This window comes from Monodelphis domestica, chromosome 2 (genome assembly GCF_027887165.1).
Source record: "Monodelphis domestica isolate mMonDom1 chromosome 2, mMonDom1.pri, whole genome shotgun sequence".
NCBI classification, from domain to species: Eukaryota; Metazoa; Chordata; class Mammalia; order Didelphimorphia; family Didelphidae; genus Monodelphis; species Monodelphis domestica.
In genome coordinates this window covers 300,107,398-300,395,755 of record NC_077228.1, presented here as the reverse complement: position 1 = coordinate 300,395,755, position 288,358 = coordinate 300,107,398, and the positions used below count along the sequence as shown (strand labels likewise).

The window sequence follows — 288,358 nt, the reverse complement described above, 5'->3', positions numbered from 1 at the left end:
TTTTAAATGTTATATTGTCTGTGTCTTGGCTCAAAATTTGCTCAAATAAGCTCGGACTTTCGACATAACCCTGTGGCAGCCGACACCAGGTATATTGTGAGCCCTTCCAGGTGAAAGCAAAAATATGCCTGGAGTTTTCATGTATTGGTATGGAAAAGAAAGCTGAACACAAGTCTACTACTGTAAAGTATGTAGCTGTGCTAGGAATAGATGAAATAATAGTATGTATGTTAGAAACTACGGAGTGTCTCTTTATAACGTGATTATTCACTGCCCTTAGATCCTGTACGAATCTATAGATGTGTTTGCCATCGGGTCCTTTTTTTGGTTTTTTAATTGGCAGGATGGGCATGTTGTATTCAGATTTGCAAGGAATTATTATTCCCTGTTCTATTAATGAGTTAATAACTGGTGTAATACCCTCAATTGCCTCCTTTGAGAGGGGATACTGAGGGATAGAAGGAGGTGGGCTAGATTTAGTTTTTATCTGCACAGGAACAGCAGATTTAAGTAAGCCTACATCAGAAGAAGATGTGGCCCAAAGAGACTCCGGTATATCTTTAGGTATTTCAAAAATGGAAGGTTCTTTTGCCTCCTGGTTTTCAGAGAGAAGTACAGGGAGTAAATTTAAAGATTCCTCTGGTACTTCTAATGATAATGAGCCATCTGGGGAGCAGGTTATTGTGGCTCTGAGTTTGCATAGAAGGTCCCTCCCCAGCAAATTTAAAGGGGAGTCAGGCATCAAAAGGAAGGAGTGTTGTACCTCTAGGGGTCCTACAGACACCATTCTAGGAGGAAGTCTTTTAACTCTTTGGGTTATTCCTGATACTCCCATTACATTCTCTGAGCCAATAGAATAACATTGTAAATCAGGTGTTCTCTTTAATACAGACCAGGAAGCTCCGGTGTCTAATAGACAATCATAATAGGTGTTACCCACTTTTAAGGTAACATGGGGTTCATTAGTATGGGGAGGGCAGTGGATAGGGACAACGGGTAGTAGGACATCAGGGTCTGGGAAATCAAAGGTTGTATCCTTTGATTCCTGTGCCCCAGCCCCCCCCCCCGGGCACCATCATTGTGTTTGGGATATTCCTTGGGCACCCCCCTGAAGGGCACCTCTCTGAGGGTCATTAGTACCTCGAGTAATTTTTGGACGAGCGCCATTTCTCATATATTGTTGAGTATTATCATTAAAATTTTCTTCAATTTGAGCATTGTCATTAAATTCCCAATTCCTATTTCTATAATTCTGGTTTCTAAAGTTCTTATTTCTATATTCATTATAGTTATTTCCATAGTCATTATTATAATTTCTAGAATTCTGGTTTCTATAACCATTATCATAATTTCTATAGTTATTATTTCTAAAACCATTATTAAACTGTGTATTCCTTCCAAACATCTTAAGAAAGGTTCTACATTCCATCATTTTGTGGCCCTTCTTCTCACAGAAGTGGCAAGTAATGGATTGATAATTGGATTTCTGGAGAGGGGCAATTGTCGTTGGTTCATTATCATGCCCACTTTCTAATTTAGTTATCCTATCTATTACACATCTCATTTTTTTCTTCATTTCCTCCATGTCATCATTATTCTCTTTCTCCTTTTCTTCGTTTCCCTTAAAAACATATATAGCTGTTTTTCGCAATTCTTCAAGGTCCATATCTGACCATCTTGGGCATTGTGTTTTAAAATAATTTTTAATTACTTTGCAAGAATTGTTTACAAAGATTCTTCTAACTTGTCTTAAACTATTCTCTTTATTTAAGTCCCAATCTAAGTATCTGTCCCCAAACTCGATAATTCTGTCCATAAATCTGGAGGGTGTTTCGTTTTCCTTTTGCTTAATTTTTTCCAGTTCCATCCACTTATCTGTACTGTCCGCACATTCCTTCATGGCCGTGAGGATGGCCTCTCTACAACGGTATAGTTGTAGATAGTCCTCAGGATTATTATAGTCCCATTCGGGATCCTGAGATGGCCAATGTGCTGCATTATGCCCCCGGGTTTTGTTGACATGAGCAATTATTTTATTTTTTTCACGTTCACTTAAAAAAGCCTGTAGTAAGCTCTCAATGTCCTTGTAAGACGGATTATACTGAAAAAATATGTCTCCCATCTTTTTTGTTACTAGAAAAGGATCTTGTTCATATGTGGGGATATTTCATGTAAATTCATTTATTTCTTGGGGAGTAAACGGTATCCTATGTCTTAAAGTCACCACATCCCCATTTCGTCCTATTTCAGGTACTTCTCTTAGAGGAAACAGGCCTCTAGTTGAATTTTGCACCTGTGGGTCAGTTTGACAAGGACAGGTTTCTCTAGGAGGACAAGATCTCCCTTGCATTGGAATTTGGTTTTCTGTAGGAGAAGGAACATGAGAAGCTGGGATTGCAGGGGAAGGGTTTTGGGGATTAAATTCAGACAAGATTTGCACTGCACGAGAGAAGCAGTCTGTTAACTGGGCTATAGGGAAGGTGTTTTCCATCTCTATTTCAGGGAAGGAAATTTCCTCATTCAAAGGTTCAGAAACAGGTCTGTTTCTGGTAGAGTGGGTGTTTGCCCATTGATCCTGTAAGAAACATTTTAGATCTTCTAATTGGGCTTGCATTTTTTCCTCAATTTTTCCTATTTTATCTTCCATATCTCCCATTTTATCCTCAATATTTCCTATTTTATTCTCAATATTTCCTATTTTATCCTCAAGTTTTTCTATTTTATTCTCAATATTTCCTATTTTATCCTCAATTTTTTCTATTGTATCCTCAATTTTTTCTATTGTATCCTCAATTTTTTCTATTTTATCCTCAATATTTTCTATTTTATCCTCATTTTTTTCTATTTTATCCTCAACATTTTCTATTTTATCCTCAATATTTTCTATTTTATCCTCATTTTGTTTTATTTTATCCTCATTTTGTTTTATTTTATCCTCATTTTGTTTTATTTTATCCTCATTTTGTTTTATTTTATCCTCAATATTTTTTATTTTTTCATCTCTAAATATAGTATTGAGGAGTACAAAAATGACAGTACCTATTAATATAAAAATTTGGAGGTATCCTTCATTCCTCAATGCCCCTACTTCTTCAGCTGCCATATAATTGTCAAAGAATGTAGTACTCATTTTTATATGTATATTTTGTAATTTCACAAAACACGTGGGGAGCAGGGCAAAGCAACAAACTTTCCACAGGGTTTTTTTTTTTTTTAATCCAGGAAGTTGTTCCTTAAGGGAAAGGATATTTAGAAACAGTTCTTCCAGCCAGGACTTTAGAGTCCTGTTGCTGAGATTTAAAAACAGCTGTTTTCTGTCTATCTGAGTCACACAGCTGGGAAGTATCTGAGGTCCGATTTGAACCCAGGACCTTCTGCCTCTAGGGCTGGCTCTCAATCCGCTGAGCTACCCAGCTGTCCCTTAAGATTAAAGGGAAGAAAAAGAAAAAACTGCTGATTCCAATTTAACTTAAGGAGAAAAGAGAAAAAGTTTTTTATACTCACGTGTTCTAGCAGCTGTGTCTTTAAGCCAAGTTTTTTTTTTTTTAAAAAAAAGGACTAAGTGGTGAAACAGTATAGTAAAAAGGCAAGGAAAAAGTTTTATTGAGAGGATTCTTTAGACTCCCGTGTGGTCAGCCACAATGTTACAAGGGAATCACTTTAAAAGACTGATATATATTAATTTAAGGTCGCCAAGGAATCAGCTATGTAATTCCTAAATGAAAAACTCAAGTCAGCCGTCAGCCTTTTTTGGAGTTTAATTACAATAGGAGTAAGAAAGGAATTAGAGATATATATAGAGAGAGAAAGGGGAGAGAAGGGAATAGGGCTTAAATACCCCTTCTGTTTAGGCTGGGCCAAAAGGCCCAAGCCCTTAGATAGCTGGGGCAAAGAAAAGAGATCAGTCCCTTTCACTCACGTGTCCAAAATGGAGAAACAGTCTCAGAGGCCCCCACCTTCAGCTTCCTTCAGAGCAAGCTTCCTCAGAGACCAGGAACCACCCCGACCAAAAAACTCAATCCTCTCCTCGAGTCTCCAGACCCTCCTATCTTTAAGGAAACCATCCAAGTTGCCTCCCCTCAGTCCTCACATCTACCAATCACTCTTCATCAATTTCCCTGTCAATGGAGGCTCTCGCTTAACCCAGGACCACCCAGAGGTTTCTGGCTTTTGCACATGTCTGTTGAAGGTCATATTTTCAAATGATTAAATCTTTACTCCTTTGTTCCAGCCCTTTCTAAATCCTGTTAACTTGAGTATGGTAGAGATTGGAATAATTAAATTTTGATCTAGGCTGCAGCCCTTACTCAATCTTATTAGGACTGAATAGGGTGGAGTATCTCCATTGTATCAATTCTAAAATCAATCAAGACTCAAAGAAATTCCTGTTCTATGCTCAAGCATAGGTCAAAGTCCTTTCCATTGTTCAGCAAAGGGTTTCTGTCCTAAAGTAATCTTAAGAAGGGAAGAGAAGGAACCTCCCATGCCAATGGAGTTCCCATTCCAATAGACTATCAGTAAGAAATTTTCCAAGTATGAAATATCCCAATGGTGAAATTTCCAACATTTATAAGTCTAAGGAATTTTGAGGTTTACAGAAGGGAGGGAGAAACAAAGGAATGAAGGAACAAAGAAACAAAGGCCAGAAGGAAAAAAATAAATTTTAGGCAATTTTTCCTTAGACCCAGTGTGGGGTCATGAAGACCCAGAAGAATGAGAGATAAGGAGCCTGACTCATCTTTTAGATGATCAGACTCCCTACACCAAACCTAATCCACTGATTTATATGTAATGCAATACATGCATTACAGAATACAGAGCTAGGAGAGAAGCTTCTTATTGAACAAGAAGAAGACTCATTATCCTAACCCCTTGGGCCCAGAAGTGGTTATAATTATTAGAAAATTTATTTTGCCAAGTAGAATGTAATTTCCCTAAAGAATCTGTTTTCCTTTTGCTTCTTTATCTCATTCCCTATACAGTGCCTGGCACAGAGTCAGTTTCTGGAACTTAAGTAGTATGACCAGGACTTTACCCTGGGAGAGGGAAACTTCCTTTTTAAAAAAATTAATTATTTAAATCAATAATCAGTTCTTTTGGATGGCAGTGCTAAGGCATAACAAATTTATGAGGAACTGAGGGCGGATTCTTGGGGGGCCAGGAAAAGGTGAGATGCTGCCAATCTCCAGCAACATCTCCAGGGTCATGCATACTCTCTCTAGCAGCGTTTCCAGGCTGGGTGACTCATAGCTAGGTGGGCCAAGGCCTGCATTTGACGATGGCATGTGCTGAATCACCTCCAGGAAAGTGAAACTGATGATTGTCTAGTTTGCTTAGCTTGAGACCTTGGATTGGACCTGGGCAGTGTAAACACAGCTAAGCCTGCCGCAAAATGTCTCAGGAAGTGCGTTTTTAATCTTATCTGCCTTCTTTGTGGAGCAATTCGCTGTCCCCACAGCTGGGCTGTCACTAATCCCTATATGATCTCAACAAGCAGGGAATTAGAGAATGACTCTTCGCCCTATGTCTTCAAGCAATCTATAGTGACTCCCTTTTGCTTAAGGAGAGCCAACCCTGTCCTAGGTACTACAGTCAGGGCTTTGGGTCATGCTTCAAGAGCTAAAAGGGTCCTCAGAGCCCATCTAATAAGATCTCTCATTTTGCAGAGGGAACTTCCAGCCTTGCCCAAGTTTACAGAAGTTGTCCCCTGTGCCTGGAATTCTCTCCCTCTTCATTTCCACCTCCTGGCTTCCTTCATATTTCAACTAAAATGCCATCTGGGAGAAGCCTTTTCCAGACCACCCAATGTCATTGTTTTCCTCTTTGAGGTTATCTTCAGTTTACCTTTTCTATGTGTATATTTTTTTTTTATTTTAAAATATATCTTATTTTAAAATATTTTAAATTTTAAAAAATATTATTTAAAAATTTTTCTTAATCCTTACCTTATAACACTTCCAACTTAGAATCAATATTATGCATTCATTCTGAGGCAGAAGAGTGGTTAGGGTTAGGCAATAGGAGTTAAGTGAATATAGCTAGAAAATAGCTGAGGCCAGGTTTGAATCCAGGACCTCCTGTCTGGATGCCTGGCTCTCAATCCCCTTAGTCACCTAACTTCTATATGATGATATCATATTATGTTACATTCTGTTACATTCTATTACATTATGTTATGTTATATTATATTATGTTATTTGATTTTATATTATTATATTATATTATGTGATTCTATATGGCATTATATCATATTACATTATAATATATTATAGCATAGCATGTATATTGTATACTACATAATATATAAACATACAATTATATAATATATAATAATAAACATAAACATTTATTTTATATTATAAATAAATATATATATAATTTGTAAATAATTGTTTGCATATTGTCTTCCACATTAGACTGTGAGCTCCTTGAGAGCATGAACTGGTTTTTATTTATATTTTGGGGGCTACCCTCTGGGCAAAGGAAGTATTTATACCTGGATCCTCTAATTCCAAAGCCAGGAATCTTTCCATTTCCCCATGATGGTAAACAACAAAAAAGTAGGGCACTTCAAGGTGTCTCCAACGTCAGAGTAATTTGAGATGTTCTGAAAGAACTTCCCCCCTTCAATAACACCACTGATACAAATTCCACTCCTACATTTTCATCATTAGAGTCTATGGCATGGTGGGCATGAATAAGCTGCAAAAGATTACAAGCAAGTAATTAATTACACGGGAGGAGCCCTTTAAAGAATGTCATAAAAGAAATGAAAAATAAAAAAGAAGGCAAACTAGCCATAGCATGAAAGTAGGGAATACGCAAAGGACAAATCACATGGCACATTGGTATCCTGGTGATCACAAAAGAATTAGAGAAAAGCCACCTCAGGTCATTGGGGAGATAGATACACTGTGGTGAACTTGGGTACGGACAGTCAAATAATATAATTTGACAGGAGTAAGTCGCAATCTACCACATTGGAATCACTAAATCATTAAAATCACAAATCCATTAATGTAACAGAGATAGTGGCCTTAAGGGCCTTAGGAGACTGAACTAATGGATGGATTTGTGTATTCTGTGTTTCTTCAGTGCATAATATATATATTCAGTTCATATGTCATATCTCTATTATGGTAAAATAAAAATACCAAGTAATTATATCCAGAAAACAATTTATTAAGCAATGCATGCCAATTGCATAACAAACCAGTAATATTACATCTCTTTTGTGGTTTAATCTTGGTGTCTTGCTCCCAGTGGGAAAACTTATTCACTATGTATTTTCCAACCCATTCTCGTCTGTCTCTCTGTTGTTCTGCTTTCTGTTTATTCTAAATCTGGATAAATGGGTCTATTTGATATATTGACATGTAGTCTTTATGAAACTGGCATTTGGTGAAAAAGAGGATCAAACCTTAAATATATAACTTGGAAAATTACTATCCTGTTAAGAAATAGCAATCAAGAATACAGCTAGAACTTTCACCTCCCCTAAGTTCTTCCATCTACCAATCACTGTAGATGTTTTCCAAAAGACAGCCCATTTTGAATTCACAGCTGAGTAGATTAATCTCTTTAGTAAGTCAGAAAAAAAATGCTGCTGGTCGACTAACTTCATTAAGAGAAAACCTCTGAGTAAGTTTTCACCTTTTAGGTCTAAGTAGTTTACACGTTGCCCCACCTTTATAGGCACTTAGCATCCCATTGTATCAATTCCAAAAATAGGCATGGCTCAAAGAACTCCTTTCCTTTATAAGTATGGTTTTCAAGTACTTTCATTGTTTAGCAAGGAGTTTTCTGCCCTAAAGCATTCTTAAGTACAGGTGGAATAGAGGTCCTCTCATAGCAAGGAGTTTTCTCCCCTAAAGCAGTCCCAAGTAGGGATGGGGTAGAGATCCTCCCATAGCAAGGAGTTTTCACATTCAAGTAGAGTTCTCACTATCTGGTAGGGAATTATTTCAAGTAGGGAATTGGAGGATTCCTCAATGTGGAGTAAAATTTTTAACATTCATAAGTCTGTGAAATTTTAAGGTTTACAGAACCTAAAAATATTTTTTGACTAACAATATTTAAGGGAGCAAACAGATGTAACTCTAGTTGGATATCCCATCTCTCTGAGGAGAGAGCAGAGTGGCCACATATCAAAGACTTATCTATGAGCCACTGATCCTTTTTTTTACCCTAAGATCAGGAAAATACTGTTAGAAACCCATGGGGAACTCCAAAAAGGAGAAATACAGTAGCTTCCTCTGATCACATCCCCAACTTTTAGCTAGACCACTGGTTACTTTCCTGTTGCCCAGAAGCTTGCTTGGCCCAATAGTCCCACAGGGTCCCAAACAGTTCTAAAAGTGCAGAGGAAACTGTTACAATTAATATGCATGCAAATAATATGCATACAATTAATATGCTGGCAGCAGTGGGGTTTTGATATCCAGGAGGAGAGACCATTAGGGCTCTGGGCACCTGAAGAAGAATGGGGAGTCATGGTCCTGCAAGAGAGAAGAGGACTGAAGAAGGCAGGCTGGGAAGCACTGAGAATAATTTTTGCTTAGTTGATAATATTATTTAAAGGAGCCCCTAATGAAGGAAAAAGAAGGAAGAGGATAAAGTATTAGGAGCTGAGTGGAATCAGCAGAACAAATTGGCAGGAGGAGGCAGTATAGGTGAGCAGGGCAGCTTTCCTTCCTGAACACTGCCTGGGCAGTAGGGCAAGAGGAAACAGTAGACCATGGTCTGGGAGTGCTGGCAGTAGAATTTCATTACTAGGAACTTTATCTTTGAAAATACTGCTCTTGTTTGTTTGTTTTTTAATTTAAATTTTTTTTAATTTTAATGACATATTTCCACATAAGTTTCCCAAAGTCATTTAATCCATATCGTCTTCCTCCCTTCTTTCTTTTCCCTTCTCAGAGCTGATAAGCAATTCAATCTGGGCTAGTCATATATTATTATGAAAAACATATTATTCCATATTATTCTTTTTTGTAAGTGAATAATCTTATAAAAACCAAACCTCCCAAACATATACCCAAATAAGCAAGTGATAAATCATATACTTCCATCTGCATTCCTGCTCCCACAGTTCATTCTCTGAAGGTGGATAGCATTCTTTTTCATAAGTCCCTCAGAATTGTCCTGGATCATTGTATTGCTAAGAGTAGCTAAGTCTATCACATTTTATCCTTCACAATATTTCCATTATAGTGTATAATGTTCTCTTAGTCCTGCTTATTTCACTGCATCAGTTCTGGAATATCCTTCCAGCTTTTTCTGAAATCATTCTGTTCAACATTTCTTATAGCACACTAGTATTCTATCACCATCATGTACCACAATTTGTTCAGCCATTCTCCAAGTGGGAGACTTCCCTTTGGTTTCCAGTTCTTTGCCACCACAAAAAGAACTGCTCTCATTTTTACATTAATTTTTTTCTAAATCGTCTTTTTTTATTTTTACAGGGCTCAGATGTCTCTTTCATGACCCTCCCCCTGAAAAAACTTCCCAGCTCCCTACTCTTATTACTTTATTTTCTCTCAGCCCCTGGAGCTCAAGATTCCCACTTGTTCCCCATTGGAACCAATAACTAGAATTGATTCTAAGATAGAAGGTAAGGTTTTGTTGGTTTTTTGGGGGGGGGGAGAAGGCATTAGTATTTGAGCAACTTATTTATTGATTTACATATATCTCAATGGAAAGAATGCATCTTGGAGTGGGGAAATCTGAATTTGTGTCCTATTTCTGTCATTTTCTAGGTTATATGGAATTGGGCAAATTACCTATCTTCTCTGAGTTTGCTTCCTTTTTTTATGAAATGAGGACAAGAGGCAGCATAGAGCTATGAATGGAGTCAGGAAGACTTGGGTTCAAGTTTTGCTTCTGATCTATACTCTATTACCCTGGGCAAGTGACCCAGGCTACTCTTTATGATTATAAATTCCATATGAATAGCTGATCTGTATCAGAGGAGGGATTTTTCATTCAGAAGTTCCTTATTCTTAGTCCTTCATAAGCCTGGACTTCCCTCATCCTTCTTCATTCCAAATATTTTTACTATTTACTTAACATTTTTGGAGAAGAAAGCACTTATAAGTTGAGAAGAACATTTAGACCTGGCTGTCATGACTTATGTCATGAGAAGCCTGCTTTTATAACAAGAATAGATGACATTTATACAGAAGAAATCCATGCAGGAAGCAAAAGAATCTTAAAGGCACTCGGGTATTGTTTAAAAAAATATTTCAAAAAGGGGAAGATTCAAAATGAAATGAAAAGATAATGAATGGCATTCTGACAAAAAAGGGGGGGAAGGGGAGGACAATTTAAAAGATCTTGATATCCTGGTTCATATAACTACTTTCTTATCTTTATAAAATCTTAATGAGAATGATTGATATATACATTGAAGATATCCTTGATGAAAGCATGAGAAGAGAACACACAGTTTTTAGTGAAAGCATACTTATGTTTGACAAAGGTAACAGTGAGTTTTTTAAATAAGAATTCACTAGTTGGTTAATACTGTTGAGAAAATTGGGAAGCAGTGTGGCAAAAACTAGATGCAGACCAAGGACTTACACCAATATAGGATCAAAATGAATATATGCCCTAGGTGTAAAGTGAGATATTATAAACATATTAGAAGGCCAGGGAATATATTACCTATCAGATTTATGGATAGAAGAAGAATTTGTAAATGAACAAGAGATAGAAAGCATTATAAAATATAAAATGGATAATTTTGAATATATTAAATTGATAAAAGGTCAAGTGAAAAATGTTAGAGGGGATGTGGAAAAATAGGAACTCTAATACATTGTTGGTGGAACTTTGAACTGATCCAACAATTTTAGAGAGTAGTCTGGAATTCTACACAAAGAGTTATAAAAACTATGTATACCTTTTGACCCTACTAGGTTTATTTTCTAAGGTGATCAAGGAAAAAAGGAAAAGAAATAACTATAATATTCTAAAATGTTTATAGTAGCTCTTTTGTTGTTGTTGTTAGAAAAGAACTGGAAACTAAAGCAAATCAGTTGAGAAATATATGAAGAAGTTGAGGCATATGGTCACAATGGAATACTATTGTGCATAAGAAAGGACAAATAAAATCACACACACACACAAAAACCAAACAAATAAAAAACTGGCAAAATTTACATGAAGTGAAATGAGCAGAACCAGAACAGTATTGTATGGAGTAAAAACAAAAATGTATGATGATCAATTGTGAATTTAAGTCATAACTTAAGTCATATTTCAACAAGGCACTAAACATACCTCTCCTTATATTATATCACCTTTGAAGAACTGAAAACAGATAGATTCCCAGAGCTAGCTCTGAAAGCAGATGCACATAGAACCTGAAGCTTGGAACAGTGTTCTCTTCACCTCAGTTACAGAGCCCAACTTTAACAGTTTTTTTTTAATTAAAAGAAAAGAAAAAGACAGAAAATTAACAAAAAGCAACAACAAAAAGAAACTAAATATAAAAAAAGTTATTTTGGGGAAAGAGAAGACCAAAACACAAACTAAGAAGACAACAAAATAGAAACTGTTGCATCCAAACCCTCCAAGATAAATATTAATTTCTCTCAAGACCAAAAAGAATTAATGAAGGAACTCAAAAGGGAGGTAGAAGAAAAATTGGGGAAAGAAATGAGAGTGAGACAGGAAAATCATGAAAAAAGATTTAACAGCTTAGTAAAGGAGGCACAAAAAATACTGAGGAGATTAATAGATTAAAAATCAGAATAGGCCAATTGGTAAAAGAGCAAGAAAAACCCAATGAAGATAAGAACTCTTTTAAAAGAAGAATTGGCCAAATGGAAAAATATATACAATAATACATTGAAGAAAAGAACTTCTTAGAAGGCAGATTTGACCATATGGAAAAAAGGTACAAAGATTCACTGAGGAAAAAGATTCTTTACAAAAAAGTATAGACCAAATAGAATAGGAGTACAAAAATTTACTCTAGAAGATCCCATCTTAAAAAATTAGAATTGAACAAGAGGAAGCTAATGATTCCATGAGACATCAAGAAACAATCAAAGTCAAAGAATAAAAAATAGAAGAGAATGTGATATACTTCATTGGAAAAACAACTGACCTGGAAAATAAATCCACAAGAGCTAATCTAAGAATTCCTGGATTACCTAAAAGCCATAAGGGAAAAAAAGACATTCTCTTTCAAGAAATCACCAAAGAGAACTGCCCTCATATTCTAGAACTAGAGGGCAAAATAGAAATTGAAAGAATCTACTGGTCATCTCCTAAAAGAGATCCCAAAAGGATAATATCAGGAATATTATAGCCAAATTCCAGAACTCTCAGGTGAAGGAGAAAATAATGAAAGCAGACAAAAAGAATTCAAATGTTGTGAAACCATTGTCAGGAGAATATTGCACACAGCAACAGGAATACTGTACAATGAACAACTGTGAATAACTTAGCTATTCTCAGCAATACAATGATCCAAATCTATCCCACAGGACTCATAATAAGAAATGCCATCTGCTTCCAGAGAAAAAGAACTGATAAGAGTCTGAATCCAGACCACAGAAAGCTTTTTAACTTTTTTAAAAGGATTAATATGGAAAAATATTTTATGTGATTGTACATATAAATAGCTTTATGAGACTGATTACCATCTCATTGAGTGGGAAGGATGAAGATGGAGGGAGGAAGAGAGTTTGAGATTCAAAATCCTTTGAAAAATATTGGAAACTGTAGTTACATGTAATTGGGGGAAAATTAAATTAAATACATTTTTAATTTTAAAAAAAGACAGAGAGAAGGAAAGAAAAATAACAGAAGAAAATCCAGAAGGAACTGTAGCCAAGTAAGTCAACTTTGAAAGTTCAAGTTGGATTCATTATACACTTTAAAGGAGAAGCAAGATCTACATGAGAGATTCACAGTTTCATGTACAATCACCTACTGTTCTACAAGATATATGGAAATGCCTTCTTTATTTAGTGTTTGCCAAGTTCAGAAAAAAAATCTAAACAACCTCAGGAGAGCATCCATGCCTCACTGAAGAACTATTTAAGCTCTGGAAAAAGGACATCACTGGACTACTGTAGCAGTAGTAAGGAACTGCAATAGAAAAGCAGATGGAACTTTTCAGGGGACCTGTGTTTGACTTGGTAAGTGTCTTAAAGTCACAGGACTCTGAGGTCACTGGGTAGTGTGGGAAAGCTTGCAAAGATTTTAGTCAACTCAGAGAGTAAACAGGAAGTCTCTTTCTAGTTCTCTAATGTCTCCCTGAAAAAGGAAGGATGTAGCATTTAGCAAAGCTCCTAATGGAAGAGGACAGGCTCTGAGTACCTTGTTCAGCCTTGAGAGAATCAGAGCAAACTGGACATGACAAGTTGCTGCAGAAAATAAAAGTGTTTTTAAAGAGCCTCAGAAGATACAGAGAAAGGTAAGAGACTAAGAAAACAGGTCCCAGTTAGTTCCAACACTTCTTATTCCTGAGCTAAAGGGACAAGGTGAGTGGTCCCACCAGGGTTGCCTAGATTTGAAGATAGGAGTGCAGGCATAGTCATCTGGAAAAAAAAAAAAGGAAAAATGAGTAGACCTGTTCCTCCCAGAAAGACAAAGGTGGGACTGGAGTTGACAGAAGCCTGGTGTGAAAACACCAAAGGAGGAGCACCCTGTAGAGTCAGAGCTGCCTTTACCTACAAAGGTGTGCTAGATAGACAGGTGACCTCATGATCCTAAGTTGCATCCCATCAACAACAGGGCCCTTTTCTACTTAAAATTATAGAATATTGTATAGCAGAAACATTGAAGATGTGGACCATTTTGCTACATTGGAAAATGGTTAACAGATGACATTTATAACCCAGTCATTTTATGAAAGGAATTTGTGAAAGATATGGTTACACGTTTCCCATAATCAGTGAACCTCCAGAAAAGATACTCAAGATTCAAGATACTTTGTGGATCAGCACTGACTCAGAAACCTATCTCATGAGCCCCTGCTGATGATTTCACTTTTACCAGCCAGCCAGTAGACACAGTCATTTAAAACAAAAGACATTTAATCAAACATCATCACAAAGTGACAAGAGTCCATGGAGTGGCACTCACCCTATAATCCTCTTTACTGGGGAGGCTGAAACTGATAGATTCTTTGAGCTTAAGATTTCTGAACCGCAAGAGATAAATCTAATTAGATGTTCATACTAAATCCAGCACCAATGCGGTGAGGGAGGTGGAAGGTTGGAAGTAATTAGGCTGCCTAAGAAGGAATAAACTGGTCAAGGTGTGGGTTATAAATGGCAAGTTAAAGATCCCGTGCCTTTTAGTGGTGGAGTTGGACCCAGGAGCAGTTTATGCACTCACGTATGTGTATGAGAGATGTGGTCTCAAAAAAAAAAAAGGCCAAGCAAGCAAGATGACCCTCATTTGGGATCTACTCTTCCATCTCTAATTGGGTACTATACCAGCAGTGAAATGCACATAATTAGAGAAGATGCATAGAAGGAATACTTGTAAGGATCATGTATGGCCCTGGAATAAATATGAAGTCACATATAGGGAACCAGAGGACAAGGTTCTCTATGCATGGCCAGAACAATTCATATCTCCAAAGAGAGCTTGCTGAACAAGCATCCAGCAATCACACCCAGGTAAAACAATCTGATGGACTAAACCAAGTTGGGGGCAACTGACTAGCTTCACACCTGTCTCTGAGTTAGGGAGGCAAAGACTTCCCCTAACAGATTGGGTGGATGAGAACAATCATTCCAATGGCCATGAAGACAAACTCCTGGAAAAAGCTCCCTCCACTCACCTCCACTTCTTCTTTTATCACTCACTTCTCAACTCCTTGTGATCTGTTTTATGACCTCATTACTCAACTGAAACCTCTCTCTAAAGTTACTTAATGATCTCTTAATTGCCAAATCCAGTGAACATTTCTCTGTCTTCACCCTTCTTGACCTCTTTGCAGTATTTGGCATTGTTGACCACTCTATAACGCTCATGCTGAAATGTTAATAATTGACTCTTTCAAGTTGGTACAAGCTGGTTATGTCTATTATATATTTTGCCTTTTTCAAATACTATATGCTAGGATCTTTCACTCATTTATAATAGAAGCTATCAAGTCTTGTGACATCCTGACTGCTTGGTACTTGGATTCTTCCTGGATATTTGCTTTATTTTTTTCTTTGAGGTAGAATCTCTGAATTTTTGCCTGACATTCCTGGGACTTTTCCTTTTGGAGTTTCTTTCAGGGGATGATTAGTAGATTCTTTAAATGCTTACTTTGCCCTTTAAAAATATTTTTCTTGTCTTAGAAGAGATACTAAGTATTAATTCTAAGGCAGAAGAGCAGGTAGGGCTAGGCAATGGGGGTTAAATGGCTTACCCAGGGCCACACAGATAGGTAGTGTCTGAAGTCACATTTAAACCTAGATCCCCAACTCCAGGCCTGGTGCACTATTCACTGAACCACTTGCTACTCCTGTCCTTGTTTCTAATAGATCTGAGCAGTTTTTGGTTGTGATTTCTTGAATTATGGTGTGTACCAGCTTTTTTTCCCTCCTCATCATGGTTTCTGGGAAGTCAATGATAATTAAATTATTTCTACTTGTCTTCTTTTCCAGGTAAGTGGTTTTCAATATCAGATTATGTTTTCTTCTTTTTTCAGCCTTTTGATTTTGTTCTAACTTTTCTTGCTGAATTGCTTTCCACCATAGTAGGCACTGTGGAAAATACAAAAGTAGAAAAATTCAAAATCCCTTTTGAAGTTTATAAGCATTACCCAATTCATTCAATTCAATTCAATGATCATTTATTATTGGGCAACTAGGTGTTTTCCTTCAGGATTACTGCTTTGTTTTGTTGGAGTGACTTGTGTAGCTCAATGAAAGTATAAGTTATTTCTTATCAAATTACCCAAGATAAATAGGCCATAATGGAGAGTCATTATATAAATTATTTCCTAGCTCTATTCACTTCCTTCTACATTGATTCGTAAAAGTCTTTAAAATTGTTATTTTTTAAAAATTGCTCTTTTTCATAATATGGATATTATAGTATAATTTTTTCTTCTGGTTCTGCCAACTTCTCCCTACTTCCATTTATAGAAGTCTTTCTATGTGTTTTGGAAATCATCTATTTCTTCATTTCTTACAGCATAAGATTATCCCATCACATTTATGTACTATAATTTATTTAGGCTTTTTTCTCTTAAAAGGCATCCCTTTAGATTCTAGTTTATATAAATGGGAATTTCTCAAGGAAAGAAACCAAGACTTTCTATAGTACTCTGAAAAAAAAATACTCCAAATTATTGATAATTAGAGAAATGCAAATTAAAGCAATTCTCAGCTTCTACCATGTACCCATACAATTGGCAAATATGGGATGTCTTTCTAATGTCATTACATATGAAGTCCTATTCAATCTTAATTGATCATGCCATCTAATTAGTGATCACCACCTCACTTGCAATTAACCAATTTGTTTTTTAAAGGGATATTTACTAAGAAGAAAGAATAAAAAAACTAAGGCATAAAAACCTCCCCAAACCAGGAGCCTATTTTCCTCTAACACCTTGTTCCCTGGAGAGAGTCCACTCAAACTTAAAAAGATGACTACCAACACTGCTTCTCCCAATGCACTTTTGGATGTGATATGTCATACTCAGAAAAGAGTCATTTCTTTGCAGGTCATGGTGTCTTAACTGCTGGGTTGATTCACTGATGAGCTGAATCAAAAAAACAGATCATTCTTCTCAGAGCTGACTCTTCAAAGCTCACAGAGTCATAATCTGAACCTTTCCCTCTCTGATACTCATTCATCCAGAATTAAGAAAGAATAGGCACAACAGAGACTGGAAAAATAGCAATGCCAAGACTTCATGGCTACATGCCATCCAAATGAAACAGAAGGTGTGAAGATACCCTGCATTGGAGGCCCATCATAGCTGTTCTTTACTCAAAAACTGCTGGGGAAGAGAGATGTCTTCCACTTGCTTGAACTTTTTGAAGGAACACTTAGTTCTGTGTAGCAGTCAACACCTATCTATGGTCAAGGGAAATAGTTAAAATGTAAAGATTGTCTTAGGAGAGCGCATGCTCAGTCCTGCGCATGGCAAGTAAAGCCTTTGACCCTTGATCCCAGAGCCCCCCAGCTTTAGGTTTCTTTGTGCTCACCTGGCTGGGACAAACCACACCTATACCTTGTTGTAATTTACAATTGACCAATGGCAATCCACTATGTATTCATCAATATGTTTTGTGTACATTTGCATCTCAATAATGATAAATAGGAGCTCCACCGAGAGCCAGCTCTCTTTACATCATCACCCCTCACCTGTGTCTGTCTTTCCTGAGCTCAACTTTAACTTCCTCTCTATCTCTCTCTCTCTTCCTGAAAGACCTTTCCTCCTCAATCTCTTATCCTGAAGTGGTTCGTACTTAGAGTACCAGCTCTAAGGAACCGGTGATTTCTTTCTTGATCTCCTCTCCTCAAGCCAGACTGATCCTTACCTGCAGCCCAGGCTGTAAGGGATTGTGGCTTTTCTTTCAGCTAATCTCCATGTTCATTGCTTACTCCCTTGTGTTAGTTTATAGCTACTTAACTGGTTCAGGTCCTAGTGAAAGCTAAGTAGCTGAGCTTATTCTGTGGAGCTCGATTATTATAAATATTGCCTGTGTGCCTGCTTCCTTATCCATCTCCTTGGCTCCAATCCTTCCCTCAAGGCCAACATTCTATCTTTCCTTTTGTGGGAGGGCTGCGGGCCAGCCTCCCACTATATTCTGGCTCAATAGTCAATTTAAAAGATTTTTCATTATTTGTACATGTTCTGATTTGGAGGAAGAAAGAGTTCTAGACTTTCAATCCCTCTTTCTTTTTATTAAAAAAATTTTTCCTTTTGTCTAGAATCAATATTAAATATCTGTTCTAAGGCATAAAAGTGATAAGGGCTAGGCATTTGTGGTTAAGTGACTTGTCCAGGGTCACACTGCTGTGGTTATTCTTTCCTAATCTTAGATGAATCAGTATCAGAAAAGGAATGATTCTTTTTTTTTTCCACTTTAAACATTATTTTATTTGGTCATTTCCAAACATTATTCACTGGAAACAAAGATCATTTTCTTTTCCTCCCCCCCACCCTCCCACCACTCTTCCCTCTCCCATAGCCAACGCACGATTCCACTGGGTATCACATGTGTTCTTGATTCGAACCCATTTCCATGTTGTTGGTATTTGCATTAGAGTGTTCATTTAGAGTCTCTCCTCAGTCATATCCCCTTCCCTCCGTAGTCAAGCAGTTGCTTTTCCTCGGTGTTTTTACTCCCATAGTTTATCCTCTGCTTGTGGATAGTGTTTTTTAGATCCCTGCATATTGTTCAGGGACATTGCATTGACACTAATGGAGAAGTCCATTACCTTCGATTATACCACAGTGTATTAGTCTCTGTGTACAATGTTTTCCTGGTTCTGTTCCTCTCACTCTGCATCACTTCCTGGAGGTTGTTCCAGTTCACATGGAATTCCTCCACTTTATTATTCCTTTTAGCACAATAGTATTCCTTCACCAGCATATACCACAATTTGTTCAGCCATTCCCCAATTGAAGGGCATCCCCTCGTTTTCCAGTTTTGGGCCACCACAAAGAGCGCAGCTATGAATATTCTTGAACAAGTCTTTTTACTTATTGTCTCTTTGGGGTACAAACCCAGCAGTGCTATGGCTGGATCAAAGGGCAGACAGTCTTTTATCACCCTTTGGGCATAGTTCCAAATTGCTCTCCAGAATGGTTGGATCAATTCACAACTCCACCAGCAATGAATTAATGTCCCTACTTTGCCACATCCCCTCCAGCATTCATGACTTTCCATAGCTGTCATGTTAGCCAATCTGCTAGGTGTGAGGTGATACCTCAGGGTTGTTTTGATTTGCATCTCTCTGATTATAAGAGATGTAGAGCACTTTTTCATGTGCTTATTAATAGTTTTGATTTCTTTGGCTGAGAACTGCCTGTTCATGTCCCTTGCCCATTTATCAATTGGAGAATGGCTTGATTTTTTGTACAATTGATGTAGCTCTTTGTAAATTTTAGTAATTAAACCTTTGTCAGAAGTTTTTATAAAGATTGTTTCCCAATTTGTTGCTTCCCTTCTGATTTTAGTTACATTGGTTTTGTTTGTACAAAAACTTTTTAATTTTATGTATTCCAGATTATTTATTTTGCATTTTGTAACTCTTTCTAAGTCTTGCTTGGTTTTAAAGCCTTTCCCTTCCCAAAGGTCTGACATGTATACTATTCTGTGTTTGCCTAATTTTCAGAAGGAATGATTCTTGTTGTAGTCCCCATGGAATTTTCTTTCTCATTACTGCCTTCTGTCTAATCTGACTTCTTCAAGACTCAGTTAAAATCTTACTTTCTTTAAGAGGCCTTTTGTGCAATTCTCTACTGATAGTATTTTCCCTCTGAAATTACTTACAATTTATCCTGTATATATGTATTATATATATATACATACATTACTATAACATATATATTACACATATATATCTTGTATGTACATGACTATTTTGCATATTGTCTCTCCCACTAGAATATAAGTTCCTTGAGGTTTCTTGAAGGCAGAGAGTGAATTTTGCCTTTCTTATTATTCCAAAATGGCATTCCAAGTCAATTCAAAAGCATTGATTAAGGGGCAGTTAGTGGCTTAGCAGCTAGAGATCCAAGCCTGGAGAAAGGAGGTCCTTGGTTCAAACCTGTCCTCAGATACTTCCTAGCTATATGATCCTGGACAAGTCACTCAACCCTACCTGCCTAGTTCTTACTGTTCTTTTGCCTTGGAATTGATACTTAGAATTGATTCTAAGACAGAAGGAGGAGGAAGAAAAGCAGGAGAAGAAGGAGGAGGAGAAAAGGAAGAAGAGAAAAGGAAGAAGAAGAGGAGAAAAGGCAGAGGAGGAGAAAAGGAGAAGGAGAAGATTATTATTATTATTATTAATGGCCAGGAACTGTGCTAAGTGCTAAAGATACAAAAATAGGTCCTTGACCCACAATGAGCTCATAGCCAAATAGGGAACGAACATGCAAACAACTAGGTAAAAACAAAATATACAGGATAAATTAGAGATAATCTCAAGGGGAAGGCACCAACATTGAGGGGATCAGGAAAGATTTCATTCAGAACCCTTTACATGATGCTTAAAGGAAGACAAGAGATAGAGATGAGGAAGAGAATTCTAAGCATGAAAGACAGCCAGTGAAGATGCCCAGAATTAAAAGATGGAAAGTCTTGGTCAAGAAACATCAAGTGGACCAATGTTTCTGGATCTTATTAGTATATGAAGGATAGTTAGGTGGAAGAAGACTGGAAAGGTTTGAGTGGTAGGGGCAGTACTTTGAATGGAAATTCCATTCTAGGGACAGGACTGTTGTGTGTTTCTTGGCAGGTATGCAACCATTCGTAGTAAATCATTTACCTGATGGCAGCTAAAAGAGTTTTTTCAACCAAACAGTGCAATTATGGCTCAATAGAGGCAGTGTGGTATAGTAGGAAGAATATCGTTCTGTAGGCAGTTAGTAAATGTTTAACAATTGGCATTCAAGAAAAAGGAAAAAAACATGATATACTTTTCATTTTAATCTAAATTATTAACATTTTCTCCATTATGTTCTTTGGTTTAGACAACAAAACAATAAACCAAGTCCTGATTTGCAGCACTTGCTAATTTCTAAGGTATAAATGACTACACTGTATTAAAATTTTTTTCTAATAGAATTTTAAAGTCAATATTTTATTTTTTATTCCAAATTCTCTTCCTTCCCCCATCCTTTTCCAAGGCAAGAAAAATAAAGGCCATTACAAATATGTAAAGATATGCAAAATAAATGTCCATAGCTATGTTCACACTGAAAATTTAACAATCTGCTTTTAAGAGCCAGTTCAAGCTAGCTCCAACACACCTCTGCCTGTAGATTCCCTGCTTTTGAGGACCAGCTAGAACATAAGCACTTCAACAGCAAGGACTTTCTTTTTGCATATATTTGGAATCTCTGAGCTTAGGGCTTGATTTGACTAGCAGCTCTGTCAAGGACTAGCCATGGGCTCTTCTATGTGTCGTGGCACAATGGACAGAGTGCTAGCCCTGGAGTCCAAAAGGCTCTTCTTCCTTAGTTGAAATCCAATTTCAGATGCTTGCCAGCCACGTGATCCTGGGCAAGTCCCTTTACCCTATATGCCTCAGTCTCCTTATCTATAAAATGAGCTGAAGGAAATGGGAAATCCTTCCAATATCTTTGCCATGGAAGCCTCAAATGAGGTCATGAAGAGTTGAACACAACTGAAAAGTGATTAAATTATTTCAGCTCTATGAACCTCTGTTTCTTTACCTATAAAAGTTTAGATTAGATGACCTCTACAGCCCCTTTTAGCTCTTGGTGGTCTATAAGTAATTCTAAATTTACTGCCTCTACCTACCCTTGATTCAAACATCTGCAGTCTGTTTCTTCCACCAGGGGGAACCAAGAAACAAAGCCTTGGCAGAAGAGTTACAGAGACCCAGAAGCAAGGCAACCTTGAATTGGGAGTTGGTGATAATAGACAAGGGATAAACAACAGCTCCATCCTCTTGGCTTGCCAACATAGTGATGTGTGTATGAGCTAAGACAGCTTTGATTGTAAAATCAGCTAAATGCTCCTTTGATTAGGTGTCTGCTTTGTTTAAACCAGGGTGACTTTTCCATACCCTCTAACTGGTCATCATCTAGCTTGAACTTAAATCAATGAAAATCAACATTATCAGCCCTCTAGGACTAGCTACCCCTCTGGGAAAGGACATTTTTCTTCCCCCAACCCCCTCTTCTCTTTCTTTTTCCTTTTTAAATTTTAAATTTATGTATTTCCTTTTATTACATTAAACTATTCAATTAACTCTTTGCTACCCTTCCCCCATTAGAGAAGGCATCATTCAACTAAAAAATATATGTGTATATAAAACTATACCTTACTTATTTCTATATATTAGTTCTTTCTCTGGAGATGGATATACACAAGTCATTCTTCAAACAACATTTCTGTTGCTGTATATAATGTTCTCTATTTTTTTTAATCCTTACATTCTGTCTTAGAATAAATACTAAATATCAGTTCCAAGGCAGAAGAGTAGTGAGGGCGAGGCCATTGGCTTTTTAAGTGCGTCACCCAGCTAGGAGGTGTCTGAGGCCAGACTTGACATTTCATCTCCAGGTCTGGCTCTCTACCCACTGAGACACCTTCCTTCCCCTATAATGTTCTCTAGGTTCTGCTCATTTCACTCTTTATAATTTCATGTAGGTCTTCCATGTTTCTCCAAAATTAAGCTATTTGTCATTTCTTATGATACAGTAGTATTCCATCACCATCTTATGTCACAATTTTCCCCAACAGATGGGCATCCCTTCAATTTCCAGGTTTTTACCACCAGGAATGATCTTGATATTCATTGTGTTTTACATTTGCCTCCTTTTCGGAATATCTGACAATCCTTCTAGTCCTTTATCATTGCTCCCACTCTCTCTTTGTGCCCCAAATTTGAACCCTTCAGCCTAAGGGCAGAGGCATCCTGGCTATTCAAAAGTCTTTTCATTCTAGCTATACAACTGGGGCATACCAGTGTCCAAGGCTATGCTAGAAATTGGGGAGAGGGTAAGGGAATGGTGGGGAAAGAAAAACATAAGGCAGAGTCTCTGGGTGACCTGAAAGAACTTACAAATATCATCCCACTCATCTCTATGTCTGGCCATTTATGAAGCAGGCAACTCTGGGAATTTTTAATTCAATAAACACTTATTAAGCATCTATTATGAGCCAGGCATTGTGCTAAGTTCTGGGGATACAAAAAAAAAAGGCAAAAGATGGTCTCTGCCCTGGAGGAACATGCAGTCTAATGGGGGAGGCAACATGGAAACAAATTTATACAACACAATCTGTAAATGGGATAAATATGAAGTAATTAACAGAGGGAAAGCACTAGAATTAAGAGGTTTGGGAATGCTCCCTGTAGAAGTTAAGGATATTGAGATCAGAGAGTCTTCTCCTGAAATCTATAGACCTTCAAGGTCTCCATGGGAAGATTTCAGGGAGTCCATAAACTTAAATAAAAAAAAGAAATATATTTATAATATACATGTATATATAATCTTTATTTTCATTTATATCTAACTGAAATATAACAATTCCTTTGATTATGATTTTTAAAACATTTTCTAAGAATGGGTTCAAAGGCTTCACCAGACAACATAGGGGTTAATGACATTAAAAAAAAATGTTAAGGACCTTTGTTTTAGATGATTTTTCATAGTTCTTCCAGAATATCCAGGAAAGGACTATAAGTATCTCTCTCAAACAATGTCTGGAACCAACTTCACCCCTCACATGAATCTCCAAAATTGTATAAATATTCCCCTTTACCATTTGGAGTCCCAAAACATTTGCTGCAGCATATTTGGCTGGAAACCTGAATTATAATGAGTTACAGTTGTATAAGTATATACCAAATTATTTATATGCTGCTTTTTTCCACAACCAAATGTAAACTTCTTTAGGGTAGGAACTGTGTGTCATCTTTGTCAACATATCCCAATGCATAGCCCAGGCCCTATCACAAAATAGCTTCTTAATAAATGCATGTTAAAGGGCATCTAAGCGGCTTAGAGGGTAAAGTATCAGTTTAGAGTCAAGAAGACCTGAGTTCAAATTTAGTCTCAGAAAATTACTAGCTATTTGACCCTGGGCAAGTCATATAATCCTATGTGCTTCCATTTTCTCATCTGTAAAAGTGAGCTAGAGAAGGAAATGCCAAACCACTCCAGTATCTTTGCCAAGAAAACCTGAAATGAGATTACAAAGAGTTGGAAAGGACTGGAGATGACTAAACAACAATAACTCCACCTCTTTAACTGAAGGGAAAAGAGAAAGGGGTTGTATGAAACAGCAACAAGAGACTTGAGGATCTACCAGGGTAATCTAACAATGAATTGTTATTTTCTAATTAAAGACCCCCTGGTCCACAAAAAGGTTATAAGAAAGGCAAAATATATTTCTGTCTTTAACATATGGAATACAACTTAGATTGGATATGGGGAAAGAGTAAAAAATATATACCACTGAGAGGACATCAATTTCCTTGAATATTTTTCAAGAGAAATATGGTAGAACTATTCCCATCTCTCAAGTGGATCTATGATCTCACCATTCCACTTATGGCATTGCATTTTGTATGTGTGTGTAGAACTCAGTATTTTAGAGGGCAATCCAGTAGGTTTATCCTCAACTATCAAGGGGATCTGTGATCTTATCAATTTGGATGTTCCCTCTGATGATGAAGGTTGAAATCCATTGTTGACCATGTCCTCTCAGAAGAGGGGTTCTACCCAAAATGCTGGAGAACTTTTTCACTTTCTTCTGATATTCCCAGGAGAACAGTGGAGAGCTCTAATTCACTCTCATCGTGTGACTTGCACATCTCTTCCTAGAATGCATTTCTCTGATAACATCTTTTACTCCTGTTCTCTGAAGTTTCTCATTGGTTATATGTTGCAGCTTGCTCACATCCACCATGTTCCTTTCTGTTGGTCTCTCTGGGATATCCATTTTCAGTTCTTCAGATACTATTGTGATAATTCATTCCTTGCTGCTATATAGCAAAGCTAATAAATAGAATGCTAGTGTTAAAAAGATGGGACTTTGTTCCAGGAGTCAACCAGTCAATCAACAATGATTAAGTAACTATTATGTGCTAGCCACTGTATTAATCACTGGAGATGGTGGAACTTGTCTTTTGCCTTTATATCCCTTAGAAGATTTGTCTTAGAGGCAAAAGACAAGTCCTTGTTCTCAAGAAGATCCCAGCCTAATGGTGGAGACAACATGCAAACACAACTATTTATATACACAACATACTCAGGACAAATAGGAAATAATCAACAGAGTCAAGGACTAGAATGGGAGGGAAGTGGTAAGACCATATAGAATTAGAGTAAGGGGTAAAGCACTGGCCTTGGGGTCAGGAAGTCTTAGACTTAAGTCTTATTTCTGATTCCCTACTATTTGGGCAACCTTAGCCTGATACACTATCTAAATAATAAATAAATGTTAGGTGACTGATTCACTGGTCTTAGTAAGCTATTCAACTTCTCAGTGCCCCCAGCAACTCTCTGTTTATAAATTACAGATGATTCTCATATATGTTATTTTCTTCAGCAGAGAGTAAGCTCCTTCAGAGCAGGAATTGTTTTATCTTGTCTTTGTATCTCATCAAATAACATGATGGTTGGTACATGGTAACATTTAACGAGTACTTATTGAATTAGAAATGAATATAGATATATACATTTATATGTAATTCAATAAGCACTCATATGAGTATATGTATGCAGATATGGATACATCTATAACATACATATGTGTGTGTATATAGAGATCTATAGATATCTCTATATCTAGATGATATAAATATGAATGGCCAGCAAAGTGGTATAGTTTACAGAGTGTGGGGCTTGGAATCAAGAAGATTCTTCTTCCTCAGTTCAAATCTGGCCTCAGACACTAGCTGTGGGACCCTAGGCAAATAAATAATTTGTTTGCCTCAAGTTTCCTCAATTGTAAAATGACCTGGAGAAGAAAATGGCAAGCCTCTCTAGTATCTTTGCCAAGAAAACTTTGGATGGGGTCATGAAGAGTCAGAAATGCCTGAAAAATAAGTGAACAACATATATGAATAATTATATAAAATGATATGAAGAATTCAGGGATTAAAAAATTAATTTGTTTGTTATATTAAAATACCCTACAGTAAAATTACATTAAAATATCATTTTAACCCCCTTCCTTCTCTCCCCATTACAGAAGGCATCATTTGACAAAAAGATATATGTATGTATAAAACTGTGTTTTATTTATTTCCATTAATCAGTTCAGGGATTTAACCTGAAATCTCTAGACCCACAAAGAGTTGATGGATAAATTCCAAGGATGTGGTGAACTTGGATAGGAAAAAATCAATCACAACTTTATTTCCATTAACCTTTGGGTTTTTCCCCCATTTAAAGACACTCTTCAGAGACGGGGTCTACAAAAACAAAAACAAAAACCCACTAAGAACCCTTGGAGTAGCTTGGAGAATTACCCAGATGAAATCACAGGCCCTGATCCTCCTCCATTCTCCTCCACCCACCTCCAAATAACCACCAAATTCTTGAATCAAGATAATAGATATTAATCTTGGCACTATTTTGGAAACGATTTGCATACCATAAATAACACCTCAGTGCTCACAGAACCCCCACAATGTAAACTCTCTTTCTCTTCCCAAGCCTCCAGACATAACTGCTATTCCTTTCCCTTAGTTCCCATCATCCCAGCTGGGTCAAGTTGGGCTCAATCTGTCTGGAAAGGCAGCTGGTGGAGCTCTGCTTGGGTAAATTCAGCCCTGACTGTACTGGTTCATTCAAAGCACTGATTTGGACTCCCTTTGGACAGCGTCACTCTGTCTGAGCCTCTGCCAAGTAGGCACGTCACCAGCCTGTCTTCTCCAGCTGACATAGCTTAGTTTCTTCTCCTCCCTGACTTCTTTCTCCAGAATCCATTCTGGCTGGCCTCCGAACGGATTGTTGAAGTCTGAGAACAGGGTGAAGAGGTCCTAGATTCCAAGGGGATGAGGTGGTGGGTGTGGGGACCAATTCTCAGATGTGCTTGTGCCTGAACCAACCAGAAATGCACCACGAAAGGTGCTCCATTGGGGGGCAGAGGACCTGAGTTCAGTTCCTAGCTCTGTGGTTGGCTACTACGGGATCCTGGGTGAGTCCCTCCCATAAAGGACCTCAGTTTCCTGATCTGTAAAATGAGGAGGTTGGTTTAGAGTTGCTCTCCGAGGTCCCTTCCAGGATACTATGGAAAGTGCACTAGCTTTGTGAAGTCAGAGGGAATTAATTCAAATAGCATCTCATACATTCAGGGGAGTCAGCCCCCTCCTCTATAATAGGAGATTTGGACCAGGTAGGCTCTCACCTTTATTCTAAATGTCTTTTTTTTTTTTTTTTGGCCTGTCTTGTTCCTATCTTCCGCCCCCAAGTTATCCTTTTCTAGCCAGACCACAATTGGGTCCGATTTCTTCAGGCTGATGGACCTCTGCAAACGGCTCTGGGGCGCAGGGTGAAGGGGGTGAGAGTCTTCCCTTTTCCCGATGGCCCGATATGATCCCAACAGGACACTTTGGGGGAGTCCTGAAGAAAATCTGCTGGAATGCCTTTTCTCTGCTCCAGTCCATATATGGAACAATCCACTGAGCTTCTGCTGACTGTAACTCAACCCAGCTGATTCACCAGCTGTCTCTCCCTAAGCTGCTGCTACCCACTTCCCGCTCAACATGTGGACCCACAACAAAAGGTTAAGCCCATGAAATCCCCGTCTTTGGGGGACGTCAGTAGCCTACAGCTCTGCTCTCACCGCAGAGTGCCGGCAGTCCCGCTAGGTTTACTAGAATGGCTAAGGCTTTCTTCTCCTGGCCCTGGGGGAGGAGGGAGAAGGAGAGTAAGAGTGTCTGGGCTTCTACGAGAATTAAGTGCACATGACTCGGTGCCTCCCTCCCGCCCTCTCTCTGGTCAGAGTCCAGGGCTCATGGACCTCAGCTGGGTTCTTCTCTAACTCCCCCGCCCCACCCCCAAATCTCTCTGTGTCTGTCTCTCTCTGTCTCTGTGTCTCTGTCTCTCTCCTTCCTTTCTACCTTAGAAACAATACCGTGTATTGGTTCCAAGGCAGTCACATTTGAACCCAGGACCACCAGACAGACATTGAGCCATCTGCCTGCTCATCCCTCCCACCCTCCATGTCACTTTCGTTTTCGTATGGATCTGCCCCATCCGTAGCTTTTCCCACTTAGGAGGATACTTAGAGCAGCGCATCAATCTCAGATAGAAACCATCTAGGAGAAGCCCTTCAGACCACATGCTGAATTAGGGTTTTGTATTTTTTTTTTAATTCTTATTTTCTATCATAATGACAACTCTGAGGCAGAACTGTAAGGGCTAGGCAGGCAATGAGGGTTAAGTGACTTGCTTAGAGTCACACAGCTAGAAAGTGTCTGACATCAGATTTGAATGCAGGTCCTCCCAACTCTATCCACTGAGCCACCTAGCTTGAATTCGTTTTAAAATGCAATGTTGTTTGTGTTTTAGTGTATTTTTATTTATCTTATTCAATATTTTCCATTCACATTTTAATCTGGCTTCACTATACTCAGAGAGAATTGCAGGACACATATTTGACATCTGTTCCTTACAGATCCTCTTATCCCCTCCCCCTCATTGCATAGATAAGGTTTAAAACTGTTAGCTGGCTTGCCCATAGTCACATAGGGAGACACATAGAGAGTATCAGAAGTAGGATTTGAACCCAGGACATAAAATCAAAGGCTGAGAACCAGAAGGGATCTTAGAGGCTGACTAGATGGCACAATGTCAAGCACAGACCTGAATTAATCTAGCTTCTAACACTTAGTACCTGTGCAACTACATGCAAGACATTTAATCTCTGCTTCTCTTTTCTCAGAGGATAATTGTTGTGGGTCAGAATAAACCTAAGTTCAGATTCAGCATCAAACACCTAGTAGCTATGTGGCCCCTGGGCAAGTCACACTTAACCTCCATTGCCTCAGTTTTCCAAACAGCAAAATGAGGCTAATAATAACACTTACCTCCCAGGCTTGTTGTAAGGATCAAATGAGATAATAATTGTTAAACACTTAGCACATAGTAAGCATTATATCAATGTTAGTTATAATTATCATTAACTAGTCCAACCCTCTTATTTTACAATTGAGGAGGCTAGGCTCAGAGAGGTTAAATGATTTATCCAAGGTCAAACAATGAGTATACATCATAACTAGGCTTAATAACTGGTCTTTTTCCACTCACTGGTCAGTTCTCTTTCCATTGCATTACCCTGCCCTTTGACTTCAAAGCCAACATTTTATGCACTGAAACACAAATAGGAAAGTGTCCTGGGGAGTCATTAGGTTGGAAGTATGGCTGTTGAAGCTAGAGATTCCTAGTATTATAGGCACAAAGAGGAAGAAACCTTACATAAAGGTCTTCTGATCCAGCCTCCTCATAGTTGTTGTTCAGTCATTTTAGTCATGTACGATTCTTTGTGACTCCGTTTGAGGTTTTCTCAGCAAAGATATTAGAGTTGGCTTCCATTTTCTTCTCCAGCCCATTTTACAAATAACATAACAATTCTAGGAGGTAGTTGCCATTATTATCCCTATTTTACAGATGAGAGAACTGAGGCAAACATGGTGAAGTGACTTACCCAGAGTCACATAGCTCAATGTCTGAAGCTAGATTTTAATTCAGGGAGTCTTCCTGACTTAAGGTCTAGTATTCTAGCTATGCCACCTAGTTTCCCATGTTACAAAGGAAGAAACTAAGACCCAGAGGTCACACAGGTTTATAGGAAGCAGATATGGGAATGGAAGCCCAGTCCTCTGATGGCAAATCCAGTGTTCTTTCTACTATACTACATGATATTCAACAGTTTCAACTGAATTCAATAAGGATTTATTAGGCAAAGAATTGGACTGGGCTCTGGATAAAAAGATGCCCTTGACCCAGGAAACTTGGACTCTAACAAGGGACAAGGGCAGGGTTGGCAGTAGACATACATAAATCATTACATTACACATCATAAAGTGATAGTTGTAACTGAGATCAAATAGTGACTTAAAATATTGAAAAGGGAAAGGAAGAAAGTCCCAGAATCAAAGAAAGTATCCTAGGAAAAGTGGCTCCTGAACTGGGCAATGGAGAAGAAACCTTCTAAGAGGGAAAGATGGAAGGGAGCCTGGGGATGTTGCTACAAATGCTCAGAGGAAGGAAAAGTCAAGATCATGTCAAAATAAATTTATGAAGGAGAATACAACAAAATAAAGTTGAAAATATAACCCAAAGGTAGAAGACCCTAAATGCTAGCCTGAAGAGTTTGTGTTTTATTCTGTAGACAATGGGGAGCAACTGATGGTTTTTGAGTAGATGAGTATAACCATCAGACTGGTTCATTAGGAAGATGGATCAGTCAAAGGAAAGACCAGAAGAATGCTGTCAGTTGGTAAAGCAACCAGGAGGTCCAGTGCATAGAGTGCTGGTCCTGTGGTTAAGAAGAAGGTGTGACTTGAAAGCCTATCTCATATACTTGGTAGTTATGTGACCCTGGGCGGTCACTTAACCTCTGTTTGCCTCAGTTCTCTCATCTGTAAAAATAGGGATAATAATGGCATCTACCTCCTAGACTTGCTATGGGAATAAAATGAAATATTTATAAAGTACTTTGCCAACTTTAAAGTACTATACAAGTGCTAGCTGTTATTACTAAGGCTATTATTACAAATTATTACCATTATTACTAAATTACTCATTACTGTGGCTGTTATAATAGTGTAAGAGGCTAAACTTGAGTAGCAAGAATGGGGTAAGAAAAAAAGGAAGCAGCTTTCAGAGCTATTTTCAAGGTAGAATTTTGTAGGAACAGATAATTGATTGAATGTGAGGCAGAGAGATGAGACAAGGATGACTCCAAGGTTTTCAAGCCTGAATGATGATATTTCTAGGACAAATGGATTTATTTGTTTATTTTAATCTTGTTTTTATTGATATCCTTTGTTTTTACATTACCTTCATTTCTGAATATATCCCTAGACTCCTCTACCCATGGAGCCATTCCTTGTGACAGGGATTAAAAAAGAGAAAGAAGGGGGGAAATCAGTGCTGTAAAACCAAATAACACAGCAATCAAGTTGGACAATATAGAGACTATTCCATATCCATAGTGTCCCACCAATGCAAAGTGGGGAGGGAGATCCATTTTCTCAGTTCTTCTTTGGAACCAAGTTAGGCCATTATTATTCCCCTGTCTTCAGTTTCTTGGTTCCTTTCATTGACATTGTCATAATCGTTGTATGGGTAACTAGAGAGAGCATTGGTCCAAGAATCAGGAAGTCTCATCTTCCTGAGCTCATATCTGGTCTCAGACACTTGGCTGTGTAACCCTGGGCAAGTCTCTTAACCCTGTTTTCCTCAATTTCCTCATCTGTAAAAATATCTGGAAAAAAATATCTGGAAAAGGAAATGACAGACTGCTTCAATATCTTTGCCATGAAAACCCCAAATGGAGTCATGAGGAGTCAGACATGGCTGAGAAGCCATAATTGTGTATATGTTTTTGCTACTTCCATCTGCATCATATAAGTGAAAGGACCAGAGATTTAATGCTAGAAGGGATGATGGGGGTAACTAAGTCCATTTTATAGATTATGAAAATGAGGCCCAGAGAGGTGAAGTGACTTGTCTAGGATCACAAGGCAGTTTTTGAATTCAAGTTTTCCTGACTCCAACTCTAATGCTTTATTCACTACAATGTGGCATTGCTGTTGAATTTTCAACTTTGTTGAGTATCCCCTCATTTTGCTGGTAAGGAAACTGAGGTCCAAAATGTTCACACAAGTAGCAGGGTCACAATTCTGACAGAACCTGGGTCATCTGGCTTCAAATCTAATGCTTCCCCCACTATACCATGTTGCCCATCACTGCCAACACCACTGCCATCCTCATGATGGAGATCCATGTCCTTGTGGAGGCATCTATGACTAGATCATGTGGTAAAGCTCAGACATGTCCCAACTTCTTGCCCAGCACAATTAGAAGATACCACTGACCTACTATTGCTTTAATTCCTCCCAACAATAGAGCTGCCCTCCAATAACACCTTTTATTTTTTCAGAAGGAACTCTGAGCATCTTCCTCTTTTAGCTTGAGAATGTTTGTTCTCAGAAATCACAGAAAAGGAGAATGCCTTGCCCAGATGCCTAGATCAGTACAATTTAATGAACATTAAGATCCCACTGTGTGCAGAACATTGTTCTAGGTTGTCTTCATTCCTCTCCAGGCAACACTTCTGGACTCCTTCCTTCCTTCCTTCCTTCCTTCCTTTCTTCCTTCCTTCCTTCCTTCCTTCCTTCCTTCCTTCCTTCCTTCCTTGCTTCCTTCTTTCCTTCCTTTTCTGTCTTTATAAAAACTCTTAAGCTAGAAAGGTGGGATAGGCAAACAGGATTAAGTGATTTACAAGCTGTGTGACCCTGGACCCTGTTAGCCTCAGTTTCCTCATCTCTAAAATGAACTGGAGGAAGAAATGGTGAACTACTCCAGGACCTTTGCCAAGAAAACCCAAATGGAGGTTATGAAGAGTAAGGGTCACATAGCTAGGAAAAGACTGAGGTCACATTTGAACCCAAATCCTTCTGACTCACTTTCTACTGTGGCACCTAGCCGCCCCTCCCCTGCACTTCATGCTGGGAGCTCACTCTACCCCTAGACTTCACATATCGGAAGTACTTTCTGCCCCTCAGCCTTTTTGCTCTAATTAACTGTTTTCTCCCAGAACCTTCATTTTAATGAGGAAGCCCAAGTCAACAATGTCTTCATTCCTCTCCAAACTACTCCTAACTCTGGTGGCTTTCCCTCAAATCCAGGGTAGCTTCCTCCTCCCAAGCCCATTTTAGTTTCTTTTTTATATATTGTTGTCTACAAGTAGAAAGTAGGCTCCTTGAGGACAGACTTTTTGTTCCTCCCCCCTTCCCCTCCCCCCCATTTAGCACTGTGCCTGGTGCATAAAGTAAACTAAGTACTTGCTGAAATTCCATGTGAACTGGAACGAACTCCAGGAAGTGATGCAGAGCGAGAGGAGCAGAACCAGGAGAACATTGTACACAGAGACTGATACACTGTGGTACAATCGAAGGTAATGGACTTCTCCATTAGTGGCAATGCAGTGATCCTGAACAACCTGGAGGGATTTATGAGAAAGAACACTATCCACATTCAGAGGAAAAACTGGGAGTAGAAACACAGAAGAAAAACAACTGCTTGATTACATGGGTCGAGGGGATACGATTGCGGATATAGACCCTAAAGGAACATCCTAGTGCAAACACCAACAACATGGAAATAGGTTCTGATCAAGGACACATGTAATATCCAAGGAAATTGCCCTTCGGCTACGAGAAGGGTGGGGGGAGGGGAGGGAGGGAAAGAATATGATTCCTGAAACCAAGGAATAATGTTCTAAATAAATTTAAAAACTAATTAATTAATTAATTTTTAAAAAAGAAAAAAATAAGTACTTGCTGATTTGACTAGATTGGTCCTAGGAGAAATAAAAAATTTGAATAAGACACGGCACCTTTCTCCATGGAGTTCACAGACTATTAAAGGGATAAGATATCTATAAATAACATACAACATAATATATATATATATATATATATATATATATATATATATATATATATATATATATATATAAGATTAATAGCAAAGTGGATAAAGTGCCAGGCCTGGAGCCTGGGGGGAAGGACTTGGTTCAAATAAGGCCTCAGGCACTGTAATGTAGTAAGAAGAAGGAAGGAGATTGAATGAATTCCAAAAACCAAGAAATGACTTGTTTTAGAAATCTTAAATAGAAAAGCCTACTTTATAGAAATGATGTGTAGGCTATTCTATGGGCTCCTCAAATGATTTCCACATGTCTAATACGTTGCATTTTAATGTTTGAATCCACTTTAATTACTGTCCTACCAATGAGTAGCAAGAATGAGTTATTTTAATATCTTTTGCATTAAAAAAATATTGCTGTGTCACTAAAAAAAAAAATTGGCCTCAGACATTTCCTAGTTGTGTGACTCCAGGCAAGCCACTTAACCCCAATGGCCTAGCCTTTGCCCCTCTTCTGCCTTAGAATTGATAACAAGACAGAAGCCAGAGTTTAAAAAGATTAACATCTTGGAGATAGGGAGAACTTCCTCCTGTACAGAAGTTTTTTAAAGCAATGGAAAACTAGGATTTGAGATCCAAAGAGGAAAGCTTTTTGTCAATAGGAGGGATCAGGGAAGACTTTATGATATAAATCTCGTGTGAGTGGAGCTTTAAAGGATGAGTAAGAATACAAGAGGCAAAGAGTATGAGGAAGGAGATTTGGGGCAAAGATGAAAACTTGAGCAAAGAGCACCAGCTGGGTTTGGCATTACAAAAATAGCACCATTTGGCTCCAGTATGGAGTAAGAAGCATGAGTCATATGAAATTAGGCTGAAAAAAGGAAAGATGGTGCCAAATGTGGAGGACTATGAATCTGAGTTGGAAATTTACTCAAGAGTTAATAGGAAGGCATTGAATGTTGAATTAGAAGAATAGCAGTCATTTCTATGCATATGTAATATGAGTGTGGTGATGAATGGTTTAAAGAATGGATGGAAAGGGGGACAAGGCATGAAGAAAACTTGTTGAAAGGCTATTGAAATAGTCTGGGAATAATATGAGGCATGTTGTAGAAGTAGAATCAGTAAAACTTGGCCACTTACTGGTTAGGAGCTACGTCCAACTCCTCATGACCCCATTTGGGGTTTTCTTGGCAAAGATACTAGAGTGATTGGCCATTTCCTCTCCAGCTCATTTTACAGATGAGAAAACTGAGGTAAAACAGGTCTAGCTGACTTGGCCAGGGTCAAGTTTCTGAAGTCAGATGTGAACTCACGAAGAAATCTTCCTGACTCCAAGCCCTGTGCTCTATCCACTGCACCACCTAGCTACCTATAAGAGATGAGGGAAAGAAAAAAAGTCAAAGTTATTGCCAAGATTTTGAATGTGAGCTTTAAGATAAATAGTGCTGCCACTAACAAAAATAGTTAAGTCAAAAGGAAGAAGAGGTTTAGAGGGAAAGCAAATTAAATCTGATTTTGAACACACTGAATTTGAGGTGTTTGTAAAACAACTAAAGTGGGACATGGGTTTAGAAATCAGAAGTGAAATCAAGACTAGTTATATCCATTTAGGTATCATTTGCAGTGAGATGCTGGCTGAAGCCATAAAAGTGTGTGAAATTCCCCAGTGAGAGAATATAGAGAGAGGAAAAGAAGGCTAAACATGAGATCATGAGTAATACCCACACACCAAAGATTGGAAGAAAGTGAAAACCCATTGAATAAGTCAGAGAAATGTTTAGAGAGGACAGCCAGAAGTATTTAGTACCTCTGAGACCAAGGGAGGAAAAGGAACAGAGGACAGTAAGGCTAAACAAAAGTGCCAAAAGTTTTAGAGGGGTCACAGAGAATGAAGGCTAGAAAAGAATGCATTTGATGATTCAATGACCTCTTGGTCACTGCTGAGCTTTGTATATAGTTCTAATAGATTGTAGCAATTAAGAGTCAACTTTCAAGGGATAAAGAGGGAAGGGTGAGTGAAGAGGAAGTGTAGACTAAGATTTCTGCAGCAGGCAACCATCCATTTGAAGGAGATCACTTCCTTAAAGACACAGAGAAATAAATAAACAGAGTATTATAATATATATTATTGTGTGTATTATGTATTTTATATATTACATATTACATAGCCAGGGATTAGAGATCATTGCTTTGCCTATAGAACTATTGAGGAGAAACTATTCCTACATCTCAGTGGGCTTGGGTAAAACCACTCTATTCATGAACCATAAGGAAGAGAATTTTCTTTCTTCTTATTCATATCTTGACTTAAGAATAAGTGGAAAGAGTGTTGAACTTGGATTTAGGAGAGTCCTGGGTTCAGCTCCTTCCTTTCACATTTACTAGTGTAACAATGGAAGATTACTTAAGTTTCCTCATCTGTAAAATGAGGATGCAGCTAGATGGTGCAGTAGAAAGAATGATAGGCCTGGAGTCAGGAAGACTCACCTTACTGAGTTCAAATCAGACCTCAGACATTTACTGGACACTACTAGATCATGGACAAGTCACTTAACTTTATTTGCCTCAGTTTCCTCATCTAAAAAATGAACTGGAGGCTAACATGACAGCAACAGAAAGTAATGAATGCTGATGGGGATGTGGCAAAGTTGGGACATTAATGGATTGCTGGTGGAGTTGTGAATTGATCCAACCATTCTGGAGGGCAATTTGGAACTATTCCCAAAGGGCGCTAAAAGACTGTCTGCCCTTTGATCCAGCCAAAGCACTGCTGGGTTTGTACCCCAAAGAGATAATAAGGAAAAATACATGTACAAAAATATTCATAGCTTCATTCTTTGTGGTGGCAAAAAATTGGAAAATGAGGGGATGCCCTTCAATTGGGGAATGGCTGAACAAATTGTGGTATATGTTGGTGCTAGAATACTATTGTACTCAAAGGAATAATAAAGTGGAGGAATTCCATGTGAACTGGAACAATCTCCAGGAATTGATACAGAGTGAGAAGAGCAGAACCAGGAGAACATTGTACACAGAGACTGACACACTGTGGTACAATCAAATGTAATGGACTTCTCCATTAGTGGCAATGCAGTGATCCTGAACAACTTAGAGAAATCTATGAGAAAAACCACTATTCACATTCAGAGGAAAAACTATGGGAGTAGAAACACAGAAGAAAAACAACTGCTTGAATACATGGATTAAGGGGATATGTCTGGGGATGTAGAATTTAAATGAACATCCTAATGCAAACACCAACAACATGGAAATAGGTTCTGATCAAGGACACAAGTAATACCCAAAGAAATTGCGCATGGGCTGCAGGAAGGGTGGGTGGAGGGGAGGAAGGGAAATAATGTGATTGTTGTAACCAAGGAATAATGTTCTAAATTGACTAATTAATTAAAAAATTTTTAAAAAATTAAAAATGAGCTGGAAAAGGAAATGGCAAACCATTCCAATATCTTTGCCAAGAAAATCCTAAATGGGATCATGAAGAATCAAACATGTCTAAACACCAATAAAAATATGGGGATAATGATACTCCACACAGTATTACTATGCTAATAAAAATAATGGAGATTATGATCTTTATAAATCTTAAAACTCTATCAGATTCTTAACCTTTTTTGTATCATGGACCACTTTGGCAGTCTGGTAAAGCCTAGGGAGCCCTTCTAGAATAATGTTTTAATATTCATGAAATGGCTTTAATAAGATGATTAATGACCAATTGATACATGGTTAAAAGATAAAAATAGACAATTTTTGGATGAAAGAATCAAAGCTATATTTAGCCATGTGAAAAAAATGCTCTAAATCACTACTGATTAGAGAAATGCAAATCAAAACAACTGTGATATCATCTCACACATTTCAGATTGGCTAAAATGATAGAAGGGGAAAATGACAAATGTGGGAGGGGATGTATAAAAATGGGGACCCTAACACATTGTTGGTAGAAATGTGAACTGATCTAACCATTTTGAAGAATAATCTGTAATTATACTCAAAGAGTTATAAAACTGCATATACCCTTTGACTTAGCAATACCATTATTAGGTCTGTTTCCTAAAGTGATCAGGGAAAAAAGAGGAGCTTTATGTTTCAAAATATTTATATCAGTTCTCTTTGTGGTGGCAAAGAACTAGAAACTGAAGGGATTGCTTATCAATTGAGAAATGGCTGAACAAGTCAAAGAATAAGATTGTCATGGAATACTACTGCACCATGAGAAATGATGAGAAGGTTATTTTTAAAAGAACATGGCAAGACCTACATGAAATTATGAAGAGTTTAATGAGCAGATCCAAGAGAACATTATATGCAGCAACAAAAATATTATTTGAAGAATAACTGTGAATGTCCATCTCCAGAGAAAGATCTGATAAATAGCAATGTGCATGTATGTCATAGTTTTTATATATATGGACTTCTTTCTAGTGTGGGGAGGAAGGGAAGAAGGGAGAGAGGTTCTTGGAAACTTTAATGTAACAAATAAATGAAATAAAATATATGCCATTACAAAGGAAATTGATTATATTAAAATATAGTAATCAGGTTTTTTTTTTTAATGTTCATAGCCCTTAAGAGAAGAATTCCTGTTCCATATGAATACCAACTGAAGGCAATGTGGTAGGGTTGATGGAGGGAGATGGGGTGAGAAAGACCTGGCCTTCAATTCAACCTATGACACAGACACATGTGATGGTAGATAAAGTTACTAGGGATTATAGACTTAGAGCAAGAAGAGACCTTCGTGGTTATCTTGGCTAACCCTCTCACATCAGGATGCTGAGGCCCAGAGAGATGGAATCACTGGCCCAAAGTAATTCAGGTAATAAGTGGCAAAGCTGGGATTTGAACTCCAGGCAACTCCCAAAGACTCTATGTTTCACAGGAGTTACCACTCTGTAGAAGTAGTAGGAGTTTCCACAGCAGCAGATCCCTAACCAATGAAATCATCTTTAAGGACAAAAATAATAACAAATTCCAGTTATTTTTAAATGTTCTGAGTTGTTTCTACTAAAGACTAAAGATGATCTTCTCCTCCTTTTTCTCCCTTACCTTCCATCTAAGAATTAATACTAAGTATTGTTTCAAAACAAAAGAGTAGTAAGAGCTAGACAATGAGGATCAAGTGACTTGCTCAGGATTTTCCAGTTAGGAAGCATCTGAGGCCATGTTTGAACCAAGGAGCTCCCATCTCCATGCCTAGTTCTCTATCCACTGAGCTACCCAGCTTCCCTGCCTTCTGTCTTATTAATAACAAGACAGAAGGTGAGGGCTAGTCAAATGGGCTTGCCCACCATCACACAGCTAGGAATTATGTGAGGCCACATTATATAGGCTGTACATATAGGGTTTTAAAAGCTAATTGGATGAACCTATTTTATCCTAGAGGCAATAGGAAGCCAGTGGAGTTAGTTGAATAAGGGATCCATGGTCAGATCTGTGCTTAAATATTTGTGTTTTTCATGATAATACATGTATGGCTCAGATCAAACTGCTTACCATCTCTGAGCAGGGGAAGGGCGGAAGACAGTTTAGATCTTACAATTTTGGGAAACATATTTAAAATTATTTTTACAGGTAATGGGAAAAGAGAAATATCTTTGAATTAAAAGAAAAGAAAAGAAATTTACTTTCAGTGCAGCTAGGTGACTGAATAGAAAGGCAGTCCTGGAAATAAAAGGTCCTGGGTTCAAATTCTAGCTATGTGTCCCTGGGCAAATAACTTGACCCCAGTAGCCTAACTCTTACTGCTCTTCTGCCTTAGAACAAATACTTAGTATTGATTGTAAGACAAAAGGTAAAGGTTTAAAAAACAACAACTTGTTTTGGTTTCAATGCATAGGATAGCTTATGGTGTAAGAGCCTTGATGTGAAACAGGAAAGCAAACAAGCAAAATAGATGAAAAATCTGTCAAGTTTTTTTTAACAAATTCTCATCAACCACAATGAAACATTTGAACTCTAACATTATAGTCCCAGATGCAGAAATAGAAATGACAAAAAACAAACATTAAGATAAGAATAGCAGCTGAACTAGACTTTGTATAAATGGAGGATACCCAGGCTGAAAGTAATATATTTGTGGAGGGGGGAGGGGGGTTGGGATGGAAGATGGAGGAATCAATTTTCAAGATATTTAAGAGAAGACTAAGACAGTTAGCTGGCCCAATGGAAAAAGAGTCAGGCCTGAAGATGGGAGGTCCTAGATTCAAATATGACCTTAGATACTATGAGCTGTATGGCCCTAGGCAAGTCACTTAACCCCAATTGCCTAACCCTTACTTGCTCTTCTGTCTAAGAACTAATACTTAGTATCAATCCTAAGATGGAGGGTAAGGATTTTTTAAAAAAGATAAAGACCATGTTAAAATGGTCAGAAAAAAATTATGTATATAATTAAAACTGAAAAACGATGACCCATAAAACAACTTCCAAGCAAAATGTCTAGTTTATCATCTTTATGCTATCTTTAGGAGACTGAATACCTTTATGGAAGACATCCTTCATGAAAGTACGAGAAGGCAACAAACAGATTTTGCAAACTACAGCAAGCGTTATATTTAGTTACCCAATCAGGTTCCATTTCTGGTTTCATTTCCCATTGTTTTCCTTCGCATATTCATCTCCCATTCAGACCACACTAATTTCTATTCCTCACCTATGATAGTTCACCTCCTGTCTCCAAGCCTTTGCTAATTCCCTTCCAAACTTAACTCAGGAGCCCTTTCCTTCATTAGACTTTGTTGATCTCTCAAAAGTGTATGGAGTATTCAGAAAGGACAAGCACCTTTATATGTGGGCTTGCTGAACCCTTTTCTGGGCTGCTCATCCATCTTTGGTACCCAACTGCCACCCAACACTCACCTGTGGCTCCAAGCACCCTCCACACCCTGATAAAACCCTCTGAGCAGAGGGGCTAAAGCAAGCTGAGGGGCATGAACAGACCTCAAACCCATCAGTGACTTAGAGAGCATCTATCCCAAGAGAAAGAAGACTTCCCCCAGGGAAATGGGCAGATGAGAACCATTTCTTCCAATGACCACAAAGGTGATGGAAGCAGGCTCTGTGGAGCTCTTAGAGCTTGGTCAGACACCAAAAATGCCAAGATCATTCACTGAATCCCTGGCCATCATTAGTTGTCTCCTCTTTTATCTTGCCACTGAAAAGCCATTAAACAAATGAGTGCAGGCAAGGCACCCGGTAAAGACGGGATACCAACCGAGGTGTACAAGGCCTTAAATGGAAAGGCGCTCCAGGCATTCCACATTGTGCTGACCAGCATATGGGAAGAGGAAGACATGCCCCCAGAACTCAGAGATGCCTCCATCGTAGCCCTATACAAGAATAAAGGCTCACGAGCAGCCTGTGATAACTACAGAGGCATCTCACTACTCTCCACTGCCGGAAAGATCCTCGCTGGTGTTATACTCAACAGACTCCTGTCATCTGTTTCAGAGCAGAACCTGCCTGAATCATAATGTGGCTTCCGACCAGATCGCAGCACCATCGACATGGTCTTCACGGTGAGGCAAATGCAGGAAAAATGCCTTGAGCAGAACCTGAGTCTCTACATTGTCTTCATAGACCTGACAAAGGCCTTCTTCACAGTGAATAGGGACGCATTGTGGGTGATCCTTAGCAAGCTCGGTTGCCCAGCAAAATTCATCAAACTGATCCAGCTCTTTCATGTCGACATGACAGGGGAAGTCCTATCTGGTGGAGAGACTTCCGACCGCTTCATCTTCTCCAATGGCGTGAAACAAGGCTGTGTCCTCGCTCCGGCACTATTCAACCTATCCTTCACCCAAGTATTACGACATGCTGTGATGGATCTAGACCTGGGCGTCTACATCAAATACCGACTGAATGGCTCACTATTTGACCTTCGCCGCCTGACTACAAAAACAAAGACAACAGAGAGACTCATCCTGGAAGCTCTCTTCGCAGATGACTGTGCTCTCATGGCCCACCAAGAAAATCATCTCCAAACCATTGTGGACAGGTTCTCCACCGCAACAAAACTGTTTAGCCTGACTATCAGCCTCAGCAAAACAGAGGTGCTGTTCCAACCCGCACCAGGGAGGCCAACTAACCAGCCGTGCATTACAATCGACGGCATGCAGCTTTCTAACGGCAACACTTTCAAGTACCTGGGCAGCACCATCGCCAACGACGGGTCCCTAGACCATGAGATCAATGCCAGGATCCAAAAGGCCAGCCAGGCACTCGGGAGGCTGCGCTGCAAAGTCCTCCAACACAGCGGTGTAAGCACTGCGACGAAGCTCAAAGTGTACAACGCAGTGGTCCTCAGCTCGCTCCTGTACGGTTGTGAGACATGGACACTGTACCGGAAGCACATGAAACAGCTGGAGCAATTCCACCAACGCTCCCTCCGGTCAATCATGAGGATCCGATGGCAGGACCGAATCACCAACCAGGAAGTCCTCGACAGAGCCAACTCCACCAGCATCGAAGTCATGGTCCTCCAAACCCAGCTACGATGGTCTGGACACGTCATCCGCATGGACCCACAGCGAATACCAAGACAGGTATTCTATGGTGAACTGTCAGCTGGACTCAGGAAACAAGGTCGACCAAAGAAAAGATTCAAGGATCAGCTAAAGTCCAACTTGAAGTGGGCTGGCATGACACCAAAGCAACTAGAACTCGCTGCCTCTGACAGAAGCAGCTGGCGAACCCACATTCACCATGCCGCCACCACCTTTGAAGATGAGCGACGTCGACGTCTCGCCACTGCGTGTGAACGCCGACACCAGGCCACAACAGCACCTCCCGTAACAACTGGCGTCCCAGGCCCCATGTGCCACAAACTCTGCGCCTCAGCCTTTGGACTTCAAAGCCACATGAGGGTACATCAATAGATGATAATGCACAAAGACAATCGTCATTCTCGGTCACCGAGAGACTACCACTAGAACTAGAACTATCTTGCCACTGAATTTGGATGACTCTGGAAAACAGGGTTACACTGAGGATTTTGTGCAACTCTGCCTCACTTAAATCCAATTCTTGTGTAAATCACAACATCATCCTGTGATGACACTGGTCCTCTTCAAAAAAAGAAGGGCAAACAACAGCAACTTTGGTGGTATCATTGCTTTTCAGAATCCTGCTAGGAAAAGGACTCTGGGACGTTTGAATACAATTCATGTAAAACTCTCTATACACAAGATCCTTCCCTAGATCTCTAGGCTGGTGCCTCATTGGGGTGTAAAAGTGACCCCAGGTCTCACTGCAGCATAAGCTCCTGAACATCTGACTAAGCTATAAAAAGCTTTGAGTGTGGGCTGGCAACTGACTGTATATCTATCCTCCAAGTCCTGGCCCAGCTTAGCTCCAAGAGACTCATCACCAAACTGACCACAGAGTAATTAATTTTGGGTTCAAAAAAGCTTGCAAAAATTCAGTTCAATTAATTTCAACTTAATGGTTTGGCTGGTATTTATTAAAGGTCTACCATAGGCACAAACAGAGCACGGACCGGGTATGCTGGTGCATCTGGGTACACCTGGCCCATACCAAATGCACATTCTATGTAATACCTACTACACACCAGAGGCTCTGTTTTGCACTAAAGACCAACAGACAAAAGTGAAACATTCCTTACCTTTAAAGAGCCTACATCTTAACCGAAAATCACTGATTTGTAGAAGAGGTTGGGATTCTATATGAGCAAAAGCAGTGCCTGCAACAATAAAATTGCAATTCCTTGAGGAACAAGTATTTACAAAGAACAACAGAATTCTGACCTCCAAATCCCAAATTTCTTATCTAAAGCACCTAGCCATTTCAGGTAAACATGGGAGTTAGAACCTGAATTATTCACAGATTTAGAGAGTTGGAAGAGACCTCCACAGCCAGCTTGTCCCAACCATGCAAGAAAGGAATTCCCATTAGAACATAAATCATCTAGCCTCTACATGGAGACCTCCAAGAAGAGGGAACCCTCTTCCTCCTAAGGGGCCAGTTCCACTTAAGAATGGCACTACATGTTAAGAAGTTTTTCCTAACATTAAGCCCAAATTCTCCTCTTTGCAACTTCCACACATTCTTCCTGGATCTACCCATTTACGGCTAACTAGAACAAATCTAATCCCTCCTCTATCTGACAGTCTTCTCTCTCCCTGCACTTCTCTCCTCCAGACTGAACAACCCCAATTCCTTCAGCAATCTTCATATGACATGGTCTAGCTCATCCTAGTTGTCCTCCTTTAAGCACATTGCTATTTATCAATGTCCTTCTTAATCCATGGTGTCCAGAACTGAATACATATTCTAAATGAGCTCTGATGACAGCAGACTCATGTCCTTTAGTTGTTTCAGTCCTGATTAGCTCTTCATGATACCTGTTAGGGTTTTCTTGGCAAAGATACTGATGTGGTTTGACATTTCTACCTCCAGTTCATTTTGCAGATGAGAAAACTGAGACAAAAAAGGAAAAAAAACTTGCCCAAGGGCCAGATTTGAATTTAGGAAGATGAATCTTCTGGTCTCTAGGTGCTGAGCTGTTAGCTATTCCTCAAAGATTTTTTTTTCATCTTTAAATCTGATGAATATGCCATCTATGTGACCCCCTTTAGGATTTTCTTGGAAAAGACACTTCATTTGGAATGGTTTGCCATTCCTTTTCCAGCTCATTTTACAAATTAGGAAACTTAAGCAGAGTTAAGTGACTTGCTCAAGGTCACACAAATAGTTAGTCTGTAGTCCACTATGACCTCTAATTCTTTTGGAGAACCCAGTGTTGGGCAACCTTTTGAACTTGGTGTGTCAAAATTCACCAAAAAAAAAAACCGAGTATAACTCAGGTTGTGTGTCACTTCAAAAAAACCCCATAATTTCACAATATTTATAGTTTAAATAACAAAAATGTATAATTGTAATTATACCTGTATTTAATAAGCCAAAAACTAATTATTTAACTTACCTGTTTAGTGACTTCTTTGTTCATCTGTCAGTCTGTTTCTTTTGTTGGTCTTGATATTATTTAACTTGTGTGAGGTACCTTGAACTAAGATAAGTGAGGGGGAGGGGAATTCTTTAACTAACCTGCTTATTAGTGACTTTTTTGTTGCTGCATTTCATTGGCTAAATCTTCAATTGAAGATTAGTATTTTGTACACTTCAAGCCCAAGCAAGCCAAGCGATACTAACTTCATCTGCCAATCTGTTTCTTTTGTTGGTTTTGATATTATTTAACACAGAGAATAAGGTCTCATAAAAGTACATAGAAGGAAAAAATCTGAGTAAAGCCATTGCTATATTTTTCAGGGTGTTAAAAGTGTCTGGTAATGGGTTCCAGGCACTCCTCTGTTGCATGTGGGCCGAAGCCCCGCCCAGTCTTCCATGGGCCCCACCCATCTGGGGGGGAAGAGGGCACTGCAAGAGCAGAGGCTGCTGGCCACCAGCCTACTTGCTCACTTGTGATCCATCCATGTGAGCTCCTCCTCCCCGCCCCCTTGGGAGCCCCATGCACCCCAGCCACCTGGCACACGCTGCCTACTACTCACCCCCCTTCCCCGTGGCCAGGGAGTGGAGCAGTTCACCCTTTACCCCTCCAGTGCCTGGGCATGGACAACCTTGGGCATGCAGCAACCTGGACAGTTCCCGGCCCCGAGGTGCACTGAGCCTGCATGTGGCCACATGTCATTGAAAATGGCTATGCGTGTCATAGGTTTGCCATCATGGGTCTAACCATACTTCCCAGGTCTTACATTTGTAAAGGTGAAAATTTTTTTTTGTACTCAAATGCAAGGCTTCACATTTGTCCCTATTGTCAACTTGGAATCTAGAAACCCCAAGTTTGTTGCAACTTGAAATCTGGAGACCCCCTAGTTTGTCCTTGTCACATGAGAGTTTCTCCCAGAGGAAGGTCTCAGACTCACAGGTAAAGTACTTGGTGGTCCCAGTTAGGTGGGACTATCCTGGTAGTTTTTCCCTTTGTACCAAAGTCCTTCCTCAGGTAGCCCAGCCCTTGGCTGGATCTTTCCCTTTTGTATCCATTATAAAGCATTGCTCCCTGATAATCCTGTCAAACTTCTCATTTCCTTGTAGCCATTGTAAAGCCAATCAGTCATAATCTCCTGTCCCCAGTTCCCCAAGAGGCATATAAGTTCCCCAAGTTCTATGGCTCCTTGCAGTTATCATCTAGCACTGGGTGATTTCTACCACGGTGTAGGCCCTGTGAAGTTCTTGGTGCTGGGCTCTGTGTAGAGGCTGAATTTGGACCTTTTCCTTTCCTGATTAAAGACTTGGTTTTTCTGACTACTTAAGTGGTTCTGTATTTTTTTCCCCAAAGTTAACACTATTGAATTTCATCTTATTACATTCAGAGTGTGATAGCCCCTTAAGATCCTTTTGGATCCCGATTTAATTATCTAGTGAGTCAATAAATCTTTATTAAGTCACCATTATGTGCCAGCTAACTTTCCCAGTTTTGTCACCTGCAAATTTGATGAAAAAACATATTGCCTATGCCTTTTTCTAAGCCATGGATAAAAATGTTAACTAGAACAGGACCAAACATAGATACCTGAAAGCTCCACTGGTTGTAACCACAATGATTTTGAATCTTTAACATGTTTTCACTCATTCTAGTGTTAACTTGGAAATTACACAGAACTACTAAAAGTCAGAAAACAGAAATCTTTAATCAGGAAAGGGGTAGTTCCAATGTTTCGGCTGCATTCAGAGCCCAGCGCCAAAAACTTTTACAAGGTCTACATCCTGGGTCTCTGAGGACAGTATCCCTGGAAGAAATCACTGTGGGAGATGATAACTCTGAGGAATAAAAGAATTTGGGGAACTTATATACCTTTTAGGGGAACTGAGGATAGGAGAGTATAGTTGGTTGGCTTTACAATGGCTACAAAGAAAATGAGGAATCCTAGACAGGATTCTTAGGGAGAGGAGAATGCTTTACAATGGACACAAAAGGGAAAGATAGAGCCTAGGACTGGGCTACCTTGGTAATGGACTTTGACACAAAGGGAGAAACTACCAGGACAAAAGGAGGGTCCTTCACACTGGACTGCTAGCTCCACCTAAAATACTTTAAGGTCTATTATTAGTCTGAAACTTGTCAAGTTGGGATTTCCCTTGGGAGAAATTCTCAGGTGTCAAGGTCAAACTTGGGATCTTTAGACCTTATGCTGCTACAGACTTGGAGTTCTCTTAGATTCCATGTTGACACTAATCACTGAAGCAATTTAAAATCCATCTGATTGTATTATCATGTAATCTATGTTTCTCCATCTTCCCTACAATAATAGTAAGAGATATGGCATTATATCAAAAGATTTATTAAAACCTAGCTAAGTTGTATACATAATATTCCCCTTGTCTACTGGTTGGGTCAACTGTCAAACAAGGAATTGACATGGCTTGTTCTTGCTACTGTCAGGCTAGTTCTTTGCAGTTACTATTTTTTATCTAATTGTTTACTAATCATCTCTTTAATGACCAATTGTAGAATTTTTCCAGGAAATCAAAGTCAAATTCACTGGCCTCTAGTTTGCCAACTATTTATTTCCCTTTTTTGAAAATCAGGACATTTGAGAGCAGCTAGGTAGTACAGTGGATAAAGGATTAGGCCTGGAGTGGGGAATCCCTGGGTTCAAATCTGGCCTCAGACATATCTTAGCTGTGGTAGCCAGTAGGCAAGTCACTTAACCTTGATTAGTTAGCCCTTGCCATTCTTCTGTCTCAGAACTGATAAGACAGAAGGTCTTTAAGGGTTTTCAAGGGTTTAAAAAAAAAAGAAAGAAAGAAAATCAGGCCATTTAGGCTTCCTCAATCTCCTGGTACTTCACCCATTTGCCATAATGTTTCAAAAATCACTAACAATAGTTCAGTAATCACATTCCCAAGTTCTTTCAGATAAGGAAAGCTCAATCTTCCTTAGAGTTGGAGAGATTTGTGACACATGCTTAGCTATATGGTCACAAACAAGGCAATTAACCTTTTAGAGATCCCCAGGCAAATCTGAGACTGTAAAACAGCTGGATTGAATTTATAAACTGAAAGTTTCCCACATTGATGAAGCCACAGAGTCCAACCAAAATGGGGGAAAAAAAAAAAACAAACAAACTCGATATGGTGCTCACTAGACATTGTCTTCCTGATCAGAAGCACTAAGCAACTCACAAACTAATTGCAACCTTCCAGGGAAACAGGTGGTAGTGGATGGTTTGTTTATAAATCACTGTTCTCTTGGAGAAGTGCTACTGAAGTGATCTCCTAAATCAGCACCAGGTCCCTGCAACATCCACTGGGATATTAGACTAACTTGGACATGCAACCAGCATCTCATAAGGTCTTATTTACTAGACTTTTCAAGACATTTTATTTGGCCATCTTTGGTTTCCTGTCAGGTGGTTCAAATGACAACAAGCCAGGGCTTATGAATTTCTATGAGCAAATAATGTGAAGTGAAATTGATGGTGAATCTGGCTCCCACCTCTTTTTCCAGATGAATTTCCCATTATTTCCTCTATTCCAACAGAAATGGTCTACTGGCTGCTGTAAACACCACTCTGTTTCCAGCCACTGTGCCTTTGATGGTGCCTGAAATGCACCCTCCCCCCCCTTCCTTAGCTCTGCTTTTTGGAATTCTTGGTTTCCCTCACTGCTCAGGTCAACTACCACTCTCTTTACTGATTCTTCCAGTTATTAGTACTGCTCCACAACATTAAATTATTTTTTCTTATATGTCTTCTATTTATTCCAATCTCACTATTCTGTTCTCTGCTCCCCTTCCCCTACAGGATGTGAATTCATTGAAAATAAGGACTCTTTTTTGTCAATTGGATTAGATGAGTTTTTAAGCTATGTTTTAGCAAGTTTGGGAATATCCATCAAGACCCCTAGACCCCACAAAAAGCAACACCAAGCTCAGCCACATCTAAGAGTCCTGCTCATGGAAAGATACTGAACCCAGGATCCTTCCCTGTTTACTTTAAAGTGAGTCTCCATTATTCTGGATCTAAATAGCATCAAGAATATGATTTTTCACTTGTTTGTTTGGCTTTTTGTTTTGGAATTTTGGTCTGATATGATTATTCCCTTAAAAAATGTACAATATGGAAATATATTTTGTGTGATAATACATGTATAACCCAGATTTGCTTGCCAAGTCTGATGTGAAATTTAAATTACTCCACCCTACTTAGATCTTACTCTATGAAGAAGATGACATTGTAATTTCCTGAGTGAACAATGAAGGTACTTAGTTCTTACTTTATAGTGAAGCTAGAACCTTAAGCTAAGTCTGTTTTAAGATCTTAATACAAAAAGATGTTAAGTAACTATAAAGGGTAAATTAATCACAAAAAGTTAAGTAACTAACAAAAGGTGAACTTAACAAAGAAGTGTTAAGTAACTCAAAAGATATAATCTAATCAAAGAAAATGAGGACTAATGGGCAGTCCTGGAGAAAAGCCTCTGATATGATCAGTAGATATGATCAGTAGACATGAAAATTTAGAGGAGGGGACACAAGAGTAAAAGGTCTATATATTTTGTGTCACTTCCTCTCTCCAGTACCTTTGCTGATGGAGAGGTGGCTGGTGGCAGCGTGCTGGGCCTTTTGGCATCTTGGCGTGGCTACAGCTATTGTCTGGATTGGTGGTGAGTTTCTGGCTGAGTTTTCCCTCCTTTACTTTCCAAACTTTATCCTCTTAGAAGCCTCTAATCTCCTTCAGAGACCTACCGGCAGAGATCTTGAACTCCCCCTGGCACAGACCAGGTGGGAGAAATCCTATACACTCCTCTTCCCTCTTTCTCCTTAAAATCTTTCCCTATATATTAATTAAAATTACCATAAATTTCCAAACTGACTTGTGTATTTTATTTGGGATTTCCCCCCTGGTGACCAATTAATTTAGATTTTAAGTCATAACCCTAAAATTATCTCTACACTGGGAGGGGAGAGGGAGATAATTTGGATCACATAACTTTCAAAAACTAATGGGGAAATTTGTTATTATATGTAATTGGTAAAAAATTAAAATAAATAGCATTAAGACATCTTATTTAATGTCAAGATCTATCCATTTTTCTCCCTTCCCACTTTTGTTCGAATTGGGAGATACATAAAAGTATAAATAACTGGTAGCTAAATAGCTGGGATTGGGCATAGCATGTCCAAATGGGACAAGGCCCATTGTTGGAGCCCTGGTATGGCTATATCTCTGTTCTGGGTTCAGCTCTCTGGTTTCTGTTTATTCACAGAAAAAAAAATGCACTAAAGCACTGTAAAATTCAGCACTACTCAGAAGGACCAACCTCTAAAGCCATCTAGTCTAGTCCTCACAATTTAAAGGTAAGGAAATTGAGACCTGGGAGACAAAATGACTTAGTGACCTCTGTGGTACAGGAAACTATCATCAGAAAAATAGGAGTTCATATACAGCCTCAACCACTTACTAATTATGTGACTGTGAGCAAGACATTTGAATCCTCAACTGTAAAATGAATAATGATAATAGTAATTACACAAATGAGATAATAATGATAAAGCACTTAGGACAGTTTCTGATCAACATTAGGTAGCAGCAACAGCAAGATCCAGGATCTCACTACCGGACCGTGGCAGAGCTGGGGTGAAAACCCAATTTAATCCTACTCCCAGCATGGGGCTCGGCATGTGACATCAAGCTATCTTTGTAGAGCTCATAGATCAGTAAAATAATTAGAATAGGTGTCATGAATGATTGTGGTGGTCATGAAAACTATGGATGCCAATGTCATAAGCTCATAGGCTCAGAAATGAACTACTCTGCACCGAAGACGTGGAAAAAGTTCTGGGAAGGAAAGTCTTGGGTCAACAGGCTTGGTGGGAGGTGATGGGATGGTGGTGTCTGAACAACATGGGACCCCCACGAGTCCACTGAGCAGGGAATTGGAAGGGTTAATGCTGAAAGGTGGGACCAAGGGGCCCTGAAGTAAAACTTTGACTATTCCAGAGGGCCTGTCCAGAAATTTTTAAGCCCTTCCTTACCTGAAGAAACAGAGGCAATCACAGATTAATTGACTTGGCTGGAATCACACAGCTTGTAAACATCTGGGCTGGATTTGAAATCAGTCACAATACTTCTGCTATCAGTCTGTAAGCTTGAACTTTGAAACCTTGGGGATGGAGGCATCTGTGGAATTTACCCTTTCTGCTAATCTGATCTACATAGGGTCTATGTTCAAGCAGAGAAAAGCCTTTGGAGATATTGTGTCAAGGATGGGTTTCACACACACACAAAAAGTCCAATACTCTGTACCTAGTCCAGTTTCAGTAAATGTTATACCCTGACAGTTACAACTGTGACCTTTTTCACTTGGGGCAAAACAAATTGAGTAAGGGGGGAAAGGGGAGGCAGTGTAAGCATGGAGGAGAGTGTGACTGTGGGTGTAGATGGGAGAAGGGCACAAGAGAGACAAGGATTTGGAGGCAGCAGTGAACTATGGCTGAGGGAAATGGGCTGCTGGAGGACTGGGAGCTGAGGAGATCTGGCCCTGCTGCTTAAGGAAATGATGATTCATCAGGAGATGAATGCTTCTGGAGACCATGGGGATATGATGAAAAGAACACTGACTCTAGAAAGAGATCTGAGCTCACATTCCCACTCTGACACTTACTACCTGGGGGTCTTTGGGATTCTTCAACATTTATTTGTTGGGAAGGGGGGATTTATTGAATTAATTTAGAATATTTTCCCATGGTTACAAGATTCATGTTCTTTCCCTCCTCTCCCCTCATTCCCTCCCATAACTAACTCACAATTTTTTTTAAAGATTCTTCAACATTTATTTATTTTTTTCCCCTCTGGGGGCCTTTCGGCAGATGGAGTAGATGACTTTTTTTTTTTAACCCTTACCTTCTGTCTTGGAATCAATATTGAGTATTGGTTCCAAGGCAGAAGAGTGGTAGGGACTAAGCAATAGGGGTTGTGTCTTGCCCAGGTAAGTGTCTGAGACAAGATTTGAGTCCAAGATCTCCAGTCTGTGCCTGACTCACAATCCACTGAGCCACCAGGTTAGATAACGGTTGAGGTCTCTTCTTTTAGGCATCTTTGTGGTGCAGTGGATAGAGAACCAGGTCTGAAATACTTGAATTGAAATTCTCTCTCAGACTCACTAGTTCTGTGCCACAAATCACTTCACCTCAGTTTCCTCCTCTGTAAAATTTGGACTAATAAAAATAATAGCACCTATCTCTAGGTTGTGGTGAGGATCAAACAAGATCAAAATTGCAAAGAAAGCACTTAGCACAGTGCCTGGCACATAGTAAGTCTCTCTCTCTCTCTCTCTCTCTCTCTCTCTCTCTCTCTCTCTCTCTCTCTCTCTCTCTCTCTCTCTCTCTCTCTCTCTCTCTCTCTCTCTCTCTCTCTCTCTCTCCCACACACACACCACCTCCTCCCCACCTGCACACAATAGACATCCTTGCCTCTTACTCAACTGAAGAAAAAAGACATCAGCCACAGTGGACTCCCTTTTCTGGTCTATGAATCTGTCTCTTTCATGATAGAGAAAATTTGAAGCAAAAGAGAATAAGCATTTACATTGCAACTACTATGTGCACCGTGCATCTATTATCTCATTTGATCCAAACAACGCCCTGCAAAGTAGTTCAAATGCTGTTATGATTGGATTTTGTTGTCGTTCAGTCCTTTCAGTCCAGACCTACTCTTCATGATCCCATTTGGGGTTTTCTTGGCAGAGATCCTAGAGTGGTTTGCCATTTCCTTCTCCAGTTCATGTTACAGATGAGGAAACTGAGGCAAATTGGCTTAAGCAATTTGCCCAGGGTCACACAGCTAGTAAATGTCTGAGGCTAGATTTTAACTTTGATCTTTCTGACTCCAGGACCAGCATTCTATCCACTGTGCTACCTAGCTATCCCATCCCATTTTATATTTATGAGGAAAAACTGAGGTTGAGTGACTTGCCCAAGAACACAGCAGACTGTGTTCTGTGTTCTGAGGCTAGTTTTGAATCCAGGTTTTTCTGACTTCAGGCACAGAGTTCACTGGTTGCCTCCTGGGTCATGGAATGACTTCTACTGAGATAGATTAGCACTTCTTCGGCCATTCATTGTCTTAGAGTTCACTAGAGATAGTGAGTCATTCAGTGATTTTCCCAGAGTTATCACAGCTAGTATGTAGGAGAGGCAGGAGAACCTGTCATTCTAGCTAGAGACCAACTCACTATCATGCTGACCCTCTCTAGGTCTATGGCTCCATGAAAAGGAAGATGCCATTTCTGGGGTTAGAAGAGAGGGATGGAAATTCACAATTCAAGAGTGGAATGAAGTAGGAGAAGGCAATAGACCCAGTGACAAATAGAAGGCCTTGACAATGACTAGTCTTTGAAATGGACTAGAAGTATTCCATTACAATCATATGCCACAATTTGTTCCGCCATTCCCTGATGGATGGGCTTCTCCTCAATTTCCAGTTCTTTGCTACTGCAAAGAGAGCTGCTATAAATATTTTAGAATACATAGATTCTTGGGACTGAGATTAGAAATAGGCTTATCCTGCATTCAAATCTGATACTTCCTAGCTAGGTGCCCCTGGACAAGTCACTTAACCCCAGTTGCCCAGACCTTACCCCTTTTATATCTTGGAACCAATGCTTAGTATCAATTCTAAGACAGAAAGTAAGAGGTATGGTTGTTTTTGTTTGTTTGTTTGGTGGGGGGCAGTTCCTTTTAAAGAACATAAAGGTTCTTTTCCTTTTTCCTTGATCACCTTTGGAAATAAACCTAATATAGTGGTATTGCTGGGTCAAACAAGCAGAACTAAGAGAACATAATATATACAAAAACAGAAATATTATCTGAAGAATGATTTATATATTTCTACTGTGAATTTTAGATTTGCTCCACCCTGCTTAGTCTAACAAAAGAGGAATGTCTACACTCCTACTTAAGGATTAAGTATTGAGAAAGATGGCCTATGACAGACATGTGCTAGCAAATGACAAATCAGAAACAACTGACAGACCCCTGGGCTGTCCTAAGTCAAGCTTAAGCTACCATTGATACAAGTGAGATGCAGGACAGTGATGTAAAAATGGTCTATATATTTTGCATCACTTCCTCTCTCAGGCTCTTTTTGTGGAGAAGTGGATCTGGCGGCAGCGTGCTGAGCATCTTGGCATCTTGGAGTGGCGGCAGCTATTGTCTGGGTTTGGCAGTGAGTTACCTTGATACAATACTGGGAGAAGCTTAGTAGCCTAGTTCAGGTGAGGCATCTTCACCAATCTCTCTCGGAGTTTAGGCTGATTCTTTTCTCCTTTACCTTCCAAACACTATCCTCTTAGGAAAACCTCTAATCTTCTGAAAAACCTTGTGGAAGAGGTTTTTGAACTCCCCCTGGCACAGGTCAGGTGGGAGCAGTCCTATATACCCTTTCCCTCTCTCTTCTCCTTAATTCTTTCCCTCTATAGTAATTAAACCACCATAAAATTTCCAAACTGACTTGGGTATTTTATTTGGAATATTCCCTGGTGACCAAATTAATTTAAATTAAGTCACAACCCTAAAATTACCCTTACACTACCTTCAGAGAAAGAATTGATAAATAGAAATAAGTAAGACAGAAGTTTATATATACATTTTTTTTGTGGTCAAATGATGACTTCTCTAGTGCAGGGATGGGAAAGAGGGAGTGGGATACCTGCAAACTTTAATGTAATAAACAAACAAATAATTTTAAAAAATGAAATGGACTAGAAGCCATGAAGGAAGGAGGTGATATAGGTATTAGCTAGTGTAAAGGGAATTTTTAATCCCTTTTTTTCTAATTTAACTGAGGACCTGGAGGTCCTTTTACCATAGAGATGTGTAAAGATATATCAGCCCACAGTGAAAGGAAGTAGAAACCAGAGAGATAGGAAGTGAGGTAAGAAAGGGATATAAAAGGGCAGTATGAAGACTAGGAGGGGCTTTTGGGCTTTTTTACCTTTTTGGAGGTTGGAAAGTGGTTGGTCATTGGGGGTTGGTTGCTGATGGTGTGGGTTGGTTGTTAGTTGGTGGCTGGTATATCTATATCTGTCTATCTATATAGATAGATATGTATGATTATATATATATATATATTATTATTATTATATATATTCTGCCTGGTGAGCTGAGCTGAAGGGTGATTAGCTGGACTTTCTCTAACAGCAGTTATAAGCACTTATAGGCAATTATAGGCAGTTATAGGGTAGCTAGTTAGGTATTAGGCAATTTCTTTCTCTACCTCTTTCCTATATTTCTCTCCTTTACTATATTCATTTTAACAATTGTTAATTGTTAAAAGCTGCTCTTTAATTTTGTCAAATTCCTCATTTAGTCCTTACCTAGAAAGAGGGTTGAATTCATCTGAAAAGAAATGTTTTCTGTGGGCCTCAAGAGATCTGGAAGAACCTCTCCTAAGGGATTTCCTCTGTGGGACTCCAGGTCCTTGGCTTCCTTCCTACAGGAAGGCAGTGTTTGTTGTAGGGAACTTGTACACTGTATATCCTTAGTTTTACGAGGACCATTGCCCATCCCCAACGGGCTGGCACTGACAGTTCTGCTGAATCTTGTTCAGCTGCAGACAAAATGCTATTTACTTTAGCTCTAGGCTTCAAGTATCCTACAGGAATACAGTAAAATCCTAGTTTGGGCAGAGGTACAATGAATGGGAACAGAATTCATGAAAGAGGATAGAGTAACAGAAAAACTGAGGGAAGGTGAGAAATGGAAACAGTGACTGCTCTACTGATAGAATATTTTTATAGACTCTGGGCTTAGTATCAAGGACACCCAACTTCAAATCCTGTCCTAGATATTTATTAGCTGCATGATCTTAGGCAACTCACTTAATCTTTCTCAGCCTCAAATGTTCAAATCTATAAAATGGGAAGAACAATAGTACCTACCTCACAAAGAAATTGTTGTAAGAACAAAATGAAATAGCCTGGGTTAAAGTACAATATAAATGTTATCATCATCATCATGATAGCTGGAAGAAACCCTAAGGATCATTGAGTCCAAAACACTTTATTTAGAAATGTTAAAACTGAGGCCTAGAAAAACAAAAATGACTGCTCTTAGGGTCACTTAGGGAATAAGGAACAGACAAAAGACTCAAACTCAGGTCCTCCAATTCCAAAGGCATTGCTGTTGCTATTTATACCTCGAAGCCTTTGCAGAGAACATTCAAACCGTGTATTGTATAAGGCTTATCACAAGTGTAGAGTACCAGCTACTTGCCCCAGCCAGATGTGTGTAAAAAAAATGGAAAGATCAGTAGTTTTGAAGTAAGAAATCTGGGTTTGAGTATATTCCCTTCTCTGTCATGGACCAATTGAGTGGCCTTAGCCAAATCATTTCATTTCTCTGACCCTAAGTTTATACATTGGTAAAATGGGGACAATAATCTCTACCTCTCATAATTCAACAGGTTTATTATGAGAAACAAATGAATGAAATGCTCTCTACATGACTGCTATGATAATTTTCCCCTCCTCTAATTTGGCAGATCTTCCTGGTCAATCAGAGTAGATTCAAACTATTGTCAATTATAATTACATAAAATAAAGTAATTGATTCCAGCCCACTGGGAATATATAGTGAATATTCAGATGATGCAACCATTTCCCAGGATTCCTTATTTATTCATTATTTAATTAAGGTTCCCCAGTGAGACCTTTAGGTTGTCTTGGATAATTGTTCTCCAAGGACCAGTCACTTTGGAAGGGTTGAACAAACAACTTCAATATTGATCCTGAGGCCAGACTTTATCAATAATAAGAATCTCCAAATCAAGAAAGAATGAAACAAATCCTTATCATTTTTCTTCTTGACCCAAGCTGCCATAATGGATGGTGTTTCATGCTTGGTATCAATATCTGGATTCAAATAGTACTTTCTGACACTAGCTGTGTGACCCTGAGTAAGTCAAATAACTGCTCTATGTCTCGGGCAACTTCCCAAGATTTATTCACTAATTTATAGGCAGGACTGAAGTGTAGAGAGTCCCTCACCCTGAAAAGAATCGTGAATCCTTCTTTCATTATGTTTTTAAAGTGCAGTAGAGTGCAAGCAATGGAAATCATTCCTAAGTAGTAATGTGGCCATTCTGATAGTATCTGCTAAGGTATTTGATCAGGCCAATGAAAATCTCCCCCATTTTTGTGTTGGGTAATAAGGAGTAAGAACTTTATTGCACATCTGTTCAGATACAATAATAACTTTATTGCTATAGGCGCAGGGTTGTGAACACAAGCTACTTTCTAATCTCTCCTATATCCTCCTATCTCCAACTTCATTCCATCTTTGCTGCCTCTTCCCCTTTATTCCTCATTTCTCTCTTCCCTCTCTAATACTTTGACTAAAAAAAATCACCCTTTTCAAATTCAATTTTTTTCTCTCCCTTTCCTTGACCCACTTCCAAGGGCAGCTACGTAAACCTTAAAATTTCTTAGACTTATAAATGTTGGAAATTTCACCATTGGGAAATTTCATACTTGAAAAATTTCCTATTGATAGTGGGAACTCTATTGGAATGTGAACCCCATTGGCATGGGAGGTTCCTCCTCCTCCCTTCTTAAGATTACTTTAGGACAGAAACCTTTTGCTGAACAATGGAAAGGGCTTTGACCTATGCTTAAACATAGAACAGGAATTTCTTTGAGTCATGATTGATTTTAGAATTGATACAATAGAGATACTTGGAATGATAGAACCAGGTCTTGGAAAATACAATTTCCACCCCACTCAGTCCTAACAGGATTTAGGAAGGACTGCAGCAAAGGATCAAGATTTAATTATTTGAGAATATGACTCAACAGACATGTGCAAAGCCACAGACCTCTGGGCGGTCCTGGGTTAAGCTAGAGCCACCATTGGCACAGGGAAGACATGGACAGTGATTGGTAGATGTGAGAACTGAGGGGAGGGAACTTGGATGGTTTCCTTAAAGATAGAGGGGTCTGAGGACTGAGGTGGTGCAACTGAGGTTGGTTGGAGAGGTTTTGGCTCTGAGAGGTGGTGCTTTGAGAGTTGGCTCTGAAGGAAGCTGGAGATGGAGGCCCCTGAGACTGTTTCTCCATTTTGGTCACGTGAGTGATAGGGACTGATCTCTTTTCTTTGCCTCAGCTATCTAAGGGCTTGGGCCTTTTGGCCCAGCCTAAACAGAAGGGGTATTTAAGCCCTATTCCCTTCTCTCCCCTTTCTCTCTCCCTCTCTCTCTCTCTATCTCTAATTCCTCTCTTCCTCCTGTTTGTAATTAAACTCCATAAAAGGTTGACTGCTGACTTGAGTTTTCATTTAGGAATTACATAGCTGAATTCCTTGGCGACCTTAAATTAATATATATCAGTCTTTTAAAGTGATTTCCTTGTCACAGCTAATGTCCTAGTGGATAGAGCACCAGGCCTGAAGACAGAAAGACTCTTCTTTGTGAATTCAAATCTAGGCTCAGACACTTATTGGCTGTGTGACCTAGGCAAGTCACTTAGCCTTGTTTGCCTCAGTTTCCTCATCTGTAAAATAAACTAGAAACAGAAATGGCAAATCACTCCAAGAAAATCCCAAATGGGGTCACAGAAAGCCAGACAAGACTGAACAACAACAAAGGCTCTAGGATTCTAAGTTGTGCTGTGAAAGTAAAGGCTTTTCCACTCTACTTTCTTAGGGAGGCCATTTATGTCTTATTCAATTTCTTTTTCTAAGACAGGGTCATTTAAGTATTCCATTTCCTCTTCTGTTCATATGGGTGATTTATATTTTTGTAAATGTTCATCCATTTCATCTCAGATTGTTAGTTTTATTGGCATAAAGTTGGGGGAAATAGCTCCTAATAATTGCTTTAATGGCATCTTCATTGATTGTGCATTCACCCTTTTCATTTTGATTGGGCAACTTTTTTTTTAATCAAATAAGCCAATTGTCTTAATGCATTTTTCTTCCATAAAACCAGTTTCTAGTTTTATTAATTCAATTTCTTTTTTACTTTCAATTTTGTTAATCTCTCCTTTGATTTTCAGAATATCTATTTTGCTGTTTAATTGAGGATTTTAAATTTGTTCTTTTTTTCTAGGCTTCCCCCCCCCCCCCCCCCATTCTCATTTCACTTCTCATTTTAATGCCCAGGTTAAGCCCTAAGTAACCTAGAGTAGAGTTGGATGCCTCTTACCCCAATTCAAAGGTTAATTCTTTTTGAAGTATAAGTTATAATAAAATGTTTTTTGAAGATGGACCAGAAACCAGTCGAATTGAGACTAGGGATTAAAGTCTTACATATCCAGCAGAAGGTCAATTGGCCTGGAGATACAGAGTAAAAGACCTGAATTGAAAGGTAGTCATATGTAAGAATAAGGAGATTGAAAAACCATGAATAAAGGAATGCAAAAGCATTTATTAAGCACTTACCCATGTGAGGAGAACAATGCTAGGCTCTGGGGTCACAAATATAAACAGAAAATATTCCCTACCTTCAAGGAGTTTCATTCTAATTTGGGTAGATAGCACAGAGTGGGGAGTTCTGTTTTGGTTTGGAAAGTTATAGGAATAAGTTATAGGTATGTGGAGCCACGGAGGAGTACTAATGATTTACTGTTGGGCATAGAATTGTAAAGATGGGAAGAGAAAGGGTAGCATAGAAGGTTTGACGGAAGAGGAGATGGTGGGAAATAAAATATGACTAGCGACAGGTTGATCTGATAAAGTGCACCATAGGAGTGAGTCCACTACATCATGTGGGTGCCCTAGAGAGGTTAAATCCTTCAAGACAAGACGTCAGGTCCCAGAAAGCTGGGGAAGAGCCAAGAGAAAACTAAGGCCAAGATCCCTAAGGAAAAGTACAAATGAGTTAGGGAAAGTGAAGTAGCCTGCTGGAAACAATAAGCGTTTCAATATGACTTTGTTTTAAAAGTGAGTTTTTTGCCCAGATTGAATTGCTTGTCAACTCTAGGAGGGAAGAAGGAAGAAGGGAGGGAGACAACATGAATCATGAAACTTTGGGAAACTTATGTGGAAATTTGTTACTAAAATAAAATAAAGATAAAACAGAAAAAAAAAAGAAAACTGTTGGAGTTGGGCAGATGCTGATTAAAATATACTATCTTTCACATAGTGTATTTACAGTTTTATTTTAGAGTTTGGGTTTTGTATGAGTGTGCTTTTACAACAGTGTGTTTTGTGTGATAATAAAATAAAAGGAAAAAAATGAAAATAAAAGTGAGGTTTTTTGAGGGGGGAGAGGGAGTGGCAGCTAGGTGGCTCAGTGGATCGAGAGCCAGGTCTTATTCAAAGGGTAGTAGTGAGATTTGTCCATCAGAATTGTCAATATGACAAAAGAAAATGACAAATTTTGGCAGGACTTCAGGAAAATAGGAACACAAGTATACAGTTGGTAGAGTTGTAAATTCATCCAGCCATTCTAGAAAGAAGTCTAGAACTATGACCAAAAAGTTACCAAACTTCATAATTGACTCTGCTATATGACTTCTGGGCCTAGACCCCAAAAAGACCAAGATAAGTGTCAATGATAAGGTCAGCGAATTAAAGATAAAACACAACACTCCTCTCTAGCCAGAGATATGATGCTCTTAAAATTCAGAGGCATTTTGGGGCACGGCTAATGAAGGGATTTGTCTAGTCGGATTATGTTTATAGTGAGGGCTTAATTCATCAACAAATAAATGCATAGTTTTTTAAGTGAGTTGGTGTTTGCATTTACACTTTTTAAAAGAACATGTTTACCAGAAGGTGAGCCCAAATACAGTGCCTCAGGGAAATATTTGTGTGTACTAGAGTGACTTGTTTAAATTTTGCACCTCAGAGATCACAAACAGTTACACATAAGGGCTTGATTTATTGTTTTGTTGATTATCTAGAATTGAGAAAATATTAATAATGATGATTAAACTTTAAGGTATGTGTATTTCTGGAGGGAAAGGTGACTTAAAATTCCCCCTAGTGTAACTAGAATAATATAATATCTGTTGTTAGGGTTGGTTCTGAGGTTTTTAATGTATCAATTGATACATCCATCTATATAGTAGCAGAGAGGGGAAATAGGGAACAATTAATTAATTTTGCTCTCTCTTTTCAGAGCCAGGAAAAATTTTAAATATTTTGAATTTAACAAAGAAAAGACTATATTTACGTGTACATAGTAGACCATAAAAAGAGGAATATATGAAACCATGAGCTTCTACTATGAATAGCTTGCTTTAAAAATTTTTTATAACCAATTCAACTATTACTTTCAAAGCTATCTTTCTTGTCTGTATTTCCCTGAACATTTCCTTCTATTCTTTTCTGTGCATTTTTAAAGATACTTCAATAACCCTCTTCATTATCCTTTTTTCTTTTCTTTTTCTTCCTCTGCAGCATCCTGCATTACCTCCCCACTCCCAAAAGGAAAAAAAAAAACCCCAAACACCATAATCCTTGTCACTATAAGTATAGTCAAGCAAACTATGTCCTCACATTTGCCATGTTTAAAATATATACTTCACTCCCAAGCTACTCCTTTGCAGAGGTGGAAAGTCCATAAGTATTACACATTACACTTGTTTTCAGACTTTTTCAATATATATATATCTGTTAGGCTGGTTTGGGGGGGTTTTTTCACTCTAAAAAATACTGTTTTTCACATGAGATAGTTCTTTGAGAGGGAATGGAGAAGGGATCTTTAGGATATCATGGTGATATAAAAAGCAGAAAATATCAATAAAAATATATTTTAAAATTTGAAAACTATGTCTCATTTTGTACCCTGGATCCATTGACTTATAATGTTAGAAGTGTTCTTCTGGAGTTGTGGCTGCTCATTGCATTAATGCCTTCCAAGTTATTTTCTGTACAATGTATAAATTGTTTTCCTGATTCTGTAGAGATAGACATTTGAAGAAATATAAAGATAGCTCTTTTTGTCATTACCTTGGATTCACATGTTTTTGTTCTGAAGATGTTTGAGAGAAGCTATAAAGCTCAAGGAAAAATATGGCATCAATTCCTTGCCCTGACTCTAAATGCCATATCTTTTCTCTACAGAAGAGAGAAGAATTTGATGGAATTTCACTAAATCCCTCCTCACTGGGATCTCTCCAGTTGCTTGTGAGATATAAGCTTTGCAGTTTTTTCCCCCAAAGCCCCAATCTTTTTCCATCACAGAAACACACTCACAGGGTCAGTTGACATGCTGTTCATGTAGCCTGGAAGAAATCTAGCTCCAAAATGAATAAATAGGAAAGAAGACGTGTTAGACAGTGGGTAAAGAGTCAGGAGTCCTAGTTTCCATTTCTTGGTCTACCACTGAGTCATTTTGTGACATTTTTTATGAGAATTCACATTCCATATATATTTTTCTACCGAGTATTTTAGAATAGTCTTGGGAAAGAATGTGGTATGGTAGAAAGTACACTGGTCTGAGAGTTAGGTGGTCTGAGAATCCCACTTAAGCAAATGGTTGTGTATCTCTGGGCAAGCAAAAAAAAATCATTTTATAGATGAGTAATTTGAGATAAACAGGGTCAAGTAACTTATCCAAGATCACACAGCTAGCAAGTGTCAACCTACGTTAGAACTCAGGAAGAGGAGTCCTCCTGACTCCAGGCCTGGCTCTCTAACTACTGTGCCAGCTAGCTGCCTTATAACTTGACTCTTCTATAAAATTAAGGTTTGAATTAGACCTCAAGATTATAAATTTAGAACTTGAAGAGATCTTAGCAGTCATCTGCTCCAACCTCTTCAAGTTATAGGTTAGGAAAATGAGATTCAGAGAAACTAAATGACATGGAAATATAGTTATCAAGCAGAATTTGGACACCAATCTTCCTGACTCCAAACTAGAACATTGTCGTATTTCAATGCTACTTCTTTAAATTAGAAGGGGTTTTTGGGAGGCCCTACCACTTTCCAGAAGCTTATGGAAAAAGTATCTGTTGATAAAAATTTTCTCAAGGTTTGGCTTTCTTCATTATAATTAGGAAGTCATAGTTGGGAGGGCATGAGGAAATACGACTGAAAGTATCAGGTTGGCTCAACCTGATAGATTAAATTCTGTTAGTTGATGATTTCCAGTTCTGCTGAGTTTCTGTCAAGGACATGGGCCACACACTATCTCAGCATGGAGTGAGATCTAACCCTGAGAAGATAGTGGCACTTGTCACCTGGACATGTCAAAAGAACTCTAGAGAACTGAAGATGGGTCAGGACTTACTTAGCTATTACTGTAGATTTTTAAAGAGTGAGGATATCATTGAAAAGTATCTTAATCTCAGTTGTGGGTCTACACTTAAGAAGAGCCAACGACTGGAGACCAGAAAGTAGTGATCTGGTCTGGACCTCTTGTGATGTGATTTGGCTTTTAAAAACTTGGTTAGTTGCCTTAGTTAGCTGACTTCTGTTAGACCAAGTAAATTCTCTGTGTTATGTAGTATTGACACTAGCCTAAATGGAGTCAGGGGAAATTTTTATTAGGAGAAAAACAACCAGTCAAAAATCTACTGCTCATGCCAGCTGGGGATTCCTTGATATTAAAACTCATCATCTGGCCCATAAATTGGAACATTTGGCTTTGAAGTGGATAGTCACTAAAAAGTTAAGAGTCTAAGAATATAGAGCTCAAGTTTAGGTATAGATTGAAAGTAATCTATGGATTTATATTCTGGCAAATGTTAAGTAGGATGCCATAAATCAGCCAATAGTGGCCACTCTGAGTTTTGAGTGAACCAGAAGTTTGAACAGAGTTTTTAAGTCTTTCACAGTTTGTCTTAATAATGTTGTGGGATTTAGTGCCATACCTATTGAACTACCAAAAAACTTCTTTACTGAATTAGAAAAAAACCATAACTAAGTTCATTTGGAAGAACAAAAGATCATGGATATCCAGGGAAATCATGAAAAAAAAAATGCAAAGGAAGGAGGACTTGCAGTCCCAGATCTCAAACTATATTACAAAGCAGTGGTCATCAAAACAATTTGGTACTGGCTAAGAGACAGAAAGGGGGAATCAGTGGAATAGACTTGGGGTAAATGACCTCAGCAAGACAGTCTATGACAAACCAAAGAGAAAAATCCACTATTTGATAAAAACTGCTGGGAAAATTGGAAGACAGTGTGGGAGAGATTAGGTTTGGATCAACACTTCACACCCTACACCAAGATAAATTCAGAATGGGTGAATGACTTGAACATAAAGAAGGAAATTATTATTATTTTTATATATTTTATTTGATCATTTCCAAGCATTATTCATTAAAGACATAGATCATTTTCTTTTCCTCCCCCCACCCCCCAAAAGAAGGAAATTATAAGTAAATTAGGCAAACATAGAATAGTATACATGTCAGACCTTTGGGAAGGGAAAGATTTTAAAACCAAGCAAGACTTAGAAAGAGTCACAAAATGTAAAATAAATAATTTTGACTACATCAAATTAAAAAGGTTTTGTACAAACAAAACCAATGTAACTAAAATCAGAAGGGAAGCAACAAATTGGGAAACAATCTTCATAAAAATTTCTGACAAAGGTTCAATTACTCAAATTTACAAAGAGCTAAATTAATCATACAAAAAATCAAGCCATTCTTCAATTGATAAATAGGCAAGGGACATGAATAGGCAGTTTTCAGCCAAAGAAATCAAAACTATTAATAAGCAAATGAAAAAGTGTTCTAAATCTCTTATAATCAGAGAGATGCAAATCAAAACAACTCTAAGGTATCACCTCACACCTAGGATTGGCTAACATGACAGCAAAGGAAATGAATGCTGAAGGGGATGTGGCAAAGTCTGACATTAATTCATTGCTGGTGGAATTGTGAATTGATCCAACCATTCTGGATAGCAATTTGGAACTATGTCCAAAGGGTGATAAAAGACTGTCTGCCCTTTGATCCAGCCATAGCCCTGCTGGGTTTGTAACCCAAAGAGATAATAAGGAAAAAGACTTGTTCAAGAATATTCATAGCTACACTCTTTGTGGTGGCCAAAAATTGGAAAATGAGGGGATGCCCTTCAACTGGGGAATGGCTGAACAAATTGTGGTATATGTTGGTGATGGAATACTATTGTGCTAAAAGGAATAATAAAGTGGAGGAATTCCATGGAGACTGCAACAACCTCCAGGAACTGATGCAGAGCAAAAGGAGCAGAACCAGGAAAACATTGTACAGAGAGACTGATACGCTATGGTACAATTGAACGTAATGGACTTCTCCATTAGTATTAATGCAACGTCCCTGAACAATCTGCAGGGATCTAGGAGAAAAAACACTATTCATAAGCAGAGGATAAACTGTGGGAGTAAAAACACTGAGGAAAAGCTACTGCTTGACTACAGGAGTTGAGGGGATATGATTGAGGAAAGAATGTAAATGAACACCCTAATGCAAATACCAACAACATGGAAATGGGTTAGAATCAATGTACACATGTGATACCCAGTGGAATCGTGCATCGGCTATGTGAGAGGCGGAGGGAGGGGGGTGGGGGGGACGAAAAGAAAATGATCTTTGTTTCCAATGAATAATGTTTGAAAATGACCAAATAAAATAATGTTTAAAAGGAAAACAAAAAACAAAAAAACCAATGCTGTGGGTTTTTTTGTCTTATTGTTATTTTATAAATTCATTGGTTTTGCTCACTTCACTTGGCATCAGTTCATATAAATCTACCCAGGTTTCTCTGTAATTATCTCTTTCATAATTTCTTGCGGTACAATAGTCTTTTTTAAAAAAAAAAATCCCTTCTATCTTAGAATTGATACTATTGATTTCAAGGCAAAAGAGCAAAAAGGGCTAGGCAAGGCATTTGGGGTGACTTGCCCAGGGTCACACAGCTAGGAAGTATCTGAGACCAGATTTGAACCCAGGATACTACCTCCTCTCATCCTGGTTCTCTATCCACTAGCTGCCCTTCACAATAATATTTCATTACATTCATATAAATATATCTTCATATAAATGTAATTTGCTTAGCTATTCCTGAATTGATGAGCACATCCTTAGTTTCCAGTTCTTTGCCACCACAAAGAGTTGCTTATAAATATTTTTGTGTATATGAGATCAGATTATCTATACAGTAGTACTTTGACACACAAGTTTAATTTGTTTTGTGGCCAAGCTCATAACTCAATCTGCTCATGTGTCAAATCAAAGTTTTCCATTTAAATGAATGGAAATATAATTAATCTGTTCCGGCCCCCAAAAACCACATGGAATTTTTTGTTCAATATACTTTTAAATATGAAAATGTACTTTATAAATAACAATAAATAGATAATGAGAAAGAATGTAAATAAATAAACTTGCTTATAAAATATTATTTACCTTCAAGGTCAGACGAAGATGTTGGTGGAGGTTTTCATTTTGTATGCTGTCACTTAACATAACTTACTCTCTACACATGTAATGCTACATTTAAATCCAAAATTGACCTTATACATCACTTGTGATATGTAACTTTATTGCTAAACTTAATTGATACTTTTTTACCTTACTTAATTATCATCATTTTTGTCACTGAACTTTGGCTGTTTTGCCACACTTTCCTTGATTTCATGTAGAGGCTGTTTCAACAAAAACCTTTCCATGTATGTAAATGGAATTATCTTCCTTTGTTTATTTTAATTTAATCAAGACCTTGGAGTGCAAACACTTGAGGAACCTTTTACTAGAAAAGGAAGTTCATACCCTCAAAGACTAGAAGTGGATCCCATCAGCACTGTTCTTCCCCTCCCCCTTTTACCACCCCCCCCCCAAGTGCCAGGCAAATTAAGAAATTATGATTGGTTCCTGAGATGTGATAAACCAGCCCACAGTGAAAGGAAGTAGAAACCAGAGAGAGAGGAAGTCATGTGGGAAAAGGGTTATTAAAAAGTGAGACTAGAGAGCTGAACAGGCACTTCTGTTAGAGAGCTTCTGCTGCATTAGTATCTCTGCATTGGATTTCATTCTGCATCAGAGATTCTGCTTTGGGGTCTCAAGGAGTTTGGCTTTGGTGACTTGCTTGAGTTAAAGAGACCCTGGCTGGAGACACTGGCCTTTTGGCTCTTCTCCTATCTTTGATGGGACACTTTCTTCAGTGAGGCATTCGAATCCAGACTTAGGGTATTTAGCCTAGGAAATATTTTCTACCTCCTTCCTACAATTCCCCCTCTTTACTTCTACTTTTTCTGTAATAAAGCTACTAAAGCTACTAACAGCCTCATAACTTAAGAGTTCATTTTTATAAATGGCAACCACAACAACTTTTTATAACTCTTAATTTGACCAAAACCAATTTTAACTCTTACACATGGAACTTTGTTTCTTCCTCCATCTCAGAACATTTCTATAATGTGTGAAATAAGTGATATTACATAGCTCTAAGGCATGACCTGTTGTAACTTTTTCTGAGTGTGTCTTTTCAATAAACTGTTTAATTTTTTCCCACATCCTCAACATTTCCTTAATCTCACTTATACCGATTACCTCATCCACCTTGTGCTTCCTCCCCACTAATTTCCTACAAAACCTAAGTATGTTGCTGCTGCTGTAACTCCTTTAATTCCTCCATTGTCAAGACCCATGGTTAAAAGTTAAGAAATTGCCCAAAAAACTGATAATAAAGATAAAAATAAAGAAGAAAGCAAAAGCAATTCAATACAGATACTCACACAGCCAGATAAACACTGAACTAAAATGAGACAGCCTTGTGTAACTTGTGAAACCCAACATTCTGTACGTTATCTAGTGTAGGGTGACAGAAGCTTGTGATTTAAATATCCACTTGTGACTTAAAGCAAAAATGTCTAATCCTGACTGTGCCTATCTCAAATTGCTCATGACTTAAGGTGCTCCTGTATCAAGGTGCCACTGAAATATTTGTCAAAGAAATAAAAATATAATAGAAAATAAATGTTAAGATGTGTTTTCTAAGTCAATATGCAATTAGAAGGGATCTCTTATGATTTAGTGGCCCTCATTTCTATTTGAATTGCTCTAGGCAACTATATAAGAATATGAGTTGAAGAGAAGGTGCCAAACAGCATTGGGAAAGGGAGTTTCCTGATTCAAGTTCCTTGTACCAATAAAATCACAAATTCATTTCTTTTCCCTACCCCATCTCCCTTACAGGGTTATTATAAGGTTCAAATGGCATAATATATATAAAATATTTTGTCAGCATTAGATTATTACATAAATTTCAATTACTATTATGAGAAAGCTATTAATATTTCCTAAAATCTACTGATTCATGTTTATGAGAGTACTCTAAAAAGATTTCAGGCACCTGGGCCATTAGAAAACTCTGGATTTAATGAAGAATAAATCCTACTGCCCATGTGTACAACAGAGGTATACAAGAAGTGTTAGACCTGTGCCTAGTGTGTTCAGTGGAAAGTGTTAATGATTCAAGCTACTTCTCTGGAAGGTACAAGCATCAGCAAGTCTTTAGAGTTGTTTTGAATAGACTCCTTGTCTTTGCAAGTAGATATAAAAAAACAAATTCCCAATGGGATACTGAAGAAATACAAACTGTTCAAAATCATATGAAAGAATGTTACAAATTAATAATATAAGCAGTGCTAATTAAAACAATACTGAGCGCTTTTTGTGGTGACAAAGAATTGGAAATTGAGAGGATATCCATCAATTGGGGAATGGCTAAACAAATTGTGGTACATGTTGGTGATGATATGGTAAGCAAGATTATTTCAGAAAAAGCTGGAGAGATCTACATGGACTGATGCAGAGTGAAATAAGCAGAACTGGGAGAATGTTGCAAATAGTAACAGCAATGGTGCATGATGATCAACTGTGATAACTTGGCTACTCTCAGCACTGCTGTAAAAATAGTCTTGAATCCAGGACTTCAATCCCCAGAATTCCTTGCTCCACTTCCCAAAAATGCCTTGTAATCTCACCTGGGCCAAGATCGAGATGAAGTATTTAACCTGATTGGAAAGGCTTTTGGCCCTCTTTTTACTTCCGCTTCGGAGCACATGCGGCTCTTCACCTAGCAGGCAAGATGTGAGTGGTTGTGTCTAGGCCTCTCTCTGGCCTAGACACGTGCTTTTCTTAATTGTATATTCTTAGGTTCTCAATCTTAAATAAACCTCTAAAAAATAATACTCCTTGCAGAGAGAAACTAATTTCTACCTGCCTCAGTCTCCCCTAAATTTTAATCTTTACACTGCAATGATCTGGGACAATCTTGAAAGACATGGTGAGGAATGCACTCCAGAGAAAACTGTTGGAGTCACTTGAATGTGGATCAAAGCATATTATCTTTCATATCAGTGTATTTATGGTTTTATTTGGGGGTTTTGGTTTTATATGAGTGTGCTCTTACAACAATGACCAAATGTTTTTCATGAAAGTAAAATAAAATTTTGAAATGAATTAAAAAAAAATAAACAGGATAAGCAAAAAACAACCCAATGTTGAAGTTTTACCTCCTGCATATCATATTGTAGAAGATGATAAATGAGGGGGAAAATGGCAAATACTAGTAGGGCAATGGAAAAATCTGTCATTCTTCTGGAAAACCATTTGGAACTATATTAGAAGAGTCAGTGAATAAATTATATCTACCCTTTGATTCAGTGATCTAGGCACTAAGGTGAGGTCAAAGATAGATGAGAAGATCATATATATATATATATGTATATACATATATGCATATACCCACAAAAACAATTATACTAGCATTTTTTTTTTGTGATAGCAAAACACTGGTAACAAAGTGGGTGGCCATCAGTTGGCAGATGGCTGAATAAACTGGTACATAAATATAAGAAATATTATTGAACTATAATAGGACAGAATGAAGAATTCAGAGAAACTTGTGAAGACTTGCCAAAACTAAAAGAGAGGAAAGTAATTAGAACCAAGGAGACAAAATGACCATAGTAACATAAAGGAAAACAACACTGAAAGACATCAGTACCCTGATTAATGCAATGTTTTAAATGCTTAAATGTTTTAAAATTGATTCCAGAAGACTGACTCTGTGCCATATCCTTTCTCTTTCTCTTGAAGAGAGATATTGAGGTATTGTCAGATGTAGTCAGTGTATTGGTTTGTTGTGTTTAACTAGCTTTTTTACAGGGAGAGATCAAGGTGAAGAGGAAGGGCAATGGCACTAGAAAATGACAACTTTTTTTTTAAAAGTACTAGGTAAACTTTTTTATTTTTTATTAAGAACATAAACACTATCCTAGTGGTAATGGACCATTTCATGTGGTTTTCCCAGATCTACCCAACAAGGACTCGGAAGTCTTCCACAGTTTCGAAGGTGTTATAGAAGTATTTCTTTGTATGTGGTTTCACTGCCATGACTCATGCTGATCAGGGTTGAGATTTGGAAAGCACATTGTTCAAGGAAGTATTCAACATAATAAAGATCAAATCTAGAACTATACCATCCCATCCTTAAGGAGACCGGCAACAGGAAATATTTAAGTAGCACTCAGCTAACCCTATTGGTGATCCAAGACTACAGCAGAAGGCAAAGCAGAGCCAGCATTTGGCCTTTCTAGTGCATGCCTCTAATGTCATCAGGAATGATGCCACAGGCTTTACTCCATATGTGCCGGTGGCTGGGCTTGAGCCATGGATGCTTACTGACCTATGCTTGGAAGTCTCTGAGGAGAAGGAAGATACAGTGACTCACAACCATTATGTTACTCAGATGAAAGGGTAGTTGAGGCAGGATTATTGCCTAGATATGCCTTCAGCTCCAAAGGGCAGAGAGAAAAACTCTCAATAATATGATTTGTTATTAGAACTCTAGTCATGAAATGGGGGCAAAAAATGCCTCAAAGTCCCTGAGAGGAAACAGGTACCAGATGGGTGCAGTCACCCTCAACGGAGTAGAGGAAAAATAGCCTGGCAGTCTACAAAATAGTACCAGACACTTCAGACACTTGTTAGGTATGTAAAGATGATGCATCCTAACTGGCTATTAGTCACAGGTGAGTGGGTCAGACTCCCTAGCAAACAATAGAAATTTGGGTAAGTTGAGGAAGTAGGTCCAAAGTTGACCATGAACAGCTGGCATCGTATGATGCCCTATTTGGGGAAGGGATGGGTCAAATTCCTAAGGAAGAAGAAGCTATATGTTCTTGTGAGTGGCCAAGACTGCCTTCATCTATGGGAGAATTCTCCCTGGACAAAAGGTAGCCAAAGCCAGAGGCTGGATTTTTTTGTGGCCAGTATTGCAGTGAGAATAATGAGGGAAGAGGGGATTATCATTTGCTCAAAGCCATCAGCTAGGCAGATAGGTAATCCAGTGGGTAGAATAGCACACCTGGAGTCAGGAAGACCTGAATTCAAACCAAGTCTTGGGTATTTACTGGCTATGTGAGCCTTGGCAATTCATTTAGCTGCTTTCTATCTCAGTTTCCTCCACTGTAAAATGAGGGTAATAATAATACCCAACAGGGTTGTTGTGAGGAATCAGAGATATTTATATAGTTTACTAAATAAATGCTTGTTCCTCCTCCTCCTCCTATCCTCCTAGGCCCAGAAGTAAGACTGCAAAGTCCCAAATCTGAAGACAATTTTGAATTTCTTTTTCCCTTCCTCCTCTATTGCCCAAATTTTCAGCAGCAACCCTGGGTCACTACTGAAAGGACTATATTATTTGACCAGGGACATATGATGTCTTAGATAGGATGGCTAAGTAGGCCACTCATGAAGTCCAAAGATGTTTGCTGGAAGGACTCCAATATTGTCTTTGGGGGGCAGAGAGAATGGATATAATTAATAGACATATTAAATAATGTAATCTTTAATATTATTTGCATAATATTATGCAATAAATGTATTGTTTACATTATTTTAAAAATAATTAAAAACCTATGTTATATAACTATTCTCTATTCCTTCAAGACACGTATCCTGATTAGGAGTAGTTACAAAGACCAGTGGATGCAGGACTGGACTTGTAGTTAGGAAGACCTGAGTACAAATTCAGCCTTAGAAACCTACCAGTTGTATAACCCTGTATGCCTCAGTTTCTTATCTCTAAGATGGGGTTGGTAATGATAGCACTTATCTCTCTTGGTTTGTTTTGAGAATAAAAAGATATCTAATATTTGTATAGCACTTTGTAAGCCTTAAAATGCTATACAATTGCTAGCTATTATTGTATCCCTTCCTCCAACACTTTGTATTTATTTGTCTGTGTCTTATCTGTGATTTCCAAACCCCACCCCACCCCAGTAGAATATAGAATAGTAGAATAAGTTCTTTGAGGGTAGAGACTTTTCCACTTTTGTATTGTATCCCTGGAGCCTAGGACAGAAATTGAGGCATAGCAAGCTCTTAGCAAATGCCTTTGATTGATTGATGGGTCACTTGATTGATTAATATATACCTGTATATGATCTACTGCATTTGGTTCAATTAATAAAACCCTTTTTATTATAGGTCCTTTTGATGATATGTAGCATGTGATGGAACTAGTGTACATATGTACCTAATACAATCTGTAGGGTCTGAAAAGTCTTTAATTGGGGGTTTCATTTCTCAGATATATAGAAAACTAGGTTAAATTTAGAAGAATACAAAGCCATTCCCCAGTTGAAAAATGGTCAAAGGATATGAACAAGGGATTTCCAGATGAAGAAATCAAAGTTATCAATAATCATATAAAAAATGTTCCAAATCGCTCTTGATCAGAGAAATGCAATTAAAACAACTCTGAAATACCACTTCATACCTATCAGATTGGCCAATATTACAGTAAAGGAGAAAGATAAACGTCAGAGGGGATGCAGCAAAATTGAGACACTAATGCATTTTTGGCAGAGTTGTGATCTGATCCAACCATTGTGGAAGACAGTTTGGAGCTATGCCCAGAGGGCTATGAAACTGTGCATACCTTTTGATCCAGTAAAATATCACTATCAGGTCTGTATCTCAAAGAGATTTTTTTTAAAAAGGGGGGAGGGAAAGGACCCACTTGTACAAAAAATATTTATAGCTACTCTTTTTGTGGTGGCAAAGAATTAGAAATTGAAATGTTCATTAATTGAGGAATAGCTAAGCAAATTGTGGTATATGATGGAATACTTTTGTTCTGTAAGAAATGAAGAACGAGATGTTTTCAGAAAGAGCTTGAAAGGCCTACGTGGACTGATAGAAAGTGAAATAAGCAGAACCAGGAAAACATTGTACACAGCAACAGCAATATTGTGGAATGATCAAATGGGAAAGACTTAAATACTCTCAGCAATATAATGATTCCCTAGAGTTCTGAAGGACTTATGACAAAGGAAAAGAACTGTTGCAGTAGGAATGCAGCTCAAAGCATCCTATTTTTTGCTTTAGTTTATTTTGGTTTTTGTTTTTGTTTTATATGATTATTGTCTTACAACAATGAACAATATAGAAATAGGTTTTTCATGATAATGCATGTATAATCCAGATCAAATTGCTAACCAGCTTCAGAAAGGGGGAGGGAAGGGGAAGAAAACAATTTGGATCTTATAACTTCAGAAAATTTATGTTGAAAAAATTGTTATTACATATAATTAGTAAAATAAAATATCTTTTTTAAAAAGTCTTTAATTGGGGAGAGAATATAGTAAGCATAATTGCTAGAAGATGGTTGAAAGTATCCTCTTTTCTTCTTTCTTCACACCATTTTGTAAGGTATAGGAGAGGGAAACAGAAAGGCTCTTGCAAGTGTGATAAAATTCTTGGAAATCTGAAGACTAAATGTACATGGTAGAACCCACAAAACCATGGTTGCTTGGAGAGCACCTACATTGGAGAAACAGAAACATGAATTGCAGGTGAGAATTTCCATTTTATATCACTGGCTTGGGGGTAGAAAGGGCTTACTAAGAGCCAAGAACTGCCTAAGTTGCCAGAGATGGATGTTGGGGGATAATAGATCACAGCAATAGAGGAAGATGCAGAAGTGATGGCAGCAGTCAGAGGACAGGGAGACAGAAAACATACTTCAATAGAAATAGCAATTAAAGTGCCACTGGGGTTTCCCCAAGACCTTCACTATTGGTGTCATGAGTTTGGGGGAGGGGCAGGAATATGGAGAGGTAGAAAAGAAGAAATAGTTCTTATTTAAAGGTGAGATTTATTAGCTGTTCTCTTCAGAAGAAGCTTGGGATACTGGGGAGAGTTAATCCTATCTTCATAATACTAATCTCTGCTTTGCAGCTTTTTGTCCTGAGTATTTCAGGGTTAAACAAGACCCAGAAGTCTCTGTTTGCTTGTAGGAAATAAACTGAATTTATCCCAGAGGGTAGCAGAGAAATGAGTCCCATTTTACTTTTCCCACAGAGATTTTGACTGATGGCCCTAGACAAGGAGAATATTGTTAGATAATCCTTTGGAATTGATCTGGTTCCCTGTGAATCAATAGCTTAGATTCTGTACATGAGTTTTGGTTATACATGAGTTATTATTCTTACCTTTTCCTTATATATTTTTAGATTTGATAGATTAAAAGGCTTTATCTAATAATATTCTACTTACCTATGATTCTTCTCATCTTCCTCAACATTCCTTGTATCTTTCTTCTGTCTATTCAGAGTACATCATCACATTATCAGCTTCCACTTGGACTTCTGAAATAGCCTTCTAATTAGCTTCCTTGCAGGTAGTTTTTTTCCCTTTCTAATCCATCCTGTCAAACTGATTTTCCTAAAGTACAGGCCAAACCATGCCACTCCTGTTCAAGAAGTATCAGTGGTTGCCATTGCCTTTAGAATAAAATACCAATTCCTCTAGTATTTAATCTGACTCTAGCCTCTTTCCAAACTAATTATAGATGATTTCCTCTCTTGCACACTATGTTCTAATCCAAATTCACTTTTTTGCTATTCTCTTTACTCTGACATTCCTTCTCTGGCCTAAATATCTTTATAAAAGTTTAGAAAACTCTCTTCTGGTCTACCTCTTGGAATCATCTAGTTCCCCTCTAGGCTCAGTTCAAATACTAACTCTTAAATTTAACTGCTTTCTTTCTCTAGCCCTCATTATTTTCCTTCCCTGGCTTCCTTTAAAAACCAACTAAAATCCCATCTTTTACTGGAACCTTCACAATTCTAGTGCTTTCCCTGTTAATTATTTCTATTTATCTTGAATATAGCTTGCTTTGTCTTGATTTATTTGCATGTTCACTCCCCCCTTTAGATTGTAAGCTCCTAGAGAGCAGAGATTTTTTTTTTGCTTTTTGTATTCCTAGTGCTTGGATCATTAGGTGCTTAGCAAATGATTGATTAATTATAATAGGGCAAGAATTAAAAGTTAGGAGGACGTGGAAAGATATATATATACACCTGTGTGGAAAAAGAGTGTCTGAAAAGACTATATATAAGACTAAATTAATCCTGAGTGAACAGAACCAGAACATTATACTATTAACAGCCATATTGTAAGGATGATCAAGGAAGGGCTTGGTTACTCTGATCAATCTAAAGATTTGAGACAGTTCCAAAGGACTCATGATGAAAAATGCTATCTATTTTCAGGGAGAACTGATCAATTTTTAGTGCAGACTACAGCATACGTTTTTCAATTTCTTTATGATTCCTGCTTATACTTTTTGTGCAATACTGATATGTAAATGTTTTACATGACTTCATATGTATAATTGATATCATATTGCTTGCCTTTCCAAAGGGAGGGGGAGAGGCAGGAGGGAGAGAATTTGGAAATACAAAAATTTTCAAGACTTTAAAAAAAATTAGCGTCAGTTAATAAGTTGTGACTAGTAAAAGAAAGGAGTTGGAAATAAGCACAGTGCCTGCCACATAGTAGGCACTTAATAAATGTTTTATTGATTGACAGATTAATTCATTCTCCTGAAACCACCTTCCTGTTCCCCATTCTCTTCTTGGTTTATTGAAATCCTATCCATCACGATCCTGCTCAAATTTTTCCCTGATTCTCTTAAGTGGAAAACATCCTTTCCTCTTTTAAATATTTGGTCCCCAGTCAGTCAGTAAGTGTTGTCAGTCTTTATGATGTGCCTGACACTGTGCTAGGTCATTAGGATACAGGTTGTATCTCTTCTATGTACTGAACAAATTCCATTTTGCGTTGAATTATTTGGATAGATGCTTTATCTCTAATTTCCTCAAGGACAGGGCCAATGCCTCATTTACCTTTTAATTTTCCTCGGTGCCTTGCACAAAGTACACATTTAAAATCTACTTGCTGAACTGCTGATGTTTACTGACCTACTGTGTTCGAGACACCAGCATTCCACCCTCTTAGCAACCGGTGAGGAAGCTTTCGTTTGACTTGTCTGGCACATAGTTGGCGCTTAATAAACGCCCGGGATTGATTGTTTCCAACGTCCCTGGGCACCATCATTCAATAGTCTTTATTTGCCCTACTCCTACCCACACTGCAGCATAGAGCCCCATCCGGGGGGATTATTGTTCGAAGGAAGGTCATAAAAAGCAAGGAATAATGCCGCCGTCCCCCCTTCCCCCACGAGGAGGGGGGAGCCATAGTTTTACCATCTGATAAAGAGAAAAAAGAATAGAAGGTAGCGGAGGAAGAATCGCGAGTGACCAGGGTCAGCAGGGGAGGACAAGCAGAGGGATGGGGGTTAAAGATGAGAGATCAGAAAAAGAAGCTGCCGGCGGGGTCGGGGGTTACACACAGAGAAATCCAGAAGAGCCTAGAATGCTGGAGCGGCCGCAGGGCGGAGCTCGGAGGGAGGGGCAGGCGGCAGGGAGGAGGATAGGGTGGGGGCGCTGTGGGATGGGAAATGCAGACGTGGTGGAGGAGGTTGGCTTTCAGAAAGGTCTGGCCAGGAACTGCCTTTGGGTTGGTTTGAACTCGGAGGGGTTTTGTGTGTGTGTGTGTGTGTGTGTGTGTGTGTGTGTGTAAACCGAAAGCCTGTGTGGTTTTAAACCGCAAGCCTTTTTGGAAGAACGCACCCCAGCCTATTTTCTTCCTCTTTCTCTCCTCGATGGGCGGGAAAGAGTTAAGCCTTCCGAAGGCGTAGCCAAACATCCTCTGACGCGCGGGGGGCGGGACTAGGGCACCGGTTCAGGAAAGAGGTGGGAGAAGAAGGAGGAGGAGGAGGAGGGTTCCGGGGACAGGGTGGGGGGAGGGGAAGGGGCGGGGAGGAAGGGGGCGTGGCCCAGGCTGAGGGGGCGTGGCCGGGAGAAGTTGTTCCGCGCTGGGCGGGCCGGCCGCGGACCCAGGAGCTGGAGAAGTTTGCGCGGCTCGCTAGCGAGCGAGCGGAGGGGAGGGTGCGGGCCCCGGCAGCGGCTTCCCTGCGCCCGCTGCCATGGCTTTCCGCCGGAGAACGAAAAGTTACCCGCTCTTCAGTCAGGAGTTCGTCATTCACAACCATGCTGATATCGGCTTCTGCCTGGTGCTCTGCGTCCTCATCGGGCTTATGTTCGAGGTGAGGGGAGCGCCCGGACACGGAGGGGGGGGGCGGGAAGCGGGAAAGAGGGGGGGAGGGAAGGGAGGGAAGGGAGGGAAGGGCGGGCGGGCGCCACCGTCGCCTCCGTCACCGGCAGCCCCTGCCGGGTCCGCGCGAGTTCTGCCTCCCCCTCCCCCTCTCTACCCGCCCCCTCCCCCTGCTCCCGGCCGCCTCCAGATGTGGGCTCCTGTATCCACGTAATCCGCATCCTCCTCCTCCTGCTGCTGCTGCTGCTGCCGCCGCTGCCCGGGCCCGGCTTGCTTTTCGCTTTTGTGCACCCGCTCCCTGGGCTTCTCGATCCATCCAGATTCCAGCCACCCCACCCGCCTTCCGCCCATGCGGGGGCCCTGGGGGCGTCCTGGACCGCCCCCTCACCTGGCCCTGGCCTTGGGGCCGCCGGCCCTGTCCTAGTCTCCCGCAGATGATGCCCGAGGCTTCCCTTTTTGACTATCCGTGGTTCTGACTCCTTGTTGACCCTCCCAACTTGCGACCACAGCCTCTCGGGTACACTATTGTGACTTCATCACTCTTTCAATTTTCAGTTACTTCCTTTTACCCATCCTTGGAATGCTGACTTTCCCCTGTTTTCCTTAGCGTAAGATTGGCCCGAACTGGGCCAGTGCTTCCTTTAGAGCCCCCAAACCGTGATACCCCATTCTGTGCATCCTGCACCAATGCTCAGCACAGTGCCTGGCACATACAGCTTAATAAGAACCTCCTTCCTCTCCTTCACTTCCTTTCTCCTTTCCTTCCCACTTCCTTCCTCCTGCCTTCTCTTCCTTCTTTTCTACTTCCTCTCTCCTTTCCTTTCTTCCTTTCTACTTCTTCCCTTTCTTTCCACCTCTCCTCTTCCCTTCCTCCCTTCTTGTTTTTTTCTCCTTTTATCTATTGCCTTCCCTTCTTCCCTCTTTCCTTTTTTTCTCCCTCTCTTCACTTCTCCTTCCCTTCTCTCTCTCTCCCTCCATTCCTTCCTTCTTTACATCCTTTCTTCATTCTTCCCCTTTCTCGTTCCTTTCTCCCTCCCTTCCTTCCCCTTCTCCTTTCCCCCTTCCTCCCTTCCCCTCCCATCTTCCCATCTCGCTCCCTCCTTCCTTTCTTTCCTTTCTCCCTTCACCCCTCCTTTCCTTTTTTCTTCTTTCCCTCTCCCCTCTTCCTCCCTTCTTCCCTTTCCTTCCTTTATTCCCTTTTGCTCTTCCTTCTTCCTCTCCCCTTCTCCTTTTACCTTCCTTTCTCCCCATTTTCCCTTTTCCAGAATATCTTGTCAATTATATTCTTCCCTACTTGCATATAGGGATTGAAAGGGCCTTGACCACTGCCAGCAAGGCTATTTTCCATTATCATGTATGTTAATTCCTTTAGCACCTTGGGGAGGTGGTGGGAACTAGAGAGAGAGTACTAAGCCTTAATTCTTCCCTTTGCCCGAATGGGAGTGAACTGATTTACCTTGTTTTCTGGGAAAAGGTGGCACCTGAGCAAATAGGATAGGCTAAGAGGTCACAGGCATCTCTAGTCTAAATTAGGCTGCCCCTTCCCTATGTTCAGAAATAATGGAAAGGACAAAAATCTAAGGAATCAGAGAATGAGGACAAAGCACCTTTTGGGAAGGGGAAAAAAGAGGTATCATTGGGAAGTTGGGTGAAATGGAGAAGAGGTTGAGTAAGATCCTTGGCACTGCCTCTTGTCCTGAGAATGAAGGTAGTTTGTTCCCCTACTACTAGTATCCTAGAGGTTTTCTTTGGTAGGATTATGAGTGGGCTAGGACTCAATTGTCTCTCTTTCTGGGATGGGGTCCTGGGTGGTTACTTATCCTTTGGGTAATGGCTTTGGGAACAGGCAGCTCTCCCAGGTAAACCTATGTAAAAAGTTTTTTCTATCTCTGGAGTTGGTGGAGAGGGATCTTATTCCAACTTATCCTCCTTCCCTGTCTGTCACCCTTTTATCCTCTAGTTTCCCATTATGTCTTGGTGGGATTCTACTTCCTGGGCCCTTATTCCGATTGGCATCCTAAGAGTTTGAGGGAGTCTTCAGAGGGAGCCATTCATTTTATTAGATTGGTGTACAGTATCCTGGATCCTAGGTGTTTGTAAAACTTTTCACCAGATTTGGGATTTTAGTCCAATCATATTTTTCCCTGGATAATCATTTTTACCCTAGCACTACCCACCATATTCCTTGAGCCCTGGCTGTCCTTATGATCATAGATCAATGTTCAGTTTGGGCCCGGCAGATAAGAAAATCTGAACAGCCTTGTGGCCCTGTGTGTCCTTAGTACTGCCTTGTAGTCCAGCCTGAAGTGAGGCTCAGTACCCTTTTAACCTCTCCAAGGGTGTGGCTGAGTCCTGGCTGGTCTAGGACCTGAGTCCTTGTGCTGGTCTACCCAGGGCAAAACTTGGTGAAAACTGGTCTTTGACCTAATGGCTTTCCATGCTCTTTTTAAAACCTGAGATTTGTGGCTTTTCCTTAAACAGAGAAGCCAAAGTCTTTGTCCATTTTGAATTCCTTCTTTCTTCCTGCCTCCAGTCCTTCAGAATACTGTCAGGCTGTTAGTGGCCTTCAGGTGTTCTTTCTAAAATGTTTTGAGATCCTGTGAGAAGTAAGTGGCCAGCCAAAAAGAGGAGTGGGTAGAGGAGAGAACTGCCAGAGACAGCCAGTGTTTTCCTGTGTCCTTCTTGTTGGCCTGGAGAATGAAAAGGCCTTGGTGGAAATAACTAGAAGGACATTTGCCTCCCCCCCTTCTTTCAGGGAAGGCTCTTGGGTCCATCGTGGTCCTTTGGAAAGAAGGTGGGGCAGCTCCCGATTTGGTAAATTGGTCTGTGCTAGACAATGTATTTGTTAAAAGTGGCAAAACTAATAAATAACAAATGGTACTTGAGCATTAGTAGGGGCTCTATATGATGTATTGGAAAGGGGACTGTTGTAGAGGAAACTTTCTTTCAAGAACAATCTTTCAAGATAGGCATGGCTTGGAGTAGGTGGATCCCTGAAATCTCTTCCAACTCCAGATTATGCATTTTTGTGAATAAAAGCACTAAACTTGGTGAAGATGCACGTTCAGATCCTCCCTCTTGAAAATCATAGGTTAAGAGCTTAATTTGCTAACTTTAAAACCATAGGCCAAGAGTTTAATTTTAACTGTAAAACCATATGAGGAGCTCGTTCATGAGCCTTGGTTTCATCTTCTGTAAAATGGGAATAGTATCCATACCACTTATCTCACAAAGATATTGTGGAAGTGGTGGTCAGGGCAGGTCGTAAAGCTGTATATGAGTAAAAGCTCTTATTGTTATTATTAACTGTTGGGCACTTAGAAGCTTTCTGCCATTCCCAGTGGGAGAACAGTGCTATTCCAGTTTTCCAGGAAACTGAGTGTTTCCTACACCCAGTTAGTGAAAAGAATGACAGTGGCTAAAATCTTCACTTGTTTTAAAGACTGGCATGGCAGCTTTTCCCCCAAACCTGGCAGGGTTTTCTCAGTTTTACAGTCTGGCTGTGCTTTGTGTCTGGAAAAGAGAGTCCCATCATTGTCCTTCATGTTCTAGGGCTTTCCATGCCCCTCACATTCTCCTGGAAGTCTGGGGTGAGGGATGGGGGGGGGCAGTAAGAGTGGCATGGAAGAAAGAAAGGAATAAGATTTAGCACTTTGCATTTTTTCTTCTGGGTGTAAGACTAGGAGGAAAGAAGGGGGGAGGGGAAGAAAGGGAAAGAGGGTATCATGCTGTTGAATTTCTGACTTTATGCCAAACTGAGATTCTTTCATTTAGGAAAAGAAACGTGAAAACTCAATTATAATTCTTTCCACAAAGAACTGTTCTCCTAGACAGTCCTCCCCCCCCATCCCCCTTTCCCTTCTCCCTTGGTGTTCCTACCATCCAACCTCTTCCCCAAGAGCCTGGCCCCACTCTCTCCAGGAGGCAGCTGCAGTCTTGCATAGTAATCCCCCTCTTTATCTTATCCATCCTTGCCTTGCTTCCACCCCAGCTTTTCTCCAACTCACAGAGAGGTGCTTCACTTTCTAAACCCCTTGTGATGGGACTCTTCCCTGTAGGACTGTTATTTTGGTGGGAGCACATAAAAGGCCCTGCCTTGGCTTGGTTTTAGTTTGGGACATCCTGGAAGCAATTTACCTTTGTCATTTCTCATTGCCAAGGCTGGGGACAGGTTCCTTTCTCTAGCCTCAGGTTTTGGCCTTCTCGCAGGCCATTTGGAGAGAAGCTGCTCTGCAGCCACAGTTCTTGGCTAAAAAAATGTCAGGAATGTGGAGATTTTTTTCTTCTCCTTCCTTTCCAGCTTTTTCTTTCTTCACTCTGCTTTCTGGAGAGGTGGGGCTAGGGAGATTCCTACCAAACAACTTGGCCCTTCAGTTGGGTTTCTTACGTGGAGTCTGGCCTTACCCATCCCTTCAGGGTGTGTGTATGTGTCTGGTCAGTGTCTGTGTGTGATTTGAAAGTGTTCTTTTTTTTCTTTGCTTTTCCAGACGTTCTATTCAATGCCACGTTTTAAACTGAAGCAGACAGGGAAAAAGGGAAGAACTTTTACATCCACAAGTAGAGGATAAGAAAAAGCAGAGGAGGATCTCTTAGACCTCTCTTTTGGGGCATGGCCCCTGAGTAGAGGAGAAGTGAGCCTGGCTTCTATCTCGTAAGGCTCATCATTTCAAGAAGTAGAAATCTTTAAAATTTTTTTCTAAAACTTATTGGAAAATATTGGCAGCCATAGGCAAAAGTGATTTTGAAATGGTCTGCCTGCTGTTTGCAGGTTTGCTTACCCTTTCTCAGCTTGAGATAAGCAGAGGATTTTAAACTCTTGGGCAGTGTTTGGCTTTCTAATTAATTTTCTATTTCTGAAAATAAAACTGACTTGTTAGGGTGAAACATTTGCAGCATACACAGTAGATCATCTTCATGAGTGAGTGAATGAAGGAAAAAAAGTGTAGCCAATACACATCTGATTGTGTTTGGTTGGGATTATGCCCCTTAAAACAGAATTATAGGTAGTTTAAAACAATACCACCATCACCAATAGTCCTGTTACTGGTAGAGAGAACCAGCCTTGGTCTATCACCTTACCAAAACAACTTTTTAAAGCTATATATTGCATAACCATTGTTCACCTATGTTGATAGATGGGTTTGCTCACCTTGGAGTTCACTGCATCAGTGAAACCACAGGTCTGGACAGAAGACCCCAATAAATTGGCAATTAGCTTAAAGCACTGGCAGTTGTCTTGGTTTCTGATAGCAACCTTAAAGAGAAGTTCCTGTGTCTGCAGGCCTGCTCTAGAACCTTACTGCTATCCCCTTCAGCTTCTCTCCATGAGAAGGATTTGTGCTTCTGTGCTTTTCTTAGCACAGGGGATTTGTAGGGAACTCCAGGTGTGGGAATTCTCTTTGCCTATGCAGTGACATCTCAGTTATTTACCCATTAACACATGTTTTTTTGCTTTGAGTGATTTGTTAAAAATGCTGTTTTATTAAGAGGTGATAGGTTGATATCTCAGAGACAGAAGGTGCTCACCAGTCCCACTTTGATTCTTGTGCCCTGTCATTGGCACCTTAGTGCTTCAGAAAGATTCTGGAGAATCTGGACCCATGACAATGAGCCTTTTAGAGACCAAGTGCCCAAACTGCCCCCTCAGGCCCAAGTGAGCTGCTCCCTTACCCCAGATGGGAAGGAGGAAGCCCTCCCATTGGCTGTGGGACATAGGGAAAATGTCTGTGTGGAGAAGGGGGAGGGGAGCAGCTCCCTACGGCATGCTCTGGCATGTGTGCCATGGGTTTGCCATCATGGGGTCAGATTCTAGAGAAGTTGAGCACAGGAAAGGGGGAGAGGTGAAAGGAGACCTCTGGGCCAAACCTATGGGTGCTCTGGTGCAGCAGCTAACTTTCTTACTCCAGTGCATGTTCCACTGTGTTGCCAAATACATTTTCCTAAAGTGCAGCTCCCTCCAAGACTGAGGATCCACTACAACAGCCTCCATTTGGATGTTCCTTCCCACCTCTCTTCAGCGTGGCTTCCTCATGGCCTCCTTCACCAGAATACCTTCCATCCTTCCCAAATGGATGCCGTGCTTTCACCTGACCTTCAGGAGACTGCTAGGTCCTTGAGAGCAGGTGCTGTTCTCCTTTCCCTTTAGCTCCTCAGGGCTCTGGAGTGAGTCAGCTACCTTGTAGGCACTGAGTCACTGAACTTAGAGGCTGGTCCTGGTTTTGACTCTGGAGGGGGGGCTGTGTGTCCCGGGCTCAGCAACCAATCTCGGGTCCCTTGGGGAAAGCGGTAGCAATCCCAGTGTGGTTGGAGGATCTGAGAGTCGACATATCCCTTTTTCCACTGTCTAAAAAGGGCTCTTTTGAACCCAAAAAGCAAAAGTTAGGCAGCATGTAGCAGTGGAAAGATTGCTGGATTTGAAGTCAGAGACCCTGGGTTTGAATCACAGCTCTGTCACTCTGTGCATGATCTTGGGCAGGTCACTGCCTCTCTGGACATTAACCATTTATCTGTGCAGTGAATTGGATGGAATTTACTGACTGATCAGTCAGTAAACATTTATTAAGCACCTACTGTGGGCTAAACTTCAGGATGACAAAAGGAGGCCAGAGATATTGTCACTTTTCAATCCTGAATCTGTGGCCTGAAACTATCTGTCACCCAGAACATGTAGTCCTGGCCCTTTCTCATAAGCCCCCTGTTCCAGAGGCTGGGGCATTCCACATGCTTGGGAAGCATCTGTTCTGGAGCTGAGGCCAGCTCTTCTGGGCCTTGATCATCCCTGTGTCTCTGGGCCCTTCTTCATCGGTGAGAGGAGGGGGCTGGTCTAGATGCCCTTCTCAGGCCCCTTTCTGCGCCTAATCCATGGGTCTGGGACCCCAAGGGCTCTTCCATCTCTTGAATCTCTGATCCATGGGTGTCTGAGTCATTTCTCCAGTGTGCTGAATTCTAGGAGATTTTGGGAGGTTACTCCTCTGGGAGAACATCTGTTTTCTCTAGGCCAGTCGGCTCTTTAGGGCATGGGTGTGGGGTGGCTGCTCCGGCCACTAGTTGGGCTATCGGGCGGTGAGGGTCCCTGGTGGGGGAGAGGGGAGCTTTTCTCTCTCTCCTTGTTCTCAAGGCCCCGGCTTTGCTGTTGTTCCTTGTGCAGGGCACCATTCCGACCCATCACACCAGATGGGAGCTGCAGCCCGGCTGTTGGTGTTGCCATGGTGAGGACTCGCCTCCCACGGGCACGAGCTCCTCTTTGATCTGCTTCCTATTGGCCAGGGGCCCCCCTGACTAGCCCAAGCTGGGGGCACTGATACACGGAAGAGGTTGAGGGCCTCCCGGAGGCTGCGCTCGCCCTCCTGGCGCCAGAGGTATCTTTCCAATGGAGCGAGAACGGCAGAGGGAGACCGATGCCAACCTCGGGTCGCCCTTGGCATTGTCTGGCTGTAAGACTGCTCCTGGCAAGCAGTGCCTTTTGGAGCGACCAGCTAGAGTGAAAATGATTAAAAAGCAACAACAAAGGAGTCCCTGGGGGTCATTTTTCACTTCCCTCCCCTTATTCGAGGCACCTGGTATAGGGGGTATAGGGGAGAGGGAGAAACAGCTTGGCTTGGTCAGCTTTGCTGGTTGACTGTCTAAAAGTGTCATGTAGAGTGGGCAGCGGGCTGGTTTGGGTCCCTGAGCATCAGGCAGTGTGCCTGGGCACTACTGCTGCTTCCCTGCCTGGCCACGAGCGCAGCCTGACCTCTGGGCCCCAGCTTCCCCAGCTCTGAGAGTAGACTGGTATTGGAGATTTCAGAAGTCTCTCCTACCCCTAAATATGTGATCCTGGGAGAGGTGGCATGGCTTAGAGGCCTTGTTTTTTTAAAAACCCTTACCTTCTGTCATAGTATTAATTCTAAGAGAAGAGCGGTGAGGACTAGGCATTTGGGGTTCAGTGACTTCCCTAGCATCATACAACTAAGAGGTATCTCAGGCCACATTTAAACCTGGGTTTTTCCATTTCAAGGCCAGGTGCTCTATCTGCTATGCTACTTAGCTGCCCCTGCATAGAGTTCTTGACAAAGTTCATGCACTTTTGTTTTCTTTTAATAGTTGGACAACTATATTTTGGCATAATTGGCTTCCAAATTATGGAGAAAGGTCTTTAACTGAGTTTCATGCACCTGTTCTTTAAAAAATATTTTGATGACTTCTATTGCAATATAATTGGTTTCTTTTGTAATCCTATGTATTTTGTTTTATGTATTTAAAAACTTTATTCTGAGAAAGAGTTCTTATAGGCTTTGCAAGACTGCCAAAAAGGGGGAGAATGATACAAAAATGATAAGGTGTCTATTGCATAGTAGAGACCTACATTCAAATTCTGTCTCTGACTTATATGGGCTTTGTGATCTCAGACAGATCATTTTATCTCTTCATACTTCTGGTTAGTCCTCCTGACTATAAATTGTAGAGATGCTACTGATCTGTACTGGAAGGAGTTTCCTTATCTAGGAGTTCACAGTACTCATGAAATCACAGATCCAGTCCTTTTCCCTTAGCTTTATTCTGTGATTTTAATAGAATGGCCTTTACAGATGATTATAAGGGTACCTGGCTCCTATTTTAGTGATAGGGCTGACAAGATAACTTTTCCTTTTCTTTAAAAGGGAAAGTAAAAAAAAAAGACTCCCTTCCTGGGATACAAAGACATGTCAGAATCCCAGTACCAATTCAGATGTCTGACAGTTGCCAGAGAAACAAACTGCCACAACTTTGGCTTCATAGTCCTGGGAGTGTTATTTTCATCATTAAAAATAGTGGGAGAAAAAGGCCAAGTTTTTTCAGGTTATTGGTTCAAGGGTAGACATGAATAAAAAAAAAAGACAAGAAAATTAGAAGTTTTGTGTTTACCCTAAATCATTTTGTTATGGAAAGTATTGTATTCACTTTCTTGTCCTCTCAAAGATTCAGAGAAATCAGGTAAATATTAGTCAATTCCAGAAAGAATAAACGTTTCGTATCAAGAGTCCTGCATCTGAATATCTCCTGTTCACACTCTCAGATAGGCAGGTAAAATAACTGTTCTGCTAAAGCTTTTCTGTAGTAGTTATAAGTAGCCAAATTTTTGGTGTACTGCTCTAACCAGTGAGGAGGGAATTAAAGTAGATCAGTGGTTCTCAAAGTATGATTCAGGGATCCCTGAGATCCTTTCAAGGGGGAAGGGTCCTCAAGGTCAAGCTATTTTCATAATAATACTAAGGTGATTAAATTTCTAATATGGGAAATATCAAGAGCTGTAACACCCATATACAAAAGCTCCCCAGAATGTCTTCAGTAATTTTTAAGAGTAAAAACAAGTAAGAAGGACTTATGAGAGAATGCTATTCATCTCCAGACAAAGAGCTGGTATATGGAAATATGTATTTCATAGTTACACACACACACACACACACACACACACACACATACATACATAGCAAATGTTTGCCTTCTCTAATGCACACTTGGGAAGATGAGAGGAAGACAACCTGAAACTCAAAATGTAACAAAAAAAAATAGAGTATAAAAGGGTCCTGACACCAAAAAGGTTGAAACCACCTCACTAGAGTTTTTGTTCAGTCATTTCCAGCTCTTCTTGATCCCATTTGCCCTTTTTTGGGCAGGTACTGGAGTGGTTTGTCATTTTCTTCTCCAGCTCACTTAACATATAAGGAATGGAGGCCAGCAGGATTAAGTGACTTGCCCAGGGTCACATGGCTACTACTAAATATCTTAGGCTAGATTTAAATGCTGGCAGCTGAGCTGACTCCAAGCCCTACCCTCTGTCCACTGTTTCACCTAGCCATCCTCTGGAAGACTATATTCATACTCAAGTCTCAGAAGGTTTGGTAGAATTTTCTCTGTGTATATACTGTCTATGTGAGTACGGTCAATCTGTCTCACAGTCATCTGTGAAATGAGGATGTGATGTGATGTGATGGCCTGGAGTTCCCTTCTGGCTTTTGGTCCGGGTTTGGCCCCAGGGCCTGTGCACACCCTCATTGTGGAAGGGAAGCTTGGCCCAGGAGCCCAAGACCATGTAATTTCTCATTTGCTCGACATTTTGTGTCCCAATGGCTTTTTTCATGGAACTTCTGAGGGATCAGACTTGTCCCCCTCTCTGGGCATACTTCCCTTTCAGGCCCGATTTGGAGCAGCCATTATCCATATGTCGTCTTCTCTGTCATCTGTTACGCAGACAGAGCGTTTGTGAACAGCCCTATGGTAAAGTTTTCCCCTGCCTCAGTGCAGGTGCAGCTTTATTTTACTTTCTTTCATCAGATAAGTAATGGGACCATTGTAAAGAATCCTACTTGTGTTATTATTACTTTGGTCCTCAGTATTGTAAGAGTTAAAATTTTGGGGAAACTGAGGCAAGTAGAAATTAGTTTCTCTCTGCAAGGAGTATTATATTTTTATAGGTTTAATTAAGATAAGGAATTTAGGAAAATACAAGTAAGAAAGGCATGTGCTAGGTGGGCCAAGAGGCCCAATTCAATTTCACTCACATCATGGGAGCCGTCTGCTTGCCAGGGGAGACAGGAAGAGAAGAGATCCCGCCGTAGGCAGAGACCCTTTAAATAATAATTTGCTCTCAGCCCAGGTGAGAATTCAGTGAGATTACAAAGCATTCTGGGGAAGTGGAGCAAGGACTTCTGGGGATTGAAGTCCTGGATTCAAGTCTCCATTTTTACATTTCTCCATGTCATCATTTTTGGAAAAAAGAAATTTTTCCCCAAAAGGATCATGAAAACCTAATCAACTTAAGGATTACAATAATTCGAGGATGAGAGAAAAAGAACAAAACCAATAATTGCTGGACGCATTGACAGAAAGCCAGTTAGGGGGCAGTCCCCTTTGGCATGAAAGTATACATACAAATAAATGTTCAATCAACTACATCCAAAGTTCATTCTTGTGTAGCTTGTGGTCTGGAGGCTTCTTCATGGTATCTTCTCCAACAGCTCAGTTTCTGGATTAAGGGAAGTAGCATCTTTCTTTACCTAAAATTCTTCTTAAAAGGAATTTAAACTTTGCAATTTAAATAATAATATTCTTTACAGTATCCTCACCTGGAAAATGGGGAAAATAATAATAATAATACCTAGAGTACTCGCCTTATATGGTGGAGATGTGGAGATGAAGATCAAATCTTGTGACTGACCACTTCTCTGGGCCTCAGTATCCCCATCTGTAAAATAGGATTTGGATTTGATGCCTTCCAAGGCATCTTCTGCCTCTGTAGAGATCTGTGAGCTTAATTAAGTACCTGGCAACCTTTCTTTATTCCTATGGATCATTATTACTTAGTTGACCCTTTCATTTTCCTTTTGAGGACCCTCAGACCAGATAGGTTAAGCAAATCCTTAAAAGTCACACTGTAAGTAAATTGCAAAACCAGGACTCACCCCCACCCCACCCCCTTTCCATTGTTGTGTCTCACAGTTGATTTCAGATATCGGCAGCTAGTGGGGCCCTTTGCCAGGTCATCTGTTACTGTCTGGGAAAGGTATGTTGTGCCCTTCTTCCCTCATATACATAGCAGTGCTCAAGTGCTTGTCTCAAAAAAGATACTAGATTAAAGGTTCTGAGATTGCAGGAGGACCTTCTTGATCATAATAATTGGGCATATTATTTTTTTGTCTCCAGAGCTTTTAAATTTGAGCATCCAATCCTCAAAGGCAGCTTGTAATTTTCCCTTTGGGATTGCCCTCTGGGGTAAGATTACCAGAAGTGGTGAGGTATTGAGCTTTCCTTTTTATTTTTCTAGGCCTTAGTTTCTCTGCTTCTGAAATCTGGATGTCCCCCCTCTTTTAAAAAAAATGTCGGTTTCTGAGTTTTATACATACAAAGTATGACTTCCTAACATGATTTGCTTTGATTTGCTCCTTTTCTTTCTCCTTATTATAGTCAGTGCTCTTAATTAGGGCTTTCATTTTTTGGAAGAGGAAGTTTAAAAAAAAGGCGGGGTGGAGGGGGGGGGCTTCCTTCATTCTTTTGCCAATTGAAGGCCTTTCTTGCTGCTGCTGTTCCTCCTCATGCCTACCAACAATAGTTATTGTAAACCCTAGTTGTAATCCAGGCAGCTTTTCCTCTACAGAGAAAGGCCCCGGGAGGTGGTATGTGATCTGGACTCTCCGAAGGCATTGAGGCAGAGTGGACAATGAACAGGATTTATGCTATGAAGATGTTGGTTCCTTCCTTCCTTTATTTAACAATAAATAAGTAAGCAAAAACACTAGGGCATTTTAAAATAATCGAGATATGTTAAGTATTAGGCATGGGAGATATGAAGATGGGCCTACCCCAAAGGAGCTCCTGCCTTCAAGGAGCACACAGGTATGTGTCTTGTGTCTGGGGGGAAATAGAACATGTAGAGAAGTAGGAAACAAACTCAAAAATGGAGAAGTGCTTTGTGAAAGTTCACTTTACAGCCCCCTTTACCCTCTTAAAAATGATGGAAGAAACTTTGTTTTCATGTGGATTATGTCTTTTGATATTTATGGAGTTAGAAAATGAAAAGTAAGATGTTTTAAAAATATATTTATTAATTCCTTTAACAAAAAATAATGACATGTTAACATAAATATAATTTAAAGAAATAAAAATAACTCTCCCCCCCAAAAAAAAAATAATGAGAAGAGTGACATTGCTTTACATATTTTTTGCAAATTTCTTTGGTGTCTGGTTTAATAGAAGACATCTGGTTTCTTGCGTCTGCTTCATTAGTCCTCTGCAATATGTTGTTTTGGTTGAAGTAAAGGAAGAAAATTCAGCCTCACACAGATAAGTAGTTTAAAAAATGGAAGATTATTTTAATAGGTGAATAATGCCTTAGTATTATGATGAAAATAATTTTGACTTCTCAAACCTCCCCAAAAGGATATTGAGAATCCCCAGAGAACTCTCTGGACCTAACATTTGAGAACCTGCTTTCCACTGGCCCCTTTCCTGGACTTTGAGGACAGAGCATTAGCCAACACAGTGGGAATATCCAGCTTGGAGATCGCATTGAGGCAAGGGGCTAACACCTAATCTGTTACTGGCTGGTTAGGGTCAATGTGGACCGGCTGCTTCTGAGTCTCAGGTTCCTTCTCTATGAAATGGGGATGGTGACATTTGCATTGACTACCTCCCATTGGCTCTGTGAGGTGGCTAGGTAAGACGGGATAGAGCGCTGGGCCTGGAGGCAACAGAGAGCCAGCTTCAGAGATGTGCCAGTAGTGTGACCCTGGGCCAGTCACTTAGCCTCTGTGTCTTGTCCACCTGTGAGACCCATTTGAACTGTCCCATGTCTTTGCCAGGAAGACCCCGCAGATGCCAGGGAACAGCATAAAGGGCTTTGGTGAGGGAAGCTGCTTGTAAGGTGTCACCTCCTAAGAGTCCTGAGCTAGGTGCCATTCCTGCTGGTTTCTCAGTGACACTCCCTAGATGGACTACAGTGAAGTGCTGAAGGCGAGCTTGTTGGCAGGGCTAACCCTTTGGCAGGAATGGAGAAGGCTGTGACGAAGCGGAGAGGCTGTGCCTGTGAATGAGGCAGAGGGAGCTGCCGAAGATTCTTGAGCTTCTGAGTGACATGATCCAACCTGTGTATTAGGATGATATCAGGGGCAGCTGGCTGGCTCAGTGGATGGAGAACCAGGCCTAGAGATGGGAGATCCTGGGTACAAATCTGGCCCTAGACACGTCTAGCTGCGTGACCCTGGACGAATCACCAACCCCAGTGCCTTGCTCTGATCGCTCCTCTGCTCAGAACCAAAACTTAGTCTGGATCCTACTGAGAAGGGGACAGTTTTTTAAAAGGAAGAGGAGGATGTTTCAGCAGCTCTGTGGAGGACAGCTTCCCGCTTGTCCTGTGGGCCCTGTCGGGCCTGCCTCTTCCTCCTCCCTTTTAGACTTCTCTCTGGCAAGGACCCTCCCCTGCCACATATGGAGAAGGAACATAGATTTTTTGTTTGTTGGGGGAAAAAATGATATAAGAAATAAATGAACTGATGCTGTCCCTATCTTTTGAAAACAGACGAGAAGAGCAGGAGAACATTGGGGGTGGGGGGGGATCCATTTTCTAGTTTACTTTTTTCCAAGGCACAAAAACCTCCTTTTCTCTTCCTCCCTGCTTCCCTCCCCTTTGGGACAGGTGAGTTACACGACGTGCTTCGTACCTCAGGAGCAGGGCCTCATCCGAAGATTCATCTCATCACAACCTACTTTGTGTCAGCCCGTCTGGGACTGAGTCTGATCTCCCAACTAGAGTAAATAGAATTTGTGGTTCATTTGGGTCCCCCTTGTCTTACTCTTCCTCTAACCCAAAGACACTAGAAGGGTTCCCTTTGCCTCATTTGACAGATGAGGAAATTGAGGCACACACAGGGTGAGGTGACATAGGGTCACACAGCTAGTGTCTGGGGACAGATTGGAATTCTAGGAGTCTTTCTGACTTTAGGCCCAGCGCTCTATCCACTACACTCCCCAGCTTATTATCATATTAGCTTATTCAGATGACCAGAATCTGGCCGCCACCGAGTGTCCAAGGTAGGATTTGAATTTGGACCTTCCTGGCTCCAGAGCCAGCTCTATTCACTGTGCCACCTAACTACTCCTGTTTTCTTTTGTTTTAGCTTAGTCTATGTTCTGGTGTGTCCCTACCCCACCCCCAGATGTTTAGAACAAGGAATTGAAGGGGGGGAGTCCCACCTTTCAACAAAACTCACCAGCCTACTGAAAAAAATCTGTCATTCCTCTCTGTGTTCCATGCTGCTGATCCTCCAGCTGTGCTGAGCACAGGGAGGAAGCGCCTGCTGTGGGCTAGACCCTGGGCTGTGGACTTTTTCTGCCTGTCTCCTTTGATCCCCAGGACCCTGTGAGGAGGGTGCTGTCATTATCCCTCTTTTACAGTTAGGGAAACTGAGGCTTCCAGGGGCTAAGTGACTTACCCTGCTCCTTCAGTGCCTGAGCCTGGATCTGAACAGAGCTCCAAGTCCCACTGTGAGCACCACACTAGCCAGCAAAACTGGGAGTGACCCAGCTCTCTGTGGCCATTGCTGTTTCAGCCTTCTGGCACAGTAGACACAGTCAGACCCACTGTTCTGGTTCCCCTCCCCCTTCACCAGGCCACATGAGTGACGTTCCTCAGGGATGTCCCCACATGTGCACCCTCTCCTCCAGAAATCCCATCAGGGCCTCCTGGAGCAGACCACACGCTCTCCATCTTGGCCCCCCAAGGAGCCACTTCCTCCTGGGGATTTTTCATCTTCCCAATGGAGGGAAACAATGTGCAGAGAGGAGTGGCAAATTTTTGATCTTGAACATTTAAATCAATCCTTTTTTTGTCTTGGAATAATAATAATTATTATTATTATTTTAACCCTTTGCCTTCCTTCTTAGAATCAACACTGTTCCAAGACAGAAGAGCGGTAAGGGCTAGGCCATGGGTGTTAAGTGACTTGTCCAGAGTCACCCAGCTAGAAGTGTCTGAGGTCAGATTTGAACCCAGGACCTCCCGTCTTTGGGCCTGGCTCTCAGTCCACTGAGCGATCTAACTGCTCCCTGATAACAACTATTATTTTTATTGCTAGCATTTATACTTGCCTGCCTACTGTGTGCTAGGCACTGCTTTGAAGCGCTTTACAGAGATCCTCACAAGCACTGGGAAGTAGATGTTATTTTTGTCCCCATTTTACAGTTGAGGAAATTGAGGCAAAGGTTGAGGAACTTACAAAGTCCCACAGCTAGTCAGTGTCTGAAGCTGGATTTGAACAAGGGTCTTCCTTCCTCCAAGCCTGGCCCTCCGCCCTAGGATGCGGCATGGCAGTGCGGTGGCTCTTGCTGTATTGGGAGTGGGGCAGACACCCGTCTGTGACAGCCTCCCTCCTCAACCCTCTCACAGGCATGGGGTCACTTCATTTTCTCCTCCCTGCAGCTCTGGGCAGTTGGCCCAAGATCTTCAGGTGAGAGGATCCAGGAGGCTGCCCGCCCTGTGTCTCCTCGGCCTCACAGACCGCCGGGCCAAGGGCGCAGCCTTTTTCCTGGGTTTCTTCTGGCCGAGTTTCCAGTCACCACCACCCCCCTACCCCCTCAACACCTGCTCCTCTTTTTTTGTTTACCCCTGAGGGGGACCTGCTGTCTCCAGGCTCGGCAGAGGTCTGGGAGCACCATGCTGCCTTCTCCCCGCTTCCAGCAAGGGAGCAAGGCGCGCTTTCTGATCTGTCCCCTGGGCCATGTCTGGCTTTATTGTATGTTTAGTCATGTACAAAGTGGCGGTTTTGTGTGTCCTTTTTCCTCCCTGTGCCTACTGCACCCCAAATCATTTGTGAATGAGCGCAGGAAGGAAGGGGTTTAGTGTGTGTCTGCTCAATTGTCCTTCTCTTGCAGGCCTGTATTCTAGAGAAGAGAGAGACCCACTGGGGACGGGTGGCCTGGGGGGAAACCTAGGGAGTTACCTACTAGAGTCCCCTGCGTGATTGACCTACCCTGACCAGGACCAGTGGCTGGGGCTGCTGCACCAGGGGCAGTGAGCTCATGTGGTGCTGAGAGCCTGGGTCCCAGTGTCTGTCCTCAGACCCTTCATAGTTGTGTGTCTCTGGGCAAGTCCCCCCTTGGCCTAATCTTTACAGCTAGTATTGGTTCTAAGACAGATGTAGGAGTTTAAAGTGTGCAGGTAAAATCTTGCTTCACTCCCCTCCGATCTGCAAAGCCCTGGGGAAGTCACTTCGCTTTCCTCAGCCTTTGTTCTTCATCTATAAAATGGGCATGTACTGCCATGATGGCCCTAAGCCGGGCCTTGTCAAGAGGATCCTGTGAGGTAATGTATATCCAGTGTTAGCTATTCCTCTGATTGGTGATTGTACCTGAAAGACAGTGGTGTGGCTCCCTGCAGAGTTTGTATTTGTAAATACACAAGCGCACCCAAGTCTGTAAGTGTGTGTGGGGAGAGGGAGTCGTGCAGCTCTCCTGGGACTTTCTGGCCTTCATGTCCCTCTTTAGGAAATGCTCTCCCACCCTCTCATCCAACTGTCCTTTGGAAATTCCTACAGTAACCTGATTGGCTGGCTGCTGGAGCGCAGGCGCCTGTGGGGTGGCTCTCTCCACCCTCCCTTCTACTGGGGCCTGTTCAAGGGTAGCCCCTGTTTGAAATCAGATTCAATGAAGAGACCTGTGAAATGCTTTGAACTGGATTAGAATTTTATGCCGCAAGAAGACCGAGGGAACAGGAATCCGTAGGGGTTTTTTGTTTGTTTTTTGACAGGGGAGAAGAATCTAGTAAAATTCTATTGGAAACAGTCTTTTTTTCTAACATGGGAGTGGAGGCTCCTAGATTAAAGCTGGAAAGGAGCCTCAGAGCTCCTCTGGTCCCAACCCCCTTATTCTACAAACAAGAAAGGCAGTGTCTCCTGAGGACCCCCACGTGCCACCAGGATCCTCCATTCCCCTCTGGGTCTCCCAGAATTAGTGGTCTTGGTAGAAACAGTGTTGCCAGACTGTCCCTAGAATGGCCTCTTTTCTTTCACCCTCCTCTTTAATGCGTCCACAACCCCCTCTATGGGGGGGGGGGGCTCTTTCCTCACTTTCTTGGGGTGCTCGCTCCCAGCAATGCCTCTTGTTGTCTGTACTTCTCTGATCGCCCAGTGCTACCGCAGCAGACCAGAAGAGTCTCTAGGACGGAGGGTCACTTCTCATCTTGGCACCGATGCCTGGCGCCCTGGGCAGCCAGGAGAGCCTTGCTGTGGAGAAATGAAAGGAGAAGCGAGCAGGCTGGAGGCTGGGCAGCCTGCGCACCCCATGCACCCCACACCTTCTCTCTGACAGATGGAGCACTCTCCTCACCCCTGCCTCATGAGGGGGACCCTCTGTCAACACTGTACAGGGCAGGGCTGGGAGACAGGCAGGGGCCAATCTAGGCTGAGGGCAGAGTCAGACTGGAGTTTTCTTGGCTCCAGGCCCCTGGACAACCTCTCACTGGGTAGAAAGCGAGCCTTTTGGGCAAGAAGAGCGAGGTTGGTATTTGGGCTGTGTTGGCCATAGGACCCTAGACCAGTCACTTCTCCTGCTCTAGGTGCTGCTCTTTAGGCTTTCAGAGCACAGGTGGTGGGAGCTCTGGGGTCTCCTCCCCCATGCTCGGCTCTGGGTGTCTGGAGCACGGGGAGATGGAGGCCTGGGGTGCGGATGCTCCCCTGTGCCCATACCGGGAGGGCAGGCCCACAGCAAATGCTTACTCTAGGTTTATCGAATTGAATTTTACCTTGAGTTCCCAGGAGACCACAGGAATCCATCTAACGTGCCTCTCCCCATTTGCCCAGCTGTAAAATGGGGTAACTTGTAGCCCCTGCCTGGGAGAGTTGTAGAGGAGTCAGAAGAGGTGTTTGGAGAGTGGCTAACAGCGCCTAGCATGGAGCAGGTGCCGCCCACCTCCCCTCCCCAGCCTCCTGCAGATGTTGCCTCTGAAGAGGAGCAATGATCTAATTCTGAATCATCTCCTATTGGCCCTGGGTTATTCAAGACACCTTTGGGCATCTTCAATAATGGATTGACATCTCTTTGGTTTTGTGTGTTTGGAATTTTCAGGTAAATGGTAGAGGATTTTTTGATGGGCCCAGTGGGGGGGGGGGGATGGGAGGCTTCTCCTGATCCAATCCCAATCACTTCTCTCCTCCTCCTGGCCGGCTTCTAGGGGGAGGAGAGGGAGAGGAAAGGGAGAGAGGTCTTGGCACAGTGCCTTTCACCAGCCATTTCTTTTCCCCTCTGCCTAGCCTTTGGGTTTGATTATGTGTGAGAGGGATGGGATTCCTGCACTGACTGGAGTCAAAAGGACCTGAGTTCAAGTCCTGCCTTCATTATTTGCTATAGGTGAGATTTTGGGTAATTCATTTAGCTTTTTTTCCCCCACCAAACCCTTACCTTCTCTTTCAGAATTGATATATCGGTTCTAAGGCAGAAGAACAGCAAGGGCTAGGCAATGGGGTTTGTGTCCAGAGATACCCAGCTAGGAAGTGTCTGAGGCCAGATTTGAACCTAGAACCTGCTCTCTCTGGGCCTGGCTTTCCATCCACTGAGACACAAAATTATACCTTAAGATCCTAAATCCCTGTGTTTTGCTTTTCTGGGTTGTTGCCTATCTCTGAGCCCCATGTTGGTGAGTTGCTGTTATTCTGTTGAGCCACAGGAGGCAGAGACAGGGAAGGAGCATTCCTCATTGGGGCTTCAGGAAGACCGTGGGGGCTGGCCGAAGCCTGGGCTCATCCTGAAAGAGTGCAGCAGAGCCATTGATTATTAACAGAATTCCAGGGATGAGTTCTTTGGGGAAGAGGACAAATAGATGTTGACAACTACTGACTGCCTCCTGCCCTGTGTATTGCCTGTGTATTGCCAGGGAAGAGCAGGATGTATCTGGCCCCCTGAGCGCCATGGCGAGGCACAGGCCCTTCCATGTCTCCCTCTCTTTTCTTCTTTGGCTGGTTTTTAGTGGGGAAAACTTCTTTGTAGAATTACAAAACCCTGTACAATGGGAGGTATTGCTAATCATAACATTTTGTTAAGTTTTAGAGGAAAGGGCCTGGAGTCTGGCATCAGAGGACCCTGTTTCAAATTCTAGCTCTGCATTTGCTGCCCCTGTAACACTGGCCAGATTGTGTCATTTCTCGAAATAATAATGATGATGATAGCTAACATTTATATAGCACCTATGATGTGCTAGGCACCCTCCTTAGAGGGTGGTGCTATTATTACCCCCATTTTATTGATTCAGAAATAGAGGCAGATAGATTAAGTGACTTGCCCAAGGTCACATGGTAAGTGCCTGAGGCTGGATTTGAACTTAAGACTGGAGACGGCCCCTCACTGCCTCCAGGAGAGCCTGTCCCTAGGTTCAGTTTCTTTGTCCCTAAAATGGGATAAATAAGATCACATCTGGTGCCTAGTACTTAGGGTCTTTGAGAGTATTGTGTGAGATAATAGGAGGTGCCTGTAAGGGGTTTTCATTTCTTGTTAGTTCTCTTCAGGCATCCTCCAGGGCTGGCTTCCCATGGGGGGTGGTCTGACCTCTGCTTGGGATGGAGACCTGGAACCAGCCTGCTGCTACAGGTGCCCAGGGCCCCCAAGCATCCTGCTTTGGGCCAATCGCCCTTGCCTCTGGGCCTCCCTGGCACCACCTCCTCAGGGATACCCCCACCCAGGGTGTGTGTTAGAGAACAGAGCCCAGCCCGCCGCTCCTCCCAGGACTGTTATCACATGTGCCTCCCTGGCTGTGCTGCTCACCAAACCCCATGTCCTTGCTCTTCCCATGTAGAAGACTGTGCCTTCCACCAGGCAGCCTACAAAGACTGTCTTCCCCCAGATCATAGGCTCAGCTTCCTCCAAGAATGAATTTCATGATTTTCAAACACCCTTTTCATAACTGTTCTGCTTCTGTTAAAAATGGTTGTGGGGGCAGCTGGGTGTGGTCTGAGAGACAGGCCAGGGTATAGGAGGTCTTGTGTTCACATGTGGCCTCAGACACTTCCCAGCTGTGTGACCCTGGGCAAGTCACTTAACCCCCATTGCCTAGCCCTTACTGCTCTTCTGCCTTGGAACCAATATACAGTATGATTCTAAGATGGAAGATAAGAGTATAAAAAAATTAGGGTCAGGGACCCAACCCAAGACTTAGGTTGTGGGTAGAACTAAACAGATTAAGGAAGCCTGTCTCTAGTTGAGCCCTTAACTTATACACTTTCATAGAGACTTTTTTTTAAACTCTTACCTTATAACAACTCTTAAGACAGAAAGGCAAGGACTTGCCCAGGTTCACACAGCTAGGACATGGGTGAGGCCACATTTGAACCTAGGACTTCTTCCCTACAGTCCTGGCTCTCCATTCATAGAGCCACCTAGTTTCCCCTGAGACCTTTTTGTTCAATTTAAAAATGATGGATTTGTGAGCTATTTTTAAGATACACTGAGGTTCTTGCAGGAAACTGCTAGTGACTGTACTTATTCATTTGTAGCTAGTGTCTAGGAGGCAGCATATGGAAGAGATAGAGGCCTTGTCTCAGTGCCAGGATCAAGCAGGCATCCAGTTAAGTCTCGGACAGCTGGGGGGTGGGGCTGAGGGGGGCCACCTTGGACAGGTGAGGTCTCTCTGAAGCCCAACATGCAGAATGGTTTTCTGTCTCTTGTAAAGGGAATTCCTTACCAGAAATTTTCTATGTCAGTGCAGTCACAGGTCTAGACTTATAAAGGGGGGAAAGCCAAACACCCATTTTGAGGCCATTGTCTCTACCTTTTTTGTTTTACATATTAAAGTGAGTCTTATTGATGTTGTTTGCCTTCCTTGTTTTGTTGTTTGTCCTGCTTCCAGCTTGTCTTTCTCTTCATGACCTCTTTCTTGGGGTGTTCTTGGCAAAGATCCTGGAGGGGCTTGCCATTTCCTTCTCTGCTCTTTTTACAAAATGACTCACCCAGGTTCACCCAGCTAGTAAGTGTTTGAGGCCAGGTTTTAACTCAGGAAAGTAACTCTTGCTGACTTCCTGGCTCCATCCACTGTGCTGTCTGCCCTCTCCTCACCTGCTTTTTGCCTTTACATTATAGTTGTTGGGGCAAGGATCCTTCCCTCTATCTCTAGGTGGACCAAGGAAAAGAATTAAGCCCCAACAGTGACTTAGTGGGCAGGCCAGGGCAGTGAGTATTTAGGAACCACTCCCCATTTACCAGAGTCTCTATTTTTAAGTGTTGGAGACAAAGAGAAGCAGAAAGACAGACAGTCCCTGCTCCTAAGGTGCTTCTGCTCTAATGGGGAAAGGAACTGAGGGCTGGAAAGAGAGCTCTGGGGGACCTGGGCAGTGTCCGGGGGGGCCCCTGCTCAGGCTCCCAGCCCCACCCTGTGCCGCATGCTCCATCTGAGAGGATGGCCCATTGTCCTGTAGGTGCCCTGGCCCCCTAGCTGCTTCCCAGGCCTGCACCATGGGGGGGTCTGGCCGGCTATTCCTTCCATTCCTCCCTTTCCTCATCGTTCACTGCCAGCAATGACAGGGTCTGTTCTCTTTCCCTCCCTTGACCTGACTGCTGACCCAGCTCCCCTCCCCTCGAGGGCCAGGCCTGCCTCCTGCCTCCCAGCCTATGCCTGAGAAACCTCCATTGGAACAGACAGTGTAAGTCTAAAGAGAGAAAAACCGTCACTCCCATTTTGGAGGTGGGCTTCCCTTTTAGTCTTCTGAAGCCACCAAGGGAATGGCGCCACCCTGCATGCTCCAGGCTTTTACTGCTCTTTCCTTTTTGTTATTGTGGTCACTCGTTTTTTCTGCTTCTCCTTACAGTGGTACTCTGCATCAGTGTGCAGTGGTCTTCCTGGGCTTCTCTGAATTGTTCGTTATTTGTCATTCCAGTACATTCGTATCCCTGTTGATGGGCACCAGACTTTATTGTTTTTTTTAAAGTTTAATTTGCAGGCACTGAGGATGAGCCCGGGGATGAGAACTCCTGGGCTCAAATTTGTTCTGAAGTACTTCCTAGCTAGGTGACCCTAGGCAAGTCACCCCCCATTGCCCAGCCCTTACTATTCTGCCTTGGAACAGACACTTGGAATAGATTCCAAGACAGAAGATAAAATTAAAAAAAATAAGTTTAACCTCCAAAATAATCTGTGAATGGTCAGTCTGGACCAAATGATTGCTAAGGGCCTTCTATTATGGTAATACCTATAGCTAATATTTATATAACTTTTTATAAAACCTTTGTGCTCTGTCTTAGAATTGATAATGAATATCAATTTCAAGGAGAAGAGAAGTAAATGCTAGGCAGTGGGAGGTAAATGACTTAACTAGGGTCACACAGCCAGGAAGTATCTGAGGCCAGATTCAAACCCAGGATTCCCCATCCCCAGGCCTGGCTCTCTGTCTACTAAGCCATCTAGCTGTCTCTATGTATATAACTCTTTAAGGTTTTCAGAATGCATTCCTTACATTGTCTCACTTAGCTTATTCATGGTTTGGAACAGACCTTTGAGAACCCTTCCACTTTTGCACTTCAGTAATTACAAGAAGTTAAATGATTTGACAGAATTTTCATTGGTGAAACCACCCCTATAGCTTCGGTGTCCCAGTGCCAGGGCTGAGATAAGCCTTTTGGTCCTCAGAGATGTTTGTTGAGGGATACACATGTCTTAAAAGATAAAATGTGTGGATAAATAAGAATTAATTGCTTAATGTGGCAATGAACAAGTAGGTGAATGAATGACTAAATGGGAGGTCACAGAGGAAGAGTAGATATAATAGCTATGTGGGATGTGTGGGTCAAAGAGACTGAGGAGGTGGTCATGAATAGATACATATTATGTATAATTATGTCATAAAAATAAAGTCTCCGCCCTTAGTCTTGAGGATGCAATTTCTGTTCACTGGATAAAAGCCTGACTTTAAAGAGTGGCTCAGAGGGAAGAAGTGGCTCTGCCTAAAACATTCTGAGAAACAAACCCAAAAGCATCAAGCAAAATCGAAAGACTCCAGAATCAAAACTGACTAGAAATGGAAACAAAGATTCTCAGTTTCATTATATAAATGGAAGAGGTCAAGCAAAAGAAATAACATAGTGTACAAGTGTGGGCTTTTACAAATTGTAAAAGACATTTATGTATAGGTTGAGAAGAGGCATGTGGTATTGGTGTTGGGGAGAGCTGGAGGCAGTGAGAATATTTCACTCTCATGAGGTAGTATGGGCTTAGATTGGAGAAAGGGGAATAGAAATGAGTTGGAGAACTCTTATTGGATATGGGAAGTGAGAGGGAAGAGAGAAGAGAACTCTTCATTGACAGAAATAGGAGGTAGAGTTCAGGGGAAGTGGGATAGGGAATTAGTTTTGAAGGAAAGATTATAAATTTGATTTTAGATGCGTTTAATTTGAAGTGATGCTAAGACATCAATCAAGTGGAGGTGTTCAACATGAGACTCGAGAACTTGGAAATTCCATTTATGGAATAGAAATAGAATTGAGGCCTTGAGAGTGGATAAAATCAAGAGAGGGAAAAAGCCAAAAAGAGAATGTTTTAAAGATGAGTAGAGAAAAAAAGGAAGACTGGGGGAAGGAAAGATTAGGTTTGGTGATTGTGGATCTCATACTGTAAACCTTAAAATTTCTTAGACTTATAAATGTTGGAAATTTCACCATTGGGAAATTTCATACTTGAAAAATTTCCTATTGATAGTGGGAACTCTATTGGAATGTGAACCCCATTGGCATGGGAGGTTCCTCCTCTCCCCTTTCTTTCTCTCTCTCTCCCTCTCTCTCCCCTCTCTCTCTCTCTAATACCTTTCTTCCTCCTGTTTGTAATTAAACTCTATAAAAGGTTGATTGCTGACTTGAGTTTTCATTTAGGAATTACATAGCTGAATTCCTTGGCGACCTTAAATTAATATATATCAGTCTTTTAAAGTGATTTCCTTGTCACAATACCTTGGCAACATTAACATCTGTTCAGAAAACACTTATTTATTCAAAGGGAAGATTATACATTTTATTTTAAATATATCTCATTTGAGGTCATGCTAAGACATCAAGTGGAGTTCCACCTAGGACTCCCTACAATTGGGATGTTCCATTTGGGACATCATGCCACACCAATACCACATGCCTCTTTTCAACCTATATATAAATGTTGTTTACCATTTGTAAAAGTCCACACTTGTACACTGTGTTATGCCACTTAAGACAAGGTCTCTGTTCCCAAGAGCCTATGGAACCTACCCCTGTTCCCATTCACTGAGCTAATGAGGCAGGTGCCTACAAGTGACTTCTATTTTTTTTTACTCTAAATTCTTACTAGTGAATGTATTTGTTTTAGTTTGGAGTTTATTTGTATTCAAATGCAATAAATCCGACTATGGTACATGACAAACATCATACAGATTTCTTTCCCTGCTCCTTGCAAAAAAAAAAAAATAGTTTAGAAACTGGATAGGGCAGAGGTTCCTAACCTTTCTAGTATCATGGATCCCATTATTGGCAGTGTGGTGAAACCTCAGAATAATATTTTTAAATTTATAAAATGAAATACATAGGATTAGTAAGAAAATTAGTCATAATATTTAAAAAACAAAAACAAATTTGAGAATGATTGAAAGAGATAGGAACAGTTGGCATCTTAGGCATGAATAAATGGTTCTGCAGTCTCGTGGATATGGAGATGCCTTCTGGTGATGTGGGTTTTAGCCCTCTACTTCTCTTCATATGTACAGTTCTCCTGCATGAGTACCTGTAAGTTTTCCAGGAAGTTTACCCAGTCTGCCAGAGGCCTGCCCTAGCATCTCTTGAAATTTTCTTTTTTCAGTCATGTATGATCTTTATGATCCCATTTGGGTTTCTCTTGTCAAAGATACTGGAGTGGTTTGCCTTCTCCTTCCCTGGACCATTTTACAGATGAAGAAACTGAGGCCAGAAGTGACTTGTCCTGGTCACCCAGCTACAGCTAGTACATTTCTGAGGTCAAATTTGAACTCGGGTCTTCTTGACATTATGCCACCTGGAATGCCTGCTAATAGAGCCTAGAGATGGTCATCAGTGACCACCTGCTCTTGCAAGACCAATCTGCCTTCTTTTCTTTTTATGCATTTCTATGCTTCTTTTGCATAGCTCTTCATTAGTTATGTGTTAAAGCCTGTTCACTTCTATCATATGCCCTTCATTATCCTTTGGGTGACCCTCCACATTGTGACAAGGAAATCACTTTAAAAAACTGATATATATTAATTTAAGGTCGCCAAGGAATTCAGCTATGTAATTCCTAAATGAAAACTCAAGTCAGCAACCTTTTATGGAGTTTTTAATTACAAACAGGAGGAAGAAAGAGAGAGGGAGAGGGACAGGGACAGGGAGAGGGACAGGGACAGGGAGAGGGACAGGCTGGGCCAAAAGGCCCAAGCCCTTAGATAGCTGAGGCAAAGAAAAGAGATCAGTCCCTATCACTCACGTGACCAAAATGGAGAAACAGTCTCAGGGGCCTCCACCTCCAGCTTCCTTCAGAGCAAGCTTCTCAGAGCACAACCTCTCAGAGCAAAACCTCTCCAACCTCCTCTCAGTCCTCAGCCCCCGCTATCTTTAAGCAAACCATCCAAGTTCCCTCCCCTCAGTTCTCACATCTACCAATCACTGTCCATGTCTTCCCTGTGCCAATGGTGGCTCTAGCTTAACCCAGGACCGCCCAGAGGTCTGTGGCTTTGCACATGTCTGTTGAAGGTCATGCTCTCAAATAATTAAATCTTGATCCTTTGCTGCAGCCCTTCCTAAATCCTGTTACCCTGAACAGGGTGGAGATTGTAGTTTCAAGACCTGGTTCTGTCATTCCAAGTATCTCTATTGTATCAATTCTAAAATCAATCATGACTCAAAGAACTTCCTGGTCTATGCTTAAGCATAGGTCAAAGCCCTTTCCATTGTTCAGCAAAAGGTTTCTGTCCTAAAGTAATCTTAAGTAGGGAGGAGAAGGACCCTCCCATGCCAAGGGGGGGGGGCTCACATTCCAATAGACTATCAGTAGGAAATTTTTCAAGTATGAAATTTCCCAATGGTGAAATTTCCAACATTTATAAGTCTAAGAAATTTTAAGGTTTACAACATCAATACTTTGGATCCTGAGGTATTCCATGACTCACAGCGTCACAGAGAAGAACTACTAAACAAGATGGGCCTTTGTTTCTAAGAGACACTCAGGGCTATGAAAGCTCTGTGTCATCTGTGAGAAGTGTCTATGAAAAATAGATTTGACCTGATAAATCCTTCCTCTGGTCTTTGCACAAATAGGTGCCTAACAATTACTTGCTGAATTATTTCTTTGAAGTGTTATGGCCCTTGCCTCTTGACATTTATGTTTTCAAGTCATTTGCACATGGATAATCTCATTCCTTCCTGATAAAATAAACAAGGTAAGGAGGAATATTCCCACTTTACAGATGAGGCCACTGAGTTTCTGGGAATTCAAGCGGTTGAGCCAGTCAGTCACATAGCTGATTTGTTTCCAATACTGGGCTAGAATCAGTTCATTTTGTCCTAGACCCAACTCCCTTTCTATAAAAGTAGTTGCCTTTTATTTTGAGCTAAGCCCCATAACTGGTGCAGGGCAGAATTGAGAAGCTACTGTCTTAACTCATGTCTTCCTCTTTCTCTGTTCCTCTCTTATCTTCCCTCTACATATCTTTCCTGACTGCCTGGAGTCTAACCTTGTTTGGTGGCACCTTGTTTATTCAGATTGTATAATCATAGATTTAAAATTAGATGGGATCCAAAAGCTATCTAGTCCAACTTCCTGGTTTAAAGAAAAGGAAACTGAGGCCCATCAGGTTGACTTGCCTAAGGTTATCCAGAGTCTTGTCCTTTGGCTTCAGAGCCAATGCATTTAGTTATGCTTCCTTACTCAAGAGATTACCAGGTTATATTTCTAGATCTTGGCTGGCCATGAAATGATCAGTAGAGAATTACCATCCAATATTTCTAGTGTTTCTTTTAAAAAATGGAATGTGTTAAACCACTGGTTATTAAAGTTCGTTCTCCAGCTAATGATGTCAGGCCTCTGGCATGGACTAGATGGCATGATTGTGTTAAATGTTTGATCCTTATGAAATGGTTAGGAATGATTAATTCTTGATTTGGCATATAATAAGGTTGTTATGTCTTATGTGGCATCTTTTCAAAGTGATTTTACTTCTTAAATACCACTTGGTTCTAACTAAGAGTTCTAGGAATAGGCAGCAATCATAACAGATTGAGAACTGGTCACAGATTCTGGGAGATCTGGGTTCAAATGTTGCCTCTGGCCTATCTATATACATTAGCTATATTTTTATATGTATCAGGGTGTGTGTGTGTGTGAGAGTGAGAGACAGACAGACATACATACAGAGATAGAGACATACAGAGAGGGGGAGAGACAGAGACAGCTAGAGAAGGGGGGAGAGACAGAGAGAAAGAGAGAGGGAAGGAGAGGGAGATCTATAATAGATGTAGACATACATATATACTGGTAATGTGACCAGGTAACCTCAGGACCTCAGACAGCTGAGACAATAAGTTGTTGCTTTGGCAGAGAGACTTTCCTCACTGGGAGTTCCCTGTGCCAGTGAAATCACACATCTTTGCCTGTCCTCATAGTTCTATGAGGGAACTAGATGATCTCTGATAATTAGCCCTGTAGAAGAAACAGTGGCACAGAGAGACAGTGACATGCTCAAATTTCTAGACCTGTTTTTTTTTTTTTTTGCTCCTGTTGGTTGAGATTATTATAGCATCATCATAAGATTAGAGCTGATTATTTTAGAAATCATCTGGGGTGGGGGCAGTGAAGTGGCTCAGGAGTTAGAGCACTAGGCTTGGAGGGGGGAGGGCCTGAGTATATCTGGCCTCAGACCCTTCCTAGCTGTGTGACCTGGGCAAGTCCCTGGGTTACCCCAGTTGCCCAGACCATACTTATTTTCTGCCTTAGAACTGATACTTAGACAGAAGGTAAGGGTTTAAAAGAAATCATCTATCACATATATGAGGAAACAGAAAAGGAGTGACTCGCCCCAGGCTGCTTGATGAGGGTTTGGCAGAGTCTGGAGCACTAGAAGCCAGGTCTCCTGACCCCCAGTGCCCATTCCACTATATTGTGGTACTTTTTTTTGGTTTGTGACTTATTAAAAAAAAAATTAGATCCCTGCAGTTAAAGTGGTGTAGTAAGACTGTTCTAAGAAGCTTGACTTGGCAAATCTCCATTCTTCCTTTTTGATTGCAGCCCATTCTCTTCCCTCTAGGAAAGGACTTTAAAACAAACTTCCAATTGTTGTAGAACTGTGGATAAATCTATTATGATTTTCCTCCTTCAGAGTGACAGCAGCTTGTCTATAACCTGTTATTGCTATTGCTTTTTCTCCATATTTCTCCCATTTGGTAGATAAATGTGGGAGGTCTCTGTGCAGAAACATCTGCATAAGGCTGTTTTTTTCCTGGGAGGGAGGTCTGTGAGTAACCATGGGAGTTGATGGTTATCTAGCTCACTTTACCTTTCTTTTCCTACCTGCCCCCTACCCCATCCATTTCATTTATGGTATTCTTCCTTCTCTGTCTTGGCTCCAGCACATTCTTAGTGCCTGGCTAGATGTAGCCAACCAACTAAGGCTTGCTTATCAGCACGTGGCTTGGGTTTCTGTGTTAATGTTCCCAGTTTGGGATCGCAGGGGATCAAGTGTCCGTGTTGTCTGATCACGCTGAGCCTTCTCAGGCAGCCAGCTGTGAACCTTTCAAAGGACTGTGTGTAATTGGTTTGGGAGGTGGTGGGGGAAAGAAACTTGGACAAAGAACTCTGTTTTGGGGGGAATAAAGGGAAAGAATAAATGAACTAAACAGATTTTGGCAGTTTGGGTAAAGTCTGGCCCTCTGGGCACATTCAAGACCTGTCTTCCCCCACCTTTCCCCCTCCGCCCCCCCAACTCCCTTTTGCCAGTGCCTTACTGACCCCTGCAAACCTTCTTTGTGTAAACACTCTTTCTGTCTCCCACCCCCATGCTCATTACACATTCCTTTAATCTGACCCATCTCCAGGTCACCAGCTGGCAGAGTGCAGTACAGATTCCAAACCCCAGCTGGTGCCAGTGTGTTTACACGGGCAGGGAAGCTTGGCAAACAGCTTGCCCCCAAGCCTCAAAAAGGTAGAAAGCCATCCCAGAGATAAGTGTCCCATTTGTTTGCAGACTGGGCTTCTTGTCAGCTCCCCCCTACTCTCCCCACCTCATTTCTGCTCCATCCAAGAAAAGAAAAGGAAGGGGAGAGACAGAGAAGGAGAGAGACAGACAAACAGAGGGAGAGCAGGAGAGAGGCAGAGACACTGGGTAAGGAGGTAGGGGAAAGCCTTTTTGAAAAAGTGGAGGTTATGGATGGTGAGTCAGGCTAATTCTCTCTCCATCCAAGCTACCCATTCTTCACCTGACTCCACAAAGGCAAAAATATTCTTTTGACTTTCTATTAATTAGCAGACAAAAAAAATGAAAACAATCATTTGTCAGATCTAATGTAGGTATAGCCATTCCTTGGAAGAAAATCTCTTCCCATGAATGCTGGGTGTATTTCAGTTTTCCCTTACTGTTGACTTAATATCTCCCAGTAAAATCAGTTACAGAAATTTCAAGACCTGAGCGGACTCAAAAGAAGCTAACGCCAGACTCGTTCCATGAGGAGATGCCAGGGCCAGCAGTGACCCAGTGGCTGTCTAGGCCCTGCCTCTGGATAGGAAGAACCTTTCCCAAGTGACAATAGATTGTTGCCAATCAGGCTCGACTTGAGAGCCTGGGAGAAGGACCTCCAGGAGAAGTCTTGTTTGGAAAACTAGACAAAACCAAACCAACCCCCCTCTCCCCCACCCAAACCACACAGTTTCTGGTCATGGATTGCTAGGGAAGACTGGAAGAGGTTGACTTGAACTGGAAGAGAAGGTGGGTGGGTGGGTGGGGATGGCAGTGGTTATTAATCCATTACCAAATGTAGTTCTTCACAGCTATTTTTTCTCATTCTTCAGATGCCTGGTAAGTTCCGTGGGTATATAAATCATGAGGTAGTGGATAGAAAAGTGACCACAGAGTCAGGACAACTTTGGTTCAAGCCTTACTGCTAACACATGCTAGACTTTTGACTGAGCAAGTCGTTTACTCTCACAGTGCTCCAGCAATTGGGATTATAAATTGTAGACAATGTGTTCATCTATGTTGAAGGAGGAGTTTCTACATTTCAGAGTTCCCTATGTCCGTGCAATCCCAATTGTCCAATCTCTATCCCTATACTGTGTAGACCATACTTTGCTTGGTGCTAAGAGAGGGCAGCAATTATTCTAATTCCCCCCCCCTTTTTTGTTTTAGCAACAGCTTTATGACAGAAGTGCAAGAGCTAAGCAAATGGGATTAAGTGACTTGCCCAGGGTCACACAGCAAGGAAGTATCTGAGGCCACATTTGAACCTAGGACCTCCCAACTCCAGGCCTGCTGCTCTATCCACTGTGCAACCCAGCTTCCCCTTATTCATTAGTTATTTAGTGCCTTCCGGATGCCAGGTGCTGGGCATACATACAAATAAATGTCAATACCCTCATAGAGATAAACAAATAAAAAGGAGATGCCTCTGCTTTCTAGGCACTTAAAAACTAATAAGTTTTTATCAGGTTCTTATGACTTAGACATAGGGATAGAAATTATATAAATATAATATGTAATATAACTATAATATAAAAACATATATATATATAATATATATATATATATATATAAATTACAAGGATATGAAGGACCTGTGATTTCATTGATATAGGGACTCCCAGGGGAGGAAACCCACTCTACCCATGTGGGTCCTCAGCATCTCTACAACCTGCCAAGGGTCTACACTCATCAGACAAGAAGGACCCGAACCCAGAGTTTCCTTTGACTTCCCTGGGTGCTAAAGGAGAGTGTAGAGCAGGAGACAGAGGCCAACTCTTTTCTGATCTTTCTAGGCAATACTCAAGTGGCTGTGATTCTCTCACATCCTCCTGCTGATTTCTCCAAATATTGCTCTCGGGCACAAACAAACCCACATTGCTACAGATAGGAAAAGAGGAAAGAAAATACTTAGACCCACTCTATTTTTAACAAGAAATTAATCTAGCAGAACAAAATCACTCTTAATTTTTACCTAATTGTCATTCCCCCCCCCCCATATACCTAAATGAATTTTGTCATTATAGTCTTCATCTTATTTTGAACTCAAAACTTTTTACTAAGAAAAATATCCTGCATAATGTTAGGGGTTTGTTTTTTTTAATCTGCTATTGTTACGAGTGCCTATTAGAATACATGGGACTTTTTTTTTTAAGAGGATTGTGTTAGATGTGTTCTAGAAACTTTCCATTAGTAGCTGTATTATGATTTTTTTTTAAACTTGGACCTATGATTTCATTGGTGTAGAGATAAGGAAGCTTCCTCTACCAAAGCAGATAGGGAAGTTGCTTGGTATACCAAGAAGGCAAATTACTTGCCCAAGGTCATCCAGCCAAGATCTTCTTGACTCTGAGGCCAGAGCTCTTAACCACTCCAAATGACTGTCACTCTCTCCCCATTAACACTGGTAACAGAAATATTTTTAAGATCTCCTTTTATTTGAGGAGCTTAAATTGTATTTTGAATCTTCCTCTTTTTATGCTGTAGGCCAGATGAGGGAAGGGAGGGCTAAAATTTTTGACCCTAAAATATCACAGACTGTGGCAATGGACACCCGTGGACAGCATGGATGTTTCTGAGTTATTGTCTTGGCCAAGTAACTGCGTGATAGTTACACAGCAGCCAGCTTTCAAATTGTTTCAGAGTATATATTCATTGTTTCTTTTTTTTTTAAACCCTTACTTTCTGTTCTATTAACAACTCTAGGACAGAGTAGGCGAGGCAGTTGGAATTAGGTTATACAGCTAGGAAATATCTGAGGCTGGATTTGAACCCAGATCCTTCTTGACCATTGTTTCTTTTTTCTTTTTTTCCCTTTTTTAAACATTATTTTATTTGGTCATTTCCAAACATTATTCACTGGAAACAAATATCATTTTCTTTTCCATCCCCCCCCCCCCTTCCCTCTCCCATAGCCGACGCACAATTCCACTGGTTATCACATATGTTCCTGTTTCTAACCCATTTCCATGTTGTTGGTATTTGTGTTCATTTAGAGTCTCTCCTCAGTCCTATCACCTCAACCCCTGTAGTCCGGCAGTTGCTTTTCATCGGTGTTTTTACTCCCACAGTTTATCCTCTGCTTGTGGATAGTATTTTTTAGATCCCTGCAGATTGTTCAGGATCACTGCATTGACACCAAAGGAGAAATCCATTACATTCGATTGTACCACAGTGTATCAGTCTCTGTGTACAATGTTTTCCTGGTTCTGCTCCTTTCGCTCTGCATCACTTCCTGGAGATTTTGACCATTGTTTCTTAAAGTAATGGTGAAAGCTTGTTAAAATATCACCATTTGGTTCTTCTGGTGCAGGCACCTATGCTGGTGTGCCCTGTAAACTCATTTCTTTTCTTATTGCCCCATGTCCACATTGTCCTCTTATCAGAAAAATCTCACAAAAATGGAATCTTAATTACGATCTTAATTTTAAAGTCTTTGGATACCTACTTAAAACAGGAAATTACTTCCTTTACTGGGTCATGCAGAGGACCCCAGACCTGCAAAGACCATGATTTATCTACTGGGAAGAATATGATTGTCATTTTATGAAATATGGGACACTAAGAGATTTGTGCCTTGAAACAAAAGAAAGAGAACCTTTATATTCTTACTTGTTGTGATGAGGAAATAGGACTCTTTCTGAAAACCAAGATTTGAAATACAAACCATACCAAAGAGACACAGGCTTGATTGATGAAATAAAGATACCAAAATGTGACACCTATTTTAAAATATTTGAGACACTAAATTTCCCCATATCTTGTTTAAGTTTAAGGAAAAAAGAAATCTTACATGAAAATATGTGTTCAGGTAGTCCTTCTAGGTCAGAGACATGATAACCACATTTAGCTCAGCTGTTCTACTGTTGGTATCATAAATGTGTTGTTTTAGGTAATAAAACATAAAGTGTTAAACTTAGAGTCAGGAGACTAGGTTTTGAATTTCAGTTTCAGAATTCATTAGCTGTGAAACTAGGCAAAACACAGCTCTAGTCCTCAATAGTTCCCATCTACAAAATAGGGATATTTGTACTACCTGCTGTAATATAGGGATTAAAAGGGAATAAGGATGATGACGGGAAAGGGGGACTGGGTTGAGAGGGTGAAGAGATTGTTCTTCCCCTCTCTTCCTTTTTGGGGGGAGATAGCCAAGTCCTGTCTCCTTGAGAGAGGGAGTATGTCTCCTCAGAGAATGTTTCTGGGAGATGAAGGACAAGAGACTAGAGGGGGAAGCTTTAGTAAGTTTACACAATGCCCCCCTTGAGGTCTAATCTATTCTTGAGAGGCAAGATGAATTCTTATGCCTCTGTTTTCCTCAGGGACACCAACTGTAAGTTCCCTTCATGATCTTGGGGCTACTCCACTGCCAAGGAGGGATGTCTGTTCCTTGAGTCTGGCAGTCTTAGATCACTGGGATCCAGAGGTTAACCCCCCCCTTTTGGGGAGAGGTATGACCCTCCCCAAGTCTTCAGTCCCCTTTACTATTGTTAGAAACAGGCCGAGACCTAAATCTAGAGTAATAAATGATTTATTTGGGAAGGAGTGGTAAGGGTTTCAAGCAGGGAAAAGGGTGAACAGGAATCCCTATAACTTGTCCCCTCTGGCAAATTGGCCCTCCAAAGTCTGGGGTTTAAGGCTTCTCAGCCTTGATCCCTCTTCTTGCCAGCTGGCTGTTGGTCCCTACTCCTAAGCTAGCTAACTTGAATGTAGGAGTCCAGGGACAGGAAAGGGAGAGAGAGGTAGAGAGGGAGAGCCTTGAAAGGGATCTCCGTGGATGGCTTTCTTCTAAGGTCCCAGTCCACAAAATCCACTAAAGGCTTTGATTGCTATTAGTGAGAGTTGAGTGAGAGGTATCCAGTGGTTGAGAAAGAGACAGTTGATCTCTAGAGAGACAGGCTTCTTCCCAGACTAGGAGATCTATCTTCTTCCTCAGGCTCCCAGCTGAAAGTGAGTGGCGGGTTGGACCTCTCAGCTTCTGATTCTCTCCTGGAATTTTCAGTTTTTGCTTTTTGCTCCTCCCCCATTCTCTCTTCTACTAATCTCTGTCAGAGACTATTCTCTGCTCAAAGTGGACTCTCCTCCTATCTTACACTGCCTCACCAGGTTTTTGTCCTAGAAACATTGTATAAACCTTAAAATGCTATAGAAGTATGAATCAATGTGGTATTTATAATGTATTACCCTTTGCCCTCTGAATCCTACATGTTTTTTGAGGAATTTAGGAGAATGGGATAGTGGACATGAACAAACATTGTCCTCATTTTCCTAATGGGAAGAAGCAAACTTGATCTTGCTGAATTTTATGTTGTTCTGGTAAAGTTCTAGAATGCATTAAACAAAGGGTTTGTCAACACATAGCAAGAGAAACGATGCAAATGATGCCGTTTAAGAGCCAATATGGATTATGAATAAATATATTGTGCCATCTTAACCCCATTTACTTTTTTTTTTGACAGGGTTATTACTGGTAAATCTGGAGAAGGTTATTGATAAAGCATGTTTAAATATTAGCAGAGAATTTGGAGAAATCTTCCAATAGCCTTATGAATAAGACCCAAAGAGTGGTGATTACTGACTCTTAAGGTCTTCAGTAGAGAGCTATAGGGTGCTGTTCTGCTGATCATAGTATCAGTGATTGAATAATACACTAGTATATTCTGACTGCTTAGCATAGTACAAATGGTATTATCAGATTTTGGAAGGGATAACTAATATAGTAGATGACCATATTGAGATCTAAAATTATGTCTCCAGGCTGGAATGGTAAACGAATAATCCAGCCCAAGTTCCACAACCACTGCCTGAAGGAGGATGAATCTTTGTGGAGGTAATATCAAGCATTTTTTATGTAGAGCTTTAAGATTTGCAAAGAACTTCACAAATTTATCATTTTATCCTCATAGCAACTCTGGGAGGTAAGTGTTTTTATCCCCATTTCACAGATTGGGAAACTGAGGCAGGGACTACACAGTAAGTAAATGGCTGTGGTTAAATTTGGATTCAGGTCTTTGTGACTCCAGGGAAAGATGGCAATGTGATCTGGAAACTTCTTTTGTAACCTCCCACCTCCTTAGCAACCCTAGCTCCTGAAGACCTAGAAAAGAAAATTCTCACTACCAAAATCCTTGGCACTATCATATGGTTCAGCATCAGAAATAATAGATTTTTATCAATGGAAATGACATTAAAGAAGATGCATTACCATCTGTTTTGCTGCTGTACCCTAAGGACTACTTGGGGTGTTTTCATCTGACTTGTAGCTGAAACCTCCTGTTTATGTTGTTTCTCATTATTAGGGAGCACTTTGAGAACAGGGACTGTCTTTCTTTCTGTTTGTAAATCCCCAGCCCTTAGCACAGTTGCACATTACACATACAGTGCTTTGCTCAAAGTACATATTTAATAAATACCTTTTTTTATTCACTAAGATGAAATTTAATAGGATGTTTTTAAAATACATTTTTATTGATATTTTTTCTTTTTTCTTTTTGCATTAACTATATTTATGGATGTGTGCTTCCCCTCTCTTCCTCCTAGAGAGTCATCCTTCATAACAGAGGAAAAAAAAAAGAGAAACTATTCAGGAAAACCAGCCAACTCGACCCAAAAACCCAACATCTGTGGTGTTCTATGCCCTCTGCAAAGAAGGGAGGGAGGTGAATAGGGATAAATGTTAACATACTAAATTTGGGTTTGAAAAATCAACTGCACGTGTATAAGATGAATGAAACATGATTAAATTACAGTGCATGTGGGGGAAAACCCCACAGCACTTTTAATGGATTATAAGCACAATATGAGTTATTAGTGTGTCATAGCCACCAAAAAGCATTATTGTCATTGTCCAGGATGGGAGTGGTAATAGTGTGCTCCTTCCCCCTGCCCAAGACCACACATCTAGATTTTGTCTGGTTCTGAGTCCTGAATCTTTAGACATTGAGGGAACTGGAATATTATCAGAGGGTGGGAGTAAGGGGGACTAGAAGCCATGCTATGTGAGAATTTTTTCAATAAAATTTAATTTTTCAGGGAACAAAAGTCATTTTTCCTTTACTCTTCTGTTCCCTCACCCTTATCCATTAGAAACGAAAAAGAAAATCTTTGTAACATAGATACATAGTCAAAAAATACATTCCCACTTTGACTACATCCTCAAAATATATAACTCAGGCTGCACCTGTAAGACTGTTATGGGGGTGGGTAGTATGCTTCATTATGGATCTGCATGTAAATTGATTCAAGGAACTGGGCATTGCCTAGAGAAGACCTAGAGCATGATTTGTTATTGTTGCTCTCTCACTTTTCAGTTGTGTCTAAATTTGTGACCCCATTTGGGGTTTGGTTTTTTTTATTGGTTTGTCATTTCCTTCTTCAATTCATTTTGCAGATGAAGAAAGGGAGGCCAACAAGGTTAAGTGACTTGCTCAGGGCATGTCTAACAAGTGCCTGAGGTCAGATTTGGACTCAGGGAGAGGAGTCTTCCAGACTCCAGGGCCCACATTCTGTCCAATGAGCCACCTAGCTTCCTGAGGACAGGATAGACCTTCAGATGGTTGAGAAAGTTTTATAAATGGAAGAACAAGACTTAGGAGTCCTAGAAAGGAAAAACCAGAACTACTAGGTGAAATGTATAGGAAGGAGAGATTTTGGTTCAGGGTTAGGAAGCTTTTCCTTTTATTTAGAGTTGTCCACAAATGAAATGAGCTGTATAGGTCACTAGAACTCTTCCTGGGTGAGAAGCTATCCTGGGGATTCCTGCTTCAGGGAGAGGTGGGCCTGGCTTGGAGATCTGTTTCAACTCTAAGATTAGTAACCTTTTTTTAAGACCTGTGCCATGAAGCCCTAATATCCTAAATCAGTCCTCACTTATCTTTTCCTCTTCTGAACTCAGGGGCCCTTTGTCAATATGTTCACTTGGCTCTTACTCAGCTTGTCTTCTCTCATAGTTTAACGGAGACAGGATGGTACAGAGAAAATGCTGGATTGGAAAAGAAAATCTGGGTTCCATTTCTGATTCTCCTGCCCACTTCCTTTGGGACACTGAGCCTTTTGGAGTCTCGATTCTTCATCTGTAAAATGAACATATCAGACCAAATAGATCCCTTCCAGCTCTAAATCTGTGTTCTTATGAATGAAGTGTTTCAGAAAAACATTTAACTGCTTATTATGTACTAAGCACTGGGAATAAAAATAGCAAAATCAGCCCTTGCTCTTGGGACACATTCTTAATTAGGGAAAGACTACATAGTTTTAGCTGCAGGATTGATTTATAAAGGCCCAGCTGGAGTCCTAAGGGTTCATTATCTGCAAGTTAGTTAGGCCATAGAGTGGCTAGAGCACCAATGCTTGGAGTTGGGAGGAATTGGATTCAAATGTGGCTTCTGACACAGTAGCTGTATGCCCCTGGGCAAGTCACTTAATCCCTGCTTCCCTAGCTCTTACCCTTCAGTTTAAGAGTTGTTACTAAGACAAAAAGTAAGGGTTAAAAAAAAAAAAAAGCTTATCATCAAAATAGAGAAGACCCAGGAGGCCTGGACTGTACAAAAGCAAGGGCAAATAGAAGGCCTGGTGATCGGCCAGAAAAAAGAGAGTTGGAAACTCCTATCCCTTTCAAGCCTGGAGAGCAGTTAAGTAACTCAGATTGAATCTTGACTGCCGGCTTCCATCCACTGAGAGAGGGAGCAAAGGAGTAGTGAGGGGTGCTTGCTGTCAGTGCATCTTCCTGCCACCCAGCTGTCTCAGATGGATCCTATGAACTTGTTTTCATATTATTAACATTTCATGCATTTATCTTAACTCTCCATTTAAACTGTAGGCTACATGAGGGCAGGAAATGTGTCATTCATCATTGTATCCCTTACAGGATTTTGCACAATTTGTTTTGCAGTTGTGTCTTATTCTCATCCCATTTGGAATTTTCTTTACCAAGGATACTAGAGTGATTTGCCATTTCTTTCCCCAGCTCATTTTATAGATGAATCCAAGGCAAATAGGGTTAAGTGACTTGCCCAGGGTCACACAACTAGTGTCACTCAGGCAGGTGAGTCTTCCTTACTTGAGGACTGACATTCTATGCATTGTGCCACCTAGCTGCCCCAAACTATCTAAGTTTGCAAAATAAGCTTAATTGTTTGATTAAAGATTTTAAAACAATTTACTAGAAAATAGTAGATATTCCTGGGAAGCCAAGAAACTTATATCCATTATTTCTGTTCCTGAAAGTATTGCACATCTAAACCTCAAAAAGTTCTCAGAGACCTCATTTTATAGTTGAACAAACTGAAACCCAGGCAATTTAAATGACTTGCCTCTAAGTCAATAGTTTCTGTATAGAGAAATCCTTATTTTCATTAAAAAAAATTATTGATGTCTTGTTTTATATCATAAGCCCCTCTCAGTTGGCTCAAATGATTCCTTGCTTAGAAAAAACAATTTTGTTTGGATAAAACCAAGAGATCACATAGTGACTGAGTATGTAACACTTTGTACCCATAATCCAAGCCTCTTTGAAAGGAGGAGATGATTCTTTATCTCTGGTACCAAAATGGGTTATTCATTGTCTAGTTTCCATTCTAGTGTTCTTTCCATTTACAGTTTTGTAGTCTTATCTTTCTATAATATCTACCTATAATTCTGGTTCTGTTTATTTTGCTCAGGTTCAATTCATATAAGCATTTTCAGATTTCTCCTGATTCCTTATATTTATTGTTTCTTATAATGCAACAACATTCTGTGACATTTGTGATCATCCTTAATTGATGGGTGTCCACTTTATTTCCAAGATGGTTTTGTTTGTTTTGTTTTGTTTTGCCACAACAGAAAGTGCTAATATGAAAAATTTGGTTTTTCTTTTTGACTTATGCTTCTTTGATGTATCTGCCCTGGTGTGAGATCTTTGGGTCAAAAAGGATGAACAGCTTAGTCATTTGTCTTACATCATTCCAAATTGTTTTCCAGAAGGTTGGGAACAAGTCATAGCTCTGCCAATAATGTATTAGTGTGTGTCTCTTCTTGCAGCCCCTCTGCCATTGACTGTTCAACCTTTTGTTGTCTTTGCTCATTTGTTGGGTGTTAGTTGACTCTATCCTTTCTTAGAGGCTCCAAGGGATTGAGTTGGGACAAAGAATCAAGCCTCTCTCCTACTCCCTTCTTTTCCTCCCTTTTTTGTCTCTCTCCCTTTTTCCTCCCTCCTTGTGTCTCTCCGTGGACCCTTCCCTCTGTCCCTGGGCCCCTGTCAGTGCTGCTAGAGATGAATAAAGGACTATTTATAAATTGACATATGGCTGTGAGACACCCAAGGGGAATGCTATAACCCATCTCTTCTTACTCTGGGAACCCCTAGACACAAAGCTTAGAGCACGCTTCCTTTTGGAAAGGATTTTGGGACCATGGCAAAATTTCTGCCTGTTTCATTTTACCCTGAATGAGAATATAATCACAAATACCAAAAGTGAAATTTAATCTGTCTTTAGGGGGAGAAGGCAAGTGGTGGGTAGAAAGTGCCCTAGTTCTGGTTTCAGATTGAGCCTATGGATTTCTAGCTATTCAGCTTCCTCATTGGTAAAATGAGAGAGGCAACAAGGTTGTATCTGAGTTCCCTTTCAGATTTAAACTTAAGATTCCATGATCCTATAAGTGATGGGAAGACCCCTCATCTTATATCTTTTTCTTTCTTTCTACACTCCCCTTTTAAGAAAATTAAATAAGCATGCACTTCCCTCTTAATTTTCTTCCTCTTCCATTTAAATTCAAGTAGCTTTCATCGAGCCCCACCTAGCATTGGAGTTGAATTCAACAAATATCTTTGTGGCCAGTTCTATGCAAGGTGCTTTCTTTGTAGGGGATACAAGAATCTTAATGGCACAATCCCTGTCTTCAGGGAGGGAGAGGGAGGGAGAACGAGTGACCAAGAAGGACAAGGAGAGGTCAAGGGGTCTGGAGATGGTGAGGAAGGAAGGCTCCCTGAAGGAGTGAGGATGGCAGCTGGTTCTGGTGAGATTTGGGTACCCAAAAGAGAGGGATTGAGGGAGGACATAGAATAGAATGTGGCTTGAAAAGGAAGAAGAGTGAGGATGCAACCTTTCCAACATCCACAGAAGTTTTTAAAGAGTCAAGGGAGCTGTCTCTACTGTGTAATTAGAATTTTGCTCCCCAAAACTCTTTCCCAGTTTTCCATGTTCCTTTTCATATTACATGCTAGTGCTAATGTAGGTAGAATATAAGTCTTGTGTAGTTCCACCCTCTAGTTCTCTTTTCACCTGATCGCAGTTTGTCAAGGTGGGGTAAGTGCCAGGCAGGAGAATTTTTCTCTTGTGGCTTTACTCAGGTTTTTACTTTTGTTCTTGTATTTTTTCTACTTCAAGTGAATATTAATAAACTTAATAAAATATAATACTTGGAGTTATTGGATATTAATTGTAATCTTACATTTTAAATCCTTAGTTCATCCTCTGCATGCCTGTGCCCCCATGTTCCTTTCCCCAGGAGAGAAGGGGAAGGAGGGGCATATTCATTTTCTGCCCTCTCTCCATGAAGCAGGCATTTATTAAGCCTATACTCTGTGGCAGGCTTTGTCAGTGCACAGATAAAAACAATACAGATCCTCCCCTCAAGGAACTTCTGTTTCCCTGCCCTGTTCTTCTTTTACGTACCTATGTGCCCACAACGGACAGATATTTTCCTTTGTACTTTCAGAGTTTCAAGGCCTCTGCCCCTCTAGTGGAGCCTCAGCCTTTGAATTAGAGTTCCACTGAGTCTAGGTCTGAAGGCTTCAGTGAGAGGGGTCATCAGTGCTACTGCTGGCAGCCTTTCTTCCCAGAGACATCTTGAAGAGGTCATTTGTGGCCCAGGCAGTTCCTGTTTTTAGCTGGACACTCACCCATGAGATAAAATAACTGAATGAGTCATTGACTGTAGACATCCTGCTAGACGGTAGATTGAAGCTAAGGACTAATCACCGAAGGGTATTTTTGTTTTCTTGCACAGTTAACTGTCCTATCTAGCAAGGGGGAGAAATAAAATCCTGTGTGTAACTTACCACCTACCCCTAACCCCCCACCCCCCATGTCTTCTCATGGATTTAGACTTAGTTTCTTCCCTTCACTGTCTGTGGGACCATAGTCAGCTTGTCTCGGGATAGTCAGAGAGCGTAATGTAAATTTGGTAGCCTGTCTGGGTAGAGATAGAATGCTAGAGACCCAATCTGGGTACATCAAGTAGAAGGCAAATCAACCCTTAAATGACAACTTCTGGGGGGGGGGGGGATCTTAGCTGCCAAAGAGGATGCATTGAAGTTAGCTAATTGAACATGTATTTCATGCTTGTAGCTATTGCTATAGTTCCATATGTGTGTGATTTTCTTATCTACATCCTAATGTCTTTATTGTGCTAGGGATTAGAGATTTGTAAGAGACTGCTGTCTAGTAAAATCTGGATAGGATTTTTCCTGAGCTCAGACCCTTGTAGATTTAAGGTAGCAAGAATTATTTTAATCTGTAGCATATTTTTCCTAGAAACTCTTTATCTCTGAATGCTATGATTTTACTTTGGAGATGATTCAGTCTTCCATTTTGGTATTCCATCATCTATTTTCACTCAATATTTAATAAATGGCTGTTAAACCACCCCATGTGCCAAACTATACTAGATGCTGAGGATTCAAAGACAAAAGCAGTTGCTGACTCCAAAGACCACTGGGCAGTCTACTGGGATCCCTGCTTTGTATTAAATGAAGATTTGATCTGTCATGCCTCTTATCATCCAGATGATACATAAAAGTGTTATGTGTACCAAAAGCAGAGGATGGAACCAGTCTTATGATATTCTCTGGAGACTGTTCAATTTTCACAGAATTATAGATTTAGAGATCCAACCCCAGCTCCCTTATTTTACAGATAAGAATACTGAAGCCCAGAGAAGGTTACTGACTTGGTCAGGGTCACCCAGGTAGAAATTAGTTGAGGTGAGATTTGAACCCAGGTCCCTTGATTGTGAATTCAGTGCTCAATCCACTACAGCAGTGATGTCAGATTCAGAAAAGGCACAGATTCCCACCAGCAAGCATATTGACTACTTTGTTGTTGTTCTGTCATGTCCAGCCCCCATTTGGAGTTTCCTTGGCAGAGATCCTGGAGTGGTTTTCCATTTCCTTCTCCAGTTTGTTTTAGAGTTGAGGAAACTGAGGCAGACAGGGTTAAATGACTTGCCCAGGGTTGAACATCTAAGAAGTGTCTGAGACTGCATTCAAACTCAGATCTTTCTGACTCTAGGTGGGGTGCTCTATATATGCCCTGTATTGACTTAAAAAAAAAACACACACAAATTAGGGGGCAGCTGGGTAGCTCAGTGAATTGAGAGCCAGGCCTAGAGACTAGAGGTCCTAGGTTCAAATTTGGCCACACTTCCCAGTTGTGTGACCCTGGGCAAGTCACTTGACCCCTATTGCCTAGCCCATACAGTTCTCCTGCCTTGGAACCAGTACACAATATTGATTCCAAGACAGAAGGTAAGGGTTTAAAAAAACAACCCACAAATTAACATTATCTTATATTTCTGTTTACTTATTTTAAAGCATTGCCAGTTTCCTCATACTGCACATTTGGGAGTCTTACAGGCCACAGCTCTGATTTTAACATCTCTGTACTACACCATACTTTTTAATCTTTGGTCTTTATCTTCCATCTTAGAATCCATACCAGCTAGGAAATGTCTTTGGATACATCTGAACCCAGGACCTTTTGTCTCCAGGCTTGGCTATCTACCCACTGAGCTGCCCTTATGTTTTTGTTTTTGTTTTTAATTAAAAAAATTTTTTTTTCAATTATTAAGCATTTTTTCTTCTCACTGGGGATAGGGGCAACAGAGAAAAATACTAAATCCTTGTATAAGCCAAGTCAGGCAAAACAAATTCTCACATTGGCCATTTCCAAAAATAATATCACACCAGGAGTGGCCTTGATGATGTACATTTGCTATAGAAGAACCTCAGTTCAAATTCTGCCTCATAGACTAGCTGTGTGATACTGGGCAAGTCATTTAATCTCTTCAGCCTCTTCACCTCTGTAAAGCGAGTTGTTGGACTTGTCTGTTAGGGTCCCTTTAAGCTCTAAATCTCAGATCCTCATAGCAAAGCGTGTAGGAGGTCATTAAAAAACCCAATAATTGCCTCGTATAAGAGACATAAATATTCGTAAAAGATATCAAATGAAGACATCAGTGAAACTCAGGAGTCTTAGGGGAAGTTAATGTGTAGAACAAAGGTGTTAGTCTATTAACTGGGATTAGGAAACCACACACACACACACACACACACACACACACACAAAACCAAGAAAAGAAACTTTTACACGTTAAGGCAGTATACAAAAAGAAGCTGATTTTGTAATATTGATAGTAACAACTCACTGGTTAACATTCAAGGTGATGGGGGGGCAGCTAGGTGGCACAGTGAAAAGAGAGCCAGGCCTGGAGACAGGAAGTCCTGGGTTCAAATGTGGCCTCAGACACATCCTATCTGTGTGACCCTGGGCAAGTCAATTAACCCCAAATGCCTAAACCTGGGCTTAAATTTTTTTTTTTTTTAATTCAAGGTGAGGATCAGGGAGGATAGTGAAGAAAAGCACCAAATCTGCAGATTGGTGTTCCTAGAAGCTCTGTTCCATTCAGTCAACATTGACTGAGCCCCAGCTAATAGCAGGCATTGTCCTGTTCTGTTTCCCATGTGCCTCTGTGGGCATAGAAGATGTTTTGCTGGACCTTTGTATCACATTCATTTACAGCTCTTCTCCCTTCTTCCTCCCCAGCAAGCCACATTTTGCAACAAAAAATGTAATTAGGAAAAAGTTGTTCAGCAAAGCCCAACAGCGTGCCCATTGTGTCCAACAGTACTCTAGAACCCCAGTCAGAATCCTTTCTGTCTCCCTATGGAGAAGTGACTCTTCTGGTGCCTAGCTTAGTCATTGTCATTTTCCAACATTCATTTTCACTCTTGTTTACTGTTCTTTCCATTTATGTATCGTTTTCTTGGTTCTGCCAGTATCCCTGAGGACCAATTCCTGTCTTCCCATGCTTCTCTGAATCCTTTGTATTCTTTTGTTTCTTATTTGTGCAATAATCCATCCCATCCATAGATGACACTGTTTGGTTGGTTGGTGTTTAGTCACTGTAGTTGTGACCCACTCTGTGTGATGTCACTTGGGGTTTTCTTGGCAAAGAAGCTAGAGTGGTTTGTTACTTCCTTCCCCAGCTCATTTTACAGAAGAGGTAACTGAGGCCAACAGGCAGACATCAAAATAGTGGATAGCTACTTTGTTTATTGTCTGTGATTACTACAAGAAGTGTCGCTTTAAATACTTTGATTTATCTGGTGTTTATTCTGTCTTTGAACTCATTTTGAGAACATATGACTATTACTGGGATTAGATCAAAGGATCACTTTTTTTTAAAAAGCAAAATTTGATTATCCTTTAAAAAACAAACAATATGAAGTGTTGATTCCAAGGCAGAAGACCAGTAAGGACTAGGCTATTGAGGTTAAGTGACAACTGGCCCAGGATCACACAGCTAGAAGTGTCTAAGGCCACATTTGAACCCAGGACCTTCTGTTTCTAGGCCTGGCTCTCAATCCACTGAACCAACTAGCTGCCCCCAGTTATGATTACTGAAGTCTTATATAGAGTTAATGTGAGAGTTAAAATCTTTGCAGTGCAAGTTTTAAAGGAAAGCTGCCTAAATGATACAAAACACATAGTTACAGGGTTATAAAAATGACAAGAAAATGAGATATTTCTCAGAGTTGTATTTCCTGTGGAGACATGCCTCTGCCTTCTTTCTGCCACAGTGAATCATAGATTCATGGGACATTAGAGCAAGAAAGAATCTGAGATCAGCTTGTCTGACTCACTTTATAGATGCAGAAACTGAGGCCAAGAAAAGTAAAGCAAGTTGTCCAAGGTCCTCCAGTTCAATAGCAGAGAAACACTTAATCTGGCTTGTCTGACTTTTGATATAATAGTCTATTATATGATTCAGTGGGTGATATTGTTGTTAGTTGTTTTCTGTCACGACTCTTTGTGACCCCTTTTGGGGTTTTCTTGGCAAAGATGCCAAAATGGTTTGCCATTTCCTTCTCTGGCTTATTTTACAGATGAGGAGGCTGGGGCAAGTAGGATTAAGTGACTTGTCCAGGGTCACACATCTGGTAAGTGTCTAAGACCACATATGAACTCAGGTCTTCTGGACTCCAGGTGTGGCACTCTCTCTACTGTGCCACCCAGCTGCCTTGGATGTATAGAGGTGGCCAAGAGTCCAAAATCACACACTGAAAGGACCCAGATACTTGTAGCTTTAGAAACAGAGGAACTGGGCTTAAATCCCAGATCTAATTTGTGATTTGGGACAAATGACTTAAATTCCCTGGAATTCAATCTCCCCATTTGTAAAATGAAGGAATTGGACTTGGTGGCTTGTGAACCCCCTTTCTAGCTCTAGATCCATGCTCCTACAGGAAATATCACACTGAAGGTGCAGGAAGTCTCTTCCATAGTACTTAGTAAATGTTTGTTGATGATTAATAAGTGAAGTGGTAATGCAAAGCCTTTATAGAATAGAGTTATGAGATGATTAAGCTGCTTCCCTTGAATATTAAAATAAAAAAAAAAAAACACATCCTCTAATTCTGCCTCCCCTGAGAGTTTCTGTTTCTGGGACCATAATCCAAAAAAACTCATCATTTCCCCCAAGAACCAGATTTTAAATGTGTATCATTCCCAGCCTTCTGAACCACTTAGTAGGTACTAATCTGTATGATTGAGTCTTTGTTCAAAACACCAGGATCCTATTTTGGATGCAAACCTTTCTGGTGAAAGAGGTTAATAAGGTGATTTTAGTAGGGTGTTGTATTTGGTTTCAAAGCGTAGAGGAAGGAACCTCACAGATCACTGAATCAAGTCACCCCATTTTTACAGAGGAAATTGAAGCCCAGGGAAGGGTAGTGACTACTTCAAGGTTACACAACTAATAGGAGGAAGCAGGTAGAGCTAAGACCTCTGACCCCACAGGCCGTGAGAGCTCTTTCCTCTGTAGCACTCATCAGTCTACCTTTTCCAAAGCTCCAGCAAACTTTTATGATGGCTTACTTCCAAACCAATCACCCCTAACCCAGCAAACCTGCCAGAAGACTTAACAGATGATTCTGATTGATAATGAAGCAGTAAATAGTAAAGCTGTTTCATGTTTCTAATGACAAGACAGATGAAGGGTTTTTTTGGGAGGGGTGGGGTCCAATGTTAGACTAATCTATCTACTCTTTGGTTGTCTTTTGTTCTGGAAGAGGACCAAAATGATATTCATGGTTGATATCTCTTGACTATTATAAGGTGAGACAGAGTAGTAGTTCAGGGGCAAGATGAAAATCAAGATAAATAAGCCACGTTGACGGTAACCAACAGACCTCAAACCTGTCAGTGAGTTAAAAGGGTGTCCACTCTAGGCATGTGTATGGGTGGAATGGGTTGTTAGAACAACACATCACTGTGTCTTTAACTATGGTCTAGAATAATAAAAAGAGCACTGAGCTTAAAGCTTGAGAAAGGCCTACGTCTGAATCTAGGCTTAAAGGTGGACACAGACCTAGGTCTGAATCTGGACTTAAGAGTGGAGAGACTTGGGTCTGAATCTCATCATTGGCACTTGATAGCTGTAATTCTTATCAAGTATTTAACGTCTCTTACCTGCAGAAGGCCCTCCTCTGCTAAGGTAATGAGAATAAGATTGGCAGCATGGATTTCACAGGGTTATTTTTTTTTATTAATATGGTTTTTATTTTATTTTTTAAAAATATTTTTCCATGGTTATATGATTCCTGTTGTCTCCCCCTCTTCTTCCCTTCCCCCCTCCTAGAGTTGACAAGCAATTCCATTGGGCTATACATGTATTATCACTCAGAACCTATTTCCATATTATCCATTTTTGTAATAGAGTAATCTTTTAAAACCAAAACCTCAAATCATATACCCAAATAAATAAGTGATAAGTCATATGTTTCCTTCTGCTTTTCTTCTCCAACTGTGCTTTCTCTTGATGCGGATAGTATTCTTTTTTTTTTTTAAACCCTTACTTTCTGTCTTGGAATCAATACTGCGTATTGGTTCCAAGGCAGAAGAGTGGGAAGGGCTAGGCAATGGGGGTTAAGTGACTTGCCCAGGGTCACACAGTTGGGAAGTGTGTGAGGCCAAATTTGAACCTAGGACCTCCTGTCTCTAGGCCTGGCTCTCAATCTACTGAGCTATCCAGCTGCCCCCAATAGCATTCTTTCTTCATAAGTCCCTCAGTGTTGTTCTGGATCATTGCATTGCTGCTAGTAGCAAAGTCAGTCACATTTGATCATCCCACAATATTTGAGTTACTGTGGATAATGTTCTCCTGGTTCTGCTCATTTCACCATGTATCAGTTTATGGAGTTCTTTCCAGTTCTTACAGAAATCAAGCAGTTCATCATTCCTCATAGCACAATAGTATTCCATATATTTATATATCACAGGGTTATTTTAAGTGAAGCAATTTATAAACTGTCAAAAGCTGTATTCATTAGTGTTATGATACTATTATTCATCTGGACTCAATAATTTCATCAGTGTGGGGAACTTTTTGGATTATGCAGGCTAGAAAACCCTTATCTAATCTCTGACAGTTGCCTGGGGCAATTGATAGGTTAAATGACTTGCCCATAGCCACACTGAAGCAATGTGATGGGAGGTGGAAAGAGAGATGAAGATAATGACTGAAGAGGGATTATGAAAGCAAATTTAAAATCTTTGGCTGCTATTATACTCAGAACTTCCAACTTTTTAATCTTTGTAGTTTATTTTAAAGATTAAATGGTATCTACTTTTTTGCTTTGTAAATCTTAAGACCTGTGGCCAAAAGCAACAAAAATCTGACCTGACTAAAATATAGCTTTTAATATACCAGCAGCTAACCCAGTTATCCAAAATTTGTTATATGTACTGTGGGGAAGGTGAGGTTCTAAGAGAATGGACATACACACATGCTTGACTTCCAACCCTTCATATATATTTTTTTTTACACTGATTGCTTTTTGCTAACTTCCTAAATAGGAATGCAAAAAGCACATATTCAATAGGTAATATAAAAGGGACTGCACAATATTTTATCTTGGTAAAGGTTTTATAGATTTATTTAGATATCTTGTTCTCTCTTTCATTTAGTAAACATTTAAGGGTCACACTGAAAGTTACTTTATTTAAGATAGGTTTAACTCATCCCACTTTTCTTTACTCAAGTTGTGAATGACAAAGTCAGGGAAATATCTGAGACTGTTTTTAGGCCTTCAAAAGATGGTTAATTTCCCAACATGCAGATTGATAGGTTTCTTAAGGTTCCCATCTTTAAATCTTCATCATCCAAATATACCTTAAAGCCCAGACTTTTAAATTAATGGATATAATAAAATTGGTTATAATACTGTGTCATGTTCTTAAAGGGATGTGTATTTCTAGATCTAATTATATCTCTAGGCTCTTCTAATTAAGAGAACAGTGTGTCAGCATTTAAATGACCTAGGCTGAAAACCATAGCCATGAATTATGAGTGCATTTATATGATACCTCTTGTATTCAGGATGCTTGGCAATCTCTTTCATTGTTTAATTTGTTTGTTGTTGTTGTTTTTTTAATTTGGGTAGCTGCCAAGAAAACTGAAAGACAAAGAAGTAACTTACTAGAAACTGCACAGAAGAGGTCTTTACTTAGTTTAGAACTTTTAACCCTCAGAGTGTATTTTAGTCTGCTTTAGTTTATTTCCTGGGCAGCTAGGTAGCACAGTGCATACATAGAATGCTGGTATTGCAGTCAGAAAGATTCATCTCTTGTTGGTTCAGATTTGACCTCAGACATTTTCTAGTTGTGTAAACCTGATCATGCTTAACCCTTTTTGTCTTGGTTTCCTCATCTGTAAAACGAGCTAGTCATTCTGATACCTTTTGCCAAGAAAAGCCCAGAAGGGGATCACAAAGAGTTGAGCATGATTGGGAAACAATAAAATATATTTCTAGGAGGGTTCTCTCTCTCTCTCTCTCTCTCTCTCTCTCTCTCTCTCTCTCTCTCTCTCTCTCTCTCTCTCTCTCTCTTTCTCTCTCTCTCTCTCACTCTCTGTCTCTGTTTCTGTCTCTCTCTGTCTCTCTCTCTGTTTCTGTCTGTCTGTCTGTCTGTCTCTCTCTCTCTCTCTCTCTCCCCCTCCCTCTCTCTCTCCCTCTTCCCATACCTTCCAGATACCACCATCCTTCTTTTCTGTCTCTTCTAAGATTTGTTCATATCTAGGATCTCTCAGGCTAGAGTTTTCATTTTCCTAGCTAATTGGCTAATAGCTAAAGTCTATTGTGCTTGAGACTTTCTGGTGACATCTGGTTATATCTCTTACCCATACCTTCCCTTTTTAGGTTCAGAGGTGTTGACTACCCCACAGCTTACTGTGTGGGTTCTTCAGTACCCTTCACTTGTCCCTGTTCCCTCTTCCATACATAAGTGGATGGCTTCAATTAAATCATGTGTCCTTCCTTTATAAACATTCCAGACAGAAGGACTTATTGCTTTCAGCTTTGACAGCCTCAACTAATTCTTCTGCAAAGCCAGGTCCCTTTAAGGCCCAGTACCAGACCACATTAGCATCTTTGAGGTCTTTAAGTCCAATTCCTTTTTATGTAACAGAGGACCTAGAGTGAAGTGTCTTGTCTGAAGTAAAATAAAGGAGTGAGAATCAGGGCCAGGATCACATCTAGCCAGCTCTCTACTGTATCTTGCCAACTCTCAAACTTCTCTATCAGCAGAATCAATAGCTTGACTTCAAGAGGAGTTATGATACTAAGTAAGAAGAAAATGAGTTTCCTAATAATCAGTAGTCCTAGGGCTTATGATTTTGCTTCATTTACTACCTTTTGTTTCTGAGGTCGCTCAAAAGATGGGAGAGAGATGGTGTTTCATACTACAGAAGCAATATGAAATAAAACTTTTTATATAAAATCATGCCTGCATGCTTTTCTCCTCAGTGAAAACCATTTTCAGGGTGTAGATTTGATAATAACTGTATTTTAAAAAGATAAAAGAGGAAAGTTTGTACCCTGAGGGAAGTTTGGACTTTCAGTATGGAGAGGGGGAAAGAGAGGAGAACCCCCCTTCTCAAAGCAGGGTTCAGGGGAGACAGCAGATGTAACAATTTGGCTCAGAGAGAGGAGAGGGGATTTGAAGATTTTCTCCCCTTTTGCCTTCCCTCCTTAGCTAAAGCTGCTCTCCCAGATTCACTCTTGTCCCTCTTGTCCCCCCTCCACTATTCGAGACCAAAGGGTCTTCCCTTGATCTGTTCATTCACACTCAGCTTGGGGAATAGATAACTTTTAATGTCCACTCAATCAGGTAATATAAAAGGAAATAATGGACAGGGAAGAATGGGAAAAGGAATATGGAAAAAAGGGGGTCCCTGTCTCTATCTAAATCCTTTCCCCGCCCTCCTCGGGTTTTGGAGGGAACTCAGGCCTTGGCAGCCTGAGCCCCCTGAGAGAAAGTCAGGTTGACTCATTCTTGGGCATCAAGAGCTGAGTTAAAGTCTGTTCAGAAGTCCCTTCAATTGGGAAGTGTTGTGGGGGGAAAGATTTCCAGTCACCAGCAGGAAAAATGGGTGACCCTCAAGAGAAAGTTTTTTCCCAATTTCTCTCTTTGGCTTCTCAAGACCAGGAGATCCTCACTGCTCTCCCGGCCAGTCTCCTCCTCCTCCGGATTCCACTCCTGGGGCCCCTTCCCAGTCAAGGTGATCAATTTCACATACTCTTCAGCCTGGCACTTTTTCTCTAGTGCCAGCCTCTGTCATAAATCCTCCATTTCCTGTTGTTTGCATGGTGCACCCTGGCCCACACCAGTTACTTACCTTCTATGTCTATTCTAATCTATGTTACTTATTGTTCCCATCTAACCTCCCCCCTACCAAAATAATAAATCTTATCCAAATCTGTCTATTTGCTAATCTAAGTTCCCATATTATGCTAAGACTGAATTGTGGGAAGAGGGTTAGGATTATGTGCCAACAAAATTTTTACAATATAACAATTTCTTAATACAAAAGTAATTTCTATTGCAATCAATATAAAATTTAAGTCTTAAGTAAAATTGAACTATCCTATGCCTTATGTAATGCTAATTCCAATGTAACAATTCATAACATTTATAGACATATGTATATTAACTTGTATCTATTGAAATCTGATTTATTCTGTCCCTATGTTACCTCTCTAATTACAATATTCCCTTTTCCACCCTAAACTACTCTGTCCCTGTCTATTAATGGTTGGTATTTTAACTCTCCTTTCTATCTATATTACTGGATTAGATCATTATTATGTGCTCTGTGTGTGTGTGTGTGTATGTATATATACATGTCTGCTATTTGTACACATTTACATATGTCATATGTTATTTATATATATATATATATATACATATAAATATACACACACATATATATATCCTCTGGTAGTAGGGATTTATTTACAGATATATAATTTATGGGTTGTCTTCATTTACGGCATAGCCCCTAATGTCAGTGTAAAATTTGTTCGTGTTCTAGATATGTTGTGGTGGATGCATATTTATTCCAGTGTGCATGTGAATACACTTCCCTATATGTGACGTTAATGTGATCAGTGATTAATCTTATATGACCCATTTTCCTGAAGTTCATTCCCCATAATGCCTTTAATTCAAAGTTCTTTCTAGTTGTCCGAGTATTTTCCATCCTTTGGTATTGCTTGAAGTTTGTCACAGGTCCGGGGTGCCTTCTCCTTTACAGGATACATACTTACCTGTCGTCTCACCTTGAAAGACGATCTCAGGTATCCGGAACTACAGGATCATGCCTGTGTGTAAGATTAATGTGTGCGTTCATGTAAGAGTGAATATGTTGATTCATGTGAGTGAAACTTCATACAAGATGTTTGTGCCATCCTAATGTGTGCAAATGAGGTTCTTTTTTTTTTTTTTTTTGTAATGAATGTAGGTATCTTTGTTAATGTGTGATTGTAAGGTGATTATTCTATTCCTATGTGGTTGATGATTGTAGAGGTTATTGATATTTTAGTCTAGGCTTGAGATTGAAATTCGCATATAGGTTCAATAATTCTAAGGGATTCTAAATCCACCCAAATAAACTCCCAGGTTCCGCAAGGAACTGCTTCTCCTGTGTTTCACAGGCTACACTAATCCTCCCTGATCGAACTAACCCAAATTTATACTATCTGTCTTGGGCATTATTCTATTTCAGTTTCACTGTCTCTGTTCAGTATCTCTATTTCTTCTGATGCAATTTTGTTGGATTCATGGGCTCTATGTTTATTTATCAAGGGTTGTTTTTAGGGGCGTCTGTGTTTGAATGGATTCTTGGGCTTCCATTAAGTTGTCTGTTGGTGTGTTATCATGGGCATAGTGATGTTTAACGTGAGATGCGTGAAGCTAAGAATCTTTTCCTACTACTTTGATCGATGTAGGAGTGATAAGAGCTCCATCGTATGCACCAATCCATCTGGGCTCTGTGGGTTTTTTCCTCTAGTGCCAGCTTCTGTCACATAACTGACTGTTTTCTGAATCAGGATCTGTGATTTCTAATAAGAAAACCCTTCTATCAGTGCAGATCAGCTCCTTAGAGAGTTGCTTTGGAGCACCAAAAAGTTAACTGTCTTTCCTGTGCCATAATCAGTTTATGCCAGAGGTGGGACTGAAAACCAGATCTTCATGACTTTGAGGCTGGCTCTCTGTATATTATATACCACACTGCCTCTCATTGACTGTGATGTTCAATGTTGTTTAGTTATTTTTCAGTTGCATCTAACTTTTTGTGGCCCCATTTGGGGTTTTATTGGAAAAGATCCTGGTGTGGAGTTTGCCATTTCCCTCTCTAGTTCATTTTATACATTAGGAAACTGAGGCAAATGGGGGCTAAGTAACTTTCCCAGGATCCCAAAGCCAGTAAGTGTCTGAGACCAGATTTGAACTCAGGAAAATGAGTCTTTTTGATTCCAAGCCCAGCACTGTATCCATTGTGCCACCTAGTTGCCCCACTGATGTTTATAGTGTGATTCAAAATTTGCAAAATATTTTACATACATTGTTATTTGAGCCCCACAAATGGACTTGTGGGGTGAGTATACAGCTGTTATTATCTGTTTTATTGATTAGGAAACTGAGACTCAGGGAGGTTAGTGATTTGCCCCCATGGTCACATAGTTAGGGTTTTTCCTGATTTCCAGATTTCCCTGATTTCAGATCCAACTCTTGGGCCCTTACATCTCACTGCCTCTCAAAGTTCTACCATCTCTCTTGAGTGTCCATCAGCAGACAAGCTTGCCTATGCTGGTGACATTAGTGGAGAAAATGGTGCTTCTTATTTCACTTTAGTTTGCCTCTCCTGTCCTGATTAGGGGTGCATGATCACCTATCTCAGCCCTATAGTTAACCAGCATAATCTTGTTGTCAATTCTCACTTGGCTCCTTTGCCAAACCCCCATGCTGGTTTTCTTTCCACATCCTCCTCCTCCGCTCCCAATCACATCATGTATTGCTGTATGCTTTTTGGGGAAATGCATGCAAATGAGCTGACTGAGCACACTATGGAATTTGTGTTATCTGACTTCAGCTGGGGATCCTTTAAGCCTCCCTAATTGATTCTTTAGCTTACTTCCTCCAGAGACCATTCCAAACCTTCCCTTCACTCCTCAAGCTTCTCATGCTTCCTGCTCCTCCATCTCCTAGCTAGATGCTGTTGTTCAGGCAGTTTTCAGTTTGTCCGACTCTTCATAGCCCTGTTTGGGATTTTCATGGCAAAGATACTGGAGTAGTTTGCTATTTCCTTCTCTAGCTCACTTTACATATGAGGAACGGAGACAAAGAAAGTTAAGTGACTTGCCCAGGATCACACAGCTAATAAGAAACCCAGTAAGGTCAGTCTCCAGGCTGTGTGCTCTACCCTCTGAGTCACTTTGCAGTCCCTTTCAGCTGAATCCCTCACACTCAGACTTTACTGAGAAGATAAATGCCATTTGCCTAATTTTCCTCTCCTCTCCATTTCTTTCCAAGTCTTTGGACATCAACTTTCATTCCATCTTTACTCTAGGCTCTGATAATAAGTTGGCTGTTCTCATCAGTGCCAGTTCTTCTCTGCCCCTCCTTGATTTCATCCCTGCCATCCTCTAGGAGATTGCCTTCTCAATCTTCTTCCTTTTCTAAACTTTAAGTTTTCCCTTTATACTAGAGCTTTCCTTACTGCCTACACACATGTCCATTTCTCTTAACCTAATTAATATAAAACAAAAATGTGAATAAATGAATGAATGAGGAAATTGGAATCCTGGGAGAGACTGTAGAGATCCCCTAGTACAAACCCCTTCATTTTATAGGGGAAGGAATTGAGGCTCAGAGATGGTAGTTACTGAGTGTTAAATAATTAGTGAGTATTCAGTTTATCTAAGACTAAAACTTTGCTTTCCTGACTACCCAGCTAAGATCCTTTCTTTTCTACCACTGTGCCCTGGGGAGCTGCCAGTTTATCCATATAGACCCCTTTATCTGAGGGGAATATATTCTGAGATCTACAGATGGCAGGGATGAGAATAGGAACTGGATGAGGAATTAAACTGTATATAGACCTCTAGTACTTCTGTAGGTAACTGAAATTGAGGAAACTTACCCAAATCATGGATAATGTGGCCCTATTGGTAATTCTGAGTTTGGTGAAGCTCAGTCAGTCAAAGGAATTGCAGAAGCTAGAGACAAAAGTCACCTTAAGAGATCATCTGGCCAAACTCTTTCTTTGAAAGATGAGGAAACTGAAGTTTTGAATTGTCTGTGCTTAAATGGCCAGTAAGTAGCAGAGACTTAACTTTGGTTATTTTTGTTTGTATATATATATATATAATATATTTAATTTTTTTCCAGATTATGTTGATGCAATTTTTAAATGATCATTTTCTAACATTTTGCAATCTGTGTTCTAGCTCTCCTTCCCATTTCTCCTTAAGAAATCGGGTAAATACCACTGCTGGGTTTATACCCCAAAGAGATAATAAGGAAAAAGACTTGTACAAAAATATTTATAGCTGCACTCTTTGTGGTGGCAAGAAAATTGGAAAATGAGGGGATGCTCTTCAATTGGGAAATGGCTGAACAAATTGTGGTATATGTTGGTGATGGAATACTATTGTGCTCAAAGGAATAACGAACTGGAGGAATTCCATATGAACTGGAATGACCTCCAGGAACTGATGCAGAGTGAGAGGAGCAGAACCAGGAGAACATTATACACAGAGACTGATACATTATGGCACAATCGAATGTAATAGACTTCTTTACTAGCAGCAATGTGATGATCCAGGACAATTCTGAGGTACTTACGAGAGAATGCTATCCACATCCAGAGAAAGAATTGTGGAAACAAAAATGCATTAGAAAAGTATGTGATCAATTACGTAATTTGGTAGGGATATAGACTCTAAACAATCACCCTAGTGTAAATTTTAATATGGAAATAGGTCTTGATCAATGACATATGTAAAACCCAGTGGAATTGCTCATTGGCTATGGTAGGGGGGTGGGAGGAGGGAAAGAATACAAATCATGTAACCATGGAAAAAATTTCAAATTAATTAAATAAATAAACATAAAAAAAAAGAAATCAGGTAACATAATATAGGTTGTATCATTCAGTACATATTATCATGGTTTAGTGAAATCCAAGACATATGTCACTTACACTAGAGAAAAATTCATGGAGGAAATAAAGGGAAGAATGACATGCTTCAGACTTCATCACTTCCTTCCATAGTGGTGGACAACCTTTTTTGTCATGAGTCCCTTGGGGTTGTCCTAGATCCGTGCATTGCTGATGATGGTCAAGTCATTCACAGTTGAACATTGTACATTATTGCTGTTACTGTGGACAATGCTTTCCTGGTTCTGATTACTTCACTTTGTGGTACTTCTTATAAGTCTTTTAAGGTGTTTTTTTGTGATCATCTTGTTCATTTCTTATGGCACAATAGTGTTCTACAACTTGTTTAACAACACCCCAGTTGATGGGTATCCCTTCAGTTTCCAATTCTTTGCCACCACAGCTATAAATAACCCTTGGTTGTTTTGACTGGAGACCTAGGGCTTTCCTCTGATATACCTGTCTAGGGGTATGCTCAGTGGAAAGTGTTCACCCTCACAGCTCTATCCCTGGAAGGGACCTCAAGAGTTCAACCATGTCATTTTACAGAGATGAAACAGGCTTCCAGAGAATGATTTGCTCAGGATGACACAGGTAGATGTGTCAGAGATGACAATTTGAGCCTAAGTCCCCTGGCTTGAGACAGTATTTTCCAGTGCCCTAAAAGGCAGAACTTTAGATGCTGGCAAAGGGAAATACTTAACAGCCTATACTTTTGTGCTTCATGGAGTGTTTTCAGTTGAAAGTTTAATGAAGTGCTTAAAGAAATTGTTTCATTGCTGCTACATAATTTAGTACTCTTCTTTTGCATTAACATATTAACATATTGTCACCTTTAACCTTTCACTCACTGAGTCAGGCACTCAAAGGGCTATTAAACTCAGTAATTTTTCTTATAAATAGCCTGAGAATGATGGGGAAAGATTAGATTGACATTTTAAGTAGGCTCCTGCTTCAAAGCATTCCATGGAGCCTGAGCATCACCAGTACTTTGAGAGGGGATTTGGGTTGCTCTTTTAGGCCAGAGTGAGGTGTGGATCTGAGAGGGAAGCCGGCATTTTAAATGCTTTCTGCTTCTGCCAGAGTAAGCTTGCCAGAAGAGGGAAGACTGGATTAGGAGTCAGGGTTGCATAATACCCAATTTGTCCTCTTGGCTGCACATAAGATGATAGGGTCTCGGGTAACATACCCTTTTTTCATGCTATAGTTAATTTTACCCATTTGAAAAATGGGGAATCACAGGATCAGATGATTGGAAGCAGCCACAGTGAATGCAGGAACTCCAGCCTCTGCTTGATGATACTTTTCCCTGAAATAACCCATTGTGTTTTTTGAGAGCTCTATTTGTTTTGTGATTTTGGTTGTAAGTTTTTCTTTATTTGAGTTGAAGTATATTGTTCTATTTATGGCTCTCCAGGGTCAAGCAGAAAAGCCTCATTTCTTGGTAGCCTCTCCACCAAATCAATGAGAATATAGTAGGGCCCAGACCTTCCAGGGATACATTCCAAGACCTACCACAGATGGTTGAAATCATGGATATAAGCATATATCTGCTGACTCTCTCTATATGCTCTCTCTTTGCTCCTGCCTCTCAACTCAGATTTCAAGATCTCCCACTCCCAAACTACTTAAAAAGTGAAAGTGGCAATATCTGGGGCAGCAGATAACTGAAACAGAGTAAAGCAAAACAGTGGATAAAGATACCCTACTGTCTTTGTAAAGCACTTAGTAGTGTTATGTAAATGCTTATTAACCCTTCCCTCCCTTCCCCGCCAATACTCATAACTATTACACTAGACAGAATTACAGAGTTATAGTTGGAAGAACCTTAGAGACCATGTAGTCCAACTCCCTCTTTTCACAGATGAGGGAATTGAGGTCCAGGGAAATAAAGCAATTGTGCAACAGGTCATGAGAAATTAGCCTTGGAGAGGTAGGATTTGAGCAGTGGTCCTCTAATACTAGAGTTGGTGCTCTTGACATTATGCCACAGTGTTCTCTGAGTTCCCTCTAAGACTTTCCTTCACCTGAGCATCTTCAGTCCCTTCAGCCAAATTTATTAGCTGCTTTACCCCTAATAGAGACAATTGGTTCTATAGGGGAATGGAGTTCTGGGCCTGGAGTCAAAAGACCTGAGTTCGGATTCTTATGAAGACACTAACTAGCTGTGGGACCTTGGCAAGTCATTTTGTTTGCCACTGTTTCCTCAGTTGTACATGGGGTTTATAAAAACAGTACCTATCTTGCAGGATTTTTGTGAGGATCAAATGGGATAATAGTTGTAAAAAGTTCTTTCTTAGCATGATGCTTGGCACATAGTAGCTGCTGCATAAATACTTATTACCCTTCCCTATTGATGCAGTCTGTGATCATGTTAGCTTCTTTTGGCTGCTGTGCTATGCTTTTGACTTGTACTTAGCTCATTATCCACTAACCCTGTTCTCCTGCCCCATCTACCATTTTTTTAGCATGAAAATTTTGATCCTGTCCTTTCTTAGATGTGATACAGTGTAGGAAGTGCTTTTGACCTTCCTTCAGAAAGAGTTTTTGTAGAATTCAGGTGGCATCTTTTCCTTGCACTCCTGTTCTTTCAAAATAGTGATGGCAATAAATTCCTGAATCTGTCATTTTTTTTTTTGGTGTTTTGTTTTCAGAAACTAGGAGCAGAGTCTTAGAAAACATGACACTTGAAGCCCTTTCTTCTTACTATTTATAAGCAAAATAATCACTCTTGTCAAAATAGGACAACTTGATTTAAACATCTAGTTGTTCTGGGTGCATTGTGACTAACTGTACCATTCAGACCCTGAGTACCTGCTGTGTGCCTAGGACCCACACATAAGGACATAAAAGATAGATGATGTGATCTTGCCATCTTGTTTGGGGACATGAGGCTTACCCATAGGGAACAGCTAAAGAAAACAGTACAAGCCAATTATATTATCAGTAAATGCTCTGCTGTATTCTCTTGACTCCTAGCCTTGAAAGTAGTTAAGAGGTAGTGACAGCAGCAGAAAGTGTTTTGGCTTTGGAGTCCAAGGACTTCTCTTTGAATCCCTTCTCTGCCACTGTTTACCTTTGCATCTTGTGTCAAGTTATCTCAGTTTGCTCATCTCCAATATGAGAGAGTTGAAGTAGATAACATTTAAGGCCTCATCTAACTGATATATTCTCTCTCTCTCTCTCCCTTTCTTCCCTCACTGTTTCTCTTTTCCTCTCCTCTTTTTCTCTTTTCCTCTGTATTTCTCTTAGTTTCTCTCTCCTCCTCTTTTTCTTCCTCCTCCTCCTTCTTTTCTCTCTCTCTCTCTCTCTCTCTCTCTCTCTCTCTCTCTCTCTCTCTCTCTCTCTCTCTCTCTCTCTCTCATCTGTGTGCACACACATAATTTTGTTTAAAGGTAGGGGAAAATATTATGAGCTGGAACAGCTGGAAAAGACTCACAGAGAACACTTTGATGCCATAATCTCAGTTGGATCTAATTCAGCTATCTTGCCTGAACGATAATTTTCTACACTATATCTGACAGGTGGTCATTTAGCCTTTTTTTGAAATTAGAGGAAAGTCACTACCATCTGAGGTGGACCATTCCACTTTGGGATAGTTCTAATTGTGAGGAAGTTTTTTCTTACATTAATCTTAATGCCTTATCTCTAGTTTCCACCCACTGATCCTCATTTTGCCCATTACAGTCAAGTAAAACAGATTTAATCCTTCATCCACATGACAGCTCTCCAGATACTTGGAGATGAAGATTGTATTCTCCTTAAGGCTTCTCTCCAGGCTAAAGATTCCTAGATCCTTTTTAAGTCTCTTTGTGGTATGAGCTTGTGGCTTGTGGCCCTGCACTTTATCAAGGTCCTTCCAAAAATGTGCAGCCTGGTAGCTGCTTAACTGATGAACTAAAATGTTGATGACCCTTAAGGTCCTTTTGGAAGATTAAATTTTGTGATTCTGCAAATAGATGATGATAAGGAGAGGGGAGGGGAGGTATTCCAGGCCCAAGATAGGAAACTGGACTTGAACCTGGCTTTTTGCCTATGGACTAGTGAGGGAACTAGAACTAAGAGGAAGGAGGAGGCAGCTGTGTATTGAATTAAGCAAATTTCACAGATATGGTTCTTGCATTTTGTATCTCAAGACAATAGTGACAAGGATGAATATATTAAAGTACATAGAGTAAAGAATTCACAGCTGCAGAGTACATACAGTGTGTGTTACTCTTACAGAGAATTGCCTGTGTGGAGTGGAACTGCCAAGAAACAGCCAACCTCTTTGATGCCTGTATCTGGGGCCTCAGGCTTGCAAAGTCTATTCTAGTTTGATCTGAGCCCTTTTCAGGATGCTTTCTTATCCACCCCACTGTGCTCCCTCCTCTCATGCAACTCTGAAAATTGGGGATAGATTCAGCAAAGTGGTATGCCCTGAGGATCTGTGATAAGTATTTATTGATTGTGTGTGTGTGTGTGTGTGTGTGTGTGTGTGTGTGTGTGTGTGTGTGTGTTGTGGGTTCCAGACAGTCTTCCTGAAGAAGCCTCCCTTGAAAGGTCTGGCTTTCTTTGGCTATGCTCCATAATTTAAAGATAGCTAAAACAAGCTAATGTTTTCATGAGAGGGAATAGGGCATAGTAGATGGAGTGTTGTAACCTAGTCAGGAAGACCTGAATTTGAGTCCTTCTAGCTTGTGTGACTATGGGCAAATTGTCAAATGAGATAAATTATAAACCATTTAGCATAGTGCCTGGTACATAATAGGGGCTATCTTATTGTTGTTGTTCTCCAACCTTTCTGTCTTCAGTAGCCCTATCTGTAAAAAAGAAGTTTAATAAGGGTACCACCCCACTGGGTCATGAGATCAAATAAGATTACATGTGTACAGTATAAATCTTAAAAGTGCTATGTAAATTTGAACTATCATCATTTTGTAGGTCCTTTCTAGCTTTATGATCCAAAGGTCCCTGGAATCCTGTTAGTCCATTCCCCTCCCTCTGGCCAAGCTTGTAGCTAAACTTTCATCTTTTCTTAGAAGAATCTTAAGACTTTCCAACAAGGAAGGTCTATACTTTTCTCCCCAAAAGAACCCATTCTAGGGGTTCTTGTTGGGAGATGCCTTAAATTTTCCCTATTAGGGACTGGGAGTACACAAAAAGGGGCTTCCACTGAAGGTAAGTAGAAAGCCAAGTGAATAGAGCGCAGGGCCTGAAATCAGAAAGATCAGAGTTCAAATTCAGCTCTTCTATTAAATATTCTATATTATATTATATGTGACCACTAAGACATCACTTAATAATGCATGTTTAATTCTACTTTGCCATAGAATTCTCCCAAATAAAATATTGGGAGGCCCCCTGGGATGAGTATAGCTGGACAGGTACAGGTATGAGAGAAAAGAAATTTAGTTTTATTGGAATAGGACAGTAAATGAAGTAGAAACTTAAAAGAAAAATCCTTGTACAACAGCTTGATTCTTTCCCAAATTAAGCTATTTTTTTTAATTAAGATAGCTGGATTGAGCTTCTCCAGGTTGGGTATCAGTGACAGGCAGATGCCAGCCTTGGTTAAAAATGGTGATGAAGACCTCCTCCTCTCCCAACCACCCACATTTATAAATCTATCAGTTTTTTATCCCAGGGATTTCCTATTATAGAATATGAGAATTGGGTATAAATTGATGCTAGCTCTACCCTCATGTGCGTTGCTCAGCAGGGACTCTGAACCTAAAATGAGGCAGAGATGAATGCCTTGGGCTACTGCTTTGCATGTGTCCAAGATGAGATAAAAATCTCATCTTTTATTTTTCATTCTTTCCATAGGTCACGGCCAAGACTGCCTTCCTATTTATTTTACCTCAGTATAACATTAGCATGCCCTCATCAGGTAAGAAAAGCTCTCTTTCTTTACCTGGCTATATTCCTTTCAAATGCTTAATGTTTGTCTATTTCTTTATTTTTTTTCCCCTTTGATCTCCTTCTCAACTTATGTTCCCCATAACCCTTTCATACATTTGAATTAAATCTTAAATTCAACATTGCGTACCTTTCTACAGGTAAGTAGTAATGATAAAATTGAGACATATTCCTCATTCTCATTGTACGTTGTTGCCCAGTCGGGTGCTTTATGCCAGCTTTGGTTCCTTTCTCCAAAGCCTCTGCAGTTAATCTGTGTTATAGAGAGGATATCAAGCCATCAGTGTCATTGATCTCTTTGTCAGTGTGGCTTCTACATTTTTAATTTATAAAAAAGGTAGTGTTATTGTACCCTGATTTGTAAGCAGGTATTGTGGACTAGGGGATAGAATCCTATACTGAGAATACATTGTAAGACAAGTAAGTCTCCAGCTTTTGACATTTTATGGAACCATAGGAAGGCTGCCACAGCTTGTCTTCCTGAAACTGATTATAAAATTGAATTGCTACTTGCCTTTTTGAGCATGTCTCTAACATTGTGCTCAATGAATATAACTGACACTTCTGCCCCTAAAAAAAGGGAAGGACACAGTCGCTATTTACTGGGTGCTTACCTTGTTGATTGTAACGTAATAGAAATTTAATAATTGTTGAATAAATTATCAGTTTATTATTATTTATTATCAAATCAATTCCTGCCACTTATGACCAAGAGTGGGCCTTGCACCTTTTTTTTTTTGATTGTACAATTGCTGAATTTGGTTTTCTTATTGCAAATGAACTAATTGCTAACATTAAAGGTATATATAAATGGCAGCTCTTATCATTTTTTATGCATATTAAGCAATGGAGATTGTTTTGATTTCTGGTGAGCTACCTGCTTTTCATGGTCCTGGACCCTATTTGGGACATTGCTTTTCTATATAGGGTGCAAATGGTCCACACCTTCTTTGGTCCTGTCTCAGTGCTCTCTTGTCATCACTACCTCATAAACCAAGGGCTTTTAAATTCTTGTAGGTGATCATGCCCTTAGGGAGGTCAGGTCAGGTCAATTGGTAGAAGTGAGACAAAAGATAATTTTTCATTCTCCATTCATTGTGTATTTGTTTTATGGTAGGCAGTAGGCTTACCAGGATAAAAACAAAATAGCCCCTGCCCTCTAGCAGTTTATATTCCTTTAGGAGAATAGAACACATACATACATGAGTAGATACAAATAAAATAATTCAAATGAGAGAGAGAGAGAAAGAGAGAGGACTATAAAAAGAATGGTAAGGACTAGGTAAGGGGTTTAGTGACTTGCCCAGAGTCACACAACAAGGGAGTGTCTGAGGCCAGATCTGAAACCAGGATGTCTCAGCTCTAGGTCTGGCTCTCCATCTACTGAACCACCCAGCTACTGCTCCTGCTCCTCCTCCCTCCCCCTTTTTGGAGGGCTTTCATTGTTAGGAAATTTCTTCTCTTCCTGACATCAAACTTAAATTTGCCCCTTTTCACTCTTGGCTCAGCCCTCTGGGGCCAAATAGGACAAATCCAGACCCTCTTCCACATAACAGACCTTCTGATACTTGAAGATTGGCTTTTCTCCTTTAGGCTAATAAACAAGCCCTTGAGTTTAACTCAGACCTTTTAAAAGTTAAATTATTAAACATAAATTTTAAGAGCCACTGTGTATGATATACATAGTCTACCTTTATTGTGGAGGACACAGAGTACTTTTTTTTTAATCCTTACTTTCTTAGAATCAATACTAAGTATGGGTTCCAAGGCAGAAGAGTGGTAAAGAGCTAGGCCTTGGGTGTGGAGAACTCTGAAATGTATATTGTTTGGCATGTCTGCCTGTAATATGTATTACCTTTCAGATTTACTGACTTTCCCCTTTCTGATGCCTGCACCACCACTTGGTAGTAGATGAGAACTTTGGGACAAGACAGTCCCAAACTGTCTCTTAATTGGTCTCTACTTTTGAACTCAACAAATATGTACCCATCATAGTAGTTTTCCAGGCTACTTTTGGAACTCCTTCCTGGGGCCACCAAGTGGAGCTATGAGCATCCCTGGGCAATCCAGCAGAACTAATATGTCAGGCATTGAAATTGAATCCAATGTGCTGCTACAACATCAAACTGGTGCCATTTATATGGAAAAGATTCTCCCCTCCTATAATTACAGCTTCTGTGCTTCACTTCAGGAAAGGATGTCTCAGCATCCAAGTCAGACTCAAGTCTCATCATTTTTTTTTAGCCCAGCCTGGGATTGCTTAGTAACAGGTTTGCAACCATCTCATAAGAACTTGTTGTATTCAAGATTTTCTCAGTGCTTTTAATACTCTTGAATATTCTCCCTGAAGCAAAAGCCCATATTTTTAACCGAAGCATTCTTATGTTATAAAGAAGAGTAGTATTTCAAGAATGGAAGTTGAGGGGGAAGCTGGTAGCTCAGTGTATTGGGAGCTGTAAAGGATAATTTAGTGTTGTGACCTAAACTATATTAATTATTTGGTTGCCATGGATATCCCAAATATAAAAAAAATAAAACCAAGTCAGCTGGAAATTTATGGTGATTTAATCGATATAGTGGAAAGAAATTAAGAAGGAAAAGGGTGTAGGAGTTCTCCTGCCTGACTAGTGCCAGGAGGAATACCAGAGGCTCTAGGAAGATAAGGTTTTGAAGAGTAAGGAGGAAGCAATCAGCCTGAACTCCAAAGGGCTCAGCCAAGATACCCAAACCTGAATCAGCTCAAGGGCAAACTCATGCCCAAACCCAGACAAATACCTGCCACCATGCCAAGATGTTGGAATGCTTAGCACACTGCCAGCCAAAGACTCCTCTCCGGGGAAAGAGGGAGAAGGGAGGAAGTGACGTGCCTCATATAGACGGTTTTACGTCACTTTCCTGCATCTCATCTGTACCAATGATAGCTTAGTATGACTTAGGACAGCCCAGGGGTCTGCCAGCTGTTTCTGCACATGTCTGTTGAAGGCCATCTTCTCAGATAATTAAATCTTTGTGTATGGTGCAGATATTCTTGATCTTGTTAAACTAAGTAGGGTGGAGAAATGTAGAGTTCCCAAGACTTGATTCTGTTAAACCAAGTATCTCCATTGTTACTAATCAGGAAAGAGCTAAATCAGATCTTCTAAAGTATGGTCTGAGTAGGGTGGAGCAGTTTTAAAATTAATAGAGCTAGGCCCAGAGACCAGAGGTCCTGGGTTCAAATCTGTTCTCACACACTTCCCAGCTCTGGGAATCCCCATTGCCTAGCCCTTCCCACTCTTCTGCCTTGGAACCAATACACAGTTGTTCCAAGATGGAAGTTCCAAGTTCTAACACACAAGTTCCAAGATGGAAGATATGGGCTTAAAAAAAAAAAGTTGAAAGTCACTCTAGGGGTCAGGTTGGTGGCTCAGTGGATAGAGAGCCACATCTAGAGGCAGAAGTCCTAAGTTCAAAGCTGGCCTCAGAGGCCTCCTAACTGGGTGACCCTGGGAAAATCACTTAACTTCACTGCCCAGCACCAACCACTCTTCTGCCTTGGTACTGATATGTAGTACAAATTCTAAGACCAACAGAAAAGTTGTTTTTTGTTTGTTTGTTTGTTTGTTTTTTAAAACCCTTACCTTCTGTCTTGGAGCCAATGCTGTGTATTGGCTCCAAGGCATTAGAGTGGTAAGGGCTAGGCAATGGGGGTCAAGTGACTTGCCCAGGGTCACATAGCTGGGATGTGTCTGAGGCCAGATTTGAACCTAGGAATCCCGTCTCTAGACCTGGCTCTCAATCCACTGAGCTACCCAGCTGCCCACATAAAAGGTTTTTAAAAGAAAGTTGCTCAGAAGTCTGGAGAAAGGAGCTCATGGTAAATGTGAGTTGAGCCTGGTAAATACCAGGAAATATTAAGGAATAATTGTACAAGATAAGTGGCATACAAGGCTAACTAACCTAGGACAATCCATTGATTCTGGTTTGGAAGAGAAGTTGTGGGCCATGTAACATTTAACAAAGAGAAGTTTATACAATAATAAAAGTATTCAATAAAACATATTGACTGAAAAAAAAAAAGATAAGAGGCTTATAAAAATATTATTGTAGGGCTGGAAGACCAGAAAAGAAAGTAGGCCCATTTTTTTGGTGAGAATAAGGGACAACCAGTGGACAGTCTGCCATGCTTCATTGGTATCCAAGCATGTTAAAAGATCAAAAGGGAGGTTCCTGGTAAATTGAGAGAGGATTTATATGAGGAAACGGGCAATGAGCCCATGGGTTGAGTTGGTATGCATGGGTTACAATCTGCATTGCTAGAGAGGTCCTCATGAGATAGCAGTCATACACTAGACTCATTGAAAAATTGCAAACTTCTAGAACATAGATGCTTTTCCTAAGTTTTTTCCCCCTACTTTCTTCTTCCAGTTTAAAAAAAAATAATAATACCCACATCTTGTCCTCTCAGAGGATTATAGAGAAGACTGGGTAACTAATCTGGTCAGATCAGTTGATGTGGGTGGGGGATTTCCTTCCACTTCTTTGCCTCCCTTTGTCCAATTCTTCCCCACCTAACCATGCCCCAAGATAGAAATTTGAAGGATTCAAATCTGTTAGGTAGGAAAGCTGAACCCAGCTGAAAAAGGGGGGGGGGTACAAGGTCTTAAAATGGTAGGTTTAGGCACGTATAGCAAATCCTTACTATATATACTAAGAGGTTTCTGAGGTCATCATAGGTGTTTATGTGTCATCTGTCTCCAAATCCAATCTTGAGCAATTTCTAATTTTGGCAAGGTGTACTCTGTCTCTTAAAAAATAAAACGATTGAAAAGCTCCATTCTCTAGGATCATGGTTAAAAATATATAGAACTCTAGTTCTAGAATTAATCAAATATAGATTCTTCTGGTACCACTACATTTAGGGTACTAAGCCTTAGTGATTTTGTCTGCCTTATTTCTGGTTCAGAACATAGACTCAGAAGTAGTCCAAACTACTAGGATGTGGCACTGACTGCTCCCCTTGATTTTCTGTATAACTTTGGGCAGGTCATTCAACCTCTGGGTTCTTGCAAAATGCAGATGGTAAGAATAGTGATTGATCTGTCTTGGCCTCATTAAAAACAGCTGGTCTGTGGGACTGCAAGTTTCTTGAATGGGAGGAGTCCCATTAACCTTCCAGATAAATATTTTCCTCTAGAATAAAAAAAAAATATCTGACAACAGAACCTATCCTAAAAAATGAGAGCCAGTGTTCTCCTCATTATTTTTGTGAGAATTTTATTTGGAGGAAGGGAGGAAATACTGAATCAAATTCATAAATAAATGAATTTTCACTGGAAAGTATTTGAAAGGGATGTTTTAGCTGTGATCATAGGTGAAAATACTGTCTGAGCAGCTCTCTGCCCCCTTACTTTCTCTTTTCTTTGTCTCTCCCTCTCTTCCCTGATCCCTCCCTCTCTCTTCCCATCCCTCTCTCTGTCTTTAGGCTGTCTGTCTCTCTCCTGTCTCTCCTTGATGAAGGGACAGAGAGGGAGGGGGATCTCTAACAAATAACAATTCTTATTTTGCAGTTAATCTAGAGTAACAAAGAATGCCCATTCTAAAACAAAAAAAACCCAAAGAAACCATTGAGGCCCAGGAATTAAGCTTTCATTACCAGCTGTGCCAGATCAGGGTGGTTTTTATCATGTGCTCTTTTAGCAAGATTTTGGGTACTGATTGCACTGTAGCTTGGCCAGGTTTCCATGTGTCTGTAGCCCCTCCTAGAATAGAATATTGCCTATGAAAGGGACCTCAGACAGACAGTTCAGCTAGAAGTTTGAAAGCCCCTTTTAATGGAAACCTTTTGTCTCTTCCTTGATGGCTCTGAGTGAGCCCTCCCAGTAATTGAATGCCACTGGGAAATCTAGTGTTGCCTTAGGGAGTTTGATGCTTATGTGTCTACTTTAAAGATTAGAATATCTCTGCAAGTGGAGTGCTTTTTGTGCTTTGTAAGCCAAGTTTCAGGGGGAAGGGGGGGGTGGTGGAAAGGGACAAAAGCAGAATCAAGTGGGTAGCAGCAGCAGCTCCTAAGAAAGAAACTTTACTTAGGGAGGAAAGCTGATCAAAGTAGAAATAGACTTTGCTTTCTTATCTGCCTGATACTTCTTTCTCTGGAAGGATCCAGGTCTATGTATTTACCTTTCAGCTCAATAAGTCTATCCATAAACTGAGAGGGATTTTCATCTGTTTTTTCCTTACCGGCCTATCAGAACAAGCCATCATTGCTGATAGTAATACCTCTCTGGCCTGGCATAGTTTTAAGTAATATTGTTCATTTTTATTATTACATTTGGGTCTTGCTGGAGCCAATGAATTGCTCTCCTTCCCTGGGACTGATTGGCAAGATAGATGCTTTTATTTTTCTCTCTTTCTGTTAAAAAAGCCTGGCAAATTTTCCATATATATCCACGAAGGATTATATGTCTGATAAATGCTTTCCAGCTTTTTAATAACTACAATAGGCTCATCTTCAAAGGAAGGGTTATTTTGCTTGAATCTCTCAATATCTTGGGGGGGGGTGTGATTGAGAGAAATGGGCAAAGACAGAGGAGATGAAATGCAAAGAAGAAGAGCTCAAGAAAGCAGTTAGAATCTTTCAGACCCAGTGGGGGAAGGGAGAGGATTTATGGAAGGTTGGAAAGGAGGAGCAGTTAGCCAAAGCTGCCTTTTGGACACTGCTTGAGTGGTCTGGTCATTTCACCACTTGACTTCACTTCTCTCTAGCCAACCTCTCTGAAAGAGGTGCTTGGTTTTACCCTCCTTGACTTGGCTGAATTGAAAGAGTCTGGCCCAGTGAAGATCCCTGCTGAATATAAAACTGTTTTTCCTTAGGGGGAGTCAGCTTTATTTCTTTTAAAGAGACTTTGAATGGAAGCCTTCTATCAGAAATAGGGAATTATAGCTTAGGGAAATTCCTTTCCTTCTATCCTTTTATTTCCTTATCCCTCTTTCCCAAAAGGGAATTACACTTTCAAGTATAAGAAATTGTCTTTCAACCTTTGTAGTAGAAGGGGGAGAGAGTTTAAAATATCCAAAGAAAAAGGTTGGGGAGGGGTGTCTTGCCCTCTGTAAGCAAAGACTCCATTAGGCTGCCTAGCAGGAAGAACAAGAAAGAAGGTATGTCTTTGAATTCAGTCCCCTTACCTCAACCTGCTTCCTTGGGTAACATCTATTCAGTCCCCATCTCTCAGTATTCCCCTTCACTACAGGGATAAAAGATGTATGGTGTCTTAAGGACACCACATCTCCAGTTTTATTTAAGGTGGGTAAAATACCCTTTAAGGGGAATAAGCGTTTAGCTGAATTATTTTCTGTTTTCTGTTACTTAACTTGATATTTGGGTTGCCAGAGTTGGTATTGGGTGTAGGAGGAGAAATAGGTCCAATAGGAGGAGTGTGGGTGGATATAGAGGTAATCAAAACTCTTCTTAATCTGGGAATTTCTCAAGATCTTCTCAAGGTCTTTTACATAAGTCTTAAGACACCCCCACCCAAACTATTCTTGAGTTTCTTCTCAAGGTCACTTGAGGTATTTTCCAGTTGTCTTTTAAGGTGAACTTTTAGTTCAGCTTTGAGGTCAAGAATTGGTTGAATAGTGGCAGGGATCGGTTGGATTAGACATGAAATGTGTTGAACAGGACAGGAAGTGCATTTTATAGGACGAGGCCAAGATGAATCTCTCATCTGGATCTTGAGGTTTCTCAGGCTATTTACCTGCTTTTTCTTAAAGAGGGATAGATAAACTGCAATGTATCTTGTTATACATATACCCAGGAACAGTGCTAAATAAAGCCATAGTGAAATGTTCTCTGGGATCGTGATCCATTTTAGATAGACAAGAAAGCACATTTCCCCAATTTGGGCTATGCTATTAAAAATCATAATTAGTCACCTATTGTGAAGATCAGATTAACTCTTCCCCTGCTCATTTTTAGAATTAATAACCAGAATCTTATATACCCCACTTACACTTGAGTGGGAGAGGTCTATGACCCACATGTGTGAAAGTAGGTGACAAATCAGAAACCACTGACTGCCCTCTGGGCAGTCCTAAGAAAAAGTATAGACTATAATTTGTCCACGTAAAAAGTAGAGGAAGGCATAGGAAGTGACCACAAAGAAGCATCAGTAAAAGGAGTTACAACTTCCTGTGAGACTAGTTCTTCGAAATTCTGAGTTCAAGTTGGAGGCTGGTGAAGAATCTGCTTACTGGACCTAAGACCTTGCACTTGGTGAGACTATTCTTAAATCTCTCCCTTTGAACTACCATGTGGGTGAGTGAAAAAGGCTGACTCCTTTCCTGGATTTTTTTTTTTATATATTTAGTCAATTTAGAATATTTTCCTTGGTTACAAGAATCATATTCTATCCCTCCCTCTCCTACCCCCACACTTCCCATAGCCCAGATGAAATTCCACGGGGTATTATGTGTCATTGATCAGAACCTATTTCCATGTTGTTGATGTTTACACTAGGATATTCATTTAGAGCAGTGGTTCTCAACCTTTCTAATGCTGTGACCCCACAATGCAGTTCCTCATGTTGCAATGACCCCATTGCAACATTTTGCAACAACCCCATTTTGGTGGCTACTTCAAAACTGTAATTTTGCTACAGTTATGATTCGGAATGTAAATACCTGATATGCAGTATGTATTCTCATTGCTACAAATTAAGAGGTTGAGAACCGCTGATTTAGAGTCTATATCCCCAATCATATCCCCCTCGACCCATGTAATCAAGCAATTGTTTTTTTTCTGTGTTTCTACTCCCACATTTTTTTCATCTGAATGTGGATAGTGTTCTTTCTCAATGATCCCTCCGGGTTGTTCAGGATCACTGTGTTGCAACTAATGGAGAAGTCCATTTCATGCGATTGTACCACAGTGTGTCAGTCTCTGTGTACAATATTCTCCTAATTCTGCTCCTTCCACTCTGCATCAATTCCTGAAGGTCATTCCAGTTCCCAATAAATTCACCCCGTTTACTATTTCTTTGAGCACAATAATATTCCATCACCAACATATGCCACAATTTGTTCAGATATTCTCAGTTGAAGAGCATCCCTTCATTTTATAACATTTTGCCACCACAAAGAGCACAGCTATGAATATTCTTGAATGTACATTTCTTTTTCCTTATTATCTCTTTGGGGTACAAACCCAGCAGTGCTATGGCTGAGTCAAAGGGCAGACAGGCTTTTAGTGCCCTTTGGGCATAGTTCCAAATTGCCCTCCAGAATGGTTGGATCAATTCACTACTCCACCAGCAATGCATTAATGTTTTGACTTTGCCACATCCCCTCCAGCATTCATTACTTTCCATTGCTGTCATATTAGCCAATCTGGTAGGTGTGAGGTGGTACCTCAGAGTTGTTTTGTTTGTACAAAAACTTTTTAATTTGATGTAATCAAAATTATTTTACATTTTGTTATTTTTTTCTAACTCTTGCTTGGTTTTAAAATCTTTCCTTTCCCAAAGATCTGACATGTATACTATTCTGTGTTCACCTAATTTACTTATAGTTTCCTTCTTTATGTTCAGGTCATTCACCCATTCTGAGTTTATCTTGGTGTAGGGTGTGAGATGTTGATCCAAACCTAATCTCTCCCATACTGTCTTCCAATTTTCCCAGCAATTTTTATCAAATAGTGCATTTTGATCCCCAAAACTGGGATCTTTGGGCTTGTCATAGACTGTTTTGCTGAGGTCACTTATCTCAAGTCTGTTCCACAGATCCTCCTTTCTATCTCTTAGCCAGTAGCAAATTGTTCTAATGACCACTGCTTTATAGTTGTAAAGGATAATTTTAGTGTTGTGACCTAAACTATATTAATTATTGGTCGCCATGGATATCCCAAATAATAAAAAAAAATTACCCAAGTCAGTCTGGAAATTTATGGTGAGTTAGTTAATATAGTGGAAAGAAATTTAAGAAGAAGGGAGAAGGAAACGGTGTAGGATTTCTCATACCTGGCTTGTACCAGGAAGATTAGACGCTCTAGAAGGTAAGGTTTTGGAGAATAAAAGAGGAAGGAATTACCCTGAACTCCAAAAGGGATCAGCCAAGATGCCTGAACCTTCATGCCCAAACCCAGACAAATACCTGCCACCATGCCAAGATGTTGGAATGCTTAGCCCACTGCCAGCCAAAGACTCCTCTCCGGGAAAAGAGGCCGAAGAGAAGAAGTGAGGTGCCTTATATAGACGGTTTTACATCACTTTCCTGCATCTCATCTGTACCAATGATAGCTTAGCTTGACTTAGGACAGCCCAGGGGTCTGTCAGCTGTTTCTGCACATGTCTGTTGAAGGCCATCTTCTAAGATAATTAAATCTTTGAGTATGGTGCAGAGATTCCTGATCTTGCTAAATTAAGTAGGGTGGAGAAATGTAGAGTTCCCAAGACTTGATTCTGTTAAACCAAGTATCTCCATTGTTACTAATCAGGAAATAGCTAAATCAGATCTTCTAAAGTATGGTCTGAGTAGGGTGGAGTACTTTTAAAATTCATATAGCTTAGTTTGAGATCTGGGATTGCAAGGCCTCCTTCCTTCGCGGTTTTTTTTTCATGATTTCCCTGGACATACTTGATCTTTTGTTCTTCCAAATGAACTTTGTTGTGGTTTTTCTAATTCAGTAAAAAAGTTCGATAGCTATGGCACTGAATAAGTAAATAAGTTTGGGTGTGATGGTCATTTTTATTATGTTAGCTCATCCTACCTATGAGCAGTTAATGTTTTTCCAATTGTTAAGATCCAGTTTTAATTGTGTGGAGAGTTTTAAGTTCTTCAAGAACTCGTATCCAGTTCGTTGGGTTTTCTGTTTCTTTGCTTGGAGTTCCCTCATCCTTCTCTGTTCCATTTGCTCTTTGTTCATTGTCTATAGAAGCTGTGGATTGTAATTTCTTTTTTTATTTTCTTGTTGTTTGCTCATATTTACCCCTTCTTTACTCCCTGCAGTTGCCTGAGCTCTTGCTTCGCAGTTTTTTTGTGGTTTTGGGCTTTTCTTTCCATCTTCACTCTTGTAAATCTCTCAGTGCAGTCTGTGGCGCAAGGGTGTTGGAGCTTGAGCTTCCCTGTCCTCTGGATGATTTGATGGGATTAAGTCCAGCAGTCTGGAGGGAGGGGTGTTGGAGCTTGAGCTTTTCTGTCTTCTGAAGGATTTGATGGGATTAAGTCCAGCTGGGTTTCTGGATATGCCCTGATTCCAAAACCTCGGGAAGGAGGGGGACTATGTGGAATGTTGCCTGCTCTGTGCTCTGCATTTCTCCTCTATCTGCTTTCCCACTGACTGTGTTTGATGGTCCTCCCTCCAGACTAGCACCTTTGCCTGCCCGGAGGTTTCAGCTACTGCTCGAGGCTTAGAGTTCTAGGTTGGGGAGGGGTCCCGGGACCTTCCTTCTTCCTTCCCCTTAAACCAGCATGTTCTCAAATTCCGGCTTTTGGGGGCATACCTTTTAAATTGAGTCCAGCATGAGGGTTACTTGGCTCTGTCTTGTTGTTAAGTTTGATTTTCAGTCCCCTAGGAGTAGTTTGTAATCGGTAAGGAAGGGTTTTCAGAGATCTGAATGTTTGCTGCCTCTATGCCACCAGCTTGACTGCCTTATTGCTGATAGTTTTAGATAAATACTGTTTATTATTTTTAGGAAAGGACCTTCTATTTCTAGTGTTTTCAATAAGAATGAGTGTTGTATTTTGTCAAAGGCTTTTTCTGCATCTAATGAGATAATTATGTGATTTTTGTTTGCTTATTGTTATTGTCAATTATGTGGATGATTTTCCTAATATTGAACCATCCTTGCATTCCTGATATAACTACCAATTGATCATAATGAATAACCCTTGTGATGACTTTCTGGAGTCTTTTTGCTAGTATCCTATTTAAGATTTTTATATCTATGTTCATTAAGGAGATTGGTCTATAGTTTTCTTTTTATGTTTTTGTCCTGCCTGGCTTTGGAATCAGTATGATATTTGTGTCACAAAAGGAATTTTCGGTAGAACTCCCCCTTTGCTTATTCTGTCAAATACTTTGTATAATATTGGGATTAGTTGTTCTTTGAATGTTTGATAGAATTCACTTGTGAAACCCTCAAGCCCTGGTGATTTTTTCTTAGGGAGTTTTTTGATTGTCCAATTTCTTTTTCTGATATGGAATTATTTAAGAATTTTATTTCTTCTGTTAATCTAGGTAATTTATATTTTGTAAATATTCATCCATATCACCTAGATTGCCATATTTGTTGCCATATAATTGGGCAAAATAGTTTTTAATGATTGCCTTAATTTCCTCTTCATTGGAGATGAGCTCTTCCTTTTCATCTATGATACTGTTAATTTGGTTTTCTTCTTTACTTTTTTTATTAGATTGACCAGTACTTTGTCTATTTTGTTTGCTTTTTCAAAATACCAGCTTGTAGTCTTATTCATTAGTTCAGTAGTTCTTTCACTCTTGATTTTATTAATTTCTCCCTTGATTTTTAGGATCTCTAATTTAGTTTTCATCTCGGGATTTTTGATTTGTTCACTTCCAAGTTTCTTGATTTGCATGTCCAATTCATTGACCTCTACACTCCCTTATTTGTTAATATATATGCTCAAGGATATAAATTTCCCCCTGAGTACTGCTTTGGCTGCATCCCATAGATTTTGAAAGAATGTCTCATCATTGCCATTTTCTTCAATGAAGTTATTAATTGTTTCTATGATTTGTTCTCTAACCGATTTTGGAGAATCATATTATTTAATTTCCAATTAATTTTTGATTTGCCTCTCCATGTACCCTTACTGATTGTTATTTTTATTGCATTATGATCTGAAAATGTTGCATTTATTATTTCTTCTTTTCTTCATTTTTTGCTATGTTTTTATGCCTTAATACTTGGTCAATCTTTGTGAATGTACCCTGTGTTGCTGAAAAGAAGGTGTATTCCTTTTTTTCCCTATTTATTTTTCTCCATATATCTATTAACTCTAATTTTTCTAAGATTTAATTCACATCTCTAACCTCTTGCTTATTTATTTTTTGAATTGATGCATCTAAATTTTATAGTGGTAAGTTCAGGTCTCTCACTAGTATAGTTTTACTATCTATTTCCTCCTTCAACTCCACTATTTTCTCCTTTAAAAATTTGGATGCTCTACCATTTGGTGCATACATGTTGAATACTGATATTTCCTCCTTGTCTATACTGCCTTTTATCAGGATGTAGTTACTTTCCCTATCCCTTTTAATCAGATCTATTTTTAATTTGGCTTTGTCAGATATCATGATTGCAACTCCTGCCTTCTTTCTATCACAGTGGTTCTCAACCGTTCCTTGTGAGTGTCTGCCAGCCTCAAGAGTGTTTCTTGCAGACAACATATGGTAGGATTTTGATTTCTAATCCACTCTCCTATTTGTTTTCATTTTATGGATGAGTTCATCCCAATCACGTTCAGAGTTATGATTGCCACTTGCGTATTCCTCAGCATTTTGATATCCTCTTCTAGTTCTGTCCTTTCTTCTTTTGCTATATCCTTTGAAACCAGTGGTTTGCTTTTAATCAGTCCTCCTAAACTTGCCCTTAGTAAGCTTCTCTTTCTGGCTCCACTGATTTTGTTCCCTTCTTATTTTTTTAGGGTCTGTTAAGTTTCCTCTGCCCTTTCTTTCCCTTCATTTTTCTCCTTCCAGCCCCTTACTCCCCCTTAGTTTTCCCTTCTTACTTTCCCTGTAGGATGAGATAGAATTCAATACCCCAGTGTATCTAGATGCTCTTCCCTCTCAGAATTGATTTCACTGAGAGTAAGGTTTAAGTATTACCTATTAGCACTCTTTTCCTCTCCTTCTAATGAGTATTCTTCCCCTCCCCTTCCCATGTGTATCTTTGTGTCATAAAGATTATCCTATTTTATTTCTTCAAGTATCTCCTGGTGCCATCTTCAATACCCACCTCCCTTTTTTCCTTTTTTGCATATCATCTTATAGCACTTATTACCCCAATCTCTTCCTGTGAATGATTCTTCTAATTACTATAGTGAATATAATTTTTTAAGAGTTACAAATAACATTTCCCCCATATACTAACATAATTTGACCCTTTTGAAGCCCTTAAAGAAGAATGTTTGTATAAAAATACATTTTTTTCCCTCTCTTATTTACCATTTCATGTTTCTCTTGATCTTTGTGTTTGGATATCAAACTTTCCACTTAGTTCTGGTCTTTTCTTTACAAATACCTGGAAATCTTCTATTTTGTTGAATGCCCATTATTTTCCCTGAAAGTATATAGTCAGTTTTCATTGATAGGTTGTCCTTCATTCAAGACCCAATTCTCTTGCCTTTCTGAATATCATATTCCAAGCCTTGAGGTCCTTTAGTGCAGAAATGGCCAGATCTTGTGTAATCCTAATTGTTGCTTCTTGATATCTGAATTGTTTCTTTTTGGCTTCTTGTAAAATTTTCTTCATAGCTTGGAAGCTCTTGAATTTGGCATTCCTGGTAATTGTCTTTTGAGGCTTTAGTGTAGAGGGTGTTCTATGAACTCTTTCAATATCTATTTTCCCCCCTTGTTCAAGAACATCAGGGCAGTTTTCTTGCATAATTTCTTGTAGTATGATGTCAAGATTTTTGTTTATTTCTGGGTTTTCAGGTAGACCAATGATTCTCAAATTGTCTCTTTGTGGTGTTTTCCTGATCCATCATCCTTTCAGTGAGATAGTTTGTTTTCCTTTGTTTTGTCAGTCTTTTGACTTTGCTTTATTAATTCTTGCTGTTTTGCAAGATCATTGGCTTCCAATTGCCTAATTCTGGTCTTTAAGGACTGGTTTTCCTTTTTGGTTTGACCTATCCTGCTTTTCCTGGCTTCTAGCTGTTTTCCCAATTGGGAGTTCTTGTCCTTTAAACTTTTATTTTCTTTTTGAACTATTTCCCACTTTTCTTGCCAGAAAGCTTCTATCTTTTTGATAAGCTTCAATTTAAAAATTTATCCTGGGTCAACCCCTTCTTCTTGGTTTTTTTTTTTTTTTTGGTGTTGGGAAGTTATTTATCCTGGGCCCTTTCTGCCATTACTGTGGTGGTTTTTCCTTCCTTTTCCAGTTTGAAATCTTAGTGAGATGGGCAGACTCTCTGTTTATGGAGCTAAGGATTATGGATTTTGGCTGAGCCCAGCTTTTGATTCTCTGCAGCTTCTGCTGTTTGCTGCCCCTCTCTGTACTGTCTCACTGCTAGAGCTTTTGGTCTGAGCTCCTCAGCCTTCTGGGGCCTCAGGTCTAGCTCCTCTCAGAGGTAGATCCTCAGTGGTCTTAGTCAGCTGAAAGAGACCCAGAGATGCCTCTCACTCACTCCAGAGGTTCCCCTCACTCATTCACTGATTCTAGCGTGTGATGACTCTGACTCTGTAGGTATCAGAGGGTGGATCAGTTCCCATTTGGGTGGAAGATTTTTCACCCCCTTATGGTGTGGAAATGCCCAAATTCCACATAACTTCAATGTTACGCCCTACTGTAGAGTCCATTTGTTTACATGAATTTGGGTTTTTTTGTTTTTGTTTTTTGACTTTTTGGTGTATTGTATTGGTATGTGGTGCGGAGAGGAAGAGTCCTCTATCTAGACTGCCGTCATGTTCACCCAGAAGTCTCTTTCCTGGATTTTCTGAAGGGACTAGCCTCAGGAGAGGCCTCTTCTCTTGAGAGATGTTTTGTGACTGAAGCCCTTGCTTCATTCTTCCCTGGGCCCTCAACTCAAGGCTGAGGACTTAATTAGCCCTGCTTGGCTTGAGCCAGGGGCCAGAGCAAAGTACTTCACAGGCTTTAAAAGTCTTCTAATCCACCTCCTTTCTAGATTTATAAATTCATTTACAGGTTTATATAGATACAGATTAAAAGATTCATTAAGATGTATTACAGATAAATTATTTATGATTTATAGTGTAAATTATTAAATTAGGGGTTTGACTAAATATGTGAGAAATTCCAAAATATGGTGGTCATCAATTTAAAGTATTATCGCTTGAAGTCAAAATGACTTTTAATAGCTTTTATTTACAAAAGAGGTCGAAAGAGTGAAAGTAGAGAAATTAAAAAAAGAAAAAGATGTCGAGCTTATCACACTACATATTGCTCTGGCTCAACCTGGCAGGGCTTGTTAACCCTTAACCAGAGGACCAGATATTCTACCAATGCAGCCTCCTCCAAGAGGGGAAGGCCTCTCCAGAACAAATCTCTCTCCATGAAGCCAGGAAAGGAAATGCCAGCTATTCACTTACCTAAGAAACAATCCAAGAGCCAAGGTCCAAGTACAAAGTCACCTCCAAGAGACTGGTCACCAGCCAAAGCTCCAAGCTGAAGATTCAAGCCAAAGATGACCCTCTAGCAGAAGAAGATTAGGATTTTTATAGTCCTTTTTGTCCCTTCCCCTCTTCACAGGGGCCAATCACAGCTTCCAAATTGCCTAGCACTGCCCAGAGGGGCAGTGTCTGGGGGGTTTCACATCTCTCTCATCCTCTGAAGGTACAATTTCTTATCAAAAGGATTCACAAATTCCTGACTGATTGGGTTTCTGAGGGTGTGAACTCTTTAAGTAAGTGACTTGTGAATTCTCTTACTTGGTGGCTAATAAAGTGTTAAGAAGGGATGCTTTCAGTTTTTGGTTGATTAAATTAAAAGTTGCTGATTGATAAACAAAGAAAGTTTGATTCACACTTCACAATAGATTCATTAAGGATTTACTAAGCACTTTATATATGTCAGTCACATACTAGGTACTGAGGGGCCAAAATAGTGGTCTTTGCCCTCAAGGCTTTCTAGAGAATGAGAAACTGGATACTGATTTAAGTGACTTGGCTAAGATTACTAGTTTGCAAGTGGCAAAGCCAATATATCAAATCTCTGGATCTAATCAAATGGTTAGACTTTGAGTAGAAGCAAGATTAGAAAGGAATCTTTTAAGGGCTAAACTATAACTAGAACGTGTTACCCACTTATGGAGAACTAGGAGACTTAAAGTGGTAGGAAAAATACTGGACTGAATCAGGAAAATCAGAGGTCGAGTCCTAGTCCCACTAGTTATTAACTCTTTGACCTGAAAATTACAGAATCCTTAAGTGAGAGATAAGGTATTTCACTTACTTGAGCTCAGTTTCCTTAATCATTCATTTAAAAAGATATATTAAGGCCTCCTACATCCAACCACCAAATACAATAAAATTATAATATATCTGTTGTAGTCTGAGGATTTGTAGAGTGTTTTCATTCTCTGCCTCATTTAATTAAGGCATGTGTTGTTATTTTCATTTTATATAAGAGGAATTAAGACCTTAAGAAGAAGTTTAATGATTTATCCAAAGTCACACATCATGTAAGCATTGGTGTTAGTACTTGAACCCAGATATTTTGACTGAGGACTCATGTTCTTTTTGATAGTCTGTTCAGCAGCTTGTAAATGAAGAGACTTGACTAGGTGACTTCTCTTGAAAACATTTTTATTAACTCTTTTTTAACATTACTCAGATTTCCAGATGTATCCCTCTGCCCTTTTCCAGAGAGTCATCCATTGTAACAAAGAACAAAAAAGGAGTGAGGAATGAGTTCAACAACATGCCAGCCAAGACTATGGATACTCTTCTCTCTCTCTCCCTGTAAAGAGGTCCTATAAAGAAGGGTGGAAGGTAGGGCAGCTAGGTAGCACAGTGGACAAGGCACCAGGCCAGGGTCCTGGATTAAATTCAATCTTGGACATGACCTATCAATGTGTCCCAGGGCAAGTTACTGAATCTCAGTTGCCTAGTCCTTACCACTCATCTGCCTTAGAATTGATGCCCAATTCTAAGGTAGAAGATAAGATTGGGTTTTGTTTTTGTTTTGAATGTTTCATTTCACCTTTTTGTTTGTAATTAATAAATTGTTATAGACTAAATTATTTCATAAGATCCTTTTTCATTTCTAAGTCATTAAACATTAAGTGCCTAGTATGTGCTATGATTAGAACTCCCCTTTAAAAGGGGGGAGGGATGGGGGCAGCTGGGTAGCTCAGTGGATTGAGAGCCAGGCCTAGAGATGGGAGGTCCTAGGTTCAAATCTGGCCTCAGACACTTCCCAGCTGTGTGACCCTGGGCAAGTCACTTAATCCCCATTGCCTACCCTTACCACTCTTCTGCCTTGGAGCTAATACACAGTATTGACTCCAAGACGGAAGGTAAGGGTTTAAAAAAAGGGGGGGGGGAGGGATACCATTTATAGAGGCTGTTTTATTTCAAATGAAATAATACTTGTAAAGTGCTTAGCACAGTAACTGGTATATTGTAAGCTCTGTAGAAAAGCTCATTCATTTCCCCTCTTCAGCTAAGTTGAATGGAGGGAGGAGGAGGGAAGATGCATCAGAGTAAGAACAGGGAAGATGATGGAAGAAGAGTATTTCCAAGCTAAGTGGGTTCAAATCAGAAAAGCCAATGGACATGTCTTATAGGACCTTTGGAGACAGGATTTATAGAGTATTAGACCTGAATTGGCCCTTAGAGGTCAAATTCACATCCCACCTCCTCATTTTAGAGATGGGGGAAGGGAAAAAAACCCACAATTTGAGGATTAGGAGGTTAAATGATTCACCCATTTGAGAAGTGTGAATAAATGAGTGCTTAGCCACTTGCTGCTCTTTCTGAGAACTTGTGGAGAACAGAGGTATATAGCCTTGGAAGTTCAAGAGCTGTCACTAATGTAAGGTCCAGAATTAGTGGTAATTAGAAACCAATCAGCTTTAGAACTCCAGTGCCTAGGAATAGACAAAGCAGATGAAATGATCAGTCCATCTGAGGCCTCATTGTAAGAAGGTATAGTGCCTTTTGTAAGGAGCAGCTAGAATGGCTTATGAAAAACAAATTGTGCCAGACTAATTTAATTCCTCTCTGTGATAGAATGACAGGCCTTTGAAGATAAGGAGATGCAATAGATGTAATCTACCTGGATTTGCTGGGGAGTTTTGAGTTTTCTCCTTGGATTCTGCTCACTATTTCTGCTCGGAGAGGGAAATAGGATAAAGGGTCACTTTTTATTAATAAATGATGGGGACAGAGGTAAAGAAGAGATGGGAGAAGGGCAAGACCAGCTAATCATGTGGGCAGGGTAGAAACAAAGATTTGGGGAGAGTGGAAACTAAATATAGGGAAAGGTTGGCTCTTGATTACAGGAAGCTAGGAGGGCACTTGAGGGAGAAGAAAAAAGATCATACCTCCTTGCTTTTGTAGAATGGTCCCCAGAAAGTACTTTGTGGGGAAGGAGGGAGAAGGCAACCTTCAACCATCCTGTATATAGATATTAGATGGAATTTTAATGGATTACATACAGTACCTGTGGCTCTGAATATTGTTCAGTTTTTCTGCATTTCAGACCAAAGGTATGTTTTCAGACCCCAGGTTCCCCATCCTCAGTCTTCCTTAACCTTTTATCCCTCCCTCATTCTTCCATGTATAGTGAGGTGCCATATCTTGTTAATTGTACATTTGCTCCATATCTCACCTTGCTAGCTAGTAGATACTTCATACCATTCTCTTTATACTTTCCATTTCAGCCAAACGAGTCAATATGAATGAATGAATGAATGAATGAATGAATGAATGAATGAATGAATGGGTTTTTATTAAATGCCTACTGTCTTCCTTCCTTCGCCTTTGGATGGTCTGTTTCCCAAATGTAGAATGCTTTTCATCCTCATTTCTACCTCTTAGAATCAGTTGGAGGTTTACCATCTATGGGAAACTTTTCCTGATTCTCCCAGATCCTCAGATAATCTTGTATTTTGCTTGTTTAGCATGTTAAATCCCCCAGTAGAGTTGAGTTCCTCTGTTTCACAGTGCCTGGAACATAGTAGGTACTTAATAAATGTTTATAGAATTGACTAAGAATAAAAACACCATACATTTAGTGTTTGTAGTGCTTAGAGTATTTCTTCTGCATTTTGTCTTTTTTTAATTTTTGTCTCACTATCATTTCAAACTCTGTTCTCTCCCCTTCTTCTCTTCCCAGGCAGCCAGCTTTTTTGTGGACCTAATTATTCATATGCTATTTTCCCCAGTATAATATAAGCACCCATAGATGACTCTTCTATAAATATATTTTTCTTTTGATGTTCTTTGAGTGTGGAAATGTTCATGTTAATAATATTTATTAAGTTCATAGTAATAAAAGATAAAATAAAAAAATAATTGGAGCAGCTTGCTGGGTCAGTGGATAGAGAGCCAGGCCTGGACTTGGGAGAAACTGAGTTCAAGTCTGGGCTGACACTTCCTAACTGTGACCCTGAACAAGTCACTTAATCCCAATTGACTAACCCTTACACTTTTTTGTCTTGAAACCAATAGAGTACTGATTCTAAGACAGAAGTTAGGATTTAAAAAAAAACAACAACTTTTTCTCAACTTTGTATCTCAAGTTTTTAGTGGCATATTAAATAGGTCCTTAATGTTTACTGACTGACTGTAAACAGAATAAAAAAAGAAAGGTGAGAGCAGAAGCTGTTCAACAAAACTAATCAACTCTTCCTGTCTGACAGTATCATATGCTTTATCTTTTGAGTCCCACAACAACTCTGGGGTATAATTAGTGCAAACAGGCTAATAGTCCTATTTTACAGAGAAGAGGATCTTCTCAGATTTGAGAGATCAAATGACCTGCCCTATGTGGTGCCCAGAAAAGAACAGAACTAAGAACTAGAGCTAAGATGACCTGACTCCTAAATCCAGCCTTTCTCCCTTCCCATTCCCCCTTTTCCTTTTAAGAAGTGTTTTCAGGTTTAAAGAGAATCATATTTCTAGGAATCTGCTGGGGGGAAATGAGACATTAGAAGAAATTTAAGTATCATTAAATACTTGCAGTATGCTCATGACTGCACTAGTTTCTGAGACTATGAAGGTGTTGTCCCCTCCATGTCACTCCCTCCAATATATATACATACACAATTTCCGTCTCTGTCTGTCTGAGGCCGCAACAGTTTAAGTCCTTGTTAAGTTTTCCTCTCTCTTTCTTGGTAGTTGATGCCATCTTTACCCTATTGGTGCTTGTTATGGGTGACAGTGAAAAGAGGAAATTGTGGAATGAACTCATTACAGGTTCCTCCATCAGCCCAGGAATGGCTAAACAAATATCACAGCACAGCAGGGGCAGGCTTCCTGTACTTTCAGGACAGACTGTGTTAGCCCAAGATAAGGGAACCTGACTGTATAGGAATGAAATAGCATGCTCCTGTACTATGAGAAATGAGAAGAGGAGTGGCTTCAGAGAAACCTGAAATCGAATGAACTGATGCAGAGTGAAGTAAGCAGGTCCAGGAAAACAATTTGTAGCATTAGGATTGTAAAGACGGACACCTTCCAAAAGACTTAAGAACTCTTTATTAATGCAGTGAGCAACCATGTAGGGAGGGATGATACATGCTACCCGTACCTTTGACTCAGAGATGATAAATTTCAGGGTGTTTCATAAGATATTTTTGGTCATAGAAAATGTAGAAATTTATTTTCTTTGGATATGCATATTTCTTTCAAAGATTTATTTTTCCCAGTGAGGGAGGGAGTAGGAAGAATAAATAAAATTTGGCTCTTTAAAAAAGATTAAATTAAGAAACTCTCAGATTTGATGCTCTCTCAGTAGGTTAGCGCCATCATGTCCATTTATAGAAAGACAACAAAGAACCAGGAACCAGTCTGACCTGCAGCAGCTAGGCTAGGAAAATGAGTCATTTCCCAGCACAAGGGAGAGCAAAGGTACTAACTACAGTGGTGGGTGCTCCTGGGGCTTGAGGGGATCAAACTTGTTCTGCTTGTCCCCAGAGGACTACATGGGTAGAAATTTCACAGAGGCAAATTTAGGCATTGTGTCAGCAGCAAAAACTTACTAACAATTAGAGCTCTCCAAAAGTGAATGGATTTTCATTATGTGGTTGGGGGTGTGTGGCGGTGGGGTGAAATGAGGACAGTGGTGATGGGAGGTGGGGTGGGTAGAGGTGTGATATAACACGTTCCAGTCTTCAATCAGAAATATGTTGTAGTGGCCTCTGTTTGCTTACTGACTATAATTCTGGCCAAATCAATTAACCCCCTTTTGCCTCAGTTTCCTCAAATGTAAAATGGAGGTGATAATATCTGCCTCTCAGGGTCATTATGAAGATTAAATGAGATATTATAAAGCACTTAGCACAGTGCCTGGTATATAGTAGGTACTGTACAATTGTCAGCTATTGTTAATACCGTCATCATTATGATTTGGACTCAGCAACTTCTGAGATTCCTTTCATCCTTTTATTTTTGTTTTTAATGTATTGCATTTTTATTTATTTTGTTAAAACATTTCCCAATTACATTTTAATCTGATTCAGGCTGCACTCAAGAGGTCTGTGGGCTTGACATCTCTTTCTTATAGCACAGTGGTTCAGCTGTTCCCCAGTTGGTGGTGCTTCCACTTCAAAAATTCTGTGCTACTGGGTCCCCCTACCTTAATAGGCACATAGTTATGCCACAAGGATTACCTTGGTTGATTCTGTAGGACTGTAATGAAAGTAACTGATGACCATTGTAACTTGGAATAGCCAACAGGAATAGGCCATCCCTGCAAATCTATGGTGGCTATCTTGGAATTCACATTTAACGACTAAACTAGAATCACTACCCTTTTTCAGAATGCACATTGCTTAAAGAACAAGACTGAGGCTGAACAGGATAACAAGTTCTTCTAAGGAAACTTAAATCATGATCCTTAGGATTCCCCTGAACCTAGCAGGCTCAGCACCACATCGCTGACTTGTTTCCTCCTGTTCCTTCCACAGAAAATGAGACTGTTCAGTATCACTATGGGCTGAAGGATCTGGTCACCATCTTGTTTTACATCTTCATCACTATCATCCTGCATGCCGTGGTACAGGAGTACATCTTGGATGTAAGTGTTACCCATCCCTGGGGCTCTGATGTTTGGTGCTTGGTTTAGTTCAGACTCAGTATTTTCTACCTGGGTTGAAGCTAGACAAATTTAAATTAAGATTCCTGCCCCAGTGGCACCTCCCCCCTGCCATGTGAGTGTTGCAATCATTTAGTTCCCCAGGCCTGGGACCATGGTGGATAAGTTTATTCCATGGTCCCAGATTATTCCAAGTACAGCAAAAACAAAAGCATCTTATCCCATCATTCTCACTAAGAGATTATTCTCTTGATTGCCTTAGTATGGATGTACACAGACCTGCTACTTTCCTTCAAAAATTACCTATCTCTTTTCCATCTTACTTGGTTTTGTTTGGTCATATCAGCTGTGTCTTGACTTTTCATGACCCCATTTGGGGTTTTCTTGGCAAAGATACTGGAGTGGTTTGCCATTTCTTTCTCCAGATCATGTTACAGATGAGGAAACTGAGGCAAGCAGGGTTAAGTGACTCATCTTGGGTCACATAGCTAGTACATATCTATTTTATGACTCCTTCAAGTTAGCAGATTCATTGTAGCGCAATCAGTGCTGAATGGGTTCATGTCCTGCCTTTAAAACTTACCTAGTAGCTTTGGGATTTGGGAACATTGCTTAACTTTAGTGTCAATTTCCTCATCTGTAAAATGAAAGGTTAGTCTAAATTAGTGATTCTCAAACTTGAACACTTAAAAATTGAAGAACCCAAAGTGCTTTTGTTTATATGGTTATCATAGCCATCTTTTGTTGTTATATCACTCTCGTTTCCAAATATGTGCCTTCCCACCTTCCCTGAACTGAGAGCCATCCCATTGTAACAAAAAAGAAAGAGAATTTGTTGGGTTGAAGCATTCCAGCAAAACCAACACATACTGAACCCACAATCTCCTGCTTCAGTAAAGAAGGAAGGGGGGAGGTATATTTTCCCATCTCTTCTTCAGGGCCAAGTATGTAAATATTTTTAGTATATATTTAGTAGAAGAAAGAAGAGTATACGAAAAATACATGACATAGGTTTTATCAGTTTGAGGATGGAGAGGCATTTTCTAAACAAATTGGTCTAGATCCTACAGTCTCCCCCAAGATGCTTGGGTTTGGCCTGGCATAGCATATTCATCAAATGTACCTAGCAGGGATTTAATGAATACATCTCAAGTCAGTGCTTGGATCAAGGCTTGCTTTGGACTTCTAACTTTATTAGTATTTTGTGGGAAGGAGATGAAAGTTATATATGCATGTTTTTCTTTTTTCCTTTAGAAAATCAGCAGGAGGCTTCATCTCTCCAAGGTCAAACACAGCAAGTTCAATGAATCTGGACAGCTAGTAGCCTTTCATCTCAGCTCCTTGGTCTGGTGCTTGTATGTTGTTGTGACGGTGAGTGGCCTACTGGCAGTCTTCATTAGATGGCTCCAATTGTTAGCCTTTTATTAGGGGGTGGTCAAGACTGAGTGGAACATGCAGGCAGCATTTGAAGAGCTAATAAAAATACAATAGGGCCCTGTATCTGTAGGAGATAACATTCCAATATCTACCACCGGTAGCTGAAATCATTGATGTAAGAAAACTCTTGCTGACCCCATATGTATGTTCTTTCCCTCCCCACTTCTGCCCCTTTGCTCTGCATTCCCTGACTTCCCACCAACAAACAAACAAACACAATGATCTAAAAAAGTGGATGTGAAAGCAGAAGAGACCACCTTTGGGGCAGACCACTCCTGGTGGCAGATCTCTGGTGCTTTCCTGTTGACTGGGTAACTGAATCTTCTGAAAGTGAAACTGGGAATAAGGGGGCACTACTGTAATTAAAAAGTACTTAGCAGAATAGAAGAAACTAATCAACACTTAATAGTCCTGGGGTCCTTTCTTCCTAGTCCTTTCTTCCTAGAATTAAAAACTTTTTTTTTGCCTAGAATACAAATATGCTCTTGTGTGATTACATCTTTTTGGCATTCAAAGCCCTCTACTTACCTACATCACTCCCTCTGACCTCCCTTTCCCATTCATTCTAGACTCATATCCATCATTCCCCATTCTTGTTCTGTCCTTTGTCTCTGGGCCGTTGCTCATTCTGTCAGCATCATGCCTGCAATGGACTTTCTGCCCACTTCTGCCTGCTTAAATTCTCCAACTGAACTGGGTCTGGGTCCTGAATTCCTCATCCTGTGACTTCCTCTCCCTTCCCAGCTGTGTGATCTCTCCCACCTCAAATTCCTCACTTTGGACTTTTGCTTTTGTCACATTCTTCTTTATGTCATGGCTGCTTGTGAAGGTCTTTCCCCACCCTTTTAGAGAATAAACTTCTTAAGGGCCAGGGCTTACATCTTATTCTGCTAGGTCACCTCGCTGCTTTAGATTTTGAGTTTCTTCATCTTCATTGAGTTCTTGGCATCTAACACAGTGAATAGCACATGGTAAATAAACATTTCTGGGCTTTAGCTTTACATGCAGTAAGTGCTTAATATGTGTAATGGGTGGAATTGCCTTTTAGCCTAACAGTATTTCTGTGATAGTCATAGGAAGGGGACAAATGTGGTCCAGGGGGTCAGTATCTTACCCAAACTCATAGATGGAGTCAGTTGCTGATTTCTAGTCCATTGTAGTGATGCTAACGGATCAGATCTCTTTATGATAAGTTCAATCCCACAAACATCCTCAATGCTGAAACATTTGTATGTGATGGGCCATTTGTTTGAGAAACAGACCACATTGAAATGGCATACACTATATTAAAATCCACTGGGGTTGTTGCATTCCAGTTATATCCCCAGTGCCTGGTACGCCCTATGTACCTAATAAGCACTTTGATTGATGAGGAAAAACACAATTATCAACTGCATGAAGGCTTTCCACAAGCCAAATGATTAAGGGTCGTCAGTCAACAAGCATTATTAAAAGCATTACTGCTTGCCAGGCAATGTGCTAGAAACTGGAGTTACAAAGAATAGCAAAAACAGTCCCTCCCAGAGTCTGTGCTCCCGTGGGGAGATAATACATAAATCAGGCATATAAAAGATACACCCAGAGGAGATAGAAGGTAATGTAAGGGGGAGAACCAGGAAAGGACTCTGTTAGATGGAAGGGGGAGAACCAGGAAAGGACTCTGTTAGATGGAAGGCTTTGACCTGAGTCTGAAAGGAAGCCTGGAAGCTCAAAGGGAGACATTCTAGCTGTGGGAACATGGAGATGGGAGAGGAATAGGTGTCATCATAGAACTGCAAATAGACTGAGGTTGCTGGATCAAGCACCCAGGAAATGTGGCCTCTCTCCTAAGCAGAAGGGCTTGGGAATATGGGGGCATTTCAGTACAACAAACAAGCCCCATCAGTGGCATCCATCCTCACAAGGCCTGGCCAGTAGTAGCCCACTTTGGGGGGCTTATAAAGCCCCTCTGTGAGCCAGCTCTGAGGGATGGGCCTGTGGACCTGGGCTCCTTCAGGAAGAGCCCAAAGGAATCTTAGAGGTTATTCTACAGGTGTGGAAACAGGCCAGAGTGTTCCAGTGCTTTTTCTGGGCATGCCGGGAGTAAGAAGAGCTGGAATGCAGACCCAGGTTTTTGGCCTCCACATCTAGCACTCTTTCTACTACATTACATTATCCCCTTCTTTTCTCTGGCAATAGGAGGAAGGAAAGAAAGATTTATCTCATGTCTACTCTTGTGCTAGCTGCTGTGCTGTGTAAGCACTGTACAAGTTATCTCATTTGATCCTTTCAGCAACCCTACGAGGTAGTGGCTATCATCATCCCCATTTTACAGTTGGAGGTTAAGTGACTAACCCAGGGTCACATAGCTGGTAGTAGCTGAGGCCTGACTTGAAATTAGATCTTCCTGGCTCCAGGCCCAATGCTGTATCCACCCAGCCACCTGAGTGTTGCTTCCCTGGGTGTGTTTCAGCCATATGAGAAATCTTCTCAGCCCTGAGGGATCTCCCAGATCCACAGGGGCTGGAACCAAGATGTTCCTCTTTTTTGTTGATAGAGACAGAAGAGTCAGGGGACTAGGAAGGCCCCTCTGTTATTCAGGCCCTTGTGAATGGCAGACCCTCCATTGCCACTTACTATTCAGCTCACACTGGGGTTTAGAGGGCCCAGGACCTGGCTGTGAGCATTTCACATGCATGCGAGAATGGCCACTGGAGCTGTGCCTTGGAGGAGGGGCAGCCCCTCTGTCTTCTTACAAAGTGTTGCCTCATTGCTCTGAATCACATTTTTTTCTTCAGATACCACCCATACATTCTTCTCCTCCCTTCTTCATGCTCTCTCCCACAAAGGAACACTTTTAGACTGGGTTTAGAGGCCAAACTAGGATGATTTTTTTTTTTTAAGCCCTTGGAGTAAATGAAATGTTTAGCCATTTTCATCATTGTCTTTTCCCCATTATCCTCTTGAGGGATTCCTTCTCCCTCCCTTAAGGATTCTATTAAACAGTAGGAATAGTAATTAATTGGGGGGGGGGGGACAGAAAGCACTTTTGGGAAGCTCTGTACTGCCTTTTATCAGAGTGGAGGCCAACATTATTCTTTTCTTCTTAACACACTCTTCAGGAAGCAGGCTCAAAGAGTTACTCTTCCTCTCAGGTAGAAAATGCCAGGGGCACCAATACCTAAGGACAGCAGAAATGTGAAGTGTTTTTACCAGACGAGTACTCTGGAATTTTTTTTTTTAAGGATATTAAGAAACATCTACTAATGTGGAGAAGAAAAAAGTTCTTTGCTTTTTATTGTTCAATTAATTAGCATTTATTTTCTTTCCATACCAAACCACCTCCCCCCCAATAAGAAAATAAAACCCTTGTAACAGATATGCATAGTATATAAAGTCACAAAAAACAATTCCCACCTTGCCCTTGTTTAAAAATGAATTGTCTCATTCTAGATCTTGAAGCTATCACCCTGAGTATGTGAGTAGGTATTTGCTTCATGGTCTGTCTTCTGGAGTCTTAGTTGGTTTCTCCATTTATCAGAGTTAAAAGTTTTTAAAGTTGTTCATTTCTGTTATGTTGGATGTTATTGTTGTATAAATTATTCTCTTGGTCTGCTTACTTGACTCTGGATCAGTTCATACAGGTCTCCCAGGTTTCTCTGAAGCTTTCTCTTTCATTATTCTTGATGGCACACTACTATTATTGCATTCCTATTTGTTCAGACATTCCCCTATTTTGGGGCACTTCTTAGCTTCCAGTTCAGAAGTAAAAAGCAATTATTTTTTAAATAATGTTATTCTAACTTGGAGAAGTAATCCTTCTGGCTAACTATTCCCACCTTATTAATAACCAAGTTGAAGTTTCTGTTTGGTCTTCTTTCCAGCCTTTTTCATTGATTTTTAGGGGAAAAGATTTCAAAGGGTAGGAAAAGCCCTTCTTTTCTCTAAAGAGTTCTCTTGGGCCACGGATTCAGTATTGGAGGGATCCCAGAGATCAACCCCCTCATTTTACAGATGAGAAAACTGAAGCCTACAGATCTCATAACTTTGGAGATTTAAGTTGGAAGGGGCCTCAGGAACTCTCTGCATTGTCTTCATCATTAGGTGGTATGGTAAGTTGGATAGAGCTCTGGCCTTAGAGTCAAGAAGAACTAGCTTCACTTCCCATCCCAGACACTTCCTAGCTCTGTGATTCCAAGCAAATACCTTAACCTCTCTAGGCCTCAGTTTCCTCATCTATAAATTTAAAGGGTTGAGATTGATGGCCTCTAGGATGTCTCAGCTTTAAGTCCTTGATTCCTATAGAAGTCATCATTTTATAGATGAAGAAAATGAGATCAAGAGAATTAAAGGATCAGATCATAGATTTAGAGCTAGATGCTACTTCAGAGGACATCTAATCCAACCTCCCCGTTTTACTAATGAAGAAACTGAGGCTAGGTGTGAAATGATTTCCACAAGGATTAGGTTTTAGAGCTAGAATTCCAATCCAGGTCCTCTGTTTATTAAACAAACATTTCTTCAGGACTTGTTTGCTCACATAACTTCTAAAATAATTTCATTGTAATTGATGAATAAAAATATATCCCAAGATTTATTTAGAAAAGGAGTTAATAATGGTTGTGATAAACTTCATTATCTTAGGCTTTTAGCTTCCTGGGGCTATATTTCAGGGGCCATGATTTATATTATAGTGTATACGAGTCCAACAAACAATGGGCTGTTAGGACCAAGTTTAAGTATTTTCTTTGTTCATAAAAGGAGGTGGGGGGGGGGAAGTACTTATTGGGAGAAGGTGGGACACTTCTAAATTAGGCCCATTTAACTAAACCATTATCAAGTCAGGGAAGAACTTGAGAGGGTCAGCCAGTCTGACAGGCTATTTGCAGAGAAGATTCAGGTCTGGAGGCTGCAGCTAGCTAAGGGCATTCTATCACAGGTCCTTCTGTTGTGTCCGGCCTTTGTCGTTCCCCCCCCTCCCCCCACAGTGGCAGCCTCTGAAGTTAACCCCTTGGGCTCCTGAGGCATGTGACCACTCCTCCTCAGGCAGCTGTTTGGCCAGCCCTCTGGAAAAGCCTGCTCACTCACTAACCCATGAGTCATTTCTTCTCCAGCTCCCACTTATCCTCTTCTTCCCCCCCCCCTCCACCCCCTCTTTTTGCCTCCCCGAGTTCCAGACCTAGTGGACTGGACGGGCTCCCCCTTTGCAATTAGGCAGCATTTTTCTGTTGAGATCTCTTTGTTTGTTGGTTTCAGAGTTTCCATAGTTTAGTTTCCTGAACAAACAGGCCACTAAGCTGAAGAAAGTTTGCATTTAACATGTAAAGATGGCTGTGTGTGACTTCAGATTTCCCTCCAGGCTTTCTGTCCTCACTTGGCCTGTCTTTTGAGGGCAGGAATTCCTCCTCCACCGTGGATTTCCACAGACAGATCCACAAATAACATTTTTGTTATAGTACCACTTCCTTTAGGAAGTCTGTCTTACCTCCTTGGGGGTTTTTCCCCACCCTGAAACTGGCTAAAGGCTCCCCACCCTTCATGGAGGGAGGCTGCAGGCTGGCATTTCAGAACACAATTATCAGGAATCACACTGAGGTGATGAAGGTAGAGAATGGGGTGTGGAGGATAGATCAACTACAGAGACAAATGCCTCCCTGGCTCTCCTGTGGTGGACCTGGTGAGGAGGGGAGGCTGTAGTCAGGAAGGGTTGTATGATCTTTTAGAATGAGCTGTTCCTGAGAACTCTGTGTTTAAAAAAAGGAAAATAGTTCTGTTCCTTCCCCACCTTCAGATACTGGTTTTCTGCAGAGGGTCTCATTCCTTCCCTTCCTCTGTTAACTGTATATATCATTCTGATCTGATTTACTAAAATAGTACCAGACAATCGACCTTCTGGTCTGGTACTTTTTTGGGGGGGGGGTCACTTAGTTGTTTCCAACTCTTTATGACACAATTTGAGATGTTCCTGGCAAAGATACTGGGGTAGTTTGCCATTTATTTCTCCAGCTTATTTGACAGATGAAGAAACTGAGGCAAACAGGGTAAAGTGACTTTCTCAGGACCACACAACTAGCAAGGGTCTGAGGTCAGATTTGATCTCTGGTCTTCCCGATTCCAGGCCTAGCACTCTATCCAATGCACTGCCTAGTTGCAGAATGGCAACAGTACAAGGGAAATGTGAGATACCCAAATCTAGAGACGTTTCCATCCCAAGTACTCAAATGAGTCAGACCTAGAGATAGGAGGTGCTGTGTTCAATTCTGGTCTTAGACACTTCCTAGCTGTGTGATCCTGGGCAAGTCACTTTACCCTTATTGTCTAGCCCTTACTGCTCTTCTGCCTTGGAACCAATACTTAGAATTGAGTCTAAGACAGAAGGTAAGGGTTTTAAAAGGGGGTGGGGGGGGGGGAGAACTAACAAAGAAAAACAGTAGGTTTTTTTTAGGGAGTATCAAATTGTTGGAGGGAGACATTATATTACAATGAAAAAAACACTAAATAGGGAAGCAAGACCTGAGGTTTTTTCTGTATCTGCTTTTAACTAACTGCTAGTTGACAGTTATTTATAAAGCTCCTTTGGTGTGCTTAGCACTGTGCTAGGTGCTGAGAATACAAATACAAAGAATGTAAACAATTCCTATTCACAAGGAGCTTATGTTCTAATGGTCCAGAGAGCAAATACATATAACATTCACTTGGTTTTTGCAACCTTAGAGTCATCTTCAATTCCCAACACTCCCTATCCCACATCTCCAGCTGCCAAATACTGTTGATTCAGTCTCCAGAATCTCTCTCCCATTGAGGACCCTCTCTTCCTTCCTGCCTTCCTTCTTCCCTTCTCTCCCCTTCTGTCTTAGTATCATTTCTAAGACAGAAGAGTGATAAGGACTAAGCCATTGAAGTTGGGTGTCTTGCCCAGGGTCCTAAGGTTAGGAAGTATCCAAGGCCAAGTTTGAACTTTGACTTCCCAATTCTAGGCCTGGTGCTGTCATATTTCACCTGGCTCTTGGCAGTAGCATAACTGGTGTCTCTGCCTTGTCTCCCTCCCCTCTAATCTGTCCATGTGGCTGCCAAATGGATTTTGCCTCAGCATAAGCTTTCTCCGCTTAACAAATGTTACCTCTAGGATCAAATACAAACTTTTGTTGAGCTTTTAAAACCTTGTATAATTTCACTGTGACCTCTTTGGCCAGCTTCATTAGCTATTGTCTCCCCTTCATACAGTCTTTGAGCCAACTAAACTGATCTTTTCATTGTTCCCCACATACTCCATGCTATCTTTTGTCTCTGCACAAGTTGCCCCCAGGCCTGGAAGGCTCTTTTTTCCTTCTTCCTACCTCTCAGAATTCCTACTTTTCTTCAAAGCTGAGTTGAAGCACCATTTTACATGAAGCCTCTCCTTAGCTTTCCAGTGCTTAGTGCTTTCCCCCCCTCAAAAAAAATCACCCTGATTTGTATGCATTTAATAAATGCCTTCTTGAATAATCTGTACCTGAGTTGCCTCTTTGCAAAATTAGTAAATTGGACTAAATAATTTCTATGGTCTCTTACATTTTAAAACTTCATAACTTGATGAGAAAGTGGTCTTGTTCAGCACCTTGTAAGTGACTACTATTTTTCAAATCTTGGGGGATTTTGTCCCTGTTTTATAAGTACAGAAACTGAGGCATGAAAATTATATGTGTGATTTATATATTATTATCTCAGTTCCTGCCTTCAGAGAGCTCACTTTCTACTCTACAGTTTCTACCTCTCCATAATTTTTTATAAAGAAATTATGCTAGTGGTGGATAGAGAATCAGACTTGGAATCTAGAGGACCTGGATTCAAATCTGGCATCAGACACTTCCTAGCTGTGTGACTCTGGGCAAGCCATTTAATCCCTACTGCTTGGCCCTTACTTCTCTTCTTCCTTAGAACTAAGAGTATTGATTCTTAAGGCAGAAGGTAAAGTTTTTTATTTTTATTTATTTTTTCCTTTTATTATTTAGAAAATTTTCCATGGTTACATAATTCATGATTCTGCCCCCCACCCCACCCTCTTCCTTCCTTGTCCCAAATCCAAGCAATTCCAAGCATTTCCACTGGTTATCCATGTATCATTGTTCAAAACCTATTTCCATATTATTCAAATTTTTAGTAGAGCAATTCTTTAACACCAAAAGCCCAATCATATCCCTATCAAACTACATGATCGATCACATATTTTTCTAATGCATGTCTGTTCCCACAATTCTTTCTCTGGGTGTGGATAGCATTTTTTCTCTCATAAGTTCCTCTGGATTGTCCTGGGTCATTGCCTTGCCTAGTAGAAAAGTCTATTACATTTGATTGTGCCACAAGGTATCGGTCTCTGTGTAATGTTCTCCTGGTTCTGCTCCTTTTACTCTATATCAATTCCTGGATGTCGTTCCAGTTCACACAGAATTCCTCCAGTTCATTATTTCTTTGATCACAATACATCACCAACAGATACCACAATTTGTTCAGCTATTCCCCAATCGATAGACACCCCCTTGTCTGCTAGAATTTTTTTTGCCACCACAAAGAGCATGCCTATAAATATTTTTGTACAAGTCTTTTCCCTATTATCTCTTTGGGGTACCAACCCAGCAGTGGTATGGCTGGATCAAAGGGCAGGAAGTCTTTTAAAACCCTTTGTGCATAACAAATTGTCTCCAGAATGGTTGGACTAATTCACAACCCTACCAGCTGTGTTTTGGTATCCCAATTTTGCCCAACATTTATTAATGTCCTTTGCTGCCATATTGGCCAGTCTGCTAGATGTGAGGTGGCACCTCATAGTTGTTTTAATTTGCATTTCTCTAATCAGGAGGGATTTAGAATATTTTTTCATGTGCTTATTGTTAGTGTTGATTTCATCAAGTGAAAACTGCCTATTCATATCCTTTGACCATTTGTTGATTGGGGAATGGCTTGATTTTTTTGTAAATTTGACTTAGTTAAGTGAAGAGTTTTTGAAAAGAAAAAATAAAGAAAACAGTCAGACCCATGCACAAAGAAGACTCATATCAAGGGATAGTGATACAAAGAGCTCTGAATCAGTTTCTCTTTATCCCTATTCTGAAATATAACTGCTACTAGTCATAATCATTGTCCCTCAGCTCTTCTAAAAGGTTCTTGAACAGGTGGCTACAGCTGGTCTGAAGGTTGCTCTTTTCCCAAATGACCTTTTTATTCATATTGTGTTCACTGGTTATTATACATAAGAAAATTTACATTTTCATGGCACTTTAGAATTTTTCACATCTCTTTTTTGAGTCTCATATCAGTCCAGTGCACTAGATAAACAAGTGTTATTGGCTCTGTTTTACAAATAAAAAAACCAAGCCACAGAAATTAAGTGACTTCCTAACCCTGGACAAGTAATTTAATCCTGTTTACCTAGTCTTTGCCTTTCTATTTTAGACTTATTAAGACAGAAAAGTAAGACTTTTTTTTAAGAAAGAAAGAAATTGTGACTTGACTATGGTCACACACCTGGTAATTTGACGAAATGAGATTTAAATCCAGGTCTCCCTGATTCTGAATCTGCCACTGGCTTTTCTGTGCCATGTTGCCTTCTCATTCATTCTTTTGGTTGGAATTTTTTGCTAATGAAAGAAGGGTAATAAGTTTGTTTCCCACATGAAGACTTCAGGTTCCTGTAAAATGAGGACTCATCGAGGGCACTAGTGATATTTAGTCTGAGGAAGACAAGACTTAGGGGAGCTGTGAGTACTGACTTTGAATATCCCAAGGACTTTTATGTAGAAATAGGTTTAGACTTACGTGTTCTATTTGCCCCCAGAGGGCAGAATCAGGAACTTTAGATGGAAGTTACAAAGAGATGTTGTAGGCTTATTCTTAGTATTCCAGTAGTCTTGGTGTATAGGGCTATCCCAAAGTAAAACACAAACTACCTTGGGAAGCATTTGAATCACCTTCATTGAGGTCTTTAAACAAAGGCTAGAGGACTACCAGTTGGATAAATTGTGTGTGTGGGTGGGGTAATCCTTTTTTTCAGGAACACTTTAGGCCAGATGACTTTGGGGTTCCCTTCTAACTCCAATTCTGTAAATTTTTGGAAAGGCCAGTGAAAACTATTAAGGGCAAATATCCTATTAACCAAGATTCAGTAGCATCATCTTTGTATTCTTGAATTTGTCTTTACATATTGAGGCTAAGAATTAAAGATCACTGATATGCTCTTTTCACTAAACCCTCTTGACCTTCTATTACCTTTATTCGTAATCCAGTTTACTTGCACTGTGGTCTTCTTGGCTCCAAAGGAGATCTCTTAAATACTGTATACACATAATACTGAAGCAGCTAGGTTGTGTAGTAAAGAGGACCTTGGCTTGGGTCAGGAAGACCTAGGTTCAGATCCTCCTCAGACATGTATTAGATCTCAGGAATCCTAGGAGAGGAGTAAAATTCTCAAGTCATTTGGAAAGAAAAGAACTAAGATTTCTGTTACCACATGGGTAGTGGTATGAAAAGTGAAATGGGCTTCTTAATTTTTCCAATGGAATATGGCTATTAGAAGCAGAAATGACCCCTATAGTATTTCTCAGGTTTGTTTCTCTAATTCTTGTCTTTTATTTCCCCCTATAGGAAGGATACTTAACAAATCCAAGAAGTCTGTGGGAGAACTACCCTCATGTGTATCTCCCGTAAGTATTCCCATGGCCCATTACTCAGGGCAATATTTTGCTAGTCCACTAGTTTCTTCTATGAGGAAATTACTAGAAGAGTTCCCCAGCCAATAGGGACTTAGACTGGATCATGCATACCCCGGCTCCTTTAATATGTTGTTAGAGATAAATTGTTGGCATTGCATGTTGAAAATGAATTGTTTCTTCCAAAAATGCTTTGAGGACAAAGTTGATTCCTGGCCTTCTAAATGTGAAGGGTCTTTAAATCCATTCCCTGCTACCAGAAATGACTTCACCCAAAACATATTAGGCAAATATATACATAAAGGTCTTCAAATTTGACACTGCCCCTTGGGGGATCCCTTAGTCAGTTGATTTTTATCTCTATCCTTCCTTTTATAGCATAAGTCCATTTTTTTCCCTTATTTGGTCTTTCATGAATTTCTTTTTCTTCTCTGCATTACTGATCCTTTAGCATTCATTTCCTCTAAAACCCTGCCCCCAAAAAGCTCAAAGCTACGCCATCAGGTACAAGTCCTACCACAATAATAAAAGCTACAACCTGGCAGAGTGGTTAAAGTACTAGATCTGGAATTGGGAAGACCTAGGTTCAAATTCTACCTTTGACATTTACTAGCTGTGTGATCACAGGCAAGCTACTAAACCTCTGTATGCCTCAACTTCCTCACTGTAAAATGAGGCATTGGCCTTTTAAGATCTTTCTATCTCAAAGTTGATGATCCAATATATCTGACAATGCCCTGGAGGAAAATCAGCCAGCCAGGAACCAGACTGGCCAATATAAATTTGGAGAGATCTTGTGGTCCGAGGGTTGGCTTCCAATTGATAGTTTTCTAGCCTAAGAGACTAAGGAAGATTATTCATTAAATCTAGATTATGGGCATTGTTGCCTATGTGGTGGAAAAATACTACTGACAGTGGTACAATTGTGGTTTCTTTTTAAGTATTAAGTAAGTGAGGTTTGTTTAAGTAATTAAGATAAATAACCTATAACCTTTGCTATCAGCTCCTTTCCAACACTTTAATCATTTGTGGTATTCTTCTTAAATTCTTAAATTCCATTTAAAGGGAGTATGGTAGGTGGGGAGGTACATGGAATATAGAGGAAGCCATAAAGTAGACCACATATGAGAGTGACAGTATGTGTCGCCCCCCAAAATATAGGGTCGTACAATTGTGTTTTTGTTCTCGATTAATCTAGCAAGGCCTAAATGACCTCCTCTGGAACTAAGATACCTTGTGTTCAGATCTAATTTGTGACTCCACCTATGTGATGTTGGTTTAATCACTGAATTCCCCTGGGCCTCACAGTTTCCTCATCTCTAAAATGAAGGGGATTAGATAGGAAGACCTCTGAGCTCCTTCCCAGCTTGAGATCTATGGTCCTGTGAACCCTGTTGTGAATAGACCCAGACTTCTCCATGCCTCTTGCTCTTGTGTTCCAGCTTTCAAGTGAAGTTTTTTTACCTTTGCCAGTTGGCATACTGGCTACATGCCCTACCAGAGCTGTACTTCCAGAAGGTACGGAAGGTGAGTAGCTCTTGATTCTTATTCCTTTTCTCAGAATGGCATAGTTGGGCCATCTTCCCTTTCTCAATGTTCCAAAGGCCTCTCCCCATTTTGCTTCCCAGCAGCACTCTTGTTTTCCCCCTGGGAAGCAGAGGTCATCGAGTGGCCCTTGACCTGTTTTTCTTAGGGTTTGTTTGAAATTCTGGACATCCATCAGGATTAGTTTAATTTGCAGTTCTCATGATGATAAACCATTTACTCTGGGGATTTTCTTATTTTTCACTCTTTCCTTCTCTTCCTGCCTTCCTCTACTAAATCACGAAGCATGTCCCCTCTGGCTACCAAATTGTTTGGAAAGGTTTCGATGAACATATCCTTCCAGCAATTTCTTCATAATTTCCTTCAGCCTTGCTGCCAGGAACATCTTCATAGTCTGTTCCATCTCCACCCATTACTCACCCTTTTTCCCTCAAGTCAGAGCTACTGCTGGCCCCTCTCAATGGTCACTGCTAAGCCAGTCTTTTCCCCTTGTACTGACTGCAAACAGGGTGCTAAGCTGGATAGCTCCAGACCCATCCCATCCTCTACTTAGCTCTGCCCCCCATAGCTTCATCCTTTGGTTATTGGGAGGGAAAAATTCACAGTTTGGTTGTTTCTGTTTCCAGGAGGAGATTCCACGTCAGCTACAATACATTTGTCTGTACCTGGTCCACATAGCTGGAGCGTACCTCTTAAAGTGAGTGGAGCCGCAGAGCCCTCTGTGGCTGTGTTCCTGCCACAAGGTGACAGGAGGTTGATGTCAACAGAGCTTATTCCTTTGAGATTCTCCACTTCTGATTATCAGTGTATGAGAAGGACCTCAGTCACTTGCTAGCTGTGTCACCCTGGTCAAGTCACTTAGCCCTGCTTGCCTCAGTTTCCTCATCTGTCATATGAGGTGGAGAAGGAAATGGCAAACCATTCCAGCATGTCTGCCAAGAAAACCCAAAATGAGATCATAAAGAGTCAGATAAGATTGAAACGACTTAAACAACAACAAAGAAGATCTTAAAGCACGGCTACTCTGGACCTTGGTTTCCTCCTCTATAAATAAGATGAAGGAATTGGATTAAATGATTTTTAAGGTTTAAAGCTCTGTGACTTGATAAATCATAGTCATAAAGCTGGAGGAAACCTTAGAGGCCATCTAATCCAACCCTCTTCATTTTATAGATGAAAAATGGAGAACTTGATTGCCCAAAATTACTGAAGTATTAAACAGAAGGTTCATAATTTGAACCTAACTCTTCTAGCTCTAAATCCATCCCTTTTTCCACATTGCTGAGAGGTAGTTCTTTAATTGAATAATTAAATAAACATTTAACAAGTGAGCACTATTTGCTGGACACTGTTAAATGGTGGGAAAATAAATTGTAAAAATTAGTTGCTGTCCTCAAAATTTATATTCTATTCCCTATTTCCTGCCTCACCTTAGTTCCTTATAAAAAGAACACATGGCCACCCTGTGGTACTTCTAAGAAGAAAGGAATTTGAAGATAGTAGGTATAGTTCTAAATTTCCAATTACTTTCTAAAGGTCTTAAATATTTTTAAAGTACTTAATATGTGCCAGGTATTATGCTAAGTTCTGGTGATTTAAAGAAAGGCAAAAGATAATCCTAACTCTTTAATGTAGGGTACACAGCATGAAAACAACTATGAACAAATAAACAGTCAGATAAATTGGTGATAATCAGCAGGGGGAAGACACTAGAATTAAGGGGAATTGGAAAAGACCTCTTTTAGAAGATTGGATTTTCACTAGAACTTGAAGGAAGCCAGGAAGTGGAGATGAAGAGGGAGAGCAATCCAAGTATGAGAGGCGGTAAAGATAGCAAAATTGCTGAATTGGTACTGCCACCTTCAGAATCTAAGTGCTCCTTCTATCTGAACATCTTCTGAAATTGAAAGACCATGACCTAATCCACAGGTTCTCATTGTCCTTGTCTATAAAAGAAGGGGTTAATGACCTCTAAAACCTCTTCCATCTCCTTAAATAGATGATCAAGAATTAACCAACACTCAGGATACCAGAATACAAAGACAAGAACTGAAATGGCCCCAGCCCCAAAGGAGCTTATATTCTATTAGGAAAGACTATGTATACATAGAAGTAGACAAAATTAGAACCCAAAGTCCTTTGGGAGAGGGTAGCACTTAGAGCTGGGAGGTTGTGCAGAGACCTCCTATAAGATGATGTAAGACTGTGAGGCCTTGGACTCTACCAAGGGATAACGTCCTCAGAAAGGTACTGTTTTCTTCAGTTTGACACTTGAGGGGTAGGAATAGGTAAGGTTTTGTCATTTCAGGTGATTGTTTCCAGAGATATGCTAGAGCCCATATGGGTTCCCTCAGGAGAAAAAGCTCAGGGCGTGAGCACGTTACACTCTCCAAGGAAGCAAGACTGGCTTACCCACCTCACAGACCAGGAAGACTTGGTCAGAATGGCCCCTGGGTGCTGGCTACTTGGCATCTAATGGAGGCAGGACTGAGGGGTGCCTGGTCAGAGGGAACTTGCAGTTACTCCTCAGTTCCCAACCTCACAGACCCTGTGCCTCAGAAAAGCCCCTTGAGTAGACTGCAGTCCTCTTACACTACTCCTCTAGAGATGCCATTACTGTGGCTACTTGTCCCTTTCACTAGGAAGGTGAGGGAAGCTATTGGGCATCTCCAGGAATCTATTTATTTTTTGAACAATAAAGACCTGTCAACCCTCCCCCCCCCCCCCAAAAAAAAAAAAAAGGTTTAATGACTTGCCCAGGCTAAGTTGACAAACTATAAGGGCTTAATTTTTTTTGTTTTTGTTGCTTGTGTAGACAAAGTGATAGAGAAAAAAAATCAGTTGAATATAGATTAAGCATAAAAGTGTCATATCTGCATTTCTTCACAGCTTAACTCGACTGGGCCTGATCTTGCTGCTCCTGCAGTATGTGGCTGAGTTTCTCTTCCACATGGCTCGTCTTTTCTACTTTGCAGATGAGAACAACGAGAAGCTGTAAGTGGTAACAAGAGGCCAGATCCAGGGAATGAAGTGGGGGAGGCTGAGATCTTTTTAAAATTGTGTCATCACAGATAGCTCTCAGCTTCTGAGTAATGTCCATGTTGCTTGAATATCGAGGTGTACCCTAGGACTGATCATCTTACCCTTAAGATCCCAAGGGTTCTGACCTTAGCTACTCACTTCTTGCTCTGTTCCCCACACATGACATTCCAACTCTTCCCTTCCTTTTTCCATCCTCCCTTCTTGCCTCTGCCTCTTTTAAAATGCCAAAAGTTTCCTTCAGTGCTCAGCTCCCACTCCCTAGACCAGGTTTCTTTCCCAAACTTCTCACCTCTCTTATACCCTAGAAGAAAAAAAAAGTATCATGTATATAGAATTGACCTCAGAGTCAGGAAGATCTTGGTTCAAGTTCTGTCTTCCCACACACACATCTGTTGGTCCTAGCAGGTTACTTGCTTTCTTAAGAATTTGGAAACTGAATAAGATTGGACTCTGGAATTCTGATCCATAGCTCCAAATGAATTCCTTTTTAAAAATGTGGGAGGAATGGTCAGTCTTATTCTTCTTGAAGACCCCTAGTGAAGAAGTCTCCTCCAGAAGTAACCCCTTCCACTTGTGGATAGCTCTAATTATTTGAGAGTTTATATAAGATTTTTTTTTTTTTGGAGGGAATGTCGTTTAACCCCTCTGCCTTGGTTTCCGATATGAGAATAATACTACCTGCTCTGCCTACCTTACAAAGATCAAATGAAATTATAGCAATGATGTTAGCAACCTTTATATATTGAAATAATATTGTTGTTCTGGGTTTTTATAGCCCATGACCTTCTGTCTAAGAATCAATAAAGTATATTAGTTCCAAAGCAAAAAAATGGTACAGGCTGGGCAGTGGAGGGAGGGTACGTGGTTTGCCCAGAGTTACACAGGAAGGAGATAATATTTATATATCCCTTTGAAAAACCAAACACTAATCATATGCTAACTATCATCCTCCTCATCATCATTGTTATAACTGCTATTTGCAAAGCACTTTGTGTGCATTACTCATTTGATCCTTTCAAGAGGCAAAGGTTATGTTTAATCCAGTCCCTTAATTCGACACATGAGGAAAGTTGGGTTCCCCAAATAGGAAGGAGGTTGTTGAACACACCAAGTAGTAAGTTTTATCAGGATCTTGTGGTTCCAAATCCAGGGCTGTTTTCTGTGGAAGTGAGAGCATTTTGTAAGTATATAGTGATGTGTAGCTGGAACCTATTGTATTATTGTTGTTACACATACACTGTGACTTTTCTTCTCTGTGGGCAGGTTTAATGCTTGGGCAGTGGTGTTTGTGGTCACCCGCCTCTTCACCCTCACCCTTGCTGTGCTGGCCATTGGTTTTGGACTGGCTCGTATGGAAAATCAGACTTTTGAGCCAGAGAAAGGCAACTTCAATACTTTGCTCTTCAGGTGAGTTGACGGTACCAGAAGAGGAAAAATTGGGGTCACCTTGATCTCTTTCTCAGAAAAATGTCTGAATACCCAGATTCAACAGAACTTCTTACAGAGGAAAAGTGAGTGGTGGAGGCATGTCCTCATTTGATAGGTTGAATTATTGGGTGTCTCTGCAATGCAGTATGAAAGACAAGATCACATTGTTCTGCTCTTGCCCAGACCATGTAGGCAGGAGCCTGCCAAAAACCGATTCTTTTCCTTCTCATGCTTCCTGCTGGAGGGACAGTTTCCTTGTGGGGATTACTTTTCTCTGATGCTAAACCTCATAAGCACCTACATCAAAAATATACCTGGGAGGGCAACAGAGTGGGTGGGTCAGTGGATTGAGAGCCACACCCAGAGATGGGAGGTCCTGGGTTCAAATATGACCTCACATACTTCCCAGCTGTGTGACCCTGGGCAAGTCACTTAACTCCCCCCCCCCCCCACACACACACACACAAACACACGTCTGGTCTTCACTTTTTATAGGACTGATTCCTGGACCTGGTAGTAGTGTTGTCCTGGGCGCCCCCAATAGCTAGGGTGGGAAGGGAGGCACTTGGTCTCGCTCCTCTGTCACTTTAGTCTAGGGGCAGTGGGGCCCTCTGGACCTCCAGGCTGAATGCTGGCTCCTCTTGGTGTCTCCCAGGCTGTGCGTGCTGCTGCTGGTGTGTGCCTCCCAGGCCTGGATGATGTGGCGCTTCATCCACTCCCAGCTGCGGCGCTGGCGGGAGTACTGGAATGAGCAGAGCGCCAAGAAGAGAGTGATGGTTGCCCCCAGACCGCCAGCCAAGCTCATCAAGAGGGAATCTGGTGAGTGCCAGGATTTCCCCTGTGAAGATGAGCTGGGGTTCATCTGAGATGGGTGGGGAGGGGTGCCAAGGCCTGAGGCTCTTTGGACTGTGCTGGTAGGATGGGGCATAGCAGGCTCCTCCTCTCTGTTTCCCTGTCTCTTTGGTTCTTGCCAGGACCTGGCTGGCACGTGCCTGGGCTTGGGCCAGGGAATAGTCTGTGGGCGGTGACAGCATTGACTCAGCTGGGAGTGCTTCTTGCTGCTTGGGGCAGGCAACTCTGACGGGAAACGAGCTCTCTAGGGTGGCTTCTGGGAGCTTGTCCAGGAGCAGCTGCAGCCAGTGCCCTTCCTCTGCTCAGCAGACTGTCCTCACCTGCCCCTGGCCTGAGAAACTCCTTGCCTCCGTGGTTCCAGGGTACCAACTTTCTCTTTTAGCTGCTTGTGGGACTCTTGGGCCGAGGGGCTTAGAGAGGGCAGCTGTGCCCATGGAAGCCTCTTCCTCCTTCTGGCTTCCTTCCCCATGAGTTCAGCCAGGCCTGGAGGCTTTTCATACAGCACCAGCATCGCTAGCTTATCTCCCCTGGGGACTGGACGAGACTCAACTGTTAGAACTAGGAGGCCAACACTTGGGACCCCTTTCTTCTTCCTCCTAAACCCACTCTTCTGGATCTATTAACATCAGCTGGTGAGGAGGGACCACAGAGGCCCCTGGCAGAGTCTGGGCTGCCAGCAAGCTGTTAGTGCCCTGTACTGTTAGGAAGCCTTAGAATGCCCCTCTTGCCCCTGACGCTTTTTCCTAAAAGGAACACATCCCTATGCAGTGCTAAAGGAGGGAGCATACTAGGACGGGGGGAGACAGAACCATGGGGAATTATTCGCTGCCTTTTTTTTCTTTTTTAAAAATTCTTAGGAACTGGAAATCATTTTCCCCCTCTTGGTTGCTCTCAAATGCTATGCCTTTGTTGTTCTATGCTTCCAACCCTTCTCCTAAGGCTGACTTCCTCTCTTCATATGCTGATATCTTCCTTTTGGCAACAAAACTGTGTATATATGTCTCTGTGTATTTGTCTTTCTCCACTTCCCAGGTTACCATGAAAATGGAGTTGTGAAAGCAGAGAATGGGATGTCCCCACGAACTAAGAAGCTGAAGTCTCCTTAAAGCGAGAATGTGGAGGACAGGAAGCCTTCCTAGTGGGGTGTGCAGTATAGAGGCCACGGGCCCAGGACTAAGTTACTGCCCCTATTTTCCTGCTTGCTACACTCCCATCTCCAACATGTCTTTGGAAAGTGTCTGTCTGTCTCTCTCTCTCTCTCTCTCTTTTTCTCCCCCCCTCTCCCTCTCTCTTCTCTGTCTGTCTGTCTGTGCCCCCTTTTTTTATAAACCATTTTCAATAAAACCAAAAATCTTCCTTCTTTATGTTCTTGAGCCAACTCACTTCCTCATATTCTTTGTTTGCTAGGGAACCTAGAATCCCTACTACTTATAGCTGTCTCTGCTCTGTCTCTCTGCTCTCTGTTTTTGTTCACAAATATTTTTCTTACATTATTGTGCAATTATTCAGTGTCTGATTTTTGTGATTAGGGAGGCCCACTTTTTCACCATTGCTATTCAGTCTCAGCTTCTCATGGGCCCAATGCGTTTCCAAGAAGCCGCTTAGGGTTGTTCACTATTAACAGATATATGTATCCTTGGGCTGTTGCACCCTATGGTCAACACACAGGATGGACAATAAGAGAAACGCCTGGATCCTAAAGTTCACCCTTCTTGACTAGCCATTTTCATAGCTGTCCTCAGCTGCCCAGATGTTTTATTTCTAGTTCCCACCTAATCAGTAGAGGTACCACAATGGATTCAAATGTCACCTATAGAATTTGGCATTGGAATGTAGTCATTCAGCCATGAAAGATAGTCTTCTCCCTTGAATCTTGGGACTGAAGGGACACTTGCCTGCTGTTATTCCATTAGGGAGGTGCTGTTGGAGGTAGCTTTCCTCCTCATACCCTAAGGCAAAAGCAAAGGCAATGTAGACTGAAACAGAGGCACCTTTTAGAAGATAGGCTAGGAGACAGATGGGATGCTTATCAGCTGCTTTTTCTACATCTCAACCTTGCAGTTGCTTTATCAGTAGATTTATAAGTATCCCAAATTTAAAAAACAAAACATTGTGGAAGAGAACTGAGGACATAGTAATCTTGGGCCCAAGACAATCTTGGGCTCCTCTCTGGAACAGGCCTTGGCATCTTATCTTTAAACCCTTTTAATTTCCTCATTTCTTTAGGTGGTCTCAAACTCTCCTCCTCTTGTTCTGGTTAGCATTGAGGGGCAGGATAGGCCTCAACTCTCTGCCCTTATTACTGCTTGGCTCTTATTTTCTGCAAATTCTCATTGAAGGTGAACCATGGTTGTTGAGTATACCCCATGGTACAATAGATACAGAGTCCATCTTTCTGAAATTTTATCCAAGAGAAAGCTCACCTTGTCTGTATGGTATCTTGGGACATTCTGTGAGGAAAGGAAGGGAATGAAGTTTTAAAGAATCTCAGAATCTCTAAGAAAGTGGAAAGGAGTGACTCCGAGTGGCCAAATGAGCACCACATCAGCCTGCTTCAGGAATTTACCTTCCTTTGGTGGTAAAGACTGGATTGAGTTGTTATAAGAGTCTGAGTTAGGCCACTGTTGGGCACCTTAGGCAAGGTTGGCCATTTTGTTCTTGATCTACCCTCCCAAAAAGGGTATAGATTTTCTCTATAGAAGCTCCAAAGCAGTTGGATCATAGATTTGGATTTTCAGTCATGGGGTTAGTTGGAAAGGGTATTACTCTGACCCCTCTTCTCCTTCCAGGACAAGTTTAGGAACAGGGAAGAGAATGGAACCCTGCTCCTAGGATTTCCTTTGGAAGCTGGCAGGGTATTGTTGAGTAGGTATAAATGGCTCCTCATCTCTGTGACTCTCGCAATGTTCTTGGTGCCATAGAACTGAGAGGGTGGTTTCAGGATCAGCAAGGCAAAGTGGAGACCCTGAGGGTCAGCCCCGTCATCTTGTCACCTACCCCCAGAGGCAGCAGAGGCTTCCAGTGCTTGGACTTTTCTCCCAGACCCTCAAGCCGCTAATTATTAAGCCAGTGACTTCTTAAAGCACCACTGAACCCTTTCTTCATGTCTGTAATCATTGGTACTCACTTGGTCCTGTCACTTGCTGCCAAAGTTGTCAGACAAGGCAAATACTAGTCCTGCTGCCCACATAGCTTTGCCCACATTTTGTCCTCACATCCTCCTATTTGCACAGGGAACAAGGATACAGGTTCCTAGAAGATTCCAGGGTTTCCAGGCAGGGTAAGATGTCCCGGACAGACTTAGCAGGCTGAGATGTGGTTCTTTTCAGGACACATGCACATCAGGAAAAGCTGGGACTAAAAGCAGCATCTAATGGTGCCAACTTGGGAGTTCCACTTTAGAGGAGGGGCAGCATTTATGTAGTTGTACTTGTTCACTACCCAGCAAATTCATTTCCATGCAAGGCCTTGTTAAAAGACTAAGGGGCAGGTTTGATACCTCTACTTTATCCCTCATCTTTGAGCTTCTTGGGCAGGTCAGCCATTTGGTCCTAATCCTTGGGAGGAGAGGTGATGGATAGAAATCCATGAAACCACTCAGCTCCCTGAACCAAAGTGCCAAGACACCAGGGAAGTCCCTGCTTTCATCCTCCCCATCCAGTCTGAGGCCTGCTTCTGCCCTCACTCCCCTGTGGGAATGGGAATGAGAGTCTCATCTACCTCAACCTTTGTCTTTCTCTCACTGGAATCTCTTGGTTTTTGTAGCATCAATGTACTCGGGCATGTTAGGGAGCCCCCAAGGGACAGGACAGACATCTGTGCCTGGTGATCCTGTCTCTGTAGAAGGAGAGGTTTGGGCAGGGTAGCACTAGGAAAGTCTCTTCAGCTCCAGGGTGGTGGGAGAGGGCCAGAGAGGAAAAGAGGGCTGCTTCTCAGCTCTGGAAGTCCATTCTCATCTGTTTACAGTATTAGCTAGTTCAGCATCTGGACCAAATGGTTCCTGAATCCCCGATGTCCTTGTCACTGCATCTGCTGTCTCAGGCCTTGAAGCACTTGGGCAGAGCTCTGAGTAAGGTCTAAGTTCCCACTGTAGCTGTATCCAAAGCTTTCCTGTAACTCTCCTTGGAATTGTCTCAGGAGAAGGGCTCCAGGTGGTGGGAGCACGGCCTCTCTAGGTTTTAGAGTTTGAGTCTCCTGGCAGAACGCTGGTCTGGATTTCTTTCAGATGCTTCAGTGTCTCCCATCTGCTTTTGATAGGGTTTAGATGAGAAGAGACCATTGGGTAGGCTTAGATAGATCCAGCTGCTGTGACCACTCCTTCACTTCTAGAATCACAATGTTAAAGCCAGAATGGCACAGAATTTTTTGGACCTTCCTCTGGGGAGTAGAAGGTTCCTGAAGGGCATGAGGAAGGCAGGGAGGATGTCTCAGAATAGGCTTTCTTCCTCAGTCCTTCATGCCTGATCTATGCCCTTTACTTACCCTTTTATCTGGACTGTATCCTTCTTCCTGAGGCCATAGGACTTGGGGGTCTTGGCCTTTTGACTAACCTTGCTGTTGAGGCTAGGCAATTGATCCACAAAGGGAAAAAAATCATCCTGCCCTCCTTGGCCTTATTTGACATTCCGAGTGCCCAGTCATCCAAAGTCTCACCATTCTAAAGACTAAGAGAGACTTTTCCATGGCCCTAACCCTCTGCCAGCCAACTCTTCTTTACCGGGTGGTTCATGGGTTCAGAGAGCTGTAAAACAAATATGGCAAGACCCTCCCCATTTAGCACCTCCTTGTAGCAGTTGTGTAACCCTAGGAGTAGATGCTTATCCTGCCTGTATAACAAGTGCCTTACTTTGCCAATACATTCTTTTGGACCCTGATCTGTGTATGATAGAGAGCCCCTCTGCTAACATGACCACATGTTCTGCGTGCCTCCCCAGGACACTGCCCCCTCGCAGTGACCACGGGGAAAAGGCTCCGTGTGGGACAGCCTAGCATCCTTGGTCTCTGTGCCTTTATTTTCATTGTTGCCCTTGTAGGTTTCTGGCCTTATTTCTTGGCTTTTGCCCCAGTTGATTTTAGGATTCTTCATAGAGACTGCACAAAGTGTGGCAGCTTCTCTAGGTGTAGCCGGGGTTGGCAGGCCTGCCGCTAGCAAGCAATGGTCAGATGCTTCTCGTGGCATCATGCTTCCCATTGCACCCCTCCCTACCCACCCCCACCAGGAACCCTCCTCATCCTTCTGTGCCCACCCAGACACCTCCTCCTATCACACATAGCCTCATCTCTTCCTCATTTACTTCTTCATTCGACCCAAAGTTTAAAATCTGGAGTTTACTCTTCCCTTCCAGACACAAGTGTTAATTCGTAGAAATAGATGCCCAATCTTATAGAAAGCCAGATTGGTGTGGTCCTTTGTCATAGAAATATCCTATTTAGTTCTGAATTCAGTGTTATCCATGTGTTGCCAGCAGTTCCCCTTCCCCCACTTCTTCCGGGTTGTGCAATAACTCTCCCAGAACTTGTTAGTTTCTAGTTCCTTCTGTCCATTATGAAGCCCTGGAAGTTGGGAAGAGATGGAGCACATAGGAGGAACCATCATCCTTCAGTGGAGAAATTCCAGCCATTTCCTCTCTAGCTGTGATTCTCCTTGTCCTAGATAGGTTTCTGTGGCTCTTCAGTAGAACATGTAGCATAATGTAGAAATACATATTTTTTAAAACTTGTTGGAAAAAAAATCCTCATGATATGGGGCATTAATGTCTTCAATTTTGAACGTGGCATTTGGGAGGAAGACTTTGACCTAGTATTCCTGGATGTACTGCCATCACAGCCTCCCTCTTGACCAAAAGGCATTCCAGGGTTTTGAATGGGATGGGAGAAGAGGCTTCCTGTTCACAAGGAGAATTGGTTTTCAGTACACTCTAGGCACAGGTGGTCCTGCCCTCTCAGCTGGCTGTGGGCACTCAGCCCTTTCCTTGGGTACAGGTGTAATGGGGGCAAATTGCAAACATCACCTCCCAATCCCCATTTTTAATAAACAGCTGAAAGATGTGTAGAAGCTGCTGGTGCCCTGAGCAGCCCATAATGCAAAGATGGATACATGGCCTTTTTTAAAAAAAAAAAAACCTTATTTTAGCCTGTTTATTTTATGGACCAAATTTCAACAAGAAACTCAAGGAAAACTGTACCTGCCATATTTATGCATCTGTGTAAAAGGGTTGTTTTATCTGTTTTTACTTTTGATGCAACTTTTTCCAAATTCCTTTTCCATTGTTCCCTCACCAAGTTTAAAAAGTTACAGTTTTGTATGGATTTTTTTGTTGTTGTTGAAAATGTGCATTTTGAAACAAATGAGCAACAAAAATATTTTCTGAAATAACAATAAAAGGCATAGAATTATCGATCCTTAATGTCTGGTATTCTTTGAGTTACATTTACTTAACTTGAAAACTGGTATCTATAATAGAATGAGATTTTGTTGGCCTAAAGCACAATTTATATCCCTCTCTAGGATTTATTTCTAGTTTTTCTATTTTTTTTTTCACCATCAAGTTTCTACTAGGAATTCTTTTAAGATAACTTATCCAAGATGACTGACCATATAAATATCAGAGCTAAAGGTACATCCTATATTTTGGGGGGACTCAACTTGGAAGTTACAATAAGGATTTACTTGGCAATAGATTGTGAGAGTGAACTCCAGCTAGCAACATGCTCTGAAATTCCTACCCAGTAATGATTATTTCAAGTATCTGAATGTGAGAATGGAATAGAAGATGGGTGCTGGATACATGTAAACAATAATTCAACAAAGTGCCAGAATTGGTTGCTGAGTAGACTTCTCTAAGTGTTATTAAAAATGGTGGCCATAGGAGACCAGTGGTTCTTAGCCGTGTGCTCTTTCCATTTTGGCATGATTGAGAACGAGTACAATTAAAAAGTAATATCCCTAACAAACAAAGATGCAGAGGTTTCAATAGAAGCCTTTCATTTTATACATATATTCAATGTGGATTCAGCTAGGCTTTTCATAGGTCCAGATTCTTATTTTATTTAGATAACTTGGGGTTATTAATTCTAAATAGTCTTTTTAATCTTTTGGAATCAACCTTGTTAGAAAACAGGGTGCAGAGAGGCAGATTTGGGCCAGAACAGATGTCTTGGGTTCATCAGCTCTCAAATCCTTTCTTATCATAATAATTTCTCCATTCCAAATGGTTTCAAAACCTTGAAAGCAATGTGGGCAGGTTATCAGTTTTCAGCACTAATGTGTAGAACCCAGTGTGCCATAAAACTAATTTTTGGGCTGTACCTAATTAACGTGTAATCCTCTTTCAGAAAAGGAAATGGTATAGCTATGGATGTTTTAAAGTGATAGATTTAAAAGTAGTGTTGTCTTTTCTAGAAAGCCTTTAACCCACTGGTGGGGCGCTCACCGACTCCCTGCTCTTTCCACCATCATTGTTTGAGTGAAGTAGTACTCAACACTAAGCCTCAGTCCAAATTCCAGGCAAATGCTTCCCAGGAACGATGGTTTGTACAGGGTAATTAGTGACACTTTGTGGCTGCTTTGCTATTTAGGATTTCAGCAGGAAAAATTATTTGATCTGCCTTTTGCGGTTATTATCACTTGGCTGCATCATATAAACCAAACAGATGTGTGTGCGAGCATGGCCTCTAGAGAACTACCTTTCATGGAATGTGAAATTGCACCCCCTGTCCAGCTTTTTTTTTTTTAATTCATCTGATGGAGTGAGTCAGTCCCAACTTTTCAATTCCTGGTAAATTTCCCAGGGGGATTAGAGTATTTGAATAGTTCTCATCATATTCAAAACTGACATATTTCCCTGAGGCATTTCTAGTCATTTCAGGGGACCTGTCATCTAGTGGTTCCTATTGTACAAGGCAGAAAAATTTTAGAAAATGTGAGTGAAGGGATGGGATGAAGAAGGGCTAGGTAGAATGGTGAAATCCCAAGAGCCAGGCAGATTCCAAAAGACAAAAGGAAGTTGTTTTGGTGATGACTTCCAAGTCTTCTCACCCCTGTATATATATGTATATACATATACAATTATGTATAGATATATGTGAATGTAGAGAGAGAGAGAGACATTGGCAGAAATAGAAAGTGATGCTAAATTTGGCAAAAAATAAACTAATTGTAAGGTTACTTAAGAACTTACAAGTTCCAATAGTTAAAAATAATTGGTGCCAGATCCTTTTCTTAATTCTTGCCCAAGCTACCCTAAAATCTGTTTCCTCCAAAGAATCTAGGAGGGGAGTGGCTAGGAGCTAATGGCAAATGCAGGCCCTGTGTATTATTTCCATGCTCCCAAATCATACTTCCCTAAAGCTTTCCCTTAGACTCATGGTCACTACTCACCTCAAAAAGTGTATAGCCAAATCTAAGAACCTCTTTAAGATCCACTCCAATTTCAGCCCCATTGATAGATTAAAGACTAAAATAAATGTCACTTCAGGAGGTCAGCTTATGTTTCTAAGAAGGGCGCATGTATATTTAAAACATTCCATTTATAGGAAATCTCATTTAGTCTTCTCCTTATAGATCAGGTCACTGTGACAAAGCTCTGACGAAGTCATAGTATTTGATTCTGCTTTCTCCATGGGTACACATTCTGATTAACTGCAAAAGAACAAATGGAGCAGATGAGGGATGGGAAAGTGTATTTTGATCAATTGGGTGCATGTAGTAATGATAATCATTTCATATGTATAATAGTTTGCACTTTTCAAAGTTATCACAATGATTTAATATGAATATGAGTCTGGAAACCCTCTAGAAAGGTCAAGGCTCCTAGCTATGTGACCTTGAGCAAGTCACTTAACCCCTATTACCTAACCCTTATTGCTCTTCTGCCTTAGAACCAATACACAATATTGATCCCAAGATGGAAGTTTAAGGGCTTTAAAAAAAAAACAACACCAAAACGATTAAGACTGTTTGATTCTTACAGCAGCCCCTGTGAGGTACAGCAGTACACACTAGTAATGCCCATTGTGCAGATGTGGAAACAAGATTAGGAGAGGTTTTTGAGAATAGTTTCATGACTGCCAGGAAATTAACTCTGCTTTAATCTAAATTCTGGGCAGAAGTCCTTTTTGGTTATCATTTAATATTGGATTTGAAATAAAATTTTAATTTAAATTGGGAAAAAAATTTTCCAAAGTAAAACTAAACTGTTTCTCATAATTTTATGTGAGTCCAGTCTCAGAATTAGAAGCTGGAGACCATGGTTCCATTCTCTCTCCTTGTTTGGTGGTGGTAGCTAAATAGTAGGCTGGATGTGAGTACAACCCTTTCCCAGGTATGTATCATTTTTATGTCTTTTTACCTCTCAGTAAGTATTATTCACCGTAATTGTACCAAGTATCCTCTTTAAAAGGAGGAAAGTAGGGTTTTAAAATTGTTTTTGCTTTCTCAAAAAAAGTATCTATTAAATGATTTGTTCAACTAAATTAACCAGTAGTTTTTGACTGCCCATCAGAAGCCACACCCCAGTCCAAGATCATTATTATTAATCTTGGTAAGGTTAGGCATTTGTTGTCAATTCAGGGATGGCATAAGCAACTTCAGCTTCAAAATATACTTGGCAAAAGCTGTTAGAGAAGTCTGAAAGCTGTGTGGGAGAAAGGAGATTTCAGATTATCCTCTCACAGGTTACACCAAAATAAGTAGCAAATGGATACATGACCGAGAAATATGAACATTCCTCTCATTAATAAATTAGAGAAATGTGGGAAGAAAAATTCCTATCAGATCAGTGGTTAGGAGAAAAGTTCATGGCCAAAGGATAAAGAGGATCACAGGAGATAAAATGGATAATTCTGATACCATAAAGTGCAAGCGTTTTTGGACAATCAAATCTATTAAAGCTAAGATAGAAAGTGAAACAGCTGGGGGGGAGGGGGATCTCTGTAGCAAAGTTCTCTGATGAAAGGTCTCATTTCTAAGATATGTAAGTAACATTTCAATTTTATAAGTGGGACAGGCGGTGCTAAGATGGCCATAGAGTAGCAGGAACTTTAGGACTCTCCTCCCAACCAATCACTACAAAGCATCTCAAAAGGGCAAAAATCAAAATCAGGTGAGTAAAGGGGCTCTCCCAAGGGGTACAGACTTAAAGTTAGGTTTTGGAATTTTCACGCTATCAGGGGCCAAAACCACACTTATCAAAGTGCAAGCCAATCACTCCTCCCACACACACCTACCACGCGCCAGAGTCAAGAGTGAGGGCTGGGGCAATCTCTAAACTCTTGGGGACTGGCTGAGGGCACCACAGTCTTACCCCTGAGGGCAGTGCAAAGCCTTGGCAGTGGCTGAAGAACACAGAGCCTGGGCTGCAGAATATAGAGCTTGGACAGAAGAGGGGCTGGCCCCAGTGGAGGCAGCTGGGACTTGAAATATAGCCTCAGGGCAAATCTCTTTAAAGTAGGCTACACAAAGAACTGCCAGGACCATACTATCATTGCGAGACAGAAGCTATGAAAGCAATGTCCACCAACACACAGGATCCACAGTCCACAAGTAGCCAAAGAAACAAAGAGCAGCAGAAAAAGCTTTTGACCCTGGATAATTTCTATGGTGAAAAAGAGCAAACTATAGAAGCAACAGCAGAGTTACAAACAAGCAAACACATGCAGAAATATACATTGCCATTGTCTGATTTCAGAGGATCCATGATGTAACATATCAGTTGAGAGATTTAGGGTACAGAATGAGGTGCAGATATATAATATATGTTTGTGTACAGCCAGTGAGGAAAAGAGTTTTGCTTGATGATGCATACTTTTTTTTTAACGTATATTTTTTTGACCCTTACCTTCTGACTTAGAATCAATAGTAAGTATTGGTTCCAAGGCAGGAAAGTGGGAAGCTCTCAGTGTTTGGGGGTATTTGACTTGCCCAGGATCACACAACTAGGAAGTATCTGAGATGAAATTTGAACCCAGAACCCCACTTCCTCTAAGCCTGGTGCTCTCTCAGTGAGCCACCTACCTACCCCTTATGTATACTTAAAAGGAATTTTTCTCTCTCTTTTTAAATGAGGTTGGGGAGTGAGAGAGGGGAAGAAAAATAGATTTCTGTTAAAAAAATTTTTTAATAGGTTGTGATAATTTTACAGATGTAGAATATTGCATGCATTTTCAGGTGAGCTTACTCTATTGTTAGTTTTACTTTGTTACAAGAGGCCTCTCGCAAAATGAGGGTAATGTGTAAATGTTTATTACATAAAAATGGAACCATAATAGCATTTTTAACACATATTGAAAAGACAACTCTATTGGGGTGCTGTCAGTTTGTAAATCGAAGAGCTAGGTCTTTGGATCATATATAGAAATGGAACCTCGGCCTAACACTGGTTCTTCCCCTGACCCATGACACCCTATCTGGTATTGCCAAGTTTAGCTCAGTCCCTTTCTCAGCCCTGGCCTCTAGTACATACTGTCCCTAGTTAGGCTTCCAAGCTTATTTTGACTTTTAAAAGCTTCACATAAAATATCCTGTTTTTCTGGCTCTCAGACTTTTTGGTAGCACAATATGGAAAAATCAGTAAGAAAGAGAGTCATATCTCTGAACTTGAAAAGAACAATGAAGAAGGGTTAAAATGGAGAACATACTCCATATTCCATTGCAGACTGGCCCTAGGAGAACGAGTTTATGGTGCTGCCTCCATTCTTCCTGTTGGCCAGGTCCAACCTTCTCCAATAGAAGCATGGACCACAGGATAGTTGTCATTTGCTGCTTTGGTAAAGAAACACTCAGTACTAGTAGGGAAGTCCTAGCAATAAAGTGCCAGAGACTGCAATGCCCTATCATTCTGTTGGGCTTAACCCAGGCTGTGGGCTCTCCCATTCTTTAGGAACATTTATCCTTTGATTTGGGTCTGCCATATTGAACTTCCAGCCACTCTACCTTGTTCATTCCCACATCCAGGAGGGGGGCAGGTGCTAATGACTTCACTCCTACAAACTGACTATCAGTGAACCTTTCTGCTACCTCCATTGGACTGAATTAGAGATAACCTTTGACCCTCTTAGACATACTTGATTTCCCCAGAAAAAGTGGATATTTTGAAGTCTTAGAATTAACAAACAGTAATACAGTTCTAAAGAATATAAATGGTGATTTTTCTTAATACAGACCTGGTTAATAAGGCAATCATCAACTGGCAGGTTAAAAGTTTTGCAAATACCAAAGAATTTCTCTTTGTCCACAAATCCTGTTCTTTCTTTGTCAAGAATTTCAAATGCTTCACGGATGGGGCCTTCAATTAAGAAGTTACTGCCCTTGAGCCTTTCCTGGATCTGCTTTATTAGCATTTCCATTTCATCCTTGTTCTCCTTGTCCTTGTCCTCCTTGTCTTTGGTGTCTTCAGCCTGTCCACTGTGCAAGGAGGAAGGAAATGAGTGAATATAGGATAACTTTTAAGAATTTAGAATATTCTTCCCACTCCTCTTCCCTCCCCCCTCTTGGAGTTGACAAGCAATTCCACTGGGCTATACATATATCATTGTTCAAAACCTATTTCTGTATTCATATTTGCAGTAGGGTGATCCTTTAACATCAAAATCCCAATTACATCCCCATCAAATTACATGATCAATCATGTTTTTCTTCTGCATTTCTGTTCCCACAGTTCTTTCTCTGATGTGGACAGTATTTTTTCTCACAAGTTTCTTTGGATTGTCCTGGATCACTGCATTGTTGCTAGTAGAAAAGTCCATTACATTCGACTGTACCACAGTGTTATCAGTCTCTTTGTGTAATGTTCTCCTGGTTCTGCTCCTTTTACTCTGCATCAATTCATGGAGATCATTCCAATTCACATGGAATTCCTCCAGTTCATTATTCCTTTCAGCACAATAATATTTCATCACTATCAGATGCCACAATTTGTTCAGCCATCACCCAATCAATGGACACGCACTCATTTTCCAATATTTTTGCCATCACAAAGAGAGCAGCTACAAATATTCTTGTACATGTATTTTTCCTTATTATCTCTTGGGGGTACAAACCCAGCAGTGCTATGGCTGGATCAAAGGGCAGACAGTATTTTAGCACCCTTTGGGCATAATTCCAAATTGCCTTCCAGAATGATTAAACCAATTCACAACTCCACCAGCAGTGTGTTAGTGTCCCAATTTTGCCACATCCCCTCCAACATTTATCACTTTCTTTTGCTGCCATATTGTCCAATCTGCTGGGTGTGAGGTGGGACCTCAGAGTTTCTCTAATCAGGAGGGATTTAGAATACTTTTCATGTGCTTATTGATAGTTTTGATTTCTAAATCTAAAAATTGTCTATTCATGTTCCTTAACCATTTATCGATTGGGGAATGACTTGATTTTTTGTAAGTTTGACTTAGTTCCTTATATATTTAGAAAATTAAACCTTCGTCAGAGAGTTTTGTTATAAGAATTTTTTCCAAGTTTTATGCTTTCCTTCTAATTTTGGTTGCATTTGGTTTTGTTTGTACAAAACCTTTTTAATATAATCAAAGGCATTCATTTTACATTTTGTAATGTTCTCTATTTCTTGCTTGGTCTTAATATCTAGTGCTTCTAGGCCCCCATCCTTCACATTTTTTTCATTATTTCCCTTAATATTTTTTATCTTTTGTTCTTCCAGATGACCTTTGTTATAATTTTTTCTAATTCTATTAAAAAAGTTTCTTGGTAGCTTGATAGTTATGCCACTGAATAAGTAATTTGGGTAAGATGGTCATTTTCACTGTTAGCTCATCCTACCCATGAGCAATTAATATTTTTCCAATTACTTAAATCTAGTTTTAATTGTGTAAAATGTGTGTTGTAGTTGTGTTCATATAATTCCTATAGGATTGATTCTTGAGACCAAGCTTAATGACTTAAAACTTTTCATGTAGAACATTTGGTGGAGTTCCTAATGATCCCCATAGTTTTTAAGCTGAACTGACTAGAGACCATAGGATGTTTTAAATTTAAACACTCTGAGAAAGGAGTTAGGCTGAACACAATGCCAAAAGTTAGTAAGGTTCAAATCTCAGCTCTGCCACTTACTATGTTATCTTGATCAAGTCATTCAAGCCTTAGTTCTCCATGTATAAAATGAGGAGATTAGACTTGGATGGTCTTTAAGGTCCCTTATGGTTCTCAGAAATCTTCAGTGTTAGGGACATGCTGCTAAACAATGGAGATAAAGGAGGAAGAGAAGGGAAATAGACCTTTCTATTGCATCTACTATGTGCCATGTCCTGTGTGCAACTCTTTACAAATATCTCACTGAATCCTCATCACAATAATAACCCTGAAATGTAGGAACTGTCCCTGTCCCCATTTTATAGCTTATGAAACAGAGGCAAAAGGGTGGCTTGTCACATAGTTAGGAAATGTCTGACACTGGATTTGAACTTGGATCTTCCTGACTCCAGACCCAGGACTCTATCCATTGAGCCACCAGCTGTTTGTTTCTATAAAGACAAAAAATAAATGCAAATGCCCTTGGCTTCAAGGAGGTTTCTTTTTTCCTCAGTTCAACAAAAATGTATTCAATGCTTTCTGTATACAGAACGGTCCTGTGCTGGGGGAGGAGGGGAATAAGAAGGTGGGTTTTTAAATTGTTACAATTAATTTTAACACAACAGATGCATCCCAGCAAGCTACACAAACCAATCCTCCATAAAGTATGTACTTTAAAGAGTATACATTATCCATTTGGGAAGTTAAAGGCTTCTTTTTCACTAAATTATAAATGACTGCTATAAGCGCTGGCTTAGCTAGAGAAAACGTACCAAAGAAAACGTACCAAATTATTCACATGGGTCCCCATTAGTGCCAGGCACAGAACGTATAATGGAAATATGATTATCACATCACTTTGAACAATAAAGCTCTACCATAACACCTTCCCCCTCCCTGCAAAGGTCAGGTCTCTGTCCTCATTGCCACTACAGCAGGGATGCCTATAGGATTGGATGCTTCAGCATACATTTTCAAGTCGATTTGCCCATGAATTCCATCAGGGGCTCGGGTTGAAGCCAGAGACTCTTTACAGTAAAGTTCCTAATTGACCTGCTGCCAGGGAGACCTGGCCAGAGATCATCCTGAAAGGGAACTCCAAATCCCAGGTCAAGCTTTGGTTCCACATGAGTTAGCAAGGGAAGAAGAGAACGACCACAAGGCACTTGGGTCTCTTATTTATTAAAAATGCTGCTGAGCACTGCCAGGGAAGCCTGGTGTTCCAGGAGCCCCAGGTGAGAGAACGCCATGCCAAGCCTGCCCCTACTGCCTTTATTTTCCATAAAAGTAAATGTAACTTTTATAGGGTGACTAATTCCCCCAAAGGGAAAAGCTGGCCTTTTGTGTTCAGCCTGCTCCTAGAATGCTTTGCCAAGAACACCCTGGCAAAGACCTCATGGCCAGGGCAGCGGGGAATTTATTTATGCTGCTACAAAGCAGAGAGTCTGTCTCTTGTTTCTACTCTCCCACTCCAATCCCTTTCTGTGCCGGCTTGCTCATCGGCGCTGGTGCATCAGAACCACAGTGTTGTCATTCCAATAGCAAAGATTCATCCCTTTGCTGACTCTTCTCTGGATCAGTGATCCAAGACCTGACTTACACATGGAAAAGCCACCAAGCAAGTAGCTATCTGTTCACCGAGCCATTCAGATCTGCGAGGAAGGGAAGGAGCGCTGTACAGATTGGAACCTTCTCCACAGGAGCCTCTGCCTGTATTTCTGCTGTGACTCTTTCCCCAAGCCTGATGCACCTCACAGAGAGGTGAAGGGGATTGAGGAGTCTGGGAAGTCTCATTTTCATCTGTGCACACATGGCAGTTGCATCCTCAACTCCTGGCCGTCACCGTGAGAGGGAGCAAGAACCAAGAAGGATTTCTGGGGAAAGCTTGGGTTCAGCAAATGCCAAGATACTGAGTTCTCTAGTTAAGGAGTAAAAAGAGGCTAACCCTATCTTGGTCACTACACTCTACAGGGGGTCCACATGCTATTTAAATGAACACAAATGGCCAAATACTATATTTATCTCCCTTAGAAAGGGCACTCCAGACTTGTAGTCAGTCATCGGATAATTATAATTCCTTAGAGAGGAATTCTTCACCTGTTGGAGGGGAAGCCAAAATCAACCAAGAGGGATATTATTAACAGCTGTGACGGACACCAGCACTCATACTATTTTCAGGTGATTTCTTTCTATTGTAAACCTTAAAATTTCTTAGACTTATAAATGTTGGAAATTTCACCATTGGGAAATTTCATACTTGAAAAATTTCCTATTGAGAGTGGGAACTCTATTGGAATGTGAACCCCATTGGCATGGGAGGTTCCTCCTCCTCCCTTCTTAAGATTACTTTAGGACAGAAACCTTTTGCTGAACAATGGAAAGGGCTTTGACCTATGCTTAAGCATAGAACAGGAATTTCTTTGAGTCATGATTGATTTTAGAATTGATACAATGGAGATACTTGGAATCAATCTCCACCCTATTCAGTCCTAACAGGATTGAGTAAGGGCTGCAGCCTAGATCAAATTTAATTATTCCAATCTCTACCCTACTCAGGGTAACAGGATTTAGGAAGGGCTGTAGCAAAAGATCAAGATTTAATTATTTGAGAATATGACCTTCAACAGACATGTGCAAAGCCACAGACCTCTGGGCGGTCCTGGGTTAAGCTAGAGCCACCATTGGCACAGGGAAGACATGGACAGTGATTGGTAGATGTGAGAACTGAGGGGAGGGAACTTGGATGGTTTCCTTAAAGATAGAGGGGTCTGAGGACTGAGGGGGGTGGTTGGAGAGTTTTGGCTCTGGTTGGTTGGAGAGTTTTTTGGCTCTGAGAGGTTGTGCTGCTCTGAAGGAAGCTGGAGGTGGGGGCCTCTGAGACTGTTTCTCCATTTGGGTCACGTGAGTAATAGGGACTGATCTCTTTTCTTTGCCCCAGCTATCTAAGGGCTTGGGCCTTTTGGCCCAGCCTAAACAGAAGGGTTATTTAAGCCCTATTCCTTTCTCTCCCCTTTCTCCCTCTCTCTCTATATCTCTAATTCCTTTCTTCCTCCTGTTTGTAATTAAACTCTATAAAAGGTTGACTGCTGACTTGAGTTTTCATTTAGGAATTACATAGCTGAATTCCTTGGCGACCTTAAATTAATATATATCAGTCTTTTAAAGCGATTTCCTTGTCACACTATTCTTGGTTTTCCAGGGAGGAAGAGAAGAAAGGTAGAGGGGATCGAATCCAGGGACCCTCAGGAGGTTCTGATGACTCTCCTTAGCACCTGAATGTCTCTGCCCTCACTCTAGAGCTGCTATACAGAGCCATAACAATAGCTTATTCCAAATGGCCAAATGATTCTAGATATGACATGCCTCCCTTCTCCACCTGCTCCATAGCTCTAATGTTAAGGCAAGAATAGTTTGCTTTATCATTTAAGTTTCCAACCTGTTTTCTCAGAACAATTGTAGAAGCCAAGTTACACTAATATTCTAATATTAATAACTAATAATAATAATCTTCCCTCTTTGATGGCTGAATAAACTAAAACTGAAGAGATTCAATGACCTTCCAGTCTGTTGAATTAAACTACCTATGCATATGTGTGAAGAGACCATAGTAAAATTTTGTGCCAATGGCCTCAATGAAGTTAAAATAAGTCTTGATGTATTAGATTCTGCATGTAGGTCCGGATTTTGGAGCCTAATTGTTCTTATCTGGTAATGAGAAGAACAAAATTTAGAGACTGGATTATCAAAAACTGAAACAAACATGCAATGGGATGGCAAACATACCTGGCAGGTTCCTGTGTCATAGAAGGTCCCTGTCTTGAGAAATGTTTTTTGAGGGACAGGATTGTTTCTTGGGGATAATCATCTGCATGGCATTCCAGATATTTCAAAACATATTCATCTGCATCTTGGATGATGAACCTGTGGCCAAAAACTGGGGAAAGTACCATTCCGTTGGTTTAGTTACATATATAACTGAATTTATACAATGCTTTGGGATTAGTTCAGTTCTGGGTCTCAAAGAACAGAAAAACAGGCCCATGCTTCTTAAATCTAACCTTAGAGTTAATTGATAATATACAAACCAGCAACACACCAAAAAAAATATGGATACATATGCCAACCAGCCTGGCTGGCTACCTACTTTCTTAGCCTTCTGTTTTGGTCCCTGAGAGACAAAAGAGCACATATGGTGGTTCCAGGAAAACCAATCATAACCAGAAGTGCAGGCTGAGTCTTAGTGGCAACAGCGGTTAAAAATAGCCCTGTTTTATACTTGGAAGGGTGGAGGGAGCTGGAGCCTCTCTGAAATGCATCAGCCTGGGATAAGCAGACCCCAGGCATCTCTATATACACCAGCAGTCCATAAGTAGGGCAAATCGAGATGCACATGGGGTTTGGTAGAATTCCTCTGGTGCCAGACATGGCACTTGTAGCCTCATCAATCATTCTGGCCATTGGCATCCCATTCTGGGGAAAGAGATCCAGTTTGCCAAATGGCACCAGACTCATAGCTTACAGATTGCTTTTGCTTACAACAATGCTGTGAGGTAGACAGATATGTTTTCATGAGTGAAACAGTCTTTCACGCTTATGAAATTTAGCTCGTTCCCCTTCCGCCACTAACTAAAACTGTTACACATCAGGTTGCTCGAGGAGAGTTTGGAAAGTTTCTCATTTAGTATTCACAAGAGATAAATGCAATTTGACTTGGTGCTTGAGACTAGGTAAAAGATAACAGCCCATGGCAACATGTACAAGAAGATGGCATAGTGAGATTGCAAAAGAGGCAGATATCAGCACTGTCCCCTTCAGAATTAGCAAACTGAAATGCCAAACAACAAAACACTTCACAATTTCTAGAAACATCAACAAAGAGGGTGAAAAAGAAAAACAAAACAAACAAACAAAAAACCAACACAACTGAATAAGGCTATGATTTTTTTTTTTAATTATGGTAAAAGGAAAAAAAAACATAGGAGAAATGTATGCTGAAGCAACACCAAAAATCAAAGCAATAAATTCTAAAAATAAATGAATGAAAAAGTAAATAAATAAGCCCAAACATATATATCTATACACACATATATATATATCAAGAAAATAAGGAAAGAATTATCATATTCATGGAGAGGATAGAGAAAAGAGAGGGAAAGATAGAGGAAACCTAAGAAAGATTAAGGAAAATATATATCTAGCTAAAAAGGATACTGATGAGTTAGTGCAGACCAAGAGAAGGTCAAATAGTTCACGCTATATGAGAATTTTTTTGAAAGAGATATGTAGTCTGGAGAAGTGATGAATGGTCATGATAGCTTCCCCGAAAATATTTGGAAGTCTATCCCAGGAGAGAAGGATTTGATTTGTTCTAATTGCAAAGAGACAACTTTGTGCTTCATGATGGGAACAGACTATCTTGAGAGGCAGTGAAATTCCCCTCAGTCTAGGTCAACACCAAGCAAAGGCCAGATGACCACTGGCTATAATACGTATCTGATTTATGTAATATAGTAAAGATCCTTTTCTGGAAATGGGCCAAACTATATGACTGCTAAGGTCCCTTCCAACTCTGAGATTCTGAGCATTATAGTACCACATATTACAATAAATTCCAGTTAGACTTATGACAAACATAAAATTAAGTTAGAAAAAAAGAATAATACTTTTAACTGTGGAAGAGAGATTTCTATCTACTGATAATAAAGGAAAGAAATTATTCAGGACCAAGTAGTTAAGATTTGATTATATAAAAATAAAAAACTCCCTGAAATCATATTTCATGATCATATCAATTTGGCTATTCTCTTTCCCAATACAAATAAAACTTCTCCATGTAATACAGCTTGTCCACGTCCAATAAATTTTCTCTAGAAAATCTCTCCAAAGTGCATGATAGAGATCTGTCTGGACATTCAAACTGTCTGTCCACCTATTATCCCAACTCTTACTATATGTCTAGCCCCCCTTCCCTTTTGAATCATATACTTCCTTAATGTCTTTTAAAAAAATAATTTTTTAATGTATAAACTGCGTGTGGCTTATACCTATTTATCTATTGTGCTTTGAACTATTTGCCATCTTGATTCTTCCGACATTTTCCTGTTTTATGATTTATTGCCATAAAGCATCACTGATAGAGAAAACTAATTCCAGATGTAATTGGTATTGGGAAACAAGGGTGGCTTTGTAGCTTTCCAGATGTGATCTCATATACTTCGATTCCAGGCCTGGCTAAGAGTCCTTCCACTGTGCTTATTCAAGATACCAATGGGCTAATTTAACTAACATATCATCCACCCCCAAAGCATGTGATGATCAGGACAATATGCAAGTCTTCATCCACTTGGCTTTTCTTGTGTGAATGGTTCTTTAGGTGTTCATAAGTCTCACTGAAGATGGAAACATTTGTTGTCTCAGAGAAATCTGCACAATGTCATGGCGGATATCTAGGGAACTTCATCCTCCAGAGAGAGTCTCTCTACTTGGGGCTTTGCATAGACCATCCTTAATGATGACAGAGGTTTAATAGCAGCTAGCATTTCTCTATAATTTTTAAATTTAAAAAGTGCTTTGTAAATGTTATCCTATTTAATCCTTACAACAATCCTGTAGGGAAAGTACTATTATTATCCCATGAAGATTGAATCAAACTTTATTTGTCTGTCAATCAGCAGTTTTTTAATTAATCAACCTAAAGCTTAAACACCCCTATTAACACTAAGTAAGAGAGTTCCCAAGGAATTCACTAAAATTGGGTGACAACCCCAGAGGCCCTGTCCCTAGGTAGTACTAGGCAAATTCAAAGATTGTAATTGGTTCCCATAAAGTGGAGGAAGGGATAGGAAGTGATGTGGAAAAAAAACTATAAAAAGTCCTGAACTTCCTGTCCAAGGGGTCTTCAGCTTGAGTCTTCAACTTGAATCTTCTCCTTGTGACTTGCCTCTTGAAAGTGGCTTTGGACTTGGACCACGGCTTTGACTTGAGACCTTGGCTCTTGGACTGCTTCCTGGAGAACTGCTCCTGGATCTTTTCCTTTTTGGACTTCATCTTGGGTGAGTGAGTAACTGGTCTTCCCTTCCTGGCTTCTGGAGAGGCCTCCCTCTCCTGAAGAAGGCTGCATTGCTGGAACCTTTGTATAAGACGTCACTGGATCCTCTGGCTGAGGGTTAATGAGCCCTGCTGGGGCTGAGCCAGACACCGGAGCAACATTTACTGTGATAGGCTAGACATTTTTTTCTACTCTCTTCTTACATTTCTCTACTTTCACCCTTTCTACTTCTTTGTAAATAAAAGCTATTAAAAGTCATTTTTATGCTATGATATTTTTAATAATCAGCAACCACAATATTACTTATAGATGCCTCATATTTAGTCAAACCTCTAAATTTAAATCCTTACAATCCCATTTTACAGAGGAGGAAATTAAGGCTGAGAGGTTGATTTGCCCAGAGTCTCAGAGCTAGTAAATATCTGAGAAAGGACTCTGACTCAAGTCTTCCTGACTCTAGGTTCAAAACTTTATCTACTGAGACACCTAGCTACCACATAGCAGAGATTCTCATATAGTAAGAAGAGTCTGGACATACTTTGGGGGGTGTTTTCACTTCTCTGACTTTTCACACATATGACACCATCCTGTGGGTTGTCACTAACTCCCCATATAAGCAAGAACTTCACAAAGCTCAAAAAGTTTATATACAGGTCAGACTAAAACACGTATGATTCATGGGAAATACTGACACTGGCCAAAAACAATCCTCTTCCATAGACCCAAATAACTTCAGTTAATTTATAGTCATGAACAAGATATTCAGCAGCTCCCAGATAAGTAGTGTCCCTTAATCTCCTTGCAATTTTTTGATAACTACCAGTAAGTGATGACAAGTCCTGAAGCTCTCCAGTCTTCTCTCTCAGCAGTTCTCACAGTAGATGGTGTAATTAGAACCCTTCTTCCACCCTCAGCACCCCCTTTCGCCCAAGAAAGCTCATCTATTCCTCTGTCTCTGTAATGCAATATTTTTTCAGAATTATTTGTCATCTCAGGAATGTTACAATGGAATAAAGACAATACAATGACTTACTTATTAGCAAGACATGCAATTGCAGAAATAAATTGGATCCAAGGCTTTTAGTTAGTTAGTATGAAGAACTTTGATTTCTATTATAGGCTGACAGGAATGAAACACAAACAAGCAAAACCATCCAGAAAGTAGGAATTAAATCACCTTATTTCTTACTGGTGGAGATTAAGATTTTCCCTGAATCAGGAAACAGTGGGAGGGGACAATGGTTTTACAATTTCTATGAAGTTAAAACTTAGCTTCTCAAAGGTGGATAAAGAGAGCAAAATGGAGTTATTAATGCTTTTTAAAAAAATGTAGTTGGGAGGGCAGGTAGCAGCTAGATGGCTCAGGTGATCTAAAGCCAGGCTTAGAGAAAGATCCTGGGTTCAAATTTGACCTCAGACACTTCCTAGCTGTGTGATTCTGGGCAAGTCAATTAATCCCCATTGCCTAGCCCTTACCACTCCTTCTGCCTTTGAACTGATACACAGTATTAATTGTAAGATGGAAAATAGGGATTTTTTAAAAAAATGTAATAGGAAACAAGTTTTTTTTCTGTATTCAACTCACAATGCTAGAATAATGTGCTTCCTCCTCTCTTCTGAAACCCTTTACTTATGCTATGATTCCTGTCAAGTTCTAGATACAAAAATCAGGAACATAGCCATATTCCTTTCATCTTTGAATGGGTCTAGGTCATTGATATTGGGTCTTGTCAGAGTGAATTTACAGAATGATGTCATCCTTCCCAGGGGGACCAGGTATTCTCACCAGTATCAGCATTTCCCATGAATCTAGTACAAACACTCCAGTTTTACTTCAATTGTCCTTTGGACCCTCTGAGTCTCTATGAATCCGACTAGGTGAGATAACTGAAATGTGTCAAGGTTGTATCCCACAATATTCATAGTAAGGAGATGGACAAAGGAAGTCAAACACTCTCTCAAAATTTATTGGATGCCAGAAAGAGAAAAAAATTACAATCCTACCTATGCTCAACATTGATAATCAGAAGATGATCAAAAAAAGTAACTTTGGGTTGCATGTCTCAAGACATTTTATACTATCCTAGCACATGCATGAGAGACAACATCGTGAAGAACAGTCAATAAAGCTGCATTTGCTTGGTAGAATCAAAAGTATTCTTGTTACCCACAAACAATAAACAGAATCTCACATTCTCTGCAACTTTCATTCAGTTGTGTGACTGTAAAGATAGGGTTTGTTGCAATCACCTTTGAAAATCTCCTTATTTTTTTTTCATATTTTCATCAATACCTTTAATGTGTACAAATATAGCTATCACAAAAATTTTATAAAGGTGAGTATGAAAATGAGAAGATTAATGACTATAATAATCATGTGGATTCACTCAAGTTTCCATTCTTTCCAGGGGTCTCTGATCCTATGGAACCTTGACATAACAATAATGTTTTGTGACTGTAGCTAAACTTGAGAAAAGGCAACTGCTAACTGAACCCCTACTGGGAGCAGTCTTAGCAACTTTTCCAGATAAATCAAACTTATCTCAAAGAGGAGCAGTTTCAGGAATTTTCCAGATAAAATAACAACCTCCCCAGCCTATTTCCTTGAGAGCCCCTAAGCACTACCTTCAAGAATTGACTGTTATACTGAGATACGGAGTTTTGAGCAATAAAAGCTAACTGGTGGGCTTCTTTCTTAGGAAAGAAATTCTGCATGCATACTGTTATGCTGATAATCTATGTCTCTTCCCTGTGGTTCCCAGTTTCTCTCTCTCACTCAGTTCAACTATGCTCCATGGGGCCAGACATTCAGGAAGGTATGGGTTGACATGAGAAAATAGAAATGTATGTCAGTAAGTGTTTATTTTTCCTCATTTGCTTTTTGGGACATCTGTAAAATTTTTTTGCCTTTAAATATCTTTTCATCTATTAAAAATCTTATAAAATTATCCCTTACTACTTTCAAGCACAGATTTTCTCAGTGGTTTGTTTTTTATTTGCTTCATCTTTTAAAGTGCCATTTCAGTTTCTTCCAATAGTACAAAACAAGGATTGCACAAAGATGACCACTGTAAAGGTAAAAATTAATGGTTGGACAATAATTTTATGAAATTATGTGGTCACCAATATTTACTATATCTTGCGTCAGAAATTTATTTACAAGTATTTTAAATAGAGAGGAAACAATAAAGAAGAGAAATGTGAGGGGGATAGTTATCTATCCTGTCAACCTAAATGTCTTGCCCAGGGTCTGCTTAATCCAGGCAGAGATTAATTAGCTCTCAACCAGAAAGGCTGGTGGTGAGTAACCACATGGCCTCCTCCAAGATGGAAGCTAGTGTCTTAGGAAATTAGGAAAGTAGTCAGCCTTATCCTAACCCCACTAAGTAGTCCAGGAATCAGAGTCTAAACTGAAGTTTAGCTCCAAGCCCACAATCCAAGCCTCAGTCTCCAGCAAAGCTCCCTCAAAGACCCTCCCCAGTTAGAAGACTATCTCCAGAAGACAATCTCTTCAGATTATCTTCTCAAAGACTATTGGCTCTGAGGGAGTTTAGGCTTGCTTTTATGGTGACTTCTTGTCTCCTCTCCTCTTCACAAGGGCCAATCACAGTTTCCCAATTGTCTAGCACTGCCCAGGGACAGTGTCTGTGGGATCAACCTCTCACCTTCGGAAGGTCAATTTCTCTTCAAAAAGGTTCACAGTTTACTGATTGAACACTTTCTGAGAGTGTGAACTCTTGTGTGAGCTCTTAAAAGAATTCACAAGTTTCTGACTGAATGAGTTTAAAAAAAAAAAAAGGTGAAGCTCTCCAAAGATCTTGCTGACTTTTCACCTGGCACTAAGTAGGGTGTTCAATCTTTTGTTGATTCACTTTAAAAGGTAGACAAAGCCCTGAACAACTTGCAGGGATCCAGGAGAAAAAAAACACCATTCATAAGCAAAGGATAAACTATGGGAGTGGAAACACCGAGAAAAAGCAACTGCCTGAATACAGAGGTTGAGGGGACATGACAGAGGATAGACTCTAAATGAACACTCTAGTGCAAATACTATCAACAAAGCAATGGGTTCAAATCAAGAAAACATCTAATGCCCAGTGGACTTACGCGTCGGCTATGGGGGGTGGGGGGAGGAAAAGAAAATGATCTATGTCTTTAACGAATAATGCTTGGAAATGATCAAATAAAATATATTTTAAAAAAAAAGGTAGACAAAGGAGAATTAATCCTGTCTTCAGGCTAGTGAGGTACTAAGTAGGGGTACTTGAGTTAATGTTAACCAAAGTGTCAATTCCAACTAGGCAAAGAGAATAAAAGATTTTACAAGTGTAAACTCAGAATAGACAAAGAGAACAAAGAATTCCCTTTCTCACCACTGAACCCATAAACAATCCATACAGAAAAATGGGAAATAGAAAATGCAGAGACTGACCTTACTACCATTTCCCACAAAAAGCCTAACTAATATAAAGGAGTCACACTACAGCCTAGAGGTCAAAATAATCCAGAAATTGCTTTAGCCAGCAAACATTTCATCATCTTGTTAAGAAGACTAAGGCATGGCAGCCTAGAGTAATGCTATTTTAAATTACAAATCAATTTGTAAATATTAGGTTGGTGAAAGAAAATAAGCAGGATTGCCACAGAAGATGCTGAGAATTAGTATAAAGGGAGGGTGAAAGTGTACAAAGCATTGGCAATGAGACCCAAGTGAGGCACATCATCCCAAGAGGGAGACCCAGTGGAGCTGCGTCACTCCAAGAACATTAAAAGATGAAACTAGCAGGGGGCAGCTGGGGAGCTCAATGGATTAAGAGCCAGGCCTAGAGATGGGAGGTCCTAGGTTCAAATCTGGTCTCAGACACTTCTCAGCTATGTGACTCTGGCCAAGTCACTTAACCCCCAATGCCTATCCCTTACCACTCTTCTGCCTTGGAACCAATACACAGTATTGATTTCAAGACAGAAGGTAAGAGTTAAAAAAAAAAAGATGAAACTAGCAATTGGGACAACAAATAAATAGAAAATGAAAACTTCTCAGCATTTCTCTAATAATCTCTTAATCAGTGAGGGTTCATCACATTTATATCTTTGGTCTAATCATTTGGTGATCTGGATGTTCTAAGACAGATGATTCTAATATGATTCTTGTATCAAGTAACCAATTCTTCCTAGTTTGTTAAGACATAATCAAGTTCATTTTCTGTGATGTTATGTCCAGGACTTTTTAACTCTTTTCTTGAAAAAAAGTCTTTATACTATACAGATATAAGGCTTCCAAGTTGCCTATAAGCCTTTAGCCTCTTTCATTTCTCAATTCTGAGCCATATTTTCAACATTGTTTTCAAGACATCTTTCTTTTGCTATACCCAGCTTCACATTTAAGTCTTCCATTCTCTTTTCAAAACCCCTTGTCATATCCAACTCTCCCATCCTTTCCTTCAGTATCTGATGGTGGCCCTTCTATTTGCTAATTCAACCCTTCTTCATGTGTATTTTAACCCAACTTCTCCAGCAGATTGGATCCTCAGATATGCCCCCCCATCCAAATTTTAACCTTTTCATATCTACTAGCTCCTTCTCTACTGCCTTCAAACTTATCCAAGTCTCCCTCATTATTTGAAAAAAAAAAGGAAAAAGAAAAAAGCTTTTACTAGGTCCTACCATCCTTTCAAGCCATCATCCTATAGCTCTCCTCTTTCAAATCAAACTTCTTGAAAAAGTTGCCTTTCTTTCCTTTCCTCTCACTGACTCCTTAACTCCTTGCAATCTGGGCTTTTGACATCACTCAACTGAAACTGCTCTCTGAAGTTACCAGTGATGGTCTTTTCTTAGTCCTATAATCCTTGTTAACCTAGCCACTACATTTGACACTGTGTCACCCTCTCTTCCTGACTTTTCAAGGCAGCCTCTTGGAAGGTTCACACGACCACTCCTCAGTTTCCTTTGCTGGTTAATTACCCACATATGTATTAAATACCAATGATAAAAGTCTGATACCCCCAAATATAGTGATTCGACATGACACAACACCAAGAACCATCCTCCATTAGATAAGTGGTCAATGAATCTGATCAAAATGTTTTCAAAAGGGCTAAAAACTAGAAATTACTGAATGAAAACTTGCTCTAAATCACTAATAGTAGAGAAATGTAAAAATAAAAATCACTTTTGTATTTTATGAATCCCATGCAAAATGGCAAAAAAAAAGTGGTAAAGGATGGAAACAGTTCATATTGAAGGGATTGTTGGAAAATAGGCACACTCATTGAGTGGGCATGTTGAAGGGGAAACTGTGAAGTGATCAACCATTCTTAATTTTAATTTGGAATTATGGAGGGGGGAGGAACTATATTGCCCATATCATGTCTCAGTAATTCCATTAATGGCCAAACACATGACAAACATATCCATAGTAGCACTCTGAGGTAGCAAAGAACTAGAAACAAAACAGGTACCCACCAAGTGGGAAATGTTGAAATCAACAACAAGACCTTTTTATAATTACTATGTCCCAGGCACTATACTAAGGGCATTTTTTAAAAAAGATAAAAACAGTCACTGCTCTCAGAGAACTTACCTTCTAATGAGGGAGACAACATATTAATGATGAGGTGCATTGAAGATATATACAGAGTAGAAGGAAGGTAATTTCAGAGTGTAAGGTAGTAGTAGCAGCTAGGGGAAACCAGGAAAGGCTTCAGTAGAAGGTGAAATCAGAGCTGAGACGTGAAGGAAGCCAGGGAAACTAACAGGCTGAGCTAAAGAAGTAGATAAGTATAATAATATATTATTTTGCAATAACAAATTATTAACATGAGAAACTTCAGATAAGCTTGAGATTTGCATGAACTGATACAGAGTGAAATAAGCAGAATCAAAAAACAACACAAATAACATAAACAGAAAGGTCACTAAAAGGAAACTGAATTCTGAGAAGTGGGGGGAAAAAAACCAATAAAGGTCCTAGAGAAGTTATAATGAAGTGAATTTCTCACAGTAAAGGGAAGGAAGATTGCAAGGCCAGAATATATGCCTGATTATTTTTCTGTCACAAGAAAGGGTTCAGTCTATGGAGTGAATAGGAGGAAATGATTCTGATATAAAGACAATTTTAAAGTCTATTTTAAAAAGAACATACAAAGATTATGAAAAATTTAGAACTACATAAAGGAAAATAATCCTTATATATATATATCCATATATCAAAGGACAGAGGCTAGGAGAGAACATAAAAAGAGTTTTTTAAAGTAAGTTTAAGTTATAATTATATTTCTGATAATATGTGATTGTTGGGGTAGCGTTTCATCAAAACTTTAAAACATTTTTTAGAAAGAAGAAACCAGTCATATTTATCTCAGTCAGTATCCTAGTTTATTACTTTGTCTATGAATTAGCAAAAATAAATCTCAGCAAATAAGAAAATACTTTCAAAACTATTAGAAAAGGCTAGATTGTGTACAGGCTTACCTTCGATGAGGGCACCAATGTAAAAGTCACCGGGTCCATAATAGGAGGGATTGTCTACACAGGATCCTGGCTTAGCAATTTTAGTCTTAGTAAGGTATTTACCCCCAAAGAAGCCAGAATTTCGGACTGGTGGCTCAAAGATAGTGACCATATCTGTGGCTAAGAAATAAGATATGATAAAACGCCGTCCCTTATCTTCAGGGATAGGGGATTCCTATGGGAGTAAAGAGATGAAGGAGATAATTATCTAATAGCAGAATAGATCATCATTTTACTGTTCATAATCTATATCCTTGTCAATCATTGTTTTAAAGTTAGTGAAAACTAAAGGCACAACTGAACAACATTTGGCTCTTTTCCTAGATACAAATATAGGGTTACAGCATACACAGCACTCATTACATGTATTCTATTGCTTCCCAGCTTTGTGACATGAACATATTCCCTTTTGTCCATGGGGAAATTACACCCAATCATTTTTCTCTTCTTCCTTTTGTTTGAATAGCTAAGAACTACAACTGGGCACTTAGCTGAATTAACCAGCTCTAAATTAATAAAGATATTCTGGGACAGCTCAGTAGGGAGAGAGCCATGCCTAGAGATGAGAGGTCCTGGGATCAGATCTGGCCTCAGACAATTCTTAGCTAAGTCATTTCACCCCCATTGCCTAGCCCTTACTGCTCTTCTGCCTTAGAACTCATACTTTGTATTGATTCCAATACAGAAGGTGCAGATGAGAAAGGCATGGGGCCTGAGCTGTGGCAACTGTGCCTGTGAGTACAGAGAAGGGGCAGGCTGCAAGAGATGCGGACGAAGAAATGGTAAGATGGAATAATGGAAAAAGGCACTGGACTAGAGTCAGCAGAGGCCTGAATTCTACCTCTAGCACTTTCTTGGTTATGTCCACCTGAACAAATCACTCAGCCTTGGTTTCCTCACCTTCATCTTTAACACGTGAATAGTCATTCTGACCACACAGTTTTGAGGATCGCTTGAGAAAGTCAGAAAGCCTTAAAACTCTATTTAAAGGTCAGTCATCATTATTTAATAAGTTATTGTTGGAATGAATTGTTGCCAAATTCAAATGGGTCCAAATGGCGTGTTTGAACAGACGAGCTGTATATTGTGATGATCTGCAGAACACCAAACATAGTTGCCCAGAAGTTGGTGAAGCTGGGCAATAAGATGTGTGATGACTCTCCTTGAATCCTGAAAGATCCAGCGGCGACTGAATCCTTCTCCAGAGAGATCCAGGTCGGCCCGATGGTTAGGCAGGGATCTATTAGCTAAGGATTGTGTGAGGGAGGTAACTCATCTTTTTTAGTACCAACAAGTTCTCCAAAGCAGCATGACTCACTTCTAGACTTTTTAAAGTTCTCCACATCCTATTAATTTCAGAGCTCAAAATTACATATGCTGCCCTAGAACAGCTCTTTATGATTTATTCATTTTATTATCAATCATTATCTCAACCCAAGACCTTTTCTCTGCCCTAATTTCACATAAGCAATAATTCTCATCTTGGATTCATGCTGTTTGTTTTATTTCCTTCCTTCCTTCCTTCCTTCCTTCCTTCCTTCCTTCCTTCCTTCCTTCCTTCCTTCCTTCCTTCCTTTCTTTCTTTCTTTCTTTCTTTCTTTCTTTCTTTCTTTCTTTCTTTCTTTCTTTCTTTCTTTCTTTCTTTCTTTCTTTCTTTCTTTCTTTCTTCCTTCCTTCCTTCCTTCACTTCTTTCTTTCTTTCTTTCTTTCTTTCTTTCTTTCTTTCTTTCTTTCTTTCTTTCTTTCTTTCTTTCTTTCTTTCTTTCTTTCTTTCTTTCTTTCTTTCTTTCTTTCTTTCTTTCTTTCTTTCTTTCTTCCTTCCTTCCTTCCTTCCTTCCTTCCTTTTCTTAACCCTTACCTTCCATCTTGGAGTCAATACTGTGTATTGGCTCCAAGGCAGAAGAGTAGTAAGGGCTAGGCAATGGGGGTCAAGTGACTTGCCCAGGGTCACACAGCTGGGCAGTGTCTGAGGCCAGATTTGAACCTAGGACCTCCCATCTCTAGGCTGTTTTATTTTTCTTAAGAGTATCTATAAGGCACTAATCCTTACTAAACTTCATTGGGTTTATTTCTAATTATTTCCCCATTTTACCAAGATTTCTTTGAATGCTAATCCTATTTTCCAGTGTGCCAGCCATGCATTACTGTCCCCTTTTTCCTCTATGTGGGCCCTGAGTTCTTCCAAGCTTATTCTTCAAACTTAATAAATATACTCAATGTCATTATCCTGATCACTGGGGGAAAAAATGTCAACAGCACTGATACTGTCACTGAATCTCCACATAACATCACTTTGCAAGCACTAAGTTCAAGTAGCATTTTGGAAACAACTTTGAGCAAGATCTTTGGACCTGTTGTTCTGGGTGACATTTTCTCATTTAATTCATGAGCAAGATGATTGAGATATAAACAGAATCCATCCTACAGTCAAGATAAATTTAATTTATCAATTCTGCTCAATTAACTAACTCAGCACCCTGTCCACTTTGCTAATTAATTTTGGGATTTTTTTTTTTGCAGGCTTAGCAGGAATGGAAGCTAAACTTGTAAGTCTGTCATTTCCAGTGTTATCTTTTTTGCCTTTCCTTACCTTCCCTTAACATAAGCACCGATAGCTGTGTGATACCCGACAAAGAAAACTGTGTCCTAGGGGTGAGGCAGGTAGGTTCTAGCATTGGCTCTGCCAACAACTAGCTGTGTGACCTGAAGGAAATCTATTCTCTATTCTAGGCTTGTTTCTTCAATTGTAAAATGAGAGGAGTTCAGGTATCACTTTTTTATGACTCCACATTTTCATTGTGCTTCAGAGTTTACATCCTCACAACAATCTTGAACCCTGTCTCCTACATATATGTCTTAATTTCTCTGGATCTCATTGTCTTCATTTATAAAAAATCAATGAAATAGACCGAAGTCTCAAAGTCCTTCAAATTCTGTGGTTCTTTGATTTTAAGTATTTACTGGGGACCCACTGAGCAAAACTTCATCTTAAATGGTTAACTTAAAAGATCTGTGGGTGAAATCCAAAGTTCAGTGGAACTAGGGTGATCCCTGGAAAAGGACATACCAAGGTGACAGGTCCCTTTGCTAAGAAGATGCAGCAAAGGAGTAGGAAGAGGGAGTTGTCAAAGATGATTGGTGTTCATATCAAATGGAGTGACCCACTTGATGAGGCATAAAGAAGCTGAGGGGGAAAAAAGGTCCATTTCTTTTGGTATGCTTCCAGTGCCTCCTATGCCTTGGACTTCCAGCAATGGTGGGATTAGGCATTTCTCACTCTTCCCATGGACCAGTAGCAGTGATGACAGATATGAGTATATGGTAGCAAAAGCATGTGCTTGCCTAGACAAGTCAGTGTCTCTGGCAACTTTCTTCCTGCTTCTTGTTTTCTTCTGAGTCCAAACCAGCCAGAGAGTATGTGGGTGATGAATTACTGTTTTGTGTTTCTGAATTGATTTATGTGTACTTATAAGTCATTTGTGTTTAAGTATTTTTAATGGTATAGGAAATAGATTATGGTCCTAGACCTGATAATTATATTGTACAATGAATACCTTTCCCTGTTTTGAATGAGCCAAACTTTAACTTTGTTTTAAGATTTACCTATTTCTATATACAATTCAAGAGAAAAAATAATTCTCAATAAAGATTCAGTCAATCTAGTGTGGAAAATTAATATTAATCTGTACCCTTTTTGGACCCCAAAACAAACTTTACTTTTATTTTAAAAGACAGTTATAACTGATCTTAGGGCTGTGGGTCTTGAACTGTAGGTCATGAATGAATTCCTCCCTCCTTTAGCCTACATCTTTTATCTTTGGGAAGGACTGGAAGGGTGGAGCCAAGTTCTTTGTTCTATCCATAAACAAGGATTCTCTTTAGGTAATAAAGTCAATCAGCTAGCTGCCATGTTGGAAAAAGTTCATATGCGCTATGTAACCATTCTAACCACTGTGTGGTTACTCCTTGCATCTGGAAGACTTGCCTGGTTGAGGTCTGAGTCCTTCAAACAGAGAGGTTCAGGAAAGGGACATCACGAAGAGCATAAATTGACAGAGGGGAAAGGAAATTGTTTTGGGGGACTTTGGAGACACTGGGTATGGCTCTGGCCTTGCATAGAGGCTCATGTAGCAAGCAGTTAGAATTTCTGGATAACCAGGCAGTCCCAGACTCTCATGCTCCCAGTTAACTAGCCAAATAGCTTATTCTTCTCTCTCACTTTCTCTGGACTACTTTTTGCTATTTAATAAATAATTATAAAATTAAGATAAGTCTCCAGAGAATTTTAATCCTAACACTATGTCAGTAAATTCTTCTATGTTCTCCTCAAAAAGTATTTTTTTCTTTTGTTTTTTTAAAAAACCCTTTACTGAGTATCAGTTCCAAGGCAGAAGAGTGGTGAAATTAAGTTACTATCCCAGAGTTACACTGCTAAGAAGTATCTGAGGCCAACTTTGAACCCACAACCTTTCATCTCTAGGCCTGGCTCTCTAGCCATGGAGTCACTTAGCTGCCCAAAAAAGCCTTTTTAAGCACCCATTTGTAAATGGCACATGGAATATGTACACATATATGTACATATATATATACATATATAATAGCATTATATTTTGACATGTAAACTCATTGAAATTGAGTCACATGTTGAACAGCTGTGGGCAAGGACTTTTTATGAAAACAGTACTCACCAGTGAAGCCGTATATCGAAGCACCTTGTGATCATCTATCAACATCTTGATAACATCTTTTCTAGGGGTCTTGGGAATCAGGGCAAAGCAATTCTGAGCAGAATCCTCAATGAATCCAAAACCATTATAGGGAGGTAATTCCTAGAGGGAAGTGGTAAGCAAGAACAGCTAAATAACTTCACAAAGCAATCATAATTAGCTCCAATAGAATATAAGCTCCTTGTAAGGACCATGTAGTAAATGTTTAATAAATGCTTGTTGACTGACTAGTTTCCATTAAAATCCTCCTCTGACACCTCATCATGGTGTGAAGGTGACCTCGTGCTCAGCAAAGTTATGCCAGTAGATATCAAGCTCTGCAGTCCCTGGCAAATGGGAAGAATTTCAATAAGAGCTCCAATGATGAGGTCTGTTCTCTGAGGACCAGCCTATGTTTGGAGAGGCTCATCAGTTGAGCCTCTTGGCTCTAGGATCTTGAAGTACTAGAAGTATTGTTAATGGCATTAAAAAAAAAACCCTTAATTTATAAATGATTTCTGTGTTTATATATATATATATATACATATATATATATATATATGTAAGCATGACTACAGTACTGTATAGTATTATATAGTAAAAAGGACATTTGATTTAGGGGTCAGGAGACTTGGGTTCAAGGTTCAATCCTTACAACATTCTGTTATGACCTTGGATAAGTCATTTAGCTCTCTTTAAGTCTCTAAATGATTCATTAATGTCTGCTCTACTTGTTCAGTTAAAATTTTTTGTAAACTATAAATGACTACCTAAATGTAAACTAGTCTTCCAAGACTGGAGCATGTGGAAAAAGTATTATGTGATGCACTAGAAGAGTGATGGTGAACATATGGTACACGCCCTTCCCCCCACCCAGTTTGTCACCAGAAAGGCAGAGGGACTTGGGCAGAGTTGTTCCCCTCCCCTTCTCCACTATGCTTGAGGGCATTTTTTCACATTCCCCCACTTAGCAGCCCAGTGGGAGTACTTTCTCCCTCCCTTGTATGGGGAGTAGGGCTCAGCTGGCACTTGGGGGGGAGGTGCATGGCACATGATCTGAGGGGGAGTTGGGGTGGCACCCGGTACCCCATCTCTAAAAGGTTCACCATCACTGCACTAGAATGTATGCTCCTTAAGAGCACCTACTATCTTTTGTCTCCTTTTTAACCATAACACTCAACATAATTCCTGGCATATTAAAAATGTTTATTGGTTATTAATTGACTCTGTATCTATAGACATATTGGCGAACCTATGGCAGGTATGCTGGAAGGGGCTGCTCCCCTCCCTCTTTCCATGTGTGCCCATGTGTGCCCAGCAGCCCAGTGGGCTTACCCTATCTGGCGTAAGGCAGGGAACTTGTATGTGGTAGGAGGGTTGCTATTTGGGTACTCAGTCTTTAAAAGGTTTGCCATCAGTGGTCTAGAGGAATGATGGACTTGGTGAGGGTTTTTCCAGAGGAGAAATATTCTTTGTAAGAGACATGTGGTTCCAGACAATATTATTATCTCCACCCCTAGGGGCCTCTCCTTCTACATACACATTGGTATGCTAAATGCCCTAGGCTTTAAAGCAAAGGTTGCCTAAAATAAAGAATTATTTCTTTTTTCATTACAGACAGGAAGGATATGAGTTGTATTTCAAGATTTTCCAGGTTAGGGATGTAATTTAAATTATTCACTAAAACAAAATTCTACTAAAGAAAATTTTGTATATAAGGTGTATATCATAATGAAATTTAACATATGTGTGGTTGTATGTCATAGATAGAGGGACTGACCAATCTTTGCTCCCATTTCATCACTACCCATTTACTTTTCGTTTTTCTTAAAATTTGGCTTGTTATCCCACCAAAATTAACTTTTTTTAAAAAAAACCTTTTCCATCCTAGAATCAATACTTCATAATGGTCTGAGGCAGAAGAGCAGTAAAGGGTAGGCAATGGGAATTAAGTGACTTGTCCAGGATCACACAGCTAGGAAGGTATCTGAGGCCAGATTTGAACCTAGGACCTCATCTCTAGGACCTGACTCTCTATTCACAGTCACCTAGCTGCCCCACCACCTCTTTCCTTTTAAGGTGATCAATTCTCAAAAGCTAAATCCAATGGTTTTTTCTTATTCCTCAACCTCCATCACTTCTACACAGCTTTTACTACTACTGATCAGTCATTCTTTCTAAACATTCTCTACTCCCTTAGCTTCGATGGCATTACTCAATCCTGGTTCTCCTGGCACACCTGCCAGATCACTTTCCAGCTGTTCTTGGATGAATCATCATCCATCTACCATCCACTCAAGAGTAAGATCTTCAGAGTTCTGCCCTGGGACCTTCTTTGCCTCTCTTTCTATAATGTGCTCTTAGAGATCTCATTAGTTCCCATGGGTTCAACTATCATATTTCTGCATATATCTCCCAAATCTCTATCTCTATCTTTAATCTCTCCATCATGAACTGTCAACACTCTATTGTCATATATATGTATACATGTACATATATGTCCTCCTAGACTGTCCCATGGGCATTTCATACTCAAATCTGTCCAAAATGGAACTCACTGTCTTCTGCCTTCTTCAATTTGTCCCATTTCTGTTGGGAATATAATCCTTCCATTATATTTGTAACATCTGTCATCCTTGACACCCATCTCTTTTTCACCCCCACCTCCATATCTAATTGGTTGTTAAGTCTTCTAAATTTTTTTCTAAACATCTCTTACATTAATCTCTTGTCCACAGTAATTACACTAATTCAGAGTCTCATCATCTTTCCTTGGTATAACTAATACTTTTAACAGGTGTCTTTTCCACAATTCTATCTCCCTAATTCATCTTATGAGGTATTCAAGGACAACTAGCATCTCTGGTGTGAGGGCTAACTGAGCCATTTTTAGGGCTGCTCACCCACCCACTGGTATCCATCTTTCACTTCTCATCTGTGGCTCCAAGAAGCTGTATCATGCATAGCAGCCACACCCTGGTAAAACCATCCTGGAAAATGGGCTAAACCAGATTGAGGGTAATCAATAGGCCCCAAATCTATTGACAAGTTAGGAGGATGTCTTCCCCAAGCACATGAAGACTTTCCCCACTGGAACAAATAGATGAGAACAATTTGTTCCAATGACCACGAAAGCATTGGAAGCAGGCACCATGGAGTGCTTAGAGTTTGGTCAAACACTGAAGATGCCAAAGTCATCCACTGCATTTTGGGCCATCCCCAGTCATCTTGACGTCTGTATTGCCACTGAAATTGGATGACTCTGGAAGAGAGAGGGAATCTGAAAATTTCATGCAATTCTGCATCACTTAAATCCAACTCACTTGCAAGTCAAGATATCACTCCACGATGTCATCAGCCTTCTTTGAAACAAAGGGTGGACAACCACAGTTTATCTTTCACAGAGCTTCTAAAACCCTGTCGCTAAGACATAGGTACAGCAAATCTTTTTTTGCTTCTCAAAAACCTTCAGTGGCTCCCCATTATATCTAAGATGAACTAAAAACCACTTAACCTTGCATTTAAGACTTCCCACAATGTTACTCCCACCTAGCTATCCACTTTTAACCTTATTTCATACTATTTCCTTTTAAGAACTCCATTTTCCAGGAAAAAATAGATAAGTAGTCATTACCAGAACTCAATACTGAATCTCCCACATAATCCATCTCCTATGCCCAGATTGTATTCCATTCATCTCTGCCTTTTGAAATCTTTGTCTTTCTTCAAATTTCTTTTCTTCCATGAAGCTTTCCCTGATCTGCCCAGCTGGTCGGGCTTTCTTTCTCTCCAATTTTTTTCATACTATGTATAGAATGTAAGCTCCTTGAGAGTGGGAAGTATTTTTGTTTTTTTGTTTTGTTTTGTTTTTTTGTCCCTATATCCTCAGAGCCTAGCAGAGTGCTTTTCACTAATGGTGAGTTATTGAATGCTTTACAAGAGCCCACTGATGTTAAAATGTTAAAAGACCCACAGGCAACCTTGGAGATTTATTACCTTCCGAAAGAGACTGGTTTAAAAATCCACATGGAAAAAAAAAAAGAGTTAAGACTGTTTGCTGTCCAATCTATGACATGAAATTGAATGGGTTATTCCATTAGCACATACATTTTAAAGGCACTGCAGATAGACAAAGAGTTAGGCAAAAAACTAAATAGGAAAAGAAGAGGTGAAATTGTTTTGGGTACTTGTGAGGACTTTAAAAAATTCCAAGATGGTCCCCAACTCCCTGCCCCTCCCACCCAAATCTTTTAAACACCATTATTCTTCAGTTAATGCCATATGGTTACAAATCATGGAATACCAGTCTCCAAAGAATAAAAATTATCTATGACCCAAAAAGCAACAGGGAAGCATATGTAGGCGTAAGCAAGATGCAACAGATTGCCAATTATGATGAACACAAAAAATGATGTAAATGTATCATCCAGAAAATATATGTGATTCATTATGCATTTTTAAAGTGCCTACCATATGCAAGGCATAGTGCCAGACTCCAGTGATCTAAAGACAAAAATGAAACAATAAACACTCAAAGAATGGCTATTCTATGCTCTGAAAGGACGGGCTGGTCATGTGACAACAGCTAGGTGTAATGGATGGAAAGTCCATGAAGGCCATGGAAACTCACAAAGAAAAATTTAGGCTTGAGGTAAGATTGAGCTTCCTTATAATTAGAGCGATCTAAAAGTGGAATGGGAAACCCTGGGAGGTAGTGGGTTCTACAGTTTCCTTTCACCACAGTTCAAGAAATGGCCATGATTTATTTAATAGGCTCTAGTGGTGACTGCTTTGGGGGTATGGTTTGGACTATATGCCAGTTAGGATCCCTTTCAACTCTGAAATTCTGTAATTCTTCCAGCAATCTGGGTAAATAAGCTACAAAGGATCTGTGTACTGTATTGGAGTTTGCGGTCCTGGGATCAAATCCTGATATGCCATTATACTACCTGCATGACCTTGGGGAAGTCCTTTAACCCCTATGGCCTTGGCCTCCTCCCCTGCAAAATGAGGAAGTGGATTAGATGACCTCTGAGGTACATCCTAGCTCTAAATCTATGAATTTATAATTTATGGAAGAACATGACCACAATTTGTACAGGATGAGTTGCAAAATCCACCATTTGATTGGATACCCACAGCATTAAAATCGTAGAGCAATTGAAATGCATATATGTATACACTCTCAATACATACATACATACATACATACATACATACATACATATATATACACATAAACAACAGCTACCAAGGAAGATTTCTCTCTGATTTGGGGAGCTCAATTTGTTTTTTCCATATTTGCCCACTTTTATGTAGCCTTTAAATATGAATTCTTGAAGTATAAATCATTTTCAATTAATTATGAGTAATCCTTCTATACATATATAAGTTAAATCTCATTATGATTAACTCCACAGTCTATCCACTTTTGGCTAAAGCTAGAATTTTGCGCTTGAAAATAGAAAAGCTAGACTAACACAGCTGAAACTCTCTCTCTAGTAAATGAACCAATGAAAGGAATTACTCTGACTACAGTAAGTGGGGGAGGGGAGAAAAGGGGTAGAAGGAGATTTAATCCAAAGGGTTTCACATCCCTTTTCCTCCACACCACAGTCTTGGATATTTTTTCTGTGTTGTGTTATTCTACTTCAGTGAGTTTCTTTAGAGGGAATGATCTTGAATGTACTACCTTTCAATGTTCACCCTGTACATTTCCAGGCTGATCTAATTCAAGGATTGGAAAATTATGAATGAGGAAGGCAGATAATAAGTTGGAGTAATAAAATTGTTCAACTGTAAAGGTATACTTGATCCTGCTGCCCTTGTTTCCATGGGCAGGAAACAGAAATGTGCCTGTTTAAGATTATTCATCATAGAGAATTTACCATATTAAGATGACAAAGGACTTAGAATGAGGACCAAAAGAAAGGTTTGGGGAGGAAAAAAAAAATTGGAAAAGTTCTTCCTCATACCCTTTCTACCCATTTCTTATACTGTGAAAATGAGTAAGAAGGGGAGAGAGAAGTGGGAAGGTATGGGAAAGACAGGACAAATTCTGGAGAGGGTTCTAGAGTTGAGAAATTTTCATTTGCTCAGAGTTTGAAATGGAATCCAAAAAAGGCACAGAACACAGCTCTCAATCTTTTCCTATTTTTCCTCAAATGCTAGCTATGTAGGAATTTAACTGTAATAATATTGGTTTTTAAATTGAAATGTATGGTGTGATTGCATGTATATGTAGTCCATTGTATGATTCTATAATGAACATTAATTTTCTTTTTAACTTGGAGCTTGAAATGTAATCCTGAATAAGTAGTTAATCCTTTAATATCCTTAGCTCTAAAATAAAGATAATGAAATGGCATACTTGTGAAAAATACTGATATCATACACTGTTTTTGATGTCACTAAGTGGCTATAAAGTTTTGTTTCTTTGCAAAGGCTGCTTTTATAGCACTTAATGAACACATTTACTAAAATAAGGAATTCCATCAATGAAAAACATTTTTTTAAAGTGTTAGCACAAAGGCAGGTAGGTGGCTCAATGGATAGAGAACCAGGCTTAAAGATGAGAGGTACTGGTTTCAAATTTGGCTTTTCCAGCTGTGTGACCTTGGACAAGTCACCTAACTTCAATTGTCCAGCCTTTACTGCTCTTCTGCTTGATTCTAAGAAGGAAGGTAGGGTTTACAAAAAATGTGTTAGCACAAATTCCCAACAAATCCCTTTAAAGATCTTTATTATCTCCAGGTAGAGGTGACAAAGCTACAGCCAAACCATGAAGCAACAAGCATTTATTAAATGCTTACTCTGTACCAGGCATAAAGACAAAAATGCAAATCTTGCTACTTTCAAGCATTTTCTTATCTGGGGCAGCTAAGTAGCTCAGTGGATAGAGAGTCAGGCCAGGATTGGAGAGGTCCCAGTTTCAAATCTGGCCTCAAATACTTCCTATTTGTATGAACCTGGTCAAGTCACCTAACCCCTTTTGCTTAGCTCTTACTGCTCTTCTGCCTTGGAACTCTATCAATTTTAAGATAGATGGTAAGGTTCACACAAAAAAAAAATTATCCTATCTGACAGGCTTGTCAAAGAGAAGTTGTTTCTTGGACACAGGCACATATTTTATTAGCAATTTCCTTTCAAATACTTTTATGATAAAAATAACAATGCTTCTCATCTATAAAAAAAAAAACCTAACGAACACGATCAATCTCATCCTCACCACAGCATCATAAAGTGTATCCTCATGCATCTGTCAATCAACCTATTTTAAAGAAGGAAGCAAAGTTAAGTGACTTGTTCAAGGTGACATAACTAGTCTTTGCACGGCTTACAATCTGCCAAATGTTTGTTTCTCTACAATATGATGTTGCCTTGATTATTTAGATAGGTTATACATGTGATAACATATACATGTATTTATACATATAAGCATCAGTACATGTATATACATATCATATTCTTATTCCAAAAAACCATAAAATCTCTATTTTAGAAACCTTGCAAGTTATATGGGCTAAATGGAATGCTAAAGGGCTTATTTTTATTCTTTTAATGTTCATGGAATTGAAAGTATGATGAACTTTGACTTCAACAAGGACTTCTGTGGTGAATTATATAAATGAACTAGATCAGTTAGTCTCTTCCAAAAAAAAAATAGCAATGAAAGGCTATTTATTTTTCCCCACCATATTCTTAATATCTCAAATGTGTAAACTTCTTTCTTTTTTTTAAACCTTTTCTTCCATCTTAGAATCAATATTATGCATCAGTTCTAAAGCAAAAGAGCAGCAAAGGCAAAACAGTTTTGGGGTTAAATGACTTGCTCAGGGTCATACAGTTAGGAAATGTCCAAGGTCAAATTTGAACCCAGGACTCCCCATATCTAGGCCATGTGCTCTATCCCCTAGGCCACTTAGGTGTCGTCCCCTTAAAACTACTTTTTTTCCTTTAATATTTTTAAGCTGATGATTTTTTAACAGGGGATGGTAGTGTAGGATCTTAAAAGTACTTTAAAGATTTCTGTATCAAAAGGTCTGTTCAAGACTGGTATTGCGTTACCTGTTTTATGACAGGTGGTGGCTTCTTGCTCACATCAATGACTGGGAATTCAGGAAACCCAAACTTATCCTGGTAAAAATCTCGAGTGAATTTGTCACAATCATAGATGAAGAAAGTCCGTCCAAGCATAGAAACAGTCTGACCCACAGCAAAATCTTTGGCAGTGAACCATTCTTTTACATCTGCATCAGAGACTTCCAGGACACACCGAGGGAAGTACTCTAATAATAAAGATGGAGAGACAGAAAAACAAGATGGTTTGAAGAAAGGGTTAATTCTCAATCAGTCATTAAACAGGTAAACAAAATAATCTCGGCTTTCTAGGCATTTCCATTCTATTGGGGTAGCTAACATGTACACAGATAAACATCTCTAAAATAAATGGAATCTACTGGGGAAGAGGAAGCAAAGGGAAGAAAGCCTTTATGTAAAAGATGGCATTTGAAATGAATTTGGCAGGAAAATTTGGCTTGATTAAAAGTTGCTCTTAAATTTTAACATTGTTCTAGCTCCAGACTATGTATGAACCAAGTTATTTCTATTCTTCTTTTTGCCTTTATCATCTCTCATTTCACTCACTTCTCAACCCATTGCAATATGACGTTTGACTTCATCACTCAACCAGAATTGCTCTCCAAAGTTGCCAGTGATTTCTTAACTGCCAGATCTGATGGCCTTTACTCTGGCTTACTGCTTCTTGACCTCTTCTGTAGTATTCACTATTATTGACTAACCTCTCCTCAAGGAGACTCTCTCATCAATCCATTTTCACTATACTGCTTTCTCTTGGGATTCCTCCTAGCTATCTCTTGTCAGTCTCCTCTGCTGGGTCTTCCTCTGCTTCCTGTACCCTTACTTGGGCTACACCCCCTCCAAGGCTCCAGACTTGGGCTCACTTATCTTTCTATACCCTTTCATCAGCTTTCATGGTTTTAATTATCATCTATCTCCCAAGTCTTTATATTCAGCTCTAGTCTCTTTCATGAGTTCCATCACCAACTACCTATTGAACATTTCCAGTCAGATGTCTTATAATTATCTCAAACTCAGCATGTCCTAAACAGAATTCATTATCTTTCTCCCCAAACCACTGCTCTTCTGAACTTCTCTATTTCTCTCCTGGGTATCATGCATCTTTCTATTTACCCAGCTCTACTATTTTAAATTCATTCTTGACTCCTCATATATCTAGTCAATGAGCAAATCCCAATTCCATCTCTGTATCATCCCTCACAATCATCCTCGTCACCCCTCTCCTAGACTATTGAAATGACCTGCAAATTGGTCTCAAGTTTTTCTCCTTCTTAATCCATCCTTTGCCACAGTGACCAAAGTGATTTTTTCTAAAGAGCACATTGCTCTTCTTCTCAATAAACTCCAGTGGCTACCTTTAAGGACAGGGACAAGAACTGAGTTTTCTTTAGTAAAGGAAACTTTCAGGTGAGGAAATATCTCTCTGTAGGTCAGTACCTTTTCTATAACTTGGAGAGTTGCCCTAAGATCAAATAAAAACACCCGTGTTTGACATTTAATCTATCTTTCCAACTTTATTATACTCTACAATGTCCAGCTAATCCTGCCTTCTGATTCTTCTTCAGACAGGACTTTTTATTTCTCCTGTCCATTTTTAGCACAGTTGGACCCCATACCTGGAATGCATTCCTCTATCTACTCTGTCTTCTGGAATCTCTCTGGGTTTTTTTGTTTGTTTGTTTGTTGTTGTTGTTGTTTTTTAAAGATGACCACCTTCTACCTGAAGCCTTTCTTAATCTGCCCTCCCTTCTCCCCCTTAAAAATTATCTTGTGCTTATTTTTATATGCTTATTTATAACATAAATATATTGTTTTTCTCAATAGAATTTCATTCCTTTGTATTACCTATCTCTAGTACTGTGCCTGGTACACAATAGATATTCAAAATATGCTCTTAGTTGACTGATTCATAACTTCATAAAGCTTAAAGCTTCACCTTCATGTCCCACCCAGACATCTTTTCACCTGGCCTTTCCAGGACTATCCTCTTTCTCTCCATCTGGACCAAGATCCTCTTTGATCAGACCTCCTCCACATTGAACTTCCCAAATACATGACCTCAGACCCTAAGAAAGTGAGGCCACTTGTCTTTGGAGTTCATCTGCCTTGATAGATGACTTGATAGAGTGCAAAAGACCTAGCCACTAATTCCAGCTGGCTTGAAATTCTGGAGCAAACTTCATCTTTGTAGCATGTCAGTCATGTACTCAGGCCATCTGCCTGCTGCCATGTGTGTGCACCCACCCTCTCTGGGTCCCATAATCAAATCAATAATGCTGTCCCTTCTAGGAGTGTGTCAATTGATTGCTCTATGGATCCATGACTCCCCAGACAAAAACTGCCTTCCCTGGCAACCATTCTGCCATATCTTATATTCCCCAATTAGAATTAGAACTTGAGGTCAACATTTGTATTCTCAATACTTAGCAAAGTACCTGGTTTAATGTAAGTGCTTAACATGCTTATTCATTCATTCATGTATTTTCATATACTAGATTGGGATCATAACTTAAGGGGTAAACTTTTAAAAATTGTATCTAATAGTTTAAAAATATCCCTCCATTCAAATTACTCTTAATCTAGCACTATTCTTGGCAGAATCCAAGCATTATTTGCTTGCCATGAAATAGGATCATAGGATCAAAGGTTTAGAACTGCGATGGACCCTGGAAGCCATCTAGTCAAACCTCACCTTATCCCAGATAAGTGAACTGTGAGCCAGAGGTAGAAGGACTTGCCTAAAGTCATACAAGAGACAGAGGCCAGGTCTGAACCTAACTCCTCAAATGTCTCCCCCATTGTACCAATTTACAAAGGAAAGAAAGAAATATTTGCTTGCCACTTAAGAGTCATAGAATCCTTGTTTTGGAAGAGCCCTTCGAGGTACAAACTTCCTTTAGACATAAACATATCTTCTAAAATACATCAAATACATAGCCATTCAGCCTCTAAACAAATACTTTGAATGATGAGGGCTGAGTGCTTCATAAGGCAGCCCCTTCCAGCAGCTACAACAGCAATAACTATTACTAAATTTCTTCAAGCTAAGATTTATTTCCCTTCAACTTCTGTTCATTGGTTTTAGTCAGTTCTCAAGAGTAATACAAAACAAATCTATTCCCTATGCTACATGACAGTAAGAGTCCTTCATATATTCAGAGATAGGCATCATGTCTCCATTTTGTCTTTTCCTGGTGATATATTTCTATATCCTTCAACCAATCCCATATGGGTGGTTTTCAGGCTGCTCATTATTGTAGTCACCCTCTCTAAGTTTTCCAGTGTCCCTTGGGTGGCAAAGGTTGGATTGGGAGAATATCCCCTCGAGTACACTGAGCACTTCTTCCCCAACCCCAACTCCCCACATACACTTCTGGGGGTCACATGTGCTTAGTCCTGAAGGACTGATGGAATGATGAAGCCATCTTTTGGCAGAAAAGGCAGTCAGAGGTCCAAGGCTGGGCTCTAGTTGACCCAGGAAACACATCTTCTGACTACCATGTTAAACAATTGTCATAATTGGGGGGGGGGGGGGCTATAAATGGGAAGATCCACAAAGTTCCACACCATCCGTTCTAGAAAAAGGAAGAAAAGGCAAAAGTAGTTGTATCTCTCACTAAAGTCTACTGACTACTGGCTCTTCCTAGATTCATAGCTCTTTTTTTGTTTGTTTGTTTAACCTTTACCCTCCTTCTTAGAATCAGTACTGTATATTGGTTCTAAGGCTTTATGGTCTCTCATTTTTCTTATCCATAAAAGTGAGGGATTTGGAGCTGACTCTGAAATCCCTTCTACCTCCAGAGCCATGCTCTGATGAATCTCTGTTCTGTTGAGGCAGGACAGAGGAGGTTCCTGGGAGAGGGCACAGAGTATGGGGTTACCAGATCTTTGCTTTTACTCCTGCTGTTGTTACAGGGACAAGGAATTGTTGGGTCATTTCCAAGCACCAAGCCAATGTTCCCATGTGTAGCTAAGGGGCTTTGTTGGGGCTGCAATGCTTGGAAAAGGGACTGGTTCAGGGTCACAAAGGTAGACAGTGGCAGATCCAGGATGAAAGTTTGGATCTAGTAACCCTAAACTCAGTGTGTTCTTTCACAGCCTCTTCTACAGAATGACCACCAAATCCAATTCCCTCATTTTACATCTAAGGAAAGTGAGGTATAGCAAGGTGAAGGGACTTGTCCAAAGGCACACAGGAAATAAGATTCAGAGCTAGGATTTGAACTTGGGTCCTTTTGAGTCCAGAGCCAGTGTTCTTTCCAGTATACCTTGTTGGTCCCCCCCCCCTTGTTTTGTTTCTTTAAACCCTTTCCTTCCATCTTAGAATCAATACTAATTATTGCTTCTAAGGCAGAAGAAGAGCAGTAAGGGCTAGGCAGTGGGGGTTAAGTGATTTGCCCAGGATCACACAGTTAGGAAAGTGCCTGAAACCACATTTGAACCCAGAACCTCCCATCTCCAGGTCTGGCTCTCAATCCACTGAGCAACCCAGCTGCCCCTCTAATATAGCTTGTTGCCTCTCTGCATCTATCCCACCACAATATCTTTGTTCCCACTATTCCCCACATGTGAAACCAATTCCAACCCTTCTTTAGTCATCTGAAATCTTCTCCATAGGCCATCTTCTGCTTCCTGAGAATCTGACTCTTCCTTCCAGGCTCTGCTCCTCTGTTATTCTTCTCTGTTGTCCATATTCCCTTCTCTTCTCAAGCTTGTACTTTACTTAATCTGTATTAAAATTATTTGTATACATGCATTATCTCTCCTACTGGTGAGATAAAGCCTGTGGTTTATTTATCTTTATTTTTCCTATGGGGTCTAATGTTGTACTTGGTACTTATTACACACTTAATAAATGTATGTTGAATGAATGACCTAAATTTTTTTTTTAATTTATCTTGGCTTCACTTTTTCTTTTCACCTCAGAAGACAGGAGACCTGGATCTGAATCTCACCTCTGATGCCTACCAGCTATGTTATCATAGACCTATTACAATATCTCTCATGTGTGAAATGGAGGAAAGGCTTTGAATTGCTGGTCTCTGAGTTGGTGGGGGCTGAGAGGGGGGAACCATTTCTCCTAATACAAATGAGCAGCTAATTTGCAGTTTTTCAATTCTTACATCTTGCTTGGGGCAGCTAGGTGACACACCAGGTCTGGAGTCAGAAAGACTTCTTCCTGAGTTCAAATACAGCCTCAGACACTTCCTAGCTGTGCAACCCTAAGCAAATCACTTCACTCTGCCTCGGTTTCCTCATCTGTAAAATGAGCTGGAGAAGGAAATGGCAGACTACTCCAGTACCTTTGCCAAGAAAACCCCAAATCGGGTGATGAAGAGTCAGACACAACTGAACAACAATAAGTCTCACTTAGGGGCGCTGGGGATTTAAGTGACTTAGCCAGGATGACATAGCCAGTAAGTATAACCAAGGGAAGCATTGAATCCACACCTTTCTGATTATCTGACCAACTTACTATCCACAATGTTATGCTGCTATAATATGTATTATTTGTGTTATTACTCTTATTCCCCTACACTGATAATATGGGTGTTTTCAATCTAGGCAATTGCTTTCACAGATTTTAAAGTATTTAATGTAATTTTGGGTAGAAAGAAAATTAACAGTAGATGGCTAGGTAGCTCAGAAGACAGTGTCAGGCCTGGAGTCAGGAGAACCTGGGTTCAAATCTGACCTCAGATACTTCCTAGCTGTGGGATCCTGGGGCAAGTCACTTAACCCTAATTGCCTAGACCTTACCACATGTCGGCCTTGAGACTAATATTTAGGATTCCAAGTAATTAGTATTAGAATTTAGTATTCTAAGATGAAGGTATTGGTTTAGGGGAAAAAAAAAGAAAAGGAATTAACAGGGAACAGAGCTAGGTAGCACAGTAGATAGAACACCAGACCTAGAGCCAAGAGGACCTGGATTCCAATCTTGTTTGTGCCATTTTCTAGCTGTGTGACCCTGAGCAAGTCACTTAATCCTAATTGCCTAGCCCTTAGAGCTCTTCCATCTCAGAATTGATACTAAGATAGAAGATATGATTAAAAAAGAGATTAACAGGTTACTTTGATTCATTAACATGAATATTCTAAATCAGAGTTGAATAATTTGGGTAAGACTAGCATTATACAATAATATTGGTAATTATTATGATCAAGTGGTAATAAACCACAGTCACTATTTGAAGAACATGGGCTCTTTCCTTTGGCTATAGCCTCAGCAAGGTGTCCCTTCCTCATATACCCTAGAGCAGTGATGGTAAACCTATGGCACATGGGCCAGAGATGGTCCCTCCCCCTCTCCACTGCATTTGAATACATTTCTCACATGACCAGCCCCTCTGCCCATCAGCCTAATGGAGGTATTTTCTCCTTCCCCTGTCTGGGTTAGGTTGTGGAGCTCACATGTGGCATGAGGGTTGCAGTTTGGTTATTTCGGTCTCTAAAAGGTTCACCATCACTGCCCTAGAGCTTTATTCATAGTCTATTTCTTATCTATGGTAAAAATCTCTCAGATACATGTGTTTATTGCACAAAAACAACTAATTGCAGGTGTGAGGAGATATGAGTACAAAGTATTTGTAGATGAATAGATACAGAATCCTGATCTGTTTAAATTAGGAGAGACAATATGCAGATTCCTCAGTTCTGGATATCTCTGTATAAGCACCAATTCAAATCTATTCCCAGTCCAGGTCTTTCCTTTCCTGGTTTACAGAGAAGTCTATATTCTTTATATAAATTTTTTCTGTGTCTCTATTAGTGTCATTAGTTCTATTAGCTCTTCTAATCACTCAGGGAAGCAATTTATCTCTAGGTTCAATCCTAGTATCCCACTAAACACTAGGTGCATAGCCAGATTCTAGAGAGGCATTTTCCACTAGTATCTCAAACTTAACATTCATGAAACTCAACTATTATTCCCTCCTAAGTCTACCCTTCCTTCCAACTTGTCAATATATGCTGATTGCAGAATCATTGTCTAAGATGCCCAAGAGCCAAACATCACAGTCACCTTTGACTCTTCTTCCATCCTCAAATCTGATCAAGTTCAAGTTTTGTCGCTTTTACTTTTGCAACATCTCTAATATCAAATCCTCCTCTACTCATTCAGGATTTCATTTGATTTGACCATTTCTCTGTTGGACTATTGTAATATTCTCCCTTTTTCCTGCCTTCCATCTTTCTCTTCTTTAATCCATCCTGCATGGGAGCATTGACTATAAGCTGGAAGGGACCTTAAAGATCTACCCATTCCCATCCTTTCATTAAAAAAAAAATTAATAAAACCCTTACTTTCTGTCTTAGAACTGATATGAAGATCAGTTGGGGTCAAGTGACTTTTCCAGGGCCACACAGCTAGGAAGTGTCTGAAGTCAAATCTGAACCCAAGACCTCTTCTGCCCAGGCCTGGCTCTTTATCCATTGAGCCACTAGCTGCCCACATCTCCTTCATTTTAAAAATGAGAATATAAGGCTCAGAAAGATAAAGCAACTTTCCAAGTTACACAGCTTAGTAAGTGGTAGAAACTGGGAATCTAAGAGGTCACAGAATCATAGCATCTCAGAGCTGAAAGGAATCTCAGAGGCTACCCAGTCTAAGTCATACCTAAACAGGACTATATTCCAACATACTACAAAAGGAAGTAATCATTGAGCTTCATAAGAAGGTATCAAATAAAAGGGAACTTTCTATCTCACAAGGCACCCTCTTGTACCTTCAGAGAGCAACTCCAATCCACATCTAGTGCTCATCCCATTATGCCCTGGGCTTTCCACATAACTGTCAAAATAACCTGCCCAATTTGCAGCTCTGATCATTATCACTACTCAGAAACCATCAATGGCTCCCAACTTCCTTTGTGATAAGATACAAATTCCTCAGCCCAACAGTGATGGCCACTTTCAACCTAGTTCTAAACTACCTGTCCAGACTAGTCTCCTATTATTCTCCTTCGTGCATTCATACATTCCTGATGAGTCACTCTCTGAGTTAAACCCACCATATTTGATTGCTGAACATTCATTGATCCCTGTGCTAACAATGTGCATTCCTTTCTCTCACCCCTGCCTATTAAAATTCTTTTTCTTTAAGGTCTCAAGCCTTAAAGATGTATGAAATTTTCCTTGACCTTTCCAATCAGGGTGCAGCAATGGGCTTAGTCCCTGCTACATATGGTGAATTCTCACCAATCAGGAGCACAGGAGCACCGGGCTGCAGGATGGGAGCCCAGCAATATGGCAGGAAGATGGCCAATGCAACATGGTGGGTCTAGGACCAACTTGATTTAGTGAATTCCTAAGCACCAGAAAGAATAAGCTAAGATGTTAAGTGCTTAACAAAATTTGATCTATAAGTATGAGTGATTCTCATCATTATTTTGTAGGGGTATATAATATGAGAAAAAGAGCCTTGGACATAAAATCAAGAGAGAGCTGGGTTTGAATCCTGCCTCTGAAACTTAAAAGCCATGTGACCATGGGCAAGTCTGAACCTTTGCAATCTCAGTTTCTTCAACAGTAACAGAAAATACCTATATTACATATGTCATAGGACTACAGTGAATCTTATTTATATACATACATACATGCATATAAAGCACTTTGCAAATCTAAAGCTACAAATATCAGCTCTTATTTATATCCAGTGCTGAAGAGAATTGTTAGATTATATTGGATACACAGGGTCCATTGACTAAATGTCTTTTTTGCCTTAGCCCCAGAAAAATATCATTCTAGTTTATGGTTTGTTGACTCAAAGTTCAGGTCTATTGCCTTCTCCTCCCAATGACCTCATATTAAATGACACCATTTTCTCAAGTCTTTCCCCACATTTCTTTAAAAAGCTGACTACCTGTTCTGCTACCACCTTCTCTCCCTACATAAGCCACCACACCACTTGCCTATAAGTTTACATGGGAATTTAGAACTTATAAAAACTGGAAGTGTTGAATTAAAAATTTCCAAGTTAGTCATGCCAGAGCAAAAGTTATGACCTACTAACCAAGCAGTCCGAAATGCAAATGAAACTTGATTCTACAAAAGATTCTATGCTTTAGGGATATATCTCTCATTTAATTCCTTCCCCTAAATATATCTTCATTATTTCTCTGTGTTTTTCCTAATGTGTCTAACTTTGTTAGCTCACTGGGCAGGGACTATATCTAATTTCATGCTCACTTAAGCACTGAAGAAGCTCAATGTCATAATATTGCCATCTCTGCTATTGGTCCTCTGACCCAAAGTCAACTTTTCTCGGGAGAAATTTCCAGAATTTCTTATCTCCCAATTCCCAAGGATGTTGTGAGGATAAATGAATAGTAGCTAGAGATTGCTTTCAGCTACCTGTGAACGAGAGATACAGTGTCATTATATGTAACTAAGAAAAAATTCCAAATACTTAAGTCAGCAACAAAAACAGGCATGTGTATCAAGGATGCCTATTTACCATAAGCAAGTGATTATTGATGGCAGGTGTCTTCCTCTTTTTTAATCTGCTTTTCTCATAACTATTTTAATCCAGTGAAGAAAGAACAGATGTTGCCATAGTTAGGAACTATCTTAAAAAGCTACAGGAACTGCGTCATCTCATCCACTTTATCTAGCAGGGCAATTTCTAATTAAGGAAATTATTTCAAGAATGTTATAGTATTTATTAAGCACATACTATATGATAAGTGCTAAGAATACAAAGTAAAACCATCCTGGCCCTCAAGGATCTTACATTTATTTAATAGGAGAAGATACATAAAGAGGAGTGATGATAGAAAAAGGAATTTTGATCCAAGGAATCTCAGGGATGGTGAATAGTCTAATGGAGCATTTAACTGTCTTGTTCTTTCAAGTAGTAATGATAATACTGATTTGATTATTATTTCCAGAACAAGAAGTGGGAAGGGAGCAGGAGTGGGATGAGGTCAAGATAGACTTTGGTTTCCATATGGAGATGGTATATAGCTATATATAATGGTTTGATTATTTTGTACTCATTGGTCCACCAATTGGAACAACTCAATCCCAAATTACAGTTCCAAAACTAAGTAGATTGGTTACCCCAGAGACAGGGAGACTTGGTCTCTAGAGATCCGGAATGGAGGGTCTCCATTCTAAGTGGGGATCAATAATAGGGCAAATTGCAGAGATAGGGACTAGTTCCCTGGTAAATGGTTAGATTGGGGTAGTAAGAAGTAAAAACAGTAGACAGGGAAGGAAGAAAATCCTTGATTCTTTGAACTTTTTTTCAAACCATTCTAGAATCCTAAAAGAAAAATCAGAATGGTAATAATAGTTCATGGGCAAAAAATAAAAAAAGCTCAAGAAGTCAAATTGTTATACCTAGCTTGCCACTGGATCATTCTATAGCATTTCCCCTGAAGTTAAAGACAGTTAAAGTGACAGTGAATCAATTGTTCATTTCAAAAGGCTAGTTCACTATGTTTCAAATAAATTTTGCAATATGCTCCTCTCTGCCCAAATATGTCTTCCATCAGCTGGATACTACATCATGTATAGAAATCACAGAGATGGATAAAAGACAGAGTAAAGAAGAGAAGCAAAAGCAGCTTTGGCTTGGTGCCTAGGGTGAATGTTTCTAAGGCTCTCCCAAACTTCTAAAGAATTAATCTGATAAACTACTTTGAGACTTAAAAAAAGAGAGCAACATATCCTGCCTATTTGCATAAAAACCAAACAACAGAAGGCAGACTAATGCAATAGAAATTCTTACTTGAATTGTCCTTCAAGACTTTGGGTAAACGCTGACGCTTCAGCAGGACTGGAAAAGGGTCTCGCCCATCATTCCGTTCATGGACCTCTCGAACTTCCACTGTGTCATCAGCAAGATAGTAATGAATTATATATGTTCGACTCTCTCCAAACATGCTATCTGTGTCATCCCAAATTGAATAGAATCGGAGGACCTGGAGGAATCCAAAACAATTCATTAAGAAGTAATGCCCCTTCCTCCCATTCCCTAAGAAAGAGGCTTAACTTTTCTCCTTTGTCATTTAAGATTCAGACATAAGCAAATAAGACATAGTAGGCATCAAGGTGTCAAAACAGCTGCTGAGGGATGAGGTCAAGAAAAGAAAACTGCTTCCAAGGCACTATAATAGCACTTAAATGTTGAAACAGTTGTCAACGGCTAGAAATGAGTAAAAGATGGATTGTACAGAAATCAGAGGCAAAACAGTTTGGTTTACTTTTAAAAATATTATTTTTAATTAATATCCTCCATTGCTACATCACCGTCATCTTGAATACACATCCCTCTCGTCTTTCCTAGTCAGGGAGCCATTCCTTGTAAAGTTTAAAAAGAAGATACAACTCAGTTAAAACCAAAATACTGCTCTTTGAATAAAATCAGCTGAGGCACAAAAAGTAATTGGTCCTGTTCCACAGTGACATGTGAAGCTTAATAATGTTATATTAAAATTGCTTATACATGTCACAGGAAGCTTTGAAGAGAAGTAGTAGTCGCTGCCTCTCTGAACCCGGGCACCAAAGCCAGGACCTGCTGACCAGATGAAAACAATAGAGAGACCTGTTTTCTTTCTGAGGCATATATCCAAGGCCCCACAGAGACTCTCCCAAGATTAATCAAAACAGATGACTCCTACCCACTTGTGATGATTCATGAGGGTACAAGTAATACTGCTTGAAGGAACCTAAAAAAGTATTACCAAAGATTATGAAGTCTTGGGCAAGAAACTGAAGGTCAAGGAATATAAATTGCTTCTTCTTTACTGTTGCCCATTGAAAGCAAGGGATGCTGAAAAGAAACAATTATTTAGGAGCTGACCACCTGGCTAAGAAGGTGGTGTCTGAGATATGATTTGGATTTTTTGACTATGGCTTAAAACATAGGAATAATATATCCTTGACTGGAGAGGAAATACACTCAACAAAGACTAAGAATGTATTTATTATGAAGTTTCTTGCAAAATAAACAAAAGGTCTTTAAACTAAAGAATGGAGGAATAAGACTGTCTCTCTCTATATAGATAGATGTGTGTATATTTACACATATGTACACATATCTATATCTTTATATGCATATATATGTATATATCCACACACATCCTCTTGATGGCTATATACACATATATTAATCAAGAAAACAATTATAGAACAGCAGTTGGGTCCTCTGTAAATTCATGAGAGTCAAAATCCAAAAAAGAAACAATAAAACTCTTGGTCTCAAATGTCTAAACTAAATGCCAAATGTCTAGGGACAAGGGAATTAGAAATCCTAATACAAGGAGGGGAATTTGACTGCATCCCTAAGACTTGGAGGGATGAAGCTATAATAATTAAAAATAAATAATATTTCTTGCTACCCAGAGGTATATATTTATAAAGTTTATTATGAAGGATAGACAATCATTCCTAAGTAACCTGGCCGCATGCTAGCTTAGCTGGCCTGTCTCTTTCTACTCCCCCTCACCTCCTGGTCCTCTTGTTCATCTCTCCCTTTCTCTTGTTGTTCTCCCCCGTTCTGTCCCAAACCTTAACTTTTATTGAGGTACAGAACATAAGCCGATGCAAGCCAATGCAAACCTGGCGCAACTGTGGTATGTCAGGAATGTTTGATAGACAGGTAAAGTTACTCAGGAAGGGGAGGGGATGAGCTTCCTTGATACAAAACCCAGGCCAGGAAAATGACTCTATAATGGAATACATTATTTAGAAAAAAATATAAGGGGGAATAGTAGCATTGTATGGTTAAAAAAAGGCATACTCCTGAGAAAATCCCGAAACCAGAGGAAGAAAGAGAAACAACTAATTTGGTGGAGTAGTAAATTTGCCCAATCATTCTGGAGAACAATCTACATAAAGGGTTATAAAAGTGTGCGTATCCTTTGATCCGGCAATACCACTACTAGGTATATACCCCCAAAGAGATCAAAGAAAAAGGACCAATGTGTACAAAATAAATGTATAGCTGCTCTTTCTGTGGCAGCAAAGAACTGGAAATTGAAGGGATGCTCATCAACTGGGGAATGGCTGAACGAGTTATAGTATATGAATGTGATGGAGTACTGCTGTGCTGTGGGAAATGACAAAGGCGTTGTTTCAGGAAAAACATAAGAGTTATGTGAATTGATGCAAAGTGAAATGAGGAGGATCGTTGTGCATAGTAACAGCAATGTTGTAATGATGACTAACTGAAGAATCTGGTTATTCTGATCAATACAATGATCTAAGACAACTCCAAAGGATTTGTGATGAAAAAACGAAAGCCACCTCCATAGAAAGAACTAAAGTATAATTTTCTCACTTAATTCTTTGATTTAAAAAATGTAGCCTATGTAGATATGTTTCACATGACTTTACATGTATAATTGATATCATATTGTTTGCCTTCTCAATGGGTATGGGAAGGGGTGAGAGGAACAGAGAGAATTTGGAACTCAAAATTTAAAGACTGCTCAAATAAATAAATAATAAATTTAATGCAAAAAATATATATGTAAGATATATATATGAGTCATTGCAGCTTTATCAAGAAGAGCCATGCCACAATAACTTTTTATTAAAGGATAATTAAAACTAGTAAAGTTTAGACATAGTTTACTTATGTTTTAGCCAACCATTTGATAAATTATTACATACTCTTCCTATAAGGAGGATGGATAGGGACTAAACAATAATCTAATTAGAAAGAATAAAAATCTGTAGAAGTAGAATGGCTAGACTCAGTGAGTGGTTGTTAATAATTCCATGTCAATGCAGCTGACGGTCTGTAATCTATAGGATTATCCAAGGTTCTATACTTGGCCTTGTGCTATTTACATTTTTATCATGACAAAGATATAGACAGCACAGGCATTATATAGAGTTAGCTATGTTATGACAGACAGAAAAAACAACCACCGAAAACTGTGATCTTGGGCTGTTCTGATTCATCAGAGTCTAGCTTCTGGAAATGAATCTCTAACCAGATCACATCTGAAATACTGTTCAGTTTAGGGTGCCTTGGTTTAAGCAAGATACTGTTCATCAGAGAGCAGCCAGAGGATGGTAACAAGGATGGCGAAAGACCTTGGACCCATGTTGTATGAAGATTCATTGAAGAAACTGGAGATGCTTAGCCTGGAGCATAGTAGACCCAAGGAGTAGCAGGGATATGATAACTATCTTCAAGTATTTGAAGGGTAGTCAGATGGAGCAGAGAATAGTTCAAAAGTACAGTAGGTGCTTTGATGGATTCCTTCTCATTGAAAGTCTACAAGTTTCTATTTCAAATGGATGACCACTTGGATGGCTAGGTTGCCACATGAATCCTTTTGGAGTATTCATTCTAGACGATGGCTACCAAGGCCCCTTCCAACATTCAAATTATGTTTTTCCAGGGAATAAGAAAACGTTCACCACTAGTTTCAATTTATAGAACAAATGAAAACATCAGTAATTCAACATATGTTAAAAAATAATTAGATTTAATGAGTGGCAAGTGATGTTTTCTAAACTGAAAGGAATAAAATTCCCCAAATGCAAAGAACATCACAGAGAAGGCATTGAGTATATTGAGTATAAAACTACCCAGAAGTCCCAGTTGAGGCCAGGAAAAGCAGAAAGTAAGCTTTCTTACTTGGAGCTTGATACTGCAAAGGAGTGAGTGGTGCTTCCAAAGTCCTGATCTTAGGGGACAAAGTCTTGTTCGCAGGAGGCACTGTCGGTATCTCCTAATCCCTTCTCCTGAGTATATTCTCATTATTTCTTTATTTTTCATTCATTTAATTTTGTAAGCTGAGTGGGTACCATATCTAATTATATTCTCATTTAATCACTGTGGAAGTTCAACATATTTCAGGAGGCATTTTTTTCCCCTAGGAGAACACGTAGATTACCTGAGCAGAGGGGCTGTTGGGTTTTTTGTCTTTGTTTCCATAGGACACAGCAGAGAGCCTGACACAAAGCAAGAATTGATGAAATACTTATTGAACTGAATGGAAATGAAAAGAATCGGTCGGCTTGTGTATCATCATAGCTCACATAGTCCACAGTCAGAGGATGGACTTTGGTTGAACCATCCTTGGAACAAAGGGAAGACTCAAACACACTGACATTTTGACACATCACATTTTATTTGCAGTTGGGGACAGCAAATAATTAGTAATCTTTTTTGATCTCATTCCCAGAATTTCTGATTTATACCAGGCTTCCACAGATCTCAGGCACCAAGCCACCATAGTGCTTAGCAATTTCATTCTGGTATTTAGTATTTTTGGTGTCTGAAGCAGTAGGCAAGCAAAGAGGAAGGGAGAGTTCAGTAAGGGGTTTCCAGATCACATAATCTCTGTCTATAAGAGAATGGGAGATAGGGTGGTGAGCAGAGCTCATAGTCCTGTCCTATTCCAAAATGGAGTAGTCCAGACAGAAGGACACTAGGAAAGGGGACAGAGAAAGTAAACATGGAGGGGAGGCACAATGTAAAGGAAAGCTATATAGGGATACAGGGTGAAAACCAGGTTATAATTGGGAGAGATAGAAAAGTCACCCTTTTTAAGCATTAGTTTCCTCATCTGCAAAATGGGGATAAATATATCCCAATATCACAGGCACTATTTGCTTCAGAGTTGTAAGGAAAACATTCCTAAACTATAAAATGCTGTTTAAATGTTAGCTGCTATTATTCTAAAGCTATAAAGCATTTGCAAGGCCACATGAGAAATACTGGATACAAGTGTATGGCACATTTGGCATTTCACATCATATTATTTTGTCTAGCATAAATTTCTGTGAAGTCTTTTTCTATGTTTGTTTCTATGTAAATTTTAAATTATAATATTCACTGATACAGAATATTATTTTTAGCTCTTATCAAAACAAAATCCCCAAAGTTGAAAATGTCCTCTGTTTGCTAAATTTGGGGGCTGGCTTCTACATGTAAAAAGCAAATTTGTTTTGCTTTGATTTATACTCCTGAGAATTAATGGAACAAAACTGTAGTCTATTATCATAAGTAACTATCTCTTGAAATTGGCTTTTTGTGTAGCACAAAATTATAGAGATGGCCCTAAACTATGCTGGTCTTATTGATTCCTGTTAGGTTGTGCCAAGATGGCTAGTGTTCTTTCTTGTGCTTTTAATAAAAATAATATATTTATACAATGCTTTAAGGTTTGTAAAACATTTTCCTCACATCAACACTGTGATATAGTTAGTCCAATCTTACAGAAAAGGAAGTTGAGGCTCCAAGGGGCCCTGTGACTTTCCCACTATGTATCTCAGGAAGAATACAAACTCATTTCTTTAGACTCCAAGTCCATCTGTAGATGCACTTTATCAGGAGAAGGTACCTCAAGGGTACTGCCAGAGAAAGCACATCAATCTGGCAAAATTTAATAGGAAAAAATGTGCAAGACAGTTTTTGTAAAATTACTATCAAGATATTAGAAACGCAACCAAATTTACCAGGTTCAGGATGTCTCTAGACATTGTAGGTTTAACAGAGGATTTGATGATTGCCCATGCTTTAAAAGAATATGTGGTCAATTTAGGATTGATACCAGAAAGCAGATATAAATTAAGAGTTTTGTTTTTATCTTTTTTTCTTATTGCTTACCTTCTCAGTGGGCTAGAGGGAGAAAATTTAGAAGTCAAAAAATGTAAAAAAATGAACAGTTTTATAAAAGGAAAATGACAAAAGTGATGCTTTCAGAAAAATATGGGAAGACATGTGAACGGATGCAAAGTGAACAGATGCAAAGTGAACAGATATCATTCACAACAGCAACATTGTAGCAAAATAATCAACTGTGAAAGATTTAGCTACCCTGATTAATACAATGATCAATTACAATTCCAAAGAACTCTGCTCCAGGGAAGAAACTAATAAACTCCAAGTACAGATTGAAGTATATTTTTTTCCACTTTATTTCTTGGAGTTTTTTGGTTTTATTTTCTGTAACATGGCTAATATGGAAATGTTTTGTATGACTTCCACATGTGCAATGGGTATCATATTGCTTACCTTCTCAATGGGGGTAAGGGGCCAGAGGAAAGGAAAGAATTCAGAACTCAGGAAAAAAGAATGTTAAAAAAATTATAAATAACCCTGAAAAGGGGGGAAAAGTTTTTGTTGTTTTGTTTTTTTTACTTTAAAATTTCATTACTTTAAAGGTAATCTCATTCAGCTCATTTATACCATTTGGGTTGACTCTGACCTGGAATTAAGATATCCCTACAGCCATAAATCTGGATCAATTCAGAGAGGTAGCATTGTACCCAAATGGACAAAACAGAGTTTCACAGCTCTTATCAAAAGACCTATTCATTGCTAAGGGCAGGACATTTTGAAAAGAGAAGCAGATCCACTGAGATATGCTCAGGTTCACTTACCTTTTTGTCAAAGGTCAGAAATTGTTTAAACTGGTCAAAGTCTGATGGAGTGATAAACATGCGGAGCGGTTTTCTCCTGAGTTCCGTGTAAGGGTCTATAGCCATTGTCTCTGGTGGATTCAGTTCAATTCCTTGACTCTCTAAAAATACCTAAGTAATTCAAAACATAAAGTAATCATTTATTTTCCTGGAAATATTACCAAAAGGAAAGTGAGCTCTGATTAGACAAATGAAACTCTGGATTGTTACATGCAGTCAGGTTCTAGGAGAGGGGAACGTTTACTTACTAGTCAACTGACACTCTTCCTATCTAAATGGGACATGTCATATAATACACATCCTAATTCAGATATATATACACTTGAGATTATAATATAGAATTGCTTCACAATGTGTGAACTTGTAAATTTTGCTAGACAACACACCTACGGCAGTTCAGGAGACACTTGGTATTAGGACAACCATCTGCAGATGGAGAAATGACTGTTGATATGAGCTCTGCCCCCATACCAAGCTGCCCACTTGCTGAGATAGTTTGGGAGACACTGATATTAGAAAACTGGGACCTAAAGCCTGAGCTACGGTCTATGAAATTTAATTAGGCGCCAAAGTCAATGAACATTTATCACTATCTGCCAGGTACAACACAAGATTGTACAAAATCACATACATACAAAAATAGTTCCCTCAATGAGCTCTAATGGGGAGACAAGATGAAAACAAGACAGGCAAACACGCTTCGTACAGGATTTGTGTTTATTCAGTTATTTCAGTTGCGTCTGACTCTTTAGGAGCCCATTTGAGGTTGTCTTGACAAAGCCGTGGTTTGCCATTTCCTTCTCCAGCTCATTTTACAAATGAGGAAACAGAGGCAAAGAGAATAAAGGAACTTGCCCTGAGTCTCGCAGTTAGTAAGTATCTAAGGCCAGATTTGAACTCAGAGAGATGAGTCTTCCTGACTCCAGGCTTCAAACTCTATCCACTGAGACACCTCGGTGCCCATGTACAGGATAAATAAGAAATAAACACAGAGGGAAGGCACTAGATAAGGGGATTGGTATAGAATATGTTTTGAAAGTACTTCTATTTATTCTCTTGAACCTTAAACACTGTTGCAATATAATATCTAATTGATGTTAGATATGGATACAAACTTTGTCATGACCAAGCAAGAATAAATACTAGTTCCAACTTACTTCAAATATTTACCTTGAGGCAAGCCAAATGTTTCTCAATCTGCTGATCACCGTAAGACTGGGAAATTTGTTATTAATTTCATAAGGGCACCAGAATTTAGTTGGGAGATGGGAATTTCAGCTTTGGCTCTACCACTAGAAGAAACGTGGATGGAGCAACTAGACTAACACTAGCCTGGGAATGAGAAGACTTAGCTTGGAATCTCAGCTGGGATAGTTTAGGGCAGCTGGGTGGTGTAGTGGATAGAGCACTGAGCCTGAAGACAGGAAGACCAGAGTTCAAATTCAGTAACAGATACTTATTAGTGGCAAAACTATGGGGCAAGACACTTAAACTCTGTTTGCCACAGTTTTTTCAACCACAAAATGAGGATACCAAAGCATCTACTTCCCAGGAATGAGATAGTATCTGTAAAATTTCCTTAGCAAACTGCCTGGCATGTAGTTGGTCCTGCATAAATGCTTATTCCTTTCCCTTCATAGAATCATGGATTTAGAGAACTGGAAGGGACTTTCATGACCATTTATTATTTATTTTAATTTTTTTTTATTTTAAAAGATATTTTATTTTTCCCAATTACATGTAATAACAGTTTTCCACATATGTTTTCTGAAGTTATAAGATCTAAATTGTCTCTCTCTCTCCTTTCCCTCCTCCTCCTGGAGATAATTATCAATTTGATCTGGGTTATACGTGTATCATCACTTTATAATCAGTTAGGTGACTGCCTTTATTTTACTGACAAGGAAATTGTTGCCTAAAGAGACAGGAAATTAGCCAAAGTGTTACAAAGTGGTAGACCTTAGGTTCAAATCCAAGCCCTCTGACTCTAATTCCAGGAATCTTCTCAAGACAATTTGATGTCTTGACACATCATTTGACTTCAGCATAGTGGTGAGACTTGTTAATTAGTTAGGCACGGAGTGATACAATGGATGTAGTACAGGGCCTGAGTCAGGAACCTATCTTCTTCTTGAGTTCAAGTCTGGCCTCAGACACTTACTAGCTGTGTATCCCTGGGCAAATCACTTATCCTTATACCTAAGTTTCATTATCTATAAAGTGAGCTGGAGAAGGAAATAGCAGATCACTCTAGTAGCTTTGCCAAGAAAACTCCAAATGGGGTCATGAAGAGTCAGACATGGCTAAAATGACTGAATGACAACAACAATGATTAAAGTGCTATATTTGAAGTTGGACATAGTTGGGTTTAAATCCTTCCCCTTTCATGTACTAGCCGTGTAACTGAACAACTGAACTTGAGACTCAGTTTCCTCATTTTACAAATAAGAAAGTTAGGTTCCATCATCTCTAAAATCCCTTCAAATACTAAATCTCTGGTCCTGTGAAATGCCATGACTTCTTTGGGCCTCCATCACTTCAACTTTGAAAAATAATTTGGAATAGCACTAAAATGGTTTTCAAACCTTTAAAAAATTTTTTTTTACACATTTCCATGATCCATTTTCTTTCCTCCCCATCTTGGATCCAATAAGCACTTCCACTGGGTTATACAAATGTTATCACTTATACTCATTCCCATATTTTTGCAATAAAACAATCTTCTAAAACAAAAACCCCAAATAATATGCCCATATAAACAAATGATAAGTCATTTGTTTTTCTTCTGTTTTTCTATTCCCACGGTCTTTTCTCTCAATGTGGATAGCATTCTTTCTCATAAGTCCCTTGGGATTGTCTTGTATTAGAGCAAACATTACAGTGTAGTAGAACAATTCACTTCTAAATAAAACTTCAAATATAAACCACTAATGATATACCATACAATATAAGATCACTAAATGAGATAATAATTGTAAAGCTCTTAGCGCAATGCCTGGAATATACTAGGTGCTTAAAAATGTTTATTGATTGATTTTAAAAACTTTCCCCCCAAATTACTCCAACACAACAATTTGATAAACAATTTGCTAATGATAAAGATGTGAATGGTGAATAGAAAAGGGAACTGGCCAATGACAGCCTAATCTAGGAGCATGCACAAAGAACCCACATGGAAGTCTGATGAACTTGCTTCTGGTACTGGCCCAGTTCTGTAACATCATCACTGAGTGTTATATAATTGGAAATAATAGTGAATGCAATATGAAGTTGGACATAGTTGGGTTTAAATATATCTCCTTTCATGAACTAGCTGTGCAACTCTGAACAAGTGAACTTGAGACTCAGTTTCCTCATTTTACAAATAAGGAGGTTAGGCTCTATGATCTCTAAAATCCCTTCAAATACTATATCTCTGGTCCTGTGAAAACTCATCACTTCTTCGGGCCTTGTACAATGCCTCACTGACAATTTTTACTATCTTCTTTACTTACATAAGCCATTTTAGAAATAAATGTTTTTAGCTCATTATGTTTTCACTTTAAAAAAGTCAGATTCTTGTTTTAAAATTTGGCACGTTTTTGGTAAATATGTTTATAATTTTTATGAATTCATGGAACAATTCCCCCCAACAATTTGGTATCACAACCTGTGTATCTGGATCACTGGGAGCTGCTCCAGTGTAAAAATGGCTACTGTCATATTAGTATTTCCTACATATGTGACAAACAACAGCCTATATTCAGAAAGCACTTTCCTGTGATAGAGCATGTTATACTACCTAATTGTGGTAGTTTAAAAAAAAGGGGAAAAAAACAACTTGATCTTGGAGTCAGGATTTTTGCTACTAGATATCTCTGCCTAAATCTGTCTCCTTCTGCTGCCAGGAGCTCTACCTTCTGGAATCTTCTATGCCCAGAACCTTCCATTTCCTATGCCAGTCCCCTAACTGGCCTCTTCTGTCTGGTAATACCAGACACAGAAGACTGATAAGGGGCCCCTAAACAAGATCCTGAACCTTTCTATAAAATCCCTGGCCTGGGCCCGTTTTGGTTTTGTTCCAAGATGTGAGCCACCCTAAGCTACTCTATCCCTAGCGATGGATGTAGGATGAGAGGTTGCCCTGTGACCCTTTTTGTCAGAGAAGGGGATCCAGTTACTGCAGGTGAAAGACGCTACTCAAACCTTCTCCCACACTGATCAGGGATAGTTGACAGAACTGGTAAAAGCTACCCACCAAGGCCAAGGAGCAACTTCTCTACAATGCCTTCCATAAGCCTCCTTTGTCCTCCTGCTATGACTAATGTGGATGTATCTTTTTCTTGTTGTCTCCACCTTCCCCTCGGGGCTCCTATTAATGAATATCTGCTTAAGCCAAACGTTTTCTCTTGTAAATTAATATTACTGGAGTGACATCGAAATGCACCCAATAAAATTTTTTTACTTTTAGCATCACTGGTTGGTTCAAGTTGGTTGCAAATGCCTTCAAATTGCATAAATAACCCTAAATACTACCTTTTAAAATTATTTTCCCATTATCAGTGGCTTTAATTCCCATTCAACGGATAGGAATCTGAAGCACAGAGAAATCAAATGCCCTGCTTGTTTATCACATAACTAGCTAAACAGCCTTAGGACTTAAACTAAGGTCTTCTGGCATCTAGCACAAATTAAATGCACTTGCCACAATTCCATGGCACAAACTGGACCTAAAGATATTTATTTCACCTCCAAAATCTAAGTGACTAACACTTGGAATTTCTTTTTATTTCAGAGCTCTCATTTCTACTCTACCATACAAAAGAAATATAGGCACCAAACATTTGTCTATTTGTGAATAGCAAGAAGCTAGTTTGAGTTGATTGTTAAACTGGATGTCTTCCAAATATCTGAATTGGCGCTTTTCTCCCCAAGGCAGAAACGAACCCAGATCAATGTAGCTCTGAGAAATTTCCCTCATTTCTACCATTAAGTACAGGAGAAACAATTGGCAAAGAAAACAGTGCCTTCTCAATTGCTCTAGTTGCTTTTAGCTCTAAAATTATATTACTCTAAAGAAAGTCAAGATTAGCTTTTTTTTAAACTATAAAACTATATTTAGCTATAAACTATGTTTTAAAACTTTTTTTTTTCAATACTAAGGATCAGTTCCAAAGCAGAAGAGGGTGAGGGCTAGGCAATTAGTGTTGTGACTTGCTTAAAGTCACACAACTAGGCCCTTCCAACTCCAGGCCTAGCTCTCTATTCACTGGGCACCTAGATGCCCCCAAGATAAACTTTTGAATTAGATACAACCTTGAGTTTTATTTTGTCAATTCATTACAAATCAATGTAAAGAAATTGTTTTCACAGTCACTGCTGCTTTCTAGTTCATCTTGACTTCATATCTCCTTAAAGGTTTCATTCAATGAATCAATCAATCAATAGGAACTTATTTTGTTAAGGGTTAGGAAACCTTGGTTCTATTTGAACTCTATACAAACTAGTTATAAAATGCTGAAAAAAGTCATCTTCCATTCCCAAGTATCCTCCACACCCAAGTATCTTCATCATTAAAGTGACTGAACTGTGGTGCTTTCTAAGGAACCTCAAAGCACCTCTATGATTTTATAATATTTTATTTTGTTGAGATTTTTAGCTAATGAGAGAGTTTATGTCTGGGGACACAAGAGCAACAAAATTCTCTTCCCATTCTGACTGGTTAGTATCAAAATGTGACTTTAAAAAATGACTTGCCCAGGGCCATCAAGATAGTAATTACCTAAAGTTGGAATTGAACTCAGAAAGAAGAATCTTGACTCCAAGCCTGGTATTCCACTGTACTACCTACATGCCTGATGTTCTGTCATATTCAAATCCTTCAAAAATGCCACAGAAATGCCAATTAAACCAGCAGTTAAATGTACACAAAACATAAAAGAATCTGGGGTTATGTTTAACTCTCCTTTGAGTCAATTCCCCCTTAAGATACAATTATGTCTAAGTAACTATATGCACTTCTAATGGAAACAATATTTATGTTAATTTTAATATTCATAGTATACCTTAAGTCTGTAGCTTTGGTGGTCAAATTTCTATTTGACAATTCTTAAATGTATGTGGTTCAGAATTCATATTAGATATTGAAAAGACTTTTGCTTTTTGTATTGTATAAAAATCACATGCTTATAAAATCTGAACATCAGTTTCCCTCAAAGTAGCTTCTAAAATGAAGGCTAGGTCACTAATGTTCACAATATAACCTTATTTTTCTTTGGGTGATGATGCCCAAATAATAGATCTGGATTTCCTGAAAATAAAAACTTCTGGGAAGTGTTCTGCCGAGATTAGGGTATACCCTTACCTAACAACGAACCATAAATCATTTGTATCTTAAATTGTATTTGTCCCAAATCCATGCTGAAAATAAAGCCGGGCTCAGGAAAAAGGATGAACTACCTTCATAATTTATCAATATTACTTATGATATTTTTATGTCAATTCTCAAAAATTAGGTGCAGTCTAAGAACAAATTAAAACACCCTGGAGCAAATTCTCCTCTCTGAAGATATGGAAGCCAGCCTATGTAAGTCTATGCTGGGAATATACAGGGTAGCATTTAAAAATGAAAGCCATTTCAAAAAGGCATTTTAAACATCTGCTCTGACCACATAATTCCAGGGGGTACATATCTCATTTGCCAGAAAAATATACTGTCAAAGCAAATGCTGATATGGTATAGCATAGGGAAAAGAAATAGTAGACTTGGAATTAATAAGACCTGGGTGTGAATCCCACCTCTGACTCTTACTGGGTACATGGTTCTTAAGGCAAGTCAATTTCCCTTTTTCAGCTTTAGTTAGTTCATCTGTGAAATGGGGGATAGTAACACCTTTACAGGGCTGTTAGGACTATCAATGGAGATAATGTATGTATAGTGCTTCCCAGTATCCTTATTTTCTTGAAAAATAAATGTGGAGCTCCCTCCCACTCCTAGTTACCAACCCCCCCCCCAAACAAACAAAAGGAGATTTCCCCCCCCCCTGCTACAGATCAGTCTTCTGTAGCAAACTCTTTTTACTGATCATTAAGAATAAACTAGAGGGAAGCTAGATGTCTTAGTGAGTGTACAAAGAACCAGGCCTAGAGATGGGAGGTCCTGGGTTAAAATTTGGCCTTAGATACTTCCTAGCTGTGTGATCCTGGGAAAGTCATTAGCCCCAATTGCCAAGCCCTTTCCACTCTTTTGCCTTGGAACCAATACACAGTATTGATTTTAAGACAGAAGATAAAGGTTAAAAAAAAAAAGAAAGAAGAAACCAGGGAGGATTCAAGAACAGAAAGGAGGAAATGTTTTCTCTGTCCTAGACCCCCCAAAACTTGTTGCATGTACTCTGATGAATGGAACTTGGTGTTAAAAAATGTTATGAATTCATGCAAAACAGATATGGGAAAAACATCAAAACTATGACAATCATCATCTCTGTGTTTATGATGAGCATTAAAGTCAAACCTGTTATCAAATCTGCTATGTCAAATGATTTGATATACTTCATTTTTATTTGGTCTAGACCATTAAATATTTTATTAAAGTGACTCCCCTCAGATTAAATGCTCTGTAATGAACCTATACCCAAAATGGGTTGTCCATATGTGCAAAGCCATAATTGCTGTTCTATTTGGTTTTTCCCCTTTTCTTTTTTGCCTGAACTATGATTTCATTGGTGTAGCCAAATCCCATAACTCCCTGGTGAAGAAATTTCCTCTACAAATGCAAATCTCTCAGCCTCAAATTCCTCATATGAAAAATGGGGATAATAATGATAAAACTTACCTAACAGATTGTTATAAGAACCAAATGAAATAGTATATCAATTACTTCCCAAGCCTTAAAGTGATATATAAATGCTAGTGGTTATTATGATTATGATTATTATCATTATACTACAAAGATTAAAATTATATTGAAGGAATTACAAGATTCCCAAACTCATTCCATACCTTTGTAAAAGGATCACAGTCAACAAGACGGAATGTCTTCCCATAAATACTAAGGTTGATACCCCGATTCAGGTCTTTCCAGTGATAATGGTCTCCACGTTCATTCTTGGGCAGTCTCTGGCGCTTGATGAATTTTCCCTGAGGAATTCCAGAGTTTTCTACAACAGGCTCCATTACTGACATGCTGTCATCCTCCAGGTAATAATAGATGACCACCTTTCGGATCCTATAATCCTCCACATTGGACAGAGGGACCATCTCTTTGAAATATGCATTAAATTTCAATACCTACAAAAAGAGAAACTCCTCCCCAAAGGAGGAGAAAATGGTGGCATTATTAGGTCATCTTTAAATACTATGAAACCTTTTTATGTACTAAGACATAGTTGCATATACATACTCATATGCTCTGCAATACTTCCATGGTCAATGACTTTGTTGATATTCTACCAATGTAGTTCACAACTATTTTACCAATAAGCAGATAGTCTTTAAAAGCTGCTGTGACCAAAAGGCCCATAACCCTGCAACTAATCCAGGGATGAGTATCATTGACCTTAGCTCTATGCTGGCTCTTGTATAAAAAACAAAAATCCATTGGGGTTCATATTTGAAATCTATCCTTTTTAGTGGGATATGTGAGAGCTTATACTCCTTAGGCATACCCTTCAAAGACCATGCCTAGACCACAAGGAGCCAATGGAGTAGGACTTTAGTCCAGGAGAAATTAAATAGAATAAAGAAAGCAAAAAAGGAAAGTGGCAAATATTGAGTTGCTACTAGGGAATAGTGATATTAAGAATTATTGGCAGAGTTGTGAATTGGACCAGGCATTCTTGAAAGCAATTTATAACCTGAAGAGATTAAAATTATCTCGAGATTAATTTTACTTAATTTTAAAATGATTTATTAATTGATCTGTCAAGACATCCTATTTGTGGTCAAATGATTCTCGACCATCATAAGATAAAATGGAAACTCCAGGTCTAGGTACCTGTATACATTTTTGAGAGTTCATTATTCAGCCCCTCCTTTGAACATCTCCAGACATCTTTAATTGGTGACAGCTAATTAAGAGGTAGCCTTTCTCCAAACTGACAGGTAGAGTTTTACACAAGGCAGGAAAGATTTATCACTGAATTTTTTTCCTGATAGCCAGTCTGTGAGAGTACTATATTCCTCAGGACAAGGAGAATGCAAAGATCTATAGACTGAAGAAAGTCAAGCCGAGACCTCAATCAGGAATTCTCCCTAATATAGCCTTTATAATCCAGGACCCTGGTTAAAAAATAATACAATATACAAAAAAATTCTCACATAACCATTTTCCAAAGGTCACTAAACTATTTATACATTTTGACACAGCAATATCACCATAAGCCCTATACTTTTTTTAAACAAATCATTTCATTATTTTTTCAATTATATATAGAAACAATTTAACAACTTGTTTTCTGACCTTTTGTGACCCAAATTCTCTCCCTTCCTCACTCCCTTCCTCCCACCTCCTACCAAACAATCTGATGCAGGTTATTCCAGTGTTGTCATGCAATACAAATTCCTCATGTTGTGAAAGAAGACACATATTGCACATGTAAGAAAAAATAGTCCTATACTTCTAAAGAGACTAGAGAAAGAGGAACTGACCCGTATGCACCAAATATATTTATCACAGCTCCTTTTTTGTGTCAAAAACCTAAAAACTGAGCATTTACTGGAGAATGACTAAATGAATAGTGTATGGTATATGAATTGTGGTATATAAAAGCAATGGAATATTATAAGAAATAATGAAAGAAAATGTTTTAGAGAATCCTGGAAGACATATAAATGGGTGCAGACTGAACTGAGTAGAAATAGAACAATTTATATATCAACAACTTTTTAAAAGCAAACAACTTTACAGACAAAAGACTTTTGGGCAATACAATGACAATCTCAGAAGTCCAACAAAGGCCCCAACTTGCCAACTCCTAACAACTAAAGGAATTGTAATGAAGAACAAAATATACAATTTTGGACATGTCCGATATAGGAATTTAATTTGTTTTACTATGCATACTTGTTACAGGAGTTTCATTTTTCTTTTTCTTTCAGTATAGAGTCAGTGGGGTTAGGAAAGGGGGTGTGGGAGAGATAATGCATGCTTGTTAATTTTTTTTAAGTTGAAAAAATAAAATGTAAGGGGGAGCCAAGATGGTGGGCTCCTTTGCTGGATACAACTTGAAAGGTAGGCAAAAGAGTAAATTTTCACAGGATAAGGGGGAACTGAAAGCAAAACTGCAGAAAGAGGAATGCTGGCTAACTACCACACCTACCTCTGACCTATTGTGACAGGTTCTGATCCCAGGACTCTGGCTACAACAACAACAACAACAGAGCAGCCCACACTGCAGACCCATCCCTTGAAGTCCCAGGTCCTGGCACCAACCCATAGTGAGTCCAGAAAATCTATAGAGTTTGATCATTTAAAGCCTGTACTGTGGTGAAGAACTAGCCTCAAAGGTAAAGTAGCTCACAGTGCCCAGTCTTGCTATAGGCAGAGGAGACAGAATCATTAGCTTTCAGATGTCCCCGTCAATAGGAAAAAGAAAAGGCTGAGAAAATGATTAAACAGCAAAAGAAACACCTAATTCTAGAAATTTCCTATGATGACCAAGAGAGAATTACAGAGCCAATAGGGGACAGTGACCAAGAAACCACATGCAGAACTTCAAAGAAAAATGGAAATTAATCACAAGTGATGGAAGAACTAAAAAAGGAATTCAAAAGTCAAATAAGAAAAGTCAAAGAAAAATGGGAAATAGAAGTGAAAGTAATACAAAAAGAAAATAACTGCTTAAAAATCAATTTTGGTCAACTGAAAAAAGAAGCACAAATATCCAATAAAGAGAAAAGTTAAAAAACAAAAACAACAGAATTGACCTACTGGAAAAAGAGGCAAAAATTCTATTAAAAGTAGAATGGACCAAATGGAAAAAGAGGATCAAAAAGTCATGGATGAAATTTATTCTTTAAAAATTAGAATTGGATAAATAGAAGGTAATGACTTCACAAGACATGAAGAAACAAACAAACAAAAAAAGAATGAAAAAATAAAAGAAAATATGAAATATCTTGTTGAAAGGAACTGGCCTGGAAAATAGATCCAGGAGAGTCAATTTAAGAATTATTGAACTACCTAAAAGTCATGATAAAAAAAAGCTGAGATATCATATTGCAAAAAAAAATTATTAAAGAAAACTGCCCTGATATTATTGTACAAGAGAGTAAAAATAGAAATTTAAAGAATCCACAAATCACCTCCTGTAATAAATCCCCAAATGAAAACACCCAGGAATGTTATAGCTAAGTTCAAGAGATCCCAGGCCAAGGAGAAAATGCTGCAAGCAGCCAGAAACAACTCAAGTATCATGGAGACCCAGTCAGATTTGCATAGGATCTAGCAGTTCCCACAATGAAGGACCAAAAGACTTGGAATATGATATTCTGGAAAGCAAGGGAACTGGGTTTACAACCAAGAATCATTCACCCATCAAAACTGACTGTATTAATTTTGTAAAATAGAAGATTTCAAGCATTCATGAAGAAAAGACCAGACTTAACAGAAAATTTAATATACAAATACAAAATTCAAGAAAAGCATAAAAAGAGAAATAAGAGAAAAAACTTAAGGGCTTCAATAAGGTCAAATTGTTTATATTCCCATATGAAAACATAAGATCTCTAACTCTTTTTAAAATGTAATTTAATTTTTTTGAAAATTTTATTTAGTCAATTTAGAACATTATTCCTTGGTTACAAGAATCATATTTCTTTCCCTCCCTCTCTTCCCCCCATTTCTTCCCATAGTCGACACACAATTACACTGGGTTTTATATGTGTCCTTGATTAGAACCTATTTCCATATTGTTGATGTTTGCCCTAGGATGATCTGCAAAGAGTGATAGCTTGGTTTCCTCATTGCCTATTTGAATAAGAATCTGTAACTCTTAAAAACTGTTGATCATTATCATAGTTGTTAGAAGTATACATAGACAGAGGGTGTGATTTAGGATATGTAAAAAAAAAATCTAGGATTGCACTGTAAAAATGGAGATTTGAACCCTGGACTTCAATCCCCAGAAGTCCTTGCTCTAGTTCCCAAGATACCCTCTAATCTCACTGAGATTTTCACCTGGGCAAGATCAAAATTTCTTTTTAACTGGCTGTAAAAGCCTACTGATTTCTCTTCCTACTTGCCCTTCCAAGGAGACGTGGCTCTCCACCCAGCAGGCAAGATGTGAGTGGTGGTGAATGGGCTTTCTGGGCCTAGGCACGTGCTTTGCTTATTTTGTATTTTCTCTATTTCTTAATCTTTAAATAAACCTCATAAAAATATAATACTTCTAGAGTAAAACTAATTTTTACCTGCCACAGTTTGGCCTAAATTTTAATCTTAACAGCACTAAGAGAAATGGGAAGAAAAAGATGAAATGGGGTAAATTATATTAAAGAGGTGGGTAATACTTAAACATTATTCTCATTGAAATTGTCTCATAAAGGGAAGAACAGCCAGATTCATTGGTGTATTGGTGTATAGAATCCTATCTTACCTTATAGAGAAGTAGAAGGAGAATAAGAAAGGGGGTGATGGGGAGAGGAGTAATATAAGGGAGTGAGAATTGGGGGGGGTGATTAAAAGACCCTATAGATAAGTAGGAGGGGAATAAGAAGGATGGTGGTGAGAAGAGAAGTAATATAAGGGAGGGAGAATGGGGGGAATGATTAAAATAAAAACACTGGTATGGAGGGAAAGAGTGAAAGAAGGGCAGAATTAAAAGAGGAAATCAAAATGATGGGGAATACACAGATAGCAATCATAACTGTTAATGTAAATGAGATGAACTTACCCATAAAATGGAAGTGGATAGATGAATGGATTAAAAACTAGACTTTTCCCATATGTTGTTTACAAGAAACACAGGCAGGTAGACACACACAGATTAAAGGTAAGGGGCTGGAGCAGAATCTATTGGGCTTCATTTGAGATTTTTTAAAAGGCAGGAGTAGAGATCATGATCTCAGACAAAGCTAAAGCAAAAATAGATCTGATTAAAAGAGATAAGGAAGGTAATTACACCTTGATAACAGGCAGTATAGATAAAATCAGTACTTAATATATGCACTAAATGTTATAGCATACAGATTTTTAAAGGAGAAACTAAAGGAGCTTAAAGAGGAAATAGAAAATTATACTAGTAGGGGACCTCAACTTTCCCCTATCAGAACTAGATATATCTAACCAAAAAATAAATAAGAAGTAAAGGAAGTGAATTAAATTTTAGAAAAGTTAATAGCTTTCTGGAGAAAACTGAATAGGGATAAAAAGGAATCTACCTTCTTTTTAGCAGCACATGATACATACACAAAAAATGACCATGTATTAGGGCATAAAAACTTCACAATGAAATATAGAAAAGCAGAAATAACAACTTTTTCAAATCATAATGCAATAAAAATTATAATCAACAAGTGTTCATGGAAAGGTAAATTAAAAATTAATTAGAAACTAAATCAAAGGAGAAATTCATAAAATTGAAAGTAAAAGAATTATTGAACTAATAAATAAGACTAGGAGCTAGTTCTATTAAAAACAAAACAAAACAAATAAAATAGAGATTGGTTAATTTGATTAAAAAAAGAAAGAAGATATTAAAATGACCAGTATCAAAAATGAAACAGGTTATTTCACCTCTAAAGAAGAGAAAATTAAACCAATCATTAGGAGCTATTTTAACAAATTATATGACAATAAATCCGATAATCTAGATGAATTGGATGAATATTTTTTAGAAATGTAAATTGCCTAGATTAACAAAAGAGGAAATAGAATGCTTAAATGATTCCATCTCAGAAAAAGAAATTGAACAAACCATCAATAAACTCATCAAGAAAAAATTCCTAGGACCAGATGGATTCCCAAGTGAAGTCTATCAAACATGAAAAGAACAATTAATCCCAATACTATACAAACTAATTGGCAAAATAAGCAAAGAAGAAGTCCTACCAAATTCTTTTTATGACACATAAATGCTGATGCCTAAGCCAGGAAGACCAAAAAGGGAGAAAGAAAATAATAGACCAATTTCCTTTATGAACATTGATGCAAAAATCTTTTAAAAAATACTAGCAAAGAGACTACAGCAATGTATTAAAAGGATTATTCACTATAACCAGATGGGATTTATACCAGGGAATAAAAGACTAATTTAATACTAGGAAAACTATCAGCATAATTGACCATATCAATAATCAAACTAACAAAAAAAATCACATGATTATCTCAACAGATGCAAAAAAAGGGCAAAATACAGCACCCATTTCTATTTAAAACACTAATTATAGGAATAAAAGGGCCTTTCCTTAAAACAGTATGTTTCTAAAACCATCAGCAAGTATCATCTGCAATGGGGATAACTTAGTAGCCTTCCAAATAAGATCAGGGAGGAGTAAAGCAAGGATGCCCATTATCACCACAATCATTTAATATCATACTAGTGTAATAATGGTAATTTCTCACTATATTTAGAAGTTACTGTAATGACAATAACAAAAGGAAGCTTGCAGAGAAGGAAGCAGTGTAGAAGAGATAGGAACCTAGATGAGCTGGCTCCTACTCTCTTTCACCACCCCTTAGTGAAGCTGTTAAGGGGTACTGCCCAGGTAACAAGGGATTCCCTGATGTGAGAGGGTGATGGAGAGTTGAAGGAAGGCCTCCCCTTACAGATAGACCAGGGGGTAACCTTAGGTCTACGAGTACAGAAAGGACTGGAGGATAAACCTCCCCCATGTACTGGACTCAGCTGGGGAGGGGTCCTGGTTGCTCTCTATTGAGGTTGATCTTCTCAAAGTTTCCAGGCTAAATTATTTGAATGAAATCTGACTGCGATGTAAAAGGTTCAATGACTTTGGATATAAGGCAGAGGAGGAGAGATGGAAAGAGGGATTTGGTATCTCTAATTTGTTTCCCTAATCGTGGTCTTTCACTCAAAAGACAATCTGAGTTTCTCCACCCCATCTCAAACTAATTTTCCCAACTATTTATAATCTATTAGAGCTAAGAAATGACAGAACAGGTACATGAAGGCTAAAGGGGGAGAGCTGGGCTCTCTTTGACAGTGAGCCCATGACTCTCTCCCTCTGAGGAATCTGATCCTCTGTAGAGATGTTCTTTGAGGTATCAGATTGTCAATATCATTTGGCAGATGAAACTTCTGGATATTGAATTGATAAATCTCCTTTATGACTTACGATGAGGTCCCTAACAAGGAAGTTGCTTCCTGCTTGGTCCAGGTTTCAGCTCAAAAAGCCCAGAATTCTTTTCTCAAGTCTCCTCTTCTTACCCAGCATTCTCTGTTTCCAACCATTGCTGCTGTCACTCAAATCCTTATACTAGCTTTAGCAATTAGAGAAGGAAAAGAAATTAAAGGAATTAAAGTAGAGAATAAGAAAACTCAACTATCACTCTCTGTGGATGATATGATGGTATACTTAGAAAAGCCTAGAAAATTAACTAAAAAACTATTTGAAATAATTACTTTAGCAAAGCTGCTGGATATAAAATAAACGCACATAAATCATCAGCATTTCTACATATTTCTAACAACACTCAGCAGCAAGAATTAGAAAGAGAAACTCCATTTAAAAATCTCTCTAGACCCTATGACAAACCTATGGCACATGTTCCAGAGGGGGCACTCATAGCCCTCTCTGTGTGTTTTCACAGCATGGACCGAGCACAGAAAGCCATAGTGATGTGGGGCTGAGCTTCTCCCCTTTCCCTCTCCACAGGCATTTCTCATATCACCCTCCCCTCTAAAAGGTTCACCAGGGGGGTAGATAGATGGCTCAGTGGATTGAGAGCTAGGCCTAGAAATGAGAGGTCCTAGGTTGAAATCTGGCCTCAGGCATTTCCTAGCTGTGTGACCTTGGGCAAGTCACTTAACCCCCATTGCCTAGCCCTTACCACTCTTCTGACTTGGAGCCAATACACAGGAAAGTAAGGACTTAAAAACAAACAAACAAACAAACAAATAAATAGATAGATAGATAAATAAATAAATAATTGAATAAATAAATAAATGAATGGATAAATAAATGAAAGTTTCACCATCACTGTTCTAGACAATATAAAATACTTGGGAATCTATTTGCCAAGACAAACACAGGAATTATATGAACACAATTACAAAACACTTTTCACACAAATAAAATATGATTTAAACAATTGGAAAAACATTAATTGCTCCTGGTTAGGATGACTAATATAATAGAAATGACAATCTGACCCAAATTAATTTATTTATTCAGTGCCATACCTATCAAACTACCAAAAAACTTCTTTATAGAACTAGAAAAAAATACAACCAAGTTCATCTGGAAGAATAAAAGACCAAAAATATCAAAGGAAATCATGAAAAAAAAGTGAAGGATGGGGGCCTAGTTGTATCAGACCTTAAACTATACTATAAAGCAGTTGTCATCAAACAAAATGGTACTGGGGGCAGCTGGATAGCTCAGTGGATTGAGAGCCAGTCCTAGAGACAGAAGGTCCTAGGTTCAAATCTGGCCTCAGATACTTCCCAGTTGTGTGACCCTGATCAAGTCACTTAACCCCCATTGCCTAGCCCTTACCACTCTTCTGCCTTGGAACCAATCCACAGTATTGATTCCAAGATGGAAGGTAAGGGTTTAAAAAAAAACCACACACACAATATGGTATTGGCTAAGAGACAGAAAGGTAGATCAATGGAATAGACTAGGGGTAAATGACCTCAGTAAGCTAATGTTTGATAAACCCAAAGATCCCAGCTTTTGGGACAAGAACTCACTATTTGACAAAAACTGCTGGGAAAATTGGGAAACAGTATGGGAAAATTTTGGTTTAGATCAACATCTTATACCCTATACCAAGATAAATTCAAAAAATGGTAAAAAACTTAAATATAAAAAGTAAAATCATAAATAAATTAGGTGAATATAGAATAGTATACCTTTCAGATCTGTGAGAAAGGAAGGAATTTAAGACCAAGCAAGAGACAGAGAATATTGCAAAATGTAAAATGAATGACTTTGATTATATCAAATTTAAAAGGTTTTGTACAAACAAAACCAAATGCAACCAAAATTAAAAGGAAAGTAATAAACTGGAAGAACATTTTTATACCAAAACTCTCTGCAAAGGTTTAATTTCCCAAATATATATGGAATTAAGTCAAATTTACAAAAAATCAAGCCATTTCCCAATCAACAAATAGTCCAGGGATATGAATTGGCCATTTTCACATGAAGAAATCAAGACTATCAATTAGCACATGAGAAAGTATTCTAAATCCCTCTTGATTAGAGAAATGAAAATTAAAACAACCCAGCAGACTGGCCAATATGGCAGCAAAATAAAGTGATAAATGTTGGAGGGGATAAGGCAAAATTGGGACACTAATACCTGCTGGTGGACCTGTGAATTGTTCCAACCATTCTGGAAGGCAATTTGGAACTATGAGCAAAGGACTTTAAAAGATTGCCTACCTTTTGATCCAGCCATACCACTGTTGGGTTTGTACCCAAATGAGATAATAGGGAAAAATATGTGTACAAAAATATTCGTGGCCATGCTCTTCATGGTGACAAACAATTGGAAAATGAGGGGTGTCCATTGATTGGGGAATGGCTGAATAAATTGTGGTATCTAATGGTGATGGCATATTATTGTGCTGAAAAGAATAATGAACTAGAAGAATTCTAAGTGAACTGGAAAGACCTCCAGGAATTGATGCAGAGTGAAAGGAGCAGAACTAGGAGAACATTGTACACAGAGAGGGCTCTATTATGACAGAATCGAACACAATGGATTTTTCTACTAGCAGCACTGCAATGACCCAGGACAATCCAGAGGAACTTATGAGAAAGAACCCTATCCAAATCCAGAGAAAAAACTGTGGGAACAGAAATGCAAAAGAAAAGCATGATGGATCATGTAGTTTGATGGGAATGTGATTGGGGTTTTGATGTTAAAAGATCGCTCTACTGCAAATATGAATAACATGGAAATAGGTTTTGAACAATCATACATGTATAACCCAGTGGAAGTGCTTATCAGCTTTGGGAAGGGGGAGGAAAGAGCAGGGAGTTGGGAGGGAATCATGAATCATGGAATCATGGAAAAATAATCTAAATTAAAAAAAGAAAAAAGACTAGAACAACATATAACAAGTATTACATATCACGACCAAGTTGTATTCTTACATGGAATTCAAGGTTAATTTGTTATTAGTAAAACTATAAACTTAACCATGTTAAAAACAGACAAAAATCATTATAATCAATAAATGCAGAAAAATCTTTTGACAAAATATAATGTCTCTTTCTGTTAAAAACACTAAAAATGCAATAGATCTTTCCTAAGAATCTAAAACTGTGAGCTACCATTATTTATAACAGAACATTAAAAAAAAATCTTTTCAGTAAATTCAGAGCTTACAAAGTTGTCAACTGTCAACCATTTCCATTTACCACTGTACTACAACAAATGCTGGCTGGAGCAATAAAATAAGAAGGAAAACTAAGGAAATAAGCACAGGTAAAAAAAAAGACACAAATATTTGCAGATGGCATGATCTCTTTAGAGAACTCTAAAGAGTCAACTAAAAAAATAAAAAAAATAAACAATAAGTTCAATAAACTTGCAGGATATAAAATTTGTTATTCTTTAGGCATGACCAATTGTTGGTGACCCCATTTGAGGTTTTCATGATAAAGATTCTGGAATGGTTTGCTATTCTCTTCTCCAGCTCACTTTATAGATGAGGAAACTAAAGCAAACAAGGTTAAATGACTTGCCTAGAGTCACTCAGCTAGTGTTTGAGGACACATTCAACTCAGGTCCTCCAAACCCAGCATTCCATCTACTGAGCTACCTCACTGCCCATTAAGTCATTTTAGACCAATACCTAATACCTTATATAAAAATAAGCTCCAAATAGAGATATGACCTACATTTAATTCTCCCATTTTCCATCAGCTTCTCTGCCTAGTTTTAATTCTAAGAGTTTCTTGCCACACCCAGGATAAACTTATCCCCTGAAATCAAATAGACTCAGCTTTTGATATTCAACACCTCTCTATATTCTTAGTGGTCAGCTGGAGGGCAGAACAATAAATTCCTCCCAAAGGTTTCCTTTATAGATGACTCAGAATTTTCCAGCTAACTCTCCATTTTCTATCAGCTGTTTCTGCCTGGCTTCAACTCTCCAGCCTCACTCTCTTCCTCTTTTTTTCAGTTTCCTTTTTCCTACCGTCCTCCTTGCCCCCCTTCCCCCATGCCTTTAGATCGTAAGCTCCTTGGGGACAGGAACAATCTTTCTTTTTCTTAATTGTATCCTGGGTTTAGCACAATGCTGGCACATAGTAGGTGATTAGCAAACACTCATTTTATATATAAAAGGTCAAATCATAAATAAATTAGAGAAACATGGGGGAAATTACCTATAAGATCAATGGAGAAAAGTCGATAACCAACAGGGATTAGAGAGGATCACAGAATAACTAAATAATTTGGATAGCATAAATTTAAAGGTTCTTGCACAGACAAAGCTAATAAAGCTAAGATTAAAAGGGAAGCAACTGAAAAAAAATCTTTGTACCAAATTTCTTTAATAAAGGTTTCATTTGGGACTGTTTCAAATTTGTAAGAATAAATGCTATTTCCCAGTTGAAAAATGATCTAAGCATATGAAAAGGCAGTTCTCTAGAGCCCAAATCCAGGCTACATACATATGCATAAATGCTCCAAATCACTACTAATTAAAGAAATAAGGATTTAAGCAGTTCTGAGATTCACATTCATTAGAGTGACAAAGTTGACAAAAAAGGAAAATGATAAATGTTGGAAAGGCTATGGGAAAACAGATGAATTGTTGGTGAACCAGTGAATGCATACAATTGTTCTGGAAAGCAATCTGGAATTATACACAAATAACAGCACATATGTTCTCGCCCAGTTACACTAAAGCTAGGTTTATACCCTAAAGAGATCAAAGTAAGAGGCAAAGGTTCTATTTGTAGAAATATATTCATTGCAGCTCTTTTTGTAGTGGCAAAAAATTGGAAACTAAGGGGATGCTCATTAGCTGAGCAAGACTGACTAAGTTCTGGCAGATGAATGGGATGGAATACTATTGTGCAGTAAAAAACCATTTCAAAAGGATTTGGAAAGACTCTATGAAATGATGTAGATGGAAGTCATCAGAATCAGAAGGACAATTTATAATATGACATCAATGTTATTTTAAAAATGAACAATTCTGAAAACCTTTCAAACAGATAAAGAATGAATTGAGAAGAACCAGGAGAATAATATATACAATTCTGGCACTGTAAAAACAAACAACTTTGAAAGCTGTAAGACTATAACCAACACAATGATTGTTCATGATTCCAGAAAACTATTCATACTTTTTATAAGAAATCTGTCCCTCCCCCCCTCCAGGGCAAAAGTGGGAGTGAGAGAAAATAGATTTCCTTTGGAGGAAGGGAGGTGTAAAGATGTGTAATGTTGCATGCCCTTTCATAGATGAAGTCACTGAATCATTAGTTTTATTTAACTGTTTTATTTTGTACAAAATATCTTTCATACTTTAGGGGAAATTTGTAAATGTTTGTAATGGGGGGGATCAATAAAACCTTCTCTTTAATTGTTTATCAAATACAGACTAATACTACACAGTTGTTTAGGATAGAAGGTTATAACTTCAGATTTAACGGGTGTATATTTAAGAATTATTTTTTATTAAAATATGTTGACTTCCCTTTCTGAGTCCCCTTTAGTGATTTTCATTGATCTTTTTGCTGCTTTTGACATCATTAACTAACCTCTCTTCTCCCACATATTCTCTCCTCCCTTTGCTTTTGACACTATTCTCTCCCAGTTCTTCTATCCGTCTCATTACTTCTTTTTAAAATTTTAAACCCTTACCTTCTGTCTTAGAATTGATACGTTAGTATCAGTTCCAAAGCAGAAGAGTGGTAAAGGCTAGGCAATTGGGGTTAAGTGACTTGCCCAGGGTCACACAGGGTCTGAGGTCATATTTGATACCAGCACCTCACATCTCCAAGCCTGGATCTGTGTCCACTGAGTCACCTAGTTAAGCTTCTGCCTCACTGTTTCTCAGGTTTCTTCTGCTTAATCATCCTCCATCTCTTCCATGTAATTGTCAGTGTCCCCCTAGGCTCTGTCCTGGTCCCTTATCTCTTCAATTTATATGCTCATTCTCTTAGCAACCTCATCAACCCCAAATGAATCCAATTATCATTACTTGTAATTCCCCAAACCATAGATCTGACCCCTACTTCTTTCTGGAACTGCAGACTTATTAGTAATAATGATTAATATTTATAACATATTATTAATTAATGTCAATAAACATTGTTAATAATTGATATCAATAATGTATCTGCTATTCCAGAAATATTAACAAACTTCAATAGAATAATTATAACAACAATACATTTCTAGAGTGCTTTATGATTTCACATATATTATTTCATTTGAGCCTCACAAAAACCCTCGCAAACAGAGGTTAAATGTCTAAGTCTGGATTTGAACTCAGGTCTTCTTGACTCTAGGACAGTGCTCTATCTACTACCTCACTTAGATACCTCAGTATCTTCACTGCTCAACCTACCCCTCTCCTCTAAACATCCCTCTTATTGTTGAGGGGACCACAATTCCCCTAGATACTCTCATGCTGAAAACCTCTACATTAACTTTGATTTTTGCCTTTCCCTCAATTGTGGATTGTCAAATAGGGACAATTCTTGTCTAACATGACCATTCTGCAATCCTGGATTCAGGAACTCCTGAGTTCAAAGCTGGCCTCAGAAACGTGTGTGATCCTGGGCAAGTCCCTTAACCCTGTTTGTCTTCTTTTCCTTATCTGTAAAATGAGCTGGAGAAGGAAATGGCAAACTACTTCAGCATCTCTGCCAAGAAATATCCTTCCCCATGGGGTCACAGTCAGATCTGATTGAAATGACTGAACAAATCCAGCCAGAATAGTGGGCCAACTTTTTCCTGAACCTGGAATTCCATCTCCCATCCTGTGTAGTAGTATATAGGCTACCAACTATCCCCACCAATACCTGAAATTTACTTGCTTCTCATGGCAGCCCCTTAATTTCCCCAGCTTCCTGGAAAGGCTCAGCTAAGATGTTATTTCCTTAATCAAGCCTCTCCTTTTTCCTGAATTGTTACTGTATTCTCCTTTCTCAAGTCACTTTGAATGCACATAGCACTTTCTAATCTCAGAAAGTAAACTCTTTGAGGACAGAGGAAGCTTCTTTTTTTCCCCCCTTCATCTTCTCAATGTCTAGTAAAGTGTCCTGCATATAATAGATGTTTAATAAAGGTTTGTAGAATGGAAGGCAACATGGTCCTTTGAAAAGAACACTGAATCTGGACTCAGAAGTCTTAGGTTTATTTTTGTCTCTGAGTGACCATAGGATGTGACTGCCTGGGCATCAATTTCTTAATCTGTAAAATAAATAGGTTATACCAGATAGCCTTGGTGGTCCCTTCCAACTGTAGGTCTATGATTCTATGAATTATAGATAAATGTCCAGGGAACAGTGAAAGACTCAGGAAACAAAGGAGTCTGGCGCTAGGCCCTTGGAGATCAGTCATTTGAGTCAGGCCTCTTTACTCCTCCAAATTCCAGTAACTATTGCATATAAAAGGAAAGTGTAGTAACAACTGTTTATCAACCATAGTCTAATATTAATCATAGTATTTGGGACGGCAAGAAGTTATAACTGTAAGTTTAACATGAGAATTAGTTTCTGTTAAAATATGTTAACCCCCCCTTCTTATTTCCCTTTAGGATTTTCAATCCCTAAATTGCCTTTCCAATTAAAAACCTTTCCTCCATCATACATAATTGTATAAAAATGCTTTGATTTGATTTTGAGCTTACAAGTGTTATAATTTATTCTTTTAACTATAGAGATTGGATTTCAGAGAGATCGGTTAATGCTGAACTTGCTAAGTTTGAGGATGTGGTGCCACTTCCCATTTAAGTCTCTTTCCTAAAATGAGAACTGTATCTAGAAGTGAAGCATGATAACAGTGACTTTATCATAGGGGGCATTTTCATATTATCTGCTTCAGATTACATATAGACACAGAAACATTCTACTTTTGTGGATGCCAAACAATCAGAAGCTCAAATAATAAGAAACATTTTTCAGCCCTAGAGATGGGAGGTCCTGGGTTCAAATGTGGTCTCAGACACTTCCCAGCTGTGTGACCCTGGGCAAGTCACTTGACCCCCATTGCCTAGCCCTTACCATTCTTCTGCCTTGGAGCCAATACACAGTAATGACTCCAAGACAGAAAGTAAGGGGTTTAAAAAAAAAAAGAATGCTATGGCAATAGTCCAGGCAAGAGGAGAAATGAAAGAAGATCATGATCAATTAAGTGGAGAGAAGAGGGTAAATGAAAAACATTCTAGTAGTAGATTCATTTCTATATAATTTTATTATTATTGAATTCTAATTCTTTGAACTTTGGCCACCCAAGAATGTTGCATTCAGTAGCTATCAATAGGGAAAAGAAAACAAACATTCAATTGATGAGAATACTCCATTTCCCCATCGTTTCTGAAGCAGAAGGAATAGATGATCCAATAAGCTCTGAGAGCTCTGTTCACCTGTTTAAGCACCATGACTGCTGTAATTTGCTTCATAATGTCTGGGTTGTGGTTTCAATGACCTTCCTTATTATGTATAAAAGGATGTGTTTGCTTCTTAGAATTCTGTAATTGCAATGTTCTTCTTCCTCACTCTGGAGAATATAAATGAATTTATATCGCTTGCTAGAAAATATACATAGTCACACACATTTATAGACTTTGCTATATTAATAATTAAGGGATTTCTCTCCTTGTTAGGATCTTTCTTTGTGTATTCCAATACTTTATCCCTCCCCCTCCCACAATCTTCCCCTTCCCATAGAATATTTTAGCATTCTTATGTAGAATCCTGAAGGGGAAAAAAGACAAAAGTACCTCCATCAGCTGTTTATATTTTCATCAGAGGGCAAGCCAAGGCTGCCTTTCTGGCACAGGCCAGGCAATTTAAAATTGTCTTGTTCTTGTTGTTTAGTCATTTCAGTCATGTTCAATCCTTCATAAACCCATTTGGGGTTTTCATGGCAAAACATGGAGTGGTTTGCCATTTCCTTCTCTAGCTCATTTTTTTTTCCAGATGAAGAAACTGAGGCAAATAGGTTAAGTGATTTGCCCAGGGTTGCCTAGATAGTGTTTGAAGTCAGATTTGAACTCAGGAAGATGAGCCTTCCTGACTTCAGGTGTGGCATTCTATCCACTGCACCATCTATTACCCCATATACTCCTGTGCAGTTTTAATTGCTTATTATCTTTTTTTGGTTCTCCCCCAGTTGAGATCTCATTTCCCCAATTATAACTTCATAGCTATCTGAAACCAAATGGTCTGTAAGACCCTGCATTGTAGATGAGATGAATCTGGGTGGCATAGTGGATAGAATCCTCAACTTGGGAATCAGAAAGACCTTAGCTTAAATCCTGCCTCAGACTAGGTATATGCTCTCTTCTTTGTGGGTAAGCAGAAGAGGGAGAAGCTTTTTTGCTGATTAAAAAGTGAAGTATGTAAACAGAGAAAAAATGATTAGGTAAATTGGGGCCACTTATAGAAGCAACTGGAATGAAGACTTTTGGTATGAGTTTGAGGAATAAGGAGACCTAATTGGTTTCTCCTACTTAGTTAATGTCCCTGTAGCCAGCCATAAGGTGTTGCTTTAGAGCAGTGATGGCCAACCTTTTAGAAACTGAGTGCCCAAACTGCACCCTCAGGCTGCATGTGAGCTGCCCCCTTACCTCAGTTGTAGCAGTCCGCCCCCTGGCTATGGGCAAGGGGAAAACAGTATGTGCAGATTGCTCAGTCTTGGGCATGCTCAGTAGTGCTCATGGCTAGGAAGGCATCTGACCCTTGACCCCAGCTTCTCCCAGGTTAGGCGGGAAAACAGGTTTCTTTGTTCTCACCTGGTTAAGAGAAACCACACCTACGCATTGTCATTAACCAATGAGAATCATCCCTATGTACTGTGTATATTTGCATATCAAAAACTATATCTAGCCCAGCAAGCTCCGCCTTCGCTCTCTCTGCTCTCTGCTCTCTGCTCTCCTTCTCTTTCAGGCTACCTGATGGCTGTCCTTGCAGGAGCTTGGCCTCTGGCCAAGCTCCATCTTTAATCTTTCTCTATTCACCTCTCTGACCTGCGTGGTATGGATCTCAGGACTGGAAAAGCCTACAGAATTGGTCCTTTGATCAGAGCTCAGCTGTGGCTCATTGATAATTAATAAAGACTCATCCTAACCACCTCATATCTCTATTAGGACTCCGTCACTTCCCTCGTGGTATCAAAACTTCTATCCTGTCTCTATCTTCCTACCTTGTGGCTTCTCTCACCTCTGAGAGAACCAACATCAGTCAGGGGAGGGAGAAAGCACTCCCATTGGGCTGCTGGGTAGAGGGGCAGGTAATGTAAGAAATGTCCTCAGGCATGGTAGAGAAGGGGAGGAGAACAACCTCTTCAGGCATGGGTGCCATAGATTTGATAACACAACTGTAGAGGATAGAGTTTGGATGAAACTGCCTCAAAAAGAGGCAGAATTGATTATCCCAGATCACATTTGTGGTGATCCCAAACCCATGGAGCTTGGTTTTGGACTAGAACCTTCCATTTGACTGCTACCGACATGCCTTTAGTTTCTCGTCCTTTCTGTGAATTTCTTAGCAAGCACTGGCTTTGGCTCTAAATAATGACTGTTGGTCTAGGAGCAAAAGCAAATTCCAATATCAATTTTTATATTTTGTCTCTTAAGAAGTTTGTACAAATATACAAGTTATTAATTTAAAAAAGAGAGTTTAGATTTTTATGTTTCTACCACAAATTATTCACAGTGAAAACAGCTATTTTTTGTGAAGAAAGACTCCTGCTTTCTTTATCAATTAGTTAAAATGTTATTTGTTTTCAGAAATAAACACAAAACTTTGAACTTGATTCCCTGTAGAAAGTAAAGGGGGAAAATGAATGTTAGCTTTTTGATTTTTTAAAAAAATACAACATTTAGTTAGCATTCATGATAGCATTGTAGAATAATAAAATCAGAGTAGATGCATTTTACTTTTGATATAAAGCTTTCAGATATCCTTTTTAAAATTAAAAAACAACAACCTTTTACCTTCCATCTTGGAATAAATAGTAGGTATTGATTCCAAAGCAGAAGAGTAATTGAGGTTAAGTGACTTGACTAGGGTCACACAACTATGAAGTATCTGAGGCCAGATTGGAACCTCCCATCTCTAGGCCTAAATCTATCCACTAAGCAACCCAGCTGCCCCCCCAAGTATCCTTTTGATTGTGATGTCTGGTATTTCCCCATCACATAACACAAACTTAGAGGACCCTATTTTTATTTTGTTCAACTTTCATTTTTGTAGGTTAAGTTTAGGAATATGAAAGAGAAAAGAAATTGTTTCACTTGCTAAAATAAATAAATAAAATTGTCTGAAATTGATAGTTGCTTTTTCTACCTGTATCAGCAGCAAGAAATAATGTCAAAACATAGCCAATTCACAATGATACTAAGTGGTCTCAAGTGAGAACAACAGAAATATGTCAAGTGAATTTAGTTACAACTTCTCATGCTGCAAAACCAAATCAAATGTCAAAAAATTATTGTGTTTAACAATTTTTCCTACCTTAATACTCATAGCCAATGATCCTAAAATCTGACAATTGTGAAAGTAGGATGCATAGAATAAATCAACCTGTAAACAATAAAATAAACATACCATACATGTTGCCTATTGTCTCTTGAAGAAGAGAAAACTGGCGAGATGAAATATATTTGTAAATTTAAACCATCACAGAAAGTCAGAGATAGCAAATGTACCAATGGTAGTCTATCACTTAGACACTAATCAGGTAGTTTTAGATAGGATATAGACCATCAACTATATCTTTTATAAACTAGATTCTAAGGGACTATAGGCTGACTAGGAAGCCAAAAATTGGTGGGATGAGTCAAAGAACCAGACTGGAAAGAAATGGTAATGTCAAGATTAATTCTTCAATTCTAGAAAGAAATAGAATCGTTAATCATATTGAACAAAGACAGATCTGGTGAACTGAATGGATGGTATATGTCAAATAATGATGGACGAAACAAGGTATCCAGAGAAGTTATTTGAATAAACAAAAGGAAAAAAAAAACAAGATAAATTTTAAAAGGTGCAAGTACAGAGTCAAATGAATGCCACTGATTTGAGTACTTTTTAATAAATGGACTAAAAAGTAATCCAGAAAACACAAAGGGGGTTGGGGTTGGGGGACTATGACAAATACAAAAGCATTATCCAGACCATAAAGTCGCTTGGGAAATGGCAAGATTGGATGGGGGAAAATAGACTTGTACAGTGGGAAAAGCAATAGAGTTGAAAATATCAATAGACACAAACAATGCACCCATCACATAGCCAAGGCAAGGAGAAAAATAAGAAACAAGAGAAAAAGGTGCTACAACTTGCTCTTTAGTAGTTGTCTGCAGTGTATTTTTACAGAACTAGAAACATATTCAGTGAGATGGGAGGAAATGGTCATCTAAGTATCTGGACATACTATTTTTATTAGTATTTTATGGCATCCTTTGAGATCAGAGATCTCTTGCCACTACAGCACACTTTTCAAAAGAAGAAACTTACAGCAAATAAGCAGAACTAGAGTTCTAGCCTCTACCCTACAATTTCAAGTTTAATCAATCTACCTTGTCTTTAAACTGTAGCCTGAAAATATTCCAGTGAGATCTCTAGGGAACTTCTTACATTTATTTACTATAATATTCTTACTTACTAAAGAAAGCCTCTTTCCATCGAGAGCTCAGCTGTCTAAGAGCTGAAGCACTTGAAAAAAACGTTCTCCTTGGCATGTTGTCTGAAACCTGGTTTATTGTTCACTTCTCTGCAAGGAACTTACTCATCATGAAAATAAAGGAACTCATACAATCCCCAAGCCCTACCTTTTTGTCAAAGGCTACATGTGCAGGAATAAAGTCAGCAAGAGGAGTTTGCCTGGGTTCTTCATAGGTCAGCGTAGGTATCTTATTGGCTAATTCATCCAAATCAGTTTGGGACAGCTGGTTCACGTGGATTGGTTCTTTGCCGAGCCCCACTGCTGGAACTCGAGAGCAGGCATAGCCATTCTTGAAACTCAATGTCTGGTTTCGGGGAAAGGCAGTTTTCTGAGGAAAGAAATGGAATCATCAAAAACACTACCATATGTGCATTTGCTACATATTACTGTAGAATCCATTATTATAAAAACAGTTTTTATTCCTTGTTTTTAAACATCATTAAACTTCCTTGGAGAAAGTAAACTCAATTAAAAGATGATCATATTTTTGGCAAAGTATTAAATTACTTGTCTAGGGCTAAACAGTGAGGTTGTGTTTGAGCAGCAAATAAGACTTAGGAAATCCTACTCCTTAATTTATAACTGGATCACCTTTGAAAATAGAATTTAAAAAAAAATTTCATCAGCTAAGATTGTGAGCATTCGATGTCATGATTAATAATTTTTTAGTGGCATCTGTTAGCAGCACAATTCAGTAGCATGAAAGTTAGTTCTGAGAAATCTATTTTAATCTTTAATTAACATTTTTTCCTTGCTCACATTCTAATTTCCTTGAATCCTGGTCTAACTACTTTCAGCACTGTGATATACAGTAGCTTAGGTGGTGTAGTGGAGAGAGTGCTTGGGTCTGGAGTCAGGAAGTCCTGAGTTCAAATTTGGCTCTGCCTCAGTTTCCTCAGCTATAAAATAAGGATAAGAACAGTGCCTACATCACAGGATTGTTTTAGCATTTCTTTTATTTTTTCAACCCTTACCTTCTACCTTAGAATCAATACTGTGTATTGGTTCCAAGGCAGAAGAGCAGTAAGGGCCACAGGATTGTTTTAAAATCAAATGAGACAATATTTGTAAAACAGTATAGTGTTGAACACATAGTAGGTGCTTAGTAAATTCTCTTTTGGATTCCTTATTTGAAAGGATGGACTTGACTGAACACCTTCTCCTAAAATAATTGAAGAATATGCATATTTTCTACTAAAACAACTCATATAGAACGCTCAATAATTACTGCATCTGATTCATAATACATGAATAAAAAAAAAAAACTGGGTCTGTGATTTTGTTGTAAAAGGCAACTCTCAGATGAGGAAATCCTTTTGACCACAGCAGGATGGTGTCTCCTCTGGATTTATAGTATTGTCTAGAACAATAATGTCAAATTCAAATAGAAACCACAAATTAATATGTCTAAGCCATATTTTTATTTTTTATTAAACATTTTCCAATTATATTTTAATCTGGTTCCAGCTACACAAAGGAGTTTTGCGGGTCTTTTTCAGCTTGGGCAGTGAATATACTGAGAGATTAAATAGCACACTCATCTATATATATATATATCAAACATAGGATTTGAAGCATGTCTTTCTGACTGTGAGATCAGCTCTCCAAACGTTCTAGCATTCTACCTCACAAATAATTTACATTTGGTGCTACTTCTCTAATGAACAGATCTAAAAATATATGTAAAGTGCTTTGCAAAAGTTAAAGGGCTATATAAATGGTAGTGGTAGTATAGTAGTCATACTATCCAAATTTACATTTTCCTCTTCTCTCCCTAAGAACAAATGTAACATCTATTGCTTCAGGTCCTTTTCTCCTTTTTTGAATAAGAGGCTTCACTAATTCGTAATATGTACCACCTTTGAGTCCTCATGCAGGACTAGTACAGTACTGGGAAAATGGCCTTTCAAGCAAAAAGCATATTCATTCATCATTTTCCTTTCTCCTTCACAAAAGCTCACATTTTCTATAATGCTTACAGATTTACAAAGTGCATGCCTAATAACTACTCTGTGAGGAAGATGATACCTGTATTAATTTTATAGGTGAAATCACTAATGAAGGCCAGCAAGCAATACTTGGAAGTGGAGTTTAGGTGAGGTGGGGACTTGAGAAGGGATCATAAAAAAAGGGCTTCCATCATAATAGAGGTTTTTGATTTCCTCAAAACAACTTAGGGAGGTAGTTACAAAAATTACTGTTATCCTAGAGTACTTACCTCAAGGTCAGCCTATGGGGATATTTGCCTTGAAGGGGAAAAAACCAACCTAGCACCTTCCCTAAATTATAGTAGCTGTTTTCAAGTATTTGAAGGGCTTTCACCTAGGAGACACCTTATATTTGTTCCACTTGGTCTGGTGGACAGAAGTAGAAGCCATGAAGGAAGTTTCTAAGAGACAGATTTAGTCATGATATAAGAAAAACTTTCTAAGTACTAGACCTATTCAAAAATAGAGTAGACTGTTTCAGGAAGTAGGAGATCCCCTTCTCACTAGGGGTCTTCAACTGGAGGCTGGAGGCTGAAGGTGCTGTAGAAGGGATTCTTGATCTGGTATAGAATGCCCTCCCATCTCTAAGATTCTGTAATCCTCATTTTACAGATGAGTAAACTGAAGCTCAGAGGTGTTAAGGGATGTCATTAAATGGCATTGCTAGACAGCATCAGAAGCAGGATTTAAAACCAGATCACCCCAGATCTCAATGTTATTTATTGTGTTATAACTAAGGATTTGAGATGGTGGAAGGCAGGCAAGAAATGGAGATGATGCTAAGAGGGACATAGAGGATCTAAGATATAGAGTTAGAGGGAAGGGAGATGGACATGGGGGAAAGAGAGCTAAAGGAATAATTTGAGAAGAGGGGGGAAAGAAGAAAGAGCTGGGATAGGAGTTGGGGCTGGGAATGGGGAAAGATATAGTTTGAGGAGAAAGAATAAGGTTAAGGTTTAGAAGGGCTGTGGAACAGGCTCAAGATTTCATATAAAGGCATTTACAATACACTATGTAAATAAATGCCAATTATTATTGTTAGGAGATTGGAGAATGAAGATGGGGAAGAGGGATGAAGCTAGGCATCGGGAAAGAGAGAGATGGGACTGGGTGAAGGAATGAATTGAAATGAGAAGTTTGAGAATGGGATAGGGAAAGGGCTGCTGCTGGGAGAAAGGATATGAATGAGGGAGAGAAATGCAGGTTGAGGTTGGAAATGGACTTAGAAGAAAATATGGGAGTAAAAGGAGAGGGCTGGAAGATGGGCTGGGAATGGAGGGGGAAGGGTTGAGGGGGCCCAGGGAGGAGAGGATGGGGCTGCCAAGAGTAGGAGTGGGTGAGAGGGGGGAAGGGCTGGTGAATGTGTCTGAGAGAAGGAATATGGATTGAAGCTAGAGGTGAGAAATGGACCTCAGAGAAGGGATGGGAGTTGGAGAGGGCCTGGGATAGGATTCTGTGAAGAGGATTGAGGTAGAGAGGAGGAAGAGTGGGAGATAGCCTTGGGAGGAAGGACGGCAGTAGATAGAGAAGGCTGTGGTTGGAATTAGGAGAAAAGATGGGAATTGGAGGAAGAGGGGTAGTGAGGTGGAGGAAGGAGATAAGACCGAAAGAAGGGGGAAAAAGTGAGATGAGGTCTATATCTGATCGAGGGAGGAGAAGATTGATTCGAGAATAGGACTTCAGCTAAGGGAGGGAGACAGGGCTGGGAGCAGGGAAGGATTTGGAGAGCTGCAGCTTGGGTAGGGGGAGGTGGAGCCGGGAGAAGGGATAACGGCTGCAGCTGGAGCTGGAAGGTGGAGCTGGAGGTTGGAATGGGCTGGAGTGGAGCCATAGAGGGAAGTGGGTGAAAGGAGAGAAAGGATTGGGACAGGTCCCAGCTGGGAGCCGGATGCCTTTAGAGCAGGTGGGGAGTGAATGTGTCGAGGCCAAGTAGGAGCTGAGCTATTCCTCACCGTGGGGTCGACGAAGGTGAAGCCCGGCAGCAAGGGCAGCCCATGCACAGGTTTGGACACCATCGCCACAGCTATTGCCGCCTTCTAGGGCCCTGCTTCTGTCTATCTCGTTGCCTTGGCGACGGGAGCGCGCACGAGGGCTGTGCAACCATGGTAACGCCAAACATTCAGAGAGCAACCAACAGTGGAAGTCTGTAGCAGACAGAACTGAGAATGACGTATGCGCGCATGCGCATTCCAATGGCACTTGGCATCCTCAGACAGCTGGGAGCTTGAACTGGCAATCTACACCTCAGGGGAGTGTTCTCTGGTGGCTAGATGCTCCCTAGCCTACATAGTGGGGCGGGAGGGGAGGAGAGTCAAGGCAGGCTGCCCTTCTATACGGAATTATGAAGTTAGAGGAGTTGATTTCCCTTTCTTTTCTTTTTTTTTTTAAGAAAAATTTCATTTCCATTATGAACTTAAACACTGAAACACAGTCCACAAAGAAAAAAAGAGAATTCTATATGAAACTGAGCGTTTGTTATGAAGTTTTAAAGTTTATCTTAGCAAATTTAGGACAGCAATAAGATTTCCCTGTTTAATTTTGTTTATTTTTAAAAGTTTTGTTGTGTCTAACTTTGCACCCTAAATCTGTCACCTTTCTGTAAGGAATAACATTTCATCATTGGTTTCCTGGAATCATGAATAGTCATTATACTGACCATAATACAGCTTTCAAAGTTGTTGGGTTTTACAGTGTTGTTATCCTCTAAATTGTTCTCCTGGTTCTCATTTCATTCTTTTATTAATTAAAATCCTCAAAATTGTTTATTTTTAAATTTTGGTGTTATAAATTGTTCTGGTGCTGCTTTCTTTATTCTGATTCAGTTAATTTAATATTTTCCATGTCTCTTTGAACTCATCTGTCTCCTCATTTCATACAGTATGTTAGTATTCCACATTCGTGTTTCACAACTTATCAGCTATTCCTCAATTAATTAGTTCCCACTAATTATTTTGTATACAAAAGATACTTTCTTCTTTCTTTGATATCTTTTGGGCATAGGCCTGGAAGTGGCATAACTACATAAAAGGCAATAAGGCTTTCCTCTATTACTTCTCCTTTTTGTTTCCTGTTACTAGTTCCACACACTATCAAAACTTTTCTTAAGAAGTGATAGTTGTATGGCCAAAAGGCTATAAAATTGTGCATAGCCTTTGATACTGCAATACCAATGCTGGGTCTGTATGCTAAAGAGATCATAAACAAATAGAAAAGGCCTATATGTACAAAAATATTTACGGCTGCTTTTCTTGTGGTGGCAAAGAATGGGAAATTAAGGGGATGTCCATCAATTGGGGAATGGCTGAACAAATTGTGGTATTTGTTGGTGATGCAATACTATTGTGCTATAAGAAATTATAAGCAGGATGATTTCAGAAGAAAAAACTGGAAAAGATCTACATGAACTGATACAGAATGAAATAAACAAAACCAAGAAAACATTGTACACAGTAACAACAATATTGTACAACGATCAACTGTGAAAAACTTTACTCTCAGCAATACAATGATCCAGGACAATTTTGAAGGACTTTTGGAAAAGGGTGCTATCCACCTCCAGAGAAAGAACTGTTGGAGTTAGATGTAGATCAAAACATACTATCTTCCACATTCGTTTATTTACAGTTTTATTTTGGGGCATTGGTTTTATATCTGTATTCTCTTACAACAATGGCCAATATGGAAGTATGTTTTGCATGATAATACACATACAATCCAGATCAAATTATTTACCTTCTCCAAGAGGAGGGGAAGTAAGAGAAGAAGGGATACAATTTGAATGTTATACTTTCAGAAAATGTCTGTGAAAAATTGTGGTTGCATGTAATTGGGAAAATAACATATTTTTGAATTAAAAAAAAAAGAAAAGAAAAGAAGTGATAGTTTGTGACTGGGCAAGCCATTGACCCCAATTACCTAGCTGTTACTGTTCTTCTGTCTTGGAACAAATACTTGTATTGTAAGGGTTTAAATAAATTAATGGAGATAAAACAGCATTAAATTTGTTTTCTTATAAATTTGCCCATATGGGATTACAAACAACCACTTCTGCAATCTTTTCTCCATCTGAGACAGTATTTGTATGTTCACAGGTAGTAAAATATGAAGTCAAAGAAATGAATATCCAGTGCCAACATTTGAATGTATCACCAAATCATAGGGTAGGGAATGAGACTTTGTCCAGGCCCCTAACATTGTGTGAAGGGCAGCATAGCCTGCCTTTTTCTTCAACTACCTTGTACTTTGGTGATTATCTTGCCTTTGTTTTTGTTTTTCTGAGCAAGAGCATTGTTGCCAAGTTGCATTATATATATTTTTAATGATGTTTGGGCACCTGCAATCAGTCATTCTTCATCTCCAAGAAGGGAAGGAGAGAAAAAAAGAAATTGGTCTCAAAACTAGAGCATGATAGGTTTTCAGTTGAGTTACACTGAGAACTAAATTCCTGATGGTGAAAATTGATTTTGTGACTGGTTACAGAGGGAGGTTGATGGATTCTGTTTCACATTGATAGGTTGGAGGAAGGAGAGAAGGACCTTGTAAGGAACAGATTTTGATCTTATCTGAAATGATCTACTTTGTAACCTATTAGATTCTAAGTACACAATCAATAAATAGCATTAAGCACATTATATACATACATACATAAAAATATAAGAAACAAAATATTAAGAGAAGGTGGGAAACTGTAAGTAGATTCAGAAAGGTATTTTGTAGAAGTTTATTCATTAGTTGAGATTTGAAAGGAACTAGGTGTTCTCAGAGGCAATAGAGCCTCAAATGAACACAGAGATAAAAAATGGAATCCAGTTTGGCTAGTCTATAGTATCAGAATGGAAGTAATACACAAAGATGCACTTAAGCCAAATTGTGATGGTTTTTAAATGGTAGGCAGAGGAGTTTGTTTGATTTGTAAAGGATAATTTTAGCGTTGTGACCTAAACTATATTAATTATTGGTCGCCATGGATATCCCAAATAAAAAAAATACCCAAGTCAGCTGGAAATTTATGGTGATTTAATATAATGGAAAGAAATTAAGAATAAAGGAAAAGGAAAGGGTGTAGGATTTCTCCCACCTGGCTTGTGCCATGGGGAAGATTAGAGGCTCTAGAAAGATAAGGTTTTGGAGAGTAAAGGAGGAAGGAATCAGCTTGAACTCCAAGAGGGCTCAGCCAAGATGCCTAAACCTGAATTAGCTCAAGGGCAAACTCACTGTCAAAACCCAGACAAAGAGTTGCCATCACACCAAGATGTCAGAACACTTAGCACACTGCCAGCCAGAACCACCTCTCTGGGGAAAGAAACAGCCGAGAGGAAGCCCCACAAAAAAAAAAAAACACAAAAAAAACCACAAAAAAAAAAAACCCTAGATGATTCTATCTCCCTTTTCTGAATCTCCTCTGTACTAGTTGTAGCCTAAGCTTGACTTAGGACAGCCCAGGGGTCTGTCAGCTATTTCTGATTTGTCAATTTCTCTATCAAAGGCCATCCTCCTAAACACTCAGTCTTCAAGCATGGTTACAGACATTCCCGATTTTGTATACAAAGTAGGGTGGAGTAATGTAAAGTTCCCCAAATATCCCTGATGTTGTTAGAACAAGCATCTTCATTGTTACAAATCAGGAGATAGTTAATCCAATCTTTACAATCCCCCTGATGATCATTGGGAGACTAGTCTCCCTACTGATCATTTAACATAATCATCTTATAGTCCTAAAGCACTTCTAACTACAGATGTATACAATATTCAATTTCTAAGGGGAAATTACAAGTTACAATAGTTAGGTAAAGAGGGAAATAGAAGAAGGACAGACAGCAAACCAATGTTTGCTGAGCACGTTGACAAAAAACAATTAGGGGGCAGTCCCCTTTTGGCATAGGAGTATACATTCAAATAAATGTTCAATCAACCACACCCAAAGTTCATTCTTGATCTTCTTGATGTAGTGTAGGTTTTCTGGCATCTTTCTGAAACAGTTCGTTTTCTAGATTTAGGAGTTAGCAAGCTTCTTCCTTGAAGATCTTTCTTGAACAAAAATTCAAAATCTTGGATTTTTATTAAAATACAGATTCTAGGGCATAGGTTGTTAACAAAAATGTCACAGACCCTTTTGGCAATTTGGCAATTTGGGGAAGCCTGTAGATTCCTCAGAATATTTTTAAATGCATAAAATTAAATTTTAAAAAGTATATTAAACTATATAATATATACATTTACAAATTACATTTTATATATACATTTATTTATTTGGTATATATTATGCATAAATTGATATAAATATAATAATATGATATATACATATTTAAAAACAAAAGGAAACAATTATATTAAAATACAATTATTTAAAATTTTGTTTTAAAAAGTCGCAGACCTTAAATCAAGGACCATTGTCTTAGAGGGAGTAGGGTTGCTATTGATATTGAAAATAGGATTGATGTAATCAAACATATGCTTTAGGAATAGCACTTTGGCAGCTATGTGTATTGGAGAAGAGATGTGAGGTAAGGATACCTATTATGAGGCCATGGTGGGTTGGGGAGGAGGAAGAAGGGAATAAGCATGTATATAGCATCTTCTTTGTGCTAGAGGTAATGAGAGCCTGTGAGAAAAGAGTGTGTGAATGAATTTGAGATGTTATAAAGGAAAAATCAACAAGTTTAAACAAAAGATTGGTTATGTAGGGTAAGGGTGTGTTTTAATTTAAAATCTAAGAATTTTGATTTTTTGTTTGAGATTGTATTTTTATAAAAATCCAAGATTTTGATTTTTGTTTGAGAAAAGATCTTCAAGGAAGAAGCTTGATAACTCCTAAATCCAGAGAATTAATTGTTGCAGAAAGATGCAGAAAACCTACACTACATCAAGAAGATCAAGAATGAACTTTGGATATGGTTGATTGAACTGAAGTTTGATTTAACATTTATTGTAAATGTACACATTTATTGTAAATGTACACATTTATGCCAAAAGGGACTGCCCCTAATTTGGCTTTCTGTCAATGCGCCTAGGAAAACATTGGTTTTGCTTTCTTTCTTTTTCTATTTTCTCCCTCACTACTCTAATTTCCTCTTAGAAAAATTGAATATTGTATATATCTGTAGTTAGAAGTGCATTTAGGACTATAAGATGATTATGTTAATTGATCAATGGGGAGACTAGTCTCCCAATGATCATCAGGGGGATTGTGAACTTTAAAATTTCTCAGACCCTACTTCATAAGGTTTGGTTAAGACCATTTCCCATTTAAACAATGAAGGGACTTAGATCAGGAATGTGAGACCTCTACTCCACCCCTACTTAAGCATACTTTAGGGGAAGAAACTCCTTGCTGAACAATGAAAAATACTTAAACCCATACTTATAGTAAGGCAAAAGTTCTTAAGCTGTGCCTATTTTTAGATCTAATACAAAAGGGTGCTAAGTACCTATAAAGGTCAGGCAACTTGTGAATTTACAAGGAGCAAAGAGGTGAGAACTTACTCAGAGGTTTTTCCAGGGGTGAACTTAATCAAAAGTTTAAGTCTACTTAGGTGTGAATTAAGAATGGTCTGTCCTTTGGAAAAACGTCTACTGTGATTGGTAGATGTGAGAACTTAGGGGAGGTGACATAGGAGAAAATTCCCTTTAAAAGGAGGTCAGAAGCTGAGAGAAGGGGTCTCTCTCGGGAGATTCAGCTGGGAAAAGCTGAATTGGAGGAGGCAACTGGTATCTCTCTGAACACTAGAATTTTGCTTGGGACAAATCTTGTGGTGAGTGGATTGATGACTGACTGATTTCTCTCTTTTAAGGCTGGCCTAAGCTGGCCTAGCCTTTTTTCTCATTATTCCCTTTTTCTCTCTCTCCCCCTTTCTTTAATTCCTCATTGTATTAATTAAAATCTCTATAAAACCCAGTTGACTTGGGTATATTTCATATTTGGGAATTTTTCCCTGGCGACCACTTTATATTATTTGATTTAAAACAAGACACTGTCTTGAAACCATATTTTCTGTGGTCACAATTTAAGCCAAACACTTTTTTATCTGCCACAGTTTATAACTCCCACTATTTTACTCATCACAAGGGAGAGTGAGAATAATATTGAGGTGGTCAGCTGAGGTGATGAGAAAGATGGTGGTTTCCTTTTCCTTTCCAGCTATACTAATTTTTGCTTTGCTTTTAAAACCTTGGCTTCTGTCTTAATATCAGTTCTAAGAGAGAACAGCAAGGAGTATGAAAATGGGATTAAGTGACTTGCCCCAGGTCATGCAACTAAGAAGTATCTGAGGTCATATTTGAACCCAGGTTCTTCTACCTCCAGGTCTGGTGCTTCTCTGTGCTACCTAGCTGTCCTCAGCTATACTACTTTTGTATTTCTTTGGACCTCTCCATCATGCCTTCCTTCCTCAGGAATTCTTTAGTCCTGAAAGATTAATCAGCCTGGTACTCACATCTCTTCCTGTCTGATTAGAGCTGACTACAGGTTAGGGTCATGAGTTCCAAAGGGTTTATTTAAGAAAGAGGATCAAGACTAGAAGACTATAGTCTTCTCCCTATTTCCCATCATCTACACTGCTTTTGGATTTCTTTGGACTTTTCCATCACACCCCAGGACTGGGTACTTCTCTTTACCTCCTTTCCCTTTTAGCTTCCTTTTGTGTATTTTCTTCTCCCATAAGCTCTTTGAGGTCAGGGACTGTCTTTCTCTCTAAAAAGAAAAAGCAACAAACCAAAAACACTTTCATTTATATCACCAGCTCTTAGCACAATGCTTGGCACATAGTAGATGCTATTGACTGCTTCCCTCTACAGGAATTAGGGAAATTCAAAAGGGTAGGTTTGGAAAGATAATGACTTTCAAATTTTTGGAGCTGTCAAATTTGAGATGTCTGTGGGATATCTAATCTGAAATGTCTAACAGGCAGTTATTTTGGGGACTGGAGCTCAGGAGAGAGACTAAGCAGACTTGAGGAAGATGCACATTGTGGGTATACTGACTATACAGAAATTAGAGATAGAATATCACATAAGGGAAACAGCAAATAGGTCAGCTTCATGAGATTATAGAATGTTTAAAGGACAGCAATATACACCAAACCTGAAAAGGTAGGCTGGATCCAGATTGTAAAGGGCTTGAAAAGTTAAACAGAGGAGTTTGCTTTTAATCTTATAGATAAGAGGGAGCCATGGGAATTTCTTGAGCTGGAGGGTAACCTGTTCAGATCTGTGCTTTCAATTTCATATCCAGGTCCTCTAACTCCAAATCTAGTCACTGCTATTAATTTTGCATTATGATTAACTTTGTTATAAACCCTTAATAGTACACTACTCTCCTCCAAGAAATTACAAATACAAGGCAGGCCACTTCATTAAGACTTTTGATAGAGTCTTTTGTCTCTTCCTTGGTTAGTTAGAGAGAGACTAGAGGCAGAACCTGGAAAGGATGAGTCATCCTCATGGTCACTGTCCATTGTGGCACTGGCTTCTATTTAAAGAATGTCCTATGTTCAGATAACTTTCCTCTCCAGAGAACAACATGCTATTTAAATAGTTAACTGAGTGCTTCTCTCTTACCATTGTCTGAAAACAGAAAGTAACTCAAAAGGAAAATGTGGTTAGCCTGAAGCTCCTGGATAAATCTTTGTAGGGAAAGAAGTCAACCAAGTATGAGAACAAACAGAAGTATGGGGAGACAGGGTGATAATGCCTTTGGGCTTGAAAGAAGAGGGCAAGATGTGGGAAAACCATAGGTGATCAGAAGTATTTGGTGTGATACATGATTTACTCCCACTCAAGGACAGTCTTAAGAAAACTGATCCAAAGGTGATGCACCTGATGTTGACTCTACAACCTATAGCCACTATTTCCTATTGGTAGAAATGAGCGAAGGCATAAAAGGAAGTTGAAGACACTTTATAACTATAGGTGGTACCTTTTGATCCAGCAATACTACTACCATATCTGTTTTTCAAAGAGATAAAAAAGATGTTTGTACAAAAATATTTATAGCTGCTTTTTTTGAGGTGGCAAAGAATTGGAAACTAAAGAAAGGGATGTCCCTCAGTTGGGGAATGGATAAACAAATTGTGGTATATGATGGTGATGGAATACCTTTGTGCTATAAGGAATGATGACTAAGATGATTTCAGAAAGAGCTAGAAAGATATTTCAGTACAGATGCAGAGTGAAATAAGCAGAACCAGAACATTATACATAGTAACTGCAATATTGTGGAATGATTTAATGTGATAGACTTTGCTACTAACAGCAATACAATGATTCAGGACAATTCTGAGGGACTTATGAGAAAGAATGCTTCAGAGAAAAAACTGTTGGAGTAGAAATGCAGAAGAAAACATGATTTATCACTTGTCTATTTGGTTATGATTTGGGATTTTGGTTATTTATAAGATTATTCACTTACAAAAATGAATAATATGTTTTGCATGATAATATATGTACAATCCAAATTGAATTGTTTGTCAACTCTGGGAAGACAGAGGGAAAAGGGGAGGGAGACAACATAAATCACATAATGTTGGAAAACTTATTTGTAAATTTGTTATTAAAAATAAAAGAAAGATAAAACAAAAAAAACAAAAAAACAACCATCAGCAATTTGTGGTAATACTTGAGTAAGGACCTAACTCTGTAGATTTAGAGCCAGAAAGAGACCTTAAAGACCATCTGGTTCAACCCTTTTACTTTACAGGTGAGTGTACTGTCACAAGATGGTGGTACATAGATTTAGACCTGGAAGGGACTCTTGTCTCACCCCATTTTACAAATGAATAAACTGGTCTAAAGAAAGTAAATGAATTATTCAAATAAGTAAATTACCCAAGGCTAAGTGGTACAGTTATGATTTGAGCCCAGATCCCTTCATTCCTAAGCTGCATCAAAGTTACATCTGTAGTGTGAAGAAATTGGTAGCTATATTGGAGGATATGAATGAGAATTGCACAGAATGGGAAGAAATAAATGGGTTGTGATCTGCACCATAGGACAGAATTCATCAGTGAGATCAGAGGCTCAAACCCAGATCATTAAGTGACTAGCAGACTTGGACAGTGATGACTTGAGAATCAATTAGATTTCAGAAGATTGAAATTGGAAAGGACTTGGAAGACTTCACAATATCAGAACCATATACATGTCAAACTTTTCATTTGACAGATGAGGACATTAAGATCCAGATATTGGCTTGCCCAAGGTCACAGAGTTAATTTTCTGATTCTAAATGTAATATTTTTTCCCACTATACCAAGGTGCTAACATGACTAGCCAAAGGGTACATGACCCATTTTTACTTAATTGTTTTTCTTTGCTATAAGGTAGTGTTCAGGACATGGAGGAGGATGGAGAATAAGTGTGACATAAAGACAAAATGCATCAATAAAATATTTTTAGAACATCTTGCTCAAAAAAATTTTTTTTTTCCTGCATTAAGTTTTCCATCCTTAGGCAAAACCCCAGGAGCCCATTGCTAGTTATAGCTGTGTTAATAGTTTTGGATGGAATTGAGAATGCCCTGAGAGATGACATAAAATTCAAAATAGACTTCTTAAATAAAGGGGAAATGGCCTTAAGCAAAATGAAATTCATTATGGACAAGTGCTAAGTGGGACATTTCAGACCAAAAAAAAAAAAAGCAAATACCATAAATACAGACTAAAGAATGTCTAATTAGGAATGCAAATTGCAAGAAAGGACCTGAGTATAGTAGGTGCTCACTAGTTGTACCTATAATGCCATAGAGAAAAAAGGTAGTCTCATGCTGGGATATATTAAAAGAAATATGACATGTGTAGACTCTGGAGTAATCTTTCTTCTAGACTTGGCATTAGCCAGACCATCACTGGGACCTGTTGTGGTAAGGAATTTAGGATATTGATTAAAATAAAATATTTGATAAAGAGATCTCTGAGGGTGCAGGCAAGGCAGAGTGTTGGGCATGAGGTCAGAACTTAAAAGGAGGAACACAGGGAAAGGTTCTGACAGTTTGGTGAGGTGCACTCACTGACTGACTGACTTTCTCTGGCTGCTAGTGGAGGAAGACATTTGAGACTTTGCCCTGTGCTGGTGAGAGGGAAGAGAGAGCTCTGAAAATCATCAGAAGAGGTTTTCTACTTTTCTGGGTGAGAGAAGTCATCTCCAAGAAGAAGCTGATAGATCTGTTTTGCTGGAGAACAGTTTGGAGAAAGAGAGACTGAAGGCTGTTACAACCTTATTGTCAGTTAGCAGCTGCCATCTTGGCTGACTGAATCTATATGTACTTGGAGATATCTTTATCAAATTAAGTTAATTGAATAAGGATTTTGGTTAGATTATAATCAGATAGTGTTTTGGGTTTTTTTTTTTTTTTAGTAAGTGCTAGGCAGAATTAGTATAGCAGGAAAATCTGAAGGCTTTGTCGTGAGACAAACATAGAAGTTGGGTGGATAAAGTTCCCTGTTAGTGTTAAGGCTTTCCTTGTTATTAATGCTTATATTTATGTCTTATAATTATAAATAAATAGATCTTTATGAATTTATAGCCCCTAAGTAAAGTGCATACTCTCCTGGTGAGGGGAAGTCACTTCTGGCTTTCCTTCTGAGGGGAGAACTGAAAGGCACATTTGTGAACCACAACAAAGTATCTTACCACAGCCTTCCCTTCACAACAGCACAGAAAATCTCAATACTTCACTGTCCATTTCACAAAGGATAGGGCAAACTGGAAAGTGTTCCAAAGGGAATGCTTGAAATAATATAGTCATTCATTCGTTCATTTTAAAAATTAAATAGTTAATCTAGAAAACAGGTTCTCCAAAGGATTATTTAATGAAATTTGAGCTAGAGATTGCTGAAGATGGACATTAGTATCTTTAGGCAAATTAAAAGTTTCCTAGGAAGACGTGGACAAGCTTTTATTGCTTGTCCCTTTAATGCTAAGAGGTATTGGAATTGTTTCTAAAATAAAAGATGTTTCAGTTTAATTTAGGAATAAACTTTTTAAAATTTAGTTTGATTTTCTTTTCCTTCAGTAAAAGAATGAACTTTTGTCTGTGGGCTGATAAAATAATAAAGTGAGCTGCAGAGAATGTGTAGCCTCCATTCTTGAAAATCTTCAAATCTTTACAGACAGAATAGACAACTTGGCTTTGGGTAGTTTACACAATCACAACCCTGGAAGCAAATTGCTGGATTAGATTAGCTCATGTGTCATTGTCGTCAGTAATTACCTTGCTATGCAATTGATGGGACCTTAGTCCTTTAACAACAACAACAAAAGGTAGCATGACTAATGTACAAGTACCAGGAGTCTCTAAAAACCAAACTCAGTCTGAATACTGACCACTTTCATTGACTTGGGCATCAAGGGAGAGTGGAATTAACTAAGATGCTCTGACAGTGGGTTTTAAAAACTAGGGATGCAAGACAACTGGGTGGCTTGTTGTATAGAGTGTCAGAGCTGGAGCTGGGAGGTCTTAGGTTCAGATCTTGCCTCAGATACTTCCTAAATGTTGGGCAAATCACTTAACCTGGAATGCCTAACCCTTGCCCTCCTGTCTGAGAGTTGTTTATTAAGACAGAAGGTAAGAGTAAAAAACAAGAACAACAAAAACTAGGGATGCCAGAATAGAGAAAAGTTCAATTAGGTGAATAAAAGAATGACTCTTATCTACACTAGAATCTGTTATCCCTAAAGGACCTTTCAGCTATATAATCCTGAAATTCAATCATTAATAATTTTTTCTCTCTTAGGTAGACGAGCACACAAAGTCTAGCAATGATGGTTAGTTTTATCCAGATCAATGATTTCACTCTTGTGGGGAGCTTCCAGTGAGGAAATTCCCATTATCAAATACAAGTCAAGCAATCAACTTGTTCAGGATCATATAAATCAGGTATTCCTAGCTCCTGAGCCCACCCTCTCTTTTCACTTACATCAAGCTGACTCTCTTGCCATTGATGCTAACATAATTTTGGTGTGCTGCTTCTCCCTGCTGGGTAAAAGCTGGATAGCATGTACTTTTCCTCTGAAAACCAAATTCTATTGTTCCCATGTTTTGAGGGTATATTTACTGTATAAGAAAATTCCAGGCACCAGTGCTCTAGTCACTGTACCACCTATTTGCCCAAAGAAGGAAATGATCCAAAATAGAAACAACAATGAGAGAGGTATGTCAAAGAGCAAAGCAAGTGACTGAAAATATCCTTCCTATTCCGTTTCAGACCTCTGATGTCTGATCTCAGAAACAGTGTGCTCTCTTAATTCTTTTCACCCAAATCATTAGATCATGGAATCATAAATGTACAGCTGAAAGGGACCTGAGATGACATTTAGTCCCAAGATCATAGTTCTAGAGACAGGACTTCAGAGACCATCTAGTCCAATACCTTCACTTTACAGATAAGGAGACTAAACACAGATGGTAACAGATCCTATGACTCAGAGTTTAGCTTTCTTTCAACTGTACTACAAAACATCTTTTTTCTATTTTGTTTTGTTTTGTCCAGACCTATAATTTCATTGATGTAGGTAAGTCCTAATGAGGAAACTTTCTCTACTAGTATGGAACTACCACTATTCTGTCATTATAGTCTTAGGACATGGAAAACAAGCAATTTACCTGGTGTCACACAACTGGTATGTGTCAGAGGCAGGATCCAGGTTTTCCTAAATCAGATACTGCCTTTCACTTTGCTTATAACTCATCAAAAATTCATTCCTTATTATCAAGCTCACCATATCTTTTTCTTCAAATGAAAAATTCCACCTCCCTATAATTCAGAAAAATACATAATTCCAATTTCTCCCATGTTTTTAATAGGTTTATTATCCAGTTGCAAATTATGTGGTGTGGTATGAGTTGTGGTGTGATATAAGTTGTCCATCTAGTATTCACCTCTTCAGATGTGCCATGTTCATAAAACAATTTTAATATCAAACTAAAATCCTATCTTCTAAAGAAAATCTTCTCTAACTCCTTTTAACTCCAGGTGCCTTCCCTCTTTTACTTATTTCCTATTTATCTTGTATATAACTTGCTTTGTATATGTTTGCATATTGTCTCCCCAATTAGAATGTAAACTTCTTGAGTGCAGGGACTATTTTTTGCTTCTTTTTTTATGTGCCTAGCAGTTAGCATAGTGTCTGGTACATTTTTGTTGTTGTTGTTTAGTTGTTCAATATTCTCTGACTCTTCATGATCTCCCCCTGTCCCCCTAATTTGGGGTTTTCTTGGCAGAGATACTGGAGTGGCTTGCTAATTCTTTCTCCAGCTCATTTTACAGTTGAGAAACTGAGACAAATAGAATTAAGTGACTTGTCCAGGGTCACCCAGCTAGTAAATGTCTGAGGTCTGATTTGAACTCAGAAAGATCAGACTTCTTGATTTCAGGCTTGGTACTCTATCCACTATATTATCTAGCTGCCCCAGTAAATGTTGATTGATTGATTTAAAGTGATGAGATGAACAACTTAATGACTCCTTGATTAAATTGTTTATTATAAACTTTAATATTAAACAACAATATGTCCAGTGTCCAGATTTGTTTTGCAACATTTACATTTTAAAAGATTGATTTGGATACTGAAAATGATCCATGTTTTCAGGTATTCCTCTAGTCTCCATTGTGATTCTTTGTCATTTTCTTTACCATTCACTTTTCCTTTTCTTTGATCTTAAGAGTTTACTATGTTCTTCCGGTACTATTTTTTGTTTTTGTTTTTGTTTTTGTTTTACTTTAATACTTTATAAAGGTTGTTTCCTATTTTTTACATTTTGTATATTTATCAATCATACTATATCATAATTTTCCATTACAGTACAACAAAACAACATATTCAATCATTTCCCCTTTGGTACACATTCAGGTTGCTTCTGGTGTTTTTACAATTACAGATATTGGTACTCTGAAAACTTTTAAATAGATTTGAATAGAATTTGGTGGGGGAAGGGGAATGTTTCATGATATGTTCTTAACTATTGAATTATTGGGTTGAAGGGCATGATTAGTTTTTATATTTTTGCTGTGTATTGTCAGATTTCTCTTTTTAAAGATTATAGAAGTTTGTAGTTCTAGCAATAATGGCTAAGTATACCTATTAATCCACAATAATGTTTTGACCAATTTGAGGTGTTGCCTCAAAGTTGTTTTAATTTGAGCACTTTTCCACTTCATTATTGACTCTGTATTTCCTCTTTCGAGAATTCTTCTCATACCCTTTGACTACTCATCTTCTGTGGAATGGGAACTGCCTTTCTAAATTTTTAATAGTGCCATATACATTTTGTATGTTACATGATCTATTATTTTGCACAAAAATTTAATGTAATCAATGTTATCTATTTTGTCCCTGATGTTTTCTTGTTCTTTCAGTGAAAAATTCTATATCTTCCCCATAATTCAAATAAATGCACAATTCCATTTTCCCCACATTTTTAATAGGTTTATTTTAAAAATTTTGTCTCTCATCCAGCTGTAAATCACTGAGGGACATGGTATGAGATATGTATATAAATCCATTCCCTTACCAAATTGCTAACCAATTTCCCCTTCTTTTGTAAAATAATTTAAAATCAGTATTGATATCCTTTGTGTTTCACATCATTTCTGAATATCTCTCATCCTCCCTTACCCAACAAATCATCCCTAATAACTAAAGAAAAAAAAATAGTTCAGCAAAACAAATCAACTCATCAAGGCCCAACTCAACTCCTGCCTTCATGATTTTTTTAATCCTTACCTTCTGTCTTAGAATCAATACTGTGTATTGGTTCCAATGCAGAAGAGCAGTAAAGGCTGGGCAATGGGGGTTAAGTAACTTGCTTAAGGTCACCCAGCTAAGAAATGTCTGAGGCCATATTGGACCCCAGGACCTCCCATCTCTAAGCCTGGTTCTCAATCCATTGAACCATCTAGCTGCCCCTCCATGATTCTTTCTCATTTTTTTTTACCCACACTGATCTTTCTCTGCTATATTTATAGACTATCATAGAAATTAACATTTAATTGTTCTCTAATTGTTTCATGTATGTTTTGTCCACGAAATTATTTTATAAACAAAAGACAGGGACCATAAAAAATTTCTTCTGTATTCTTCCCAGTAAATCTCCCACAGTAATTAGCCCAGGGCAGAGCACATAGCAGATACTGTAATTCTTGCTAATTGAATTATTTGCTATTTTTACAGAATAAATACATCACGGCTTCTTTTTTTTTTTAAACCCTTACCTTCCACCTTGGAGTCAATACTGTGTATTGGTTCCAAGGCAGAAGAGAGGTAAGGGTTAGGCAATGGGGGTTAAGTGACTTTCCCAGGGTCACACAGCTAGGAAGTACCTGAGGCCAGATTTGAACCTAGGACCTCCTATCTCTAGGCCTGGCTCTTAATCCACTGAGCCACCCAGTTGCCCTCTGCATCACTATTTCTAAGCCATACTGGGAAACATAAACCTTCACCTGTGAGTGAAATAAGCAATCAATACGGTCAGGTAGTAGGATTACTATAGGGCAGTGATAGCGAACCTGTTAGAGACTGAGTGCCTAAACTGCAAGCCTCATGCAGCATAACCTTCCCCTCCTTATCCCAGACAGGGAGGGAGGAAGCACCTCCATTGGGCTGCTGGGTAGAGGGGTAGGAGATGTGAGAAATGTCCCCAGGCATAGTGAAGAGAGGGAGGAGAAGAACCCCCTCTGGCACACTCAGGCTCCTGTGCCATAGTTTCACCAACATGGCTATAGGGCATACTCCTTGGTGGTCAATAAGTAGCCTCCCTTATGTGAGTTTCCATGGGGTTCCAGTCACATTCATATCATGTATCATGTGATAGCATGTTTTGTTCCAATACTTCAGTCTGGCGGGTTCATCTCTTCCTGACTAGACTTTCACACAAGCATAGCTCAGTCGGTTAGAGTGCTTCAGTTATGAGGCCAAAGTCATGGGTTTGATTATGCAATAAAACCAATCGGCTTCACTCTCATCCCAAATGGCACCCGTAGTGCCAGATAGCAAGCTCACAAAATGTGTGCCATTGGTCACAAGATGGCAGAGGAAGCCAAGTGAAAGTATGTATAAATTAGCTCTAATCATTTGCAGTGCCAGAAAGACAAAAAACATAATCAGGCTAATCAGAACCAGAAGGAAATCTGTGATGGTGGGTCCTCAACTTCTCTTTCTCCCTCCTCCCAATAAACTTTCCATTCCCTGATATATACCAAGATTCCATAATACCGATGTTCTAATTGACATTTTGGGGCTGGTTGATTTAACTAGCTCTTCAGAACCAGGAGAACATTGTACACAGTAACAGCCATATTTTACAATGATCAGTTGTAAATGACTTGGCTGTTCTCAGCAATACAATGATCCAAGATAATTATGAAGGACTTATGATGAAAAATGCTATCAGCTCTGGAGACAGAACTGGTGGAGTTGGACTGCACCTTGAAGCATCCTTTTTTTAAACTTTATTTTTCTTTTTTTGGGGGGGGCAAGTTTTGGTTTCTATTTTCTTTCAAAATATGACTAAAATGGAAATGTTTTATGTGACTTGCATGGGTACTCTATCCCAAATTGCTTGCCGTCTCAAGGAGAAAAGGAGAGGAAGGAGAGAGAGAGAATTTAGAACT

General features: G+C 39.6%; 2 protein-coding genes and 1 long non-coding RNA gene across 5 annotated transcripts; 1 reads left to right on the top strand and 2 right to left on the bottom strand.

The window, feature by feature from the left end:
• Positions 1-72,799: 72,799 nt before the first annotated feature.
• Positions 72,800-76,744, bottom strand: LOC103098469 (uncharacterized). The gene is made up of 2 exons (XR_008916572.1): positions 76,620-76,744; positions 72,800-73,078 (listed from the first exon to the last, which is right to left on the bottom strand). It is a non-coding gene; the product is annotated as an uncharacterized LOC103098469 (long non-coding RNA).
• TRAM2 (translocation associated membrane protein 2) lies at positions 76,047-187,368 on the top strand. Of its 2 annotated transcripts, none has more exons than XM_056818398.1 (11): positions 76,047-76,097; positions 138,967-139,030; positions 161,869-161,978; positions 163,251-163,367; positions 174,030-174,088; positions 175,537-175,621; positions 176,266-176,336; positions 178,529-178,633; positions 179,945-180,088; positions 180,765-180,928; positions 181,994-187,368. In XM_056818398.1, exons 1-11 carry the CDS (start codon positions 76,062-76,064, stop codon positions 182,065-182,067), a joined length of 1,029 nt encoding a protein of 342 aa, XP_056674376.1. In that variant the 5' UTR covers positions 76,047-76,061; the 3' UTR covers positions 182,068-187,368. The 2 variants fall into 2 exon arrangements, with proteins under 2 accessions (XP_056674376.1, XP_056674375.1); XM_056818397.1 differs by lacking the exon at positions 76,047-76,097 and adding an exon at positions 76,438-76,709.
• Positions 187,369-189,447: 2,079 nt separating this feature from the next.
• On the bottom strand, positions 189,448-271,877 carry EFHC1 (EF-hand domain containing 1). Of its 2 annotated transcripts, XM_007484089.3 has the most exons (11): positions 271,709-271,877; positions 267,875-268,096; positions 247,719-248,006; positions 239,700-239,849; positions 233,080-233,272; positions 222,312-222,532; positions 214,227-214,367; positions 209,500-209,713; positions 198,765-198,915; positions 193,124-193,364; positions 189,448-189,602 (listed from the first exon to the last, which is right to left on the bottom strand). In XM_007484089.3, the coding sequence occupies exons 1-11, from the start codon at positions 271,769-271,771 to the stop codon at positions 189,531-189,533; spliced, it is 1,956 nt and encodes a 651-aa protein (XP_007484151.2). In that variant the 5' UTR covers positions 271,772-271,877; the 3' UTR covers positions 189,448-189,530. The 2 variants fall into 2 exon arrangements, with proteins under 2 accessions (XP_007484151.2, XP_056674374.1); XM_056818396.1 differs by lacking the exon at positions 189,448-189,602 and having other exon boundaries at positions 192,059-193,364; positions 271,709-271,866.
• Between the last annotated feature and the right edge of the window lie 16,481 nt (positions 271,878-288,358).

Coding starts and splice junctions, on each gene's coding strand:
- TRAM2 (XM_056818397.1), top strand. CDS start 76,590: ATGGCTTTCCGCCGGAGAACGAAAAGTTACCCGCTCTTCAGTCAGGAG. Junction 76,710..138,966: donor TCATCGGGCTTATGTTCGAG/GTGAGGGGAGCG, acceptor TTCTTTCCATAG/GTCACGGCCAAGACTGCCTT. Junction 180,929..181,993: donor GCTCATCAAGAGGGAATCTG/GTGAGTGCCAGG, acceptor TCCACTTCCCAG/GTTACCATGAAAATGGAGTT.
- EFHC1 (XM_056818396.1), bottom strand. CDS start 271,771: ATGGTGTCCAAACCTGTGCATGGGCTGCCCTTGCTGCCGGGCTTCACC. Junction 268,097..271,708: donor TCACCTTCGTCGACCCCACG/GTGAGGAATAGC, acceptor TTCTTTCCTCAG/AAAACTGCCTTTCCCCGAAA. Junction 233,273..239,699: donor TTCTGACCTTTGACAAAAAG/GTAAGTGAACCT, acceptor GGATTCCTCCAG/GTCCTCCGATTCTATTCAAT.